At 38.1% G+C, this 270,287-nt stretch overlaps 10 protein-coding genes across 25 annotated transcripts; 6 read left to right on the top strand and 4 right to left on the bottom strand.

Annotated features, from left to right (window-relative positions):
* Positions 1-16,933: 16,933 nt before the first annotated feature.
* c1ql2 (complement component 1, q subcomponent-like 2) lies at positions 16,934-20,534 on the bottom strand. Its single transcript, XM_060876700.1, has 2 exons — positions 19,086-20,534; positions 16,934-18,556 (listed from the first exon to the last, which is right to left on the bottom strand). Exons 1-2 carry the CDS (start codon positions 19,677-19,679, stop codon positions 18,377-18,379), a joined length of 774 nt encoding a protein of 257 aa, XP_060732683.1. The 5' UTR covers positions 19,680-20,534; the 3' UTR covers positions 16,934-18,376.
* Positions 20,535-27,986: 7,452 nt separating this feature from the next.
* LOC132850691 (uncharacterized) lies at positions 27,987-31,079 on the bottom strand. Its single transcript, XM_060877354.1, has 5 exons — positions 30,836-31,079; positions 30,286-30,391; positions 30,012-30,128; positions 29,767-29,845; positions 27,987-29,450 (listed from the first exon to the last, which is right to left on the bottom strand). Exons 1-5 carry the CDS (start codon positions 31,039-31,041, stop codon positions 29,356-29,358), a joined length of 603 nt encoding a protein of 200 aa, XP_060733337.1. The 5' UTR covers positions 31,042-31,079; the 3' UTR covers positions 27,987-29,355.
* Positions 31,080-32,702: 1,623 nt separating this feature from the next.
* On the top strand, positions 32,703-96,748 carry steap3 (STEAP family member 3, metalloreductase). 5 transcript variants are annotated; one of them, XM_060876696.1, is made up of 6 exons: positions 32,703-32,772; positions 33,588-34,084; positions 34,646-35,173; positions 36,542-36,706; positions 36,909-37,184; positions 96,725-96,748. In XM_060876696.1, the coding sequence occupies exons 2-6, from the start codon at positions 33,599-33,601 to the stop codon at positions 96,731-96,733; spliced, it is 1,464 nt and encodes a 487-aa protein (XP_060732679.1). In that variant the 5' UTR covers positions 32,703-32,772; positions 33,588-33,598; the 3' UTR covers positions 96,734-96,748. The 5 variants fall into 5 exon arrangements, with proteins under 5 accessions (XP_060732679.1, XP_060732681.1, XP_060732678.1 ...); XM_060876698.1 differs by lacking the exon at positions 96,725-96,748 and adding an exon at positions 41,798-41,835 and having other exon boundaries at positions 33,588-33,937; XM_060876695.1 differs by lacking the exon at positions 96,725-96,748 and adding an exon at positions 41,801-41,835.
* Positions 38,552-41,034, bottom strand: c8h2orf76 (chromosome 8 C2orf76 homolog). The gene is made up of 5 exons (XM_060876699.1): positions 40,677-41,034; positions 40,519-40,569; positions 40,391-40,428; positions 39,896-39,977; positions 38,552-39,046 (listed from the first exon to the last, which is right to left on the bottom strand). Exons 1-5 carry the CDS (start codon positions 40,816-40,818, stop codon positions 38,970-38,972), a joined length of 390 nt encoding a protein of 129 aa, XP_060732682.1. The 5' UTR covers positions 40,819-41,034; the 3' UTR covers positions 38,552-38,969.
* dbi (diazepam binding inhibitor (GABA receptor modulator, acyl-CoA binding protein)) lies at positions 42,162-46,405 on the top strand. Its single transcript, XM_060876686.1, has 4 exons — positions 42,162-42,263; positions 44,635-44,752; positions 44,988-45,050; positions 46,083-46,405. The coding sequence occupies exons 1-4, from the start codon at positions 42,255-42,257 to the stop codon at positions 46,154-46,156; spliced, it is 264 nt and encodes an 87-aa protein (XP_060732669.1). The 5' UTR covers positions 42,162-42,254; the 3' UTR covers positions 46,157-46,405.
* Positions 47,395-51,081, top strand: tmem37 (transmembrane protein 37). Its single transcript, XM_060876685.1, has 2 exons — positions 47,395-47,584; positions 50,271-51,081. Exons 1-2 carry the CDS (start codon positions 47,564-47,566, stop codon positions 50,859-50,861), a joined length of 612 nt encoding a protein of 203 aa, XP_060732668.1. The 5' UTR covers positions 47,395-47,563; the 3' UTR covers positions 50,862-51,081.
* sctr (secretin receptor) lies at positions 51,107-60,840 on the bottom strand. Its single transcript, XM_060876683.1, has 13 exons — positions 60,419-60,840; positions 59,602-59,710; positions 58,268-58,363; positions 58,078-58,184; positions 56,575-56,684; positions 56,349-56,481; positions 56,026-56,179; positions 54,927-54,987; positions 54,519-54,588; positions 54,241-54,332; positions 53,952-54,090; positions 52,323-52,364; positions 51,107-52,072 (listed from the first exon to the last, which is right to left on the bottom strand). The coding sequence occupies exons 1-13, from the start codon at positions 60,476-60,478 to the stop codon at positions 51,923-51,925; spliced, it is 1,323 nt and encodes a 440-aa protein (XP_060732666.1). The 5' UTR covers positions 60,479-60,840; the 3' UTR covers positions 51,107-51,922.
* cobll1b (cordon-bleu WH2 repeat protein-like 1b) lies at positions 67,659-106,159 on the top strand. Of its 6 annotated transcripts, none has more exons than XM_060876688.1 (14): positions 67,659-68,065; positions 68,310-68,396; positions 89,061-89,243; positions 93,060-93,267; positions 93,491-93,716; positions 93,874-93,915; positions 94,244-94,341; positions 94,721-94,939; positions 95,227-95,365; positions 100,956-101,229; positions 101,338-101,414; positions 101,596-102,977; positions 104,103-104,240; positions 104,799-106,159. In XM_060876688.1, the coding sequence occupies exons 1-13, from the start codon at positions 68,025-68,027 to the stop codon at positions 104,238-104,240; spliced, it is 3,114 nt and encodes a 1,037-aa protein (XP_060732671.1). In that variant the 5' UTR covers positions 67,659-68,024; the 3' UTR covers positions 104,799-106,159. The 6 variants fall into 6 exon arrangements, with proteins under 6 accessions (XP_060732671.1, XP_060732673.1, XP_060732675.1 ...); XM_060876690.1 differs by lacking the exon at positions 67,659-68,065 and adding an exon at positions 68,168-68,197; XM_060876687.1 differs by lacking the exons at positions 67,659-68,065; positions 68,310-68,396 and adding exons at positions 86,097-86,721; positions 88,812-88,900.
* Positions 106,160-107,060: 901 nt separating this feature from the next.
* Positions 107,061-152,079, top strand: grb14 (growth factor receptor-bound protein 14). 5 transcript variants are annotated; one of them, XM_060876680.1, is made up of 15 exons: positions 107,061-107,199; positions 112,461-112,698; positions 114,112-114,220; positions 136,564-136,720; positions 140,583-140,704; positions 141,241-141,315; positions 142,226-142,363; positions 144,130-144,240; positions 144,600-144,695; positions 144,941-145,003; positions 148,280-148,396; positions 149,076-149,142; positions 149,221-149,308; positions 149,397-149,490; positions 149,979-152,079. In XM_060876680.1, the coding sequence occupies exons 2-15, from the start codon at positions 112,490-112,492 to the stop codon at positions 150,123-150,125; spliced, it is 1,593 nt and encodes a 530-aa protein (XP_060732663.1). In that variant the 5' UTR covers positions 107,061-107,199; positions 112,461-112,489; the 3' UTR covers positions 150,126-152,079. The 5 variants fall into 5 exon arrangements, 4 of the variants coding, with proteins under 4 accessions (XP_060732663.1, XP_060732662.1, XP_060732665.1 ...); XM_060876679.1 differs by lacking the exon at positions 107,061-107,199 and adding an exon at positions 112,269-112,372; XR_009648966.1 differs by lacking the exons at positions 107,061-107,199; positions 149,397-149,490; positions 149,979-152,079 and adding an exon at positions 112,268-112,372 and having other exon boundaries at positions 148,280-148,439; positions 149,221-149,291.
* Positions 152,080-228,584: 76,505 nt separating this feature from the next.
* On the top strand, positions 228,585-268,703 carry fign (fidgetin). 3 transcript variants are annotated; one of them, XM_060877351.1, is made up of 3 exons: positions 228,593-228,727; positions 246,613-246,736; positions 266,168-268,703. In XM_060877351.1, exons 2-3 carry the CDS (start codon positions 246,664-246,666, stop codon positions 268,396-268,398), a joined length of 2,304 nt encoding a protein of 767 aa, XP_060733334.1. In that variant the 5' UTR covers positions 228,593-228,727; positions 246,613-246,663; the 3' UTR covers positions 268,399-268,703. The 3 variants fall into 3 exon arrangements, with proteins under 3 accessions (XP_060733336.1, XP_060733334.1, XP_060733335.1); XM_060877353.1 differs by lacking the exon at positions 246,613-246,736 and having other exon boundaries at positions 228,585-228,727; XM_060877352.1 differs by lacking the exons at positions 228,593-228,727; positions 246,613-246,736 and adding an exon at positions 229,602-229,736.
* Positions 268,704-270,287: the final 1,584 nt, after the last annotated feature.

Raw genomic sequence — 270,287 nt, 5'->3', positions numbered from 1 at the left:
GAATTAATAGCAGTATGAGCCTAATCCCTTAGGCTTAAAAGAAAAACTCCTGTCACCATCTTACCAGAAAGTAGGTAATATGTAAATTGGCTTCAACACACGGCTTTTCAACAAGCACATTTAAGAATGGATTGTATTATTGAGTAAAACTGTTATTTAGCTACATACAATAAAACATGACAATTCAGTCCATCTGTGAAACCTGTAACAAATGTGTTTACTGATCACAGGCTTCTGAAGTCTCACCTGCTCTGAATGTGTGACCTTGTTTACTCTAACTCTCATGTCATTGATTTGTTTATATGTTTGTCTGGTTGTGCATTTGATGAGAGCATCACTCTGTTGCTGATGTATGTGTTTTGTGCTGATGATCTTGGGTGACCCTGTCAGAGTTCATCTAAGAGCAGAGAGCAGGAAAGTGTGCTCTCTTTTTTCAAACATCCAGCGCACACAGTCAGCCAAACGAATTAATCACATCCTCACGTGCAATTTCTGAATCAAACTGTTTGGTCAAAATATGTGTGCATATGATTTATGTCTTACCTGTTAAGTGGTTCTCTAACACGAAAGACAGGTATATTATATGTGTATATGTGTGTGATCTTTCACACTGTTTTTTTTTTTATTCTTTTTCTTTCAACCATAGAAACAAAAACAGTTCAAACTCAATGAAATAAAAGCAAAAGTACAAAGGATGAACAAAGTACTATGTAAGATCAAGTAGTTTTTTTACAAAAAAGTTTCCAATATGAAACAAACTGGGAAACTCTCACAAGGAGTCATTTATCGGTCATTCATAACTTAACTGAGTCATTGTGTACCCTTGCACTAAACCCTACGAAGACATTTTTTGCATTAAAACACGAAATTCTTTAAGATTAAGGAAGAAAGAAAGCCTTAAACAGGAATGAACAAATTCTGATGTGGTAATAGCCAACTATCATTGAATATGGCTTCATTAGGATCTATTTTCATTGAAAGTGAAAGAGTGAAAAAAGTGAGAGTGAAAAATAAACAAATTATTTGGCCATATTTTGTCTGAATTGTCAGATACTTGCTATTACATATTGTTTAGATAAAACAGTCATAGCAATATGACTAGCATTTCCTGCTGTTATGCTGAATATTGGCATGTGTGTGATTACTTGCAACCTTGTGCTTATGACTGGAATCACACTCTTGCTTGTGTGATATTACTTAAATAAGCTCCACTCTTCCTGGAAGGCTTTTGACTAGATTTTGTAATGTGTCTGTGGGAAATCTCCCATTCAGCCAGAAACGTATTAGTGAGATCAGGCATCGATGACAGGTGAGGAGATCTAGGGCTTAGTTGGTGTTCCAGTTTATCTTAAAGGTGTTCAGTGGGTTTGAGGTCAGAGATCTTTGCAGCCAACTTGAGTTCCTTCACTCCAAAAATGGCAAATCAAGTCTTTAGGGAACTTGCTTTGTGCACAGGGGCATTGCAACAGTTTGGACCTATTAGTGTCACTGAAGGTAAATTATAATTTGTGAGATACCAATCACCCTGCAATGTCTCTTCTTTGTCTTTTTTGTCTCTCAGCCAGATATCTCTCACACTTTCGTGCAGCATGCAAATGATCTGCAACCCACTAAAGAGTATGTAACACGTTACAGAGACATGTGAGATCACTTATTAGTCACTTAGTATTTCATAGCATTAAATATAAAAACGAAATAAATTTGACAGCGCAATTTGCACGAGTGTGTATTTAGAGATGGCAGTGTGTGTTGGTGTGTTAGTGTGTTGGTTGTTAAAAATGCAAATTTCTCAGTACATTTTCTTATCAGATTATTTGTTAAGTTGCAGTCTGTGACACCCTGGTAGGTGGGAGGGAAGAATCAAGACACAGCAGGCAGGTTTCAGAGAGAGGAACATTGATTTAACACTGTTCTCATTTTTCAGTTTACACTAAGCTTACACTGCTTCAAACTTGAATTGTACACAGACCGTGTTTTTTGCTCATTCACTCCTGCTTATTCTCCTCCCCTTGCTCACTACTGGTGCTTGCCAACACCCCTCATGCCTACAGTCTCTTATTTTCTCTTGCTGATATGGACATTACTAAATCCAGAGGACATGATACTGTATGAAATCTAAGCATGAGAAAACCTCTGGCATCATGTGATTGTCACAGCAAATCGAAACGATCAGGTAAACAGAGCAGTGAATCAGGATTTGTCAGATTTCCAGCAATGCAAATGCACCAATTCAGTGATCAATCTCAAGTCAAGTCAAGTCAAGTCAAGTAAAGGTCAAGTCAAAAGTCAAGAAAAGAAAGAAACATATTCAGCAAATTGCATGTAATTTCATAATTAATCTAATATCAGAAATTAATGTTTTATTGCCGCATTTGTAATCATGCTCACACGTGTTGTTTTTTATCCAACAAATAGTGTTCATACCATGCTTCATTTGAATGGAAACATATGGCTCAGTCTTTTATTGCCTCTATGCCTCCAAATCCCTGAGATTTACAGGCTTAAACTGAAGTAGAAAAATTTATGGCTGTTCACAGAAGCCAATCTAAACTGACATCTGCTTTACTCTAAATAAAAAAAAAGATAAAAGAGCTTCATGCTATTCAAAGAGTAAAAAAAAAGAGCTGTTAGCATGCGTTTGGAAATGTATCATGCTCACACATATTTTACCACACCCACGGTGTTTCAGAAAACCAACAAACCTAAAAAAATTAATGCTAATATGAAACCAGATAACACAATTTGATATTTGACAATAAAAATGATTTGTATTAGGCATAAATTCTGGTGTAAAAGTGTTGGGCTGATGATGTGTTGCAAGAAGGTTGGGGGTTGTCAATGGAAAATTTCACCTAGAGCGCCAAATAGATGACGGCTGCAACAGCCTGTAGTGATCTGGATTGATGGTGTAAACTGCACCATACGCCACTCACTAAACCAAGAGCGGCTGCATGGATGAAGGTCAAAGAGGCAGCACTAAAAGAGAAACAACTGATCTTTGTCCAAACCTCTTTCAAGAAAAAATCTGATGAACTGTAATGTGGATAAAATAAAAAAGGAAAATTCTGCTATAGAAATACATACATTTACATATGAAAGTTTCCTATTGTTTCTGAAGACAGACATACACAATTTCAGGTATTTGTTATTCAAGGGTGCCAATAATGTTGATCTTTACTTTCAATTATACTTTCAATCAGTTAAATCAGATGACTGCTAGAGAATAGTTTTTCACTGTTGATATTTTTCATATTAATGAAAAATTAATTACTGAATGTCAATTCACTGTATATAATGAAATAACTTCATTTTTATTTTTTATTTTATTTAATTTTTTTTTGCATCTCTTAATATATTATATCTATGCATGTTTATCTATAATCAAAAATGGAAATTTCATAACTTTAATGTACCTTTTTCAAATAAAACGAAAAAACAGACTACAGGCACTGATGTGTTTTATCTTTGAATAAATGAGTAGCATGCTATTAGCCTATTTAAACGTGTACACAGATTAATCTGCTAGTCTGCTTTAGCAGCACACTGTGTAAATATGTGAGATGCATTATTATGATTCTGATTATTTGAAAATCTCTTTACATCATTATTGTTGGATAAAAAAATAAACATTCTTTTTAGGAAAAAAAATCTGTATGGATTCTACCTTGTGGATTATCCTAATGATTACATTTAAGATTACAGAAACCCAGAGATGTTTGCCAAAGCTTGAGCTTCCATTAATTTTTAATTACTTAGTGACACACCTGAGAAATGATCATTAAGATTTCTGTTTACTGACTGTAACGGCGGAAAACAGAGCGGACCCAAACGCAGGATAGCATAAATCAAAATAGGGTTTAATAACTGAAAACATGAAACAGGACGCAGACTAGACAGGACAAATCACAGTAGATGCCGCGCTGCACGAAGCAACGCGGCACAGTTAAATACAAGAAGACAATGACAATAAGGATCAGGTGTGATGACAGGGAGGAGCAGACGAAGGCGGGGCAGACACGTGACGAGAAACATAAACAGATGCACGTGGCCAGAGTCCGGGCAGAGTCCTTACAGAGCCCCCCCCAAGGCGCGGCTCCCGACGCGCCAATCCGTCCAGGCAGTCCCGACGGGCCCGGGAGGGGGGAGCAAGGCACACGGCGAGGCAGGTGGGGGGGAGCGAGGCAGGTGGGGGGGAGCAAGGCACACGGCGAGGCAGGTGGGGGGGAGCAAGGCACACGGCGAGGCAGGTGGGGGGGAGCAAGGCACACGGCGAGGCAGGTGGGGGGGAGCGAGGCAGGTGGGGGGGAGCGAGGCAGGTGGGGGGGGAGCGAGGCAGGTGGGGGGGGGGGGGCGAGGCAGGTGGGGGGGGGAGCGAGGCAGGTGGGGGGGGGGGGAGCGAGGCAGGTGGGGGGGAGCGAGGCACACGGCGGCGCAGCCAGAGAGGGCCGAGCGACGTCCACAGCCGAGCTGAAGGGCCGAGCGACGTCCACAGCCGAGCTGAAGGGCCGAGCGACGTCCACAGCCGAGCTGAAGGGCCGAGCACAACCCCAGACGCACCCCGGCCAGATCCACCCCCAAAGTCCAGGGCGGGAGGGAAAAAAAAAAAAAATCCTCCACAAAACAGGGAAGTCCAAAAACAGGAAAAAACACAGGCCTGCGACACCCCCCGCGGACAGGAAGTGGGGCGACGTCCTCCACGGAAACCAAAAGTGAAGCGACGCCCCCCACCGGAAAGTGCGGGGCGATGTCACAGGACACTGAAAAAACAAAACAAACCTTGGGCTGACGACATGGCCCGCAACCAGGAAGTGAGGCGGCGCCACCCGCGAAAAAACCAAAAGCGAGGCGGCGCCCCTCACCGAAAAAATGCGGACCCACGTCGCCAAACGCGCCAAGTCCAGAGGGGGGAAAAAAAAAAAAAAACACAAACACGAAAAAAGTACTCCCAGTCAGCCGGTCCAAGTAGCTGCTATCCCGCTGGGTCCTCATGTGGCGGCATCTACTGTGATTTGTCCTGTCTAGTCTGCGTCCTGTTTCATGTTTTCAGTTATTAAACCCTATTTTGATTTATGCTATCCTGCGTTTGGGTCCGCTCTGTTTCCCGGGGTTACACTGACATCTAAGTGTATTTTTAGCTCATGTTTATTTTGGTACATACAGTATGTTTTGGGAAAACAGCTGATTAATTTTAATTTATTCAGACACCTTCTCTTGGTTTAGTGCTGTGGTGCTGCTGGGAACACTGGGTGTGAGGTGAGAATACAACAGTCCATCACAAGGCACCATGCCCCAGCTACAGGGATGAAGGTTCCATGATAAAAGTAAACCAAGATTAGTATCAAACTGGGGATCCCAGACCTTTGCGGCAGCAATGACCCCCCACTACATTGTTGAGCTAGCTTGATAGAGACGTTATAAAGGTGTCTCACATTAATTAGCATTTCAACAATTTCAACATAATTTATTTCGTATTTAAAAAACAATTTCCTCTGTATTATTTTCAAGTTCTATGAAATAAATATTTAATCCAGCCGCATCTACTTGCAAAAGATTATTCAGCTATATATTTCATTCTTTGTTCGTTTTTTTTCGCATCTTATTTGTTGGTTGAGAATCATTTTGTAATGTTCTTTGAACATTCTTGATTGTGATAAGTCAGGGAAAAATGTTCATATAACTTCCTAAAATATACCGGAAATATGAGTTTCTTTGAGGAAGAGTTGCTGTTTTATTAAATTTCTCCATAAACTATACACATAGAAGGAACTGAAAGTGTTCAGTGATCTGTTTTCATGACAAGTCATATTTAATTGTTAGAGGTCACGGAAGGTGGAAAAAACTGGTTAGTTTATCAGTCAGTCTTTCAGCACCATTTACTCACAGATCATAAGCATATTCATTGAATATGTTCACAGATTTGAATAACAAACTTTGAAAAAAACTTGGCAGCTGTACCACACTGTGCCAATGAATGAGCGTTACCAGTTACCAGTATAACCTGGTAATGTTGATATAGCCTTTTTAATTATTAGGGATTGTCCATAAAACCTGTTATCACTTCTGTAAACTTTTAATTCTTTTAATTCAATTTGATTTCCATAGCACTTTAAACAAAGGATATGGTGTCAAACGTTCCTTCACTCACCTGCGTGTCTTTAAAAGTTAAAATCACATGCATTTTTTCAAGGCCTTTTTTCAAGGCAATTTTTTCATGCATTTTACTGAGAAATCACTACACTATAGACTACTTCAATTAATTTTAAGCAAACCACTTCCATATATCAACAATATAACATTTTTCTTTGTCATATATCGACTAATTTTTAATCAGTCTGTTATTATGCTTAGATTATGTGGTGAGTTCACCAAATTTCTTAAGTTCATGTGATACATGATAGCCGTGTCAACATGATAGCCCTATTAAGTTATGTGTACATATTTCTGTTCTTTAATGCCATTTGTCATTTTTGGATATTGAACTCAAATTTATGTTTTCAAAAAGTAATCTGAAGGTAATTCATTGTCTTGACTACATGTGAGCTGGAACAAACATTCAATCTTTAAGTTGAGTTTGCTCACATTTATAAAGCAGCAGGTGAACTTTGGTTTCTATATTTTAACCATCTCGAAATGTCTTACAGTGATTGAGTTTTTACAAGTAAAAAACATTTAGAGAAATCCATCATTTTGGGTTCATTATGGTACAGCGGTAGGATCCTGTGTTCTCACCACTGTAAACCGTGCTTGATTCCCAGCCACTGATGGGTTAACTCTCAGTGTCGGTCCAAGCCTGGATACAATGGGATGGTTGCACCAGGAAGGGTATCCAGCATAAAACCTGTGCCGAATTTAAATACACAGGTAAGATGATCTGCTGTAGTAGCCCTGAATAGGAAGCAGCCTAAGGACAACAACAATCTGTCCTTTGCTTTGTAGTTGATAATATTGTATTGTGGTTAAAAAAAAACACAATTAGAATTGAGAATTCAACAACATTGTTGTATACTTACATATACATCATGGCTGAATGCAGGCCAATGATTTAAGAGGTCATGAATCACCAGAGCCTCAGATGATGGTGTATAATATATATCATACTGATTGAAAATGTTGTACCGAATAATTTTTCTTCTCTTTTAAGACTGCAATTACTGCAATTACAGTTAAAGTTTTGTCTGTGATCTTTTAAGAAGGCTATATATTCAAATGTACATCACCTGGTTCATGAATGAGGTCTTTTTAACACTGTGATTGAAGACAAACACAGCCACTGTCAAGACAACAACATGTTCAACAGCAAAATCTGTTTTTTTAACATCTCTTTTTTACAGCAAATCCTATATGTGGCATGGAGCATAGAATAAAAGGCTGTATGAAATGTCTGTTCAGTAGCACTGGCAAGTCACTTTTAATGACCTTCCTCCTATAATTCAGAGAGACAGAAACACAGCCGCCTTGTCCAGTTTAACATAATAAAAATGAAAAATTCTAATACGACTCAACACTGTACATTTTTATTCCCTATGCTGCTGTTCTGCCAAGTCTTTTTAGTCGTGTTTTGTGACCAAAGAGTAGTATGTGCAGTTTATTAGTATTATGTAAAGTGTCATTACATACAAGGACTTTCAAAGGTACAGTATAATCAAAAGACGTGATTTGCATTCTGATGCCCTTCTAGCCATGTGTCCAGCTGGGAGGCTCCCCCTCTCTCTGCTTCTCTCTCTTATCTCTTCTGTATTTCATAATTTAATATGACATTTGTGTGCATGTCTGTGTGTCTGCGCTGCAGGGCCAGTCTGCTAAGAGGGACAGAGGGTGTGTATATGTGTGTGTGTGTGTGTGTGTGTGTGTGACAGACAGAGTTAGAGAGAGAGAGGGAGAAGGAGAGAGAGAGAGGGAGAGAGAGAGAGAGAGAGAGAGAGAGAGAGAGAGAGAGAGAGAGAGAAAGAGAGAGAGGCTTGTTTGTCAGACCTAATTGGACTGACCTCTTTCTTGTATGGGAAACAAATCAGGGATTATCAAGGAAACATGTGAGTAAACCTGAGTGGGGAAGGAGGAAGAAGCAGAATAAAAAGTGGATAAGAGAAGAAAGGAGTGAATCGTTTAAATGGGTGAAAATGTTTGGTCTGACTGGCTAATAGAGCTTTCATTTGTCCTTCTCATTCTCCACTTTTGGAGGTGAGAGTGTGTGGGTGTGTGAAAGGAGAAGAGCACTTTGGTCTGTCTCTTCAGATCAAAGTGTTCGGACATCAGTGCAGGACGCTGGATGGGGCAAAAGCAGTGATGTGGGGTGTGTGATGTTGTTTTATCTGTTGTGACAGCAGTTGAATGTGGTGTCTGTCACTGTCGGTTCTCAGATGTCAAACGGATCCATAAAACACACCTATGTCCTATGTCCTGTCACACACACACACACACACACACACACACACACACACACACACACACACACACACACACAGACATAGAGCTATCCACCGCATCACACTAGAAGAATTGAAAAGAAAACACAAACTAATCTTTTGCTTGCTTGTACATCTTTGTTTCTCTTCACGCTTTGACTTGCCCACTTATTTCTTTGTTTTGTTTTGTTCATTCCACTCCACAAGCTGAGACAGTTGAGAGTGATTTAGTGAATAGCCGAGCAAGGCAGAAGGAAGAAAAAAGAATGTTCAGAATTTACTCACTATTAATACTAATACAAAGTATATACAAACTTTTGAGAAAAAATGTTTCTTAAATTTTAGTTAATCTAGTTGGAATTTTTGGGTCAGTTTTGCTTATGCAAACATTTACACACACCTTTACAAAAAGATTGATAGATATGACAGGGACATGGTGATTACATTTACAGCCTTTGGCAGACACCCTTATCCAAAGCGACTTACATTATTTCATATTTATACAACTGAGGGTTAAGTGCCTTGGTCAGGGGCCCAACAGTGGCATCTTAGTGGACTTGGGATTGAACACACAACCTTCTGATTGGTAGCCTTTAACCTTAGACCTTAACCACTAGGCTACAACATGCCCACATGATTAGCATGTTTGCTTCATACATCTGGGGTTGTGGTTTTGATTTCTGCCTCTGCTCTGTGTGTGTGGCGTATGAACATTCCTCCGATGCTTTTAGTTTTTCCTGTTCCTCAAAAGCTGGCTGACATATCTAAATTGTGTGCACATGACTTTGCCATGCGATGAGTTGGCTCCCTTGCCTTGTGCCCTGAGTTCCCTGTGATAGGCTTCTTGTTCCCTGTGTACCCTGTGTAAGTGCTACAGAATATGGATGGATGATAAATGAGGCTAAATAACTGGATAAGCATACTAACTAACTGAGGTATAATCTAAAGAGATTTATAGATGTGGTGTTCAAATTTGGTCATATAGTGTATCTCGGAGGTGTTTTTAAGGAAAAGATCATTTAAAGAACATTTAAAGCCATCTAATTTTCCTCCCAAAAAGGCATGAACTCCATCTAATTTGAAAAAGCATGCTGAGGGTATTTGATCTAATTCTCTATATTTAACAGCTACATGTATGGCTGGCTACTCTTTATTTTTTTTTTTAAAGATAAAGGTTTAGAATTTGGGGAAAATTGTAAAGATAAAGATTTTAGTACTCTATCTATACCCTCACTTTATATGTGCTATAAGTATAATTTCTCAATCATTTTTCCATCTCTGCATGTGGTTGGGGAAATTCTGTCACCTCAATAGAGACAGAAATGTTTTATAATATTATTAAGGTGATCAATCATAATAGTTTTGAATTGATTTGCAGTGACCCTTTCTTTAACATTACAGCAAAACACCCTCTATTGCATTTAACTTGTCACCCACCCAGGGCGGCCCTGCGCATAGGCAGAATAGGCAAATGATAAGGGCGCCGCCCACCACTAGGTTTATTGCTGTAAGAAAGGCAAGGAAAGCAAGGTCTCCGTAATATAGTTTTTTTTATATAGTTAGTGTGTGTTTCCAAAATATTTTCAAAATAAAGAAAAACAGGACAAAGCTGTGCAGTTTGTTTCTGTGTAAGTTTATGAACAAAATGATCGGAACACAATTGTCTGTGATTCCAGGGGCACCAGGTGAAATCTTGCCTAGGGCAGCAAATTGGCCAGGGCCGGCCCTGCACCCACCTGTATAATAAAAAGAAATAAAACGTGTAAATATTTGTGCATTTTCATAAATAGTATATTGATAGGAGTTTTTGAATGAAATCCAATTACATAATGGCATATACAGATTCAACATTGGCTAACAGGTCAAGGTAATTTGCAAAACTAAGTGAGATAGCTTATTTTCAAATAAATGTTGTCTACTGTACATAACTACTTCTTTTAGATAGTTTTCTGTTCAGGAGTCAAGTTTCTGCATGTCAAATGTTTGCAGGTTTTATGGCACATTGTAGGGTTGAACTGCTTCACAGTTCTTAAACATTTACATTTTAAGTCATGATGTCCATGAAGTCATGACCGGATTAGACTATACCCACAGTTAAAGCATGCTAGATCAGATTTTAAGTATGGGAATGACATGGTGCACTAGGATTTAAATATGGCTGGGCTATGTAGTGTCAGGGGTGGGTTTATAATGAAACCCTGGGGAGAGCAGGAGAAGAAAAACACCTCATAAAAGCAGAACAAACTTTAAATGCTGAAATGGGATCAGCTATTAGGGACAGAAAAGATGGAGGAGTGTGACATCCATCTCTCTAACTCTTTGCATCATTTATACATGTGAATGTAGAGCTTTGAATGTTTTTGCTATTGGTGTCTAAGTAGTTTTGCTACATATGCTAGTACAATAGCTACATATTTGACCTGAGCTTTCTAATAGAGCACAAGTGATTTCAATTAAACCTCTCTGACAGGCTTTTCTCAGTCATTTCTAAAGACACACACGCCTACACACTAAGCTCTACTGTGACTAATTACCATAATGAAACTCTAACTGAAGTTAAGAGAGGTCAGCAGAGCTGGCCTTTAACTAATGAGAGCTGGGGAACCTGGGGACCAAGAGCAGGTGGAGATCAGCCACAGACACACAAACACACCACACGCACACACAGGGTTCTGCAGAGTTCAGCCCTAAGCACATGTATAATTCATATAGCTCTGTCTTTAACTGTGATTGACAAGTCCCAGTACCACTAGCCAGGCCTATACTTCCACACCCCATACCCCTCATCTTTTTTTGTTAAATATGATTGTTAATAATCTATGGAACAGAAATAGTCCAGTCTTGAATGAAATGTTATAAGCTTAGAGTTTAAAATTTTTCAAAAACATCTTTAGTATATTTGTCTTTGTGTGGTCATTTAATTGCAAGCAGGGTGCCTATCACAGTGAACTCACACAGTGCGATGGAAGTGTCATGTTGATTAGAATTTCCGCTGTGTCATCTAGCTTCATCCATAAATACACAGGACTACAGAGGAGATGTGGACACAAGAGGATTAGAAGGTTTGTGATGAAGCGTTGTGTGTTTGTATGTTTTTTGTTATTAAAAAGGACAGGTGTGTGTGTGTGTGTGTGTGTGTGTGTGTGTGTGTGTGTGTGTGTGTGTGTGTGTGTGTGCGTGTGTGTGTGTGTGCGTGTGCACGTGCGCATGTGCATGTGTACGTGTGTGTGTGTGTGTGCGTGTGTGTGTGTATGCTAAGGGACATGCAGATGGGACCACAGTAACTCTTTAAGAGGCCATAGGACAAATTTATATTTAAACGCAGCACACAAATAAGCATCAGTTGGGCTTTGGGCTGAAACTATCCTTCAGCACTTAATATTCAAGATTTTTAACAGAAAGTTCCATATGTACAGTATATATCTACATATGTATATACACATACATATATACATGCATACATACATACATACATACATACATACATACATACATACATACATACATACATACATACATACTGTACATATTTGGAATATATAAACCCACCTAACCTACCAAAATGTATTATAAGCAACTGTTAGCATTCTTTTGGATCTGAACATTAAATCTTACTGAAAACATCAGTGCTGCAAGTGCTGAATAAAACATCGTCCCTTTTTTAATGCAAAGAGAATAGTTTAGTATAGTTTAGTATAGTTTAATGAAATGCAAACCCACAAATCTCAAATGCTAAGAAAGAGCAATCATAAGACCCAGAAGCAGTGCTTCATTTAGTATTAACTGAATAATAGAATTAGAATTAACTTCATGTATATGTGTGTTTTTTCTTATTTTTCTATATATTAAAACATGTACAAGAAACTCTTCAGATTTTGGAGGATTCAATGTCAGACATGACCCTGTGGCAGTAGTCATAGTTTTACAGAATCTCGCTTCACAGCCAAATCATTACACTTTCGTACCCCTTAAGGAAAGAGAAATGCACCTAAGTGACTAGAGTAAATGATTTACACCAGCTGTGTAGCACTATGGAAGGTTGTGAATTGTGGACCTTAATAATGACGTGTCACGATGATAAGAAACTATACACGCATGGATCATAGTATAAAGACACACACACACACACTGATATCCACGTGTGAAATGCAGAGTGTGGTGCAAGCCTTAGGGCTTGACAGCTTTTGATGATGGATATTTCATAACTCCATAATGGCCTATTATGTAAAAGACTCATGAATAGAGATGTGACGGGCAGTGAGGAAACACGATGGAGGGATGAAGAGAGAAAGAAATGGAGGGAGAGTAGGTGAGTGGATGGCCAGTGATCTCTGTGCTGCCTCAGTCTTTCTGATTTACTCTCTCATAATTTAGTCACCATGACAACTAACTGTAGGCTGGGCTGCGTTAATGTCTACAATACAATTCAAAAGTCACACAAATCACATATGTTAGGAATATAGGCTTACTGACCACACAGAATCTCATACAGAGATGACATCACTGAGATTGCTGCCACCCTGTATACTTATCTATGAGTTTAAAGAAAGGGGTGACCTTTCATTATTGGTGACCAGAAGACTTTATGACTGGCCATGCTCCATACAATTACTTTGAATTCTGTACTGGTAGAAAATGCATAAACATTTCATTGGCCTAATGATGGTTTTCAAAAGTGATCAGCTTATTGTGATCTTTACATTGTTATTGTGTTAAAGTCATTGTTTTGGCAAAATGGCATCACATGTAAACTAACTTGGTGTTTCTCCAAGGTCCTGGGTTCAATCCTGCGCTCAGGTAATGTTCTCATGTTTTGCCTGTGTTCACAGAAGCATCCTTGTTATCTCCTCTAAAAAAGATATTGGTAGGTGGATTAGCTATGCTAAAACCACCCCTAGTAATTAAGGAGTGTGTGAATGTGTGTGTCGATAGTGCCATGTCTCATGGTATGTTCTGACCAGATGCTCTGTATTTTCAGAGAAGACTATGAATATGCCACAACCCTGACCAGGATACAGTGGTTATTGAAGCTTAATTATTTCAATTCAATTCAATTCATTGTATTTGTATAGCACTTTTATAAATGTACATTTTCTCTAAGCTTTACAGAACTATAGAAACAGAATAAAAGTTTTAAAGTTTAAAATTAGTTCATATTTATCTGTAACATTGATCCCTGTTCAACAATTTCTCCTTTTAAGTGCAATTCCTGTTATTCATTCATTCATTATTCATTTTAAGTGCTATTCATTCAACAATTACTGGAATCTTATGACAAACAATGTAAGCTGTATAAAGGTTAAAATGAAAATCTTAGCCTTCAAACACTTTTGAGTTTGGGTTATCATTACACTTTCATTCAAATCAAATCAATCAAAAATTCTTTGATTGCTTATCCTTATGTTATAAATTATTTATTTGTCCTTACAGCTGTGAAATCTTAGATTTATTGTATTTAAATTAGGAGATGTTTTTCTTAACCAACTGAATAGATGGTAATCAATTTGTTTTCAAAACTTCAACATCATTCCAATCAACTTCACTTATTTAAGAGGAGCAACATTAACTAAAAATACATTGTCCTGTCCTCTAAATAGTATTAAGCAATTTTTCATTTTGCAACACTTTCAAAAGCAACTTCCCTTAATTTTGAAGCCCATATGTCAGATAAATAAATAAAAAAGAAGAAAGGGGAATAGATCCATCATAAACAGCTTCTTGTGCTGATAATAACAAACCATCTAACACTCTACTCATTAAATTCTTTTCTCATACTACTGGACATACAGTAAAAGTTCATACATTTTGCCATAAGCTAATATTAATAATGATTAATAAAGATTCACAAAGTGCTTATGAATGTAAAAGTCCAGGGCACATACCGTTTAGACAAGTGTTATGTAAATGATGAATAACTGGAAGTTGTTTGTCCTAACAAAGCAGGAAAATTGCTTTTGTGATTACTCAGCTTCAGAACTATAATAAAAAGTGCAAATACAGGAAATGGAAAAGTTGTGAAATGTTTGCTGGTATTTTGGCTATTGTGGCAGACAATAATACATACAACATACAACAATACTCAATGAAATAAAAAAATTAATACAATTTTAATTAATGTACAGTTTTGGCCCTTTGTTGCAGATCTGTAAAATCGATGCGTTCTGCTATTGGGCAGTTGAATTGTGCAGAAGAACACTTATATTACTCAATATATGAGTAATATAAGCTCCATCAGAAGGTATTGAGCAGATAACTCCATGTTATGTATGTTATTAACAATACAGTTAATAAATACATTAAATGTTTCAAACACACATCTTACATATTCACATTAAGTCTGCTAACAGAACTTTAGACCTAATTACATTGGACATTTCAGTTATTAAGCAGAATACATGTAGTAGGGAACTGGTAGCCTAGTGGTTAGGGTGTTCTACCCATCAGAAGCCTGTTAGTTTAAATCCCAGGTTCACTAAGCTGCTGCTGGGCCCCTGAGCAAGGCCCTTAATCCTCAGTTGTATAAAATGAGATAAGAATAAAATTGCAAGTCACTTTGGATAAGGGTGTCTGGTAAATATAGTTATCTCATTCTCTTCTTTTGGCTGTTCCCTGTTTGGGGTCACCACAGCAGATCGCATGGTCTGCATATTAGATTTTGGCACAGGTTTTATGGCAGATGCCCTTTCTGGCGCAACTGTCCCATTTAACTTTTCAGTGGCTGGGTTAGCTCCTTGCCCAGGAATTGATCCCGGGCCACGGCAATGAGAGCATGGGATCCTGCCACTGGACCACCAGGAGGCCCATAACACATGTAGTTAACTAATACTAGTAATACTGAATGTAATGGTAAATTTATAGTAGCAACAGTTTGTCTGATATGGCAGAACATTTCAACATCCAGGAGTAGGGAGCAAGTCCTGAGTATGACTGATATTTTGAGCAAAGCTGGGTTTGGCTGCCAAGTTATGTTGATGAACAGTTTAGAGCAGCTCTTTGGATTATTTAAAGTGTTGCCTTTGACATCTTGATATCCAGCAGTGAGATAATGATGACATAAAGTAACAGAGACAGTTATGACTTATGTAATGGATAAACTGTAATCACTGACAGTTCAAACAGATGATGCTCATGGGAAGTGATAAATGTGTTATCCAAGGGATGAGGAAAAAAAAACACAAGCATAGCTGTACACCAGCTGTCCAATATCACAAGACTAGACCTTTTAACTATGTGTATATGTATATGAATATACAGGATGTATACTAGTCTGGTATTTTTCCATTTGCCAGCTTAACATTTTGGGTGAACCTGTGTCCACTATAATATCAAGATCCTGTTCTTGGCTGACAGGAGTGGAAAACAATATTTTTTTCTGCTGCTGTAACCAAGCCACCTAAAGGTTTAAGATGTATGTATTTTTCTGCATGGTTGTAAAGCATTATTACTTGAGCTGATAGAGCTTGTATATTTACATGATGGATATATAGTGGGGTCCAAATTTTTGACAGCACTAGTGAAAATGCTACTAGTTTGCATTATTTTATAATTCAACAAAGTTTTATTTTTCAAAATGTACAAATACTTTAGTGAATAGCAAGATCTTTGAAATATTTACATGAATTTCAGCGTTTCTTAGTATTCATCGTGTCCCTTTTTTTGCTTTAAGTCATTGCTGATACATAAATTAACGAGTAATACTTATTTGTATGCCTATCAAAGAAATGCATGTCAGTTCTCATTGGAAGATAATGTGCTGCTTGGAAAGCCAGAGGAAATTCATTCATTCGTTCATTCATTCATTCATTCATTCATTCATTCATTCATTTATTATCTTTTCTATCTTTTTTTTCTGAAAAGAAATAAAGAGATTACATGAAACAAAAGGGTGGGTATTATTACACGTCAGTCCTAGTAATAATAAAACTTTTGGGCTGAGAAACTAAGAATATGTCTAACATTCTTAACATATAGACTAATGGATTGTATTTTCAAGGTGTTCTCTAAGCTTATGAGATTAAGTTAAATAATTGATGTTTGTATTATTAATTAATATTTGGATTGAGAATGAAATACTCTGTAGTTGCTAGGGGAAAATATACCTGTATTAATATAATAATAAAGGTTTGGGTTAAAAGCACAATCATTAATGGCAACTTTATGCAACTGTCTGTCAGTTTTTTTAGACAGTAGGGGGTCAGAGGTCAATCTCTCTCTTGAGGAGAATGATCCATGATCGGTAGCCAGGTTGGTGCTGATCCAAGGCTTGCGGTGCCGGAAGCCTGACAGCTGGACCAGCCAAAAACTAGCAGCACACACAAACACACACTCACTCTTTCACACTTCTGCAAAGACATCCATATAGGCTGAGATGTTGTTTTCCAATTATCCTTTACTTATTTACTGAAATGTACATCAAAAAACATTTGGTGACTTTTATTTTTTACCAAACAGAGAGCAATAATTCTGCTCACCATGATTCATATATGAGTCATATATCTGAGGACGACATTTAATACATACAAAGAAACCAGTTATACAAAACATTATTTATTGAAATGCCTAAATAAATATTAACAGTGCAGTGTATAAATTGTGCTACAGGACAAATACATCATATAGGACTAGCAATCCAGACAGACCTATACTAATAATTCACACATTGTCCTCATAAACTTGATTTGACAAAGTTTAAATGCATGTTTGATACACACAACACAAACAGGCAACACAGCAAAAAACCCAGTGCTGAATGAAAACCTACTTCTTTATTTCAAATCATCCCCAATGCAGGGAACAGAAGGTGTGTCTTTGTGTTCTTATATGGGAATATGAATGGTTTATGAGTCCAGTATGTATTGGAGTCCATATGTTAAAGGATAGTCTGGGTATCATAATTAGCTAACACTAGCTGGCACGCAGTAGTAATATTGTGACACAACAGAACTGCAGGAGACAAAGTAATTATGCTCACATTACATTAGTCTAAGAATGATTTTTTTTCATTCATTCACATTTAGGCATTCAGGTCCAAAAACTCTGTTGCATAAAGTCTCACACCTCTGTACTGTAAAAATGACGTCATAACTAATTAACATAAAAATGCATGTTCATATTTTAATCTACTGAATTGTGGCACCTATACTAAGCTAGCCAATGAATATAAAAACTAAATTGACAGTGCATCTTTGTGTGTAACACATCTTTAAGACATATCTTTGAGTTCATATACAGTATGCATGATATTTACTGCTAGTATGATATTAGCATAATATTTTAGCTTTTATTTTTTTATTTAATTAATTTATTTTTTTTTACCAGTTGTGTTCAGTTCAGTGACATTTGAATTGTCAAATTTGATCTTTTATGTTTTTTGTTTGTTGGCATATGAGATTGTTTTAATATGATCATGAGATTGAAAAAATTGTTTTAATACACTAATTGTATCATATTTCTTTGCTAGAATTTTTTTCATTTATTTACGATGCATTTTAGAATTATATTTAACAAAACTGGCAGTAAATTAATAGCTATGGTTAGGGTTAGGGAACACATTTTACAGGACTGCAAATGCATTATGCCAAAAACAATATGCCATGACTGTTTTTAATAAATTAATATATACAGACAGATTGCTGTTCATATTAATTATAGTGTTTTAAAGACACACCCACCAGCCAGCTCTCTTCAGACATACCCTCTGTACGCTTCCAAGGTTTACTTGTGTCATATGGACTTAAACAAACTTGTAGGTATTAAGTTTCACTGGGGATTGAGCTGTGTCTGAAAAAAAAAGCTCAACTTTAAACATTAACTTGTCAATGGTTTTGTATACTTTATAGTCCAGGCAGTAAGTAAAATAGCATATTCCCACAGTTACACAGAAATGAAGCGTTAGACTGGACAGGGCTTCAACCTGTGTTAATGTCAACTTGGTAAATGACTATTCACTTCAGTGTCTGTTCTTGTGCTCCAGCTCAATCCGGGTACAGTATGAAGCCAGAAAAAGTGCTGTATTTGTTGTTGTTTCCACCATGTGCCTTCCCACCATCCAATTTCACATATATCTCATCCCCTGAGTCCAGATGCAGCACCACACTGTTGCTTGCGTAGTCATAGTTCTGGTCTGCATCCTGGGCGATGGCACTTGCTCGAACCTGTTCACCAACAAAATGTCAAATGAGAGATGGAACATGTGGATGTGGGAGATGGGTGTGTGTGTCTGTAGTATAGGCATGTAGAATATTATTAAGAATATTAAAGACGTATATAGTAGAAGATATACGTATATGCTCTACATACCATACATGGAATAATTGCATATGGCAAACAATTAATGAATCCAATGCCACATACTACAGAATTAAGTTAGTTTTTACGGCTTAGAACAGAGGGACGTTTTATTTGTAAATGCATTACATTATTTTAGAAATGTATTTAAATAGCTACAGATGTAGGTAAATACTATTAATTACACTTGCGGTGTTGGAGCCTATGCTGAAGTTTAATTAGCTGAAGTTTCTTAGATTTTACGCATCTTCTGATCAGCTCTTATCGGTTGGTGTTTCTGTCTGTGTCTATATATCTGTCATATATCTAGAGCATGAGAATGACTTCTCCGAAATTACCTTCCTGATTACAAATGTATATGCTGTTAAAATGAAGTTTTAGCCCAAAGTCATTTACCTGGCCGTTTTTGCAGAGGTCTGCCCACATGCTGGTTCCGTCTCCTCCGCGCATCAGTACATGGTAAGTGAAGAAGTAAATTCCCGACACCTGGCATGTGAACTTGCCAGTAGAAGGGTCGTAGTGGTTGCCCAGGTTAGTTACCACATCATCGAAACGGAGCACCTCGTAACCCTCGTGTGGGTTTTTAAGCCCGACGTAGAAGGCGATCTTGACACTCCCAAACGCCGAGCCAAGTTCTCCGGTGTCAGTCCGTGCTGTTCCCTGTGGAGCCCCGGTAAAGCCGATTTTCCCGACATCTCCACGCTCCCCGGGCGGCCCTCTAGGTCCAGGGGGACCAGGTTCACCTGGAGGACCTCTCGGTCCAGGCTTGCCCGGGCGGCCAGGGTCTCCTTTGTTCCCGCGGGAGAAAGACGGAGGAGGCGGCGGCGGTGGGATGGCACCGAGATCCTGCATGACTTCCAGCGCCGTGGCGCTTGCTTTCGGGCTGTACGGGTCACAGATCATGCGACAAGTGCCCATCATCTCGTAGTGCGCGGAGATGGTGGAGCTCTGGACCAGCAGGGGAATCGCGACTAGTAGCACCACCACCATGACGACCAAACCCAGCGCCGCGCCGACCAGGCGATTCCTCTGCAGCACCCGGCAAGATCGCGTTAAAACGCTGTCGTGGTTTTTGGGTTCAATGGTGAATCGCTGCAGCCGTGCAGACAAAGTGTGTCAGGGAAAGAAAATAAAAAAGAAGAGTAACAGGTAGAGGAGGTATCACTCTTGCCTGAATTGTAAAATGTGCATGGCTGTGTCGTAACCTTTACGTGGTGCCACTCCAGCTTATAGTTCACGGAGTTGACAGAGAAAGTCTTTGCGCTGGCACGGCTGTAATGCGCGCTGCGCTGCGAGCTCCAGACCGAGCAGAGGAGAGACCAAAGACGCGCTGACGTAACTAACGTAGGGCAAATTGCCCGCTGCAGTTAGGATTAGTGGCTCGGTGATTGTATTTACGATCCAAATGTATGAATAACAATCGTCACTTGTTCCGGAGATTACAGAGATCAAGGGGAATTAGGGACACGCACGGGTGCTTATTTGGACGCAGACAGTAATCCTAAATCTGCCCCTTCATCTCGACTTTGTTTAATTCTTTGGCACCCCGAGGCCAAGTTTAACGCTGTTAAGCCTCGACAGCTCATCTGCTTGATACCCCGAGGATCTGAGTAAAAATCTGCAAATTCATGTTCATACTGAGCACAAGCTGGAGGTGTTCTTTCGGAACCTCCACATGCGACCATTAGATCACACATGAGTGACGAGGAAGAGTGTATACTAGCCTTATTAGATGGATGAAGAATAAATTGAACTTGGATTATACAGAGTGAATAAATTTGAGGATTGGTCTTCTTCAGGGTCATAGGGCTTAGTTGAGACCCGTAGCTAGGAACTTTGAGTGGCTTCAGGTTCCTCCTGTTTTTTCCTATAAGCATAGGTGAACAGACAGATAGATAGACAGATAGATAGATACAGTAGATAGATAGATAGATAGATAGATAGATAGATAGATAGATAGATAGATAGATAGATAGATAGATAGATAGCTTTATCACCCACATATATAGAGAGAGGTGATATAGAGAGATTATCATGCAGGCAATAGTCTCCCCATCTCTCATCAAATTTTAAGCATGGTCATTATTATTCAACACCTGTGTATCTGTGCCTGATCCTGGGCTTAATCACTGCACTGTTAATGCAGCTGTAATGGTGGAAATGAGTTGGTTGTGATATTTCTTTTGGCTACTGGACTATGAGATGAGGATAATGTTGTCCAATTATCTAACATTAGGGATACAGACATGAATAAAGTCATCTATTATTACTACTACATCACAGCATTCTCACGTGACTGCATCGGTATGCACTCCAATTCCACATTTTGTATTGTTACAAGCTAGAACTCAGATGAAGTGTATATTATATAACATGAATCACTTTACAAATAAAAACACAGAAGTTGTGATTGTTTAAGTATTGAATCCCATCTCTGTGTGTAATTAAAGTGTCACCTGATCATGATAAAAATACATCTGTTCCTGGAAGACCGCAGATTCTGAGAATATTCTTAAACAAACACCCTGAAGACTAAGGAGTTATCAAAACAAGTCCAGGAAAAAGTTTTGGAAAACTATCAGGGTTTAGTTCTAACAAATCTAAAAAAAAACTCTGGCTTCTTAGATGCTTCTTTGACTCATCATTGATTCTATCGATAGACACTCTTAAATCCAGGCTAAAGAAACCCCTCCACTTATCCTTTCTATTTTATTCATTTGTTTATTACTTCTTTCTTTGTGTGTTTATCTTAACCACATTGTTTTATTTTCTAGCTTTTATAATTAAACCATGAATGACGCTGACAGTCATGAAGGCATTAAGGACAATCTGACACTGAAGACATACTGTGCATGATCAGAATGGAGCTGTTGTCTCCACCTGTACACATAAAAGGTGGAGCAAGAAGATAGATGTGTTTTATATAGAATAAATACTTTTGATGATGAGGAGGAGGAGGAGGTGGAGGAGGGTAATGGTGATGGCATTCACACCCTCACCACACTTATCACCACAATAAAGGCTGAATGCCAACAGCTTTGTGGATTGTGATGCCCTTTACTATTCTAACACTAATACAAATATGAGTGAACATACAGAACACTGCTTGACAGCTCAATTTTGCTGTTGTTATAGGCAATGTTAACCGGGTGGCATGGAAAGACGGAATTGTTTGTCCTTGACATAAAATTCACTAAGAATCTTGCAGATATGAGCAGTCCTCTCTTTTTTATCATACTCATTCACATACATATGCAGCTTTTGCAGATGCCGCTCTTACAGTTAGGTTAGAACATCAGACAGACAAGGGCATGCATGTGCTTTCTCCCCCTCTGTCACCCGTTTTCACAAGCAGGCATACACACATACGCACACACATTGCATCATACTGTGACAATAATATTTAGAGAGTGTGTGTGTGTATGTAAATGTCAGTTTGCCGTTGGCAGTACAAGGTTCAGTCCTCTTTTGCATATATTAACACTCCTGGAGGTCAAGCAAGTTAACAAGTTATTGTATAAGAAATAAATGAATGAGGTTTCATGCAAATGATCATGAAACTAACTGACTGAGAGCCACATTATTTGGTGCATTTTGGTAGCAGTAACTACTGCTCCTTTAAAATGAAAACATTTTATATGGCTGAGTGTTTTGCCACTGCCTAAATAACATACAATAATTCTCATATGATTAATGATGATGGAAAAAACTTTTCTTAAAATATTGGGACTACTGGGAGTGTATGGTAACTGGCCATAAGCGTAGTAGCTGAAGGGTCAAGTACATGAAGTATTTGATACACACACACACACACACACACATGCTCACACACACAAACCAGGTCATCACAATGCTTTGAGATTTATAAGTTAAGACATCAAAAAGAAAATATGTAATTAATTATATTAACATCAATTAAAGTTAATCAGACAGGGAAATCTGTGTTACACATTGATGTTAGAATCAAAGTGAAAATTAAAATGTGTTCCAGTGATGGACTCAAAGCCTAAAGTGAAACATTTTTATCAGTATGATAAAATATAATGACTTACTTTGGTACTTCATCATTCTGGTACTTGGGGATTTTGCTGTAAAGTTTATAAAAGCTGCAAAGGCATTTTTTATTTTCAATAAGATCTCAAGATAAATCTGTCAGAAAGGAAGCACAATGTAGAAGTTATTCAAATGTCTGTATTCAGAAAACAGTCATCATCTGTAGGACTAGGAACAACATTGATTTTTAATACTGTATATGAAGGCACATTTTCATTAAAATCTGTTCAAACTCTGCTATTTGTCCTAAATTGTATGTACAATTGTATGTAGGTCTGTTCAGTGATGATACCATCATAGCTTAAATGTGTTTATATATGTCTGTGCTTACTGCTATTGTCTTGAGGCAGCATGCACACACCAGATGACAACATTTTTATCATTTGTAATAGAAAAATTAAGTTGTATAAATTGTTATGGATGTACAAATTTGAGAATATATAGAATACTCTTAATGCTCCATACTCCAGCTTCTAACAGCCACAAAATCTATTCAAAACATGCTAATTGATATGCTAATATGTCAGCTAACAGAGATTGTTGGAACTATTCAGAATTACATAATCTACCAGACTACAGATAATAGGGTTTCCTGGTAGTCCAATGGCAGGATCCCAATCCCTTACAGCCATGGTCTGGGTTCTATCCCCAGGCAGGGAACCAACACATTTACTAAGAAGTTTATTCTCAGCACTGGTTTGAAACTCAGATTAAAATGATAGAGTTGCAACAAGAGGGGCATATATCCTGTGCCAAAATTAAATATGCCTATCAGATGATACAATGTGGTGACCACAAACAGAAAGCAGCCAAAGGAAAAAAACAGAATACATATAATGCTTGATTGATGTTGCTCCCTAATTTGGATAATGATTTCACTGATTATATTTTAATGGCACGCAAATTTTAAATGGCTTAATTGGCCTATTTGTTCTCATTTGCCTGAACTACTGTACATACCAGTGTAATCACCATGTAATCATGCTCACTAAGGCAGATCTCAAAACAAAACATTAAAATTTATTTTTCCGACCAGTCAGTGGTCTAGTCAATAAAAAGTCAGAACTGTGATTGGTCATAGTTTTGAGATATTTTGTGATTGGCTTGATTTGTCATATAACAGGACTATATTACTGGTTAAATCTTGACTCAACAAAGCAACCAGCTTTTAAACCATCATAAGATAGCTCAAGAACTTTGCCATTTCAAAATGAAGCTGAAGGATACAGTTGCTGTGCTGCTCCTCATGGGTCTCTGTGGAATGAGTTACTGTGTTGTTAGGCAGCACGTTTATGTGAGCCAATTACTAACTTGGCCTGAAGCTCAACAGTACTGCAGACAAAGATATGATGATCTGTCAACTGTAACTTCCTCAGAGGAGATCATCTCTCTTCCAGCTACTGTGCCTCCTTCTTGTCCTAACAACACAGACGACTATAAAGCATGTCAGTCGGGGAAATGGATTGGACTATATATAGACAGTAGTCATCTCACAAGGTGGTCAGGAGAGGATATGAACATAACAAAATATGCTACATTAAAGTGTGGTGTAGTCTGGAATGCATTACAAGTATGCAGCCTTGTCCCATGTACATGGACTCTCAGTTTTTACTGCATGACGAAGTTTGAAGTGATGCTTGTGGAACAAAAAATGGCATGGGAAGAGGCACTTGTCTACTGCAGGAGTAAATACATTGACTTGGTCAGTCTGACTTCAGAAATTTGGATGAAAGAAGCTGTAAATGTAGGTGGTTCAGCACAAACAGCATATGTGTGGACTGGTCTTCGATTTCTCGATGGAGGTTGGTTTTGGACTACTCATAATGCCCTAAAGTACCAGGCCTGGTCTAGTGAGAGTAAACCCCATTGCCCTGCCAGAAACCTGCGCTGTGGAGCTTTAGCACAAAATGAAGGGATTTGGGAAATGAGAGACTGTGAGGAGAAACTGAACTTTCTCTGCTTCTGTAAGTCAAAGCGCTTACCTTATCAACCATGAAAGCATGTTACCAACATCAGCTTCCTATTGGCCCTGTTCTTCTTTTCTTTCTCCTTCTCCTTCTACTATCATCATTATCATCATCATCATCATCATCATCATCATCAGTACAATCACAGATATATTATGAGGTCCATTTGGCATTATTCATCTTGTTGTGATTAAAAATATGAATAGACTATTATCACATTACATCAAGACAAATCATTTTGCAATGTTTAAATATACTCTATAATAATCAACTATATTATTGCCAGAGCTAATGCCAGCTCAACATCCCAAGATGAGAACATTGCTTTAAGATGTTCAGAATATTTTGGTATTTGTTTTAGATCTATCTATCTATCTATCTATCTATCTATCTATCTATCTATCTATCTATCTATCTATCTATCTATCTATCTATCTATCTATCTATCTATCTATCTATCTATTTGTTCATTCAATAATCACTTTCATAGAGATATATTAATAATATTTATTCTAGGTTTTATATACAATATTTACTTTTGACATTTCTGTACAACTTATTCATATGTTTGTTTGATCCGAATTTCTAACTTTTGAAATTAAAATTAGAATAAAATTATGTGACGTTATCTCTATTTCATCTAAAATATTTAGAAATAATAAGTAATTCCTCGACTTAAACGTAAACTATCATTCTGAAACCTGTCACATTATCTGTAACACTTTTACACACTTCATTAATAAACCATTAACTGACTAAATAAACAAATCATTTGTTTTTCAGACTTTGAAGATGATTAAATGTTTTAAATCAAATATAACATATTCATAACATAGTCATAATTATAAATATGAAAAATTACTACATATTTTGTTAGAATGTTGCTTAAAATACTCCATTTCAGGTGCGTGGCTGCACTGTGCTGATGGCTCAGAGCTCCAGGGTCATTTGTTTGATCCTGAGCTCTTGTTATTATCTTTGCTTGAGTTTTACTGAAATCACATAATTGTACACTTACTTACATTTCCAAGTAAAAATGTGCTTTTCACTTCTTTATACATTAAAAGTGCTTGCTAAAAATCATGAAGTTTTTGTTCTTGTCTCATTAAGGCATTGTCTCTGCTCTATCAAATAAATGGGCTCAGTTTAGCATTAAATTATTTCAATTTAACATCCAATTAACTTCATCAGTGTAAAAAAACATCAGGAACCATGGCAATATCGCTAATGTCTCATGATAAACATTGTAATTAATGTAGTAATGATCTGTGCACATTTGACTATGGATAAGCTGCTGGACTGAAATGTTTGAGAATTTGAATGCTTATGGCCCCTGGTTCCATCTAATTTAAAATAGCATGTTGAGGTAGGTTTATCTCATTTACCTGCTATCATTAACTAACTATCTTTAATTTAAATAAACCTCCAGTAGCTACCATTAACTAGCCTGGATATTTTCAAACGGACGGTCAATGTCCATGGATATGGACAGTGACATTTTATCTATACTTTTATATCTGTTTTTTTAATTTCTCAAGTCCTTTTCCTGCTGGTATCACATCAAGCAAGTATTCCTGCATTTTATTTAAACACACCTTAAAGCAATTTAGTTTTTTTTTTTTTTTGAAAACCTTTGCCCGATTTTCTGGCCATTGTGCCTGTTTACTGACCCATAACTCCACTGCACAAGAAAAACATCATTGGAAGTAAGTGTTAGCAATGTTTTCATGTGTTTTACAATCCTGTCAATATAAGAAAAAATATTATATTTAAATATACTGTATACTATTGTATACTAATTTAATAGAAGTTAACAAATAAATAACTACATGCTGATAAGACTGAACAAACACCAATATATTTTATGTGACGTGAAGAAACCTGGACTGTTTCAGGGTACCAGGATAAATCCTACAAATCCTATTTATAGTTCCAGTTACTGTCTAGTTAGGTATATAATAATAATAATAATAATAATAATAATAATAATAATAATAATAATAATAATTATTATTATTATTATTATTATTATTATTATTATTATTATTATTATTATTATTATTGTTATTATTATTGTTATTATTATTGTTATTATGGTTATTATTATTATTATTATTATTAGTAGTAGTAGTAGTAGTAGTAGTAGTAGTAGTAGTAGTAGTATTGTTTCACTGGCAGTGTTAATATTGCCCTTTTTTACTAAAATGTCCTCCTGAATTTCTTTACTGAAACACTGCAGTTGCCATTGCTCAAAAATCATTGAATCATTCTGAGATTGTTCATATAATAAACTCAAACAAACAAACAGCTGTTTTTGAGCTCCACTCTCACATTTTAACTTGCAAAATACATTCAAAATCAGTCCAAGTGGGAGCACAATCAGTCTGCTATATACAGGGGTTTCTCAACCACTAAGCTAAGGACTACAAGTGGGCTGCCAATGCCCTCTAGTGGTCTGTAGAGCTACATAAGATGTCAGAAGACCAAACTGGCTCAAACAGATATGCAAATATTATTCATTCATTCATTCATTCATTCATTTTCTACCGCTTTATCCGAACTACCTCGGGTTATGGAAATATTAGTTGGGGAAAAATGATAAAAAAAATTTTTTTTAATTATTTAGAACATAAATCACATAAATATTAACAAAGACATGCAAATGATCAAAAATGAATTCAAATTCAGGGAAGATAATACTGCTATAGAGAGAGAGAGAATGAGAGAGAGGGGGAGAGAGAGAGAGAGAGAGAGAGAGAGAGAGAGAGAGAGAACACCAACTAGCTCTTAAGACTTCCCCAGGCCTCAGTGGTCACTCATCCTTCTTGCACTTTATTAGATTATGGATGGAGGTTTTTCCAGACTGATGACTACCTACCACCCAACCACAACATTGAATGCTGTTTTTTAACAATGTCTTAAAAAAAATTATACACAAACAAATGTATATGTATTAACACTTATAATAACGCTAACACTCTTATGACACTAATACAATAAAGCACAAATAGGTCAGTTTTAGCTTCATGCCTGCTGTTGATGCTGGTGTCACATCACTGCTGGTCTCACCAGATAAAGCACAATACTCACATGCGAATATCCAATTGCTGAGTAAAAATGTTTGAATGACTCCCTGGTGAAAAATTTAAATATTGCATTGAATGTGAAACTGTTGAAGAGTACATTGAGGATGAGCCTGTAGGGCATTGTTTTCTGAGCCCAGTATGTGCCTTATGGTGTTACTGCTGGCAACCATCTGATCCTAAGATCAAGAGAGAGAGAGAGAGAGAGAGAGAGAGAGAGAGAGAAGAAAAAATCTTGTTAAATGAAAAATGACAGTATGCAGCCATGTTGGATGATGATAAACGAAACAATCAGATACTGTGTGGTAAAGCCATTCACTGCTTTATAGATCAGTAGTAGCATTTTTTTATCAAGCTTTTAGTGCAGTGTCAAAAACACAAGAGAATTGCGATAAAACATTCTGATTCCCCGCATAACAATATTTCAGATTATCTCTCATGCAGCTACACCAAAAAGCCCATAATACTGAAGGTAGGGGTGAATATAATTTGCTGAATTCTTTGCAAATAAAAAAGTAAATACTTGTCATTATAAATACTTGTTATTTTGTTAGTAGCTGAGTTTTATTTGCTTTATTTTGCCCCTAAGAGAAAAACACCAACTAGCTCTTAAGACTTCCCCAGGCCTCAGTGGTCACTCATCCTTCTTGCACTTTATTAGATTATGGATGGAGGTTTTTCCAGACTGATGACTACCTACCACCCAACCACAACATTGAATGCTGTTTTTTAACAATGTCTTAAAAAAAATTATACACAAACAAATGTATATGTATTAACACTTATAATAACGCTAACACTCTTATGACACTAATACAATAAAGCACAAATAGGTCAGTTTTAGCTTCATGCCTGCTGTTGATGCTGGTGTCACATCACTGCTGGTCTCACCAGATAAAGCACAATACTCACATGCGAATATCCAATTGCTGAGTAAAAATGTTTGAATGACTCCCTGGTGAAAAATTTAAATATTGCATTGAATGTGAAACTGTTGAAGAGTACATTGAGGATGAGCCTGTAGGGCATTGTTTTCTGAGCCCAGTATGTGCCTTATGGTGTTACTGCTGGCAACCATCTGATCCTAAGATCAACTGTTTATCCTGTATTGCGGTAGGACTCAGGGAGCTACCTTGTCTAAGCAGTGGCTAGCCAACTGTATGGTGGACGTCATCACCATATCAACAGTATAACATCCCCAAACATAACATTCCACTTCTCCATATGGGCTTCATTTAGCTCTTCTTTCACTCCAGAAAGTCTGAGCTGATCATTGTGATCATCTCTGACAACCTTTCAAGGCAATCCTAAGAATTATTTTTTCCTTATGATATTGTTGGTACTCATGTAACCATGGTTTAAAAATCCAGGGCTCATTGCCATTTTGAACCAAGAATGGCCGATTGACATCAGAATGTATAGTGAATACTGCATTATTCATAACTGTGTGATTTTGTTAGAAGATATTCCTGCTGGCTCTTCAGGGTTCATTGAACAAGTTATTTATGTAACTAGTACTAATGTGAGAACATCGCTGGGTCTAGCATGAGTGAGAAGTGACATTTATGAGTTCAGTTTCAGTCTAATGGAGGAGTATTGTGTACACGTTCGGTCACTGGTGGACTCAGTGAAGCTTGGTGCTGAGGACAGACCACTGGCTAAAAAGAGAAGAAGAACAAGAACAATTTATAAGTGCAATACTTTCATGTAGTATACATATGTTTGTATGCATTGTTGCATTGTTGATTTTTCCATTTGTAGACTTTGCACGTTCTGAAAATTACATTTAATAATAGAAAATATTAAACATTTGAAGAGCAACAATATCACCCTGCAAGGGTAAGAAACATTGATTATAGTTTTCCTTTTTGTCTCTGGTGGGATTTGTAGAGTTTGTTTCTAGCACAGAGATTAAGTTTTTATGATAAAATGGCAGGACAGGAGGCAAAAACAACAAGCTGTACTGTAACTCACCTCTCATAAGACTGTACATATTCAGGTAGTTGCTTCCTGAATCTAATATGGTGTACCAACTACGAGATGTAGAGTGACCCTGTAGGGCAAGTTTAAGAGAAATAAAGTGAGGAAGAAGCAAGACGGAATCTCTTATTTTAGTCATATTATATTAAATAACTGTAGTTATTGATAATGCTAACAGAGAGACATTTATTTATGCTGATTTTTGATATTAGAAAATTACATCCATTGAATGTACGTACCTTAATCTCACAGCTGTCTGAGCTTGTGCTGCTGAAGTTAAATGTGATGTCATCAATGAACCTCATTACTGGAGTGGTGTGAGTGGCAATTATATCATCACCAATTACAGATGTCAGCTACCACAGGAATATGGAGTATTTTATTAGTCAAGTGCCTGCAAATTCACCTTGTTACCAAACTAATACATTTAACTGATTACTGATCGATCTCTCTCTCTCTCTCTCTCTCTCTCTCTCTCTCTCTCTCTCTCTCTGCATGTGCATAGATACTCACAGAGAACAGACACTTTTGGCTCTTCAGGGGACAGTGATCTGTTGTCCACTCTTTTATCTGGTTTACCAGAAGGGAGGAGGCATCGAAGCATGGGATGTCTACAGTCCTGTAAACATCAGGATGACATTACCTTACAATACTTACATATTTTTCTATTAATAAACAGATAACTGAATGGCAGAAATAGGCTCACGCAGCCCACAAGCACAAGCCTTCACGTGTGCATATATCCTTTATGTTATTACACGACATGTTCATATTATTATTATTATTATTATTATTATTATTATTATTATTATTGTTAATGATAATAATGTTAATATTATCATTCATAATAATAATAACAATAATAATACCGTTATTACTACTACTATTATTATTAATAATAATAATAATAATAATAATAATAATAATAATAATAATAATAATAATAATAATATTATACACTAGTTACCACTACACAATATGGAGGTTGACGAGTAGATGATTTTACTAGATTCTGTTTTAAAGCTGTGTATCTGTGTGCAGCAGGTTATGATGTCATACCTACCATGTGACTGAGCAATGAGCGTGCAGTGGTCCTGCAGCCAGGACAGACAGCAGTCCACCGACCCCGAGCAGTAACATGCCCATAACGGACATACACCCCACCCTGTGCTCAGGGCTTGCAGCAGGACCAAAGGTGTCCCCAGCCGTCTCATCGCTCAACAACTCTTTAGATTCACTCTTCATGCCCGTCAGCCTTACACATCCCATCTGTACAGACCAGCGTCTTCCTTATCTTCCTCTTCCTACGCCACTTTCACTCGTATGGAACGCCAAGCGGGTCATGATTCCACAAAAACAGTGTTAAAAACATGGTGTAAGAGTGGCTAGAAACTCTCTAGAATATAATTCACACAAGCTATATCCATCCATTCTGTATAGGAAACAGGCAGTGGTTAAGGCTCTGGGTTGCTGATTGGAGGATTGGGGTTCAAGCCCCAGCACTGCCAAGCTGTCACTTCTGACCTCCAAACTCTGGGATATGCAATGTATATGTGGAAATAATAAAGGCTTCCATGCCTCCCAATTCATTCATCTCCAGTAATTTCTTTATGCTTTCAGGATCACAGTTTCTGTCTGATATTAACATGAAAATGTCGTTTGTTTATATAAGATACTTACAAAATACCAACACAAATGTTATTGGTGATCCCACTCTCCTCTATAACACCAGTTTGTCTAAAGGAAGAAAACAATACATTTTACATGTGGGTTGGAAACAGCAGCAAACTCTCTTTCTCAAGAGGGGGCTGCAATCAGTTGAGCAAACCATCCATACTGAGCTCCTGGACCTGCAGCAGTTGACAGCAAGGAACAAACCTGAATCACAGCCAGGAAGATAGCAAAGAACCTCGGTCATCCAAAAAATTGACTCCTCTCTGTTGCAGCCAGGGAAGCTCCTCTCCTTCTAGAAGGCAAACATAGATAGAACGAGAAGGATGCTTCTTCCAACAGGTCATTTGGCCACTTTTAGCACAGCTGACTTTGGGAAATGCACTAAAAACTGCATACACATCACAAACTTTGGACTTTATAACAGAACTATTGTCATATCATTCATATCACCACATTAGTCATTGTATCCATATGTTATATTGTTCATATTTGTCTATTAATTTTTCCTTGTTTAGCTTTCCACTTTATTGTATGACAAATTGCATTTTATTTCCTTATTCATTCATTCATCTTCTACCGCTTATCCGAACTACCTCGGGTCACGGGGAGCCTGTGCCTATCTCAGGCGTCATTGGGCATCAAGGCAGGATACACCCTGGACGGAGTGCCAACCCATCACAGGGCACACACACACTCATTCACTCACGCAATCACACACTAGGGACAATTTTTCCAGAGATGCCAATCAACCTACCATGCATGTCTTTGGACCGGGGGGAGGAAACCGGAGTACCCGGAGGAAACCCCCGAGGCACGAGGAGAACATGCAAACTCCACACACAAGGTGGAGGCGGGAATCGTACCCCGACCCTGGAGGTGTGAGGCGAACGTGCTAACCACTAAGCCACCGTGCCCCCCTATTTCCTTATTATTCTATTTAATTCTATTTAATTTGTTTTACTTTTGAATTAGATTTTATGTTGTTCTTTATGTTTATTTTTGTATGTGGCATGTCATAAAACGAATTTCACTACATGACGTACTGTATACCATTGTGTATGTGACAAATAATATTTGAATTTAAATTTGAAAAGTGTATTGGTGTTGTGACCATAATTTGTACAGAACTTTTACTTGCTGCACATGCAGTAATCTGATAAAGGCTGTTCAACGTGTCTAATATCATGAACGCACAGGCGGGCGATGGGGAGGAGCTTGGCTTATACTAACACACCCACTCACACTTATAGACGCGCACACAAACACACACACACACACAGTACAAAGAGCAACACGCTGGACGCTGGGAGCTGCTCAGCACACAAAGTGAGTGAAAGAATAACTTTATTTCAATTTTTTGAATGAAGTTTAGACACGTGGACATTTTGATGTAAATGGTTAACAGATTGTACCCCATTTGTCCTGTTCTGTGTTTAATCAAAAGCATAAACTTCAAGGATCAAAGTTAAATACGGCATCTTTTTTACCTTAATTATATGTATCTTTCAACTTGAAACATGAATATAGCGTCCCTTTTTAAGATATTTAAGGTATTGAACCTAAGGACCACTGGTAAATGCACACTACATACACCTGCCCAGGTGAAGGATACATACAGTACTAATGGTACAGAAGATGCATCTGTGGTGTTAGATAAGGTTAGTTTGCTACCTTTATTATTTATTTTGATAGTAGGTTCTCAGTAGCTACAGTAGTTTACATTTTTCTTCCCACAAAATGCAGAGGTGCAGACGTTTATTTCAATATCCACTTCACATGCATCTCATCTCTATAATCATCATCAGTTATGCTTTATGGGGATGCCAGTTTATGTAGTAGCTATTGTTTGTTTAAAATCTAAAACCCTTGTTCTGTTTCTTTGGATCATCCCTCCAGGGGAAACCAAATAATTCCTTGAAGTAGATCAAAAAACACAGTAGTTCCAATAAATATATTCTTAAAAGAGAAGAAACCCAACTGTCTAAAAATTTACTAGAATAATCACTGGAACCATTTATTGTAGCTGGTTGTTATATGTTTAAGTAACATGTCTTTCAATTAAAGACAATACCCTAGTATCAGTTTAAATGCAGAATTTTAAATGTAGAATTTCAGCTTTCAGCTTTTTTCCTCATACACAGAAACAGTAGCTATGTCGAATGAGATGAGTGTCCCTCTTCTCATGGATGAAGAGGACACAGTTGATGATGTGCATGCGGCTCCTTGTTCTTCCACTGTGGCCATACTGGGTTCTGGTGACTTCTCACGCTCCTTGGCTATACGGCTGGTGGCATGTGGTTTTGGTGTGGCAGTGGGGAGTCGTTGTGTGAGGCGCATCTCTCCTGGTCTCTTTCTGGATGTGGTGGAGCTGAACAGTCAGGAGGCGGCAGTAGCAAAAGCCAAGAGGCTGGTCTTCATGGCTTTGTTCCCTGAACACTATCAATCCCTGCTGGGCCTCAGGACAGCACTGGCTGGAAAGATACTCGTGGATGTGAGTAATGCTGTGGAGTTGAACAGCAAGAGACCATCCAATGCAGAGAAGCTTGCAGAGATGTTCCCAGACAGTGTGGTTGTTAAAGCCTTTAATACAATTTCTGCCTGGACTCTGCAAACTGGTGCACAGGATGGTAGCCGGCAGGTCAGTGACGAGGCACAGAGACTTCCAGACATATAAAGATTCATTATTATTTTTTATTGAGAATTCTTTACATTAGTAAACACCACATATTACTACTTATTAAATTACTACTTAGTGATTTTAATTACTTGCTAAAGGTAACTGTGATGGTTCCAATAAACATATACAATGGTACATTTATTTATCTATTATGCATAATGAAGTTGGATTATACTGATAGGTTGTGTGTTCCAAAATTATAAGGAGAGCAGAGGGTTTTTTAACACTGGAAAAGGTGCATGGGAAACCTTATTCAAGATGTTTGGTTGGTTTAGACAACTTAAATGAAAGTACAAAATAAGCTAATTGAAAAGAGTTGAGCTGTTACATGAGATTTGTTAGATATACAGCATATAAATGAAATAAATTTAATCTAAATCTTATAATTCATGTTTATTTATTTATAAAGCAAAGAATTGTGTAGTATTGTAAGATAAAGGTTTTCAGGTTGGGCTTACAGCTGTTTTAATAATATTGTTATGTCCTATAAATTCCCTGATGTTTGACTTGACTGTACTGTAGGTGCTGCTGTGCAGTGACAGTGCAGAAGCAAAGAATGAGGTGGCCCAGCTCGCCCGGCGGATGGGCTTTTACCCAGTAGATGTTGGCAGCCTGTGTTGTGCACAGCATCTTGAAAGAAAGCCATTGCATCTCTTCCCATCATGGCGTGTCCCTTTCCTCACTACCTTCCTGCTCTTCATTTTCTTCTACTGCTATGGATTTATTCGTGAGATTCTTCTGCCATACTTGTCCAATGGACAAAACTTCTTTTACCGCCTAGTCTTTGATCTAGTGAATAAAAGCCTTCCATGCGTGGCACTGGTCAGCCTGGCACTGGTGTACCTGCCGGGGCTGTTTGCTGCTTGGTTGCAGCTGTGGAGAGGCACCAAGTACCAGCGATTTCCCTGCTGGCTGGACACCTGGCTGCTGCAGAGGAAACAGCTTGGTCTACTTAGTTTCCTGTTTGCTGCTCTGCATGTAGTATACAGCCTCTGCCTTCCACTCCGTACCATCACACAGCGCAGGCTTATAAACACGGCTTACTCACAGGTACTGGTTTTTACATTTGGGTGGTTATTTTTTCAGTGAAACATTTGTTTTAACTTAATTAACTATGATGTCATGGTAATTACTTTACAATAAATGTCCCACTGACCTGAGGCAACTCTTTTGTTGCTGATTGTTATTTATTACATACATTTCATTAACAGAAAATACTGTAACAAGGACTGGATGCAAATGTGGGAGTGGTTTAACTTACAAGTGGGCAAGGCAGTAACCAAAACCACGATACAGTCAACGGTTCAGACGAGCTAAGATCTAGGTGGAGACGTGGTAGATTGTAGATTTTTTGCAGGCTGGGTTGTGGGAAATGTGGTGACATAGACACGACAAAAACTAGTGTCATTTATTTACTCCTATATTAAATAAATACTATTTTTAAGTGAACGTAATGAAATAAGAACTCTTTAATGTCAGGTGAGAGGAAAAATGTTAGAATTTGACAAAATAAAAGTACCTTTATTTATTCTTGTGTGTTTTATAGATTATGTTATTTCATTTATGGAAAACTGAACCATGCATATAAGGGAAAAAAGAGCTACTTTAGTCCCCCATTCAGAACATACTATGTTTCAGGTACTTCATAGTCCTTGTGTTGACTTTATACCTCATTACTTCTAAATTGGTCAGAAGGCGTCATCACTGACAAGGGCATTGTGACATTATCATTGAATTCTAGCTTGTATAATGGGCAATCTATATAATTGTGGGATAATAATAAACCACTTAAAGACTATTTATTAATAAAATCATGTAATTATTAAAAATGTATATGTAAGTAGTTTATTTATTATTTATGAAAGAAGTTCCAGATGTCAGCGCTGTATAACGGTTATTACTTTTCTACAGTACAAGAGTCTTTAGGACAGCGGACTTTGCACTTTCCGGTTTCTCTGTGACATGATAAGCTAAATAATTTTGTTTTATTTTCTTTAAGAAAGATAAAAGAGAGGCCCTTGAGGGTATGGCGTTTATACCCGTAATAAGGTGAAAACAGGAACTAACTTGTCTCATAAATGCAACTATAAAAGATAAACAGGCATGTGACCAGATAAGGACAAAAAATAAAGAATACCTCAGGCACTTAAATCATTTTTACTGTAACATGTTTCAGGTTTTCTGTATCTATAGCCAACAGTTTAACTAGCTGAGATGGTAAGGATTTAATTCATATAATATATAATTCATGTGGGTCATACTTCTCAGGTCTAGAACTATGGAAAAACCAAATAAGCCTTAAAATCACACCTCTGGATTAAACAGCATTGTTCATTAAATTGAAATGATTTTGCTGTGCTACGAGATGTATAAACCGTATTGGGATGTGTTTTTTGATATTTTTTGTTCATATCCTAGGTGAAGTCAGGTGTGGAGATGCCTTGGGATGAACAGGGAGTATGGCGCACTGACCTCTATGTGTCCAGTGGAGTATTAGGTCTGGGCATGCTCTCCCTGTTGGCTATCACATCTCTCCCCTCAGTGGGCAACATCCTCACATGGAGAGAATTCAGGTTCATTCAGGTAAGCGGTGCAGGTTCATGTCAACACAGATAATGAAAAAGAAAGCAAAGACTCCAAGGCCTCAAGCTATGATTACAATTATACAGTTAGACTTAAATCAATCACACCACACCTTTTAACAGATTATGACTGTTAATAAACATGAAGTGCTAATTTAAAGAGGGATGAGTGCTTGAAAACAAATTTTCTCATTTTCTTTCAGTCTGGACTGGGCTATGCTGCTTTGACTCTCTCTGTCATGCATACGTTGGTGATTGGCTGGAATTTTGCCTTCTCTTCCAAGGCCTATGCGTTCTATATGCCACCCAGCTACATGCTAGCTGTGGCTCTGCCATGTGCCGTGATGGTGTGCCGATGTTTCCTGCTGCTGCCATGTCTGTCCACCAAGTTGGCACGCATACGCCGGGGATGGGAAAGCACACGCAAATGCCCTGTGTCACAGCACCAGCGAGTGCAGGAGAACAGGACAGTTCCACAGGTCTAATAGTCAGAGTCAGTTGACCTTGATGAAGCATTCACTGGTTTAACTTTATTCATTTTAACACAGATCATTAATTTTATTTAGCATTTATATAAGTATAATGCACAATGCACATTTTTAAGATGCTGTATCCTTATGGGATGCAACCAGAACGGCTTTATTACGTTATTTTCCAAAATTTATTTAACACTTAAGGGGGTTGATGAGAACCAGCAATGGCCTTTCTCAAACTTTCAGAGACAGACCACACTAGCCTTACACAACCCTGCAAACTATGAACTATCGACTGAGTGCTATACTAGTATACCAATAAGAAATCATTTGTATCAGGTAAGCTGTGAAACTATAATTTCAAAAAACAACACTATTTTAAATGGGCTAATAGCAAATTTTACTTTTTAAAAGCACATACCAGTTACAGAAATGTGAAACATTATTTCTGCATTGTTTAGATACATCTTGGAAAGTGCATTCATGTCATTCAGACTAGCAAAAAAAAAAACCTTAAAATAGTTTCCTTAACAATTCAGTAATTGCACTGCTACGGAACTACTGCTTCATAAAATATAGTTTCCGTTGACATGAAAACTGCCACATTGTAAATAGTTCCTGTTTGCTGATTGTTTGTTTTTTTTTTTTTTTTAATACATTTGCACCCATGTTAGAAGCCATAGTCAGCCTTTCTGCTGAACCAATATCCTGTCATCAAAAACTTACCTCCGGTTGACACGCAGTAAACCTTTTATCACTAAGCTTATACCATAATCAGTGCTTAATGACTTCCAACTATTTCCCTGCTAAGCTAAACAACATAAATTCTCAAACCTTAATACAGCAATTAAAAGTGTCCTTATCTAGTGAAAGTTCACTATGATGGTTAAATGTAAAGGAATGTGTGTATAGACCATAAAATCAGACATAAAAAAGACAATAAAAATGCAATTTCTCATTCTGCAACTGAGTTTGAAGTACATCTACACTGTTATAGCAGAACTATATGTTGTCATAAAATAAATACGTTTGATGTTTGCATTTTCTAATTACCACTGGAATTTGAATAAACCCAGAAAATGCTGCTTCACTGATCAGGGTTTCAAATCTCGAATCATATGGCATTTATAGTTAAAAACAGAGTGTACAGTACACTTATTTCAAACAATCCAATCCACCTATACTGAACAACTGAAAAAGCCCAAGTGTTTTACCCCAGTAGCAGATCTGGCATATGTCACCTTGTGATTGCATTGTGAAGCAAAGAACATTTTATCTTGCAATTTTGCAATAAACAAAACAATGACATTGGATCTTTGACATTGGATCTTAAAAAACTAGTAATTGTTCCTCTTGTGGAAAAAGAGACAAAATTGGTTTTAAAGAAACGTATTTAATAAAACAAATTACAGGCTCATGCACCACCGACTGTTAAATAATTAAAAGAACACAGGTGGTATTAAAACTTGAAACATTTTATACTGGTAAATAATTTGTCGGTGCATACATTTCTGTGAAATGGTACAAGCTATACCAAAATAACTCTCCTCTTAATAAATCTATCCAACTTATGGAACTTTAAATCATGTCTGTCTAAAAATAAAGTCTGTTAAGAAAGTGATTTTTTTAAATGACTTGAAGAAACTGGTGCAAATTTAAAACAGTATTTTTGGTCTGGCTGATCCTGGACAATTTAAACACAGGTAAACATGAAGCTGTTCAGGATGTTGCACTGTTTCTTCTAAATAAAAACACATCAGGATTCCGTCACACATGTCACTTTCCTGTGTCTTACCACACAGTCTGGGGATTGGCCTTGTACTTTTCATAGTCACTCATCTTGAAAAAGGCCAGCTCTGTTTCATTGGCTGAAAGAAGAAAAGAGACGGAGACAGCAAGTGTGACCAAAAGTAAAATGCAACAAAATTTATACAACCATTGCTAAAGACTGCATTACTAATTGCAAATTTAATACACTAATAAGTAATGATGGACAATGAGATCACATGATAATCACACAAGTTCACTCACATGCTGACCCAAGTTTGATATTTTTCACAACCACAGATATCCAAGTTTTGCAAGTGCTCAGCAAAAGGATGAGAGACAATGAGCTAGTGTCAGATAACATACGTTCTTTATCTTAGTTATTGGATTTTGTAATAGAGCTGCACAAGATTAACAATAGAGCATAGTGGGTTATACTTCCACTCATATTACACAGGGTCACAAGGAACGAGCCAAGGGAAACGTTGGATGGGGTGTCACACTCACAGGGCAGAGGTTGGAATCGAGGCCCCAACCCCAAAGGGGTATAGCAAATGTGCTAACACCTAAGACACTGTGTCCCCTAATAGGATTATATTGCTAGACATTGTGATGATTTGCCTTGAAAAACTATTAAAGTAAACGGCTGAATCTGATGTACCATGGATAAAGACTGAACTGTTAAAGAACATAATTATTTGTTCTCCACCATTATATACAACACCACCCATGGATAGCTTATCTGAAATCTCTGGGAGTGCTCACAGAACAAAAAATATATTCGTTAGAGTGCTTGGTATATAATTTGTATACTGCAGGCTTCAGCAATCAGTTTCACTGACACCAATATTTTGATGAAGGCAAACACGTATACTTTAACCATACATTTTAGATTTTAGTAACAGAAAAATGTGTGTAACAGCTCTACAGGTAAAGAAGAGGGCATTTACCTATGCCACATGCTCGTAATTCGAGGCCATTCTGCAATATCAGCTTTTCATCATCCTCTAAACTCATCACCAGTTCATTAGTCTGAAATCAGAAATGCCATGTTGCATTATTACTCAGCACATTTCAACACATAAGGGGTTATGTTTTCAGGTTTATTTTATTCTTCAGGAAAGTCTAAAATGTTACAACTTAAGGTTGTATTTAAAGTAAAAATCCACACAGAATGGCTTGCATATTAATCTGTATATGTAATATAAACATACGTGGCATCCAAGATTTATTTGCCACTAAAATAAACAAAAGGGCTTTTGGAGTTTTCAGATTTTTAACATGATTTAGTTTAACCTTCTTTCATTGACCAAGATGGTCTATTGGTTTCCTACATTGCAGACAATGCATTTTAACTACATGCTGAAGCGTTAATGGGATTTCACTTTGGTTGAAACTAACATAACATCTTTCAGGGTGGAGTTTTACTACAGTTAAGCCTATACCTTTGCTCCATGTGCTTGATGGATGATCTTCATGGTGTCTGTAAACATGACAAGAGTTTGTCAGTGTTGTGAACAACACTCCTTAACAGATCATATTTATCACCTAGACCTTTACAGAGTTAACTTACCATATTCATATTTCTTAAAAGGTGGTGGTAATCCACTTCTGGTAGAAACATCTAAATGTCAAAAAGATGTAAACAAGTTTAGAAGGTCAACATAAAGGGCTTGCTACAGAAAAGCCACAATAACTTGAATTTATAAAGACATGCATAACACATCTTACCTTTCTTTACAAAAGCAATAAACTCCTCGACATTCTGATCTAATTTCACACCACTAAACACCACTGGTTTGAAGTTGCGATGTTCAAAAGAGCGAACCAGGCGCACAGTGAGAACAGCTTCAGATGACATGACTGTCAACATTAGCACTCAAGCTAAAAGGGTTGTAGAGCTAACTATGCTACTATGCTACTATTTATATAACTAAACTTACTCACTGTTTATAGACTTTCCTTAGAGGTTCAACTACTCAAACAAATGAGAATAACAACGTGGTTATGAACTACACACTGTCCTGCACATTTCACTGTTTATTTATTTCTTTTTTTTTGTTTTGTTTTAATATCGTTTCAGACTAAACTAGCAGCAAAATGCACACGCGAGAAAAAACACTGATGCAGAAGACTAAAGTAATCGCACACAAATATAATCGATTCACTCATGTCAGGTGGAAATAATGGTTCGTTAAAAGAAAAATAAAGCAAACATTCTATTGAATTAATCTGGATTTAAATTCACACACACACACACACACACACACACACACACACACACACAGTCTGTATATATATAAAACCCTGGTTTATAATGGAAATTTGTGAAAAATTATCCAGATTAATTTGTAATTCAACAGAATTTTTGCTTTATTTTCCTTTATATATAAATTTATATATATATATAAATTTATATATAAATAATTTCCATTATTTGTATATATATCTTCAAACGTGTGACTGACCTTATCAGTGTCATTTTGGGTCAACAATACCACATCCAAGTCTAATATAAATCTTTCAAAAGTTCAAAATCGTCAATCAAGGAAAATAAATAACTTCAGTTGAGTTTATATACTGTATTTATTTATTTATGTAGCAATGATGGAATCATATATGAATAACATATAGTCAAATATGTACAGACAAGAGGATACAGTATAGAAAAACCAAAGCACAAATGAGTAACTCAACAATCAACTGCTTATTATCTTTATTTCTGTGAAACTTTTAGTTTTTTCACAAAAAATATGTAATCTTGCTCTTATGCTATTATAAGCCTTTTCCACATATCTGTTGAATTCTTGAGTCTGGTTTCCAAGAATATGTTGATTAATTTTCTATGACAGCAGCACTTCATTCAGTAGCCTTTGCACAACAGGAAAGTTGGAGATGTCACTCTTGCCTGTCTTCAAAACTTGAGAGCCCTGAATGTACTTTATTTAAACCTTTTCATCTGGTGCTCACTTAAAAAGTACTTGGTGTTATATCAGTTTAAAGTATTTCAGTGTTACAGTGTGTTAGAATAATGCATGTGTATAATCTGGGTTTTTTAATGATCCTAAACCCTTCACACTATAGCAGTTATCTGAGTGCCCCCTGCCCTAGTTAGCAGACTTCCAAAGTGTCTATGACCAGATCATTGTTCGGTTTCACAAACACGATTGGTTCATTTTGATCGTACATCCTGAAACAGCCAATAGCATTGAAGGGGCGGGGCATACGCTGCCTCCTGAAGCATTCAACAAGTTCATAGTTTATTGTAACGGGTTCTTTGGGACGGCTAGCAGTTAATCTACAGAAATCATGAGTGAGGTTAGTGTGATTGATTAACTATGTAACGATTCAGACAAATATCATATAGTACATTTATATATAAATGTTTAATGTTGCGTGTAAAAAGGTGTAAATTGAATATTTTGCACATTGCTAAAACTCTAGCTAGAAAGCTAGCTAGCTTCCTAACGGCGCTGAAATATGACGTGTTAATTCAAACAGTATATATGCACCTGGATGCAGCTCGTGGTGTTGTGGTTTCCTGCGAAATTAGACGCAGATAAGACAAAGTGAACAACTCTAAAGATTAAAGAAAATTTATATACTGAACTTGGTTGTGGCTTCTTGCCATGGTGAAGTAGATCAGATTGGTTTAATAAGAACATACATTTCATTTATTCTTTATTTTATTTAGTGATTTCTAATCACTGATAAATTGGTATAATTGTTTTTTCCCTTGCACTGTTTGCACCAGGTTGCACAGAAGCACTTTATGTATCTAGGACTAACTTACTAAGTCCTTATAGATCTGTCGTTGTTCTGTGAAGATCCATGATCCTGGAGAAACCTTGTCTCAGTTCACTGTGTACTGCAACAGCTATATGTGGGTGAAATGACAATAAAAAGCTACTTGACTTGACGTGCTCTGTACATGTAGGCCTGACATGACCATTTTTGGTGGATATGAGGAGTGTGATTTGAATGTGGGGTCCAAGGTTCATGAGTCTTATAGATTGATAAGGAAGGAGTTTGCTCAATCCTTTAAAATATAGTGGACTGCTTTTACACCCTTACAGTCCTCAACAAGAAATCATACATCACAGCCTACAGTATTTATTTATTTATTATTATAAAGCAAAACAGAAAAAACACTCCTGACTGTACAGTTATGTTTCATACACGTGTTAAGTTTGTAGTTCTGTAGAACAGTAGAAATTCAGTAGAACCCCCAGCAGCACGGATGAGCTCGAGGGGCTTTTTTTGTTGTTGTTGTTGTTGAAAAGTTATTATAGTTAGCTTTTTGTTTCTAATTATTTGTATTGTTTTTTTTTTCTATTTATTTAATTATTTGTTAATTTTTATTTAAGCGTTTTTTTTAAGTACATGTTCTAAGTAAGCTTTATTAAGACCCCCAAAATGCAGGACTAACCCACTTCTATTTCTGATTAGTTTTGTTTAGTACTGAGATGGAGAAAGAGGGAAATTTGGCAAAAAATAAATCTCACCACAGCTTCAGAAATATCTTGATACCCGTGTGTGTGTGTGTGTGTAAGAAAGAGTGTGAAAGAAATTGCACAATTAAACCACGGTCTTTGCACATAAGCATGCACTGACCTGCTCTCTATTATCGTAATGCCCTGTAATACTTGTGCAAGCTCAGCTCTGTTTGTCAGCTCCTTTTTTTAAGTTACTGGATACATATTTAAAGACTAGACACGCTTCTACTCACTTCTGCCATCTAATTGAGTTTGTTCTTTAGCCAATCTGTTGTTATTTAACGTACTGTGAAGGGCTGGGGTGGTACTGTGGAATAAATGGATTATGTACAGTATTAATTAATTCCTTAAAACATGAAATAGATATTGCATTTGATAAATAAGTAATTTAAATAATGAACCACACATTTGAATAATGGTCTATTTAAGCATTGAAATTATTTCTGTACATAGTCATTTTTCATCATTGTGAAATTTTGTTGTATGTTATGAAATCTGTCAGCATAATAAACAGTGTTAAGAACATGGGACAGTTGAATACATCATGTCTAATTGATCATAGGTTACTCCAGAATAATGGATCACCTGTCTAGTGCTACAAAAGTGTGTCATGTTAAAACCTGATTTAAAACTCATTTAAGTTTCTATTGCAGTGAGTTTTTTGAAGATGAACACAATTAATTGTTCATTTACATGTTTAAATTGCATTGTATATTCAATGTTAAATGATAATGTGGGGCAAATGTTTAATAAATAAATTTTATTTCTATGAAAAAGCCAAATAATTTTTTTTGTCAAGCTAAATTGTCAGATGGCGCTGCTGTTTGTCTTTAATCTAAATACTGAAACAGGATACGTTCAGACCTCCACATACAACTACCAAATAATGACTCCATATGTCCTGTCAGATGGCAGTTACTGATGTTTGAATTTGTCATCCACTGACATAAATGGAAACACGTTTCAGCCACATAACCTCTTGTATTTTGTATTAAACTGTTTAAGTGATCTCTGTCAGGTCTGGAATACAGCACTGTAGTTTAACACCCACTCAAGTATTTCACAGTATTCTAGGTAGCTATGAGATGATCACAGTATTTTCTTTACTAAATGTAAAATATATAACTAGCATCATTAATATTAGATCAAACATACCCTGCCTAATGGAGGCTTCACTTTTCACTTTTACACAGGAGGCATTTCAGAAAGCAGCAGAGGAAGTGAAGCAGCTGAAGGCAAAACCATCTGATGCCGACATGCTGGAGATCTACAGTCTGTTCAAACAGTCCACAGTGGGAGACGTCAACACCGGTGTGCCCATACGCTGTTTTATACAGTAGCTCTTTACTACAGAGTTTTTACATCCACTTTCAATACATTGTGCAGAAGCATATGCATATAAATACTAGAAGTTTCAGATATTTATTTTTAAAAAATAACTGTTTTATTCCTTGTAACATATAGAAAACATGAATATATGTAAATATTAAAGTTGATCATGGCTCAAAGGAATTTCAGTGATGCAAGTTAAGCTTTCCTTTTCCAGCTCGGCCCGGCATGTTGGACTTCGCTGGTAAAGCTAAATGGGATGCCTGGGAGGCAAAAAAAGGTTTGATCCATTTGCTTGCCTCTAAAGACACAAAGCTTTTACCAAGAAAATGTAATTAAATTCCATATTTAGATATTCATCATAATCATAAACGTGCATTATAATGTGTAATGCAGAAAGTGGTCCTAGAGCAGCTTTATTTATTTATTTAAGCTAATAATCAAATCACTATGTATTTGTCATGCCCTGTGTCCACAGAAAGTCAATGAGAAGAAAGGCATTGAAAAAGACAAACCTTATCTGACACATTGTATGTCGGAACAGAAAGCAGCTCTGTCTCTGAAGTTAGAAAGCACTGAAACAAGTCTCAATGCAGGCAGTTTTTACAGACAGTCAGGTGTAAAGCTTTTGTTAACAGAAGGGAGATGCAGTTTGAGTAAGGTTGAATACAGCCCTATTAATTGTCTGAACACAAACCTCTTACCATAGATCTGTAGATTAAGTCTGTTTCAGACTGGTGATGCCATTCTAGTGTAATATTCATTTATCATGGACCACTGTGCACACATGAAGCATTCCTTTCTGTTTTCATTTAATGGGTTAGTAATGTATCTGGTTAGTCAGAGTATTAGAAACATGGATTTACATGGTTAAGACTATTAATAAGCTTTTCACTCCAAAACTCTCTGACAGTTAGAATATTCACAAACTTTAAAAGATTTACAGATGTCATATTGCTGATATTTTTAAAATTGTAATTTATAGAATTTTGTGTTGCTCTTCTTAGATAAAAAGTACATACTAGTACATGTACAATGCCAGTTTGTTTCAGAAGTGTTTAGATGTTTTTTTTGGAAATCTGAACACTTTAATTTCTGGAAGTAAGTTAGTTCCAGGTCTTAGAGAGCATTTAGCCACTGAACAACATGGTCCTAATTTAAATGATGTTAAACTAACCAGAAATGATCAAGGACCAAGATTTTACTTCCATAAACTTACAAGTAGCCATCGAAAGTGAGCAGAAGTGAATTTAATTGCAGTATTCTTCTGCACTGGGTTTAATGTTTCCTCTTTCCCTGTAATTTTCTCTAGGTATGAGTAAGGAGGACGCAATGAAGGCTTATATCAGCAAGGTGGAGGAGCTGAAAGGAAAACATGGAATCTAAAGTGTAACTGTGTGACTCATTAGTGTCACCTTTCAGAAAGTCTGTCAATTACTTGTGGTCCTGTGTAAAGCCTTAAACCTCTTGGTGTGTGTATGTTTGTGCATGATGCATCTCATTCACATAAAGATGTCCAGTTGGAACAAAACACAAAGCCATCTTGGGTCTACAGAAAACAGCTGGGTAGCGAAACCCTGTCCAGACTTTTTTATGTCTTTTGTAAGTTTATAAAGTCTGTTCAATTTTCAGAAACTCTGTGTCTGTAGTTTTCATTTCTGTTTTTGTTGAGCTGTTGGCAGATTGCATGTCAGGATCAGTCCAACAGAATAATCAACACTGTGTCAGAGTTTAAACAGCTCAGAGTTGTACACATGCAAAATACACATGCTGTTATATATTAGAAATAAATGCCAATAATTGACATAAATAGAGCTAAATTAATTAAATATGTAATGTGTGTAAGGATGTACTGATTTAATTTCGATCTGTATTAAGGTTGCTAATGCTAGACCGACACTGGATTAGCAATATTTTCTTTTGTGGTTTTTTATACTTCCTGTATGTGTGACGTTGACCGACCTCCACACAGATCTTGCACATAAAGTGAGGATAAGATTTTGAAACATAATGCCATCAAACCTCAGTTTTTGTGCAGCACTTGGCAACAGATACTTGAAGAAAACAGATTTAGTTTCAAGTTGTGACTCAAAGTTCAGCTCTAAAATGATATCTGGAAAACATGAGAAATGTTTAATTCCTATTCCTTACAGATGTTTTATAAAAAGTTCACTGAGTATATCGTTTTTTTTACTCAGTAGTGTTACTTTTAGTTGTGATTTTTTTATATAATTACTTTTAGCCTGCACATAATGAATCGTCACACATTAATACCCCAACTAAAGTGACCTGGACAGCTGACCTGACCTTATGATTAAATAATGAGCAGTAGGTGAGTGGTATGTAATGCACATCTGTCCTAACCATATGCATTTTGAATACATTTTGCAGTTTGTCTTTACTTATGTACCAAATAGCTTCCATATTAGATCTGGTACTGTGCTTTACTATATCATTCTGTTAGCCCACAACCCCTGATCCAAATAAAGACTAAAATATCAGTTTTGCATAAGTGTCTTTCAGCTGTAGCCAGACAGTGTGTGCTTGGGTGTGTGCTTGGTTACATAATCACCGGGCGAGGAGATTCAGTTTATTCTCTCTCTTTCTCCTGCTGCTGAAAAGCGACGTGACCAAAATCTTAACCATCTAATGTCTCATAGCTGGCTGTGGTTTAAAGGTGAACTGCTGATTCTTTTCCATGTTGGTTAATGTTACATAGAATTTACACTGTTGCCCTTTCGACTGGTATCACAGGTGTGTGACGCCTTCAGGGCAGTGCAAAGTTTGATCAAAATGACGGCGATAAGAATTACGGTAAGGTTTATGTCACTTTTCACCATTTGGGAATTGTTAGTTTTGGCTAAACAACGGATTTGTGGAGATTGTGAATACAATGACTACTTTATATTTCAAAGGAAGATTACTTTTTAATGATATTTATTCTTTAGTGGCGTTCCTATTTACAACGGACTGATATGCATGCTTTTTGAAACGAATCAGGTGCACAAGAGTCATAAATTAAAAGGAGTCATATAGCCTCTGTTGTTGTGTGAATAAGATGACTATGATCCGATTAGTCTAATAAGAGCCCCTCTCTTAACTATAACCTATATGGCTCTGAGAGTAGCCTCTGTTGTTGTGTGAATAAGATGACTATGATCCGATTAGTCTATTAAGAGCCCCTCTCTTAACTATAACCTATATGGCTCTGAGTCTCTCTCTCTCTCTCTCTCGCTCTCGCTCTCGCTCTTTCTCTCTTTATAGCGACCCTAAGTTTGCAAATTACTGTGACATCCTAACACGTAGGGAAAGTTTATTTATTCGCATATTTCATTTATACCTCACTAAATTATGTGAAGGAGCTGTGGACAATATAGTATGAAAAGTGTCCACGGTTCAACAACATTCTACGATTTCAGACACACAAATTTTAACCTCTGAAATGATTTAGAACAGCAGAAAGCAAAGATCATTTTGAACGCAGCTGAATGAAGGGCCCAGCTAAAAGGTGTGTTTCAAATTGCACAATTATGCACTGTTCTGTTGCATCTTGTAGTATAAATGTTTATTGTATACACTGTTGTGTGTTAACACTGAAAATTACAAGACAAAATGCACTTCAAGAACTTTAGTGCTTAGTGGAAGAGGCTGAGAAAAAAACCCGGCAATACAGTGATACATCGAGATACGAGTGCTTTGACCTACGGATTTTTTGAGATACGAGCTGTGATTTGACCATATTTTTGTCTTGAGATACGAGCAAATTTTTGATATACGAGCATCCGAGCCGCCGCCGCCGCCGAAACAAAGATCCCAACAACCACTTGTGCTCTGTTTCCCCCGCCTTAGCTTCCCGCGTCTCATTAGGTTAAAGCCGCCTTTTAGTAATAGCAACTAGATTTGTAAAGTTCGTCGCGACAAACTTTGATGTTGGCTTTGATGAGGCAAGTATTCCCAAAGGGGCCGGTGCTTTTTGGAGGCGAGTGGAAATAAGGGTCAGTGTTACTTTTGGAGTCAAGTGGACAGAAAGATAGGGTGCGAAAATATTTGGAGGCAAGTGGAGACGAGCACGTGACGTCATCAGAATACACGTGAGGACGTTCCCCTCATTGTTCTGAGTGTTTTGATATGTCACATGTCCATGTTGTAAAAAGTTTTTTGATTTTGCATATTTTGGGGGCGGGGCTGCGGGACAACCGAAATGCCAGTCGGTACACCAATTTAAAAGTTTGTTCAGAGTATCACCCTAAAGGATCTGGCCGAGTTTGGTGTAGATAGTTCGAAATCTTGCCGAGTTATAAACCTCCAAAATTTATAATGGGAGTCTATGGGGAAAAAAGGCCATTTTGAGACCTGGTACCGGAAGTACCCATACTCGGATCGCTTAGAAAAGTAATAGCAACAAACTTCAGACCAGGGTCTACAACATATCCGAATTTGGTGCATGTGGCTCGAAAGCCCTAGGCCGCATTAAATTTTATACATTTTTATCTAAGCTTAAATAGGAAAACAGAATATTGGCTTCTACAAAGCCAACATAATTAAGTCCAGTAAAGAGAAATCAAGCATCGCGTTAGTTCTGGCAGGCCACGGCGTCAAGCGTGCATCAGCTGTTAATCAGCTGTCCACGACCCGCACCAGTCCGGTTACGACATCCATATTACCCGACCATTTAAATTCCCATTCATTGAGCCGCTTTCTAGCGCTTCGCTGCTGCTGCGATCTAAACTCCCTCCTCCAACCCCGACTCCACCATGCCGGAACCTGAGTTCGTTGTACCAGTTTACGTCATAAATCTCCACATGTTTTTCTCTTTCTCTCCCTCTCTCTCTCTAATTATTTAATTATTTATTTATCTATTTACTATTTTCCTTTCCTATTTTTAACTCTATGCATGATTAATGGTTCTGTTATACAGGGGATCTATTCTATTTTCTAGTTGCTGCTCTCCCCGCTCTAAATAAAGTTTAGTTAAGTTCAATTTAAGTGTAAAGTAGCATTAAGAGTGTACAGTAGAGTAAGTGAACGAAAGTGAAAGTGTAATTCCTCCTAACTCCTCCGCCTGTTTACTCCTCCCTCAACACCTCCGTGCGCATCTTCCATAAAGTAAAACCAGTTTATTTTTTTAACATTCTCTTTTATTACTGTATGTTTTTATACAATATTTGACATTTATATATACAGGTACTGTACATTTTTCATATTCAAAACATATAAACAAAACAACTGGAGTGGAATTTTGCGAGCTGGAACGGATTAATGGGATTTCAATTAATTTAAATGGAGAAAATTGCTTTGAGATACGAGCAATTTGAAATACGAGCAAGGTCACGGAACGACTTAAACTCGTATCTCGAGGTATTACTGTACTTGCAAATGTCTTTTAAATTAACCCACGTTGACCACCAGATGGCACTAGGACTGTATCTAATGCATCTTAATTCTATATTATGAAAACCCTCATCTAATTTTTGCCTTTCCTTGACTTCATCACTCACAGGCTGCGACTCCTGCTGCCCGGGCGAAGTCTTCCCCTTTTTTTCTGGAAGTGTTCTGTCGCACTCTTATCATTCTGTGTATGGTTCTCTCCATTGTCCTGTCCTCCATCGCAGTGTGTGATGGACACTGGCTGCTGACTGAGCACCGCATGTTAGGCCTCTGGTTCTTCTGTGAGAAGGACACAGAGAACGATGGTGCACCCTCCAACTGTACTAGGAATATTGGAGAGGAAGGGAGCCAGCTCCTGAATCATGGGCTCGGGCTGTGTCGTTGTGTTGTCTCTCTGGCTGTGGTGAGTGCTATCTTTGGCCTGGAGCTGCTGGTGTTATCACAGGTGAGCGAGGGACACCCATCACGGCAGCGGTGGCATCTAGGGACATGGCTTGTGCTCCTGGCTGCAGGATTGGCTGCTGCAGGGGTCATGACCTTTGTGTTTCTATTATGGGATGATGCTACACCTCTGGGACTCACACTTACCTTCTGGTGCCAGTTCACTGCAACCTTCCTCTTCTTTCTCAATGGCATGGCAGCCCGCCATATCCAGAATATAACATATTTTCTGCCCTCTAGTGGTGATGTGGGGAAATCTTAGGCATGGAGCTTTCTAGACTTAGCACTTCTGGGTTATGTACAACATTCACATGTTTTTTACATGAGTTTATAGCATGAAGCTGGATTTATTGAAGTTAATGGGCAAAACACTTTATCTGAAAGAAGAATGCAGTTAAACAGATTTTGAGTTATACTGACAAATAGTTTATTCTGTCATTCTGAATCTTTCTGTAAACTTAATAAAGACTTTTCACAATATATTTAATATCATTTTTCATATCGTATATTTTTCACACATTTCACAGTTACAAAGGTAATCATACTTATAAACTATTGTACTAAGCAAAAAAAAAAGACATCATTACCCTGTATAGCAAGTAACAACAAAGAACATGTAGCAACATTATCATTAATATCACATTCAGTCGTAGACACAACAAGCTAAATTGTTTTGAAAATTGAAAATAGGGATCATTTTTCTTTTTTAAAAAGCCCCTAGTTAGGAATATTTAACTAAATGCATAGTAAACAATGTCAGTGGTCCTGGATAATTGAAAATAAAATATTGTGTGAAGTATTCAGTTTAGTGAAGATAAATTTTTAAAAACATGTCTGAGTATTTAATGCACTTTTCACAAACATTGTTGATTTATAACATCACATGAAATAAACATAATATAAGAAATACGAATATTCTACTATTTATTTAGAGTCTGATGTTTGCAGCTTTTAAGCTACTTTATGGTATCAAATAAATATAGCATAAAACATTTTTCTTATCTTGCCATGTTTTAAGTAGATTGGTGAAATGCTTTATTACAAAGTCAACTATGATTCTATTAACAGCAGATTAATGGGACTGAAACATGGCAACGGAAACTCTGCAAGCACATGAGAGAAACATTCTTCATTCAGCCATAGTGCATCTAGCAGTCCAACTACACTGAGACTGTTAATGTAGCTCACTATTAATGTTTATAGTTTGAGTTATTTGGTCATGTTTGATGTTTGTAATTAGTCAGAGCTTATTTTATTTTTTACAGTGGATGTGAGTGTAATATTTTATTGTGTTTGACTGTCTTATGGTTAGTTGTGCATTTGTTAGGATATGTTATTAACTCTGGCTAAGAGTGAGATCTGTGTGAGCGGTAGACCACTTTGGCTTAGGGAGCCATGATGCAATCTAGTGTCACCATGGACACTCTGCTTTAGACGCCACCGTTTCCAGTGCCGCGTAATTTCATGCTGGACCTGCCAAACAAGTAACAAAAAGGTAATATATTCCTAAATATTTTTATAAGACAACTGAAATAGATGAATATTTAAAGATACCTTTAGTGTATTTGGTGCTGATTCCAGTAAGCATTTTATTTCAAAAAAATTGCTGACCAAGCATCAGCTTCTCTAATTTATCCACGCAATTCTTTGTGCTTGAAATCATGCACTGTTGCTCATATTTCAACCAAAATCTGTAATGAGTGAGAGTGTTTGGTTCACTTACCTCTCCATTCAGAAAGCAGTATAGAAGTGCTACTATGAAGCCCTGTGAAACAGAAGAGTCACACAGTCACATCTCTCAGTGCATGGGCCATAGTCTGGATTTTAGACTAGTGTATGGTTACAGCCTGACAACAATCAGTAGTCCTGTTATGTTTTGAATAAAACACAACGGGTCATGCTTATGAAAAATAAACAATGACCGGGTCTGAGAATTCAAAAGCACTGTTTTTATTACTTTTATTTTTTTGTTTTATCACTGTTTATAAAGAGCAAGACAGCACTGTTAAATTCTCCAAAATGTTCTGGCAATAGTCTATAGTTTAAGGCAGACTTGCTTAGTTGGTGGTTTGAATGTTTCTAGAACCGCTGATTTACTGGGATTTTCAAGGAGAACAGTCTAGTATACTCAGAATGGTGCAATAAAAAAAAAAATCAGTGGCAGGTCTGCTGACACAAACACGTTGTTGATTAAAGAATGGCCAGACAGGCCAATGACAGAAAGGCTGCAGTACCTCAGATGACCACTTTGTACAATTATAGTGATCAGAAAAGCATCTCAGCATGCACAGAATGTCCAAGCATGTTGAAACTTGTGGCAGATAAGCTACAACAACCAAAGAGCAGGTTGGTTTTCACTCAAATCAGCCAAGACCAGAAACCAGAGGCTGCAGTGGGTGCTGACTCACCAAATCTAGGCTGGAAAATCTTAGCTTGGCCTGCTGAGTCTTGATTACTGCTGAGGCACACTGATGGTAAGAATTTGGGGCCAACAGCATGAATTCATGCACCCAACATGCCTTCTGTCAACACTCCAACAGTGGAGATCTAATGACAATCTCCTAATGCACTATGCCACAAAGTAAAGTTGTCTCAAAAATCATCTGGTTTCATGAACATGATAATGAGTTCAGTGTTCTTCAGTGACCTTCCCAGCACCCAGGGATATTGGAGAACAGGAGGTTTACAGCAAGAATTTGCAACTGATAAATCTGCAGGGGTTTGTGAAGTATCTTGACAAAATGGACTAGAATCTCAAAGGAGTGTTTCCAATATCTTATGGAGTCCATGTAACTAACAATTGAGGCAGTTTTTAGAGAAAGACCGGCACTGACAAGTAGTATGGTAATCCTAATAAAGTGTTTGGTGAATGTAAATGATAACAGGAACATGTTTTGGGGTCATTCTACACCAATAAAAGTAACTATACATTTATGAAAGTATGAGGTATCATTTTCTAATAAAAAAACAATAAAATTTGATAATAATGATGTTGATGGGTTTAGTCCTTCTAGTAATTTGTTTACCAGAAATTCCCTTAAATATTTTTCCAACATGAAGAAAGATCTTAAAGAAAAACAATTTCAGACACTTGACCTTACTATGTCCTTGACCATTTTAATATTAATTCCAAAATTGAATCAGTTAATCACATACAATGATAACTCCATATAAATAAAAATGCTACAAACATTCAATCAGTCATTTGATGTGGAATAAGCAGAATAAAACACTATAGGAGGAAAATGAACTTCTGGGTAGTGACAGAGCTTCATGTCTGGCTGCAATACAGCACCGCATTGTTGATAACAGTATAATCGGGTCAGGTTCCATACCTTATACATCACATTACCTGTGTGGAGGCCAGGGCGAGCTCAATGGCATTCCAGATCTGAAAAGTGAGGGTGCTGACTCCATCAGGGAAAAAAGTGAAGAGGGCATACTGCACACCAAACAGTGACACGAGCAGCAGTGTGGACTTGGCCAGCTTCCTTCATACAATACAGCAGACAAAAAGCATCACAAAAGTAGTTTAAACTAAAATACAGAATTGTTCCATCTGTTCTGTGTCTCTTCTCTTCATGTTTGCCTGGAAAATGTTTATGTGGTGCTCAGTGTTGGCTGTTTTGCGTTTAACTTACTTGTGCTGTTTAAACTCATTTCCAATTGTGTCCGGAGCTCTCATCTTGCTTACTATTGTTTGTATGATTCTCAAGAAAAACAGGAGGTTCATCTTATGTGTTATGATGAATGAAAAAAAAAACACATTGAAATATTGGTAAATTCCAGCAAAAAAAAAAAACAACAACAATGATGCTATTTATACAATAATAATAATAATAATAATAATAATAATAATAATAAGTATGCTTTAGAAAATTCTTCTGACTTTGGGAATGTGTGTTTTTATTTTGCTTACGGTAATGAATAGGATAACAGGAACTCTCAGAATCCACCAGATCCAACCTCTGCTTCTTGTCTCCCAACACCTACACACACACACACACTTCCTTTAACTCTGTACTGGAGGTTAGAATCTAATATTCCATTAAGCTATGTTACACATACAGCGACTTCATTTTCAATAAGTACTGGCAACCCCCATTGGCAACTAGATGGAGGTGTGTCCAGCGATGCAAGGGAAAAGTTTAACTTTATGCAAATAGTTTAGAACACTCCAACAAGAGTGAAAGTCTCTCTTTTTGGACCCAGAAAGCCCAATTTGTGTGTTATACAAAGACTGTTGAAAGATATACTGCAGCATGTGTGGAGATTTTGTAGAGCAATACATTATAGTGTATTAATATTATGGTCTGTGTGAACACACCCCTCATCCTCCTGCAGATATTTGGCGACACTCCACATGATGATGATGAGCATAGGCATGCCTGAGTGAAAGGGAACAGAGCAAATGCTTAACTCAACAGTGCAAGCTTGAACTTTCACTATTGCAGCATTTAACATTGTAATAAAATATCACAGCAAAATGTTGACAATAGCAATATAACCTTTTTTTTGCCAGGAAATGTTTACATAACTAGGCATACATAGCTGTGAGCATGTTTGAGAGATATTAATGTGTGTTAGTGTATTTGAGAAAATGTGATTCTAGAATCCGCTCTGGAATTCAAAGGAAAAAGGGAAAATAACACTTTGAGCATAATCCTACTGGGGCTCTGAATGTTTTCTTTTTTTAGAAAAGCTAAAATATTTTCTTAAGCAGTATTCTTTTAAACAGTAATTTTTTTTCTTCAAATGACTTAAATGTTACTTCAAATGATTAAATGTTATTAAGACTGTGAAGACTCCCACTGAAAGCATAACAGCATTTTGAATTTTATAACAATGTTGGAGATACTTGGACTATCCTCTTCAATTCAAGGTCAACAATTATCTATCTCTTTTTGTTTAACCTTGTCTAGTTTACCCTATCTTGATTAATGGACAACCCATTTTTCTAGAGTCAGAAAGCATTTGATGGTGCAGTGGGTAGTGTTACTATCTAACTAGTCCAGTCTGTGGCTCTTTTTCTAAACATGGGTTGCTGTCTTTGTGGAGATATTCATGGTCTACTTGTGTCCATGTGGGTTTTCTCTGGATTCTCTGGTTTCCTCCCACTCCTCAAAAACATGCTGTTAGCTGCTCTAAATTGATCCTGGATGTGAATTTTTGTATGCATGGTGACCAGTCATGGAATGCCGTCCAATCCAGTGTGTATTCCTGCTTCGTGACGTGATCTTAGGCTAGAATTTGGACCCAGTGTGACCATGACCAACATAAAGCACTTACTGACCATGAATAAATGAATTGTTGTCCATTCTCTTGAAGATTGTCAATAATTCTGGTGTGTATGTTTTGTGTGTATACATGAGAGAGAGAGAGAGAGAGAGAGAGAGAGAGAGAGAGAGAGAGCGAGAGGGACATACCCCAGCCAAAGCTGATGTACCAGTGCAGGCATTTTCTTGGGGAATGTAGGGAAAGATGGATGAGGCTGTGCAGGTAATGACCCTCCACCAGCAGCCAACTATAGTTAGCCAGTATGCCATAGTTAGAGAAAATCAGTGCAACTTTACAGCCAAGCTGAAAGGAAATACAAAGCCATATTTAACATAGTAGGATAATAAAACAGAGAACACTTTTAGTAAATTAGTGGTGTAAATTATTTCAGCTCATACTATTTATGTATTGCTAGTGTATGTGTGCATATTTGCCAGATACGAGGGCTGTGTGTGTGGTTGTGGGTGTGTACCGGGTGATATTCACAGTGGTAATAATCCTGTGACTTGTGTAAAGCTGCATCTCGGATGAAAATGAAAACAGCCCGCAAAATGAAGGAAAGAAATAGCTGCATGTGAATGAAATTCCGAGTACAGTGGAGCTTTCTGAGAAAAGACAACATTCCATAACGTATTTATATTACAGGCAGATTCATTTTTTTATATAAAAGCAACATATACACACTTACAAGGCTGTACCTGAACACACACAGCAATATGAGCGCAATGGTGAGGGAAATCACTGAGATGCTGTAGCCCACTGAGTACATGATCTTTACCCCCATGAAGTACTTATGTGATGCCAGCATCTACACATACACACACACACACAGTATCAGAACCAGATTTTTTTATGTAGATGTGCATCATTCTATACATAGTCTATACATACAACAACGGATAAAAACAAAGAAAAAACACAAAGCTTATCTCTTCTGCTGACTAAAGGGATACTTCACTGTTTTCAACCTAATGTCTGTCTATCACAGCACAGCAAGTTACTATACTTACACTTTATTTGTTTATCCATGTTAACATTTTTGGATAGCTAGGAGCTTTTAAATGAAAGACCGATGATTACTACTGTACAAGGAGACAGCAATTGAGAAATATTCAGAGCCATCATCATGAAATGCACCAGCAGTTTAAACGTATTCTAAAATTCACTGTTAACCAGAATTGGTGTTGTAGAAAAATGTTTATGATGTATACATATTTTAACTGGAATAATGTGAATGAATTTCACTACATGCAGCTTCAAAAATGTAATGTACTTCATTTAAAAGATTTGAAAAGCTTATTGGAACCATGACACCAACTACTGTTTTGGAATAATAAATCACTCAAACGACCCAGACATGTCTGCAAAAATACCAAGGACACCACAATTGGAGAAAAGTGCTCGCTATGTTTACTTGTTCCTGACAAGCTCAAGACAAGCCAGTGCTCCATCACTAAGGCAAGTAAACAAAGAATTGCTGTAGTCTAGACATGATGACAAATGTATTAATAATTCTCTATATATGATGTAAGGTTAAGGCTTTGTAGCAATATCCAGATATTATAATATATCTATGTCCCTGTTTATTTGAATATGTGTGTGTATGGTGCCTTTTGGTGGACTGTCATCACATTCAGGAACTTTTCCCACCTCACACCAATTGTTCCTGGGATAGGCTCTGAATACTCCTCAATCCTGTCCAGGATATAGCGATTACTTAAGGTGAATGAATGAATGAATGAATGAATGATGCTTATTTGTAGAATTTGTCAGGATTTTTTACCTGTCTGAACATTAGGACAGGCCTCAGCCTCAACACACCTGTTCCTCATGTGTCTAATTGTCTGCCGTTTTATTCCGACCTTGAGCAATGGTATCCTATTCAATGTGTTGTCTTCGTGGTCTCTGTTTCGTGTCCCTGTCTTGTTTCTTTGAGTTTTGGTTCCTTTTTTCCCCCTAGTTTTTTTTAGCTATCCTCCCGTTTGGGTCTGAATTTTATCTGACAGCACCCGTTTTTTTTATCTGTGATGACACCCGCTAACAATTTTAGCTCTCAGTACAGTCACAAATGTGTTAAAATACTTGCCTGTATTAATCAAACCTAATACACCACACATACAATAAAGAATTCGGTTGAAAAATGCTTAAATCCTTTAAATTACTATTAAACTACTGCATGTATGAGGTTGTGTTAATCGTACCATGTCTGTGTGTTGGTGCACTACCCCATTAAAGGATCCGCAGGCCAGCATGTATGGTGGGAACGGATCGGACCACCCATTCTCTGTACAGTTTCTCCTTACATTTCCTATGCATATAGATAAACACGTACAATCTCTATAATAACATAGCTGTGATGCATGACTGCCTCCAAAACCCCATCAAACCAACCTTTGACCCTGAGGAACGTGGGGCACTGCTGAGAGATAACAGTTCCAACCTCTGCATGAGGCCAACAGTTCACATCATCCCATAATACACTGCAACCTGCAGGGGTTACATAAGGGGAAATTATGCAGGCATTAGCATGATTTCTCTTTGAACATTATATACACAGAATGTTTCCCATTTATTAGATGAACTTTCCTTCTCTTTGACATTTAAGTTCATAGGTTAATGATGAGAAATAAACATAATGGTTTTGCTTATAATTATGAGAAATAAACAAAATGTTTTTGTCCATAATGTTTATAGGAAAATAATCTCTGCATCAGCCACAAATATCCTAGAACAGTGTCTTAAAAACTCTGTTCCCTTTAATATTGCACATCATATACAATAATGTGATAACAGATAATGTGATCTAAATGGTCTTCTCGTTCATAGTAGCTGTAATTGAGTAAGCCTGTCAGGAGATATAATCAGTCAGAAGAAATCAGGAACTGAACATGCACACACAAACATACACACAGTATCAATCATGAGAGCGGAACCATTCACATGCTGATGAATGCTTTCCTTTTAAGACAGGAGACATTCAAGGTTCAATTTTCTCTATATTGCTGTAATGTCTTGGTCTTGTGATGAACAGCAGGAAAACAGAGGCAGTTTGTTTTTGTAAGTGTGTTTCACACAGGTAGAAACAACTGAAAATCTCACTGTCTTAGATGATTTTATATGATGATTGAGAATACCAGAGAGAGAGAGAGAGAGAGAGAGAGAGAGAGAGAGAGAGAGAGAGAGAGAGAGAGAGAGAGAAAGAGAGAGAGAGAGAGACCTGTATTGCATTTGAGTGTTATTTTAATGTCAATGTACTGACAGACTGCTGTTTATGGTGTGCGTGCAAGACTGCTGTTACTGACAGCTCTAGTAAGCAATCATGCAGCCTTAAACTTCAAACTTTAAATTATGTTAAACTTCAAATTATGCAGACCATTATCTAAAAATATCCATTTGGACACATTCAGACACAGTGGGAAAAAAAGTAAATAACCTTGACAAAGGAAGAAAGTGACTCAATATAGTTGAGGTTGTGTGTGGGAACTGGTTAAGGTAGACGGGGCTACATGTTTAATGTGATAACAAGCAACGCTGCATCATGGTGGTTCTTCATATCGTATCAGTTTACATATACCAAAAATAAAATGACATGTTTGTCTATTAACAGAAACACATGGGTATGAAAACGTCTGATGTGCCCAGGTGTGTACAGTAATATGTATAACCCCGTGGTGTTTGATCGTCTGCTGAAGAAAACATTTTGGCTCTATGGATCTATGGATTACCTGTGGAGTTAACGTGTGTAATATTATCTTGGTGAATGATATTGTTGCAGTTCTCCTCTTCCTGGAGCCACAGGTACTCTGGATCACACTCTAAAGGGATGGATTTTACCTGCACACACAAAAACAGTCATTTGTGTTACATGACTATAAACACAGTAATAGGACTTTTATTGTTATTGCATATAACACAACTGCACATTTTGTACCACATGTTTTGCACATTATTGTATAATTATTTTATTACTCCTTATGTCTTATTCCTTTTTATCTACTTTTTTAATGTAGCTATTTATATACACATTCTAAGGAATGTCTCTGCAAATTGTGTATAAATGTGTACCTGTAAAAATAAAAGTCTTGAATCTTAAATAATTTACCATGGATTTTAAAATAAACTAATTCTGAGCCATGAGGTTCCAGCCCCTGAAATATCTTGTACATGTTTTTTGTGAATGTCTTTTCACATGGCACTTATTTTATACACATTTTATTACACGTACAGACACACACACCCACACACACACAGTATATGTATATATATATATATATATATATATATATATATATACATATATATATATATATATATATATATATATATATATATATATATATATATATCACGCCTTGCTTTTTTTTATCATTGCAGACACTGATTTTGCAGAATAAATGAATGATTATAAACATTGATTATATTTAATCATTACATAAAGATTATTATAATATTATAATATTATATAGTTATTTTTTTTCACTGTACAAACCATAAAAGCATTTTATTAAATATTCCTAATAATCGCTGTAATATATAACTCACGCGTGTACAGAAAGTTATGAGCGCCAATACTGCAGCTTTGAGGAACTCCGAAAGCTTCATTGTGCTGTAGATGAAGCGACGCTCTCACCACCACCTGCTGCACAGATGTTAACCTTCTCTAATGTTAACAGCACGCGCCTCTTCTCAGAAACCCATGTGGACATTTTTTAAGCTGGTATCCAGCATGACTGTGCGTGATGAGCATCAGTCCGCATCCGACAAATACAGCGTTACACTTAAAACAGTTTACTCGATTGTGATAAAGTTGACAATCCAAATATCCATTTAAGCCATGCAACAAGAAACGTGCTCACATCCTTTAGTCGAATATACGTTCACGTCCTGTACCTCATCGGGTAGGACCTCGAGCCCAAGTCCTGTATTATTTGACTTACTAGATGATCGAGTAACATAGACAACATGATGTGAAAATGACGTAGTCTGAGTCGCTTCCCATTTTTTGTTACCTTTTTGACCCCTCCTCCCTCCTTCCCCTCCCATAAACGAAAGAATTCCCACTAGTTGGTCATAGTGCTTCATATTAATTTCCGACTTCCCCAAACATCTTTCTTAGTTTGTGCAACCTTGTAAGACCAGAAAAGCAATCATCCTAAATACATTTATTATTTCTAATGTTGTGTTCCTCTGCAAGGTGGCACAAAAATAATGATATTCACTATGAATTAAATCATCTGTGGCTCTCTAAATGGCTGGTCACTGCTGTTTTTTGGACTTTCTTTGCTATCATTATATTTCCAGAACTTATGAAGAAGCCCATTTAGTGTGTGACTTATAACAGATACAATCATACATTTATTCATCTATTCAACTTTAGTAACTAACTTATTTTGTTCAGGGTTGTGGTCCATCTACTGTAAGAGCCTGTGTAGGACACTGAGCACATGTCAGGATTAACCTTGATGAGATGCCAATCCACTGGAAGACATAATACTCATATGCATTCACATCTAATGGGAAATTTACCAATACGCCTTTCTGGATGTGGTGTAATTTTTTTTTTCAATCATTCTAATCCACAATCGCTTCACCGTAATAACCTTCAGGCTTGTATTCTCTCAGCAACACTGAGAGATATTGTAATATTCTCCCACATTCTTTCTGACACCTTTGTTCTAGCTTCACAGTTCCAGGCTGAGCCCAGGTTACTATTGGCATTAGGTTTTGCACGACATCATAGGCTTTCTCTAGGTTATCTGGCTTCCTCCCACCACCGAAGAAACATGCTTGTATAGACTGGCTACTCGGAATTGCCCCATATGTGAATGTGTGCATAATGACTTATGATGGACTGGAGGTGGGTGTTTGCCCACCTTGTGCCTGGAATTACAAGGATAGACAGAATATACTGCAGAACAGGGGTATTTACATGTTTGTAATTGTGACCAGGCTGTTTTCTATTTACTATATTTATTTCCCACCCAGCTAGCTACTGTAGGTGCCACCCATCTGGTGATATGAAATGTTGATAGAAAAACAAAGGCTTTTGATAACTTTTTTGTTGAATTTTCTGATCACTTGTTGATTATTATTGGCTGTTTTGGTTTGACCTGATTTAGTGATTACCAGTTCTCACCTTTTAGTGATGACTTATCTCACAACTTCTGTAGAAGTACACTAGCATGATCATTTTCACTCAGGGTATGTACTCCATTGCAAAGTAAGTTCTCTTTCTCTCATTGTTCTCTCTCCCTCTGTAAACAATAGAGAGAGTAACAGATAAAGATTATGGCTGTTCTCGCCCATCCCCAGTAACCAACACAAACACAAGAGACTGATTGCATACAAATATGTATTACTTATCAGGGGTATGTGAAAGAGAGAAAGATGAGGTGCTCTATCAGAAAAATCTGTTTATTCATTATCCATCTGACGTAATTCCGGTTCTGTCGTGAAGCTCTTTATAGCTACTGCAGCTTTTGTTTGTAATGAGGACAGGAGAGTGATCTAGGCTCTGTCTGTCGTTCTGTAGAGAAACTGTTACTGTTGAGGTACATCAACCTTGTAAGGGTTACCTCAATTTATCTCTGTGACTGAAAATTTACCGATTTATGAACCTGCTGACAGTAATAACGGTCATTTTTCGACAAGGAGCATGTGTGTGTGAGCGAGAGAGAGAGAGAGTGCGGGAGAGAGGGAGCGAGAGAGAGTGTGTGTGTGAGAGAGCGAGTGAGAATGAGATAATGCTTAGGAAAGGACCAGTTCTGGACTTGCTCGAACTAGTCACCAGGGACAACTCATCTACCAAGATGTATCTCTCTTTTTCTCTCTCTCACGTGCACTCTCTGATTGTAACTGTGACTGGCTGACTGTGTACAATAAAAATTGAACTGTTTACACTTGAGACAACCATAACACACCTTTGCTGTGCCCAAACTGCTTTGTGCCAACACTGAATAGTGCCAACACCAGTTTCGGAAAATTTATCTAAATGCACAGAAATGTTTACAGAATTAATCATCTGGTGTTACAATGCTCTAGAAGACATGATTTGAAAATAGTTCACAATAACAAGGGCACAAAATGTCAAATGATATGACGTAACTAGTTGGGTTAATTCTCTTATCATTTGACACCCTTGTCTAAGTGGCTTTTCTCATATCAGTAAAAAAGCATCATTATGTTGGCTTTGTAGAAGAACATTCTGTTTTCCTATTTAAGCTTAGACAAAAATTTATCAAGAGTAACTCCTCCGAGGGCTTTCGAGCCATATGCACCAAATTCGGATGTCGTAGACCCTGGTCTGAAGTTTGTTGCTATTACTTTTATAAGCGATCCGAGTTCCGGTACTTCTGGCACCGGGTCTCAAAGTGGCCTTTTTCCCCATAGACTCCCATTATAGACTTTGGAGGTTTATAACTCGGCAAGGTTTCGAACTATCTACACCAAACTCGGCCAGCTCCTTTAGGGTGAATCTCTGAACAAACTTTTAAATTGGTGTACCGACTGGCCTTCCGGTTGTGCCGCAGCCCCGCCCCCAAAATATGCAAAATCAAAAATTAGCACAACATGGACATGTGACATATCAAAACACTCAGAACAATGAGGGAAACTTCCTCAAGAGTATTCAGATAATGTCACATGCTTGTCTCCACTTGCCTCCAAATGTTTTGGCACCCTAGCTTTCTGTCCACTTGCTTCTAAAAGTAAAACTGTCCCTTATGTCCACTCGCCTCCATAAAGCACCGGCCTTTGCGAATACATGCTTCATCAAAGCTAACATCAAAGTTTGTTGTGACGAACTTTACAAAACTAGTTAATATTGTCTGTGTTAAAGTGTTCTTTGGTGCAGCCCTGCATCAACACAGATTCTGTAGTGGTATTAACCTCAAAGTCCATGTAATGGTTAGCTAGGATGAAACAACCATAAAGACAATGAGGAACACCATGGTTATTATTAAAGCAAAATGGCATTTCACTCACTGTATATGTGCTCCACAGACAGCTTAACTAGGTACAATCAAACAGTTTGCATATGTGTTTTGTGCCAAGTTAGACAAAAACAAATGAAAGGATGGTCGGTTCTGGAGGAGGAAGAGTAATATATAATTCTTCCTTTCACATGCCTGTTTTATCTCAGTATTCTGTAGCTCAGGTCGAATACAACAGCCAGAGAACACAGATAATACAGTCAGTATGTCTACTTTAGAATAATGTTTTATTTCCAAAGGATGCTGGAATATATAGAAAACCTAAAACATTATGGAATTCCTCAAAAGAAATGTTATTTTATTCACCTGCATATGTATGGGGTGTGCTATTATAGGATACTAATCAACCTAATTTAATTATTTTCTTCTATTACAGTGTTTTATTACTTTTATGCCACAGCAGTTTGGCAATGATTACATTTTTTTTATATTAAGTGATAATAATATTAGAATTAAGTTTAATTAAATGTACAAAAAAGTTAAGTAAAAAACCAACACAATATAAAACTATCATTTACAGCTAGAACTACTTCAGATCTATGCTAGTGTAAAATTAAACACCCTTTGCCCAATAAACCTCCAGATGAGGGTGCTCTTTCGGAATAGATCGTAACCTGCTATAAAATGTGTATTTTTAATATTTAGTTTAGCATGACTTTTTTTTATTTTTCTGTGCTGGACATACATAGATCATGAGAGTTACAGGAGGAATAGACGGCCTATGACACCCATTGCACTGCACACACTTCCTGATGGCAAAGGATAGCTGAAATCATCAGCCTTCTGATCGAGTTAAATTATGGGATGGCATGGAAAACATGTTAAGAGGCTTCAGTGTGGATAGGTCTCGGGTAACTTTGCAAAAAATAAATATTATGTAGTACTTTCAGTTCCTATATTGTGTATATTGGTTAGAACTGCACTGTTCCATGTTATTATTATCCTGTTCTGTCTTGTATCGTCTTGCTCTATTTGCACTTGTTTGCACACATGCCATTTATGTAGTACTGTGTGTTGTACTTTTCTGGGTTCTGGGTTGTCTCTTTTAGTTCTGTGTTTTATGTAGCACCATTGTCCTGGAGGAACAGTGACCTTGAACCTCTAACCTTAAAAAAGAGATAAACAGGTTAAAATAACTGTACCATAATATTAAAAACAGTACAGTGATTGACGTAGAGCAGTGTGGGAAGAAATGCGTTTAGAGTTGATTAGGTATTGCATAACACATTGGGAAATGCACCTGACGTGTGTATTAATCTACCACAAAAGCATTTATCAAGTACTCCTTATCAGGTGTATGACAGGTGAAACCCAGGACCAGCTTAAACACTCACTGATGGGAAAGAGTAGATCTAGAATGTTTCTTATTTCCTCGTTCCACAGAACAAAGTGGTTTATACTCTTTTTTCAGCTCAAACACAAATGAATGAGTTACTAATTTGAAGACTACATCAGAGTGTTATTTATTATGAATGTATCACTGGTTTCAAATTGTTCACGTATGCAGCAAATGTTCTAATGTCATTCATTAAAAGGCCATGGCAAAAAAAACATAGATTTATCAACATTTTAATAGTTTGATTTAACAGTTAATAGAGAATTAATACAAAGATATTCATTCATCTTCAGTGCTTTATTCTGGTAAGGGCGGCTGTGGACCATATCCCAGGAGCACTAGACATGAAGAGGTATCACATGCAAGGATGAGATGCCAGTCTAATGCAGTGACCCAGGCACACACACATTCACACACTCAATCTTTTTAGCATAGTCAGTCCACACACTAAAGCTGTATATATCTGATTTTAATAGTAAGCAAAATAACAGGCTAAATAAGGTCCTTTGTAGATTTTAGCTTTACCCTATGAGGTTTACACTCATAATTGATTGTGCGCTCCAGTACCATGGTAGACTTACTTAATAACATACAGTATAATGCAAATGACGCTAGTCAATTTACATTTAATTTATAATATACAGTAGCTCTAAAGGCCCTCTTGGTGATACATTTAACATGGCACTGGATCTTCTTATTAAATTGTATTCATATAGGGAACCAGTAGGCTGTTAAGCCATCAATAATTGAGATAATAGAGATAATAAACATGACTGCATAGAACAGAGCCCTTATTTATTATCAGACCTCTGTCACCATACTGAGATTACAAAACATTCAGGGACAATTTCAAGGTGATGAGCAGTGCTACATTATACACCATAATTAAGTCTTTGAATAGGCTTAATCAGAGGCTAGTCAGTTTGTATACACACACTCTTTCTATATTACTATCATGATTTGTTGTGTTATATCAGATTTAAGATTAAGTATTTAGAAATACTATTAGTATTTAGGAGTTTTGAGAGCAGATATACTATTATTCAATGGCTTCTATGTTTTTTCCAGGCTATTTGGCATTACACAGTTGTCTTGTCTCAATTCCACTGTCTTCTTCTTCTACTTTCGGCTTTTCCCGTTATCGGTCGCCACAGCGAATCATCAGTTTTCACCTAGCTCTATCCTCTGCATCATCTACTCTCGCACCAATTACCTTCATGTCCTCATTTAACACATCCATATATCTCCTCTTTGGCTATCTTCTTGACCTGTTACCTGGCAGCTCCATCTCCAACATCCTTCCACCAATATAACCATCTCCCTCCTCTGTACATGTCCAAACCATCTCAATCTATCCCAAAAACAGCCAACCTGAGCTGTCCCTCTGATGTGCTCGTTCCTAATCCTGTCTATCCTCATCACTTCTAAAAAGAACCTCAGTATCCTCATCTCTGGTCTCACTACTGCCTTGTACACCTTTCCTTTGAACACTCCTGACATTTTTCTCCACCCACTCCAACCCGCCTGCACTCGCCTCTTCATCCCTTTTCCACATCTCAATTCCACATCTCAATTACAGTCCTCTATAAGATAAGCCAGATATGCTGAATCAAGAAAAATATGAAAATGTAGATGGCATTGATGCTCCATGGAGTGAAGATGACATTCTTCTGGGCTACACAGTCGTACTACAACATTTGAGCCACAAGATGACGCTGTTGGGCCAGAAATTCAACAAAGAGAATTTCCCATGTAGCTCTAACGAAACTTTTACAGTATTTGCATATGGGCTATATTACTATCAGATTACCAATTACTTTTTTTCTTATACTGCACTATTCTAGGTGCACATTGTTTAGTTAAGTTGTGCATACAGGTTTATCTTACGGTTATGCATGTAACCTGTAACATTTACAGATGCACATAAGCAGTTCTTCATTGGAGATGTACATGAGCACTGACTTTTTTCCGGACAGATTTACCAGAAGCAGTGACAGAATGACACATAAGCACTGACTTTCCACAGTATAGTGACTGTCTTCAGAGCACCTGTTGTCAAAAACAACGACTTGTTACCAGAGAATATATCCAGAAGATGACACGTGAGCATTGACTATGCGCCCTGCACATAAACATTTAGCAGACTCCCTTATCCAGAGCGACTTACATTTTATCTCATTTTTATACAACTGAGCGTTAAGAGCCTTGCTCAGGGGCCCAGCAGAGGAAGCTTGGAGGACGTGGGAATCGAACTCACAACCTTCTGATTGGTAGTCCAGCACCATTAGGCTACCACACCCCCATTACAACACTACTGGGTTGCATTATCAGCTTCTCTTTGTGTCCTACATGTTTTCCCTGTTGTGCGTGGGCTTTAAGCGCAGCACATTATTCACTGTTCATTTTTTTGCCTGGGCGGAAAACACAAGCCTTGTCCTAGCGCACTCTTGCCCCAGCGCAGTGTACAGCGTGGACGCGTTGAGAAAGCTGCGCACTGTGTGAAAGAGGAGCGCAGGGGGCGCGTATTGGCACACACTCGGCCCATCGTGTCATGACTGGAATATGTACACTGCTGTCTTCCACTGCAGAGCTAAAGAGCAAGTGTGTGTGCAGGCGGGGATCCGAAACAGAGGAGCGACTGTTGAGTGCAGCAGGACTGCTAGAGAGGGAATAATGGTAGGAGTTGCAGGTTTTTGAGTTTCGAAGGGAAGCAGGAACACAAGCAACTTACTTGGACGGAGAGCAATGTGGCAAGCAGTGGGGCAGATAAGCGGAAGTGATTTAGGGTTAATAAGAGTGTCATTTTAACAGAGAGATACTGATGAGAGTTGAGAACCTTGGTGAGGATCAAGGAGGATCCGGGTAAGTTTCATAACTTGTGACACATTTTTTTGCCAATTAAAGAGCCCGGTGTGCTCATTAGAATATTTTTCCCATCAGTAATGCTGTAGGTTTCTCATAGTTGCAGCCGGCTCTGCTCACTATTCCTGCCAGGTTGGTTCATTGAGGTGTGAGAGTGTGTGTGTGTGTGTGTGTGTGTGTGTGTGTGTGTGTGTGCGCGCGTGCCTGTGTGTCTTATTGTTTAAGGCTTATTTTTGTTTTGCAGCCTGGGAGTTTGTGTCATGCAGCCGAGCAGAGGAATGGATGGAGATGTTTGTCAGGACGCCCAATACAGCCGGCAAACACACAAACGGTAGGCCACAGACTTCTAAACGAACTAAATGGAGTTATACTCATTACCATTCTGTCAGTGCACTGTAGCCTAACCCACAATTTCTCTATCCGGTCCTCAGAGACTTTAAGCAGTATATTCTGTTTCAGTTCCTAGCACACCTAAGCCAGGTAATCAGCTGTGTACAACAGGGCGTAGGCACACTGTTTACACTGGAGTGAGCAGATTAGACTCAGTGTCTGTAGTGAAATGGCAATGAAGGATGAGACCAAATACTATTTCACCTCTGTACAAAATGATTGTTTCTACTCTATGTGTATGGACAGAGCAGGCACACAACTAAACAACACATGTGAAATTCAGTATAATTAGCTAATAGTAGTTCTACTGAAGAAAATTGGTATGCTCCCAGATATTCAATATTGTACCAGGGTTTACTCACACAATTGTTGAAATCGTTTGCTTCTGTGTTAGATAGATAAACTTGCTAGCAACTGTCTTAATTGACACCCATTAGCTAGTCTGTCTGTTGTAAAGAAATGACTTGTCATTGAGGTCAAGAGTGTTCAAAGTTGCTGTGCATACTTGTTTGGAAACATTATCTGGTTGTGTTAATGTTTGTGACTTTTTCTAGCCTTAATTAACATCCTGGTTCTTGCAGGCTTTTACAGAACCTTTGACTTTTCCCTGTTTCCTGCCCCAAAGCAAAGCAATGAGAGATCGTGGGAAAGAGACCATAGGGAAGAGAGGCAGGAATCATGGTATTACAAAAAAGTATAGTTCTTCTCAGTTCTGTATATTCAGGAAATTATGCTTTTAATTAAACTTTAAAGCACATCTATTCAAGAATATTTTCTTTAAAGATAGTTGGGAATGCTTGTTTATTCAGGAAAATTATATAAGACAGATAATATCTTTAGCATTCCATCAGACCCAATGAGCTGCAGGAAGCGTTATCTATACAGTAGATACAGTAGATATAAGTTCAGATGCATAGAGTTGAAGTTAGCTGAATATTTCAGTGACTATAATCATAAATACAAGTAATAGGTTTAAAATTAGTACTCGGATTCAGCTTGCTAATACACTTTAGTAGCTGGAAGCGTTTTCTCTAGGAGTGGCTTTCAAACGGTTGTCACTCTAAATGAAGTTTATCCAGAAATACTAGAAATTCTATTTTAGTCTTGCTATTTGGCATATGACTTCTTGATTATATCTGATGTCAGAGACTGGCCATTCTTTTAATGCAACCTGTCCTCTAATGCTTTGTCTGTCCTTCTCAATATGTACATCTATCATTTTCAGTCCACTGTAATCTAAGATTTTAAAAGCCTACTTCAGCTTCTAGAAAAATCTGATGTTTATTGTCAGGGGATTTCTAGTGAAAGAAAGGGATTTTGTAATACAACCTAAACCCTGATTTTAGGGAGATGATTGTGTAATATGGATGCAGAGCTTTGGTGTCACTGGATCTGCTACCCAGTGCTGACTGTGGTGAAACTGTGTGGAGAAAATTATGTGGAAATCCAAATAGGCCTCAGTCGCTCAACTGTATCTGTGCTGCGCTACCCCACATACACTACTTGTAGTGCTGCTTCCTGGTCAAAAGCTTTTGATAATGGGGTTTTCTAAAATTAGGAAAGATTAACTACTGTACCATCGCTTATATAAGTCTATTGTGCGAAATGTCAGGTGTTGGATAGGAGGCTGGGTAAATGAAATGTATTTTGCACTGCTGGAGTTGGCAGGCTCTTCACCTCGACAGCTGGTCTTGGAATGTGCCGACAAGAAAGCCAAAAGTGTGGGTTATTGTTCACCTATGATGTAATTTATTCTTTTACTCAGAACCAAAAGATCACCATGGAGACAGTTGTTTGTGAATCACTGCACTGGGCATTGGGTTACTGCGAATTCTGGCTGATATTTTCATTCTTTTTATTTTTTACTTTCCCCCCACTAGTTGTTCATTCCTATATGCATAATGAGTCTTGAAGCCCTTATTATTGCTACACATACATTACAGCACAGTGGAATTCTTTTCTTTGCATATCCCAGCTTAGGACGTTGGGGTCAGAGAGTAGGGGCAGCTATAATACAGCACCATGTAGCAGGGATGGTTAAGGGTCTTGTTTAAGGGCCCAACAGTAGCAGCTTGGCATGGCAGTACCATTGGCAGTGGCAACTAGAAGTGCCAACATCTATGGCTTTTTGAGGATAAGAATTTTTGGACATTTTTGCTTTGCTCCATCTTTCCGTATGTGGGTGGGACTGTGGTCTCCGTAGACTGGACCTTCGCCTTTTCATTGTCTTCTGTTGCTTAGTGCCCAGAAAAAAATATATAGGCGTCTCATCTACTAACATAGGATTTTTGTGGTAATTTTTTTTCTCTCTGCCTGGTTAGATTTTCTTGTTAGCAATGTTCACAACTCTGTGATTCACTTTTGAGAGATTTTGCACAGATGTACTTAGGCTTTTGCTCTGAAAAAAGTAATAAAAAAAATCAATGTTACTTATTTCTATGGAAAAAAGTACACTAAAACAAATAACCTCTAATATTTGAGGCGTTACATAGAAATGATTTATTTGTTTTTCTTTAGTTTGTACTACTGGTCGTTCTGTATGTATGGTGGAATTGTACAACACTTAATTCAAATGTGTACATCACTTCCATGTGATTGAATTGAATGGTCACGTTTCGTTTTTTCTACATCCCACATGATTTGATTGTATATTCTAAAAGTCCCTGAATAAAATTGAACACTAAGGTTACACCTGAGCTGAGAATCAAACCAAATGAGCCTAGTGTTTTGCAGTAGCCACATTACCATTCTATCATACATGTATTGATTGCATAAAGTTAATACTATAGTACTATTTCCAATCAGTTCCAACAATGGTCCTGCTGTTTTCCAACATCCTAACTATATTTGTATGCAATCTATAAGCGTTTTTTTCTTATAGTCTATTCTGACTAACCAAATATTTATTTTTTCAGTATAACAGTTTGTAATTGTAAAATATTTTATAATGCACTCGACTGAACTGAAATCAGATTTTGATGTGCATACACATTTCCATCCATAAATTTGAATTTGAAATTAAGAATTAAATATATTTTTTTTAATTATTTTATTTTTTATTTTATTTTATTTTTTATTTTATTATTTTTATTTTATTTTTTTGTCTGCCTTAAGTCTTTTTAGGTCTTATTTTAGTATATACTAAAATAATTTTGACCATGTGGAAAACTTATTTTCAGTTCATGAAATATGTAATTAATACACTATCACACGTTACAGTGGTGCACATAAATAAATCTCCCCCAGAGTTCTGTATAATGCTCACTCTGTCTGCACGTGCCATACATCTACACTACATTCCATATGTCATGACTCCTCCACATACCACACAGACATGCACATACACTTTTCCCTTCCTGTCCCTCTTTCTCTCAATAGCCCCATTTAACACCACTAGGTCTGGTACTGTTTTGCTGCTGTCTGAAGGAAAACATTTCCATAGACCCTAATGGACCCTAAAAGAGAGTATAAGTACACGTGTATCCTTCTGTTCTGCTCAAGGTGTAGAGACTCATTCTGTTTTGTTCGTTGTACAGTCTGAGCAGAACTCCAAGGCTCGATGTTTGTTTGGCCGTAGAAGTAAACATGTGCATCAGGTATTCGAAAAACTAATTAAAATAATTGTTATGTTTTTGGGAGATATGTGCTTACTGGGGGGTAGAAGGTTGTATTTAGAGAGAAAATGAGGTGATATTAGGACAAACTGAGGTGTTTGTGTTTCTCTGTTGGACACAAAATAATGAACATAAAGCTAAAGACTGTTGCACATGGTCTGGATGGAAATTATAGGGGTTCAGGGAAAGACAATGCTAATAACTACATTCTTGAAGATGCCATATGTGATTTCAGCATGTGTGTGAATTCCTCGTGTGTGACGTGTGGTTTTTGGCAGCTCTACCAGAGTCCATGATTTATCTCTGTTGTGTATCTATACAACTGGCCTAAGAGCAAATACTCACACAGGCACGCACACACACACACATGCCTGGCCACACAGTTCCTCTCCACACATGGAGACCCAATTTTGACAAGGACTCAATGGTTCTACAATTAAAACAAACACTCACACACACACGTACACACACACACACAATGCAGGCATGAAATGATGCAGCAACAATGCATGTTTCGTATGACTACAGTACAAGAGCCTTGAAAGAAAAAGGTTATAGTGAGGACTCGTATATTTATTATACGATTATACGATATTTTATTTAATTGAATGAAAAATATATATTATATCAACCATTTACTTCTAACTTATAAAGGCGGCAATGGATCTTTAGAACACTGGGCATGAGATGGGAATACACCCTCAATGGCATGCCATTCCATCACAGGGCAGCTCACACACACTAAACACAACCAACTAGGGGCAATTTTAGAATAGACAGTTGTCCTACCTGCTTGTTTTGGAAAGAGAGAGAAAACCAGGAAAGTGGATGAAACTCACATTGACACAAGGAGATATCGACGTATAGCTGTGTATTCAGGAAAACAGTTTTCCCATGCAAAATGATATCTTTGCAGAGCTGAATGAGAAAATGACTATTTTTATTAGGACACCCCCTTAAATATTAAGTTCTTTATTAAGGAAAACTTTACAGGTCCATTTCTGATCTTGTTTTAATTTGTACCTATTGATGTAATTGCTTGTAAACAACACTTATTAAACAAAAGAAATCAACACATTAAAATGTGTATTTGATCTGAGGAAAAAGCTAGAACACTCTATGCCCTAATAGCTAGTGTTTCCCTCTCTGGCTGAAATAACCTCAATGAGATGTTTCTTGTAGCCATCTACCAGTTTCTGACATCAACTGGAAGAAAGTTTCTGGCACTCTTCAATGCGGAATTCTTTCAGCTGTGTGATATTTGAGGGGTTTCTTGCATGCACAGTCCGTTTCATATCACCACACTGGATCTCAATAGGATTTAGATCTAGGCTCTGACATTTTTTTACAGCTCAGAGTCCTTGGTGGATTTACTGGTATGTTTTGGCCATGTCATGTTTTTGGTAAGGTCCAGTTCCACTTCAGCTTTAATCTTTTGACAGATGTTCTCACATGTTCCTCAAGCAACTTCTGATGCAATGTAGAATTCATAGTGGATTCTACGATGGTGAGCTGACCAGGTCCTGCTGCAGCAAAGCATCTCCAAACCATAACACTTCCACCTCCATGTTTCACAGTTGGTATAAGGTTATTTTGCTGAATTGCTGTATATGGTTTACACCAAACATGTCCTCTGTTATGGTGTCCAAATAATAACATTTTTAGACTCATCTGTCCAAAACACATTATTCCAGAAGTCTTGGCGTTTGTCTCTGTGTTCTTTGGCAAACTTCAGTCTTGCCCTCATGTTTTTCCTAGACAGCAAACGTTTTCTCCTTGCACACATCCCATGATAATTAAAGCTGGGTTATTAAAGTCTTTTTCTGATTGTAGATTCATGCACTTTGACATCAACTGTAGCAAGAGCTTGCTGTAGGTCCCCTGAGGATCTTTTAGGATTTTTGGAGACTTCTTTAAGCATTTTGCAGTCTGCTCTTTGGGTAAATTTGCTTGGACAGCCTGACCTGGCAATGTTGGCAGTTGTTTGAAATGTTTTCCACTTATAAATGATTTTCAGACAGTGGAATGGCTGATTACAAATTTTAAGATCTTTTTATCTCCCTTATGTACTAGAGTCATAAGCATCAACAATCTTCTTTCTGAAGGCCTCAGAGAGCTCTTTGGACCTAATTAAGAACACACCAAACTAAATATCTGAGGTTTAAATAAGGCAAGACTTCTTTAAAATGCTCTCTAACAATGTTCTAATAATTTGCACCTGATGTGATACACATGTAGGTAGTTTATCCATTTTAAGTACAAATAAGTTACATTATACATATCATTAAAAAAAACACCTTTCTTTGGTTTTATTTGTTTAGTTATATTACTTGAATCCTTCAATATCATTAAAATAAAGATAAATTGCCCATATGTTTAACTATTTAAAAAACTAACACAGGCTTTCATTTTTTCACATGACTGTATATGTAAGTTTGTTTTTATATCTTTATTCTGCCATTTAGGACCAAAAAATACATTTTCTTGGATGGATTCTAGTCCATTTGTTCAGAATTTTGGTATAAACCACAAAGTCTTAATGAATGGTGGAATTTTTGTCTGCTGTTTTTATTTGAAGCCACTAAGCATGTGATCTGCTACTAGCTGTGTTCCTTTGGCACGTATTTCTGCACAGACAATGCACCTTTGTCTTTGAAGAAAGGATGCTGTGTAATGGCCATAATTATGCTTCTAGACGCAATGCCGTTTTTCTGCATCTATGTAAATGTTGGCTTACTCACATGCTTTTTTACTTACATACTTTTATTTCCACATGTGCACACACCTTTTTAACTGGCACACAGTTGTATTAAGGCATGTATTTGCTGGTGCACTCTTTTAGTGTAGCTCTCAAAACTCCTCATTTTAACTGGCTTATCTTGTAAACAGTACATGCTATTCAAGAAATTTCTGATTGGAACAAGTTCTCTGCTGCTTCTTTATCTAAAGCCTTGTCAGATACTCGAACCAGTATCCAGAGAGATTTGGTTTGTGTGTGTGTGTGTGTGAGAGAGAGAGAGAGAGAGTTCATCTGGCCTTGGCTTGTTGTATCTGTGTCTGTGTATGTGCTGGGAACTGTGTGTTCTGGATGTACTGGGCCCAGGAGAAGCCACGGGTGAATGACAGGGTGGTCATCCATCAGGGAGAGACCTTTTTTTGACCTTTGCCAGATACAAGTCAACCCCCCTCCCATTAAAATTAACATAAACATGAACAGAGCTCTCTGGAGAAACAATTTTAATGTTTGATGTTGTATTCCTACCAAAAGATTAAAGCTATAATTTAATGCTTACAGTGTAAGAGAAGTGAAACACATGATTTGATCAATTTCAGATTCAGATTGTATAGTCCTCCGACTGCACTTGTGTAAATTAAATTCTAAAACATGACTAAATCGGGATCAGGGATGTCAGTTTTTCAACTTAACACAACTCGCTCTTTAAGTGAACTCTATTTTTGCCTCCGGATTTAGCATTTAAATAGCATTTAAGATGTATTGCTTTCAAAATTGTGCCAGCCTTAGATCTCTGCCCTCATTGCCCCACTTTTTGTTGCGCTATTTACTGGGTGGAATGGACTGATGTATATCACACTGCTGTAGTTTAAGTGTGTGTTGTTTAAGTGTGTGTGCATTTTGTAATCTATATTAGATGGTTATCTTGTGCTGTGAACAAGTGAGAAAGTGCTAGTGGGGTTTTGGGGGGCAGCAGGGGTTCTGTATGGGAAAAACATTTTGCTTTGGTTCAAATAAAGGGGATACACAGAGGATATGGTGGTTTCACATACAGGATGACATGCCCGCTCTCTCTCTCTGTCTCTGCCTCTCTCTCTAACCCCACACACATACACACACACAGTTGTTGGAGTAATGGTCTTCCCAGACCTTCCCTAAGAAGCCTCTGTTTACTGTTAGTGACCTCTCTTACAATATTACCAGCTGTGGCCCTGGCTCTAGGCTTTGTCTTTCCATTGGGAATATCTCTCTTTCTCTGTCTTCATTGCACACACTCTTCTGCTGTCTTACTTCCCATCAAATATCCTGCCTTATGACAATATTTCTGGAGGGCTCAAAACAAACCTATTTCACACTCAAATCTCTGAATAGCATCTGACACTTTTCTGGCTCTCATGAAAGCTAAGAATTAATTTTAGAGCAGTGAGAATTGAATTTGTTTTAACATGCAGCCATGTTTTGCAATGCCAAAAAGAATGATTCTTTAATTTATGGCCATCACGCCTTGAATGCATTTTTGCCAAAAAATCTTGTCAGAACAGTGTGTTTTTTTAACATTGCCCCTCTTTTCCAAAGGAGACAGGAAAACTGGCAAGAGCAACATTGTCGTGCAGACTGGGGCAAGGGGGATGGAAACTATTGAACAACAAAAAGATCTGTCTCACCATGTAGCTGTGCTTTACTTGTGCTCTAAATAAGTGAGCTACCGCTGTGATCTCAAGGTCACCCCTTCCTGCCTTTATGCTTTGCCGAACTCTATGCAGCTTGCTGAATAAAACTTTCCGCACTGCAAACAATGATTCAGAAGGTCAAATAGCCTGCATTTTGCAGCACATTAAATAGCCTGAGAGTTATTTTTTGTGTAAACTCCAGTGAGATTATGGGTCATGTTTGAACATGCGGGTGTAATCTCTTCTTAAAGGATAAGAGTGTTGAGAGGATAAGAATTTTCTTTCTCCTTTTTTTGTTAATGGATTATTTTGCTGGTGTTTGTCCTGTTTTTGTATTGTTCCTATTACAGCACATTCACAAGCAGAATTTACTCACATTTACTGACATGTCAACAGAGCAAATGAAAAAAAACATTTCAAATTAACCCGGATAACCAAGGTCTATACATTTCAAACAAAATATTTCTTCATTAAACTCTGATAGAGACAAAACAAGGCTACAGTACAGTGTAACATGTTCTCTGACATGAAATCCAAGAGTTGACTGATTTGGCTGTAACATTGCCATATTTCTTGTTTGCAGTATATGGAATAAAGCATAGTGGGTGTTGCTGACTAGCTCAGACATTAGCTCATTTGGCCAAACTTTCAGGTTTATATCAGTGCAACAAGTTCAGTATAAAATATAATGAATGGTTACAGCATTCGAGTGAGACCGAAGATGATGCGGCTGGCTGTTTATACTCTCCTACAGTTTCTCTGTCTGATTGCTTTCATGATCAATGTTTCAGCAGTCCATCTGTCTACAGGTTTAAACAGCTACAGCTGGCTTGGCTTGGCTTAGTTCAGCAAGCACTCTTTCCCGAGCTGTCCAGCGTCATCCTGTCATCCTGAACGCATCACAAATACAGGTCTTCACTTTAGAACAGAATTGTTGTACAGGGCTTTGTGGAAATGCTATTTTAAACAATCCAATAGGTTACTAAGGCTAATTTAGCACCATATTATCTAAATTACAATAAGGACATGTACTAGATCATGGATCTGGATGATATGCTGGTTTATCAGGTTGCTTTGATCCCTTTGGAGCTTGTGTGTGTGTGTGTGTGAGTGATGGACTATCATCCTTGTTCTCCTGCACTCAGTGTTCCTGGGTTAGGTTCCATATCTACCAAAACCTGACAATAGAGTCTATTATCCACTCTAATCTACTAGCTCTGCTTGACTGATCCCACCATCTCTCTGGGTAAGAGGTAGGTACAGTATACATCAAAACTCTTTTCTGTTCTGTGCACCAAGGGGGTGAAGACCAATGGGTGAAGACTGACCTCTTCCTGAAACACTTAAACTAGCACCTAATTTCCCTTTTTGTTTTTATGTATTTTAAACAAATAATCTCTTAACAGAGATTTAGGTCAATGGTATCCTCAGTCTGTGTCCTAGGGAACCATTGTTGATGTATTCATCAATAGACATTTGTAAGCACTTTTGTATGTTCCTCTGGATAAGAGCGTCTGTCAAATGCCATAAATGTAAATGCCTATTAAAGATAAATGGAATGTACTAGATCCCAGATCAGCTCTTGTGTTCAGTTCTTATGTATACAACCAAACAATTCAGCAGTCAGTACAATGTATTGGATATGTTGACATTTTTATACCTATAGACTATAATTACACTGGTACTCCGCCAGGTAGTTATTGTTACTGTGCTTGATAGTGGCATTGAAGACGGAATTATGGATTTGTGACTCTGCTAATTAGCACCTTGACTTTGAGAACCCGGGAGTTCAGGTAATTTATAACTTTGTCAAGCACATAACACTCGTACAAAACAAAATGTCCGCAAGTATTTCAACACAAATGCTGGTTCTTCATCTCATATATATATATATATATTGTAATGAGTCTGTCTGTGTTTCTGTCCTGTTTCTGTCTGCTGTCTTTCCCGGTTGTTAATTGTTTGCTCCGCCCACTCTTTGGTTTCCATGGACATTAATTGTACTCATTCATTCCCTCAGGTGTGTTGTCTTTGTCTCTGATTGTCTCCGCTTTGTCATTGGTTCCTGTCAGCTATATATACTCTGTTTGTTCACTTCCCTGGTGTTGGTCGTTTTTGTATGTTGGTGTTAATGTTCCCGTCTCCTGTGTGCTCTGTTTTGCCTGCCTGCCTGTTTGTTTGTCTTGGTTTAGTAAATGTCTAAAACTGCACTTGGATCCTCATTCGCCTTTGTCCAACATCGTGACATATATATATTAGTGTTCATGTTTGAACACTTTTTCAAGATTCATATATATATATATATAAAAAATGATGAATCTTGAAAAAGTGTTCAAACATGAACTATGAGTAAATTAAATACTGCTTGATTTGTAAAACACTTTTATCATTACACATTGTTGAAAAGCAGCCCTACAGAAATCCAGATGTAGATCCTTAATGAGCAAGCCAGAGGCAACTATGGCAAAAAAAAAAATCCTCCCTGTGACATGAGGAAGACACTTTGAGAAAAAGCAGACAGAAGTGGGAACCCGTGCCTTCTGATAGTGGAATTATAAATCATGCAGTTGCAGAAAAGTAAAGATAAACAGAATGAAGTGTGTTGAAAAGATGTTTAGTGTTATATTGTGAGCAAGTGTCCTGCGACAAGTATAAAATTGTCTTAACGATTACAGTGGCAGCTCTTATAAGGAACAAATCTACAGTATGCAGATGAGATTACTCACAAAAGAAAGTATTATTTAAGAAATACAAATTTTCCATGTGTGACTAAACAAATCATTGTATCTGTAACTATTCAAAGAACATTAGCTGACTACAATGACTATTTAATACATGGTGGAAATCTTTTCTAAACGCTAATGATTAAATCATCCATCAATACTGACATAAATGAATCTAATCAGCAGTTGCTTTGCTGATGAGCTTTTGTTATAGACATCAAACTTTCTTTTTTCACAGGTTTGTTAGGAAAACTTTGCACTTCAAAAGCACAGGCTTGGTAAATTCAGCTTTTTGTCACATGATTTAATTACACCACTGGGGCCCAACATGCCTGTACAGGAATGTGAGTACATACATCATGCTGTGTAAGTGCCATGAAGCCTGTAGCTTTTCGGTTCCGTTGAATAAAATTCAAATTCATACAATAGCTTTATTACATGTTTTGTAATGGTATGTGAGGTTCAACCTTGATATTAATATGATTTCATCAAACAAAGTATGTGTTTCACATTAGTCACTTTACAAGTCTCAACTGTGGTTCATTCTCTGTTTGGCATAATGCAGGTTTTTACTTTGCGTGTCGCAGGTCTGATTACGGCGTTAAAGGAGACGATCTAATGATGTGTGTGAACGTTTCGATTTAAATAATTAGTTCAGTACCAAGAGAAGGAAAAAATAAGTCAATCAAATTATTTATACTGTGTCGTTTTCTATTTTCTAGCCGTGTAAGTGTTACGGACACATTATAATTTTTGTTTTTTAATAGAAAGCGCTTTTTTTTCCAGTTCAACTGGTCATATAGATTTCAGCCTTCTCACTGAAGGCTCACTGAAGGCATCTTAGTAAAGCTCCTGATTTGTAATGAACAATTTTAAAAGTACTCATAAGTCTAGGTCCGTCTAGCTTGTTTGAGGTTGCTCAGAGCTATTTCAAACTGAGTGAATTACAATTTATTAGTAGCACTAAAAAATATGAACAACCCCAGCCTTGTAGCTTTAGTGCAACGTGAAAAAAGACAGACATTAGAAACCTAACATGTCTTGGCTGATCAACTACATTTGAGGAAAGAGGGGTATTGTGTAAATGTCAGCTGCAAGAACACACATGCCCACGCTTAGGTGAAACCGATAAAGATAAAGCCTGATTGAATTAGTGCAAGTCCTGCCTTATAGTTTCAGACCCAATACGAGAGATAAGGGTGTTAATGCTTAGGGGTTTGCATCGGTCATTATTCCGCCTTCTGCAAAGTCAAAGCTCATTACTATTCTGCTTACAGTTGTCTGTGCCTGCACTAGCAGGATCAGCTTCACATCCACACACTCTCACACACATGCACAAGGCTCTTCAGCAGTGAGGAGTTCTCGATGACAGCTGGCTGGAGTGAGAAAGGTATGTGAAGCCAAGCTTTCTGATGTCATGAGCAAAGGCGTGGCATTAAGGTAGCTCGGTGTGTACAGGCAGTTTGAAGCTGACTCTGTATGACCACCTATATGGATTGCGGACTATGACTTTGTAAACAGGGGAACCTATTCCAGTGGATAAGGAGGTAAGAGAGGAGTGAATTAGGGAAAATTGTGAAAAGATAATATAATAAGGTTTCTTTTTCTGAGTTTGTTTTGGTTTGTAATAGTGTGTCAAACTAACAAAACTTTAACACGACTACTTATTTTACTTATTAACGCTACATGTTTGAAGTCATACTGAATTAAATATGTGATAACCTTTAAAAAAATGTTTAACAAGCTATTTGATTTTATTTCTTTTTTAATATGGACTAGAATATGTCACAATAAATTCCCAATGGAATTTTTTTCAGTGTCGAACTGTTCCTAAAATACTCTGGGTGTAGTCCGGTAGGTAGCAGACAGGACGGTTTTGGTGCATTGTTCAGAGCTCCGTATATAAACCCACCTTTCCTCAGTGGAGCAGTGGGTTACACACTTTACAGAAGCACTGCTACAAGCAGCTGTTTTACAACCTTTAGCCCAGAGAATTGCAACAGTTCTTGGTCATGACCTTGGCTAAGTTACAAGCTAGCTGTGAATTCGGATTCCATCGTTATTTATCATCTAGACATGTATTTTGTAAAATATTGTGTACTCTTTGTATCCAAATTGTTTTCTTTATAAGAAATATATTCTTTACAATGGGCATGATGTAACGGTATTCATTTCTGAAAGTTTCAGTATGTCCCAGCTGTAATAATGAGAAGTGGAATGTATGGAATTCATGCAGCATTTATTTCTGCCTCCTTTCAGTATGTGACCTTAGATACCTTGTGCTACCTCAATGTACTGCTATCGATTTCAGGCATTTAAAGTAATGTGTATTTACATAGGATTTGAAAAGCCAAGACATTTTTGCTGAGTAAGTGATGAAAACATTAATCAGGCTCATGGTAGTCACTCCTCAGCCTCCTCCAGTCCTCAGCCACTTTATTAATGCTGCTGGAAATGGGCAGGTTGCCGCATTACGGACGGTTTGCGGCTAAAATCAGATCAGTCTTAGTGCTTGCATGCTTTACTTGATGAATAGAGGAAGTAATTGAAGCTGATAAATGTAACATATTTTTTTTTTCTATTCCTGATGAATAAAACCATTATCAGTGATTTTAAGGACTAGTGGAAACATGATAATCTTCATGTATTATTCCAACCATTCATGGGCAATTAGCAGCAGCTACTGCAGACCAAAATTCAGAACTCAGTCAAGTAGTTCAGGATGTACATTCTACACTGCATTCTGCACAGAACCAAAATGCTGTATTATCTAGTCTTCTTGATGGTTTGTGCTACAGTTATACTTGGACCTCAGTCTTCATTCATTCTGATGAGAGTGAATTTCTGCCTTGTCACATGATATTTGCTAGGCAAATATCATATAACCCTATATAACATAACTCTATAATCTCTGACCTGAGATTGAACCTGTCCACCTTTCTCAGAGGAATAGGGTAGCATTTTACAGCTCTTTCATATTATTTATGAGTCCAGGTGTAAAATGTTTTTTATCCTGAAAAATTATTCTTTATTGGTAAACTCCTGTTCCAGTGCAATTTTAATTCACAGACCTTAATTACTTATTTATTGATAAAGATTTATTGATTTCTTTGTTCAGCAATATTCTGGGGTATCCTGTAGTTTCCTCTAATGAGAACTGAGCATGAGTAAACCATCATCAAACTCTAGAATCAAAAGTAGTTTATTGATATGAAAGCCATGTGCTCTCTTGCTGTCTGGGCTCTTGAGCCCATCTTTTAAGAGCATGCAAACCATCTGCAGCTGTGCTGCATACTTCTCCCGGCACCAGGTGTTCCTGGAACAAAGCAGGCCAAATGCCCACCGAACATCTGTTCCCATATGTTCCTGTGGCACTGAGCGATGTGCTGAGCTGGCACTGGTACAGTCTGTTAATGCCATTAAATACTCAGACACTCCTGGGCAGAGTGAAATGTCAGCAAACTGAATATGTACTCTATCAGTATCAGATGTACAATTGCTTGTCAAATGTATTTAATTGTAGATTCATCTACTGGGGAAAAAAGTGTGAGAAAATGATTTGTCACAGTGGCTTGTGATTTTTTTCAGTATGGTTTCAATTCCAATTTTCAGTTAAGATTGCTGTTAAAATAGGTGTGCCCCCGATGCAGCGATCAGATCTTGCTGTTAGCCGGTTTGAACAGGAGGAGGCCTCTGGCAGGTCAGGCTGGAACATGTCAGGTGTTGAAAAAGCACAATGCCACTGTGTGCAAATAGGGCTTTGTGTGAGGCACCGCGTCACATGTGTATTGCACTTACATGCCTGTCTGAATATTAGAGCCAGAGGGGTAAACAAACTGAAATTCATTTACCAAATACTACCAGGAAGCTTCTATGTCTTTCAAAGGTATTTTTAAGTAAACATTCAGAATCCAAAGTCTCAATCACTTTTAATCAGTTCATAGCGTCTCCTTAGCTCATATGAGAGCAATTACCTCTACTCTGTGATAGCTGATTAACATTCATTAATAAAAAGTGATAGATGCGTACGCATGGGAGGGTGATGAGGCTTTAATATAATTTAAAAGAATAGAGTACTTCATTATAGTTTAATGCCAGTTTTGCAATGAAGGAGGTGATGATTTGTAAAATCTTTGGACTTTGGACCTTCACTACAGTATGTGAACCTGTGTTTGAGAACGTGTCTATCTACATTTGCTTGTGTCCAGCCAATAGACCTCACAGATTACGGTATTGTAACCTCTTTTTTTAAATTATATGCTTATTTAGATAATATTTTAGATGCTTTTGTTATTTGATAAATGCTCTGCCAACTTAAATCAAAATGAAATTTATTATAGAATTTAACTTATTACTCTTTGCGCCTGCTTCTGTGGTGATTTTAGTGCTTACTGCATACATAGAACAGACTAAGTTTTCTTCCAGTTAAGGTTTCTGCCGTTTTTCCCCTGGCTGATTCGACATGGGCAAGGCTTTATTAAGTAGACTGGACATCAAAGTCATTTAACTTATCAGTTGGACATGGAAATGCTTGTGGTGAGGTTCTGTAAACATTGCTATGGCACAGATACAACAGAAAAGCACACACAGCCTTTCTTTAGGAGAAGATACTAGTCAGAAATTTCGATAAATACAAATTAAACCAATAGGGTATGCTATTGGGATGCTATTGGGTGTAATATTTACTTAAAGAGCAACAGAGGATATCTGAGTATGTATAGTCTTAAAAATAAGCAGATTATAAAGTAACACAGTGGTACACAGTGTCCAGTGTCCTATAAAATAAAGTGAGTCTTGTGCTTAAGGTGATATTTAACATGCTTAAATTGACACACGGTTATTTAGTAGTCTGAAAGCCTGCAAATATAAATTGTTCCTCAGCCGGTTAATGTGATCGTAAGCTTGGGAATTGCCTACCAGACAGAAGCTTGATGAACAGGTTGTGGGTTGGATGAGAGCAATCTGCCAGAATATTGTAAGCCTTCCTCAGGCAGCATGTCTGCTTGATGTCCCCTAAGATCCTGTGTTTGCTGCCTGCAATTCTCTCAGCCTCTTTTACCACTCACTGCAAGGCCTTGAGACTATTGGCAGTGCAGCTGCTAACTTTAGCTCTTCTCAGTAGTGCAGTTTTAGAAGTGTTTGAGGGCAAATTACGTTTCATAGTAAGCAAGACTTGCTTAATAGGTTTAACACTGTGCCGGTGAGAATGAACCATCTGCTTACATCAGCTACCTGCTTTACCTCAATCACAAGAACTGAAGAGTTCTAACTTTGGCTGTTTTTGCCTGAGTTTGAATTTTATCTAAATGTATACACTAATTTAGTGTATTGTAATAGTAAAATTTGTTTGGTAATGTGGAGTAATTCTTTTGAAAAGGTGAACGGGGTTAGAATTAGCAGCGTGTCTTCACTATGATTAAGATAATCGTGTTCTCTATAGCAGTGTTAAGGCATGCTGTGTTTTTGCGTCATTATTTTTTATTATATTCATTTACATTTAGCATTTTCTGATAAAATCCCATAATTTGATAAATGCATAAACATGTTTATGTGCTCTTGTGGGAAAACTTACAATCCTATGTAGTACAATCCTATGTAATCCTATAAATCTCCTGCCACAATGTGATATTAGGAAGTATAAAAAGCTCATTTTAAACCATTCTATTTAAACAGGTGTGTTATGCACATGCTGTACTTATCAGTATAGCTTTTTAAATTAGCTGGGAGAGACCCACAGTAGTAAAGTGCACAAAACCACAGTCTTGCCTAACTTTGCTGGTTTATGTGTGTACCATGCCATTACAAATGTGTACAAAATACACAGACGCACCACAATATGACTTGTGTAAAAACAAAAGCATTGTGGAAATTTTCCTACATGCATTTCTAGTGCTAGCACTGTTCCAATTGCCAGGGATCTGACATTTTATTCTTATCTCTTACTCAATCCTGTCAGTGCGTGTCTTAGTACTGTGGGAAGAAACCTGGAGGAAACCCCTGAGGTACAGAGAGAACATACATAGTCCACTCACACAGTAGAGGCAGGAATCCCCAACCTTGGAGGTGTGAGGCAAACATTTTAACCACCAAGCCATAGTGCACCCCTGTATATACACACAGGGAATTCAGACAATGAAACTGAAACACAGGCCAATACAGTGTTGGAGGTTTTGAGCCTGACTTCATCTTTACTGATTTCACATTCCATAAGTACTGTAAGAGCAGACTGTGAAGATTGAATTAACAGAGCAATAGCAAAACTCATTCTTCATAAAATATTGCATATATCATATCAGAGTTTTAAAAAAGGACACATTGTAGGTCTCGCTGGCATATCTGTGGCCAGGACAGCGAGTCTTCGTGGTATATTGATATCTACAGTATCCAAGGTAATGCTGGCATACCACCATGAAGGACAAGCCACATCCAAAAGGAGTAACTGTCGATAGAACTGTTTAAAACTGTGTTTCCCAGGACTCTGACAACAGCGTAGGTCCCACTTTTGTGTATACTTTTAGAAACAGTAGTGCCTTAAAGATAGTTCAAGGTTCTTCTTAAGCTTTCTCTAATTATATAGTAGAGTTTTACATAAAACTTTAAACATCTGACCTAGAACAAAGATGTTTGCACTAACAGCTACCTACTTACTAGGCAGTGTGAAGACTAGCATGGGTTTACTGAAGCTAGCCAACTACATCTTTTCAAGTTGCTGCTTTTCAAACCTACTGTCACTGGGCAGCGTAATAAAATGAGAAGGAAGTACTATCTGCTATCTACACACACAACTGACTCTTGTCAATGTTACAGACAGGAGAGAGGGAAGATACCGTTCCTCCCTCCCGGACAGCATGGTAAAATTTTGTCCTTTAATAAATGGTTTGTTTTACTTGTACTTCTTAAACTCGTATACTTGTATAATTAACTCTTTATATAGTTAATAGTTCTAAACTTTCTGGAAAGATGTTAAATGGATAGAAAGCTAGATTTATTCCAAGAGTCATTTATTTCTGAAATGTTATTCCTTTCTAAAATTTAAAGCTAAACCTTCATTATTGCTCATAGTTAAGTGTAATTAAAGTTAAGTTAATCAATGTGTAATCAAAGTTAAGGGTCTTGGAGCAATTCTGATTACCACCATTTTGAGAGTGTTAGCATGCCTTAATGTGGTATCATTTCAGCATTGAGCAAATCTGATTAGTGGCATTTACCACAAAAACACTGACACACTTCAGTGAGAAAATCAGAATCAATTAAGTGCTTTTGTGCCTGAAGAGTTTTAGTACTTATAGCACAAGGAAGTATTACATAGAAAACGCAATGGCAGTGGGAGATTGGCTTTGGCCTTCAGACAAATAAAGGGAATTTCAGAGGAACTCATAGATTACAGGTCAAACCAGTTAGTCTTTCTGTATTCCAAACAGTGTTATTTTATTAGCTGCTAAAGACATCTATCATGTTGTTATGTGTGTTTGTATACTTTTATACCAAAAACAGAACTGTGGAAATGAAGCAGATGTGCAGAACTGTGAGTATCAGTGGCTTGAACACGGCAAGTCTGCTTGTTTCGGATCTTTCTTCTCTGAAGGTCAAATTGAAGCCTAATGGTCTGCTGATTTACTCTTATAAAAACAAACGTGTGTTTGATTTGGCTTCGTCCTTTTCTCAGCTTCAGTCAAATTAAAGATAACATGAAGCCTAAACATATACGTGTTCTGGAGCTTTCTGTCCCCAGCAGGAGGATATTTACTTCCCAGTGAAGGACACTACAGGGAGTCCACTAAATCAAATCACAGTCTTGTCATTAAAATAATATACAGTGTGCTGGAGATAAGTGTACACTGTAGAAGATCAGCAGATTGTTCTGTGGGATTTGACCTATGTCTGTATACTGTGTGTCCTATTGCTGTTTTATTTTTCTGAAAAAATATCATGTTTAGATTATTCAGCCATTTCTACAAAATGTTCTGTTCCCCACTGACTGAAAAAAATCTAAAAAGTTCAACGTCTAATCTAAGTATTACGCAGTAATATCACAGCGTGCTGTTATCCAGTGTTGTGTCAAATCAGAAAATCATGCATAATTGTCGTCATATCCAGTGAAATGGCTGGTTTTCTCATCTGTATGGTCTTAAAGAGGCTAGCATGGATCTTGTTTGTTGTGCTTTCATTTACTGCCTCCCCCTTTCCTCCTTCATCTCCCTGAATAAATCACTTCATTCAAATGCCTTGTGACTTGTGTGTAAAGTGGATCCAGGCTGCTTCATTTAATAGCTGTTTGCTTTGAGTCTTAAATAAAGGATCACTTACAGCCCATTTCACACAGAGTTTAGTCTGATTAGACTTTTTTCCATGATAACCCAAACAGCTCTGTTTCAATTACCATAAAGCTCCACAGAGACAGTAGTCTAGATTTGCGAATTGAGATTTGGGGGGTACCAATGTATAAATAACATTTATGTTTTCTTGAATTGTATTATTGGTCCTCTGTAAGTCACATGGCCTGTCAAAACATACAAAGTGCTGTCTCAACCAGAAAGACTTATTAATACAGAGACTTACTAATGATTTAATTATTAGATTAAGGGATGATCTTAGATTAACTAATTCACTATGGACTGATTGTATTTTATAACCGATAAACAGTCTTCAGCATGAAAAACACTCCATTCTATGAATCACATCTGAACTATACCATTTGCTAACCAAGAGTTCGGTGTCACCTTCTCATACATTTGACCTTGAAAGGTGGTTTAAGTTTCTATACAGTTGATATACAGTATGTGTATGTGTACATTTACATTTGCAGACATATAACATATAGTTTTGTATTTTTCTGATTAGAAAAATAACAAGTATTTAGTTTGATCCTATTTCACAGGGCTAGCTATGAACTATCATCATTTGTACAATGCTTCAACCCTGTAAATAGCTGCTTTTAGCTGTATAGTGTTCTTCAGGAATGAGTCCTAAAACCTGGAAATAAATGAGCACTTACTGTTTCATGGTTACAAAGTCAGTGGGCTTTTGAATCTGGTTTTTGGTTAAATGTCTTAAACAAGCTCACTGTTTAATACAAAATCAGGATATGTTCCTATGTTAGTCCACAACATTAAATGCATCTGCAATACCCTATTTTCCTAGGCTTTTACATGTCTTGCAGAATCCCATTGCTAGGTTGGGGATATTAAATGTCATCACACCGAACAGGAAAACAGTTTTTAAATAAAGATTAAGAGTCGTCAGAAGCTTAGTGCTGGTGATGTTGAATTCATGCGACTTTGGTGAAGTTTGTTTATAGCCTAACTATGCTTCAAAATTCATAAATGTTGATTTTATTTGTGAAAATTATGATCATCATCATGATCACAGATCTTATTTCTGTGATATTCCAAAAGTCAGAGGAAAAGTCTTATTGGCTTTTTGTTTATTTAAACCAGGGTGATGCTAACTTCTGGGTTAGCCTAGAAAAATATTTCATCCCTGTGGCACTTTCTTTGTGTAAAACAGGAATTCTACTCTTAATTGAAGTAGATCACTATGTATTTCTGCATCCAGAATGATCTAAAGATGAAAATACTGTGTCTGATGCACACCCTTGTTTTCCCCAAATGACAGCTCAGTGGTGGAGTCCAGGCAAGCACTCCATACTTGATTACTATCATTTGCTGGAAGTGGACACTAACAGAGGCCAGACCTCTGCATAAGTTCAGTTTCATATGACGTAATAGTTTAAACACACTTAATCAGTGCCGCTAGCCAAAACACAAGAAATGCTTAAGAAGTGTGAATCAAAATATTCAGATCATTGTCTCCATACTCTCTATCTCTGGCCAAAATACATCACTTTCTCTCTGTCTTTTGTAGGAGGTCATCTAAAAACAAGGCCCCCCTGCCTCCAGCGGTGGTGCATGGTCCGTGTGTATCATCTCATGCCCCTGCAGTAACACACACTACCATGGAGCAGAAGGAGAATTTACTAGAACAAGAGCTGTTACTGACTGTGGTGCTGCCTGAAGGAGTGGAGAAGACCACAGTGGTTCATGGCAGGTGAGTCAATCCTACTGTACAGTCATTCTTTGTTCATGAATCATACTTTGTTGATGAAGTACAAACTGTGTGAGAAATGTACACAAGTGAGAAACTACAGGATTTCTGCTTAGACCTTCTGTTAGTGCTGTATGGTAGCTGAAGTTCTCAAGGCTAGAATTTAACCCAGACAAGGTAACCAGATGGCGACAGTCTTTATGCCACATGTCAACAGATACACTAGTGGTGTGAAGCTGCTTACGTTTTTCTTAAGGTTCTCATTACTTGTTTTCTCGTAGCATTAAATGGTCTGTCACTGATGATGAGTGGATTATTTCTGCAGCTAAGTTGGAGTAGTGCAGGTGATTAGTCAGGTGGTGATCAATGTGCATTGAGGACTTTGTGCTGTTATAGATTTGTGGTTACAAAAGTGCATTTATCTCCTAAGCTTGAGTAAGACTGAATTCCCGTGCTCTTTATTTACATTTGTGATAAACCTTTCCTGATTAATGATTAAGTCAGCAAGAAGATCCTAATCAATTATGAATCAATTCAACATTATATAATAATTTCATGACCTTTTAAACAAAACCCATAATTAGGTAAAGCATACCTTACACACTGAATCAAATTACATATTAATAGCATATTTTTACTCCTTTGAATTAAAGTATACACAGTTGATAAATGGTTTTGGCTCCCATGATATGAAGTGAAACTTGCTATTGATAGACCAAGAATCCTGTGACAGGAAAACAGGGTTTAAAGAAACCACACGAGAGCGTAGAAATATAAGCTGTAGTGTTCAGCAGTCTTTCTGTTGCAATGTTACGCACTCGGTTACGTGTACACAAGATTTACAATAAAATAGAAGTCTCTGTCTTAATGGACTTTACTCATAGTCAATGACATTTTTCTACAAATATGCAGTAACTTTAGTCATCCATGTGCTGTCCCACAATTATGTTCACAACACAAAACTGGACCTGGAACAAGGTTACAATGCAGGTTTGAGAAGTTTTAACTATTCAACTATTAAACTATTCATTAATGCAAAAAATAACAGATAAAAAATTAAATAACATCAATTGCTTTGCACATTTTGCTAAATAAAATGAGTGTAAGAGCATCAAGGAAAGATTAAATTGTTGTTTTCTATAGCTCTTTCATCTTATTGCAGTAATTATGAAGCCCAGCTACAGCTGCTGCAGATGTGCTTTCAGTGGCAGCTTTCCTATCGGAGTACCATATGCACCAAGAGTTAAACAGTTAAGGCAACTATAAAGTTGAGAGATTTGAGAGAACTATTAGTATCCTGGTGCTCCGATCAATATATACTGTATATAGTGAGTGTATGGTAGGGCCGTTACACTAATTACCTATTTTGAGTGACCAATTTGACAGATATAAGAAAATGTTCCATTGATTTGTTCACAGTGGTAGGTGTTGGGCAATCATAACAACGTGCTCACTGCCACACCTAGCTTTCATAGAGATACTGTATTATTGCACTAGTGGCTAAACAAGGGAACTGCACAAGCACCAATAGAGGCTAATAGAGTGTAGAAATCACAGAGGTCTTGCAAATTGGAAATAGGTAATTAATTGATCAATAGAACAGGCAGCGTGTCTATGATGTACTGAACCGCAGGCTGGGTGCTACAGAAATCCCAAATAATTCTGAAGAAGTCACAGTTACTCTGTTGGCTATCAAGCTCATAAAGATTTGTAAGTTCCTATTAAAGGTGCATCAAGTAAAACTGGCTTCCCTTCTTTTTTCAAGTTCTATATTTTATGTGACATAAAATTAAAAATGTGTGTTTGCCACAGACTATTTAGCTAACTCTACAAGCACTTGTCCAATAAAATAAGAGCAGCAGAAATAAAAGTAAAAATTTTGTGTACCTCTGACCTTAACATTCATATCTCATTCTTGATTTAGTCCCCATTTGCTGTTGGGAAGTGTGTGGATAATGTCCACACATCAGAAATACAGAAATGTCTCAATTATTTATTTCTTTTTTTTTTAATATATTATAGTGTCAGCTCTTATGTGTAGTTTTTGAAATGCAGTTGGAAAAGGCTGGAAATTTTTCTGAAACCTGGCAACGCTGGTAAATGATATTAGCTCTGTGTTTGTGTCGCAGTTTGGAAATTTCGTTTTACCCTCCTGAAATCAGTATAGAGATAAATCTCAATCGTCTTGCTTAATTAAAATGCACAGCCAAAATTTGTCATCTTTGTGGCTTTTCTGACCCACACACGTATCCCCAGTGTCTCCCAAGTGGTCTGTACTGAAGTTTGGTTTCAAGTGACATTAGTGAGATCATAACAGTCGCCAGTGCATTACATCAGTGTTAAAGCAGCTGAAATTGCTGCTTTTCTGAGTCACTTGGGTGGTTCTGCACAGTTCTGCACTGAGCGTAGGATGGAAAATGAAACTGGGTTTCAACCATCCTGGAGTCAGTGTGATCAAGTCAAGAAGCTTTTATTGTTATTTCAACCATATATAGCTGACGCAGTACACAGTGAAATGAGACAACGTTTCTCTAGGACCATGGTGCTAGATAGAACAAATACAGAGCTACATAGAACAACACAGAGATAAGGATATATGTAAGTTAGTAAATAAGTAGATAAGTACGTCATCTTACAGTCTGCAACTTGGTCATCAAAATTCAGTATCACTTTTTGACCTGCAGAAAAAGTCTGCAGATAAATTCAGGTGAAAAACTATTATTTTTTTTATATCACAGCAAATGAAATAGCATGCTGATGCTTTTGCAAGACTCACACTGAAACTATGTTTAATTTAGAAGAATTACGTATGAAATTCCTTCCAATCTTCTCTGATGGGACCCTAAAAGTGTCCCTAACCTTCAGGACTTGCACTCCTTCACTGCAACTGCTGTATATTTCCAAAAGCTCCTTGGATTCTGGCATTCCAGAAGCAGTTGGAAAGCATCATGAAGCTTATTCTGTGTCACTAAAGGATTTTCCACACTCACTATGCTCCTGTATGGCAAACATTCCTCATAGCACTGTATGTAGCATGTGTATACAGTATACAGTATGTTGACTTACATTATCTGAGATTTTAGTATATCAGTAACTAGGATGTATTGTTTAGTAACTAAAATGAAACTATTAGGTAAGTTGTGTGTTTGTAAGACTGAGGAATGTAAGTTTGGGAGTTTCAACGGTTTAAGAATGTTTATGAAGCTTTAACCTGAGAACCAGGACAGTATTTTGGTTATAACCCAGAGGCTTCATAAAATTTGGTTATATCTATTGGTAGGACATTATTCATGCAAATAAATATACTGTAGCTTTTGCTGAACACCTTTTATAGAACATGCACAGTGCTTGTTTTTTAGTCTCTGCACTTTAGTCTTAGCACTTTATGCTATTTATGGAAAATAACTTTAAATTTATGTGTTTGGTTTGCTACAACTCCTATACTGTATTTTTTACTTTGTTTTTGAAATTGTGACTCAGGTGTACAGTGTGAAACTAGTGTCATTCTATATATATGTATGTGTGTGTATTATCTTCTGACATCTCAAGTGTGTGTGTGTGTGTGTGTGAGAATCTTGAAAATCTTGATCTTGATGTAAGAAGATGCACACACACTCACACACACACACACACACAGACTTCCTTGAGATGTAAGAAGATAATATCAGAAATGGCAGTGGTGCTTCATATCATCTTGACTTTTGAACACTCATACTTCTGAACTTTTACCTCCACAACAGCACCATCTAGTGGAGATAATTTATTTGGAGCAAAGATTTACCTTGTAAAGTGTATGCTCTAATCCATATGTGTTTATAGTAAACCCATGATTGACCTACTCGTGATGCTGTGTGCAAAGTACCATCTGAACCCGTCGGGCCACACCATTGAGCTAGTCTCCACCAATAAGAACCACATTAAGTTTAAACCCAATGCTCTTATTGGCGCTCTGGAGGCTGAGAAGGTTCTGCTCAAGCCCAAAGGCATGGAGGACAAGAATAAGCAGACTGGACCACAAATGCCGGAGGTACTTGGAATTTAATTATGTCCTTCATTATGGAAAATGTAGCATTGTAAAATGTAGAATAAACTTGCCAAGACCTGATTTTTTTTCTATTGCTGTCATTTAGTCTTTTTCAGTTATTTACTGTCCATCTCATTTAATGAAAACATCCATAGGCTCTGTTTCACCTTCTCTTTTTTTTTTTCTTTCTCTCTTTTATTAATTTGATCACATCTGTCTCCCTCAGGCTACTGTGCGCCTGGTAATAAACTATAAAAGGACCCAGAAGACAATTTTACGAGTGAACCCAAAGCTTGCTCTGCAGGAGCTGCTGCCTGCTATCTGTGAGAAATGTGAATTTGATGTCCAGAGCACTGTGCTGCTGCAGAACGTGCTCTCCCAGGAGCCTTTGGACCCGAGCAACTCTCTCAATGATCTCGGCCTCAGGGAGCTCTACGCCAGAGACACACGGGGTAATGACAATAATGAATAATAATAAAAAAGGCTTATTAGAAATCCAGCTGGCTTTGGCTGCTCAGAGGTATATTCACTTCCTCAGAGCTATGTCTTCTACATTAGCTGACCGCTACTGCCATTTTATTAACTTGCCTTTCTGTAATCTCTGTACAGTTATCAGTCCAACAGACTTCCCTCCATCACCAACTCATTCAGGTAACAATCACTATGAGCTGTAATGTAGTTTCAATTATGGCTGCATAATTTGCACAATCTAACCTTCTATATTCATGGAATATCACTGTACATACAGTACAGCATGTCTTGCAGTCTATTAAAACATCATTGAACTGTCGATGTGATTTGCATTATTTGAAAGGCACAATTAATCAAACTCACCAGGAGGATCTGAGATTAGATCACAACATGCACTTAAAATATTACGAAATGGGCAATATTTTGAGTATTTAAAAAATGTGGTCATTTGTTTCTTTTAAAAACATCTATTTCTAATCCAGTTATTTCACAACTTGATATTATACAGATGTTATTCAACCTAGCAAAGACAAACTCCAGAAAGAAAAGGAAAATAAAGGTCTGTTTGGCATGTTCAGACGAGGAAGTAAGAAGAAACCTGATCAGGTGGGTGCTGATTTTAACTTTTACATCTCAAGGTGGTAAATTTGTTAGCAATTAAATGATGTCCTAATTATTGGTCATGAATGTTGGGGAGTATCCAGAGAGAGAAAGCAGCCTTCCAATCTACAAAGCTAATTTGTTATTGCACAGTCAGTTCAGGGCTGAAATGTTTGTTTTTTGGTGTTCTTTAAACTTTGCATGGACAAGTCCTGAGCTTTTCTATTGGTTAGTGGTCATGCTTGTCCTTGTACCCAAATTCAGACTTTTGCACACTGGAGAGTGGTTTGAAGAGTTGCTAATATTCAGTAGTGCAGGAGTTTGGCTGTGTGCAATACTCTGAAAGGCAGGAAATTATTGCTCCATTTTTTGTTTCTTTTTAAAGACACCAACTGTCAGTGCGCCAGCATCCCCAATCAACAGGAAATCGAGACCTATGAGTATGAGTTCCCTCAGCATGCATTCCTCAACATACGACACCAACACGATGCCGTCTGACACACAGAAGAAGAGACGGGCCCCTCTGCCTCCACAAATGAAGCCCTCTGATCTCAGCCATATGCACAGCAACTCTCAAACAAGCAGTCATCCTGATGGCAACCAGGTATGCAGTGCTTACGTTATTCTTCTCTTTAAATTTACATTTAACATCAGAGCAAATCCTGAGCTTTCGTTAACGGGAATACTCTTAGAATGTGTTCGATGGTTTTCAGAGTCACGTTTTTCATCTTCAGAACTTATTTATATTCTACATCAAGGATTTATTTACTACACACAAAACTGTATTCATTTCATTTAAAGAAATAATTAGATGAAATGATCAGACAATTCAGATCATTTCAGCTTATATTAATGTATGTTAAGTAAAAGTGAAACTTCTGGATTGTAAAGGTCACAGCTTCTCTGAGGCGAAGTTTATCTACCGATTCATCTCTAAAGAGGAGTAAAAGGAAGGCACCACCACCCCCTACCTTCCCCAGCAGCCCCTCTGTGACCCATGATGAACAAATCCAGGATACAGCTGTAACAGGTCAGTCTGCGGCCTCTGGCAGCTAGTAAACACTTAGACATTTACTACAGACGTAAAGATTTAGCACAGTCCACCCCAGGTTGCGTTTCTCCAGCTGTTGCTGTACCCTGCTTGGCGATCTGTAGCCATGTTGCAGAGATCCATTCAGTCAAAAGTGGAAATGTGGATTATCAGTAGAAATGTGCTCATTTTGTTATATAGCGAATCTTATGTTTGTGATTTAATCAGTCGTATGATTTTAATAGTATCTATCAAATTAAGTTAGTAAGCAGTTTTAAGTTTGCACTTAGATGGAGATAAACAGATGTACTTTGTCCTGCATGTAAACACAGCAAGAGATAAAGCAGTAAATGAGATTGTTGACATGCAGACTTGTTAAAGCTAAATTATGTATTCATACTGCCTCCTAGTGGTCATTTGGGGAAATTACAGCTCTTTCATTCTGCTACTGATTTTAATTTATTGATTTGGTGTGTTTCGGGAAAGTCAAAGTAATTCCATCACTGTAAAGCTGTGGGACTGGAATATGACTGCAGTAGAATAGCCTTTGCACTAGATTAGGAATATTTGCATCCACACTGCTTGACACACACACACGCGCACACACATTCAAAACAGGTACACCAACTACTGTAGGTCAGACTGAAGCTTTATAAACAGCACTCCATGAGCCATGGCATTTCTCCTGCAGCATGCTGGCACAGACATGGTTGTTGCATGGCTACAGTGAGCTGGTTATTTCAGTCAAGATTCCTGTACAATGTCTTCAGTAGACATCTTTAACCTTAGTTTAAAAAACCTAAATCGAACTACAGTGCTGTAGTGAATGGCTGCCTATAACATGGCCCTTTCCATCCTGTTTTCACTTGAAAGATGCAGGTCGTTTCTATCCAAACTCGGCACAGCCAACATTTTCAGCTGCACTAATGTTTCTTATATTAGTTGTAGAATGATATGAAGAGAAAATGCTAGCGCAAAACAAAACATTACATTCATTAGATTGTATTTATTTCTGTCCCCAAAAAGTAGCTAAAGTGTCACTAGATATAAGGTTTAAATCACTCCTTATGTTGTGTAATGTGTGAATCTCTCTTCAGACCTGTGACAGTTATTTAGGCTGATTTGCAGTTATTTAAGGAATGAAAAAATAATGGGCTCTTTTATAGGAAAATTAAAATATGATGGTTTGGTGTTCAATTCAATTCAAGTTTATTTGTATAGCGCTTTTTACAATTGACATGGTCTCAAAGAAGCTTTACAGAACATAAACATAGAACAAAAGGTTAAAATAAAGATTAATATAATGCAAAATTCAAGGTTAATATATTTTGAAACGTGCTTGTATTTATCCCCATCGAGCAAGTCTGAGGTGTCTCAGGTGACAAATCCCTTGAATGGAAGGAAGAAACCTTGAGAGGAACCTCAAAGGGGAACCTCATCCTCATATGGGTGACAATTATTTGTGTTTATTTTCTCCCATAGTGTTTAATTGTCTTGATACCACAGCAATTATTTAAACATAAACATTTTTAATTATTAAAGAAAGACACATTTGATTTCTTTAAAGTTACTGTTTATTATTAAAACCTAAAAATATCTACAGAAAATGTCACACTATCAACAGTTTCACATGTTTTAATCCGTTTCTGTGGACTTCCCTAAACTTCCGTAAAATACACTCTCTCTCTCTTTGTTGTTGTTGTTAAAAAAAAAGGTACTTGAATGAACAGTAAAAAAAATCTTACAGCTTCTGCATGCACCCTCTGTGCTGTGCCGTTTCAGAAAAGTAATGAACACACTCCAACCAATCAGAAACAAGAACACAAGACAGTTGTGTAAATAGAATTTTGTATTCTATCAATCTTTATATTATTCTTTATAATAACCTTTTGTTCTATGTTTATGTTCTGTAAAGCTACTTTGAGACAATGTCAATTGTAAAAAGCGCTACACAAATGAACTTGAATTGAATTGAAATTCAATTAATCTCAGTCTATAGAAATCCTACAGATTTCAACCAAATTTATATAGTCATGTGTCGTGTGTCAGCAAACACATGCTTTCTTTAAAATTTCTTAAACATGTATCACTTACATCAAATTGCTGCGTCACTAAATTTTAATTATTGCTCATGGCTAAAGTCATTAATCTAAGTACAATAAAATCCTGAAAAGAAGTATTTCATCTATGAATGTAGTTTGGAATATAATTTGTTGTGGTTTAACAGTAATATTTAGAGGTTAACAGGCTCTCCTGCTGAATCTTATTGCTCTTGGCAAGATACATTAATACATTACAGAAGAACAGTGCATTATTTATTTATTACTGAATTATTATGTCTGTTTCTGCAACCAAGTACTTGTTGTGTAATATTTTTGTACGTAATGATTCGAAGACATGTGGACTATTAATATTATATACTATTATAAGGACTGTGCTACTTTCCTTTTTTGCTCTAAAAGCAGTTACAGTGCTTGACTTTACAGACTGTCCAGAAGGGGGCAAATGACAGACAGGGTTTCTTTCCACTTTGCTTGCTGATGCACTTCAACCCCTGTGGTGGCGTCTTCTCCCTCTGACATTTAATTAGATTCTAATTATATGTTCATGTCAGTGTCTGCATTTTTTTTTCCAGACACTATCTTTGTCTAGTTATTTTTTTTGTGTGGATTCTTTTCTTTCATTGTGTTGTCATGTAGTCTATAAATTATTGAGTTATGAAGGGGAGCAGATGTAGTATGTATACAGATATTAGCAACAACGAATATTACAACTATCTCATATATACTGTAGTCATATAAAATATCTCAACCTCTGTATCAGTGTCACACACACACACACACACACACACACACCTGGCAATTGAGCTGCCAGGCTCCTGAAGCTGGCTTCAACACAAAAACATGTTTATCAATATTTCCTCTTTATTTTCATTTTTAGTGTTTTTTTTTATTCCTATTTTTTAGTATAATTGTTAGTGTTAATATTTTTACACATACTTTTTTAATTTTTGTGATAACTCATAAAATTGCAAGTCTTAGAAATGTATTTAACTTACAATTTCTAAACCTACATCTTATCCAGATTACTTCAGTCAATGATCTGTCTCAGATAAATAAGCTTTTAATCACATTGTTTAATTAAGCCCCAAAACTGAATAACAGAAACCACCTTTCTATGGTTTCCAACTTAAATCATACAGTCTTACATTCTTGATAACGTCTAGGTTGAAATTTAAATATATCTCCAAGGCCACTTGAGTGTAGATATCAGTAAGAAACAGTCTGAAACAGCTGAAAGGCAGTAGGGTTGCCATATAATGCTAAAACGTATACAGTATAACTCTATACTTTACATACCAGACTATTATCTTTGTTAGTAATGGTTGGCTAGGCTCTTGTGTTTGGCAAAAAATATACTATAAGCTTTCACAAGCTGACTACTAATACAGCTGGTAGTTAGTAAAGCTATTTAAATGTGTTTCAATGGGATGAACCATACTTTGGTGCCCATCAATAAAACTAGTTGCATGGCAATATAATATGATCTATGTGTGAGGAAAAACTGCACTCTGTCCTGACTTTTAATAAGTCACTATGTTGTTTTTTTTTATGCCAGGAATCAAAAATGTCTTTATTCTAGAGGGGCAACCTAACAAGGGCTCTCATTGTAACCATGAATGTTTTACTTTTCAAAATGTCTTGAATACCCAGGGCCCCAGTGGTAAAAAGCTCTTGTAAAAATGCATTGTTTTGCTTACTTTACTGTAGATGTGATAACAAGTCTTTCAATAAAAAATGTCTACAGGGGTGAAAGGGGGCCTAGCTTTTAGGGAGTAACTGCACTCTAATCAGGGATGTGAATCTACAGTACAGACTCAGCTTGTCGTTCATAACCACAAAAAAGGAGCCACTCGAGACAAGGGAGAAACTTCACTGCCTTTGCTTTGTTCCAAGTCTTCTATATCTTTCAGCAATGCAATGTTTTACCCATCAGTTTGCTCTTTTTGTGTTTGTGTGCTACATTTTTTTTAATATCCTTTTGCCAGTATATTAGAGTTTGACGTGTCTTACAGTTTTTGCAACATTAGGTTTTGAAGTTTCAGTAATAAAGTGTGGGCAAAGTTTGGAATCGTCTTTGTGCTTGTTTCTCCAGTGTTGGCTTGTTCCCCTGCTGACAGCAATAATCAGCTTCACAGAGGGGCAGAGGGGAGGCATGGAGAAAGGCAGTGAAACACTGACAGGGACAGAGTGAATAAAGATAGATGGAACAAAAAGGAGATAGGTAGTGACATAGGAAGTAAAATGATAGAAAAAAGCAAGAACATTGAAAAGAAAAATGAAAAAGTAAAATAGAGTTGGAATGAAAGAAGTAAGTGAAGCCCACATTCCGATTGCTGCTATCTATTTCCATGGCACTCCACAACCCCAGAAAGAGAGAGAGAGAGAGAGAGAGAGAGAGAGAGAGATCACAGAGCACTCTGCAGAGAGAAGCTCTCTCTTTGAATACTGCTTCTGCACTCCAGTCCCCAGCGATAGCCCTTGAAGTGCTGAATGCAGTGGCTGGTGCAGGGAAGTGTGATGTCTTAATTAAGAGCGATCTCCTCATTCTGAAGAACCGTGTGGCACAGAAGCTCTCTGGTCTGCCTGCTTTCACTCTCACACTAATACTACTCCCATCAGCCCATTATGTAAGCTGCTCCTGGACACCGCTGAGAAGCAGAATACAGATCCCTTTATTAACCCATGCTGTAAACGGCCTCTGAGCCTACTTTGAAAATGAAGCAGAGAAAGACTCATCCATGTGTTATTTGAGACAAAGATCCAAAGTTAGTGAACACATCATAACCCATATGTAACCTGGAGTAAAGGCAGCCCTTGTCTCACTTTCAAGTGAAAGCAGCTTTTCATACACATTTTAATGAATAGATCAAGTGCCTGGAAGCATAAAGAAGAAACCTAAAGAGGAGCCAAGCCTCAAAAAAAGAAAAATTACGCTTTTTCTTTCTAGACAAGGCCAAGAGGCATAACTACTTTACAAGTAGCAGTCCTTTCACAGGAGGAGACGTTTGACTGACCCACCCATGTTTACTTGCCATGTTTACTCAAACAAAACTCTAATAAATTTTAAAGACATGAGGCTGTATCTATACCTTGCTCAAAAGAGCTCATTGTGTCAGTGTTCAAATGTTTGCTTTCCCATCACAAACTGGTGTACGGAAGTGCAAATACACAAGAGTATGAAGAGCCAATAAAATTGAAATCTACAATGCAAGCTTCTGAAGCTTGTGACCAGCAAGTGTACAAAAGATATGTGATGCTGTGTGAGTCAAGTGAGGATGTGGCTGCTTATGTTGGATAGTGCAGCTTATAAAAGAAACTTCAGCATGTGGCAAATTATGGGTTCTTGGTGGTGGTGGTGATAGTTAAATAGTCGTTAAATTAAAGTTGTCTTGAGTTTTTTCATTTAAATCAGCTTTTTTATATTTAATGCAACAATGATTCTAACCCTGGTATCTTCATAACATTTGGATATAAACCTGTTTTGGGGGTTTTACTATGTCATTATAATATTTAACACAATTTTGCAGGGTTGCTACCAACTCCTAAGGAGATCCCAGAAAATCAGGAGTCTTCTATGGTCCCTGACACCACTGTCATCACTGTAAACTCCAGTCCAGAGAGCTTGAGTCCTCTGCCAGAGCTTCTGGAGGATGACAGCAGCGTCAACCTCTCTGCAGACGTTTCTCTGGACTCTGCCAGAGCTGAAACTGCCTCACCGCCTCAGGATTCAGAGATGGAAAGTGTAGCTTCACCTACAGAAAGCCTACAAAAAGTGTCCTCTGATCTGACCACAGATGGCAAGTACGACAGTTTTGAGGAAAAAAAAAGACTGCTTTTGTTTATATATTTAAGAACAACTAGGGTTAATATTTGGGCTTCTGTGTGATGTATGGTTTTTGTCCCTGACAGAATAGCTGCAAACTCTGAGGTGAAAAGAAATCAGCCAGAGGCTGATTCTGATGCTCAATTACAGTCAACAAACAGAGGTGTGTGTTTCCATATTGTTTTTTATTTTTTTCTCACTGTCATACTTCCACACATAGTAAGACATGTAAATGCATATACATAATAATAAAAATCACATTTTTGGTAGTAACTTAAAGTTAATTGATTATAGTGGATTTTTTTTGTTTGTCTGCTCAATTTTATTTTCCTCCTGTTATACAGCCAGTGTTGACAGGGGGACTGAAACAGAATGTTTAACTGCTGAATGTTCTACAGCATTGAAGGAATTGAGCACTGCACCGATGGATGCAGCCCAGAGTTCTATAGACCTACTCATACACACCCAGCGAGCAGAACCACAGGCTCCTCCAAAGCCCAGTTACACAGCAGCTGCAGTACAAACAACACCAAACAGTTCCTCCACTGCAACCAGTGCAAGTCAGACACACACTGAAATTCAAACAGAGACAACCAACTCTACAGAGGCTACACCTACCCCAGAGTCAACTGTCTGGATGCCTGTAACCTTAGGGAGCCCCAAAAGGGACATGGCCACATCTACAGAAGAGCCCCAATGTCAAGAAATTCCTGCTGTTCAAAGTGTTGATATGCAGACATTCACACGTACTCGCTTCTCTGAAAGCCCCAAATTCACACAGACTCCCAATCCTGGAAATCAAAAGTCCCCAAAGACTAAGCCTAAGCCCTCAAATGAACTCACCCGAGAATACATCCCTAAAGTAGGCATGACCACCTACACTGTTGTGCCTCCGAAGACCTTGGACAAGCTACGGTTCTTCGAAGTGGAGCTGACGCTTGAATGTCCCAGTGTGCCTGGAGTTAAGGAAGTGAATGTGGAGCCTTTAAGTCAAAAAGCTACAACACCACCAGCTGCAACATCTTCCACCAGGTTTGAATGCAGGCCTGGCAGTGGCAGTGATCTCTCTCCACCCATTTCACCAACTGTAGAATCTCCTACAAACTCCTCCTGTACCCCTAAGGACAAGGAGAAGAAAGTTCCACCTGCAACCAGACCCAAACCAGCTTCTTTCCGCTTACCACAGAATAAAAGAACACCTGGAAGTTACGTCAGCTCAGCGCTAGTGCGCAGTATGAGTTTAAGTGAGGAAAAGGAGCCTTTACGTAGCCCGCAAAGGGAGCCTTTCCATGGGTTTACGCAGGAGCCCTTCCCCCCTCCTCCACCACCCATCCAGTGGGAGGATGAAAAAAAGATTACAGAGGTGCAGCACATTTCTCCACCAATATCACCTCTAAAGCAGGAGGAGATGGAGAAATCTAGTCCAGCTTCCTCTCCGAGAGAGACTGAAGTGTTCAGTAGATCAGGACATTCGGTCCTGCCACGCCAAACGAGTTTACCGACTGCTGGCCTGACTCTGGAAAAGCTGCGGAGTTTTGCAGCACCCAAGCCATACGTCTCATCCACACCATCACGCTTTGCCCAGGCTGTCAATTCTGCAGTCAAGAGATCACAATCTCTTACCCATAATCCTGTTGGGATGTGCAGTCACAAGGTCCCTTTGACGATTACTAAACGTAGCACAATCAGAGAGGCAGATGAGTTTGTTGATTTGCCCACTTCAAGGGTGAGTATGATTTTGGTTTGGGATCTTTTTTAATGCAGATATCAATGAACTTGAAAATCTAATTTTTTTTCTAGTTTTATGGTATGAGTAAATTATTTAGTTTCAAAAAATGACACTCGGCATAGACAATTAGCCATTAAATTCAATGGGATAAAAGCAACACAGTGCTCTTGCAGCTTGATTTTTTACACTGATTGCAATGAGCTTATTCACTTGCTGGAATATCTGTGCTTCTCCTGAGCTTCTGTCACTGAGGTCATTAGCAAATGTTGTGGGTAGCACTGTTCTTGCACAATGCACCCATTTTCCTTGGGGCATCACAAAACAACATCTCTAAGAAAGGCTTTTGCTTGATGGGACAGAGTGTGCATACCATCGTGTTTATTTCCATGTATGTGAGGTGTGTCACAGTATCAGTGTCTCTATCACCAGCTTGCTGCCTGAGGGACAAGTTTTTGTGTGTGTGTATGTGTGTGTGTGTTTGTGTGTGTATGAAAGTAAAATCAATGGCAGGAGTAACTCTACAGCTCACACATTCTCTATTTAATTATGTATCTGTATTTGGTAATTGCTCCAAATATCCATATTTGTATTTACATCTAAATTGGACGTGGCCAAATTTGTTCATTCACATGTTCGTATGTTCGTTTTGTTCATTCAGTCATTTAAAGATCCTTGCTTGTTTTGACAGTTCGACATTACTTGAGCTCATAATTGGTCTCAATTACAGATCCCACTCGTTCAGATATTACATTTGTTTGTTCCTGCACACAGTATTCATGTGTTAAGTTATTTTAAAATATAATTTGTTCCAATTCCTATAATATAAAAACTACTAGGAACAATTAAATGACCATGACCTTTACCAGCTAGTCAATAACGATCACTGCATGTTGATGTTAATGATCATTTTTTGAGTTTCATAAACCATAACTTCATACTTTTACTCATAACGTGAAGTAGGCCTATTTTAGAGAATTTGTATCTGTATTCATTTACAGCATTAATTGTTCATTTATAATAATAATAAAATAATAATTTCTATTTAATAGCAACTGTAACATTCTATAACTTTGTATGAACTTGAGTGGAATGACTGAATACATATGTGTATATACTGTGTAGGATGTGGACATTGGGCATGGACAGAGGAAGAGCAGCAGTAACTCTTGTGGTTCTCCTATTGAGGACACTGAGGACGTGTGGAAAAGGAGAACACCTGAGCTCTCCACAAATAGTGGCTCTAACACTCACTGCATCTGAGTAAGTATAATAGCTCTTATTATACAAAGTTAGAAATGATGATACAGTGTGAGATACAAATGAATTTGCATCTCAAAGAATGGCTGAACGAGCAGTGATGTAAGAGCAACTGATAAATCAGCTTCAGCTGTGTGGTCACAAACCTCCCTCTCATACTGTATGTCCCTTATTTAAATATTATATGCATATGCCCCAAGTTTACCCTCATATATACTTCATTTATATTAAATACATCCTGTAAATGCTGTAAATCCTGAACTTCAGTTATCAATATTTATTTCAGTATATGAAAAGCTTTAATTAGATTTATTAGTAATACTAATTTAAATAACAATATTTCAGTTTAGTGTTGATACAATTAGTCAATGAGAAAATCAAATTGTATATTATAAAAAAAAAATCATATTAACCTAAACATGTCAGGAAAAATAAAACAAATATACAAATAAAGACAAAACAAAGTTTAAAGAAGCAATGAAACCTTTTTCTTACTGGAAAAATTGTTACTGTTTGCATTGAATTCTGTTTATCCAATACTAACTAAACTTTGTGTATTAGTTTGCAGTGATGTTTGGTGTCTCGTGTGATGTGTCCAGTCCTGAAGACTTTGACTGCACAGGAACAGAGTATTTAACCACTTTTTTAGCTTTAACCTTTATCCCAATGTAGTGCCTTAAGGAGCACTTTTTGAGCTCAGTGCCTTTATATGTTGTCCTCACCCCATAATTCCTCTTTTCCATCCACTGTGAGGACACTCCAGCTCAGCGTACCTAAACCAAGAACAGTACAGGAGGACCACAGCACTGTAAATTTCTTTTCGCTTTTTTTAATCCTCTGTGTTGGCAATTTTCTAATGCTTGATTTGAATTTATCTCCAGGAAGTAACATCTGTTAAGAAACACATGGCGTTTTTTGTGTAGCCTGCATTTAATATCTTGTATGACAACAAACCTTTAGTTCAACCTTTCAATAGCTGCTGGCTTACTGGTTAATTAGTAATTTGTAGAAAATATCACATTCGGCTAAATCCATCTGTGGACACAGTGATCATGACCATTTTCTTTTATTATATAATCAGTTTTATAATACATTCAGAAACTCTGATTGCACTAGGCTGTTCTCAGTGTTGAAACTGATATATGCTAACAGGCCTTTATTGGACTACACTGTATTGCTGAAATGTCCATGTATTCTCTTACCTGTACTTTTGCTTCCCTTTATTGTCTGCAGAATGCCTTTGAGTATGTGTAAAATCTCACTTAGCAATAGTTAATATACAGAAGTTATATAGGCTCTGCACTCTAAGTAAACATGCAATGCTCTTGGGAACAAGTTCACAGGGTTTAAAACGTTTATACACAGCATTTGCCATTTTTGAAAGCTTGACTACACTTGTTGCGTTTATTATAATCTCAAATGCCTTATATTAAAAGCTGATATTTTATGACTTTTTAATTATGAATATGTTCAGGTTTATGGAATATGGGTTGTATTATTTGTGTGTGATTCCCTTTAACTTATTAGATGTAGTGTGTAGAGTATTGTGACTGTCAGTTCATGTGGAAAAGGTACTCAGATTTGTCAGACTGGTGTTGCCCTATATTTGTGTGCATGTATACTGAATGCACACCTTTAGTGCAGCTAAACATTACTTGTGGATATGACAGCTGTAAATTACATGTCATGATTTCAATGAAGTAAGCAGTATGTAAAGTCATGTACCTGCACACACATAATAATGCATTACACATATGGGGGTTATGTGTAACAAACAGGTATGAGTGCTGCAAAAAGAAAAACGTTTTAACTAGGCTGAGCACAAAGAAAAACACACTGTTCATTGCTCATGCTTGTTTCAAAGGCAGTTCTGCTGTAATATATTTTCAAACTGTGCATTAAAGTGTAATGCATAAAACTTTCATGACTGTGTTTTTTTTATTTCACAAAGCTGTACAGTATTTGTTCTCCACAAGATTTCACAGCACAACATAGAATAAAATGTCCTATTTGTATAGATGAGTTTGTGAACAGACTTATGTATGTATGTATGTATGTATGTAAATATATTATATTTATATTAACCAGAGATCATAAATTAACTCTATAAATAAAATGTATTCATATAAAAAATACTGTAGCCATGCACTGAACACTAAATGCAATACCCAAGATGCTTACTCAACTCCGTAAAGCAACATATTTCCTGAGAACAGTTTTTTTGTTATTTAAACAGTAAAAAAATAGCAAACCACCAATGTTCAGATATTACTGATTTTTTACCTTTAGTAGCCTGTTTAAATGGTCACGTGAATTTAATGTTTTCAATCCCAGGGTCAATAACTCAAAAGTAAGTAGGGCTTTTAAAAACCTTCAGCTTGGACGAGACTTTGTCCATTTAATGGAAATAGTTGTTCTCTTGACGCATATAAACAAGATCCTTCTAATAGTTGGATTAGTTTTTAATGTTTATAAAACAGGCCTAAATCTGTATGCAGTGGGTGTCTGAATTTATTATTTATTTATTTATTCATTGATTTATTCACTTAAATTAGTCTTTTTGAGGCAAAAAGTTAGAGAAGCTCTGTATTAGAGGATTACAGTAATTAATTTGAGGCTTTAGACCCACATCCAGCCCTGAGGATTTGTATACAGTACATTAGACACAGGCTACACAGTTGTAGTTAAATGCACGTGAAGGGGTAAGTGTGGTAGTTATTGTGTTCCTCACAGTACTTCTCATTGGTCTTAACCTGTTTTTCCCCCATAGACACATAAATACAGATCAGCGTTTTAATATACAGCGTTAAATTTACAGCTCAACGTCACTGCGACGTGGCGTAGCGCGCGTGCATGACTAATAACAGGCAGCTCTTTAACCCAGCCGGAGCGCGTGAACAACAAAAAACCGGGTAGCGATGGGAGCACGAGGAAAAGAAACCCGGTCGAAACCGAGCAGCAGGTACAATAACTCCATCACACGTACTGTACTGTATATGCTCCGGTGTCATGCAAATCACGCGCGTTTGTCATAGCATGTTATTTATATACTCTCGGTGTTTCTAAGCTTCCCCACAGCGTTTTTAGTAACGTAACACAATCGCTTATGTAATGCGCTTCACGGTTGCTGTACATAACGAAAGATTAACGCTCCAAGCGCAGTATGCATGTGTCAGCAAAAAAGTGCGCGAGACACATTTATTCCAGGCATTAAAGGGAAACGACAGGACGCCTGTATTGAGTTTGCATTCACATTATTGTTGTTGTTGTTGTTTTTTTAAATAATGTTTTATATGTCGTATGCATTTCACCTGATGTGTGATTTTAAGGCAAGAAACGGGTCATACGAGCAGGTATGATTACACAACAGGTAGGCTTTTATTAATGCTCCTCTGTCTTTGTGCCAGATCAACACACCTTTTAGATTTCATTTAAAAGGACACTTTTTTTTTCATATGTCAAAGTGAGAAGAATGACAGCAGCACATTCTCTTCACACCTCCTCTCTGTTGTGTTTGGTGTTTATTAGAAGAAAAATAAACACAATTCCCCCTCCCCCTTTAAAAAAAAAACAAACAAACAAAAAAAAAAAGATATTTAAATTCATTTCACCAGGAAGGTTGATCTGGAGTTCACTTTTTCACCAAAATAGTGATGTGGCACACACTGGCTTGGCATCTGACTTATGTAAAGGACTCGTTTAAAATCACGACTAAGAGTAAAAATGTCTATATGTGGTCTATATTTCATAATAAACGTATCTGGAGTGGATATTCTCCAAATATCCCAGAAATAAAGGTACTACAGTGCACCATTCCTTGTCCTTAATGTGGAACCAATAAGAATGCACATCATCTACCTTTAGTGTGGATGTGTAAAATTTTAAAAATGATTAAATCTATATGATTGGATTTAAAACTTTATGCCAGACGAGCCATCACAGGAAAAAATACAATTTGTATTTTGAGTGTATGGAGTTGAGGGTAAAGAGGTGAACTGTTTAAAATCTCTTTAGTTTTACATGCATTTGAAGTCTGGTATGACCTTAATTCCCACTTATCTTTATGGCCTATCAATTCTATCTGTTTTATTGGACTAGATTTTATGAATTGCACTGCGATATAAAAATTGCAATTGTGTCTTAAGGGTGCCGTTAAGTTCAGCCTGGCTAACACACAGTAACATGTATCTTTACACTGCTGCTGGAGACAGAGGGTAGAAGTGTTTAGATAAAGTTCCAGGCAAAGTTTTCCCGCCTTGCTGTGCATATGAAGGCGGGAATGTCTGTGGAACGTTGTGTTCTCGCTGAGCCATGCTTTTGCTTACTGATCTGTTTGTCTTGATGCTAGACAAACAAAGTGTGTGTGTGTGTGTGTGTGTGTGTACTTGCAAGTGATTTCATGTTAAAGCTGCATTACAGATAAAAGGGTGAATGTAAGAGATTGTTGTGCTCCAAGAAGTTGGCTTTGTGTGTGTTGTGTGTGTGTGTGTGTGTGTGTGTGTGTACTTGCAAGTGATTTCATGTTAAAGCTGCATTACAGTTAAAAGGGTGAATGTAAGAGATTGTTGTGCTCCAAGAAGTTGGATTTGTGTGTGTGTTGTGTGTTTTGTGTGTGTGTGTGTAGCTCAGAGCATGCTTCAGGCTATAATTACCTGCTCTTTTGCATTACCTGCTTCATACCCCGAAATGAAAAGGCATGCAAGTCCTTCTGCAACCGGTTCCCTGCACGACATTTACTGTACCAGCAACTGGTTTCTCATATTGTTAGTTTCTTCTATAGCAGTTACATTTTTAGAAGTATCACACAATAAATACACTGACGTAAAAGAGGGCATTTACCACTTGACCTTCACAGTAAGAAGTCATTGTTTGCTCTTTGTAAGGTGAAACTATTCTAGCACATGTGGATTAATCATTTCAAAAGGAGGATTAGTGTATAAAGAAAGCATGTTCTATAAGCTTCCTTTGGGCAGTTTTGCTTCATCAAGCAGAACTGATCCTCACATGGTTATAAGAATGCAGTCAGCAGTGGTCTACTTTAAACATATAGGATGTTTAACCCAGTGCTTTCTAGTCCTACATCTGCATTATATTTTTCAGCTTATCACCTACTCTAATATACCTAAATTAATATAAAACTATACCTAATTAATATAATTAAATGATTTTATTAGGTGCCATTAAAACTCAGGAGTCTTTCACGACAGGACAGGACATTACTGGGCCTAACTATAAAGTATATTATACACAATTTGTGAAGATGTTGGATTGAAATGATTACAAAAATCAATGCTTAAACTTTGTTTTTATGGAATTAGACAATAAATAGATAAAAAATAAAAATGAAAAGCCTGCAAGTATGGATGTTTTGAAGAACAATTTCAGTTTAACAGAATTTGGCGACCTATTCTCTTTCTCTTAGTACCTACTAAAAGACCTTGGGCTTGCATTATTTTGAGCTATAAGTCTCTCAGCAACACTACCGGAATTTAAGTTTGTAATTATTAGAACAAATCCTTTGTACAGCCTCCAGCTTTAAAAGTCTAATCTTCCCTGTTCAGGCTTTCAGTGCCGCAGGTTTCTGTGGCGTACTTATGAATGACCTCATCGCAAAACTCCAATCTCCTGCAGAGAGACTCAGGGGAAATCAGAGCAAACCTAAACCACAGGATAAAGTATAGAGTATGTTTCTTGATTAATCATTAGTTAATGATTAGGAAACGTAGGCCATAAGTTTTTTATTTTACGTGTAAGCTCCAATGTGTATCACATTAACACACAAACACTGTTTTGGCTTATCATATTACTAGCTGATTATAAAGATTAAGATTATCTAGACTATTTTTGCTCTGTATAAAACACAATATGCATGAAGAATCTTATATTAAACTCGTCCATGCTGTTGGCTGATTAAAAAAATAATCCTATAAAGAAACTAAAAAATAAAATGTATAAAAGTATGTGACCGTAGTTAAGTGCATTTAATCATAGTAATATTGGATTTGTGTATTTATTGTTCTGGTAACTTATATACATCTACACTAAGGCATGTAAATGGTAAAATAATAAAATAATAATTTATGTCTTTAAATTCTAGTCACTAGTCACAGGGATACATTTTTGGTGTTGCTTAGCACGGTAAAACCATTAAACAACAGAGAAAGGCACAGACACATGCATATACATTTTGGCACCTTAAAGAAATTCTATTTTTTCTATTTTCTATTTTTTCTCATTTTTTTTCTATTTTTTTCTAGACAAACTGAAAAAACCTCAACACCTGCTTATCATATGTTCAGTACTAAATCTGTTTCATCAGTCACCATAAACATTTTATATATTTTAGGCTGGCATTTTATGTTGATATGATTGTTTTATAGCTAAATTAAACTGGTGTTAGTCCAGGCCAGTGACTTTGTTTCATTCTCTTTTATTGTGTATGTCACCTCCTTCACTGAGTTACAATAAAGTAAAAGTAAGAACGTGTGAAATTGTGTGAAAACCTGAATCTCTTTAGAAAAATGTGATTTGTTTTTATATATTATTTTATTTACTACTTTATACAGTATGACTTCACAAATCAGTGTCTCAGTGCATGGAATGTTTAATCATTTGCACTAAATTTGATAAAATACTGAATTTCATGAACTTATCTATATGTATCCCTGTTTATCATCCAAAATTCCACTTTGGCCCATCTGGCCTCAATCCTGTCCATTAGTATGTGCTCAGTGTAGGAAGTTGTGTGTTAGTCTTCTCGCTGTCATGTAGCCAGTGTGATGATGGCTCCTGATTTGGCTGTGCTCTCCTGCTAATGTAATTAGAAAGCATTTGCATGGACTGATTACAGAAGAATGTGACTTGGATGAGTGTTATTTTTGGATTCAACTTGGCTACTTGGCCTTAGTGTCCTTGTCTTAGACATGTAGGGTATATATACACACACACACACAGGGACCCTGCTAAACCTCAGTATGTGCTGCCCTGTGTTTAACTATGTGTTTTCTATTTCTGCTTTTACACTGCTGGCTGATTATCTCTGTTGATGTTGATATTGGATCTCTAAAAAGAGTGAAATTATATAGTTGAGATTTCCAAATGATGTCTAATGCTTAGCATTAATATGAGATATACCATGCTGCATATCATTTTAAGTCCTTTGTGGTGAGGTCGGATCCGAGCTGCTGTCCCCTGGTGGACTCCTGATTGCTGTCTGGAGATTTAGTTATATATTTATACATAACTGCACCTTTACCACATTTGCAATTACTTTTCTCATAGTTAGTAAATAATTCATAGTGTTTATTGAATAATGTGTTTTAAAAGGAATAAAGAAATCATTGTTTGGGACATTTAAGGGTTAAAACTGGCTTCTGTGTCTAACTGCGTCAAACTATACTGGTACCAGGCTGTTGTCTTTTCAGCTGATAACATATCTCTTGCTGTCATATTATATTAGCTGTCATTATATAGAAGTCTGTCTCTGTCTGTCTGTCTCTCTCTCTCTCTCTCACACACACACACACACACACACACACACACACACACACACACACACACAAAATGCTTATAGGTCTTCTGATGAGGCTGAGCCTGAAGCTGTCTCTGTAGTGGAATAGTGGAATAGAGAAGAGAAGAGGAGGGGGTGGGGGCAAAGCGCGAAGTCCATGACAAAGGAACAGTAGGTTTTACTGTCTGGCTGACCTCCAGGGCTCATTATTGCACTACCAAAGTTGCATACCAACAACGGAGAAACCTTTTTGTAAGAGCGAGCAGCCTGAGCAGGTACAAAAATATGAACAAAAAAGCAGAAATGCAAAATAAAAATTGCTTAAATGTAAGAAGGATGAGTAGAGAGGGAAGAAAAATTTAGATGAGTAGTTAGGCTCTTTGAAGCAGGACTAAGTGCAAGAATGAAGCAGTGGAGGGGATTTTAAGCTGGGAGGCAGTGTGCGAGTGTGAGCAGTGTTCACTCGCGAGTCATTGAGTTAAAAATAACTTTATTGTGGTAGATCATGTTTTGGTAGGAGGGACCTGCTTTCCATGCTAGGACAGCCCGTTGGGCAAGGGAGTAATATGCATGTGTGCGAGTGTGTGTTTGTGCATGCGGGTGTGTGCACGCTGACAGAAGAGGAGTGAGTACTGTGCTCTGCTCGACACACATCCACACACCCATTTCTGCTGTTCCTGTGCTACTCTGACACTGTGTGTCCTGTGCTTTAGATGATGCGGTGGATATAAACCTGGGCTCCATGAGTGCTATGAGTGACTCTCTGGATGCGCTAGACACTCCATGCAGTCTTGGCGAGAAAGCAGCCATATTTCGAGAAGGGAAGGGCAATGTGAGTGCGCTCAGTGGCGGCGACCATGCCCTAATCACACTGCACTCGCCCTACCAGCCGCCCGGTGCCGTGCACAACAGGACTGCCTCGGCAGCAGCAGCTCTCTGCAGAGGGAATAGGTAGGACTGCTTTCCTCCTCCCTCCTACAGACTTCTGTTCTCATACCTCTAATCATGTGTCTCAAGTAATAGGCTCTGTTTGACTTGCTATTGATTATGATGTTTAAACAACTGCTGCCTTGTGGAGACGAGTGTGAGGCAAGTGTGGATCTATGAGTGTATACATAAGTGTATGTATGTGCACACTGTTTCTCTTTTTTGTACAGATGTATGTCTATCTGTCTGTGTAACTCACTTTTCAGCAGTTAATCTTTAACATATGTAATCGGTAAGAACGTCCCAATGAGACACAGAGCAGCCTTTGTGCTCTCGCACAAGTTTGGCTGAAAAGTGAGGTAGACTTTGTCCCTGTAAACATCGTCTCAACGTTTGGGCTGTACTTCAAAACCGGACAGCGAACTGGACTCAAATCAAGCACCTGCTACTTTCCAGGCTGTTCTCAGTAACTCAGTAAGCGTGGTGTTAATAGAGAGCTTATGATACGCTGAGAGATGGCTTGAACTGGGAATGCAAGGCCTCTGCATAGAAGTGTGTTTAAATTTTTGATTTTGCTACCTTGTCTGATGCCATTTTTTCACATAGACACATCACATTTTGTTTGCTTTGTCTGGACATTACAGGATTATATGGTTATACAGACGTGCTCTGTTTGTTTGTTGCGTAAACAGCAATCAAAACAACCAAAATGGCCGACATGCTTGCTCATATCAGACACACCCCAGCAAGACACATGCCAGAATTCCACACAGACACATGCTTTTACAGTATTGATACTCTTACATGTTGACATACATAAAACTTTCTTAAACATTAGAGAGAGCTACGCTTTGTGTACAGCAGCACACTGTTGCAGACCAGGGCTGAGTTCTCCCCTGTTAGTGCACTTTTTAATGGAATCTTTCTCTTTCTTCATTCTTTCTTGCTCCCTCAATATCTCGCTCTCCGAGATATTTGTATTGTGTTATGAAATTTCTGTTTTTTGCACCACATGCACACTTTGAATCTGGACCACTGCATTCAATTCATTTATCAACGCCATTAAAATTTTGCTTGAGGTTTATCGACAACGTGCGGCCCGTTATTAAGGATGAGCTCACCACTCCAGCCTGCTGCTCTCCAGGCTGCATGGGAAATTAGATGTCTCAGGTAGACACGGTGATGTCATCCCTGGCTTAAGAGAGTGTGTCTCCAGGGAGACGGCGTTTCACTTGGCTGGCCCAGCATCAAAATGACCTCACCTCTGCCTCCTGCCCTGCACAGAATAGCCTCTCCTCATAACAGCAGCTCTGTGGCTGCAATAAGAAAATCAAACCGACTCAAGATCATTTATTTTTAATACTTTACATGCTATAATGCTTATTGTATCATAATGCTTTTAAATGAGTCGATTTTGGTTTCTTTCTTTCTTGCCAGGAAATGTCGACAGGGCGAGGAGATGCAGATGAATATGGTCCAAAACTCCTTCCCAGACCTGTTTACCTCCGAGTATTTGTTACCCTGTACCAAAAACAGCTCAACTCAGGTAAAAAAAAAACAACACCTCTATACTGTACCTAAACTCACTCTTAGCACCTGTACACATGGGGTATACATTTCATAGTTGCAGTTGTTAAATATTGATTTAAAGCCTAAAATGTTATGGCTGAAATGATTAGTTGACCTAATTAAAACAAACTTTATTACTTTATTTATTTTAAGATAGAAAACTGTTAGCTATTTGGCCAATTACTTAAGTTTACCTAGTGGCTTAGGTTTCATTTTAACTTTAAGGGTGGATTCACTGCTCATAGCATCCAGCCACTCATATGCTTAACCTTTTCAACTAAACATGTATGTGTAGTGGCAGAAGAATATTTTACAAAAGTATATGGACACCTGACCATCACACCCATACGTGGACATTCCCAAAAATGCTTCTGTAAAGTTTGAAGCACAGATTGAAATGTCTTTGTATGCTGTAGAATTACAGTTTCACTTCACTGGAGAAAGATTACAGCATGACAATGCCCCTGTGCACAAGGCAAGCTCTACAAAACTATACTTTACCAAGTTTGGTGTTGAAGAACTCAGATGGCCTCAACGGAGTCATGACCTCAGTCTTACCTAACAGCTTTGGGATGACCAAAGATTAGAAGGGCATCTGTGATCCAGTCCTCCTCACCTGACAATCAGTGCCTGAGCTCATTAATGCTCTAGTGGCTTAATGGGCAAATCCACACAGCTACGTTCCTACATCTGCTGGAAGCTTTTATATTATAGTGGAGATTATTGTAAAAGGAAAGGAAGACAAAATGGAGGATTAATAGTGAATCACTTTACACATGTAAACGATGTAACAAAGATTTTGTTCGTTGTCATATTGTCTATTACTCCACATAATTACAATTATAACTTGGCGGCTTGGCATTGTTGGTAACTATTATACTTTAACTCATTATATTAAACAACACCAGCTTCAGTGGTCAAATTGATGCACTACTGCATCCACATCACTGTTTTAGACACTTGTACTCATTCAATAGAGTATTAGATATTTATTTAGCATCTGAGAGATGTAGGTATCCAAATTGTAAAGTTCTTTAAAGTTGGCTAACATTGTGAAAACATTCGGCATCATTTTGACTGATTTGGTCCTTTTCATTTTCATCTTGATGCCATACATTGATTTGTTCATAGCTATTTTTGAGTTGGTTCACTTTGACATTGGCTGGAAGGTTTATCGGTCTTACAGCATGGGAGAGGGGAATGTGTGTTGTTTGGATTCAGATCAGACTAGAACAAAATACACTTTTCCAGTAGACACTATAATTCATTTACAATAGCAGTGTAACAGTTGTAGTCACTATCATGAATAAATATGTCTGTTAATTTTAATTAATTTTAGTTAATTTTAAACAATATGAAGCATTCAGGTTGCAGCAATTATATTTAATTTTTAAGAAAACCATGGCAATAGTTTGCTGTGACTGCTAACTGACAGTCTCACGTTACATATTTACCCAAGTTTTAGCCTTATTAATCACTAGGTAAATGATGCTGAAGTTAAATTTCACACCTGTTACATGCACAAAAATAAACAAGCTATGACGAAAGGTAGAGGTGCCTATAAATTTGTTCCAAATTTTACAAACAACAGTTAACAAAGCTTAAAAATGAAACCATGAAAACTGAGGATTTTTAAGGGAAGGGGAAAATTCACTCCACTTCAAATGCTCAATAAGTCAGAAATTACGATTATGGAAGAAATTAATGTGTACCCTTAGCCAGTAATATTAAAGAATTTGTGTTACTATGGCGAAATTGTTAACAATCTGGCTATCCTGAATTAAGACACTTCCTACCCCTCTACCACACACACACAAACAAACTCTACAAGCAGCCCTGATAGGCTGGCAGTATAAAAGTAAACACGGTCATGTCAGCTTATCTCTCCACCATTTACTCTTCACCATTTTAATGCCATGGCAACCATTTTGCTTTGTATTTAATTTTGTTTGCCATGTTATGCAAGGTGATGAAAGCTCTCATGCATCACATACACTGTCCTGATAAACTAGATCTACATCCTATCCCTATGTTTACACTGCCTATGTGAAAGTGAAATAAAGGAATGTTGACCAGTGCTTTATTTTTCCTGTATGCATCCAGTCCAGAGGTTTGTCTAAAGTCATTTTAAACTCTTAAATTGTGCTTCAAATGGTGTACTATAGACTATGCACTTAAACTTTGTACTCTTCTATCTAGTGTATGAAATTTAGAAGGGAAGTATCTTCTCAAATTAGTTATTTTTGTTCATTGTTGGTTTAATAATTTATTTACTATAAATCGTTCACCAATCGATGGCAGATGAGGTCAAATGCATGAAGTGTGAGTTTTAGTGGAATACACTGAGTTTTTTAGGTTTCGTACACCTGAGAGCTACTGTATGTAAGCATAGCTGCGGCCATTAAATGCACGAAGTGTCAAATATTCCATGCTTTATTTTTTCATTTCAATAAGTGCATCATCCAGGTACTTGACGTGCACTTCATCTTCTACTCACACTATTTACACTACAAAATATCATAGCATAGTTCATAAGTATCCAGTTTGGGACTCACCTTTTATCACTTTATCATTTTATCGCTGTTGAAAATGCTTACCCAGGATTGCATGTTTGTGTACGAGTGTCAAAACAGAAATTAGAAGAAGCAGTGTCAGATTAGGATCCTAATTATGGCTATGCAGTTTAACTCAATTTAGTCATTATCTCAATTTTCCTTAAACTCAACAATGTTTTTTAATTTATATGTTTTAAAAGTCGGATAATGCTGAGAATTCTATGTTCTCAGATCCCTAATCATAGGCAATTTGATTATGTTTCAAAAACAACAAACCACCCATGAAAGTAATGTGGATAGTGTGGTAGGGTTGTTATGCTCCCTTCATTTTGATGCCTAGTATTGTTTAACCATGTCCTATACCAATAGATTTATATGGCAAAATAAAACGATGAAGCTAAATTTAATGAAAATAAATAAAATGAACTAAGAATCATTCAGTAACAGGAGAAGACATGGCTCAGCTGAAATTAATGATCAGGTGATGAGACCATGTAACACGGTGGCCTGCATTTCTCAGTAGAGCCCTTCTTATAGCTCCACGACCAGGCATCCTTCTCAACCCTTTATCAGATGAGCATGCTATGGATGCTATGTCTGGATTTGCATCTGAGAGGCTCCTTTGAGCTGATAATTATTTACCAGTCAGGTTGCAATGTTTAATTCCTCCAGTCTGAAAATAGTCAGATGTTGGACACTCTGTAAAGGTCAGTACCTGACTTCTGTTTGGGAACCTGGTCCATTATATAAGAGGTTGCAGGTTTAAGAATCATGAAGCCAACATTCAAATGATTAGGGCTGTGCACCTTGGACCTGTCTTCTAATGTTTATAGGTTACCTAACTGCCTTTTACAGTCTTTAGACTGTAGTCACTTCGGTCTGTAGCCCCCACTGACCTACACACTTATAAAGATCCCTGAATCCCTCTTAACCCCTCCATGACCCCCTCCACTATGTGAAGGATTCAGATGAAGGTTCTTCTTGCATGCCCTTAGTCAGAACATCTGGGTAGCTTCTTCCCCATTTACTTCCTCCACATAGAACCTTTTTAAATTATAGTCATTTAGGAGCCTGCAAGAGATGTATACTTTGTGCAGTTTATTTTTTGCAAGTCCCTTAAAGATCTTGTTTATGAACCTTCTATGTAAAGGCAGCACTGGGTGGTAGACCTCGTCACCTTGGCTTATAGACAGGCTGGACTGTGACATGCCACTCTACAAGGACTGTCTCCTCAACACAGGCTTTATTTAGAGGCTTCCCACTTAAGACGTCTGTGCTGCTGCTACCTGGGTATCACCATGCACTTTTTCCAGATTGTACAAGATTAAGTTTGGTTTTCCCACTGGGGTGAATGTGGTGGTTGTCGCTGAGCAACCTTTTTAGGGCTGGCTTATGCTTATAAGTCCTTTTCCTCATGACATTACACAGCATCACAGTTAAAAAGAAGTGAAATATAATGCCAGTTAATGACCCCATATAACCACCATGGTGTCTTGACGTTTGGAATACCTTATTCATCTCTAATGACTAATGAAAGTCATAGTATGAAAAATGGCTAATACACTATTCTGGACTCTTTTTCACTCCTTGTAGTTTTTCATAACATGATTATTTAACAAAGATGGTAATTGAAATACTCATGTTACATGCATCAGTTCTTTATTGTTATATTTATCATTTGATCCTTAATCCATGAATAGGCTGCATATGGAGGTTATTACTTTGTGTGTCTTTAGCCCTGGTGCTAAATAAGTTCAATATGGCACATAGGTTAAACATGATGTGGCTTCATGTATGCCGGCAGGAGATGAACTGAGTTAATAAATGGCTAAGAGAGTGTCTGAATTAGTGGATTAAAGAAAGACAGGTGAAATGGAAAGTTCCTTGAGAGCTATTTTGAGTGATCTGTTGAGTGAAACAGTTTGAGAGACTGACACAGGTTCTTGCTCATGCAGACATGATGACCATGTGGCTGTATAATTACCATCAGTTGTGTGATGTAGAGAAAGGCCAGATCAGCAGGCATTGTGTGTGTGTCTGTGTGTGTGTGTGTGTGAGAGAGAGAGAGAGAGAGAGAGAGAGAGAGAGAGAGATACTAAGGCCGACTTGGCAGGCTGTGGAAGGCAGGCTCTCTCTCTCCCTCTGTGTGTGTGCGTGTTTGTGTGTGTCAGAAAGGCCAGCTCGGACTTGTGCTAACGGCTGAAATTGGAGCAGCACGCAGCAGAGTGGTGGAGCTTGGGACAGTATTAGAGTTGGCTGTTCACAGTCTCTTAATGAATCTCTTTCAAGTGTCTCTTTTTACTCTGCAAAACTCTCTCTATCCCCATAGTTAGTAATTATGTGGTTTAATACAAGCACACGTAGGCTTAATGTTTCTAAAATGTTTTCAGTTAAAACAGAAGGGACAAAGTTGGGGTGTGGTGTTGAATGTATGAAAAGAATGAAACACTTGTTTGAAACCAATTCGCATCTTACCTTCCGCTCTAAACAGTCTTACATATACAGCATGCTGCTATCATACAAATCAACATAAAATCAATCATATGTAAATACTTTCTAAACCCTTACCTATGATCTTTCTCCAAATTCCAGCTGTTTCCATTAAGTAACTGTTTGCTGTATCCTCAAGCTCCCAAACCCCTGTAGGTAGATCCAGACATAACATATCTAACTCTCATAAGCACATACTGTTTTTACTGTGGTAACTGAATAATTCATAGCAGTTACTGAGTAATATGTTTTAAGGTGCATAACTGCATAATAAGTTTAGGGAATTAAAGATGATTTGTCTACCCTTGCTGCAGGCTTTCTCATGCACTGAGTAATCAATAATCATATGCAGGAAACAGCATAATTTACTTAAATAGTCAGCAAAGTTAGATTGTAGCAAACAATCCATAATTATTAGCCAAAAATCTGTTAGCAAGTGAATCTTCTACAAACCAGGATCTCAGGAAGCGAAGAATAATATAGTTTGAATATATCTGAATATCAATAAACAAGGTTGGCACATCATAAACAATGAACATTGACCACTATTTCACACTTAGGATATGTTTACTGTGTGCTATTATAGTGGTAAATGGTGATTGTATTCGGGTGTGTTTAATCAGATATCGAGTTACTGTGAATGTGACCGTGAGTGTGTGGGCTTACACTAAGGTGCAATGTCAACTTTGTAAAATGGCAACAGACAACTTTGTAAAATAGTTATTTACCTACAAATATTTAGTGCAAACATCTCTGCAACAAAGTCACTACTAGTGAATGCTTAACTAGTGAATGCTTAGTATAGCAGATTTTCTTTTTTTTCTTTTCTTTTCTTTATTTTTTGCTTAAATATTTAATTTAAAAAAAAATGTAAACATTTTTCATTTTTTATTTTCTTATTCATCTTTTATTTTGTGCAAGGCCAGTAAACATTATCCAACACAAAATTGGTCTTACAAAGGTATTTTTATAAGAAACAGTAGCTACATGAAGCCCGGCCTGAAAATTATTAACTATATTAAGTTGTGACATAACTTGCTTGATATCTTTTTTGTTGTGTCTTGTCTAAACATCCAACAACAGTTAAATAAGTCAATTAGGTTGTTCTTATTAACCATTAATGCACTGCATAGCTTCTGAACATCATTCGTAGCATTAATGTTTGGTGATATTTGTGCTTGTACTGTATATAAGATTTTCAGCTTGTTACATTTACAAAAAGTGTTACAGAAATTATAGCATTGTATACCTGTAGACTAAAGTACTTTTATGTGTTCATCAAATTCAGGCTTTCCTCTTACTAACTTTCTTAAGTTACTGTTTTGTTTCTCATCAATAAATAACTCCAGACTCCAAGGATTTTCACATTTCACACTGTTTTATGAGGCAAATTGTCTACTTAACATAAGGCCAAACAAGGCTCTGCTATCTGATTTGAATCACACTTGACCCTAATTTGACATCTCTGCATTAGCAAACCCTATTGCACTTCTCTAATGCCTTCTCTGCTATTGTTCAGGACTTATGGGAGGATTCAGTCAGGCTTTCAGCTTTTGTGTTTCTGTGGTTGGAAGGAGTGGAGCTGTGAAGTCACAGCTATAGAAGAAGGTTGGTACCTCTGTGACCTTGTGCTCTTTGCTGGACCGTGTGAAGGGTGCGTTTGGGCTCTTATGGGCCTGACAGGCTTTTCATGGATCAGCTGCAATGGCCATAACAAAAGGAACATGTCAGTTAGCCCAGCTGTATGCCTGTCCCTACGTTATAGATATGAGGCGTTGTATGCTCTCGCTTCTCACAGCCTTGTCATCATCACATCCCCCATCTTACAGCTGAATAGAGCAAGTATTGCATCACTCAGTATTTTCTACTCTCTTCTACTCTTTTGTCTAATCATTTATAAATAGAGCAGAAATGACTGGCTGTTTTTCTGAACATTGTTATTATTATCAACAAGATAATTATAAGGGCAGTGTTCTCTAGATAGGAAATAATACAGAACATTAATACAAAGAACGTCAGACAGATCTATCCAGAGTCAAAGAAATGTCTACTGTTTTATAACAATAATGATCATTTCTTTAGTCTCCACAGAAGGAACCTACTGTGGCTGTCATACCATATTTGACATTAGAAATATGAGTAAAATGTGTATGGGGTGGACTTTGAGGGACAAGTAAATTGCTAGCAGGTTTGTTCGAGTGGAGTCATGAAATGTGGAAAGGCCTTTGCTGCTGACATGCCATTGTTTTAGCTGTGTGTTTTAGGAGCTATTTCAGTCGTGAGAAAGACCCTACATTTGCAGTGTCATGAAAGATTTTCATGACAAAGGCAGCGTGGCAGACCTGCTGTCTCAAATCTCTATTGAATGAAAGAGCCACAGCCCTTTTCTGTGTTATGTATTATGTGTATTATTTGAATAAGCGGCACTGCTGCCTTCGGACTCCTGTCTTGATCCGCATTCACACTTCAATAAATCCTTACGCAACAAAAGGGCTCCCTCTTCAATATCAGCTTGGGCAAAACCTATACAATTTATAACAGACTTCATGCCTCATTCCTCTGTTAGACCTTTCTTCTTTTTTAAGTCATTGCTGCAGCTGATATTTTTGTGTTTACTTTTGTCTCATACTGTATAAGTATCTTATCTCAACCCTATACTGCTGTATGTACTTATGTAATCATCCCTATACGTATGGTCTCATAGTAATTATGTAAGATTTGACCATGAACGCCAGTGTATTTATGGAGCAAATTACAGCTCTAAACACATCTTGACATCATGCTTTATAGTTCAAGGACTGCTGCAGGTTATCCTTCTCCCTCGGCACAGACTAAGAACATGCTGCAATATTTCAAGGCAAGAGAGAAGGTATTATTAGCCTAAACACTCATACTCTTTTCCTGCACCAGGGTTTGTCCTTTCTTTATTTGCTGAGCATGCTAAATTTGTTCACCCAAGAGCAGATTTGGCTTTGTGAATCCCCTTCCCTTGAGATTGATCTCTGATTCCACAAACACTGAGTGAAGCGTTACAGGGAAATGACCCTTATTCCACACCCCTTTATATGTGATGAGAGTGTAAATGTAAATGAGACCTTTTCTTGTAGTTTAATTATGGTAAACATTTATAGCACTAACCCCACAGCACACTGACATACTGTAGGTTTTGATATGATGCTTTAAATGTCTGAGTATAATGTCTTACGACCATTATGTTACTCATGTCTTATTTATGCTACAAGGTGTATTAACTTCCACATTCACTCAGACTGTAATACTTAAAGTGTTTGTACATGATTTTCAGTATTGTGTTATTGTAATAATATATCGGTAATGTTTGTACCTTAATAGCTAAGCTGCATGTGTGTTTGTGTGAGAAATGTCTTGGATGATGAACTTGTGTAATAAAATCCTGTTGCTCTTTGGATCATGAACTCATGCCCAACCATCTCCACAGGGGCGCAAAAACCCCTGCTCCACATAGCAGCTTGCACGGCTTTCCTAAAATGGCCTTATGGCATGGAAAAATCAGCAACTGTCCTGTTTATTTCCTTTTCCTGTTTACTTCCTTTCCACCATTGTTTAGATTTAAATTTGGCTTCATTTCGATTTTGTTTCTTCTTGGCAAGATAGTTTTGATATTGCTTATGCTTTCCAGAATACTGCAAGACATTGCACACGTCACACCATCATATATATATATCAAGCAAACTGATCAAAGATCTGATCTAAATGTTTAGTTCTGCAGTTTTCACTATGTAAGACGGATTATGTATAATTACAAAGAAATGATTATTTTCTTCTTGTACAAACATGGAATATACTATAAATTGGATACAATATAGCCCATTGAACATATAAACCATAAAATATATAATGTTATAATAATACTTTGAGTAATGTTTAATTGTCAGTTATAGATTTCTTTATCATTCTAAAATAAGTGCATAGTTTGTGACCAAACAAATGCTGCAGTTATTTGTCTGCTCCTTTTAAAGTCAAAAATAAATAAATAAATAAAGAAAAAGAATGAACTTCTAATGAACTATTCTAATAAACATAGCCAGTATTTGCTATGTTTATTATGCATTCAATCATATTATTACAATTTCATCATTAAGTTGAAAGCCTAAAGTGTATTAAAGGGTTATGAGTTATACAATAAGTGCATTAAAGATAATAAACTTAGTCACATATTGTAAAAAGGCTATTGAGAAAATCACACTGGTTAGATTTACCCTGGATGTGATGTATTATGAATAAGTTGTTGGAGTTTATTTCTGCTGGCTAAGACACTATAACAGGGCACAGACAGAGAGAGACAGAGACATGGAGAGAGAAAGAGTGACAGAGAGGGAACAGAGAGAGAGAGAGAGAGAGAGAGAGAGAGGCGGATCTGGATTCTTAGCAGTCACAGACACAGCAGTCACAGGCCTTCTGGTGTTTCATTTATGCACATGGCTAAGATTGTGTGTGTGTGTGTGTGTGTTTGTGTGTGAGTGTGACTCATGCACAGGTCAGCATGACCATTACCCAGCTAACCCGAATTAAAGAGCAACAGACTGTACATTAGACTCTTGCGTTTTATTTTCTCCTAAGTGTAAAACATTTGTGTTGTTTTATTAAGTAACCATATTGCATAACCATTTTATTTAAACATTTTTCAAACTCTAAATCTAAGACTGGAACGTTGTCTGATCACACGCATGGCTTTGTTATTTCTTATTAAAAGACGTTTTGTAAGAGATCCTCTTCATCAGTTATTTCCATCAGAATTCACTGGTTGCTAGCTGTAATTCAAGGAAGGTAACTGCACTCGTGAAGCCACTCCTTATCACTTCAGCTGCTGTTTTATTCTTTTTCATCTTGACTTTTTAAATCAAATATGTTTAAATGTCAGCATTTTTCATTTCCATAATGTTGTCATGAACTAAAATCTAGAAAGTTGTATGATTATTGAAATATTCAAGGTTTTTTTTATTTTTTATTTTTTCTGCTTCTCCTGTTGGTGTCATGGTGGCAACAGGTTGAGAATGTCAGTACAGAAAGAGATATAATCCCTCCAGTGGTCCCAGGGTTTACTCTGGGGTCTTTGTGGGTGAAACATGTCTGATACAGATTTAATGCGGCACACCACCCTTTTAATGTGCTTATCCTCTTGATTCGCCAGAGCAGGTTCTTTATTCTGAGGTTTTTCCAGATTGCAGAGTTCCTCATCCATGAAGAGAGCGCAAGATCAGAAACCAGAGGAACATTATTTCTGCCACCTGTATTTATGACTGTGTTTTTGTTCTTGTAACCATAGGTGATAATAGGTATATATATTGACAGTTAAACAAAGATCCTTATCTGAAAATCAGATCCTGTTTTACCATCACTCACTTCACAGTCAGCAGACAAACTCAAAAGAAACTCAGGTGCATCACCATGGCAACTTTGGATGGTGTCAAGAGTAAAACGTTATATGAAAATAGCAGTGATCTAGCCTTCCATACTGGACACCTCTTCAGCCTTGGCAATACCTTGACATCCTGTGCATGAAAACCTTAAAAATGAGACAAAATTGACCCATCTTAAGGCTGAGAACACAGACATAACTCTCACTGTACTCATACAGAGTAGTGTCTAAGGTAGTGTCCCTCTGTATTTTTGCAGTACGTCCCACAACAAGGGGTGCACGGTGGCTTAGTGGCCAGCACGTTCGCCTCACACCTCCAGGTTTGGGGGTTCGATTCCTGCCTCTGCCTTGTGTGTGTGGAGTTTGCATGTTCTCTCTGTGCCTCTGGGGTTTCCTCCGGGTACTCCGGTTTCCTCCCCCGGTCCAAAGACATGCATGGTAGGTTGATTGGCATCTCTGGAAAATTGTCCGTAGTGTGTGATTGTGTGAGTGAATGAGTGTGTGTGTGTGCCCTGCGATGTGTTGGCACTCCGTCCAGGGTGTATCCTGCCTTGATGCCCGATGACGCCTGAGATAGGCACAGGCTCCCCGTGACCCGAGGTAGTTCGGATAAGCGGTAGAAAATGAGTGAGTGAGTGAGCGAGTGAGTCACACAACAAATGTAGGCAAATCCACAAGAAAACACATGTAGGCTGGGTTGGAATTCTTGCATGACCCCTCACTACACTGAGCAAGAGCAAAAAGCTGGCCCATCCTATTGACTCTATTAGTCTAAATATACTTTTATTGTATATACTAAACTTTAATTGGGACTTTTTTAAAAATAGGGACTTCTGTCCGTTTGCTGGTCTAATGTCACTGCCCCAGCTTTCCATGCAACATTGAAGAGGTTCCAAACTTGTCCAGCCTTTAACATCTCTAGGTGAACCTTATCCACTCCTCCAGCCTTGTTGCTTTAAAGATGTCTAACCACATTTACATTAATGGATATTTGCAGGTGCCATTATCTAGTGGGACTCACAGAATTGCTTTTTTTGTCTCTTTTGAATACATATTTTTATGTTTGTTCAGTAGGCCAGCGTCTGAGTATACCCTCAAGCTAAAACCCTGTTAGATAGAGTTTAGACTCAAATGTTTGGACAGCCTGAGGAAGTTTATTCCACCACCTGGGTGCCAGGACAGAAAAAGTCTTGACTCATGTCTTTCTTGTATCATGGTACATGGTTGAGCCAATGCTAGATGCGCAAAAGGATTGTGGTGCAGAGCAGGGTGCGATAAGTGCCTTCATGTAGGAAGGGGCTGGTCTGATTGTGGCTTTGTAGGTGAACATCAGTGTTTTAAATCGGATGTGGGCCACTATAGGAAGCTAGTGGAAGGAATGCAGCAATGGGTTGATGTGGGACAACTTGGGAAAACTGAAAACAAGTCTTGTAGATGCACTCTGGATCGGTTGCAAGTGTCACAAAGAACATTGGCAGACCTGCAAGGAGCGAATTGGTGAATAGATTTGGTGCATTATTATAACAAAGAGCTTGAATCAGTGTATGCTAATTTGAGAGATTCTTGCACCAAAAAACTGACCTCTTTCAAAATATGTATGAGGTAAGACCTGTGCATACACCTGAAACCAGGTTATTGTAAGATCTTTTGTTTTGCGTGGAATTTTACTATCAACTGTGTGTTTTCAGCAGGAGTGTCTGTTAATGTCAGAGTCACTCAAACATTGCTTTCGGTATCAGTATGTGATCTCAATGCAAATTCATTCCTCTGTTATAGACACTGTTCCAAAGCAGTGCCTTAGTCTGGCCTCTGCGATGGAAAATATTCAAAGCAAAAATATTTTGCTTTGAACATATTTAGTAACTTAAGAAGCATACTATTAAACAACAATCTTTAACGACTTGGAAATTATAAATAGAGCCATGGCTGCCCCAGCGTTGCTGCATGGCTCAGGATATTGCATCTCCTTTTAGCTTACACAAGAGAAATACAGGAAATAATATCTCATGAAGAGTTAAGAATGGTGTCTATGCTGTGTGCATATGTACTGTATGCACTGTGTGTGTGTGTGTGTGTGTGTGTGTGTGTGTGTGTGTGTATATATATATATATATATATATATATATATATATATATATATATATATATATATATATATATATGTATGTATGTATAAAAATGTGTGTGTGTCTGTGTGTGTCTGTCTGTCTAAAAGCCTATGTAAACTGTGGTGTGGTAGTCAGATCTTGCCTGCTGTCTTCCTTGGCTTGTGTGCTGGTTAGTTTTTTTTGTCTTTTGTGGCCGGTCAAGGCCAGTGTCTCTGAGGCTGCCTATGTTTTGGGAATGGCAGAGACTTTCTTATCAAAGAGTTCTATTGATTTCAGTGTATTTCTTGCTAGCTGTGATAAGTATTAGCGTCTGTCTGTCTGTGCTACTATCCCTGATACTTCATGTGAACTGTAAAATTACTGGTGCAGAGCAAAGTGTCCTCTCAGTGTTATACTTAATGTTAGATTCATAGACATACAGTACATTCAGGGAGACAGAATGTCAAACAGTGATCTGTTAGACATGTAAAAGTCATTCAAGAAAGTCATACTGTAAAAAAAAGATGTCAGCAGATTCCTAAACCGGGTCAGGGATGCCAACATCTCCCTGTCTGATACTCATAGATCTTCTGAAGAAAAGAAGAATATTGAAATCTTAATTCTGGTTCAGGCTAAGACTAGCATGAAAAAAGCAAAATGTGCTGGATTGTGTGTGTGTGTGTGTGTGTGTGTGTTTCAGATGCTACATCTTTAAACATTGGCTGAATTATAAAAGTTATAAAAGTCTCATAAGCCAGAGTTTCAGTTTTTCAAAATTTCCTTTTACTGATATTAATATATTTTATGAAGCTTTCTTATATAGAAATGGTGAATGTGCAGAAATTATTTTGATCAAAAATAATTATTTCAGCATGCTCCTTTTATCCCACAGCTTATTAACAGCAACTTTCTTAAAGAAGAGTCATGTGCACAGGATGTTGGTGCCTACTTTAATATTTAGGTATTTAAATTGATTCAGTATATCTCTCTCCTAATAATTTTGTGTACATTTAGAAGCCACACTTTGCCATTTCAGAACTGCGGATTGTCACGTCCCCCTCACACACTCTTCCTCTGTCTAATTTTTTTCTCTCACACCTGCTCCCTCTCTACTCCCCTTCTCTCTTTTATCAGCTCAAGTATCCATTGTTAGCTGATGTCCTCTGTGCTCTGGGGACAGATGTTGCCTTTGGTATGCTTCATCAATTTATTTAGACACCTCTCCTTGTAGTCTCAACTTTCACTGAAAAATAACTAATTAGTCTTTGTTATATTAAGGAATTAGGCTTTTTTCTTGATAATGTGTATTATGCAAATGTTCTCAGTTTGATTTGAATACAATGTCACCTTTTAATGGGAATCCCAATGCTATTTAAATGTCTTTGTCACTGGGGATGTGGACTAAATATACTATTAGTTTTGTAATATGACCAAGAGCACTTAGTGCTCTGGAACAAAAAAAATGGTATTTCTGCCTTGTTCAGGTCTTTAGAGAGGAAAGTGAAGTATGGAAGTCACACCATCCTTGTGTGCCTTTTTGAGGGAAGGTTTACATGTCAGCAGATAAAGTTACTGTAGGTCTTTTCCCTGACCTTAACTCCTCAGTGCTTTATCAGGAGTTTTTATTAGAAGGGAAAGCTTTCCTTACAGGAAAAAAACACGGCATGTTTCCAAGGCCACAGGAGGAGTCTGACTTTCAGTCTCATACAGACACTGTCTCTGGTACAACTCCAGACATCTGTGCAGGCAATTTCAGCTATCTAGATCTTCAGAAATATAGAGCTGAGCAACTACATTTACATTTTTTAAAAAGAAATAAAGGAAATCGGATGGACGTTTTATGCCCAGCAGCCCGCTGAAGAGAGCAGTATGAATTTCCAAGCCAGACGAGTCACGCTGCCTGCCATCACTCCACTTTGCCTGCAGAAGCGGGTAGGAACACAAACGCTTTCTTTTAAGCTCACAAAATCAACTAAATACTGTTTTCTTTTTCTTTAGACAAAAGTGTAGCAAACCAGAACACTATCTACCATTTCTTTGATTGCTTACATGTGCTTGTTTCATCAGCTTTTCTCTAATGTTAGACATGGTTTAGACTCTGGTTTTCCTGTGTTGTGGCGTGTTTGGAAGTCTGGTCTTGTGGTGGAAACTGTAGGCATTTATTCTCTCCCCAGAGTTTCCCATACTTGAGAGCCTGATCATGCAGGAGGTTTGGGAAGAGAAACATTTCATTCAGTTCCTCCTGTTCCTTTGATTGATTGATATATGTTGTATAATTGAAATTTTACTGATTTGTCAGACGTGTTTTTAGTATCATTTTTTAGATTATAGTTTTTAGAAGGTTTTTTGGGCTACGTTATTACAGTTCGTTGAATACGAGTTATGCATCCACGTGTAAGTGCTTAGCCAAAATGCTGTTTTTCTGCTGGAAAATGAGATCATTTCATGGTTCCTCATTATGAGGAATCATCAGTGCAGATTAGAGCATAATGCAATGAGACAAGGAGCAGTAAAACAGGTTAAATTCATGCACTTGTCCTGTGGTGAAACAGGCTAAAAGAAAGAAGGTTTGTGAGAATGTTGAGTGAGGTTGCGGATCAAGTGCATCAATCAGCCAGGGGACAAATCTTTATATTCCCAGGAATCTCTGACTTCATGTCTCTATACTCTACCTTTATGAAGACTACATGTATTTTTTTTATTTAGTTTTATAATAGTTGGTAAATAGTAAGTGAATAACATGTGGAGAACGTTCAGAAGAAAGGACATACATAATTCCAAAATATTCAGCTTTTGTAATGGACATTTCATGGAAATGAATTAACCATTGTAGACAGTTATAAAATATTCAAGTTGCATGCATGAGACATGTTGCAGCTGTTCAGACATGTCGGAGCTGTTTGGGACCTTGCCATTCATGTTGAGAACAAGAGATGGATAGATGGTAAAAGACTGAAGGAACACTGGATAAGTTCTGGTCAGGCCAAGGCCAGTTGTCTGATTCTCAGATAAAGATGCAGCTGTGGGTCGAGAGATCATGATAACAGAAGGCCAGACTCTAGTGAACTGGTCTATACTGTCCTGTCCTTGAGTTTAAGACTATAAAGCATCTCTACAGGATCTCGGCAGTAGTGTTAACCTGAGAAACACATACTGTGGTGTTTATTCAAGTTTACCAGTTCAGTACACATAGTTCAACAGTGTGCAGGGTTAAATGCCTCTTCTAACACTTTTTAGGTAAATAAGTGTATTTAGATTGTAAACAATTAAACTCTCACTTTTTCTGATTAGAACTTAAAAATGTACTGTGTTGATTCTGAAACTGATCTGAACTTCAAAAAAAATAAATCGCCTTAATTGAAAGCAACTTACACTTTATAATGCAACAGAGCAGCTGAGGGTTAGCGGCATTGCTCTGAAGCCAAGTGGTGGCATCTTGGTGATTTTGGGATTTGAACTCGCAGCCCTCCAAGCAGTAATCCAAAATCTTAGCCACTGAACTACCACTTCCCTCAAGGTCAGGTTTAAGAATTCTGGAAAAAACAGGCACTCATCTATTATACATATCCTTTAATTTAAATCTTAAAGAAGAATAGAGGGGGGCACGGTGGCTTAGTGGTTAGCACGTTCGCCTCACACCTCCAGGGTTGGGGGTTCGATTCCCGCCTCCACCTTGTGTGTGTGGAGTTTGCATGTTCTCCCCGTGCCTCGGGGGTTTCCTCCGGGTACTCTGGTTTCCTCCCCCGGTCCAAAGACATGCATGGTAGGTTGATTGGCATCTCTGGAAAATTGTCCATAGTGTGTGATTGAGTGTGTGTGTGTGTGTGTGTGTGTGTGTGTGTGTGTTCCCTGTGATGGGTTGGCACTCCGTCCAGGGTGTATCCTGCCTTGATGCCCGATGACGCCTGAGATAGGCACAGGCTCCCCGTGACCCGAGGTAGTTCGGATAAGCGGTAGAAGATGAATGAATGAATGAAGAAGAATAGATATGTGCTCAGCTCTATTCATAAACAAGTCAGTGATTACTATTGATAATACAACTTCTAGTTTTAAAATTTCCTTCTCACAATATGGGCAGATAATATGAAATAATGCACTATGTCCATAATAATGTCCATCAGGAACAGTGTGGTTTATATATTTTCTAAAAAAAACGTGATGGCTTTTACTCCACTTTTTAGATTCACTCTCCATAAGTACATCTATAAAGGTTTGTAAACCAGCAATGCCTCCACGGGACCTAATTAGGGACCTAAAATTTTCATCAATGCAGTTTCTTAATTGCATTGAACGATGAGATGCCGACAGTTGCTGCATAAAGCTGTCATAGGTGTAATCAGGTTACTGCTAATCTTATTTCCTTGTTTAACTGAGCGATAGCCGGAGGGAGACAGTCTCTCGGTGTTCTACTCTCCCCAAGTATGCTCTGCTTCAAAGCTTATCTCTGCACACAGAGAGCCAGACACCCATTATACACACACTATTTAACGCTTGACTTGTGGACTTCCTCTATCCTCTCAGGTTTTTGAATGTTCTGAATGGAGCAGCTGAGTGAGTTGTGCATGTGTCTGTCTATGTGTGCTTGAAGTGTATGATTGTATGAGTTAGAGGTACACCAGGAGCCAACAAAACCCCGAACCTGACCTGCACCCACTCTTCATTCCTACTTACCTTCCAGAGAGAGTAGAACGGAACACACTCAGAAAAAGGATGTACTGTAGACATGTTTTTATTTTAGTTGGCTGTTATGTCAGTAAACAGAAAATTCATTGATCTTAGATAAAATCTGTAATACATGTGAAAGTGGGAATGAATAGTAACACTGGTCACTGGCATTCCACATCATAAAGGCATGAAAGCCAACACACTAGATAGAATGAGAGAGAAAAGAAAGGGAATGAGAGATATGATCATCCAAGAGACTCGAAAGAATTTGGAAAAAAAGAGAAATTTTGTATCACAGATTGTCATCTATTAAATCTTGTCATCTATTCATTTAGCAGATACTACTGGCAAAGCGACTTACAAATGAGGAAATAAAAGCAAAGGACTATATCAAATAGAATACAAGTAGTGCTACCATACAAAAAGAAATAAATGAGCAATGTATACAAAGCAGAGGTGTAAGAGCTAGTGAAAGTGCAACATTTTTTTAAGTGGACAAAGTTGTATGTAAAAACATATGTATATAAATTTGAAGCCTTATGTAAGTGTGTGTGTGTACATGAGAGAGAGAGAGAGAGAGAAGAAAAGAACAGTAGATATTACTGAATGCAGGTCTTTGTGCCCAGTGATAGCACACAGCACTGCTTGTAGTGCCCTTACAGATGTTTTATCTGCACTCTGCACTTTTATCACTCTCTCTCTCTCTCTCTCCCCCTCTCTCTCTCTCTCTCTCTCTCTCTCACTCACACACACACTATCTCTCTCACACACACACACATACACACACACACACGTAAAAGGAGAGGAAAAAGATTTAAAAATCACTAACTAAAGTTATTAAGTCACTAATTAAAACATTTCAACATTGCAACAGTCGAATGTGTTCTTCAGCATTTAAGGATATCTTTAGACTGTTTCTCTTTTTTTTTTCTAGTTTTCTGTTTCTAGATTTGTTTTCTCCTTCATCTGTTCTCAAAATTGAGAGTTCAGCTCAGGGATGCCAGATAAAGACACAGCGAGAGAACTGAGCCTCTGCATGGTGTTGCATGTATATTTAAATATCTAATCAAAGAAGAATGAGCGGTGGCTATAGATGTGTAAGCTTTCAGTAAGGGAGAAATGGCCATTAGAGTTCCCCATATACTGTACAGGATCCAAAAAGTGCACATCCAACAACTACAACTTCAAAATTAGATTTGATCCCAGCTCAAGAAAGGAGTGCTCTTTCAGTCAAAATGACACTTTCTTTTAGTTTATTGATGATTTTGCTTAATGATTAATGATTCATTGATGATTACAATTTACCATTTTACAAATATGACAAATAACCACAGACAAAATCATACACACATCATGCACGTGTCATGCATACAAACCTGAAAGCCACATATCACCAAAAACAGAATAAAGGAGACTCATGATTTAATACAGTCTAGATTTTGTGTATGGACTATACAGTATGTTTGGAAGTGGCATGTTTTCACTTTGTCTGATATCAAAGCCCTTGCAGCAATGAAGGCTGAGAAGGTGTTTCATCTCCACAGGAAGTAGAGGCACTTTTGGGGCTTGATCAAGTCAACACTGTTTGGAAAGACTCTGAAGGAACTTATAAATCTGCTGACACCCTGTCTGTTGGGGTTTCTAAACAATGTTTTAATTTAGAGACAACGCTATTACAGGAGGTGAGGATGGGTGTGCACTAAAACTTTCTAACATCTTCACTAAAGGGCAACAAGTAGCAGGTGATTCTGCCATAAGGTGTGGAATAAAAATTTAAATCACATGAAAAACATTCTTCACTTTGAAAAATGGTGTGTAGAAACAGGAAGAAGTTGCTGCCCTGATAAGTGTCAATGATTTATATGGCAGTGTTTGTGTCAGTGTATGAAAAGTATGTGGTGGAACATCACAGGGTTGGCAAGATATTCAAACTGTTTTAAATAAGAATGTTAATTGTACTATTCTTTCTAGGGCTTGGGCATTAGACGGCATGTTGTGCTGTATTATGGGATTGTTGGGGAGGTTAATTCTCTGTTTACATGCTACAAACACTCACAGACACTGTAAGAGACTTAAATTCAATGAAAATTATATTTTATATAAAGCAAACACTATAGAACATGTATTGAAAAGCCTTTCAGCTGTTTGTGTCAAAAAAAGGTAGAATAGAAATAGATTAAACACAAATAAAAGTAGAAATAGAATTTCCTCTCTCTCTCTCTCTCTCTCTCTCTCTATATATATATATATATATATATATATAAATATATATATATATATATATATATATATATATATATATATATATATATATAGATAGATAGATAGATAGATAGATAGATAGATTTAGATATATAGATATAGATATAGAGGATTGGTTTGGTGGCAGATCAATATGACTGCGTGCAATTAGTAATTCAGTTTTATTGTGTTTTTTTAAAATTTTTTATTATTCTTAAATAAAGAAGGGGCTGTATTGCACCAAACGTCATAGGAATGGCTATGTTATGTGAACATTATATGGCTAGAGATTTATTTCATTGAAAACTGGGAGCCGTATGAACTCGTGGAGGGAGTGAAATGATCTGCATGTTCTGACTTTGTAAGCTAACGTTACACTTACAGTACCATCAGTGTTCTCCACAGCAATTTTATTTTTGTTTTCTTTAAGGTGTATTTGACTGTAAAATGAGCCTATGAGCATATATTACCACTGAAACATTGCTGCCCTTGTTTCGTCTCCACATAAGAAAACAGTATAATGGTAGTCCATTGTAGATTTTTTTAATGATTGCTGTCATGGATGCTACTCTGGCAGTTTATAGCACAACACTATCTTATTAACATAATGACTTGAACAATAGTTTGGGTGTCTATCTGATTAAAAGACTAAATAATGCTTCATCCATAAAACACAGTATCATGACTTCCCCAAGCTCTAAGCAAGGCATAACAGATTCTCTCGATTGGCTCTGATTGATGGGTAGAAGGGAAGGCCATTCCTCCCACACGGAGAGCAGGTTCTCTTTACCTCTCAGCCACAGCTGGTTATAGCTTTGCCAGCTGTGAACTTCAAATGATCGGGTGAATACTAATATCATTGCTTGAACAAAAATACTTTCAATATTAATGCTTTTTACATTTAATTGGTCTGTAAGTCTGGAGGGAATAAAATTCTTACAATCAATGGAGATCGGACATCAGACCTAATGCACTGTGACCCAATCTGTCAGAAATAAGATCTTAAGACATTTGTGCACAACCTTACTGTATACGTGTGTCTTGCTGTATTGGCGCCTCTGTTGTTGTATTGCGCTAAAAAATGACATCTTAGTAAGTTTAGGTGATGTGAATATAGGCAAAATGATCTGCTATTTCTCATTATACTTTTTCTCATAATGTGTATGGAAATTTCACTCCTTTCAAAAGTTCTCCTGATGGCATTATATCTTTAGGTAATATTATTTGGAGCCTACTGATTCAGACATGTTTGGAAATCACGACTGGAAAGCATTTGTAATGTTTTGGCCTTAGGTTAGGTTTACCACTGCTGAATATTATGAATATTAGAGCAACAACAGTAGCACATCTGGGTGTTCATTACATAGCAGGAATTGTGTTTGACCTGTTCATTTTCACCTGAAATTACTATGAGCATAAATAATAAACTGAGCCTTGATCGGACAACCTAACACAAGGACAACAGTCTCTCTCTCTCTCTCTCTCTCTCTCTCTCTCTCTCTCTCTCTCTCTCTCTCTCTCTCTCTCTCTCTCTCTCTCCCCCTCTCCCCTCCCCCAAACTTCCTCTCCTCACATTTCATCTCATGTCTCTTTACCCCTCTCCTTCCTTTACTTCCCTTCCCCCATCTTACTCTGACCACCATTTTTTTTTTAACTTTACACAGAGTTGATCTAAAGTAAACACTTAAGTAACTAGTCATAATGTCTGCAGCTCTCATGCTGAGCATTATAGACAGGGCAAGAGATGGAGTTGATCTTGGCCATGGGAAAAGCTAGGTGAAGCGAGCCTTGTGACTTTTTCTACCCCTTCTCCACTCCACCTCCTTTTCCCCAGCTCCTGTCTCTCTGCACTATCCTCCTCTACTCCCCTGTCTCTGGTGGTGGTAAGGAGTGGGCGGAGCTTGTCCGGTATGGAGTGGGCAGGGCTTACCCGTGGAGGCTGCAGTTAGTGAGAGATGGCAGGTGATTGGGCAGAGATTGGGTGACATACAGCAGGAGAGGCCGGAAGTACTGGAGCTCCGAGACTGTTCTCCTAATTACCTCATTTCAGTTCAGCTGCAGAGAAAGACAGACACAGAGAGAGGAAGGAGAACGTCTGAGAAAAGGCAGAGAGGATAGTGTAAGAGACAGAGGAGGAGGAGAACAAGAGAGACAGCGAGAGAAAAAATAGAGGGAGAGAGCTGCTGCTCCCTCAGTACATGCATGTTTCTATGTTTCACCTAAAATCCTGCTCCTACAATGCTGTGTACTCAGCCTTACCTAAACTGCAGAGCTAGCCCCAAATCACAGCTCTGCTTGCCATCCAATACGGGGGTAAGTTATGCTAAGATACATATTTTCTGATTTGTTTTAGTGCATGCATGTGTGTGTTTGTGGTTGATGCCTTGCAGAAGAGGCTAAAACACTCCTCTCTTTCTGTAAGGGATAAATCGAGCTATCATTGATAGCTGTTCTAAACTTAATCTGGACCCGAAGGGACTCCGATTTGGCGATAATACGCACTGCTTGTTCTGCTGTTCCTTTTGGAGAGTGCGAGACTAGGAACTGTGAAGCAAGTGAAAGGGAACATTCATGATCTGCTCCCAGTTTGCTGGCCTGGTTCTCACTGCTTCACTGTCATTCGAAATGAATGGAGTGTTGAGTGTGGAGGGCGTGAGGTGTGAGGTAGCTTGCGGTATCAAATGAGCTCCATTAATGACATGATTCTCTGCCCTTGCACAAAAGGCACATACTTGAGTATTAGGTTTATATGTTTGTTCTGTCATTTTTGACACCTTATCTTGATCAGTAGTCATAAATATCAAATTTCATATCATTTCGCAGTCACTGCAAAATGACTCTGAAAAGTTTTTCACTGGCTAATGAATGGGTTCCTGTGTGGAAGGTGATCAAAGTATACAGTGAGGACAACAGCAGTCGAGCTGTGGAGGTCCCCAGTGACATCACTGCCCGGGATATCTGCCAGCTGTTCATTCTGAAGAACCACTGCATCGATGACCACAGCTGGACGTTGATTGAGCACCTTGCTCATCTGGGTATTGGTAAGTGCATCCATCTGTGTACCCATAATGCCCGAAACTAATTTAGCTTTAATGGAGCATAATGGTATCACTGTTTCATGCTTTGTTTTATGAGTCTTGTTATTCTAGCTTTCGTGCGCCATCACCCCTTGGCTATAGCTGTAATGTAACAGAACCTGCTACAAGAAATACAGCCTCTTTGTGGTCTAGCTCTAAATCCTGCAATTTAGTCACATGCTAGGGAATTCCAAGTGCTTTTTTTTTTGGACACAGATCTTATCTAGTCTTGAACAAGACACTATCAGTGGTCATTTTGTTCTGAATCCTTGTTTATTACATCATGCTATTTTTGCAATTATGCATCATCAGAGTTACAGTGTTATATCATAAGTTATATCAAGGTCTTGAATCTTGAGAGCAGCTCTTGGGGTAACTACAGTACTATTCGAAAGCCACTTACATTGCAGGACCTAAATGTTAATCCATGTGTGAGCACTGGTTCATCAAATCATACTAATTTACAGATGGCATTCCAGTAAGAGATCTGTCTTGAGATTCTGTCTAAACATTTGACAAAATTAGGTCATTTTATGCAATTTTTGCTCCCTTGCTAATAATCTCTAAGATGTCAGACAGTAATCATTGCTTACCAGACAGTGGGAAAGCACCGTTCTCAGACTGTTTTCAGACTCTTCTCAGACTGCAAGACTAAAGATGCATCTGTGAGAAAACTTGCCCAAGCAGAAAACCTCCTATAAAATCCCCCTTTGTGTGGCAGGCAGCAGGATAAACAGGCTTTATGGGGTTAATGCTTTCTGAGTCTGAAGCAGACACCAAAGGTTTAATGTAGTGTCTGAGAGTGCAGACCTTAGCTTCAATTAATCGATTGTGGTTTGAGTAGCAAAATGTAGAAAGGCAAAAGAACTTTGGCTGCAGTACTGAATAGCTTTTGCTTTGTGCTAGAAGGCTGATCCCTCCTTAATGAGGATGTAAGTAAGGAGTGTAGGAGTCGTGGAGAACACGAATAAGACAAGAAGCTAATGGGGTGTAAAAACCCATCGCAGGAAAAATTGGGGTGAATGTATTTGCTTCGGGGAAGAAAGATTCAACACTTTTAATGTTAATCAGAAACACAATAAAATTTTCAAGGACACAAGAATTGACTGGATATTTAAGAGTACATATTGGTTGAAACAGACTCCTAGAACTTGGTCTGGAGCTACAGCATTATCCTCTAAAGTTGAACCTTCAGAGCTTATCTTAAGTACAGCTGGAGAGCTTTGATGCCCTAAGTTTCCAATTGTATTGGGCATGAGGTGGGAATACACCCTGATTGCTATGCCAGTTCATCATAGAACATGGATTTTGAGTTAAATGGATAAGAAAAAGCTCTGTCCATTTGTACATGGTTTACATTTTTGCGGTCACAAACTGAAGTGAAGTTCAGTAATGGTTGATTATAGAGGGAGTGGTGGAGCCAGGAGGAGTTGGGAGCGCAAATGTGTGCTCTTGCTTCAGTATTTACAAGCAGAAACGTCTGACTCAGTGAAAGGGAATATCAGAGCTCTCAGGTTCATATTTGGCCAATACTGAGGTGACAGCATAGAGGGAAGAGTAGAAGAAGGGAAATAAGTATTACTGTGAATCCTGTGGAGGGAAAGCTAAAGTCATGTTTACAGCACTAGGAATAATTGAACAATCTGATGTTATCAGAAGGTCTGGCTAGAGTAACCATGAACTACCTAAATGATGAGAATATATGAGTGGTGGGATTAGATTTGAGAAGGAATAATAAAGGAATAATCTATGAAGACGGCTTTCTAAGTGTTATCTTTCTTTCAAACATAAGTAAGGTTTAGCTCCAATGGGCAGGAAGTGGTTAATATCACTGGCAATGACTCCCGCTGGTGTAGGCTACCTTCCACACAGGAATATTCCTCAACACAATTCTTCACTCCATTGCATAATTCAACCATCTGTTCCTTCCATCCTCTTATTCAGTCTTATTTATTTCTTTATGCATTCCCATTATGCATGTATCAGTTTTGCTGCTTCATAATCATTACAGATTTCTTCTACCCTGGGCCTGTTTATATAGAAGTCACTGATTCTTAACTATCTTTATATATCTATCTATATATAATAAACACGCCTGACTGAGTGCTTTGATTCAAACTATCTGTTTAAATCATTGACTCTTAAGACCTGCTGCCACAGTTAAATGTAATCTGTTCCATAAATGTATGATTAGTGCCATAATAAGCCCCGTTGTGGCTGACAGGCTTTTGCCCAGAGGAGTTTGATTTTAAAGTTAGGTTTAATTCATTATTCAATTTCTGATGTATGATATTTCTATTAGTGGTGGACAATAATTGGAAAATGATTTATGTAAACAGTGGGACTCCTTTACATGATGCACACTTGGAAAAATTCATTGCCGAGTACATTTCCTGGTGTGTCTATTGTGTCAGTCTCAGCAATACCGCTTGCCTGGAATATTTTAGCCAGTGAGACAATATTTTCCTCAATTTCTCTCTGAAGAGAAAATGTAAAGAACAATAATTTTTAAAAGAATGGCCAAAATAAATCCATGCAGATGGATTACAAAAACCAATGACACTGTTATTCTGTTATTCTATTGCGTGTAGGCTTCACATCTTCAGTTTGAGGGAAGGGTCAGTCAGTACAAAGTTCTTTATAATGATGAGTTTACAGTAAATGCTTAAATGTGGAAGTGAAATTTAGGGCTTAATTTAAGTGTAGGATCCAATAGCTCTAGACTCCAATAGAAAATGTGTTAATTAAAATCAAACAATTAAATCAAATTAGTTTAATAATAATGATATGGAGGGTTACTTATGATCCATAACCAAATTGATTGATTTATTTATTTATAACATTTATTGCATTGTTATTTATTATTTCATGGCTCTTATTTTATCTTTTAACTTTTTTAATGCCCAGGGTTTTAAGACGATATTTAACAGAGTTAAAAGTTTACAGGGTTAATAATATTAAAAAATGTAAATATTTAATAATAAATATTAAATCTTGCATAGTGTATTTATTTTGTACTTTTCTCCTCTATGTAACATTTTGGTTAAAAAATATTATGATTGCTTAAACTCATTTGGTCTCATTTGGAAGGGAAAAAAATGGATGGGATTTATGTGTCCCTAGTAGTAGATCAAGAGCTCCATCATACATTATTCCTTATCCTCTTAATAGTTTCTGTAAGTGCTACAAGTACACTCATATATGCAACTTATCCAGAATGTATAAAATGCTGATTGGAGATTCCACAGACTGCTAATGGCAGAAGATTTTAACTGTCCACATATCAGCAAAGACACAGCAGGAGATCACAGATATCCAGAGAAACACCAAGGATGCCAGTGCATCTTGATGATGCTCACCAGCCCTGATTGCAGTTATGCTATGGGAATTAATTAGTCTTGAATATCATCATTCGCACTCTTCCAGATGGCTTGCTCTAAATAGCCACTTTCCATTCATTCATTAAACATTCGTTTGGGTTTCAAGGAACTGAATAATGTTTAATGATAAAGTGAAGCAATACACTCGACGCAGTCGGCTTCCCCTGACTCCCTGAACCTCGCAATCGTTATAATCAAAGATTACTCATTGATGAAGAAAATAAAAATAAAAAATAATAAGTAAAACTTTTGTTAATAATTGATTTTTTTAAACTCATATTAGCTGATGGCGCTCCTAGAATACAGTGCGCTCATAAGAATCATTTACTTTTTTTTTACTTTTTTTATTTTTTGTGTGTAGAGATAGGAATGCAGAGGTACATAGCTGTATTTATCTTTTCCCTTTTATCATCAAGGTGACTTCTCTTTTCTTGTATTGCTTTCAGAAAGAATCATAGAAGACCATGAATCAGTCCTGGAAGTGCAGTCTAACTGGGGCATGGACTCAGACAGCCGTCTGTATTTCAGGAAGAATTATGCCAAATATGAATTCTTCAAGAAACCTCTGGTGTGTGTGTGTGTGCATGGGCGAGTGTGTGTGTGTACCTGTGTGTTGTTCTTGGGGGAAAAAAGTCAGTATGTAATGCCTAGATAATGTATAAATTATTGCTAGAGTAAAAGAAGTGAAACACAAGTTTTTTAATTTAACTAATTTATAATCCATGCAAAATATAATTAATTTATACTCACTACGATGTCCCAGTCTTCAGGACTTTGAGGTCTGTGCTTCTCTGGACGAACAGAGAATCAACTCAATTACCAGTCTTATTAGCAGAGTTCTGTTTATAGGGCTTCATTAAAGTTTATGGGGTTTTTTACAGCTCTGTTTGACTTGCGTCTGCCTTTGATCAGATAAGTTAGGGAGGATCATTTCTTTCCAGCAGGTTCTGGAGAATTGATGAGTTATAGAGGTGACTCAAATGGTCACTCAAATTTTAGGGCACAGACCATGAATATCTTTAGAGTCTGTTATTACTTCAGTCTTTAGTAAACTTAATGGCTGGTGTTTGTCAGTAGTGATTGATGTTTTCCTCATGTTAACAGGATTTTTTTCCAGAAAGCATGGTGTCTATATCAAGTGAAGCCAATGGCCTCATGAACCACTCACAGCTTATCCAGGTATCACCTTTCAGCAGTCTCATTGTCCTCAAATCTCTGTTTAAACACCAAGTCATAACATATCATTCAGATATTTATCTTAAAGCTTATTATTTGGTAAAATTGTTAAGGCACGAGAAGGGTATCACTTGAGCCGTACTGACATAGCATTTATAATACTGCATAAAGTAAACATAGCTAAAGTGTCTTTCATAGCATTAGAAATTATCCATTACAGCTTAAGAAACATTGTAGATTTTAGTGCTTCACAGCATTCACTTAAGCCTGTTAACTAAATATATTCACTACATGAAATATTTGGAATATTTCACATGTCTGAGTTCAGTAGGATGTTGTGTTATCTGATTTTCCTGAAGAAAAGTAAAATCTCTGTGTTGTGTGCCTGATAAGGCCTCTTTTAAAGTACAATACTGTTATCTAAATTTTATATTGAAAGTCATTTAAAAATATATATCTTATGTGAATTATTAGAAGTTTATTAATGTCCTCTTGCCATAAAGTCATAAGCAAGGCTGCTAGTTTATACATATATATATGTGTGTGTGTGTGTGTGTGTGTGTGTGTTAAGACATAACACCAAATAGTTAAATTCATGTTATTTTAGATTAAGATTATTTTAATTTTTTTTTTTATTATTATTTTTAATTAGCTCCTTTTTAACAAGGGTTAACTGTCACTTCAATTGTGGAATCCCCAATATATTGTTCAATAACTATATGAAACTAGAAGGAAAGTTATATTGCAGAGTGCAAACTGAAAGTCTAGAGGTTAAATGGGTTAACACAGGAAATTTGAAGACAAAATCTACTGTATGCTCTTGTGTTTTTATCACTTAACTATTCTGAGAGCTCTTATGTAAAGGACTGTCCTTTGAAACAGACTGGTGCCATTTTTGTCTGTGTGCTTTTAGACATTTCTCAACTCCAGCACATGTCCTGAAATCCACGGCTTTCTCTCCTCAAAAGAGCAAGGCAGGAAGTCCTGGAAGAAGTTCTATTTTGTGTTGAGAAGGTCTGGGCTGTATTTTTCCAATAAGGGCACATCAAAGGTAATACACACAAAAAACAAAAACACAGTAATCCATTGCATGACATGTAATGTTGTGCAATAATCACTCTCTCTTTCACATGACCCTGTCATACATAGCTATGTATAGGTTATGTTCCACTCTATAAAGGTATATACCTAAATTCCTGCAGCTTTTAGTTCTAGTCATGCATTGCACCACTTGATCTTACCGCTTAGACTTTAGAGGCAAGTAACATTACTTACTCAAATCACGCCTAGCTTATCCAGTCTGAGACAAATATAAGTGATGGACAGAGCTTGGTTTGATAAGCCTGCTACAGATCATTTCAAAGCACCCTCATTCAAGCACTAATCTCCTGCAGTCCTGCTGTTAGATGTGACGGTTAGATCGAACAGCACGGCATTGTGGCCCTCGGCTGGCCAGAACTGGTTGGGCAGGATTGTGTGCGGCAGATCCTGGGGCTGTGCCAGTGTCTGAACCCTTCCCACTCACCACAGGTGATGCTTATACCTGCTATGTACCATGCCAACCAGTGCTGCCCTCCGTCCATTTTTTCCTTTTTTACAACAAAGAGTTGTTGTTAGGCATGTAAGAGGAGCCCGCTCTCTACTAACTAATACCGCCCGGGTGCACAAAGACGCTCTGCGTCTACTCCACATCTTCAAATTTGATTGCATTTTTAAACATATACCTGCTACACATATTATAAAGCTGTTATTTATTTATTTATTTATTTAGCCTGTGTAGTGTTCCTTTCTCTTTTTCTGTCCATAGGGCTGTCATTCTCTTTCTCTTTTGTGTTGGCTGTTGGGAAATTAGAATAGTGTAGCACATAGACAAAATAAGACAAAGGCTTGCTTTGTGTTGCTTTGCTTGGGAAAGTCTTTCTTTCTTTCTTTCTTTCTTTCTTTTTTCTTTCTCTTATTCTCTTTTACTTGGCTGCCTTTCACTTTTGTTAAGATAAAGCTGCTGGCATTGCAACATGTATGCTTCTATCTTCTCTTGTACGTATTACAAGGTGGTTGTAATTGAGAAAGTAGCCCCATTTAAAACAGAATGGAATGCCATATGAGTGTCTTACATCATGCAAGTTTTACCCTTGATTTTAATCATAACATTGCAAAGTCCTTAAGAGTGTTTCCAAACACTGAATGCTTAATCCAATTGAGCTTAGATAAACCCTCAAACTAAATCCACATCATTTTAACTGGTTCAGTAATTTTAGTCCCACTGCTGCAACGTAAGCCACAGTCTTAATGTCCTCCTACTCATTAAACCCTGTTGCTGCTCACTCAGCTTTTTCACTGTAATGTCTTAGAATCACAATGTTAAACCACAACAGCCTCGGCTCTGCTTCCTGTGCTACAAAAGCTCGACTTCAGCGTTGGTGTTTTTGTTTAAACTGATATTATGCTTCACTTTTTTTACATTTCACAATTTAGTCACATTTACTTTCTGCTGTGATATTTGTTTACATCCTCTTATATGATACTTTAGTAAATTCTTAGCTTCTTGCTTCACTCTTTGCTGCATTTTTTTTTGCCTCTAAGCTCTCCCCAATTTACACACACTAGCTAGGCAATGTGCTGGATGCTGGACATAGCTTACATGTTTACATTCATCCTACTGCTATGGCAGGCTTAGTATTGGAACTGAAGGAATTTAGGGCACCCTCACTCCTCATTATCTTCAAATAATCACCATCGCACACATTTTTTATTGCCTTATAAATCAACTGATATGTTGAGAGAGGTATCTCTTTGTGTTTCTTTATCATGTGCAAGGAACCCAGACATCTGCAGTTTGTTGCAGAGTTTTGTGACAGTGATGTCTACACTTTATTATCAGCCAGAAAAACACACGGAGCTCCCACAGACTACGGATTCTGTATAAAGGTATTTGCAAACATTTCTTTACAACACACCCAGTTAAATCCACAAAGACATTCAAGTTTCACATATTTGATTGTGCAATGTTGATGTTGAATTATATTGCACATACCATCTGTGCATAGTTAGCTTTATAATATAATAACCCTAATTAAGTGTCCCATTTGTCTGTGCCTCATTGTTTAATGGGTGTTATATAAAGCCATAATCAAACACTGTCTTTGGCATCTTATCTGCCTTCATCAGTTTATGTTATAAGAAGCCAGACATGATTTTAGTCATGGAGAAATTTTAAAATGTGATTGATATCATAAAATGATTATGAATGTGAAAGAAAACATGTCTACGTGTGAATTGGTGTGCAGCCGAGTAAGTCAAGCTCAGCTCGGGACTTCAAACTGCTATGTGCAGATGTTGAGCAGACCAGAACCTGCTGGATCACAGCTATGCGCCTCTTCAAGGTGAAAACTTTCTTCATCATTCTTTGGCATTTGTTTTCTTTCCTCTCTCCCTTTATCTCATTCTCAAAGTTTTTTTTGTTTAAATGACAGACATAGTCTTCATGGAGCATGTCTAAAATAATATTCTGAGCCATTTGAAAGGAGGATTTACTCAAAGTAGTGTGTCCTAATGTCCTGCAGTCACTTCCTGCTCAGTGGTTCAGAACATCATACTAAAACGCTTCTATGTATTGTAATGTGTGCAGTTTGGGATGCAGTTGTACCAAAACTTCATCCAGCCTCATCAGAAGCAAAAAAGCTCTCCAATGGTGAGTTGAGCAATCCACAGCAATGTCCAAAAATTGGTTATTTGTTAGTTAAAGTGCATGTTAACTAGGGGAATTAATCAGAGTTACAATCCACAGCTGTAGACAAAACACAGTGTGAACATAAAATGACATGATAACCCAGACTCAAATTTTTTAGGAATAAAAATAGTATATTTGGACTGTCAGCATTGCTTTCCAAAACCTGTTTCAAAGCTTTGGTCACTGAGTCCTTTTGCCCGAATTGCTAAACTTAGTGAATGATTTGAACAAAAAGTGATAAACACAGCATGTTTATTTATTTGGGCAGAAATCAGATAGTAGTAAGCGTTCCTTTATTATCTATGGTTATGCAATCTTACCATATTGACATTGTTAATAGACATAAAATAAAAGAATAAAATAACTTAACAGCTAGTAAAAAAATAAACAAACAAACAAACAAATAAGCAAAAACAAATCTACCCCTTTGTTTCCTCTTGTCACAGTAAACTTCATTGGTCATCACCTCAGTATCCCACTTCCTATTCTCAAACTGTAGCTAACTGGGTACATATAATAATAGTGGGTATAATAATAATAATAATAATAATAATAATAATAATAATAATAATAATAATAATAATAATAATAATAATAATAATAATAATAATAATAATAATAATAATAATAATAATACACCACTTAGGATTAACAATTTAGAGCTGTAATAAAATATCCCACCACCCCATATGCAATACAAAGGGAAAGACAGAGTTTAAACAGACAGGATAACAAACATCAGGTGTAGATAATTAACTACCATAGCAAAGAGGCATCAAAACTCATTCAATGAAAATGGGAGACCAAAAGGGACAAAACAGCACAGCTAATAGAAGGTGCGCCAGAGGAAACTCATTTTATTCAAAGAGCCAATAAGCAGTAACAAGGAGGCGCTCCATGCCTTGTTAACTGCCAGCGTAGATGATGCCTTTCCAATAGCCGCTAAGCTAAAGCCTGGCGCGAGATGTAATGCCTCGGCCTCAGGCTTTATAATATAATTATAAATTATAATGAATGATTATAACCTTTAGAGAAGTTCTCGTGCTAACGAATTCTGTAAAATCTACATGAATGTCAGTATTCATAATACCATCTTTTAAACTGTTTTCTGCATTTTAAAATGCAATATAATAGAAACAAAGGCAAATTCAATACAACCAATAAATACAGTAAATTGTATTTCATTTTTAAAATTAATACTCATGTATTTTTAATACATGTATCAGTATGTATTTGTGTAAGTATGGTGTTTAGAATACTATGTAGGTAAGAATGAAAACGTTTATATATAAAGCAGTTGGCCATTAGTTATTGTACACTGAAGTACTTATTTTCCATTACCAGAATGTTCTAATTCCTCTTATACCACAGTAATTACCAGCATATTTATTTATTAAATAACTGTCAATTTATTAAATATATGTACATTTTGTCTCTTTATTGTTACATTTACTGTCATGGACCATCGTGGTGTGGAAGTTCCTTTCTTAGTTTTACAGATGATATGAACAGTAATTCCCTCACAATTTTTAAATTTAATAAGATAAAATTTATACAAATACATTTTGATTGATTGATTGATAAAAAACGCCTCGCCATGTGCAAAAGTGCAAAGTTTTCTGTTCTGTAAATGTACTAATGGTGTCTCTAAATAAGTGTATTGTGTTTGAGTAAAGCTCCCTGGACTACTTTTAGTGTGTTAGACATGATTGCGGAGCCAGACTGACTCTAAATATATCTCAGCATCAGCTGCTCACTGACTTTACAACTCATCACCTCTGCCTTGTTGTTAGTGGAACACAGCAAGAGGGTCCTAACCTACACACACTCTCTCACACACTCACACACACACCACACAAGTCTACTGTCTGAGCTAGGAGTCAAGTTTGTAGCCAACTATTGTGAAGCTAACTACTGTAAATAAATGTGGAACAGCCCATCACTAAATAATGTTGTGGTGAAGTGCAGCATGTCTTATGAGAGTCATAATGCTTCTCAATGCCCCCTGTTCATAGAAGTGTTCTCTGAACCATTTGGATCATGTTACTGTTAAATATGAGGCCCATGGCACATCGTGATTATAGTAATTCTATACAGGACTGACTGGAGATTGACACTATAATTCTGCAAGCTGTTCAGAAAACAGTCTCACACTTTCTTCCTTTATTGTCTCCAGTTGGGCAACAGAGTTTTGCACAGCAAGAATTTCCCAGAAATTAGGCATGTGATAAAATTCATATTATTTGATCAAGACAGTAAATTATGTTGATGGTTAAACTGGATACAGCTTTCAGTGGGGTTCAAGGCCATGTTTTTTTTTTTTTTTTTGGTTGTTTTCTTTAGTTTTCTTTATTTCTGAAAAGATCCTGTTCAGGGTCATGCTGGAATCTGCAGCTCATCCTGGTAACACAGGAGAAATCACCTCCATTGCAGGACACACATTTAAACATTTACACCCTCATTCACACCAAGGGACACAGCCCATATTAGTGTAAACAAACCACCTAAATGCCTGTTTTTGGAGACAACCAGAGAACCAGGAGGAAGACCACATGGATATGGGGAGTCACAGATAGTAATCTGTGTTCACTGTACCATACCAAATGTTGTACAAATTTTCAGAATTCAAATAAAATGAACAAAACCAATTACTTTTTTAAAAATTTTATTCATTTATTTTTTTAAACTTTACATCCTCTCCCTTTTAGCTTAATTAATTCTACTTGTGAATAAAATGGCCCTGGCAAGTGATGGTAAAAGTATCTCAGTGCTAAGAGCTTGTTAATCATCACCAGACCCGGGTATTCAATGCGGATTCTCACAGCGTACTCAGCAAGCTTGACAAAAAAGTCTAATATTCCATTTCTCAGGGATTATGGGGCATTGATAGCTAACAAGTATGACATCTTATAATTGACTATTAAGAGTTATGTGCCCAAGCATCAATCTATATAAACCCACTAATCCACACACATAACCCAGTCTTAAAGCCTGGTAATATCAGTGGTCTGAACATGAATTGCAATAGAACACTTGATGGCAGCATGTCTCCACAAAGACAAAAGAACATTGAAGTTCTTTGCGTGTGCTTGTGTGTGCGTGCGTGTGTGTGCGTGTATGTGCGTGTGTGTGTGTGTGTGTGTGCGTGTGTGTGTGCAATGAACAGAAAGAATAGTTATTCTGGGTCCTTAACTTCTTTGTGTGTGTTTTGTATTTATTTATTGTTTTTTTTTTCAGAGAAGCATTTCAGAGAACTCTCTCGTGGCCATGGATTTCTCAGGGCAGAGGAGCCGTGTGATTGATAACCCATCAGAGGCTTTGTCAGTGGCTGTGGAGGAAGGTCTATCATGGAGGGTGAGGCACAGATCTGCCTCTTAACATAGCAGCATTGCTTTAGGTGATCTACAGCTGGTCAACCGTTTCAACTGAACCCTTTCCACTCAAAATCATGCTTTTTCATGAACTTAATTCAAGAATATCATGGGTTTTCCAGCCACCCTGCTGGCAGAAAGAAAGCTCCAGCGTCCTTAGCAGTGTTTAGTTTCAGTTTTTGGACTGAGAGTTGCTGTTTGTTTTCTGTGAAACTGGAGATTTTGTGTTCAGATTTTGCTGTGTAAAGCTGTAGTGATACATAGTGCTGATTGAGTTTGGATATTGATTTGTTTTCGTTCACTGGTTTAGATGGAGATGCCTAAAGATGTCTTTTTTTTTGGCACAGACAGGTTGTGCCACAGCCAATCAAAGTGTTTTATTTAGAAGTGTGAAAATGCAGGCATATTTTATCAGGTTATGCACTGTGAACTAAAGTGTCGGCTGACTGATATGAGGAGCTGAGTCTGGCAGGTTCTATGATGATATAGTGTGTCTGCAACTATCATACAGGACTCAAAGGTTTAATAAGAAACTTTAAGGTATTTAATATATTTTGGTCACTAGGATTCACGTTAGATCTGTGTAAAATAAAGGACTAAAATTAATGATAGCTGCTGGTTATAGGAGTTGTTTTTGGATGATAAATAACTTTCTTTTACAGAGGAAGAGCTGCCATCGTCTCAGCCATGGAAGCTGCTCCCCCTCCCAAAGCTCCTTATCCAACATAGGTCAGTCTGCCATTCTCACTCTTCTTCTATCTTTTTACCTTTTATGGTCTTAACTGAACATGATCTCCTGCTCTGTAGCAATCCACATGGCTCAGCCGTGGTTTCACAGCAAACTGTCTCGAGACGAGGCTCACAAACTCATCACCCAGCATGGCCTCATCGATGGGTACTTATTACATGTCCATTTTACAACATTAACAGATCTTTTGTTTATCCATATATATATTCTCTACATTTATTTTGTTTGTATTCAGAGTTTTCCTATTAAGGGACAGCCAAAGCAACCCCAAGACCTTCGTCCTGTCCCTTTGTCATGCACAGAGAATCAGACACTTTCAGATAGTCCCTGTAAGTTCTGTTTTAACGTTCGAAATGTTCAGAAAAGCAGCACAAATCAGATTGTTTCTTTAAAACAAACATGCAAAACTGAGAAGAAATCCACCATTAAGGCAGGACACACAATGCAGTCATTTGGGAGAATCTCCTCTAAGATTAACAGTATACAGTAAATGGTATCTTATGTAACATTGCCTACAGCACCATTCTCAGTTCTCATTACTGTGGTCTCTTCTGAATACCTTTGAAACATGACTGAACAGTGTCTTTGAGTAAAACATAATCCACAGCAAAATCACAGCAAAACCAAGTGTAGCACGCCACACACCTAATGAAAGTATAGGAATGACTGCAGCTGCATACTGAATAATCAGATTTGGTCATTTGTAGTGTAGACACTAGAAACAAATCTCATTTGTTCTGCAGCTTTCTTATTACTCTACATTGTTTTTGTTTATTATCAGATCAATGAAATGTGTGAATTTATAATTGTGTGTAAGGTTGAGGATGATGGCGAGCTGTTCTACAGCCTGGATGACGGAAACACTCGCTTCAGTGATCTGCTTCAGCTGGTGGAGTTTTATCAGCTAAACCGTGGAGTTTTGCCCTGCAAGCTCAAACACCACTGTGCCCGAACCACCCTGTGAACCCACGCCAAAACCCCTGTCTGAGCACCCTTTGACCTGACAATTTGTTTTATGGATTCCTTTAATACCTTCTAAGCCAAACCCAAAACAACCCTGCTCCAAGCCCAGACTTTTAAACTCCAGCCCCTGCACCTCTACCAGCCCTGTTCACCTCTGACCCCTTTGTCACTCCATCAAATGACCATCACACATTCACAGGGTGACTCTGGACAAATTGCCAGCGCAGCTCGTGCCTTGGACAGGAAACTCAAACAGACTCTTCCTGTCTAGTTTTAATGTTTAATGTTCACTCCTATGTGAAATAATGATCATAAGCTGTGGGGTGTTGCAAGATTAAACAGACTTTAGTGGAGCTCAGAAAGGACTTGTTAATGCTGATGAGTGTATGAGAATCTACTCTGAGACTGTAATAAGGCAGGATTGATAGCTCCTTATGATGAAAGCTTTGGTCAATGTACTGTACAAAAAAGCGTAGACATTGCAGCTTGAATGATTTGTATTTGAAGCTTTCGAATTCTGAGGTGTTATGAGAAGCTAAAGTAGCAAACTCGAAGTCAGAGCTCCGCTCTGAGTGCTGACAACCTGTGTGTCCATATCATTTGAACAGAATAGACAGACATGGTACAGCCATAATCACATGTGCACAATAAGCTGTTTGTTTAAGCTGAAACTGTTGGTTTTGCCAGCAGGAAGAGGGCCTTCGGGGGATCTGGACACCCTCCTTTGAGCTTTTGGGTAAAATGTTAAAATGTCTCCTTATTTTACTCATGTGACAAAATAATTCAGGTATTTTATAAAAAATGTGATATGTGTAGTTTGTTCAAGAGGTGAGACTTTGCTCTGTGCATGCTGTAGGCCACATTCTGTCCAAATGCAATGGGTTGTGTTAGCATGAAAAAGCAGCTGTTTGATGCTGCTTCTCACACTCCAAGCAGACACACACTAACTTTGGATCTTTACTCTACCAGATCATAGAATGAACACACACAGACCCTTACAGTACACAATTACCATATACACATTTCCATATGAACATACCCACACACAGCACACTAAAGTGATGCTGGGTCACACTATGAGCGGTTTACATGCTGAACATTGAAACTCGGACAGAATGTGTAAAGTTGCTTGTTATTAATAAATTGAACAAATCAAATTTTATATTAAAATGCATATTTTATGGATACTTGTTAAGATTCAGGTTCACAGTGTTTAACACCTGAAGTGGTAAGTTTCTGTTTTTACAGAGCATTGAAGATGACCACTACAATCATTGTCTGGCGATGTGCTGCGATGTTTCTTCAGGTTGTGAGATTTCACCCTCAAACCTTCCCTTTAGAAAAAAAAGCTATTAGTGATTGCAAATCACATATGACTAACATGTTGTACTGTAAAAAAAAAGACAAAAACTAAATAAAGAACACTTGATAAAAAGTTTTAATACTGTAAGAAATTAAATGCGTTAAAAGCCAGAAAAATGTTTCTTTCTTTGTTAGGTTTTTTGTTAGGCCTTGATTTTTTTCTTATGAATGAAAACCATGCTTATATCTTAGGTTTCTATTTTTTTCTTTCTTTTTTTTTTTTTTGTAGAAAAGCAAACAACTTTTCGTCTGTGTGTATTAGAGTCATGTTTTTTAAAATTTAGTATGCAAAATGAACCGACCTGGAATGAAACATTTGTTTTATATTCGTGGATGAAAGAAAGAAAAAAAATGCATTTAGAAAAATCTTGAATTATTATGGTATTTGCACTGTAGTCGAAACACTGGTAACTTTTCATTTCCAATGCTGAGGGATGACTGTGACTTTTAAATCCTTTTGGTAAGGAGTAGATTTCGTCCCATGCTTCTGCTGAGAAATGCTCTGCTCTTTTGATACAGGCCCTGACAGTGTAGTGTATGTGAATTGACACTGTTTATATATGTCTCCTATAAAACTGGCTTTGTTCACTTGCCTCTACACTGTCATTATTGACACTTCAATTCATCAACTATTCATACTCCTACTCCTGAAATACAGTGGTGTAATGATTTACAGTACTATACCTACTTTTTTTTATAGATCTTATGAGGACCTCGCGTAGCCTCATCACACTCCTCTCTTTGGCTTATTCATTATCCTTTATTTGTTTGTGGGTTGGTTTGCTAAATGAAACATTTTAAGTAATGACACTCAGGCTACAGAGCTGAAATTGAGCAGTATGCAATATGTACAGTACAAACAATATAAGATTGTTTCAGTAGATTACATTTTTACATTTGATGTCCTTATCCAGAGCAACTTACATATTATATAATTTATACAGCCCAGGAATTGATGGTTAAGGGACCCAAGAGTGGCAGCTTGGTTGCTCTGAGATTTCAGTGCCTTAACCACTGAGTTGTCATAATGGGTCTTGGTTCTTGCTGCCGTGTCGGTCAGATCCAATCTTGCATCAAGCCAGTAAAGTTGTCATACTTATCCTATATTTAATTTATGGACAATAATTGGGTCCTGGAATGTTTGATTATTCAATCTCTCTCTCTCTCTCTCTCTCTCTCTCTCTCTCTCTCTCTCTCTCTCTCTCTCTCTCTCTCTCTCTCTCTCTATTTCTCTCACGCTCTCTCACTCTCTTTTTTAATTTATTTCAACTTTTACTTTATTTCAACTTTTACTTAGCATGCAAAAGCTTTAGAATCTTCAGTACGGTTTCAACAATTGCTCATTTAAGGCACTTAAAACAGCATGCTTGCTAAGTGAGCCATTAATACACACACATACACACACACACACACAAAATGTGATTGCACCTCGATGGAACCTGCAGAGAGACTCAAATAAAATAGAGAGTTATTAGGGGCAACAGACTTAAAATATTCATGGAGTCCTGAATAATTAATTAACAATGAGTATAGTACAAAAATAATAACTGTTGGTAACATCCAATGTTGCAATGTAGCAATCTGTTTAACAACAAGCAAACACTAGTTTTTATTGAATACTATCACTATATTTAACTTAATAATTAATACAATATCCATCCATGAATTGCTAGGCACAAAATGAATAAAGTTAAAGAAATATATTCATTCTTTGGACATTTCTATACATATCCAGCTGGTCTGCTCATCATTTGTGTATTCTGCAGACCATGTAGATCATCACAGTTTTGCTGTATCCTCGCTTTCAATGTAATTGTACCATACGAATCAAAACACAGTTCCATTTTGAGGGAACTCGTCGCTGTGACGTGGCTGCCACTATGGAACACGTCTTTGCAGAACTTGTGTCTGAAGCTCTGTGTGAAATCATGCTGATTATCGGCTCAGGTTGGTCATGTGATGATGCGGACATGCCAGCAAGACCATAAAAGCGCTCTTTATATGTTTGTGTTTGTCTAATTGTTTGTCCCTTCTGTCTAGATTAGGGAAATATATATAAACAGTTCAGAAAGTGGATACCTCTTTGCCACCGCTACATTACGGGGATGACTCATATTTTCTCTGCATTTTTTGTTTGGTTCAAGGAACGTGCACGTGTGGCTCTCAAGGGAGCTGGCTGCATGCACTGCGAAAATTTTCCTCTCCATAAGCTCTGTTTCCTCTTGGCTCTTTTCTCCAGACTTAACCTGCACCTCGTGGCTCATGTCCCATGCCTGCTGATGCAGCGTGCCAACTTAGATCATGGATCTCTCAGTCCGAGTTAGCGGAGGCAGAACAGGAGACAGGTGATCCCCTTGTCCTCTCCTTGTCCTCTTGTCCTCTCTCCGGTTGCCATTGTCCCTAGCCTGACCTGCCCACGGTCTAGGGTTTCTAGGGATGTCTCTTTAGGGCCATCTTCACTGCTGCCTACCCTGCCACCTCTGGTGCTTCGAGGGTCAGCCATGCTCACCCATGCTCCTGCTCCTTATGTGTTGTCGCTCCTGAATTATCCCCAGCCAACTTGTAGTTTCAGGGCACCAGGTGAGGTGAGAACACTGAGAGGCTAACACCTCTCTTAGACCACACGGCAGCATGGAAGACTCTGCTAAATGTGTCGCAGTGGTTAATGGATGCTGTAGGAGAAGGCTACAGAATCCAGTTTGCCTCCTGTCCTCCTTCTTCCAAACTTTATTTCTCCAAAAGGAACTTATTTTGCATCTGAGAAAGAGGCCATGAAGCATGTTAATGTTTATGGTTACTGTGTCTCAGATCAGCTCCGACTGACCCTGTTTGCTTTTGTGGGCGAAGCATAATGGTCCCAGGGTTTCCCTTTTGGCCTAGTCTTATCACTCACTCTCACAAAGAGAGTCTGCTCTAGCATTACTGCACCCCAGGACACCTATGTACTCAGTAATTCAGATGGCTCATCGTTGCTTAGTCCAGGGACATGACAGCCGGGCATTGAAATGGCATACTTGCCCACATGAGGTACCTAGGCCTCAGGCTCAACCTAAGGAAACATGTGCTTTCTCCCTCTAAAAAAAAACACTGTCGGGATAACATTGGGGATAGTTTGGGATTCAGAAACGAAGCAAACACATCTGTCTCATGCTCAGGGGGATTCCAGCCTTTCTGCTATAAAGGACATCTGGCTAGGCCAATACGTCTTTGCCGACCAGGCACAGATGGTGCTCAGCTCATGGCGGTATTGGCCAAAGCTATTCCTCTGGGTCTGAGTTTCAACCTTGCTCAGGATCAGGGTTTTTTCAACCCCCAGACACCTTTTTTGTCATGAGCTTCATACCGTTCTTATGTGGACAGACCCCGGTTTCTCATCTTAGAGATCACTCTTGGGTGTGTCATCATTGCAAGTCTCTTTTGACGGGTACCTCCTTCTCACAATGGCATTTGGGAGGGCTCATGTCTCTTGTGGTGCACAGATTGCCAGAAGATGTGGGCTATATTTCTAGTTGTGAAACACTTCCTCCCAAAACTCAGGGTCTACCTTTGGTGGCTTTTTTCTTTTCACCATGGGGCTGGATGTATGGTGTTAACATAGTAGATAGTAGATTGTTCTGCTCATGGGGGTCTTAGCCAGGTTACACCATGAAAGAGTCTGCTCTTTACTTGTGGCTCCTCACTGGCCCACCTGTTTCTGGCTTTGGACATAATTTCCCTTCTGGATGGTGCTCCTTAGGAGATTCTGTCAGGAGGAACCTCCTCTCTCAGGTGCAGGAGGTGCTTCTCCACCCCCTCTCTGAGATTTGGTATGTTTGGTCTGGCCCTTGAGAGGGAGCAGCTTCTAGGCTCTGGTTTCCAAAACTAAGCTTTTGAGGCTGTGTTGAAATTTTGCCTCTGGTGTAATTGGCTTCCCTAATAATGGAGGAATTCTGCAATTCTGTCAACAAAAGCAGATGAAATGAAAGCAATCCAGTCCCCAAGCATCACCTTGTGCTGGGTAGCTGTGGCTCCAAGGCCGATGAGGCCATACATAACCTGGTGTAGTTCTCATGGGCCACCCTTAATATGCCATACATCTTTCATCCTAAATACATACAGTACACATCTTTAGAGTCAACAAAATGGTGTTTTTAAGGTCTAAATTTATCAAATTATAGGTGCATTAATTTTTGTAAATACAGAGAGAGTGAGGAATAATTATTGAAAGCAAATACTATCTTGTACAAACAATACTAAGAGACCAACTTGACCTTGATTGATTTAGCTGACAAATTTCTACCTATACCTTCATTTTATGTTACATCATTATTAAATCTGAATATAGGTAGAGATATTTGATGCACTGAACAGATTCAGATATATACACTGTCATTGAATGGCACACTATACTGTAAATTGACATCATTATGAACAAATGATTTCAGCAAAGGCTCTCAGTTTATAGGTTACCCAAGGGTCAAAGGATCTACAGTATAAACAGTTGTCCTCTATAAAGAGAAGAAATAAAGTATTACCTATAATTGAATTACTTTTCAACTAGTTTAATTTATTAAAGCTTTACTAAATTAAATGTAAGTTTAATAGAGACTCCACTAAAGGACACTCACTGTATTGTGTGGTCATACCACACTCTCTCGTCTCTTTCTGTGTGTTTCTTTGCATATTATGTCCATTTTATCCAGAAAAGCTATCCAAAGGATTAAAAAATGCCATATCATTCAAAAGGAGAAAGATTTTGTCTTAAAAAAAAAATAAATAACTCTATGAGTTTCAGATATGTTCTGGGTTATTATTTAATTCAAAAAGCTGTATGTAATTCCGTTGAACTCATGAACCCTATTCGCTGGACAGAATACAAGATTTGTACAGTCACCTTCATCCATTCTCTTGGTTGTAAGCACTTTTTAAGTCAAGGCACACATACTATTTATTGTCCTCAGATTCATCTGTTAGGTGAAGAATGAATGTATTTCACTTAGTGCTATGGCTCCATTTACTTCTAAAGGCTACTTTATTGGTATTACTCTGGTACAAAAAGAAAATGTGGAATTTCCTGACCTTATTCCATAGATCAGAATCCTAAAGAAATTTTGCTTTAGAATTATGTTTTGATGTGCTGTTTTAACACAAAATTGTGCCCATGTCTCTCACACAGTTTATCAGCTGCACAGTACTCTGACCAGCACTAAGTTGCATGCATTAATTTATTTGTTGCTTTAGATATTTGGAATCACCACCAGATGGCAGTAGATGACTTGCTGAGTCTGCAGTTTAAGTTTAATTCATTCAGAGTGCCAACACAGAAAACAGTTTGAACGAGGTATAAGCATTAAATAAATCATTTTAAATAAAATGATTTTAAATAACTTCTTATATAGTTATCTGGTGTTTATTCGATGTTTATTTGGCTGATTTGCCTTCGACACTCTACAATCAACAAACCCTCTACAGAGTTTTATGAAGCAATTTAACAGCTCATTCAAACTACATCCTTAAACATAATTACTTAAATATACATGATATATAAACTTATTATATTATGTTTAAATTAATAAATAATATAAAGATATATTAGTGAATTATATGGAATTATATGCCATAGACTGATCTATTGCTAAATAAATAGACATTGTGGCCAGATCTATAGACAGTGTTGTTTGACACTATAACCTAAGAGTAAACTAATCATCTATATACAGAAGATAATAATCATTATGAATATGTGGTAATATGCAAAACCCATTCGATGTCACTGGCTGAATAATATATAAATTCATTTCATAAGAAATTTAGTCAACAAGGTAAAATTTAAGCTAATTTTGAGCTAATCAGTGGTTTTTAACTAAAGAGACATCTATTGGGCTATTGTTTATAAATTGTCGGTTATTTTTTCCAAGGTTATGAGACAGGGACTGACGTGGATGATGCTGATACTCAAATTAATCACTCATTTTTCACTTGGTTTTAAATGTAGAGGTAAGAGCAGTATTTCAGTAGAATTTGAATGGATTTTTTTTTACTTTAATATTTCCTCCATTTTAGATTTCAAAACTTCAGACTTATATAATAAAAATGTAAATATATATATATATATATATATATATATATATATATATATATATATATATATATATATAATCACCATTTGTATGACACACTTCTAGATTCAAAAATGAGCTTTTTTAACTGATGATTACAGTAACATTTTTTTTTAGGATAGAGATGGTCATTTTAAAGGAGGTATGCAGGGAGAGCTCGAACCCTATCACTACTACAAAATATACATTCAGACATGGGGAAGTTCACACCAAGTTCAAAAAGCTCTAACACCTGTACCTATTACCTCCTGAGAATATGAATATATCACCTTCCATGGCCTCTCTCTCTCTCTCTCTCTCTCTCTCTCTCTCTCTCTCTCTCACACACACACACACACACACACACAGACTGATATCTTAAATACACCACCCTTCTTTCCTACATGGTTTGCTTCTGTTAAATGCTCTCTTGGATGTGTTTCTACCATTGATCCATGTCTAGCTCCAGGGCCTTCTACAGACAGCAGCTGTCAGAAAGAAAAAGCTGCAGCTCTGGAATAGATGCTCCTTAATGAATTCACCATGTTCGTTACAGCCCAAAGTGAGCTATGCCGCTCTGAGGCCTTTCTGGCTGCAGTACTCTCACTAGTGGTCACGAGAAGTCAGGAGCTTTGTATATCTTGGCCAAGGGGAGGCCAGGAACAGCTGAGTCCTGGACTGAGGAATCATATACACTTTTGCTCTTGATTGTTACATGTTGTGCTATTTGTACTTTATGCCATAGTGTATATCATGTTTTACTGGATGCCTGGATATGATGTTCTTGTCTCACTGTGTATGGACAAAAGAAAGGGATGACAATAAAACCTGACTTAGGCTGGTAAATGACCCCTTAACTGGACAAGCCTGGAGCCTGAACACAGGCTTATATGACTTTCCTTCCTACTGTTAATGCCACAGCTAATGTCATCTAAGCCCCCAAGGTAGAGAATGAACTACCATCAGTTTAGGTAAGAATCATATTAATGTGCACACACACACGCACACACACGCACACACATGCACGCACACACACACACACACACACACACACACACACACACACACACACACACACACACACACACACACACACACACAACATAGGAAAAATCCATAGGATGATAAGAAAGAAAGATTGAAAGATATGCTAGATATACCTGACAGTATTGATACACACAGACAAACCCAAATAGTGCTGGAAAAGCAGCTGTCAGTTTTATACACTTTACATCTAATTAACAAAGTCAACCTTTCAATCCTCAAGACATGACTGATGTGTCATATTTATACAGATGTCTAATGTACAGTCTAATTTTCATCTACAAGTAAGATACACTGTTTTTATGCTATATTTGTCTAAGGCATTGGCATGCATTAAAATCATGCAACAACAACAAAAAAGTCACAACAATACATCATATAATTCATAAATGACAGCAGAACTTCTTGGAGCTGTTTCAAAAGGAACTGATCATTAATTGTCTGTGAAACTGAAACTGCTTAGATGACATATAACATGCTTCAAAGAACAACAGATGTGTGTCATGCAGAGCCAGCGATTTGACCATACCACATGAACAATAAGTTATTGTTTCTTCCAGTTGAACACTTAACTGCTGAATATCCAAAATTTGAAAATAGAATGAAATGGGACAGAATTACAACAGCTGAAGAAAATAAGCTACTGTAAACTGTTTAAATACCGCCATCTATTTATATCATCTGCTAGCTCTAACAATCTTTTACAAATGAATCCATTATTCAATACGTCTTGGATCAGCAACTGTAAACTAGAATATTTACACAATTTTAACTTTTTTTCACCCTTCATACCTACCATCTGTTTTAATGCTGCATGTTCTCTCACTGATAGAGTACATTTAAGTTAATTGCAGTGTTTTAGCTTGGGTTCTCTCATCTGTAGGATAACCTCAGGTGTTTTTCCCTCTATTTCAGAGGTCTTTCTATGGCAAGTACCCTGCTTTGTTATTTGCAATAGTAACACAGTCACTCATCAAATAATGGATGTGCTTTACAGTTTCTGCTTTTAATAATCAATTACTGAGAGTAATTCTCCATGGAGTCACAAGCGAGTCATTAAGTCTCAAAAGGCATTGAAGAGAAAAAAAAAAAAACTTATGCTATTCTTTCCAAAGGTCTATTTTTAAATAGCGCAGACTCAGTCTCATGCACTTGGTGATGTTATTTTAATAGAAAGCTGCCTAGTTATAATTGGATATAGAAATGGCAACTTTACATATCAGTATGTTAGAATAAAATTGTCTTGTGAATGTGTTGAATGGGTATTGATATTAGCCTAGATACACAAGTGGAATGATGTGTTTTTTCAGAAATGTATGTGATACCTTACTAATTTTTCTGATATACAGTACAGCGAGGTTGTAAATTATGAGGTTACACACACACACACACACACACACACACACACACACACACACACACACACACACACACACAAACAGGATTTTCATTTAAAAACAGAAAAACTGAAAATAAAGAAAATAAATGTCCAATCTCTTGAACATTCAACATAATGTTACATGCATTGTTTGTATCTAAATACAAACAATGCATGTAAGTTAAGCTCGTGCTCTGTCGACACTCCAGTAAAATTTATCTAACATGGATAATATACACAAATTTAGCAATCTATGCCATTCATTAAAGCAAAAAATTCTTAAATACAGTAAATATTTCTGACAGTGTTTGCTGACAATATAATTTTAAATTAAAAAAGAGATCAAATTAGAAACATTTTCACTTGCAACACTTTGTTGTATGAAATGTATGCATACAGTATATAGAGAACACAATACAATTTGTCTAAATGTCTTAGGCAAACACATATAACTGACTAATGTGTTCAAATTTAACACTTATTACAAACCCTGATTACACACAATTTACTCTCATGACTATATGAGTATGTATTAAGTCAGAATCATTACACTCGTTATCATAATGATAATAATTCTAGCCATCATCAGTATTATCATCACTGGTATCATTAACATATTTATATCTCATAAAAGACAGACTAATATCTGATATAAAAGACTTCATTATAATTAAGATCAGAACATTTATTAGAAAGCAGATAGACATTATGTCTGTAAAATAAAGACCAGTCTTTTGTATCCATTTTCCAAACACTTAAACGAGTATGATGACATTTATGTTATCATCCATCTGCTTTTATCACAATATGAGAACAAAGAAAATTTGTGACCTTGAAATTATGAGGCAAAATAAAATTTGGGGGAAAATAACACTAAGGAGACAGACACAATTAGAATGAAATAAGAGGGAATAAAAGGACAGATAGACTGGGGGAAAATGTCCATTTTTGCACTTATTCCCAAAACATATTTAAAGGTCCAACTGTATGCAACACTTGCAGTTACATTTGTATATATTAGTTGAGAATAGACCACCGTAAAGGAAAGCACAGTGAGCAGATCATCAATTCATTCATTTCCCGAACGTATTTAGTATTCATTGCCATATTCTACTGAAAACCTCCAATCTATCAGCTAGCATGTACCTTAATTGCTTCCGTGTATGGCGTACACTGGCAATATCTAATCCTAAAATGTCTCAAATGATTTGATTTCCTGTTTCTGCCATTTTAATCAAGAAACATCAAGAAAGAGCATTTCCACACAGAAAGTGTGATCTCCTGTTCAAATATCAGGGGATCTTGTGCGCAGTCTCTGTCCATTTAAAAGAAAATCAAAGTCAGTTTCTCCATTTCTATAGTACACCTGCTACACAGAAGACAGTGTGTGTGAGTGTGTGTGTGTGTGTGTGTTTGTGTGTGTGTGTGTGTGAGAGAGCTTCATACAGTAGTAATGTTAGCTTTACAGTATAGCTTTAGCACAAATAGTAATCATAGTAAATGTGTCCAGAGGAACAGAACATTTCTTACAAAAAAAAAGACATCATTAGTAAGTAATCTGCTTTCTGCTTCTGATGCACTAGCAGGTGAAACTAGATCATATTCATGAGCTCACAGTCATCGGCACCGTCATGAAAGTTAGTAAAAGCTAATAAATAAAATGAACAACACATGGTCAGTGTTTTCAACTCTTTAACAGACACATTTCATCTACAAAATACTGGATTCAAAATGATTGACATGATTAAATTGAGTATTTTGTGACACCTGGCCTAGAAAGAATAACAGCACTGAATCTCTTCCTATAAAATATCTTGATTAGTAATACAAAACAAAACAAAACCAAGTAAAGGGACAAAAAAAAAGAAGAACATTTGATTTGGTTTTGCTTTCAGGAAACACCTTACACCCTAACCCTAGGCTGGAGTGGCTCAATTATATTTGAAACTAACGTAAAAGTAACATTTATATTGCACAAATAATTAGCTTAAAAGGTTTTTTTTTCAGAGATGTAATGAAACAATGAACAACCTATCCTGAATCACAGGCCATGGGAAAGCTGTCACTGTCTTTCAGACACACTACAATGAACATGGACAAACTGCAGTACACTTTACATGTGAGTTTCTGAGGAACCGGTACGACGCAAACTATGATACACTTTCATGCCTGTCTGATTCAGATACAATTTAGTAAATCGACTCAACATCTTTGTGGAGAACTAGTCATTTTTTCAGTCTGGCCATGAAATATAAGGTAAGGCTATACTAACCGCTGGCTCCACATGTTGCAGGAACCCTGACTGTGCTACTCTGAGTTTTATTTCCCCTTAAATTCACTATCTATCCTCAGAAAAGCACCTGGTTGATGGGTGGTCTGACATGCTGACGGGTGAGCGGGTAGGTGAGTGGGCAAGAGACCTGAGTAGAGGAGCACTCATAGTGAGATTATAGGAGCTGGTTTGGACATTGAGGACATGAAGAGGAGACAGCTTGGAGAAGAGACAGATTGCTGTTCCAGGTAATCAAACAATAGGATGAGAAAGAGAAGAGTGTCAGTGGAGGCACAGGTGAAAAGGCTGAGAAATATTCAGATAGAGAATAGAGGAGAGAGAGAGAGAGAGAGAGAGAGAGAGAGAGAGAGAGAGAGAGAGAGAGAGAGAGAGAGGACAAGACGTGAAAGTAAAACAAGCTGAAGATTTGTGACAGCAGCGTACTGTGCTAAAAAAATGAAAGGATCATTTTTATTATTATTTTTTCTTTTTTTTTTTTTGCCTATCCTTCATACAAAATCAGTTATGAATAAAAAATGATTGCTGCAAATATATAAAATATCTGTGAGTTTATCCTTTCATGATTTGATTACTATCTCATAAAATCCCACTCTGTATTTATAATATGAACACACACAGTATTTAGGGTGAATATTCATCATCGACAAATTAAGGATATTTGAAATGGAAAATTAATAATGACCTGCTCAGTTAATGAATAAATGATTCATTTGAATCAGTCAAGTAAAATGAAGATGTAGATAAGCTTAAGATATATGTATTAGAATTTCCTAAAGCCAGGTGATGCAAATACTACTGTATATACAGGAAATGCAATCATTTGTACAAGTAAAAGAATTTCACACAACAAAACAATGGAATATATTAATCTGTAATTAATTACACCCTTTGGTTTAGACACATTAAGGGTTTAAACAAGCAGCCCACTCATACCCCATGTGTGTTAAGGTCCATTTACATGCGTGTGTGTGTGTGTGTGTGTGTGTGTGTGTAGCAGCAGAAAGCGGATGGAAGAGAGAGAGGAAATGGTTCATTTCTCTGAGCACTCAGGAGTGGAAGTGGAGAAGCATATGTTGGGATTTGAATAGTCAATCGATGAATAACCCAAAGCACTGTTTCTTTTTTTTTTCTGCTCCCTCTTTCTCGTCTTTCTGGACAGGCTAGCGGAACAGCAGTGCTGTGCTGGGAGAGTTGGCCATCCCTAAAGTACTAGGCTGTAGTCAAAAATATTTACAGCGCCAGGAGGTATTTAGAGAAATATTCGAAAAATTCAATACTGGGCTGACCTCTCACTGGGCATTCACTGCTTTTCACTTTCTCCATCTCTTTCTTTCACCATCTCTCTCTATCTCTCTCTCCCACATCTCCATCAGAAAAAAATAGCTAATTCTAGACATTTCTGTACACAAGGCTAAATCTGTGGTTAAATGAAAGTCCATTTACTTTACCTAAGTCCAAAACCTATTACATTTCTTATACCTATTTCATTTTCAGACAACATTACATAAGTGATATTGTCCATTTATTCTTTTCAGTTATTTCAGCTGCATATTGCAGACAGTTTCATTACTTTAGTAGAGCTCTAAAACTCTTTATATGAGTTATTTTATTCTTGCTCAGCTAAAGGGTGCAGTATGTCAGGGTTGTTCAGTATTCATTGCATGATTGAAAACACTTGCATTAAATATGAGGAACATTTGTACAAATTCATCTGTATATTTATTTATCTGTTGTAAGAACACTAAAGCAGTGCGTTCTCCATTATTCGCTGTCATTTTCACCATCAATGTAAGCAGAACATGATTGATAAATTATACAGAAATTTGTGATTGTTATATTTGTTTGTGTTTCACTTTTTTGTCTTGAGCTCGCTTTAGTGTACCAGTGGAACACTAGAGGGCAGGCCAGAACCAGCCAGAACATCCAATGTGGTTGAAGCCTTGTCAGTCCACCTAAACTAAAGTTCATGCAAATATCCATCATACAGTCAATGACATGTTGTACACTTTATAAATGAAGAATATGTTCAAAGTATTAGCAGATAAAAATAAATAATTGTTAATGATTTTAAAAGATTTCTAAATGTATGTGACTGGGTTTGTCAGAATGTGCTCTGTGTGTGTGTGTGTGTGTGTGTGTGTGTGTGTGTGTGTGTGTGTGTGTGTGTGTGTGTGTGTGTGTGTGTGTGTGTGTGTGTCTGTGTGTGTGTGCGTGTGTGTTTGTGTGCACACCTCAGCATGTTTGAGGGGCATTTTTATCCGCACAAATTGCCCTAGAAGAACATGTGTCAGGACATATTTTTCACACACAATGCCAGCAATAATTTGTACAAATTAGTGTATAATAATAATAATAATAATAATAATAATAATAATAATAATAATAATAATAATAATGCAATGTTTTTTTTGGCCCTAATTGATTAATATAAATCTATTTCATTGTAATTATTTCATAAATTCACAATGATGACATACTGTGGTATCAACCCCCATTTAAATTTATATTTGGAAGTAACTAAAAAAAAAGTTTGAAGAGAATTACAAAGAATCATTGTAAAGAATCACTGATTTATATTGGAATATTATTCACTGAAGGTGTTTGCATAAACAACATATGGCAGTGCCTCAATTATTTGCTTGGCTTGTAGTTCATTAGGTTTAAAGTGCAAAAATTGCCTTTTGTCATGTTGCAGGTTTGTCAGTCCTGGAAAAGAGGAATGTTGGAATATAAAGTACATCTAAGATCTGGAGATAATCCAAGAAATTATATAAAAATATTTTTTTGATAGCAAGGTGAGCCTAAGCATATTGCATTTTTTGCATACTTGCCAAAGGCCCAACAGTTTCCTTCCAACTCCAACTTGTCCCTATGGGCTATGAGGATTTTATCTTAGTTATTGCTATTATTCTGCATTTTACTTCTATGTCTCCAAAACATGACAACTACCAGGACAACAATGCTAATATATTCGGTTTAAGCTGAGGGATAGGGAAAGATTGTGAAGTGTGCAGCCAAGTGGAACATGAAAGGTTCCAGACAGGATGTGACATGGTGTCGTTCAGCTTTGCACAGATAAAAAGCCCTCTCCTCGAAAAACCCCCTGCAAGTCTTTTCTCCCCTATGCAGACATCAATCCTCAGCAGCACCCAAACCATTCCCTATTAAACCATTTGCCTTCTGAGTGTTTATACAGAGCTAAAAACAAGGCTGACAGCTTATCTGCACATGCAGAGACTGCAACTACTGAGCAGCTACTTATTACTCTGCACAACCCTCATTAAGGCTTCCTGTTTTTATCTCTTTATGATTTCTCTCATTCCCTTCCCCTTTCTCGCTCTCACATTCTCTTTCTGTTTCCTCTCCCTGGCTGGCAGCAGAATGTCCTTCACTCAGTTGATTTATGGTTCAGGTCTCTGACTTGTTAGATCTATCCGCAATAACACAATATGGGCCTGTCCCCAATGTCAGCTCCAAGACTCTGTTCAGCTGATGCTTAATTCTTCTTGTCTGCGGTTATCTGTATGTTTTTGTAAAGCACACATAGAAATTCTGCTTAAAAAACTGTCATTCTTTTACCAAGAGCATTTAGCAAACACTTGCTACTGTGTTTGTTTACACTGCACTTGGCATTCGTGTGTGGGTTGAATCAAGGCTAACCCCAAGTATATCTTGGCTCCTCAGGCTTGTATAGCAAACTCGCTCACTTTGCTCCTTCTTACAGGAGGAGTTAATTGAATCCGAGTTCAATTCGTCTGTCCAGATGCTCCTTTACGCAGGAGCACAAAAGTACCAGAGCAGGTGTAGCTGCATTAATGCTTCTTTTCTATTAAAGATCTGTCCAGAAGCTGGTGTTTTGGTTTTGTAAACATTCTGCATTTTTTTCCACCTCTGGATATTATTCTGATTGCTGTAGAATTCAAAAGATTTGTTTCTGACCTTGGTACATATCAGCCTATTGATACATCTGAGAGAGGTCCAGCCTACTGTGTGTGCATGTTGCTCCTGACCAGAAAGAGAGAGAAAGGGAAGGAAACAGAAAAAAAGAGAGAAAGAGAAAGAGAGAGGGAGAAAGGGAGGGAGCGAGAGATCTGTGGGTTTCTTCTCTGATGTGGACACAGGCAGAATGGCCGTGACCCCTGCGGCCTGCAGCTTTTAGACAGCAGGGTGAGTAAGTCCCCCCCTCGCTCTATACGGCAACACAAAGCATGTTTGGCCTGACTACTGTGCTGTGTTCAGCTACAGATATGCTGCATTCATGGCTTTTCGCACAGGGCTAATGGCCAGGCTGTGTGCTGCCTCTGAAATGAGCTTTGTAATTACTGCCCTTAGACACTACGGCGGACGCAACAGAGCCGCTTTATGGAGCCGTGCCGTGTTTTTCTGTCAATAAGGATTGATGTGGCTTTCAGCAACGTGTGAAAGACCTGTTGTAATTTTCATTACCTGAGCAATTTCTGTGTAATTCATTACTAAATAGAAGTCTGTTAGATTTATACATGAGACATTGTACATTTCATTCAGCACAATGTGTTTCGAGAGATTGAAATCTAAAGTGAATTAGAAAAGGATATAAGTATAAAGGGATTCAAGACTTTCTATAAACAAGTAACACATTAAAACCTTTTAATGGCTTTCTTAAGGAAGTGAAATGTGCAAATATTTTCTTTGTTTATATATATATATATATATACAGAGGTGGCAAAAGTGCACACATCCTTTACTCAAGTAGAAGTACAGATACTCATTTTTTAAAAGACTCCAGTAAAAGTTGAAGTAGTGACTACACTCTTTTACTCAAGTTAAAGTAAAGAAGTATGGGCTCTGACATGTACTTAAGTAAAAAGTCGCTGTCATGCTGGTAACTGGACGTCATGTTTTATATATATATATAATTTTGGAGTGTGCTGATGGATATTTGTGTTCATCAGCCACAAGAGTGTTACGAAAGGCAGGCACTGATGTAGGTGAGGTAGGGTAGAGTCAGCGTTCACATTCATCCCAAAGGTGTTCAGTAGGGATGAGATCAGAAAACAACCACATATAGCAGGAAAGGTCAGGTGACCCAATACTTTTGGAAATATAATGTATACCAAGTGTATCACCAAGGCCATATCCCAAACTGTAGGGAGATTCCAGCTCTGTCCTTGAAAACAACTCAAAATTATTGTGATGTTTTACAAATGACAAAATTAATGTTAATTAAATTAAGCACTTCGTGTTTTTTCGGTTGACACAATTCGCAACGCATTCGCCAGGAATCCTTTTTGACGCCGATTATTTCCAACATCTCCCTCATATATGGCCATGGGTGTTCAGGAATGTCCTCGTTGTTAGTTATTTTAACATCGGTGTGACTCCCTCTGAATTAACATTAGCCATTCCTTTTGTAGGCGTGCTGCTCATTGTTAGCTCCGCTATCCTTAGTCTATGTCCGATAGCCAGTAAATAATACACCAGTCACATGGTGAAAAAGCTGCACAATGATAGGATGATAGGCTGGAAACAGCGCTCAATGAGAAGAAATAATACTAAAAGTAACGAGTCTGTTTTGAAAATGTAAGAAGTAAAAAGTACAGATATTTGTGTAAAAATGTAATGAGTAAAAGTAAAAAGTTGTCCGAAAAATAAATAGTGGAGTAAAGTACTGATACCAGAAAAATTTACTTAAGTACAGTAACGAAGTATTTTTACTCCATTACTTCCCACCTCTGTATATATATATATATATATATGTAATGTAATGCAATGTAATGTTTGTTTTCCTGTCTTTTCTATAGTTAATTCTTTTTCTGAAATTAGATTCACTTATTCTGGTGTCAGAATAATACACGTTTGATTGTGAACTGACTGTTACGCTTTAGAAATAGCCGATTTATACATCCCACCCTCCCAGCTCCAGCCAGGGAGATAGGTGAATGCTGCTGGGGTAAAATGAACTAAAATACCAAAGGTGAAATACTGTATACATACTGCACCCAAATTCTGTTACACTTGATTTCAGCCACAGCTCCCATTTATACAGATTATGGGCACTGTAAGTCGACAGACCAATTGGATTTTAACCCCAATCTCAACAATGACAGTCTGCAGATTTATATGATATGTATTAGTGCATAAATCATAAAGGTAAACTTCATCGTCAGGGTTTCATGGTCAATTTGTGGTGCTCTTAGATGAATTCCACTGAGACAAAGGCACACACATACAATCAGTGCAGTGAGTGATCCATGGCATTGCAGGCTGGAGGTTATACAACATACTCATTTAACATGTGGCAGAAGAAGTTTTGTTAAATTGTCAAATATCGAGCCAGACAAGATCAAAATGGCCTTCATCAATATCTGCGTCCGACTTCTCTTTCTGCACAGCGATAAACTCTGACCCTGCAACCACTCACTCAGTCCTGAGACGATTCGTCAACCAAGCATGCGACAGAAAGAGAGCAGGGCAAAGACGGTGTGTGTGTGTGTGTGTGTGTGTGTGTGTGTGTGTGTGTCTGAGTTATACGTATGTACTCACATTATAAAAACCTAATATAATTTTATTTAAATCATCAAATATATTCTTTCTTTCTTTCTTTCTTTCTTTCTTTCTTTCTTTCTTTCTTTCAAGATCATATGTACTGTGACTAAGCCTCTTTTCTGCTTTTACTTCTGTCTGGCTCCTGATTCTTAAGACAGTCCAGACACGGTGTTTTATTCTGAAATGATTTGTCTTGTAGGTTTTCTTCTCAGAGATTTATACATTGTTCCCAGATCCTCTGTTAGCAGGATTAGGCTTGATGGACATAATCTTGCTGCAGATTAGTTTTATTTGTAATACCTCCTTTTAGGTAAGATTAATTCCACCCACTAATTGTAAAAGTATATATATACAAATAGGAAAACTATACTAATGAATGAAGTATTAAAGTAACGGACATTATCTCCATTGTAATATTCCAGCCCTCAAGCCGTTTCCAATAAAGCAGAGCATCAACAATTAAACATTATAAAGCTCATTTGGATTTAAATAAGCTCATTTGCATGGAAACATCCGGTGCCCCCCAATTAGTGCTAAAGAAAATATGCTTTGCCCTGCAGCACAATCTCTTAAGCAGACTCATATTGATTTATCTTTGATCCTTCCAATTGAAGGGGAGATGTAAGCAGGATCATGGGGCAATATCAGGGTCAGAAACTATAACCCTTTTGCCTGGGTGTTTTGTAACCGTTCATACTTTGTGTATAGACCTTCGATAGTTGTAGATCAAGTTTTTTGACCCTACCTATTATTTATTTATTTAAAATTTTAATACATAATACACCATAAATACAAGTGATTACAGAGATAAAGGATTATTAGACAAATTTGGGACAGTATAATAATAAATCAGAAAGTTCTTCTCTCCAATACACACAGCTCTATGTTTAGTCTTAACACAGCTAATACAGCGTGTTTAGTTTCCCTTGATGAATATATATATATACGTATATATATATATATATATATATATATATATATATATATATATATATATATATATATATATATATATATATACGCATATATGTGTATACATATATGTGTATACATATATATGATATACATATACATATACAGATTTTTTTTTTAAACAGTTATATAGTGTATATAGTTTATACAGTTAATTCTTTTGCTGAAATTAGATTCACTTCTTCTGGTGTCAGAATAGGACACATGTTTGACTGTGAACTGACTGTTACGCTTTAGAAATAGCCGATTTATACATCCCACCCTCCCAGCTCCAGCCAGGGAGATAGGTGAATGCTGCTGGGGTAAAAAGAATGCTTTTTATTCAAAGCATTATTTTAAATGAACAAACCATGAACATCAGAATGAATACATCCTAAATTACTATTATGCAAGCATACACTCATGTCAATTATAAAATAAATAAGCCAAATACTCAACATATCGTTAAGACCATTAAAGAGTTAAATTACTCTCAGCAGGAGCAATATCAACCAACACCATGGTTTTTTAATTGCATGTTTAAACTAGGGATAAATATCAAGCATATGTTTTTTTTGTTATCAGCATTTAGTAACATGCTTTAATTGAATTGATTTACAGATTGAATAAACGCCATCAATTAATATGTGTTAAAATGGTTTAGTTACTACTGTATGTTACTATATTAGTTATACTGTATAAATGCTGTATACAAGTTCCTGATTTGTTCATGTTAACTAATGTTGCAAATAATGTAAGTTAAGTAAATTTCAATGTAATGTTTATTACAGAACAAGAACCACTAAGATATTGCTTTTAGACTTTTTAATGTCACGCTTCTTTATTGGTGTGAGTTTATTAAATTAGGTGTGGCTAAAGATGAATCCATTTAAGCCTTAACAAATGTTAGTATGCAAGTACAATTAGCAAAAAAAAAAAAAAATAAATGCTTTAAATCAAAGATACAGATTATATTATAATAAAATGTATATTTCTTTTTTATTTTTAATATGTCCTGTGTTAAAATAGTCTATTTTAGACTATTAAAATAGTCTAAAATGCCTACACTTACATTATAGCTTATAAGGTGGGTTAATTTATATCGTTTTCAAACCGACCCTTTGTGAAAATGATCTTTATTACAATCGCAAGTCACAATATTCACTGGCAGAATGAGGTAATAAGATGTCATTGCTTAACAATTACACTGATTACAGGCTAGTCATATAGGTCTCAGAGTCTGTTAATGTACACACTTCATTATATCCTAATGGGCTAAAGCGCATACATTAAGTCATCATTATGAATGCATTATTTACGTGTTAGTGGCTTACTTGTGGATATTATAGAAAAGCATTACCAAAACAAGTGGATCGGAAAAGGTTAAAGATGAAGGTAGTGGAGTTAAGTGAAAAGAAGAACATTGGAAAGGGTAGCGCTGAGAGACATAGATATGGAGAGGAGAAGAAAAAGAATGAGAAAGCAGAATAAAAAGACAATTAGAGATGATAGGATTTGAAGGGAGAGGAGAGAAAGATACAGAGAGCAGAAACAGAGATTAAAAAGGAGGAGAGCGGAGGGAAGTAAGGAAGAAAAGAATGAAGAGAACGAAAAAAGAGAAGATTTCTGTAGTGAATTGGAGTAAAAGTAAAATAAGAGAAGAGGGGAAACAGTTGAAAGAGAAGTGGTAGAAAGAAGATAAGTAGATCGCATACAGAAAAAGATATGAAAAAAAATGCAGCAAGCAGTGAAAAAAAAAAAAAAACCATTAGACTGTCCTTCTTCTGCATAGAACCTTACAACTGAGTTGTTTTCTTTACACGACAAGGTTTAAGAGCAAAGAAATGTTTGGAGGCTAAGAATCCTTAACTATCCAATCAACCACAAGGAAAGCTTTGAAGATTTCTAAGAATGTAGAGTGTAGATGAGTAGACAGACGAGAAGACAAATAAGAAGGAGAGGAGTGGAGCGGACAGGTGTAGATAGAAAAGACGTACTGTAAGGATGAGAGGAGCAGAGGAGGAGAGCAGAAAAGCAGATGAGGTTATGAGGAGAGATGAGTAGAGAAGATCAGTAAGGATAGAGGAGGGAGAAATGTGGGGTGGGGTGGGGTGTTGTGGGGGGGTCACTCTTGAACAGAACATAAGGCCAAATCAGCACAATGTGAATTTGTATTGAACATGTTTTCACACAGCTGTGTGAATAGAAACTGGAAACATGTTTATGTTTTGTGGGTAATGCATGAGATCATGTTTTCTTGTGCTTCGATTGGATTTATTATATTTATTTAATATTATACTTATTTCTATCATTAAATGCAAAACTTTAAAATCCAGTAAATCCCATCCAATAAATAATGCTACTAAGACTACTAGCAGTTCCACCCACCACCACCACCACCACCACCACCACTACTACTACTACTACTACTACTACTACTAATAATAATAATAATAATAAGCATACTGCTGCTACTATTGTTGATAGTGGTATGCCTTCTCCAACCTGTATTTTGTTTTGTAATATGTTATTGTAAACCCCCTCAACTGTACTCATGCCAGTGAAATTACATTCTGTAGTGTATTTGAAGCTGGTAGTAGCGGGCCTCTTGATGCGTTTGCTCTCCTAACTTTGACACACTTTGGGGAAAATATCCTGTTTTGCTGAACACTGAAGAGAGTTGTTATTGGAAGCTTCACACAATGAAGCAGCAAAGTGAAGCACTACTTGAGACAAGGATAGCGTTTCAAAGCTATCGACAGAAAACCATTTACCTCCCAAGAGCTTACAACCTCTTCAGGGGCTTCACTATTATCCTAAATGCCACAAAGAATCAATTCAGGACTATAAGAGTGTGTTTTTGTTTTTTGCTGATCCATTGCAAGATTTTTCATTAATTTACAGCACTCCAAGCACACACGTGTAGTAGAGGAACCACAGTGAGTGTGTGTGTGTGTGTGTGTGTGTGCTTGTGTGCTTGTGTGCGTGCTTGTGTGTGTCATGCGTACCTATTTGGCTTTAGGGCTTTAGTTTTGGTCCACCTGTATTGAGTTCCTCAGAGAGAACAACTTCTGCTGCATTGAAAAGGAACATGATGGATGGTGTTAATGCTCTATTTCCGACTGAACACCTTTCACTTGTACCTGCCAGTATTCAGCTACATTGTTTTCATGTATTTTAATTAGCTCTATATTGGCTGTAGTTTGTACTCTTTCTCAAAATACTAAATACTGAAATCTGGCTATATTCAGAAGTCCTGGCAAACTACATTTTCACTTATACCGAAAATATTGTTCAACATATCAATGTCTTTTATCTGCTAAGAGCTTTTGTGTTTTTTCCTTTCTTTTTTCTCCATCAGCCTGTTCTCATTATATACGTCTAAGCACATCCTTGACACAGAGGGATTTCAAGATAGGAGACATAAAAATTCAAAGAGCAGAAGCCAAAGTGATAGAAATTCAGCACCATGCAGACAACTGAATAATAACATTAATGAAATTTTTACATTGACTAAAAGTCAGAGTTCGTCCTTCATTAATTTTAAAGTCACTCTCTCAGACTTGGAAATGTGTTCGGACAGGTGGCTCTTTTCTCCATCTCGGCATGGCCTCGTGGAGAAACCTGCTACCCCACAGACATTCTCTTCGTGCCACTCATCATTTTCAAACATGACAGCTATGGCCAACCTTTCAGTTTAAAACACACTTTACTTTTTGGTCTTCCACTTCACCACAATTTTCCAAAGTACCCTTTTAATTCTGCTTTATATGTTTGCTGATACGCCCCTTGCATGCAGCTTCCAATAAAACTTAGGTTTTTTACTAGTTCTCACTTAGGCTGTAACTGACACTGTTTAATTGGTGTTTCTGTGGAAAGAAAAGAGGTGTGTATGAATGATGTGATCTCAGACCTTGTGCTGTGTGGGAGGCTCCTCCAAAACTTTCCATGATGGAAATATATTGAGGTGAGGAGGTTAATGCAGTAAATGCTTTGTGATTCTGCTTCTGAAGGCGTTGACGGGCCATAGACAGATGTATTTATGGCCTTTGGTGTAGACTTTCATAATGTTTAAGGAAATGACTGAGCATAATGTTTAACAGTGTTGAACTGACTTTTTTGAACTTACTGTGTTTGTCGAAGCACAAGTGTTTCACTCAGTGTGAGCATTTCATAATGATTATAAATGGGTCACATTTGTTTGTCTGGTCTTAAGAACCTTATTATATTATAGTGTTGATTTACGTATATATTGTACAGTGCAGAACCTACTGTAATGTGTTACAAAGGTAAACTGACAAACTAACAAAGATTTGCTAGAGAAAACCAAGCAAAGTTTTAGCATACATAACAAGGTGATATATAGACTGGATTTGCTATAATGACAACTTAAACAACTGTTTAGTTCAACTCAGTTCAATCATTTAGAGACATTACAACATCTTGGTTTGAGTTGCAATGGATCTTATTCTAGGAACACTGGGCATGAGGTGGATATACACCCTGAGTGGGATGTTATTTCATTGCTGGGCACCCTGCACACACACACACACACACACACACACACACACACACACACACACACACACACACACACACACACCTAGAGCCAAATTCAAGTAGGCAATCCACCTACTGGCATGTTTTCTGTAGGTCTGAGAAAACCCACAGTGCTACATGCTGCTCCAACATGCTTCCCTTCAACATAATTCAATTCAATTCAACTTAACTCAAGTCAACATTTGTCTTATTAGCACTGTTTTATAGATGTGAAAAGCTTTAAACTTGATTTAACTCCGAAAGCATTTGAGAAAACCTTTCTCTAACATTACTACCTCATATCAAATGATTTAGTATAATTCTTAATTTTTTGGTATTTGACAGCTTTTGACTCAACGGTTTCTCTTTTCTGAAAAACATGTTAAAAAAAACATGCACATGATTGTCAAATGACCAAGAATCATTCAGTCACATACCTGGGATTAAATGGTAGACTATTATGTGTAATTCATGTCTGGAGACATGAAGGGCAATTATTAGACAAGATTTCTTTACTATCAAAATAATAGAAGCAACATTACAGACTAAATATGACATCTAAACTCACTTAAATCCAAAATCGGTTTTGTTTTCAGTTGCTTAAATTACACTATAAACTTTTATTAATGGTATCAGGGCTCTTTAATCTCTATTCTGTCTCTGTCCTCTTCCTTTCCTTGCACACCAGGCCATTATCCCAACAGACACTTCTTTTTTCTGATCAAGAGTCGTACGACTGCTCGCCTCCAAAGCCTTCTGCAATTATTCTGTCTTTCTTCTGAGGGTCTCACTTCTTCGCTCTTTTTTGCTCTTCTATAAGGGCTAGAGCTCATCCCTGCCCATCTCGTGTTTAAGTAGCTTAGTCTCTCCTCTGCGTCGCTGATTTCCTTGTAGGCCTGAGCGTCCTTTAGATGTGATCACCTTCCTCTGACGCCTTTGGGATTAACCAGGCCAGGCCACCGCACTCACCAAGTCTCGCCTCTACCTTTGTAGTCAATAAAAGACTAACTAGAAAAGAATGAGAGGATAGGGGAATCAATCTAGTGGAAGCCACCCCACTGTTTTCTCATCATTTCTAGTGTCGTGTGTCATCTCTGACTGTAACTTGGAAAAAAGCACAAGCTCAGTATGGGGGATAGTGTTTTTCCTTTTTTTCCACTGGTCTGAGTTTTATTCAGGCTTAAGGATAGGTAGGATGTAGAGGGGATATAGGAGATTTTGATTCAGGGATCGTAAGGATAAGTATTGTTTAATGCTGTGTACATTCACACAGTAGGGGTGACTGTTATGTGCTTTTGAGTACTCAGAACACTTTAAGAGCTAGAGATATGGCAAGATGTACAGTGCTGGGATCTGCTGTAACATGAATGTGTGTACAGCTGCTTAGTAACACAGCCAGCTGGATTAGAAGAGGGTGTATATTTGATTTGCTTTGTGAGAGGATGGAAGTTGTGCTGATTGGCAGTATGTGGACGAGACTCACTCAGCAGTATCGTATTGTGATCGATACTTCAGTGTAGTGCTGACACTCTAAAGACTTCTGTAGTGAACCAGTCACAGTCCATGCCATCAGCTATCTAGTTTAATATGAGGACACTCAATATGGTCTCTAAGGACAGGCTTGTGCCAATTTATTGGCTAAATCATGAAGGTTTTAAGATATTTAATATTGACCAAAGCTCTTCAGGTCTGTATATTTGCAATTAAATCTAACAACTTTAATAACTTTGCTAAGCAGTTGGCATGGTGGAGCAGTGGGCAGCATTGCCACAGCTCCAGGTTTCTTGGTTCAAACCTGAGTTTAGGTTACTGTCTGTGTGGGTTTTTTTTCTGGTTTCCTTCCAAAATCATGATGCGAGGTGGATTTGTGTGTGTGTGTGTGTGTGTGTGTGAGCATGCATGGTGCCCTGATATGGACTGGCATCCCACCACGGGTGTATTCATGACTCACTCCTATTTTTCCCTGGACACGATCCAGATCCACCACAACCCTGACCAGGATAAAGCATTTACTGAAGATGAATGAATGACTGATCTTTGCTAACCATGCATGATTAGTGTGCGAGATTGAATCAGAATAGCTCTGTTTTGACCTAAGGGTAAGACCTAGAATTTTTTTTTATAACAAATCTACTCAGATGTAATATTCCTAAAAGGTTATAAATGAGAGGTTACTGCATTGAGCACCAGAAATGTTGAATTTGCTATTGAGTTGCAATCTAATGAAATCATCCAAGAATCGAAAATGTGGCTCACAATGACAATCAGCTGTTTCACATATGCGGACTCTAAGCAAGTGCATGTATAAGCACGCATGAACATTTGACATTTATATGTACTGTACGTGGCTCTTTATGGCAGATTTGAAAATAAATACATGTAAGGTTTATTAATTCAGAGGTCAACTAGAGACTGATCTTGGCATTTCTTTAAATATCCTCACTTACAAATCTGTGTGTGTGTGTGTGTGTGTGTGTGTGTGTGTGTGTCTGCCACTTTTTTGTCCTTCTGTATGTTTTTGTACACTTGCATGCTGATGAGATGAGCCCTGTCATAGCTGGCTGCCTCTCTGTGGGTTTGTTTCCCAGATCCTTTAAAGCTCTCACATGACACAACAATAAACAGTTTTGACGGGTTTGAGAGACTTGAACACAGCAGAGGGGAAAAAAGAGAGATGTCCAAAACAAAGACAGAAATTTGGTTGACAGTTACAGTTCAGCTGAATATGTATTGTTCTCAAACATGGCAAGCGGGGGAGTGCATATTTGTTTCATGAGTCTCTCTCTCTCTCTCTCTCTCTCTCTCTCTCTCTCTCTCTCTCTCTCTCTCTCTCTGGCTATCTATCTATATCTGTTTGTGAAGATTATATTTTCTTTGTTTTCTTCTTATCCCAGACCTCTTAAATGGTCCAGACAGAACATCAGGCACAAATAACATCAGACACTACTCTAGTTTTAATATCTCAGGCAAATGACTCTCTTTTAAATTGGACCTTGAAACTATAAAGCTATGCAATAAATAGTGTTCCTTTTAAAAACTGTTTTTGAATGGGAGATTTTCTTCCTCTTGGTTGCTCCTCAGACCCTCATTCTTTGAAAGTGGGATGAGAGATAACGTCTGTAGAGAAATGGCTACAACAGACAGCTCTCAAAGGGTCCAATAGATTCCCATTGTATTATTTTCATTCTCTTGTTTCCTTTTTTCCTTTTTTTTTTTTTTTTTGAAGTTTGATTCAGAGTGCCATCGCCATCAGATGAAGAAATAACGTAAATGTGCAGCATGAACAGATGAAAGTTTACAGACTGGTCATTCATCCGAAAGAGAGAGAGAGAGATAGATAGGTAGAGAGAGAGATAGATAGACAGAGAGAGAGAGAGAGAGAGAGAGAGAGAGTGAGAGAGAGAGAGATAGAGAGAGAGAGATAGATAGAGAGAGAGAGAGAGAGAGAGAGAGAGAGAGAGAGAGAGAGAGAGAGAGAGAGAGAGAAGATGGGGTGGGTGGTTCCTCATTCTAAGAAATTCTCCCTCTGAGTATGATGTGAGTTTGTTCTTCACGTTTTGTCTAAGAGCAGATCTTAAAAGCTTGCTTTACTGCTTTTCTTTCTATGTTATGACTCTTGCACACATTTTGATAGCACCCCTTGTCATCACAGTGTGAATGTGTGCAGAAAAACATGAATGAGGCATTATTTCAGACTCAACTGGTATTAAAGTATGCTTTTATTCTTCCCTTTTTTCCCTCTGTGTGAGCAACTGATCCCCATTGTGTGGGCACTGGTGTGCATAACTCTAATGTAAGACTATTCTATATCAGGGGATGAAGCTGTCTATTTGGGTGATTGACACAAACCCACATTAAGAGGTGGCTTTGAAAATTAGTCCGTGGAGACCTGGCGAAGGTGTGCGGGAAAAGGAGAGTCGTCTCCAAGAGGAGCCGTGCCTTTTTAACCTCACTCATTGGTATTCTGCGGTGCGAATGGAGAGCTGCTCTCTAAATGGCTAAGGCATGCGGCTCGCCGAGCCCCTCGACACACACACACAGCCGGAGCCCATGGAGAGCCGCCAACAATATGCAGCCCGGAATACAGAAATCAAAATGGGCCCAATTAATAATCACATAGTTAGTTCATATTTTATACACCGCCACAGTGCCTGTGCTGAAACAAGTTCATCTGAGCACATGAACCTCTCTCACTGTCTCTGTCTGTATCTTCTCCTCTGTCTTTCTTTCTGTTTGTCCATCTATATATCTCTCTCCCTCTCTCTTTTCTGTCTTTCTGTTTTCTTTATTATGTCTCTTCTGTCTGTCTGTCTGTCTCTCTCTCTCTTCTCTGTATTTCTTTCTGTTTTTCCATTGTTCATTCTCAGGGTCTCTGTCTGTCTGTTTGTCTGTCTGTCTGTCTGACTCTCTCTCTCTCTCATACACACATCCTTTATTCTTACTCACCTTAACATTTTGAACTGGTGTTTTTCTGTGCTCTCCTTATAGGCAAGATTCAGCAGCTGTAATGATGTGCTTGGACATCCTCTCTCTCTCTCTCTCTCTCTCTCTCTCTCTCTCTCTCTCTCTCTCTCTCTCTCTCTCTCTCTCTCTCTCTCTCTATGCCTCTGCATTTGGAAATGGTCAGCCAATCATGTGGAAATACAAAAAACAAAAACCCACCAAGGAATGGGCATGAAATTTCAATGATTTTCCTTAATTAGAATACAATGCACGCATATTCAAGTTTGAAAAATGCATTTATGTTTCACCTATAGAAGAGGCATTTGCTCAGCTCTTGATTAAAATAAGAATGAAATATTAAGTGCTTCTTCTATGCAGCATTATTTCAGACACACACACAAACACCATTCTGCCCACGTTTTAGCTGGCCTTGACCTCGTTACCTCAGCCTCGTCTAAGCGTAAAGCTTTTCAAAATGCAGCAGCAAGCATTTTGACATATTCATTTAATTACTCTGAATGGCACACAGTAAACGCTTATATTATTATAAATCTAGTTAAATTTACTCATCATTTCACAAAAAGAAGATGCTTTATCATGTCAGCTTTGAAATAAAGTCATAATCTTTGTGTTTTCTAAAAATTGGACCTGTTTTAAAAATTAAAGTTCATATGTTTATATGCATATTTAAAAAAAAATTTCTTCTTTATTGTTTCATCAAAACAAAAGCTTAGTGTAATGTATGTGCGTGTGCTACGTATGTGTGTTCAAGCACACATCAGTGTGTGTGCGCCTGTGTGTGTGCGTGCCTGCGTGTGTGTGTATGTGGTCTTTCAGTCCCCTCAAAGTCAGTGATGAGCACTTTACTGATTTTGACAGATTCATTTAAAGTTGCTAATCAGATGTAAATATGCAGCGCAGGTTCCCTCAGGCTCTCTTTGAAATGCAAATACCACCTGCAAACAAAGGTGCTGCTGGACAGAGCTCCTGTTTTGGAGGAATCAGAGGTGCTCACAGTGCTTAAATCTTATTAGATGGGGAAAAAATGGAAGTGTTTATTACATTTTCTTTTTAATGACGACAAAGAGTATTTTGTTCCTTGTAAATACTTACTGTAAGGGGTACAGTAGATGTGAATATATTGTGTGTTATGAAACAGGAATCTCTGCCTGTAAGATCTAAAAAAGGCAAGATACTGTATAGTGTATGATATGATTAACACATCATGCTAGTGTCACTTCCCTGGCTTTCTATTTTAATTGAAATAGATTTTTAGGTGTTGATTTACTTTCAAAACTTTGAGACTTTAGGGTAAAATTATTCAAAATATATTCTCTGACTGAGATCAGTGGAAAACTCCATATGAGCAGTTCACACCTACAGAGCCAGTAAAGAAAAAGACTCGATTAAGGAGCTGATTTGTTTTGCTCATAATTTGCTGTTTCTTAAGCACTAAACAATGAACATTTCACATATAAAATTAAAAAAAAAGTCAGACAGCAAATAAAAAAGAAATAAAAAATTAAAAAAAAAACCAGCAAAAACAAAAACAAAAAATGCAACAGTCTGTAAAAACCCCAGCAAAATTAAAAACGCAACAGCAAAATTAAATACATAACAAATCAAAAAGTACTAAACAGTACAAAAATTACAGTAAAGCCACTTTTCATTGTAATTTTCACCCAAAAGAGCATTTGATGTTCAATAACCTGCTCTCTCAGTTTTAAGTTAATGGTGTGTTTTTTAGTTTGCTGTTGTGTCTTTGGTATGTTAAAGTTTTTTGTACTTTGAGGCCACCGTAACCCCTGATGCTTCTGGAACTTTCCACCAACTTAAAGCCCTGGGTCCAAGTTGAAGAGATTAGGATCAAAACCATTCCATTCAATCGACACGTTAAACAGGCAAATAACTAATGCTGATAATGTTGGGTTTCCGTTACTGTAACACAACAAACAAACAAACAAACAAACAAACAAATAAATAAATAAAATCATGAAATAAATAAATCATGGTCCCCTGCCTCACTTCATATGCCCTACATTGGGATCCACAATGTCAGAGAATTGTGCATTAATACAGAATTTCAGGAATTACAGTATTTATATCATACATCTGTGTAGTAGGGCATCATAGCTGAGAACCTGTGGTTGACAGGAAGCACTTTCATGCTTACACATGCCACACATAGATGCCCAGAGGAGCATTGGGTTGATCAATGGTGAATGCAATCACTCCGGCACCTCGTCCACTCCCACGTTGTCTGCGTGCCACAAGCTCTCTGCTGGCACTGTGCCTTGTCGTTCCACAATTTCCAATTTCCAGCAGGCAAATTGGGATTCCTGACTGCACTCACAAGTGTCTGAAGCACCATTTTCTGACTCTATGGAGTGGAAAATATGATTCAATTCCTGCTCAATGCCTTTTCATTAACCGACTGCTGAATGTCATCCAGAGAAAGTGTGTGCTTGTATCCAAGTAGAACAATAATTCTGTATATTATTAATCCCAATTATACTTTAGAGAATTTTGTTGTATTTTTTTCCACCCTCCTCGTTTGCTGTTTTTGAAATTGAAAATTAGCCCTGAAGAGGCTAGAGGAGAAAATGTGGAGTGGCTATGGGGTTTCATCACTGAGCCACACTGGTTTTAATAGCTGAAGATTGTAGTTAAAACAGTCAATCCCTCTGAAGAAGGTTTGGACCTGCTGTTCATATATCCACTTAACCAAACTCAGTGATATTAGCCCTGCCATGACTTAGCTGCCAATCCATATCCCACTACCACTGTACTCCCTATTAAAATTTTACAGGTCAAAAACCTAAAAGGCAGATAAGAAAATGTCCTTTTTCATTACAAGTGACAGAAAATGAACAGGTCAGGCTAAGCTGTAATAGCACGATAATTAGGACCTCTCTACTTGATAAAGTGTGACTGTAAATCAATGTTGGACTAATTAATCAATATTTTAATTATTAGACCTTTTAACGAACATTTTTGTCAAATTCCCCTGGACCTCGTGACTGCATGGCCTGCTATGCCATCATTAGTTCTAACAGAGAGCTTAAAGTGCTATCATTAAAAATGTTGGCCACCACCTCTACCTCTTTATCTAAAAACACATTACTAAGACTTCCTCTTAAATCATTTCCTATATTTGAATATTTTAACACCATGGGCGTGTATACCCATGTTAACCCAGTGAGTTACTGTAAGTCATTTTTTTCATGCTTTGTTGGTAGCTCACATGTTTCTTGGTTGTGGCAGATTAAATGACATGTCAAAAAATTATTGTAATCTTATCCATAAGTACCTTTTTTAAATGACTAATCCCTTCCAGAGGGACCTGAAGCCTATCCCAGGAAACTCAGAGCACAAGGCAGGGTACACCATGGACAGGATGGCAGTTTATTGCAGGGAACAGTTACACAGCTACACAACCATTCACACACTATTACCATTCAATTTAGAGAGGCCAGTCAGCCTACAACGCTTGTCTTTGGACCAGGGGAGGGAACTGGAATACCCGGAGGAAACCCCTGAGGCACATGGAAAACATTCAAACTCCACACATGGCAGGGATGGGAATTGAACTCCCAATGGAGATGTGAGCAAAGGTACTAACCACCAAACCACCGTGTCTCCCAAAACATACACACATACTAACTTTTTTTTTTATTGATTTACCCTTCGTTGTTTCCCCTTAAGTGTAAACTTTTGTGTTAAATTATGCAAACAGAACTTGTTCAAGCTCCCATCAGTATTTGCATACTAACCACATACTTGTGATGTGACTATTTAAATAATTACATATTTATGCACTTATGTAAATACATACTTATTAGCACACTGTGTAATTATGACTCTCAGAGTCACACACTCCGCACTGCCATTAATAAACCACTTTTGCCTGCATGTGTCTGAAATATGTACATAAACAATGAAAAAGCTCTATATTTCTCTACGTTTAACATTTAATTCACTTCCGAAAAAGTTTAGAAAAGAGGTTATATGTTTGTATTATCATGTCTTTAGTCTATACTTTCCTTTAACAAAAGAAGATTTTTAAAATCATTCAAAAATGGTATCTGTTTTTAATAGTCATGTCCTCCCCGTGTCTTTATGGGGCCTCCCCGTGTCCTCTGGTTTCCTTCCACCTTCCAAAAAAACAGTCCACATACAGTAGAGGTGGATTGCAAAACTGTCACTAGGTATGAATATCTACAGTACACATCCAAGTACATTGCTGCAATGTTGGTCAGGTTTCACTTGATGTTATCTACTGCATTTATGTTCATCTTACATCATCAACCCGCATGGAGAACACAACATTTCTCCATTTTTCATACAGTTGAGGCCAAAATTATTAGCCCCCCAGGAATTTTGGAACATTTTCCTAAAGATCTTTCCAATGTTTGCAGCATTGATAAAACTTGATATAATCAAACATTCGCCAGTGCTATTTAGTAGCTTTTGGTACATTTTGGAATATAAAATAAATTTTTAGGCTTGCTTTATAATCAAATATAGTGAAAATGGGGTGGTCAAAAATATTAGCCCCTTGTGAATATTTGCTTTCAAAACACACCCAATTAATCAATCAGCTTTCAAAACACACCTAATTAATCAATCAGCTTTCAAACCACACCTGTGCAGTCAATTGGCTTCCTAACAATACCTGGGCATTCAATCAGCATTAAAGGACTCCAAGGAACAGGGCACTTGAACACATTATTGGGAGAGACTACTTTTACTCACCATGCCAAAGACAAAGGAAATCAGTCTTGAGCTCAGAAAGAAGATAGTGGAGGCTCATGATAAGGGGGAAGGCTATACTGCCATTTCCAAGCTTTTCACAGTGTCTAGAACCGCCGTACGTTGCATCATTGCCAAGTACAAGGAGACAAATTCTGTAAGAAACAAACCTGGGCGTGGTCGTAAGCGCAAGATTTCAAGAACCCTGGAGAGGAAAATAGTCAGAGATATCAGCAAGATGCCCCAGACATCTGCCAAGATGATTGTTGCTGACCTGGCCTCTTCTGGAGTTGATGTTTCAAGGAACACAGTTGTGAGGGCTCTTCATCGTGGTGGGCTTCAGGGCCATCGTCCCAGAAGAACCCCTTTACTCAAACAGCGGCACATCACAGCTAGACTGAGGTTTGCCCGTGAACATTTGAAAGGTAAAGATGAGTTTTGGGAGTCTGTGCTTTGGTCTGATGAGACTAAACTGGAACTGTTTGGGCACATGGATGTTGCTTATGTTTGGCGAAGAAAGGGTGAGGCCTTCAACCCTAAGAACACAGTTCCCACAGTTAAACATGGTGGTGGGAGCATCATGCTGTGGGGCTGTTTTGCAGCTTCAGGCACAGGGAGCCTTGTTCGGGTGCATGGCATCATGAAAAAAGAAAATTATGTTGACATTTTGAGGGATAATATGCAGAAATCTGCTCGTAGTCTAGCCTTAGGTCGTCGCTGGGTCTTCCAACAAGACAATGACCCAAAGCATACATCGAAATTGGTCCAACAGTTCCTGAAGGATACCAAAACAAAGGTCCTGGAGTGGCCCGCACAGAGCCCAGACCTCAATCCTATTGAGAATCTGTGGCGAGTGCTCAAAGTGAATGTCCATGCTCGGAAACCACGTAATTTGGAACAGCTGGAGCAATTTGCAATGGAAGAATGGGCTAAAATCCCTCAGGAAACCTGTGCCAACCTAGTAAAGAACTACTCTAAGAGGTTGTTGTCAGTTGTGGCTCAGAAAGGGTTCACTATTGACTATTAATGACCGGGGGCTAATAATTTTGGACGTTTCATTTTTGCCCTTTCTTGTTTCAACTCACTATTTCAATTAAATATCCTAATCAAACTTAGTGGAGATTTTGTCTTTGTTATTTTGGAAACAAACACACTATAAAACACTTGTTGTTAATGGTCATTTCCATGGAGAAATCAAGAGTTTTGTCTAATTTCATAAGGGGGCTAATAATTTTGGCCTCAACTGTATCTCTATTCTCACACAATTTTAGTCCTATTATGAACAGTAAGGCTCCTCACCTCTTCTGTGTTCCACAGTGTTCCCCTGTCTCTCATGGTACCCATGTGCAGTGGAAACTAATGATGTCCTCATTGGCTAAAACACATGAGCATTTACTTCCTGATCAAGTACGGAACCGGGTATGAGCTGCGTTCACATTCATAGAAATCGTGGCACAGTTCCAGTGCATCTGAACTAATACTACCTTCTACGAGTATTCTCGGGTTTGGTACAATGGTGATCTTCCTGGTCCACATGACAACGCTTTCACAGTACCAATTTTGTTCATACAAATGGTTCTCTGTTTCAGATCAACGTGCTAGTGTGAAAGCCTCCTCAGTGCGTGAATGTGTGTGTATTGTGGCCTGTGATGGATAACTATCACCTCCAGTATTTTTGTATTTTCCTTTATAAAAAATAAATTCCCAAAGAGATTTAAATTTATGGGCAGAGATGCTTCTACAATTAAACTTCAGTAGTTTTTTGCAACCTAGATCTAAATAAAACCAGTTACACTTTGTATGACACAGTTATCAAGCTGACCAAGTTGCTTTTACCATGGCTAATCATTGTAAGGTTGATTTCTCGTGTAACTTAATAAAAACAGACTTGCTCTCACCCTACTGTCCACCATAACCAGTGAGAACCTAGGAGAGGGTTCACCTCTTGAAAGTCTTGAAACAATGGTCAGTGGGTCGTGTTGGGAGAGAGAAGGTGTGTGTTGTATGGGTGTAAAGTCTCTGCTTTGGTATAGCTGTCGGCTTGAGTTTGTCTGGGTGGCTGGGTGGAAGCAGACAGCAGGGGTCTGTTTAATGTGGCATAACTGCGGAACAGAAACACGGCGAGAAAACCTGCTCAGCTCTCAGTGTGAGAGAGAGTGACCTGTCTGACTTGGTCAAGACTTTACCTTCAATACATCAGAGCAGTCCCTGCAGTAACACTGAAGAAGTCTTTGATGTTTAATATGGGTATGGTTTATATGGATGGTGTATTTACCTCTATTTTGTGGAATCAAGATTCAGGATGCTGTCTTGACTACACCGATTGAGTGTGCAGGGCTTTGATATCACTTTGGTTAAACAGCAAGATGAAGTGAATCATGACAAAAACCGAGAATTTTTAATACCAAAAACACATCATTATATCTGTAAATGTTTGATCACAATTACTGATGGTAGATTAAACCAAGGAGCTTGAGCTGAGCCACTGTGTGTGTGTGTGTGTGTGTGTGTGTGTGTGTGTGTGTGTGTGTGTGTGTGTGTTTGAAGTGCTGAATATAGCCCAATGAGCCGGCGGACAGAGTGCAAACCTGTCACTGCACACATTTACATCAGAAAATGTCTTCTGTGGCATTTGTAGTACATTCTGCCCTTCTGGCACTGATGTTCTGAATATATGTTTTGTGACCATTTTGGTTTCTCATTTCTCAGTCTATCCCAGGGCATCCCACATACACACACATTCACGGACACATTCATACCTAGGGGCAATTTAGCTCTTAATAGCTTGTTTATGGAAGGTGGGAAGAAACCAGAAAACTCAGAGGAGAACACGTACAACTCCACACAGACAGTAAACTGAGGCTCAAACTGGGGACTTCTAGGGATCTACCTGCTATACCACCAGGCTAATCAGACACAGTTTAACTCATATCACACAATGAATAGATTTTTAGCAATTAGCATTAGGAGTTAGGAGCACTGTGGCTTAGTGCACTTGGGTTGGGGTTAGATTATGCCTTCCAACTTGTGTGTGTGGTGTTTGCATGCTTTTCCCATGCTTCAGGGGATTCCTCCGAGTGATACATTTCCTCCCTCTGTCCAAAGAAATGCATTATAGGCTGATTGGCATCTTGGAATCGTATATAGTGTGAGAGATTATGCCTTGGGTGTCCCCTGCCTTGTTCATTGAATCATCTACGGTAGGATGCAGGTTCTTCATCAACCTGTGTAGAAGAAATTATACAAAAATTAAAATTTGGGTTGTTGATCACGGTTCAAGCCACAGCACAGCCAAGCTGCCACTGTTGGGCCATTGAGCAAAGCCCTAAACCCTCACTGCTCCATGGGCACTGTATCATGGCTGACCCTACGCTCTGACCCACCCTTCCATAGTTGGGATATGCAAAGAACAGATTTTCACTGTGCTGTAATGTACATGTGACAAATAAAGCCTTCTAGTTTTAATGTAATTTCCCTACTGAAAAGGCCTCAAATGTTTAATGACAGAGACCAAAGCACAACAAAGAATATTGCAGCAGCAGTCCAAAGCCACCAAGTGGTACAGTAGTAGCAGAAATAATAATTATTATAAAGAATAGACCTATAAAATGAAGTGATAATGACAATCGTAAATAAATATCTAAAAGCCTTAGAGACTCTCACTTTAGTCCAGGGATTGTTTGCAATTCACTGTTCACTTTTCTGGTCATAAGCTTCAGAATTTTGAAGGTTGCCATCTCTTTAGTGATCCACTCTTTCATTCACACGTTTCTGATAAGAAAACACACATTGTAACACAACGAGCACTTTTGAGTAGGATCTAATCACTGATTTGAAAAAGGTATGCAAAATTTCAGAAGATCAAGAGTTATTCACAAGCATTTAGTAGAACATCATAATTACTGAGCACTTCTGGACAAGAAGCTTTGGGAATTGTCTGTGTAGTCAGCTGTAATGTCAGTCAAATGTCCTTCTCCTTTGTACTGTTTGTAGAGTCTGTGGTTCTTGGTTGTGTTAAATGTTAAAAAAGATTAACCTCTCTTGTGAAAGGTCTTTAAGAATAGTAAGCTTCTAATGTTACTGTTGCCAGATAATATGATTCACTATGAACACGTATTAGCAATGAATTAATGCCTGATATGTATCCTCCTCCATACGGCTGCATTCATTTTTATTCTTGTCAACCCACACAATACAATTCTGTTGTTTCACGTTTGCCTTCACCTTTTTGAGCCTTTTTTCTCCCAAAGTCCTTGAAAAGTTTAGTGAGTCTATACAGTGTATCTATGTTTTTCTTAGTTTCTTCTCTAATAATCGACACATATCAGTTTTCCTTATTTTGACCCTCACCTAATTGTTCATACAGATTTGTCTTTATTGATGGTGTCTTATCTGTAACCTGACTGTAATAACGATTATGAGAAAATCAGTCGATCTTTTTCCGCATTCGGCCTTTTATCACACCGAGTCTTTATGATCTTTATGCAAGTGGAATGGTTAGGCATAGTTGTGAAAAAAAAGACAAATTCTCTGGAGGGAAGAGCTTTTTATTCTACCTTGCTAATCTTATGTGGGTTACACATTTAAAGTTCTATGAAATGAGAAAACACAATCTGATGGAGGTTAATTATAATGACTGCACTTCAGCGTGTCCGTATTGTTACTATAGTAACCAACTGATGAGTTAATCACAAATGCAGATGGAGTTGTAGACATTTAGCAGGGGAACAAAACATTCCCTTGACTAACAGACCCTTGGATATTTTTAATACAGTAGAAAGGATTTTGCAGTGACGAAAAATGCTAAAACATTCAGAAAGCACGGAACAGCGAAAGATTTAAAAATCAGAAAAAAGAAATAGGTCCGTGTTCATGTAATGAATGTGTAGAAGCAGTGAAGGTGTTCTCTGGGTGTGTGTCAGCTTGTCCACTGCAGTGTGTACACATTGTAACAATTCGGCTGCTGAATTATTGAAAAACACAGCCAGTGAGATGGAGCAATGCTCTACTCCATTTCTGCAGTACAAGACAAAACCCATGTACTGGCTCTGTAGTGTGATTAGATTTTTTTTTACAGATTTGTGTAGCGTGGCTCTAAATTCCTTCTTGTAGAAGTTTAAGCAGGTTCATGACACAAATAGTGACGGTAAAGATTGTGTGTTGTGTTAAAGCTTATATTCTCATTAATCTCAGACTACTGTTATTATTGTTATTATTATTATTATTATTATTATTATTATTATTATTATTATTATTATTATTATTATTAGTAGTAGTAGTAGTAGTAGTAGTAGTAGTAGTAGTATTATATATTTGGGTTGGTTCTTGAACAGTTTCTCCCTAGGAATAGATTTTTTGTTTATTCTGTACTTTTTGTCCAATAGTGCATAGATAAACATGTGTGGATAGATGGATATGTGTATATGGAAATTATAATCTAATTAGCAAAAATGACTGAATTATTGTGTTGACTGAGTAAGAGAAAGAGAAAGAGAAAGAGAGAGGTGAGAGAGAGAGGATACTCTTGACTGAAAAATCACAGGGCTTAAGGGTATATAATTAACCAACTTCTCCATTGTGTGCAGAGTCCCAGGAGGGATTGGGAGACTTATGCGTATGCGCGGGGGTGTATTAGACGGCCCATGAAGTGGAAGAACAAGCAAGGTTAATGAGTGAAAGTAAAAAGAGCAAAAATGACATTTGCTTGAAAAAAAAAGAAAAAAGCAGAAAGTAAGCTTGAGAGAAACACTTCATTTAGCACATCTGAAATAGATATTGTCTATTCCCTTTCATTCCACACCTACATGGCATCTTCAGTCTCCATCATCCATATCTGAGCATCAGACACAGACTGCCAGAACAATATTGTACAATACTGTAACTGCTGTAACGGTCATGCCATTATAGTAAACTGAATTGAATTGGACTACAGGGAGACAGTTTCACTACACTTATGTGCTCCACTTTTTGTTAGATGAGGCTTTGAAGATCAAGCGTATTAACTGCTTTACTTACATATTTCTGGTAAAAAAGGAGAGGTAAAAAAAGATATTACACTCAAGTTAAGTCAAATGTATTTATACTTATTTATTTGTATTTATTTACCTTTCAAATTCAATCACTGACCATTTAAAAGATAAAAATAAATAAAAATCACACTGGAGTCAAATAAATTAAGAAATAAATGTAAAATTATCATCAACTGCTACTGATAATAATACAAATAATAATAATAATAATAATAATAATAATAATAATAATAATAATAATAATAGACTGTATAAATTACAAGAAATTCAGAAAACACCCTACAGTACACACACTCCAGTTCTAACCATTTCTTAACAATACTTGCTGCATTTTCTCATTCAGTGTCACATCTATTTTTATATTGTTGATTAGATGTTTTTCTCTCTTTAAGCATGCTTATGGAGCACATCATAGGGCTGCTTGTGTGTCAAACTGCATCTTAACCATGACTGACAGAACGTGCGCAGTGCAGCTCATCTCCGACGGAGCAGAACTAAAATCTGGAAGTAATCAGCTAGCAGTGAACATGAGAAATTCTCCAGAAAACACTTTAGCACTGCTGGAGCCCAATGCTCCTTAAGATTGGATTCAGGTACCTAATCCCAACCGGCAGCTCCCCCACACCCCTTTCTCCTCTTCCATCCTCCACCTCCACCTCCATCTCATCCACTTCTCCTTCTCTCTCTCTCTCTCTCTCTCTCTCTCTCTCTCTCTCTGTCAGTCTGTCTTTCTCTTTTTCGCTCTCTCTCTCACTCTCTGTCAGTCTGTCTCTCTCTTTCTCTCGCTCTCTCTCTGTCAGTCTGTCTCTCTTTCTCTGCACAGCCACAGGGTGTTGCTGGGCCATATAGAACACTGACTCTCGTACCTGCTGAGTGCTATAAATATAAGAAAAAAATTGCAGTGGTGTTGCCATTATTAGTTTGTGCCTCTCACTGCTTCTTCATTGTGAACTGTGTTGGAACACACTACTTCAGACCCCAGATATCACCCAGATATCAGAAAGCACTTCACCATGGTCTCCAAAAACTATACCAATTAGACAAAAAGCTATACAGCACTTTGTTACAAAAAATAACGGATTTGACAGATCTTAACTAAGATAATATTGAGTTACATGTGTATGGTTTCTTCAATTATAGTGCTTTGGGTTAATAGAATAATTTATACATTTCACAATCAGTTGCAGGGATTTCAAGTATATTTTTGGCATTTAAAAGTTTTTTTTTGGTGAATTAACATTCATCACAGTTCCTTCATCTAATTAAGTATGCATTGATCTGCACTCTTAATAAAACATCTTGTCCTTGGTTCATATTTGTATTATGTAAATGTGTGTATTTTAAAAGTGTGAATTTGCTCAAAACAGAGTTTGTGGATTATCATATATTTTTTTCTTTCTTTATTTATTTTCATAATTTATCAGCATAAAATCATTTACTAAATTTTCAACATTTTAAGAAATTCTCTATAATATGTTGAATGCATGGAATGGATTCAATGCAGTTATTATGTTATAAATGCAGTTATAAATGCAGTTAATATGTTGAATGCAGGGGGTGCACGGTGGCTTAGTGGTTAGCACGTTCGCCTCACACCTCCAGGGTCGGGGTTCGATTCCCGCCTCCACCTTGTGTGTGTGGAGTTTGCATGTTCTCCCTGTGCCTTGGGGATTTCCTCCGGGTACTCCAGTTTCCTCCGGTCCAAAGACATGCATGGTAGGTTGATTGGCATCTCTGGAAAATTGTCCCTAGTGTGTGTGATTGCGTGAGTGAATGAATGAATGAGTGTGTGTGTGTGTGTGTGTGCCCTGCAATGGGTTGGCACTCCGTCCAGGGTGTATCCTGCCTTGATGCCCGATGACGCCTGAGATAGGCACAGGCTCCCCGTGACCCGAGGTAGTTCGGATAAGCGGTAGAAGATGAATGAATGAATGTTGAATGCATGGAACGGCGGAAGGCAGAGTTTAAAATATGACATTTTGGGTTAATCTGAAATAAACATTTATAATGCTAGTATATATAAAGTCTTAGGCTATCTTAGATTAAGTTTTTATATTTTCCCCCCATCTCCCTAAATTATAGTCCTGGACAATTCCCACCCACATCATTCCTCTGAGACACATAAAACCAGCCAACCAGATCTTTTAAACTGTTGCTCATGCGATATCACACACTAATGTAACACCCATGGAGGAAAGTGTTATCAACACTCTTCTGCATACATGAGCTTAGAGTCACCTGTGATTGGCTAGTATCTCTGTGATTAATGGGAAAATCGAGCATGCCATCCCTCCCACCCAGAGAGCATGGCCAATTTTGCAGTCCTGGACTCCTGACCACGGCTTGCTGTGGCATCAGAATTCAAACTCACGATCTCTGAAAAAAAGTGCTAACTTTTTTCTATCTGTCTGTCTTTCTTTCTGTCTGTCTATCTGTCTGCCTGTCTGTCTGTAAGATATTACACCAGTTTTGTCTCTATGTGTGCTACCTGATACTGAATCCTGATTTGAAATGGTGTTCACTCATATGACTACAATAACAGTAACTGAAATTAAAACCAGCACAATAATTACTGTGCAGACTACATCAGAAAATGCACTGACTGACTGTCTTAGTGTCTTATCCCTTTTATGTGCACTGCTAACAGTGACATTGTTTAATTGACCGAGGAAAGCACCATATTCCATATTCCTTTAGGCAACAAGCTCTACAAATCATCATCTCTGCTAAGCTATCTGTACATCCAACTAATGCCTTTTTGGAGGGAGACAGAAAGATAGAGAGGGAGGGGTGATTTTTCCACCTTCTATACTTGGTCTTGTTCTTCACAGATGATCTCCTCTGGATTTCCAATTTGCTGTGCTATGTGCTCTGTGTGTGTGTGTGTGTGTGTGTGTGTGTGTGTGTGTGTGTGTGTGAGTGAGAGCTTTTGATAGAGTGTGTGAACCTTCAAAGGAAATGCAGCTAGTAGCAAAGCATTTTTGAATAAACTCTACTCTTAACAATGTGACCCCTAGTGTTAAGTGAAGGTTTCAATATTAAGCTCTTTGTTTGCTGCTACTAGGCTTTTAGATAAGAGCTACCTAAAGTCAGTGCATTCTGTCTTACTCAGTTTTCTCCAAAAGGTTTTCTTAAACTTTGCCATGCTGTAAAAGCTGCTACTTATAAAGAGTTTGGAAAAAAAAAAACCACTTACTCAAAATGCACACACTTGGGTTCTTCTTATTATGGTTTTTGCCAGTCATTTGTAGCTTTATAGCTGATGATCACTGACCTGCAACAGTACATTATATACCTTCTTGAGCTCCTCATTTAAGAGCATACTATCTCAGAAATTCTTTATAAATAATATAGTAGTGTGTTAACGGATACTAGAACTCAGACATGCTTTTAATTTCTAACATTTGCAACATTTTTTAAATGTAGTGTCCATTTTTTAATATGAAAAGATAACAAGATTTCTCTCTCTCTTTTTATTTTTTATTGTTTTCTAAATACAGTGTAGAGCATAAAACTTGATAATACTGTGATAACTAAGTTACAATGAATTAGCATCTAACTGATAAAATTGCTCCAAATATTTTATTTGATTTTAGATGTATACCTTTAAGAACTGCAGCTGAAATGTTCCTTTTTTTTGTTCCGTTACCTTGTGCCCTGAGTCCCCTGGGTTAGGCTCTAGGCTCCCTATGACTATGCATCCCTATGCAGCATAAGCAGTTGAATGGATCCCCAATTTTTGTAGTATATTTGAATAAAAATAATTCTCTTAATGCTTCTAGGTTATGCAACAGTAAAGACCTTTAGTTTGAATCCCAGGAAAATCATAAAATGTATCTGCCAGTTACACGTCTCCTTCAGACATGTAATTCAGCTCTATGGCAATGTTTGTGCAGCATTATCGAAAGCTGTATTACAGAAGAAGCATATTAACCCTCATCCATCATTGGGTGTTGTGTGTTAGGGGAGAACTTGTGGGTGGGAATTGGCAACAATTAAAAAGGGAGGAAACAAACCAAAAAAGCATCTCAACATGTTAAAAGAGCCACAGGGGGTCTCTTTTGCTTGATCTGTGTTGAGCTCAGGGCTGGCTGGTTGAAATGGGCACTAAATTGGCACCAAATCACATCATCCGTCAGAAAAAAAAACAGGGAATTCAATCTTGATTTACAGTTTCATAAAACAGAAAATTTACTTGAAAGTAATGCATATATTGGTCATTACAATTTAGCTTTTTTTTTATATACACCACATATATCCCTATTTATTCTACCTACTACACCTCCTGTATATAAGTCATCCAGTCCCCAGTACATATTACCCCCAAAGCTGTATATCATTATTCGTCATTTATCTGGTTAGATGCTAATTGCATTTCATTGGCTTTGTACGTGTACTTAATCAAAACCATATCATGTATTTGTTCGTATGTATGCTAGTTTAAATCTTTATTGATGTAGTCATTGCTGTGTGTTAGACAGGGTGGTGTGTCTGTGCAGTGTTTGGTGTGACACTGCGGCTGTGTGCGTCTCTGTGAGTGTCAGTCTCTCTGAGCGGATTATTGTCAGTTTCAGAAAGGCTTTGAGCGGCGTGCAGAGATCACTGCAGAGACACGACCATTCTTCAACTGCCACTCCAGCCTGTGATGGAGAGGAGAGACCTGTCTATCCTCTTGTGTACACACACACATACAGTAAACACATACATAAACATTTAATGAGTCTGAGAATGTGTGTGTTTTACTGACACTGTCCACACTATTTAGTGTACAGTATATATACACATATCTATACACACATATACATTTCTACAATGTCTATATGCACACACACACACACACACACACACACACACACACACACACACAAACACACACAAACACATTCTCAGAGTCATTAAATGCCTTCGGACCGGGTGTTAAGTAAGTGTGTGCTAATCACATGCGGCTGGCATACAGGGATGTAGGGGGCTGACTGTCTCTCTGTTTGGAGACATGCTGTTGGTGCTAGGCGAGTGCCAAGCTCTCTCTCTCTCTCTCTTTCTCTCTCTCGCTCTCTGTTTCTCTCTGTTTCTCTCTCTGCTCCCTCCCTGCAACCCCTCAGTTCTGATTTTCCCAAGAGACACCCTGCTGAGAAAACGACAGGGCAGCAAAAATGTACAAAACCAGCTCTCTGGCTGGCTCAAGCCTCAGTGCCTCTCTCTCTCTCTCTCTCTCTCTCTCTCTCTCTCTCTCTCTCTCTCTCTCGCTGTCTCTCCCCCACCCAGTACATTAATAGAAATAGATCATGATTTCATGATTGCTTCTATCATACTCTAATAACCCAATAATGTGCTCATTATAGATACATGATCTATAGTCCATATAATCTGTGACTATCTTTAAGAAAATCAGTGATTATTAATTCATTTAGTCCTTACATCATTGCACATGACCATGACCAGGTTTTCAGCAAGTTAGGAAGAATTAGACAACTTATAAATAACAATTTCAATTCATCACATTCTGATACTTTTCATTTAATGCAACACAACCACTACTATTCAAATGATCATAAATATTCATCTGTGTGACACATATGCATTTTGCTCCATGCAACAGCATGATGGAAATTTCAAGAAACAGACCAGTACTTATTAATAATAAACTGAAGTTTTATGAGTTTTATCTATGAAACAAATAATTTTCTCATATGCTATATATTAATAATACAACATACATTACTAATCATTTCAAACTGTTACTCTGATATATAAGTAAATGTTTTTAGATATTAAAGGTCAGTATCTATTATTATTGAGATTTCTTTGCTCTGCATTTACAATGCAAGATGTTTACATTTTGTTTACAATGCCTATTTACAGTATGCATGAACATGATCGTGAATACTGACAAGGGGATGCTAGTGCCTTCTCGTTTATAAGAACCATAGATCTGTTATGATCAACAGTTACAACAGAGTCTGCATGATGAGTATTTTATGTGTTAAGCCATAGATGCATCAAGGTTTTAATATCAGATATCAGTCACTCAAATAGACCAAATATGGCTTAGAATTCCCATATATGGGGACTGACTTTTTAAAGCTCAGGATTGCTGTCAACAAGTCTAAAGGTGAAACATGCCAATAAATATGTATAAGAGTTTGGAAACCAGCTCTCCATAAGGTCACCCAGGCACATGTTTATCTGTAGTCTTCTTGACAGCTTACTACATCTGGCAAAATATATTCACAACAGAACCTTCAGGAGATAGTGTGTAAAGAAAATTCCAGTTACAGAAGATATTATAAAACACTATTTGACATGCTCTTACAAAAAATAATCAGTGATGGAGTTGTTATATTAGGTTATATTATATATTAAGTTATATCAGCATGAAATATGTTTTACTTCACTTAAAGCATAGCAAATGGCAACTATTACAATTTTTAACAATATTTAACACAACACAATTAACACAATCTTTAAACAATTTAAAGTTGCAATTAAATTTGAGAACCCTCCAAATCAGTTCATAGAATAGAATACATCAAAAAGATTGCAATTTTACAATTCAGGTATGTCAACCATGAGTTCAGCTATGATATAAATTCAATACATTTATGTCATCAGGACTAGTAATTTAAAATAAGAATCCTGTGCTTGTAATTTTGCCAATTTATGTAGTTTTCTGCAAAAAAAAAAAAAGCACAGTCACAAAAACACTAGTTCTCTTTTTTCTGTCTTTTAAGTTAATAAGACAAAAAAGTCACGGTTGATATTACTGAGAAAGTGGAGAGAACAATATGCTGCTGAAGACCTTCCTGTGGCAGAAAACTTAAAGGAACAGCTGCTTTAAAGAGGAAACACTTCCAAATTGTCCATAAATGTACATAAATAAGAAATCCATGAAAGAATGTTAAGATAATGTTTTTCTTTGTCAAAAACATCACATATTTTTGTTTACTATTAGTCTTGAAAGATATGTTGTGAAGCACATTGTGGCTGCAAGGGTGAGCACAAACACACAGACAAAGATGGAAAAGAACTGCGAGCTTTTATTCATAATTCAGTTGTCGTGCACGCAAAAGGGGAGGAGAAAAAAGAAGTGAAGCAACGTAACTTAGCAGTGCAGGGTGCAAGAGCAGCAGTGGAGGTGGAGACGTCAGGGATCAGTAACAGGGCCTGACTGCCAGTCTGGAACTCCCTTGGCTGGGCCGGATGTTTATACGCTGTCTACTGAGCCCTCTGTGCTGCTTCCAGGTGCTCCCTAACGATTAGTGTGACTTTATCAATGCATTCCTGCATTTCCTACACATAGTCAATCACAAACCTGAAAGGAGATGGCTGTGTCTCCCAGGCCTCCTTGGCCACATCCAGCAGACCCCGTGGTCACCGTCCGAACAGGAACTCGAACCCCGTAGACGCCTGCAGTGCCTCCCGGATGCTGAAGAGGATGTAGGGAAGGAGGAGGTCCCATTTCCTTCCCTCCTTGTCTATCACCTGGCGCAGCATCCATTTAAGCGTCTGGTTGAAGTGTTTGACAAACCCGTCTGTCTGCGGGTGGTAGATGTCCTTGGCATGTAACATACAACACAGATCCACAATAAGTCAGGATGTAAAGGGCATACCTTGTTCAGTGAGGATATCTTACAGGATATGGCCTTCCAAACCGCATCAGGGTACCTGGTTACATAGTCCTGCTGGGGAACTGCAGAAGGACCGGATCTCTGCATATCCAGTCAAAGTATCCAGTCAGTTATCTTCTCTGCCGTGTTCAAGGCCCCAAGTGATTTGGAGTGAGCCAGGTGCATTAGGGCTTGGGTTTGGGTACGGAGCACCACCAACAAATCACAGTGTTGACCTCGGCACTTGCTGCAGTTGTAGAGTATAAAGCGTTGGACTAATAAATATGCCGCCGCCAGCCGCCAATCGGAGTGGATACTCACACCGTCAATCATCCGCATTCTGCCCTAAGATGGGTGCTATCCAGGGTGCTGAAGTACCGCCTTCTCTTCTGTTCATCTCTTCCCTTCACTGCTGCAGGAATTGCATGAGGAGCACTTGCTGGCTTTCTGTGGGTGGCTGTGAGAGATCTGACACTGCAGATGTCTGTAAACACTAACACACTAGAACCATCAAGTTAATATAAAACTATATTTTGCTGTCAAGCGAAAGCATAATTTTTAGAACATTATATTTGAGCATGCAACAGTACTATGTCATAAAGTACACATAAAGTACAATTTTCTTTTTACAAGCTGTTTTATCTACTAAGAAATGAGATTCTGTTACTTCCTTAGTAACAAAAGCAAATCGAGCAAATAGATTCAACTATAACACCACAGTTTAGAAATACCCTAATAATGTGATAATACAATTTTTTTATGCATACAGACCTTTAGAAATACAAAGGTCTATCAAACTCATGTATATTCAGTGTCTAACTTTTTATAGCTGGTTAAGTGCGGCCACACAGTTGAAGATTTCAGACGTTATTTTCTCAGTACTGGCATTTATAAATGTATGCTTCATTTCACTGTTGAACTGTGACTTGGAAACAAAAAAGTCCTTGCACCATCAACAGCCTTTGTGAAAATGTCTTTCCGTCATGTAAACACTGAAGTCTTTCCTCATTATATCTAGCAATCTGGTAATCATAACTGCACTTGCTTTGCTTCTCCTTTTCTTTTCCATGTCCCTTTCCCCACAGTATTGTGTGAAATATCATACAGAAAACAATAATGAGAGCATCATGACAAAATTCGTAATTCCTTCATAGTACTATGGACTCTTCTGGACTTTTGAAACAAGGGTTGCTCCAGCAGCAGATCTTTCACCTTATATTTATTATAAGTCGCTCTGTATGCATTTATTATAAGCAGCTCAGGGAAATTAAAAGTGTAAGTGTAGGTTGTGAGAGCTCAAGGGAACAGAGGACAGTTAACATATTCAAAATGGGCCATGGCAAGGTCAGTTCTCCAATCACTCTCCTTTTCTCAAAGTGCCATGTTCATTTCGTTTGAATCCTCAATCCTCCTGCCCCAGACGGTGTGGCTGTATCTCTCTCTCTCCACTTACTCAGACCCTTCAACCAAGAAAAAGCTGCCTTAACTGCCTGAGCACAAATAAATCTACTCCAGCCACAACCATGTCCACATCAAAGCTGACTGATTTACCCCCTTTTCCCCTTCATCTCTTTCTCTCTCTCTCAATCTCTCTCGGGCTTGCTCTCTCTCCATCTCTAAGCACAAAGTTGATCTCAGTCTGTAATGCGTCTAGTGTTCTATATATTGGGAGCTAATATTGGCTTTGGCTTGCGCTGATTGACCTGCATTCTGGAGCAGTCCCTATCCGGGCAGTCCCACCTGGGGCAGGCTGCTGTCAGGGTGGACAGTGGCCATGCTGGATTGATGACAGCTATTCGCCGATGAAGCTGTATTCATCATTCCTGTCCAGAGCTGCACTGGCCAGATGGACCATGACCATCAATCCACTGTCCGGGACACATCTGTTCCTGCTGTTGCTTAGAGTACTAACAAGTCGCTCACTCCCACAAAGCCAGCCGGTGTCAGCCACAGAGACAAAGACAGAGATGGAGGGGAGGAGGACGCTAAGGAGCTGTGACTGTTTAGTACAATGCTCACACTCTTTAATAAGCAATCACTCAGCTATAAGTAATATGAGACTCGGTGTGCAAATGAATGCCACACCTCTAGCCAGGCTTGAAAGGAGGACTTTGCAGCAGAAGATAAAAATGAATGTAGGATATTTTCAGCTAATGGTGCCACAACCCACTTTGAACAGAGTGGTCATTAGCATTCCAGCAGCAACAGTGTTAAGTGGAGTCAAAAGTGCCTAGTGTTAACATCAAATCTAGCTAACAATTTGTCCAATTGGTCCAATTTCTACAGGTGAAAAGAAAATGCTCACTTTTCTATAATTCAATGTACATAAAGTTGGACCTCACTATAAGAAACTGGTTTTATTTCACTTATAAAAAAAAGGATACAAAACATGCAATGACATTTATTATTCAATGACACATTGTTTACAACACAGATATGGAACACTGTGGAGAAATTATTTCATTCGTTCATCTTCAGTAAGCACTTTAACCTGGTCAGATTCATGGTGTATTCAGAATCTATCCAGGGAACACCTTGGATGAGAAACCCTTGTATGGAAACAGTATATTTTAAATGTCAACTATTTCTTCATAATAAAAAAATATATGAATTTGTCAAAAAATGCTAATTGTTGTTGAGTAATGGCTTAGTAATATCTTTGATTAAAATTGCTTTCACTAATTAATATTTTTTCATTACATATTTACTTATAATAAAAAAAGTAAATGAAGTAAGTGAATAAAGTATGTGAAAAGTAAATATATATAAACCCAAATAAATTCAATAAACAGACCTTGAGGAGTCTTTAGGCACAGCAACACTGACCAGGATAAAGAGATTACTGAAGATGAATAAGTACATAAAGATTTACTACTATTAGATTCATATCTAGTAAAAGACCATACAAATCAATACATTACATGGTTACATCATTATTTGTCATTTTTGTTGTACATGCATTTTGGATATTATTTGAAATTGCAAATAAAGGAATGTAGTACCGTTTGTTCACTTCCCTGGTGTTGGTCGTTGTCTGATGTTGGATGTTGGTGTGCCTGTTCCTGTGTCCTGTTAGCCCTGTTTGCTGCCTTGTTCTGTCTGCCTGTCTGTTCATCTGTTTCTTGTGTTTTGGACTATTAAACTCTAAACTGCATTTGGATCCTCACTCGCCTTTGTCCTGCAACGTAACAGAACGACCAACCACATGGATCCAGCAGAAATTTTGTTTTGTGTTTTTCAAGACAATTCCCCAATCGAGGAATATGTTGAGGTGTTTTTAGACCTATGTAATCGGGTGGACTTCGGCGAGAAGGAGCTGAAGGACATCTTTCGGCATGGTCTGGAGGACGGGCTGCGCTACCTAGTGCCATTGGGCCGAGAGGTAGGGCCTTTCACGGACCTGGCCAACGTAGCGTTGCTCCTGGGCGGGTCCTCCCTAACCGTGCACAGGACAGAGTCGGACACCGGCCCTAAATATTTTTTGGGGGGGGCAGTAGGCATCGGGGTCCGTGGGCTGCGGAACCAGTCCAGCCACGGACGCCCGAGGCCCCTACAGTACCTCGGTCCGACCCAGACCTGTGCACACCAGTGACCGAACCCGTCCACATGGGTGCCAGACCGGAAAGCTCGGGCGAGGTCCGGGGGAACCGGCTGATCGCCAAGCTGGCGGACACCCCGATGGCGTCGGTCCGGGCGGCCGGCATCCCTACGGCACCGGCTGGAGCACCGAAGGCACCTGAAGCGCCCGAACCCGCCGACGCACCCGAACCCGCCGAAACGCCCGAACCTGCTGAAACGCCCGAGCTTGCTGAAGCACATGAACCTGTTGAGGTTCCCGAACCTGCTGAAATGCCTGAACCTGCTGAAACGCCCGAACCCGCTGAAGCACTTGAACCCGCTGAAGCACATGAACCCGCCAAAGCGCCCGAACCCGCCGAAACGCCCGAAGCTGCTGAAACGCCCGAGCTTGCTGAAGCACATGAACCTGTTGAGGTTCCCGAACCTGCTGAAGCGCCCGAACCCGCCGAAGCGCCCGAACCCGCCGAAGCGCCCGAACCTGCTGAAACGCCCGAACCTGCTGAACCCGCTGAAATACGGGATCCGACCGGGCCGACCAGGTCGACGGAACCAACCAGGTCGACAGAACCAGCCGAACCGACCGGGTCGATGGGACCGACTGGGTCAACCGAGCCAGCCGGACCGACCGGGTCAATGGAACCGACCGGGTCAACAGAACCAGCCGGGTCTACCAGGTCGACAGAACCAGCCGAACCGACCGGGTCGACGGAACAAGTGGTCCCCAGCTTTGTCTCCCTGTCTCTGTCAGTCTCTCCCTTTCCTGTCCATCTTTACAGGTTCAAAGCGCCTCCAGCACCACCCTGGCCGCCAACGCCGTTATGGTCTCTGGCCCGACCTGCAGCGCCACCCTGGTCTCCGGTCCTGCTCTGGTCGCTGGCTCTGCCTGCGGTGCCACCCTGGTCTCCGGTCCTGCTCTGGTCGCTGGCTCTGCCTGCGGCGCCACCCTGGTCTCCGGTCCTGCTCTGGTCGCTGACTCTGCCTGCGGCGCCACCCTGGCCTCCGGTCCTGCTCTGGTCGCTGACTCTGCCTGCGGCGCCACCCTGGTCTCCGGTCCTGCTCTGGTCGCTGACCCTGCCTGCGGCGCCACCCTGGTTTCCGGCTCCGCCCTGGCCTCCTGCTCTGCCGGCTCCGCCCTGGCCTCCTGCTCTGCCGGCTCCGCCCTGGCCTCCTGCTCTGCCGGCTCCGCCCTGGCCTCCTGCTCTGCCGGCTCCGCCCTGGCCTCCTGCTCTGCCGGCTCCGCCCTGGCCTCCTGCTCTGCCGGCTCCGCCCTGGCCTCCTGCTCTGCCGGCTCCGCCCTGGCCTCCTGCTCTGCCGGCTCCGCCCTGGCCTCCTGCTTCGCCGGCTCCGCCCTGGCCTCCTGCTTCGCCGGCTCCGCCCTGGCCTCCTGCTTCGCCGGCTCCGCCCTGGCCTCCTGCTTCGCCGGCTCCGCCCTGGCCTCCTGCTTCGCCGGCTCCGCCCTGGCCTCCAGCTTCGCCGGCTCTGCCCTGCCCTCTACCGCCACATGGACCTGGCCCGCCTTCCCGCCCCCTGTTCCGCCTCCGCTCCGCCGCCCCCCGGTTCTGCGTTGGAGTGTCTGGAATCCACTCCTAGGGGGGGGGCTCTGTAATGAGTCTGTCTGTGTTTCTGTCTGCTGTCTTTCCCTGTGGCTAATTGTTTGCTCCGCCCACTATTTGGTTTCCATGGACATTAATTGTACTCATTCATCTCCTCAGGTGTGTTGTCTTTGTCTTTGATTGTCTCTGCTTTGTCATTGGTTCCTGTCAGCTATATATACTCTGTTTGTTCACTTCCCTGGTGTTGGTCGTTGTCTGATGTTGGATGTTGGTGTGCCTGTTCCTGTGTCCTGTTAGCCCTGTTTGCTGCCTTGTTCTGTCTGCCTGTCTGTTCATCTGTTTCTTGTGTTTTGGACTATTAAACTCTAAACTGCATTTGGATCCTCACTCGCCTTTGTCCTGCAACGTAACAATAATAAAGTTAGAATATTTTAAATGGGGATTAATATTTTAAAGGTTAAGCTGAGGGTGTAATAAGATGGTAGTTATGGTGGTCAAGTTCAACTGGTATGGTAACCAGCTGAATTTGTAGAGGACAGTGGGGTGTAGTAACCATGTAGAATACAGAGAAGAGTCATGAAGTGTGAAGACATCACAAAGCAGGGAGAGATTGACTAAAGGCTCCTGTACTGACGAGATTTGGGTTTGAGGAGTAGTAAAGCTCCATTTTAAGTCCCTCCCTCAACAATCTCCCGTGCTTTGTGGTGTCTGTCTTTGGAATCATCGGTGCACAATGGGGAGTTTTGGCAAAAAGTCCTTTCTTTAAGGCTGACAAGGACACACAGATCAGCACTGAGAGAGTGAGCAAGCGAAAGAGTGAGAGAAAGTGAGAGAGAATTTTCTTTCCTTTCTTGGCTGACAGACAGGCACCACACAAAGAGACAGCAGTAGAGTCCTCCTCTAATCTCATTGTCAATCTCTTTCCTTCTTTCCCTCTAATCTCTCTTCTCTTTCTGACTTCTTGTTTCTTGCCCTAAAAGATAATATATGTACTTATTCACACTGTGCTATCACTGGCATTAACATACTGACATGTTGTAGCTGAACAGTAAATACCATCTGATTGGCTCACATCTGGATTTGATAGACTGTGACATTTAGAATAACAGAAAGTTCTTTACTGTATTTATTTATAGTTTTGTTTTAAATAACAGAAAAAGTCTTGACTTGTTCGGTACTGTGTTGACTGCATGCTCTATCCTGCATGTATAATGGTAATAATAAGGAAAGCAATGGAAAATAATTATTATCACAGCTCCAGAAGGAAACACGTGGTAAAGTTTATGCAGCTGGGGAGCTTCAACTTCAGTCAATCAAACCCAGACCGGTCTAAATACTTTGACATACTGCACCATATAATTACAAAGTTAAATTAAGAGGATCAAAGAATGCATATTAGCAGGTTATGTATACCTTTATGAGTGAAAAGAAGACATACATAAACATTATACAATTAAAAAGCATGCTTTGGCTAGTGTACAATGATGCATGAGGTAAGCAAGAAATTACAGACACACACAATCATACAGAAAGATTCACCAACCATGGATGTTACCATTTTAACCTCACTCACTCACTCATTTTCTACCGCTTATCCGAACTACCTCGGGTCACCTATCCTACCTATCCCAGGCGTCATTGGGCATCAAGGCAGGATACACCCTGGACGGAGTGCCAACCCATCGCACACACTCATTCACTCACGCAATCACACACTACGGACAATTTTCCAGAGATGCCAATCAACCTACCATGCATGTCTTTGGACCAGGGGAGGAAACCGGAGTACCCGGAGGAAACCCCCGAGGCACGGGGAGAACATGCAAACTCTACACACACAAGGCGGAGGCGGGAATCGAACCCCCAACCCTGGAGGTGTGAGGCGAATGTGCTAACCACTAAGCCACCGTGCCCCCACCATTATAACCTATATATATATATATATATATATATAAACTGTTTAATTCACCTGCCTGGATGTAGACTACTGTACAACAATAATGTAATACCTCTCCTTATCAAGCACTGATGTTTGTATTCTATGACATTATCTGTATATATTACATTCTGTGTATAATCTTTGTATCGTAAGTGCTGATACCAGCAGTTATGCCCTTGGTTTTGACCCTAACTGGTTATAGTGATAGAACCATTCATGAATATTAAGAAGCTGTGAACTTGACTGATTTTGTTGTAGTGTTTATTGTCCTTTCCGAATCAAATGGTGTGGTGACACTAAACCACAAGAAGCTGAAAGCTGTGTCACTGAAATACCAAAGATTTTTTATTTTTTGATGTTGCACTGGTTTAGAAACAGTGATGTGCAAATGTCTATACTGACTATTTATGACACTATTAGGAGGTTTTAATTCTATGAGGCTTAAATGCACTAGTGAAATATGAGAGCTAGTGAAATATAGGCATGTACTGTATGGATTAAGGATGTAGATCGTACTGTATAATATAGCAGAAATATTGTGTATTCATTCATTCATTCATTCATTCATTCATTCATCTTCTACCGCTTATCCGAACTACCTCGGGTCACGGGGAGCCTGTGCCTATCTCAGGCGTCATCGGGCATCAAGGCAGGATAATATTGTGTATTTTCTTTAAAAAAAAGTATTTACATTGCTTTTAAAGTTTCAAAATTTGAACCTCAGGGCCAGACATGTGACAGTAATGTTAGTAATGTTAGTAATCTTATTCCTGCTTGTCTATTCTTATTTTCTTCACTTTTTCTTTTTTTGTGCTGTAAATTTTGTGGAATCTTCATCTTTAGCTATGTCCTTCGCAAGCCAGCATTATTGTTCTCCATGGTTTAAGATGATTGACACTCACAGCAACAAACTATGGAACTGGATTTATCTTGTCATTCAATACATGACTCGTTGCTATCAAACTGTGCATAAAGGTCTATTCATTGCCTCACTGACTCATTTTATTTGGAAGGAACTGTAACATATTTTTCTAGTAATGTAACTGCCTTACTACCATCTATTGTTGGCTACAGGAAGCTTATTTATTTAATTCAATCTGATGAAGCAGGGATAAAATGTATTCCCATCAGCGATAAAAAATGAATAACAAGAACAGAGACAGAGAAATCCCCCATCACCTGGTAATTTGCATGCAGTTTATTGTGTTTCTGTCTGGAAATATCAGCAAAATAGAATGACAGCAGCACAAATGAGTTTGGTGTAAAAGATCACACTGATTAATAAGGGAGCAGCATCACTGCAGTGAGTTTACCACATCGGGAAGAGAATTGATACCACTGAGATGTGGCTTTGTCTCTTGGATATTTTATTATTCTTATTATTACAACTGTCTTCTCTTTTCCAAATCTAACTAGTTTTCTTCTAGGAATTATTTATCCAGTCAAAATTTGAAAGACACAAGGTTATAAGATAAAATGTGGTTGGTATTAGTTGACATTTGCTAGATCATAAACTGATTTGGCTCTTTAATATATACGTTTGTTGAGTTATGTTAAATTCTATGTCCAAAACAGTTTCTGCTGTATGCCTTTAAATATGACGTCTGGCCAAAATCTAGACACCACTGAAGAACAAAGATTTTTTTATTTCTTGTGAATGTTCTGTTGCCCTGCTTGGATACTAACTAAATCAAAATAATTGATTTTTTTTAAAATTTATAACAAATAAGCTCAGTGAGCGTGAATTAAATTGTTGAGACGTTGATAAGCTGGAACGTCATTATTAAAAGAATAAACAAAAATGTCTAACATAACTAATTAAATTCCAGACAAATTCATTGCTATCACAGAGATGAGGAATCTAATCGATATAAATGTCATAGACAGCGTACAGGAGTGAGCACTCCTTGCCTGTTTTTTTAGAAGAGGAACCTGGATTTTGGACATTTAGCTTACAAAATAAAATGCGTCTCAGCTGTGGACTGGAAGCTACATGGCAATTTATAGGAAATGCTTATGTACAGTACATAGAAGTAGTAAATCTTACTAGAGAAAATCTTGAAGGGTAAAGCTAATAAGACTGGCAGTGCTAACAAGAGATAATTTCTTGATTATTAATAATAATTTTTTTCTTTAATATAAATAATTTAAAAAAATAACTGCCATTAACATTCAATCCTGTGACTACATCTCAGTCTCTGAGACGCTCAGTGCTCAAAAGTGTGCATTAACTGGATAGTAATAGTAGTAATAGCTACTGTAGCTAGTCATATTGCTACTGTGAAGCCTGTGACCAGCTAAAAAAATGCACCATAAGTACTGAACGGACACTAAATCTAGCTGTTTTCTTGTTTTTATCTAGATAGCGTCCTACATTATAGTCAGTAACTCTTAACTTTTTGTGGAATTTATAACTAAGCTGTAAAGTTGTTTCAGCTCAATGACTGTGCTGCACATGTTGAGGCAAAGGAGGTCCCTCAGCTCTCTGTTTGCGCATGGCTGCCTGCCACAACAGCACCATCATGTACCTGAGCTCACTTGGCACTTGGATGCTTCATGGCTACACACCATGGTTCTTATGGCACTGGGGCACAGGGGCTAGATCTATATATCTATATATAGCTCTCTCTTTCTCTCTCTCTCTCTCTCTCTCTCTCTTTCTCTCTCTGTCTTTCTGTATATATTCTTGTACAGATAATAATATTCCTTTTTTTTAATTACTTTATTATCTTTTTTGTGTCTTTTTGTATACATGTTTTGTATTAATGCATATGCAGCTTTCTTTCATTTCTTCTTTGACGCTAACGCTGAATAAAGGATTTGAGATCTTTTTCTGTGTCCTTGTCTGTATGAGCAGTTCTGGCCAGCACAGCACTCTGCTGGTGTTAATTAATTAAATATCTGTGTGGAGAATAATTGAGAAGACTTTGCTGTAGGTGTTTGAAAAAGCCAGCTGTGGACTGCATGTAGGTTGAAAGACAGTTTAAAGTGTACTGGATAGAAGCTGCGAGTTGGCTAAGTGTAGTTATGGCCCAGGCTGCTGTGTGATTACGACACGTATTGGTTTCAGTGCAGTACAGTTCATTAGGCACCATGCTGGGTGTTCCGGAGGCTTGGGAGAGAACCATGTGAAGTTATTAAATGTCTTAAGACTCAATCCTAATCACCTCAGTGTGATGCTACTGACAGAGACGTTCAAGCCTGATTGAGAGTATTGATCTATCCCAGTCTCTCTGGCTGTCTTTCTATCTATCTATTGTTTTCTCCTTTTCTCTTTTGGCCACATTGAGGATTTTGAAAGATCTTTTATTTGTCTCAATGAACCAATCAATAATTAGCGCAGGGATGAAGGGGCTCTGACAAGGCTATGTTAGAGGGTTTTTTTCCCTTCTCCTGCAGTCCTCTCTCTGTGTTATTTCTATTTTTTTCCTTTTTGTCCATTGGGACAGCAACTTGCTGAGTCAAGACATTGTGTTTGACTGAAGTTGTAAGGACAGGGTGGAACCCCATAACTGAATTGACTTTCAGATTCAGTGTGAATGTGTGCGTGTGTGTGTGTGTGAGTGTGTGTGGAGTGCGTTCCCTTCCTTGCTGTCCTGCTGTGCAGCATCGGCAGGATTGCTGTCACCTTCAAATATGGCATAAGGCCAAGAGCTGAGGGAGAAGGTCTCTGCTGTTTCTGGTGACTTGAACTTGTTAATCTCTAGATAATGGCACTCTTAACTCAAATAGCGCTGCATGTCTTGTCCCATGCACAGGTGAGATCGATCTTCTAAGTCTGGATCTTGTTCAAACATCTGTAACCTACTGTCTACATATTAGAATCTTAATGTTTTGACTGATTTTTGGCATTTCTCCATTAATGCAAATTCAGTGTAAATCGTAAACACTGCAGTCTCTCTCTCTATATATATTTGCTCTTGTTTTGTGTTTGTAAATTTGCGCAATTAAATTGGCATGAAAGATTTGTTTGTCTTTGCTGTACTGTATATGTGCCTTTTATGTCTTTGTTGAAGAATCACCACAACCATCTATCCGATACAAAACCCTGCTTTTTATAAGAAATGGTGCTATACACACTTGCCCTTATTTACTATAATAAAATGAGCATCCCAAATGACCTAAAACCCCATAAGAACATTTTATACACAACATGGTTCAACGTGGTTACATATTAATCCACACTGAACTGACCCTGTCTAAAAGTTAAATGGGCTGAAGTTACAAGGAAAATTATTGAGCAATAACTCAATAACAAGGTCAGCATGTATAGCACGTTCCTTGCAAATAGTTCAAAAATTACTCTAAATTCCAGCAATCATCGGATGATATCTTAGAAATTGGGATCATGGAGCAAAACATACACTGTATTACCACATAATTATGTGTAAGACAAAACTGCATTTGTATAACATCGGATTTGTTCGTGCAAATCCAGAATGATGTTAATTGTATTTACTTGACAGTGGGCCTATAGACCATAAGTCTACAATGATACAAGGCTCAATTCAGCATGCTTGCATGTGATGTGTTAAATCTTCATGAATTTCATAAAACTAATAGAATTCAGATCAGAGATGTGATTTGAGGTCAAATATGGTGGCATGGCTCATTTATGCTGGCTGAAAGATTTAATGATGATGGAGTGGTTGTGAGAGACTATAAAATAGATGCATCCACTGCACCTTGTAAAGGTTGTACGGCCAGTGACATGTCAACAGTTCAACACACATTAGAATTGTCTTTTTTTGTATTTGTTCACTTGGGGTTTATTCCGTACTTCCTTACAAAAGTGATTTTTTTTTTCCTGCATAGATAAAGAAAAAAATTACTACACTTATTTGGATTATAGGACCCATAAAAGAAATATTTTCAAGGTTTAGCATGCTCTGACAAAAATATCTGCAATGCTGTCAGCAAGTAATTGAACAGTGACAGTTTTTTAATGTCTTTAGTCTAGCACAATGGGCTTGAAATGAAATGATGAGGAGGTTAAAGTGCAGAATATCAGCAGTAATTACTGTGTATTTACGTGTACACTATGTGAACCGTAGTAATCATATGCCTTTTTATCTATCATCCCCTATTTACTCCCATTGTAGCTATTTTAAGGGAACACAGCAAAACTAGGATGAAATGCTAACCAGAATCCTATTAATTATTAAGTTAAAATATTATTCCTCTCTCTCTCTCTCTCTCTCTCTCTCTCTCTCTCTCTCTCTCTCTCTCTCTCTCTCTCTCTCTCTATAATGACTGGATAATCATTTTGTGTTTATAATTTTTTGAATACCTTATATAAGAATAAGAAAGAACTCCAAGGACTGGATATCCTAACAATGTTCAGTAATATTCAAGAACAAATGGAACAATAATAAATGTATGAGTTATAAATAATAATTGAACACTTTTTCCAACAACTCATTTTTTTAAGTTTGCACTACATAGTTTGAGATTTGACTTTAGAATTCTAGGCCTATAATTTTCAAAGATCATTCTGTTTTTGTTTTGACTCCATTATTGTTAGGTAAAAAGTTAATGGCAGAGAGATTCATGGTAATGTCACAACTAAAAGTCTGACATTTAAAATCATAATCATCCCGAGACTCTATAGTCTGGAAAGGAGGGAGAGAGATAGAGGAAGGAAGGATGCATATCAAGCAAATTTCAAGATGAACTTCAAGCTGTGAAGTGCTGCACGCTTCTCTTTAAAACACACTTCATACTCCATCCAAGCTTTATGACTGAGAGCCTTTTGATGAAGAATTATACTACAGATGCTATTGCTGTAATTGCTGAAGAGCTGCTCTTGCACACTACATTTATTTCAGTACATTTGCTTAAGTAACTTTTTGAATTAATTGTACTTGTAAAAGTGGCATTAATTGAAAGAGAGTACTTGAGTAAAAAGACAAAACTTCTGCGTACTCCATTTGTTTCTGCATTTCCCTTTTTTCCAGTACATTCTTTCTTTTTCTCTCCTCATAGTCCTGCAGCATCTTAGTCCTCATGTCTCGCTCATAATAGAGCTTTAGAAATTACACTCATCATAGTTCTGTCCGTGTCTCATTCCTTACAACCATGTTTTCGCACTACTTATGTCACTGTACAAATCTCACTCTTAGGGTTCACTTCTCATAGTCCTGTAGGAATCCTCTTATACCCATAGAGTCTTGTAGTGATGTCACTAATCCCTAAAGTACTCTAGGTGTGTCGGTACTCATTTCTGACTCATTATAGTTCAGTGTGAGTCAGTTGTTCTTTAGCTGATTTATTCTTTGTGAACAACTCCTTGTAGTCCATTACAAGGCTCAGTTGTCGATACCAAACACATATAGTCCCACACATCCGATATGCTTCCTTTTCTACTGGTATTTTAAAATACACAGCTCATCCAGGCACACAGCTTACATCTGTCAAAATGCAACCCCATCCATCCTGCTGCATTTTCTTTAAAGCTGAGTCGATGCTCTTCAATGGTGCATGAGTCAAGTGAAAACTCAGTAGAGATCTGTTCAAATCATACACTCATACCACACACACACACACACACACACACACACACACACACTCTCACACACACACACACACACACACACATATACCCATATATTTATATATGTATAAGGTTATACAGCTTGTATTTGCTAAGAAAAAATGTTTGCATGGCATTTAAGCCATCATGGGGAAACAGAATTAAATGGTGTGTATTTGAATGATCTTCACATACACCTGCATGTAACATGTCTTACTCTAAATAATTGTTTATGAATCTTATTTATTATGACTCACTCCTCATTGGTCTTTGTGAGTCTCACTCCTTGAACCTCACTTCTAAGTCATTCATAGCATTCACTCCTCATGTCTCACTCCTGATAGTCCTTCATAAGTCTCACATCATTTTATGAATCCTTCTCCATATTTCTCCCAATCCTAATAGCTCTATGTGCATCTCAAACCTAATACTTCACTCTTAATAGTCCTTTATTAGTCTGACTTTGCATGTCTCACTTCTGATAGCCCTGCTATGAGATGTGCCATGTACTGGAAATGGAGATGCATACTAACTTTTATTTTTATTTGTTTTTATAACAAATTATGTGTTTTTTCTGTTGTTCTACTCAAATTATTCTCTCTCTCTCTCTCTCTCTCTCTCTCTCTCTCTCTCTCTCTCTCTCTCTCTCTCTCTCTTTCACACACACACACACACGCACACGCACACACACGCACACGCACACACATGCACACACGCACACACACGCACACACATGCACACACATACACAACTGCACTTTCCGACCCTCTTCTGGTACAGTTCTAAGATATTCTATGAAAATAAAACAGGATGCTACAAAAGAGGACACTAACAGGTTTCTCTGGTTCAGATTTTAAAAGAAAGTGTTCAGGCTGTATACAAGAAGACATTGGCGAAAGTTAAATTATTTTTCATGTGTGCCAATGCTTGACCTCCAATGCCTTAACATTCATCACAGAGGCAAATGAATGTCAGAAGGAGAACTGACTTCTTACAGGGTTGCATTCAGAGGAAAAATTCCAGTCACTGAGGTGACGATGCTATAAAATGTATTTTTTTGTGCTGGACTGTATATAAAAAAATTCTGCATTGAGCCGAAATACACTGTTCAGACTGCAGAATGGAGGTTATGAATACAGGAATAAAGATAAGATGGAAGTAGTGCATTCTACCTTTATCTGTTTATTAGTTGCTTTTATATACACAGACCAATTGAAATTCCATCAACATCCCTGTGTTCATTCATTGACAATAGACAGGTGTTTGGCTCAGATGAGATATATCAGTCTTGCTTAATTGCTATGTGACAGTGTGCTTGTGTATGTGTTTGGTGGAGTGTGTGGAGGGTTTTTTTGCAAAGCATTTAGCTCTTTGTTGGAGCTAAATGTCCCCATGATGAAAAGAATACACGACGTTGATACTATGGTGACACTTTGGTCCCTGTGTAGAAAAGACTTATACACAAATCTCAGCATTTATACAATAAAATTGAGAGTTCAAAATGCTCCCTGCCTTGGGGCTAAAGTTAGGGTTAGAGGTATAATATTATTTATGTACAGTAATACACAAGTAAATAGGAATGCCTCATTGAGATGTGTGGCTCTGTGTGTTGCCGGTGAAGAAGAATTCACATGACCTGAGCATGTTAAAATTCACTGATTCTCTTTCTGGATGAGTGTTTCTTAGTTATAGTGCTCCATATCCCTGTGCATGACAAACAATAGACAGGGGAACCAATTAGTTTGTTGAGATGTTTGAAATAAAATCACCTACGGTAAATCCCAGCAGATATGTTATGATTCTTCTCCAGGAAGCATTTAGCCGACTATTTCTTTGTTTGCCAATGGCTTAATTATGGAAGCACTGTAGCATTGCGCCTCCCTGGAGAGCTACTTGTTGGAAATGTGCCAATAGCATTAGAGGGAAAGCTGCCTTGTGTGTGTGTGTGTGTTTGTGTGTGTGTGTGTGTGTAAGAGAGAGAGAGAGAGAGAGAGAGAGAGAGAGAGAGAGTAACTGAAAAAGAGCTGAGAGTAAATGCCTGTAGGCCACCATTACTGAGATGCTTTAGGTAAGACATGCTCCCTCAGTGGGAGGAATTTATTAATTTATATATGAGCTAAAAACATATTGACAGAACCCCAGCTATCAGACCTACAAGACTTAATGCAAAGTGATAATTGTTTTTTCCCCCTAACAATTTAATTTTATTTGCTTGTTTTGTCCTGTAAATGTAATTCATTATATTATGTAGTTCCTGCATGGCAATACGTACACCAGGGATGGTCTACATACACATCTAACCAAGATATGACTATGTATCTATTTAAGGAAGCTATATTATTATGACATGATGTCCTCATGGCAAAAGAAATTTCACTGAACAATCAAACTCCAGTCAGTGATCAGAGGCTTTCGGCTAGGTTCTGTGTTCTGCTGCAGGGTTTATTCCCTTGCCTCACTCTGTTCTCCATCTTTCCTCTGTTCTTTATTGTAGATGAGTGTGCTGTCTGGCATAGCCCCTGTATTGTATCAGCTGGCTTTGATGGCAGTTCCGTTAGCTTCCCCCCAGGCGGAGTGCTGGTGTGTCAAAGCAGGTACATACACACTAGATTCCTGAAGTAGACACACACACAAACACACACACACACACACACACACACACACACACACACACACACACACACACATACACACACACAAACAAATTGTCATCCTCAGTCACTGCAAAATGCCCCCTGGCTCTCAACACAATACCAACACAGAGGATCCAAGTGGATCTGACAGAGCAGCTTTGCCACGCTAGATGCTGCATATTTAGAAAGGTTGCCATTGCAGTCAGATACTAAATAGCTCATGGATATAAATCTATGTGTCTATTTGTGTTTGTATGTTTTAACACAAGTGAAAATTCCCAGAATATTTATAACACAGAAAAGAGATTATGGACAGCGACTATATTTGCTGATTTGTATTTGTACCTCAGAACATTGGATTCAAATGAAACAACAATTTTATATTGATATTTCGGTTAAGGTTGTTGAAACATAGCTAAAATATCATCTCATATAAATAAATAAATAAATAAATAAATAAATAAATAAATCACTTCCCATTTACTGAACAATCCACTTTAAGGTGAATACCTAAATAAAATCTAGGCTGCTGCTTTAGAGGGCTAAACAAGCTTAAATCCATCGACTGTTATAAGCAAATTAATAGAGGATAAAGCTGCCATAACTGGAAAAAATTAACTATAGCTAGCTAACTAGTTACCTTACCTTAGCTATCTTAGCTTGTATATCTATTTTATATCTAGGAAACCTGTCTTTTGTTAAATAAATTATAAAATAAACTGACAATAAATATGAAGCCTCTGGAACAAAAGACTGTTGATTTATTCTATCAAAATAAGCCACTAGCATTTATCATAAGTAATTATGATAAATTTCAGCACTCATATATTCAGAAATCCTTGCAAATTTTTGTAAGAGTGCAGGTACAGAGAACAAAATAATTGTTCCTGGGAACAAAAAAAAATTGTGAAATGTATTTTAGGTAATAGTTTTGTTTGGTATATTCAGGAGTATTTTTAAGTGTACAATATCAGCTTTAATCCAAGGATACGTGCATCTATTTTGGTTAAACCATACAAGCTTCATATCCTTTTTCATTCCTAATTGTCCAGTGGACAGGAAGTAAAATGTAATTAAAAGGACAATGTTGAAAACATGATATTAGAACTAGCAAGATTATTTTATCTTTATTATCTTTTTATTTCTCTTTTATCTATATATTCTGCTTGAGGCTTTTAAACCAGTTTTTTAACTCTCTGCTCAGTTAATCATTTTATAGCAACTTATATAATGCTTACTATAAATAATTTATTAACAACAGTGAAGCTAATAGGAAGTAATACTTAAAACCTTAATGGCTCTTCATGTGTACCTTTAGGGAACTTTTAAAAATTATTCAAAAAATTATTCTATTCAGACATATAAAGTATGTGCTTATGAGAAAGGATTCAACATAGAACCTTTTTGGAAGCGCTATGATCTAATATCCAGTGAACTGCTAAATAACCCTCAAAAGCCTTTTTTGTACTAATATTGTATGTAAGACCAGGTTTTGGGAGTTTAGGGGTTAAATATGCAAAGGATTATATCAGCTAATTGTGTATGTCAGTCAAGACCATTTCAGTTTGTCATCCTGCTGCAAGGCTAAGTAGTGTGTACTTGAGGAATTTGGTTAGTTCTGAGAAGTTCCTGCAAAAATTCTTTCTTATTCAGTCACATCATCAGTAAAGTATGAGCCAGGTCAGTGGTAGTCCTATACGGTCATCATACAATGTTTCATTTATATGAGGATATTTTGAATCATGAAGCAGTTCTTCTAGTCCATCTCTAAAGTAAATCATGTCTGACAATCAAATATAGGCTTTTTATGCCATTTTAAGGTGATTATAATGTATTCTCCCTTTATGGTGGCTTATGCATTTACATTTACAGCATTTAGCAGACACTCTTATCCAGAGTGACTTACATTTTTTATTTCAGTTTATACACCTGTTTATACACCAATTGAGGGTTAAGGGCCTTACTCAGGGGCCCAGCAGTGGCAGCTTGGTGGACCTGGGATTCGAACCAATGACCTTCTGATCAGTAGTCGAACACCTTAACCATTGAGCTGCCACATCCAATGCCATATAGGCACATTATGCCATATAGGTTCCTACAGAACATTCCTGAGCTATTTAGCATTTTTTCTATATACTAGGACATTTATTAATATTAAACACATCTGATATTTAAGCTATATTCAGTATCATGAACGTCTGACACTCTGGTACTGACTCTTTTTGGTCCTAGTGTTGAGTCTAGAATAAAATCTACAAAATCTGTTTATTAAAAAGGTTAAAGATGAACTAGTAATGTAATGGCATTGCTGGCCATGAAATAACAGACATTGTGCTATCACCTTTGGTCCCTTTCACTTAACCAAATATACTGTAGATGCAAATATAAATGCATTATAACTGACTGCTTACTTTAATTTCAAAACAAGAAAGAATCTGTCATCACTCAATTACCTGCATGCTGCACAACCGGTGTACTATGTGAGATGTTCATTTACATCTGTATCACATCTGGGCAACATCAAATAAAATGATCATTGCTTAGGGAATATCTTATATTTGTCAATGTGATGGATGATTTGTAGCTCTCTGCACTCTAATCTGTTGTAACTAGTTTGTGTTTGGGATCATGATCAAATACTTTGCTGCAGTGTCTGCCTAGTCTCAGTGGGAGGAAGAGTGAGAAAAAAGGAAAGAAAGAAAGAATAAAAGTGTGTGTGTGTGTGTGTGTGTGTGTGTGTGTGTGTGTGTGTGTGTGTGTGTGTGTGTGAGACATAGAAAGAGTCAGTGACAGTGTGAGACACAGGTGGTAAGGAATGCATGCCTCTCCATACACATGCACGAGTGCTCTGGGAGACAGCAGGGATGATAATGGAAGCGGTGGCCGTATTGATTGCTCAGGCCACTAGTTTATTGTTCTAAAGTGTGACCAGCAGCAGCCCACAGAGGCCAAAAGCTCTTCGAGGCTCCAGTGCTGCGTATGTGTGGCTCTCTAGAACCCATCGTGTAATTGTTTGTGGTGCCGGTTGGGCCGATGCTGGAACCCCACAGGGAGATGAGTTGGTTCAGCCTCTGACCTTTACTCAGTTCAGGCCTGATCCACAGATTGGGTGGAGAACATATCAATGTAGCTCTGTTCCCCTGGCTCTGCAATTAACACACACACACATGCACACACACACACACACACACACACACACACACACACAGAGACACACACACACACACACACACTCATGCAAGAGTTTAGTTCTTTAGTTCAGGGCAAGATAGCAGAGCAGGAATACAATAGATCAGCTAACAGCTAATCATGGCTCCCGGAAGCAAGACCTGTGTTTATCCTGTCTGTCTTTTCACTGAGCTTGAATACAGCGCTGAGGGTTTTATGTTTAGATAAGTGTTAGAAGACATCTCTGTCTGTCTGGGTATGACACTCACATTTTACTATGATTTTCTTTTCTTTTGGGAAAGTAATCGTAGAATTACACTGATATAAAAAGGATGTATAGGAGTCAAAAACAAACAGAAGAAAATAAAAAAGGACTAAACAAACGAAGAAAAATAAAAACCTTGTGATATTCTTAAAAATACATCACACAATATACCACAGAGATTGTTTTTGTATTTATCTTTTTATATGATTTAATAGTTTTTGCTTGTTTGTTTGTTATTTACACACACACACGCACACACACACAGACACACACTCATTCACACAATCATTCATTCAAGTGGCATAACACAATGCATAAAATCATACAGATACAGATCAGAGTTATTGTTCACATCTGTCATCAGAATGAAGAAAACAATGTGATCTTTGTGACTTTAACCATGGCATGCATGTTAGTGCCAGAAGAGTTGGTTTGAGTATTTCAGGAGCTGCTGATCTCCTGCGAATTTCACATACTACAATCTCAAGAGTTTACACAGAATGGTTTGAAAAACAAAAAACATTAGTAAGTGACATTTCTATGGGTGGAAATGTCTTGTTGCTGGGAGAGGTCAGAGAAAAAATGGTCAGAAAGCGATGGCTGGATACCCTGTCCATGGTGTCCCCTGCCTTGTACCCAGAGTCTTTTGGGATAGGCTCGAGCTCCCCTGTGTAGGAAGTGATACAAAAATTGAATGGATGGATGGATGGATGGATGCATGGGTGGTTCCATGATGCCTGGGCACACTCTTGGTTTATGTCATTCAAACCTTGCAGAGGTTTATTTAAAATAGTGTGTGCAACACGAAAGCGTATCTTTATTTATTTTTCACAGCAATTGCAGTTACAGAGTGATCCAGATTAATGGCATATTGTGCTGCTGTTTTATTCTGACATAATGGCCCACATTTCTTCTGTACAAGTTCCACTTGTGTGTGCATTTAGGATGCGAGTGTGAGTGTGACCTGTGGTTCAGGTGGATTTCGCTCTCACGTCTCACTCACTCTCTACTAAATGTAGATATCCAGCCATCCTCAAATGAACAAACACAATTTGGCAAATAGTACAAAATGAAATTGAGCGTCTTGGGTTGTGCAATCCTTCTACAGCGCTCCCTGGAGGTGCCTCCCCTGGGTGTGCCCGGGAGTCGAGGAGTCCGTCTCCATCCTCACACACATTATCTGTGAGTGAGCGAACTCTATTTGGGAATTGGTAAAGCGCACAGAGAGAAATGGACTCAGAATAGAACAGAGCGGCAAATTCCATTTCACATCTGAAGTGGCAGAGCTGAGGAGAGATCATTTGGTTTGGAGTGAGTAAACACAGAGGACTCCATTGCCTGCAATGATGTGCTGGTGTGTGTGTGTGCGTGTGTGTGTATGTGTGGTAGGCAGCCAGAGGAATTGTGGAAACTGAGCAGGAAGTGTAGGAGTTGTGTAAGGAAATCCAATGGTCAAAAAACAAGACATTACCAGATCACATGGAACAAAAAAAACTCTGTCTGTTTTGTTTTGCTGTCTATTTGGCAAATTTAACTATTTTGATCTTTCAATGTGTCTGCACCATTTTTTCACACTGCTGCAAACACAAACCCTCAACAAAAGCACAAATTTCCACTATAGCCAGCCTGTGAAAGCTGTTCCTCAGATCTATAAATGTAAAATGCAGGAAGAAGGAGGTTTTACTACTTTCCTGTTTTGATATTGAAAATGCGTGATATCCATAGGGCTGAGTGTGTGCATAGCACTCAATATATTGAGCGGATGAATATACGTGCGATAGAGCTATTAGAAAAAGGTCCTGCAGGTGAAACTTGGTCTCTATCTATAGTTCATTTATTCATAAGATCCATACACTGATCAACTGCATGAAAGCAGGTACCTGTAAACAACCTGAAAGTTATTTTCTTCCTGTTTTTTTATTTACAGAGAGCATGATATATCGACATGTAGAGCCAATAAAACATGGTCTAAGATGACTTCTGATAGATTGATAGATTGTTCAAGCAAAAGCAGAACTTTCCCACTCTGTGACTAATGTTAAGGAAATATAGCATTACAACACCACATACAGCCTTCTATACATTGTAAAATCATTTGTGCTGTTATTGCATTATTTATCAAAATATAACCATGCATTTTCCCCCCATAAAACACCTTTCTACCTTTGGCAGGAATAACCTGCAGTGCTCTGTCAATAATACTCCTTAACTCTAACAAGTTTTTAATGATTTACCACCTCCTTATTAAATACACCAGAGTCAGTAAATAAAGTCTTATATATTTGATTATGTTCTTTTATAACAGATTCTCACATTCACACCTGGGTTATTTACACAAAAACAAATCAAAAAGTGTGAAATTTAGTATGTTCTCTGACCAAGTGCTTACAGAAGATCCTAGATCTAGATTGTGTTTAATAGATCATCAATTCCCTTGTCCCATCAAATTCAGTTCGTTAGGAATTTTTTAGAAATAGATGAACATCAGAGGGAGGCACTGTGGCTTAGTGGTTAGCACGTTCGCCTCACACCTCCAGGGTTGGGGGTTCGATTCCCGCCTCCGCCTTGTGTGTGTGGAGTTTGCATGTTCTCCCCGTGCCTCGGGGGTTTCCTCCGGGTACTCCGGTTTCCTCCCCTGTCCAAAGACATGCATGGTAGGTTGATTGGCATCTCTGGAAAATTGTCCCTAGTGTGTGATTGCGTGAGTGAATGAGTGTGTGTGTGCTCTGCGATGGGTTGGCACTCCGTCCAGGGTGTATCCTGCCTTGATGCCCAATGACGCCTGAGATAGGCACAGGCTCCCCGTGACCCGAGGTAGTTCGGATAAGCGGTAAAAAATGCGTGAGTGAGAGAGATGAACATCAGGTGAACATGCTGAGAATCAGGTGTTACTGGTTCATGGGATGAGTCAAAAGTGAATTATTCAAATAAAGTATTTTCTTCTTCTTCTTCTTCTTCTTCTTCTTCTTCTTCTTCTTCTTAATAATAGTAGTAGTATTTATTGTAGAATTTATTACAGAGTAACAAAGTTCTCAACAGAAGATAGAAAAGTAAAGCTATAATATAGCAACCCTGCCACGGGGCAGATTCACTTCAATATTCAAAGCAGAGACGGGAAGAGAAATTGTGATTTAGTGGGTATTTTAAAATTTCACGCTTGGATCCTGTCTTGCTGAATACTGACCAGCTGTGCTGAAAATGATATATTCTGGTCAACAATTTTGACTTTTATTTAGAGGCATTTCTGGAGAGTGTAAATATAATGGCCATACTGAGGATAATAGAAACACACTAGAGTGCCACTAAATGTCTGTGTGCAGAAGCATTTCTCCTGTGCAAGCCACTTCGTACCAGAACAAATATGTTAATATGGATCATTTAACATGGCTGTTTTTCTAATAATACGTGTCCTTGCATATGATGAAATAAATCATTACTAATACATTTATTACTCCGAAAAAAAAAAAAAGGAATCTCTGCACTTTCCCTAATTACTCCAAACTCTTCAGCATAGCTCGATGCCTGCAGCCTCTCCAGTGCTGGTTTGTTTGTTTTCACCCTCTCTCTCACACACACTCTGTCAGCCCATTAAATAAATAATGCTGTGCCTGTCTGCATTCCTGGTGTGTGCTTTTCTGTGCACCTCTGGGGGTGTACATCTGCGAGATATAGGATATATATTTTTTCTGAGATTAAGAGATGAGCGGGGGAAGGAGGAAAGGGGCAGAAGAAGGAGTAAGAAAGGGTGAAGCCCTGGCTCCTGCTGTCCAGCAGAACGGGGTAGAAATGGCAGATCCATCAAAGCAGCAAAGCCTGTCTCACCTGGGGTGGGCTCGTACACACTCCACCAAGGGTCTGCAGCAGAGACAGAGAGAGAGAGAGAGAGAGAGAGAGAGAGAGTGAGAGAGAGAGAGAGAGAGAGAGAGAGAGAGAGAGAGAGAAAGGGAGGGAGGGAAGTTTAGCGTGCTGTCCACTGGCATGAGGCCAGACTACATTCAACACTGTTGTCCTTCTCCTTCTCCAGCAGCAGCTTGACGTGCGCAATTACAATAACTTTACACTGACCCCTGAGAAAATGACTCAATAACAAGCATTATTGTTTGCCACTGAAAGCTCTGAAACAAATATTGATTGTACAGATTATACCTCAAAAATGTGCCATGCAGATTTATACTATAGATGACATTTCAGTTATCAATACCGCCAATCATAACAGTTAATGTTCATTGAGTAAGAGATCAATGCTCAGTCAATGAAACTGCTCATTTCTTCAATAACCTGCAATAACCTGTGTTACATATATTACTTCATTGTTTGGAAGTAAGAGCATGTTCTGTATCTGAAATCAAATACATTACCCACTCAACTCCCCCTCATATTATTCTTATCATCATTATTTTGCTTTTCAAATGAACCACTTAGGAGTGTGCTACAGAGCCATGAGCAGCGTATATCATTAGTTTATAATAAATACAAACTCGCCTCATCTGGAAAAATCAGCTTCTCCCAGATGCATTTGATTGGAGGCCAAATGGATGCAAAATGCTAACAGTCCCACACACAAAAAATGAAAGCCATCATCATTTATGTGTGTGGGAACTGGGGTCATTTTGCATGTTTTGCGTTTGGTCTCAGAAGGAATTTCTATAGTCCCAGGCAGCTTGTGTGTTCATTTCCTATAGGAAAACCGGATGCTAACAAACCAGCGGTAATGGCTAAATATAGTAATACACAAGTGATGGATGTTTCACAACTGTCTTCTGTAAAATAATAGCATCGTTACACACACACACACACACACACACACACACACACACACACACACACACACACACACACACACAGACACAAATATCCTGCTGTATTTAACATTCATGCTCAATGCTGTGGGAAAGTGACAATTGCTTATCTCCATGGTGATCAATAATGGCTATGGGATCAGGGAGTGGAGAGCATACGACTCTAATGCAGATAGGATGTCATTATTATTTTCTTTCTCCTAATGATGGTCATTATGCACGGCCACTGATTGAATTCCATTTGTTACCTGCATTTGAGCCGAAGTAGAATAATTACCATTTAAGTGTCTCCATTAAAATTCATACACGAATTTCATGGCCAGACCCCCTGTTAAAAATAACTAGAGTATTCTTTGCATGTGAAATGAATTGTGTTTCGACCCAATCCTGATTTAAATACTTGATTAAAGGATAGACTGTCCGCACCGATTATGATTTCTGAGATGATGTTTGATGATCAACCGAAAACAACTTGTAGCGCCCATGTCCCCACATTCTTATTTAATATTAAATTTAAAATGGATCTGCTGGTAAAACAGAATCAATATCCTGCTTTCTGTCTAAATTGCATTTCCAGCCTTCTGTGCCTCATTCGGAATAAACATTGCTATTTTATTATGACTAACATCATTTTTTCATGGTCATTGCTTTGTGCTATTTAAATTCAAGTTTTTGAGACTGTAAGATGCCTGACTAGTGAAGGGTGCTGTGTTTTGTTTAATATAGTGTTCAGTTTGTACTGGATCCATGGTCAAATTAGATGTTTGTTTGATTGTTATGTGCTTTTACATTGCTTTAACATTTAAAATATTAGATACACTCAAAAGAATGGCTGGTAGAATATCCTCATGTTAGTACAGGCAAGCAAAAAGTAAAGCTCCTTTGAGGTTGGCATCCTACATTCAAGAATTTAGCATGGAAATGTGTATACATAAATGAACTCATTAAGTCATTTTTGTTTCTTTTAGTAATGAGGTCTAACAGGAAGTTTCTATAACAGGAGGTTATAAAAAAAAGATGCAGATTGGTTCTTTGCTATTAATAAACAAAAAATTAAACTTCAAAACCCCACAGGAACGCATATCCATTGTTCTTCATGTTACCTTCTTTATTGCCTCCACATTTGGGTTACACACCTGGACAGAACCTATTAGTGCTAGAAAGAGCCATTCTCTGATGGGTATTTTACACAAACTGATAGCAAAAAGAAAAAGAGAATTCATTACAGATTCAGGTTTAAAAGCCCAAGTCACCACTTCTTTCTGTAAGTGTTGTAGCACTGTAAAAAATGTTCCACTGAGTTAATGCTAATTCAAGCTCTGTTCATTTTAACTCGGCTCAAGAAAGAAAATGATGTAGCACTGAACTAAAGTGGAATGCCTGTGGACAGGTTTAATATCTCTTCTGAGTTTGTGTGTGGGCTGGGTAGAAAGCATGGAACGTTCTCCCTCTCCAAACCGCTTCCAGCTTTATGAATCCACGCATTTTTAATGCCCTCACTAGCTGTCTTCGGCACCAACAAGACCATGTCACTTCTAGTTTCTCATTTGACTGAAGTCCACCGCTGTGTCCGTCCACCCAGGTGGAATTAACTGTGTTTGTATTGCAGGTAAATAAGCCATGCAGGGCCCTAATACAGCCAGGAGCCCAGCTGTGGCCAAACACCGAGCCCAGCGAGTGGAGCGAGGAAGAAAGAGTGGGAGCTATAGTGAGACCTAATCAATCAATGCCAGATTACAGCTAAAGCCACTTCCATACCCATTAAAGGAGGACAAATGCAGAATTGCAGCTGAACAACTTCTAGTTTTAAGCCAACAGTGGGACTTCCTGGTTATTTATCAAAGTCATTGCTGGTGAGCCAGGCAGCCCGGCTGTGCGATTGTTGTTCTCAGCAGAGAGAGAAGAGAGAAGGAGCTTTGCTGAAAGGCCTGTTTATGCCTTCAGCTCTGCCGCTGTCAGCCGGCTGGAATTTACTGTAAATCACATTGCTTTTATTGCAAGATTTAGTAGCTTATCCTCGGTGGGCTCTATTCACTTCGAGCTTGTCCCCATTAGGATGTTAGCCTGAGACCATAAAGGGATTCAGCTACATATCATCATACAATGTGAAACCAAACCTTTCATTTTTCTCTCTCTCCCCCAGCCCACCTTCATTCCACATCTCCTCTTTGTTGCTTGCTCTTTATTCCCTCCTTTAAGCCTATTCTTTAGCAAAGGCTAAGTCTTATATCCAGACTCAGAGTGGCTTCAGTGTCCCCCTTGTGGATTGCCACTATCAGTATTTCCTTTATTTCTATTAACGGCTCTTGATGGATTGCTCTTGTGTTATTTATACAGATTTGTCAGAACATCAACTGTGCAGAATCTCAGGCTTATTTAGAGTACAAAATATTATGACTGTTTTTTTGGGGGTTTTTTTACCTTGCAGAAGCAGCAGCTACAGTGTCTCCAATTACTGACTACAAAATCGGAGTGATATAAAACTGGATGTTACTCTGGAGACCAATAGATTAATATTTTATTAATGTGAAAATTCTGCCTCTGAATAGAAAAATAAATGCAGGCGGCACAGAGCATTTAACAGCATCATGTAAATATCTAAAAATAAAAACAACTTTTTACAATTAAAACACACTTCTGTTTGTTATACAATAAAAAATTAAAATTCTAAATATACCATGCCTTTATTTCAACAGCTTAAAAGAATATCGTTACTACCATATTTTTAACACACTTTTTTATTAAATAAACTGATAAATAAACTTAATATTGCCAACATATGCAGTTGATTCGGTTTCTATGGTGACATTATTTACCAGCAGGCAGCACTGACTAAATTTAGTTGGCAGAAAGCAAGAAAAAACGTTTAACAACCATTCCAAATTATAGACCAGCAAAATCAAGTCAAAGACAAAAAGCTGTGTGTTTTTCAGCTACATTTAGTTACTAATTCTGCACTGCTGCAAGTTCCGTTACTTTAAGCAACTTTATAGCTAGCTGAACATAACATATACCAATTTTAAATGTAGCAAATGTTTTGCTAATCTAAGCAGTTATCCAGAAGGACAGAGTTAACTTTAAAAAAGAGTTGAAAGTGAGATTTGTGAGACTATACTAAAAATTATTCTATTAAATGGCAAACAAAAAGTATTTAATTATCAAAAATATACCTATATACAGTAGCTAGTAGACAGCTATCATGCTATCAGCGTTTGTTAACAGATTAACAGGCGATATTATGTTAATGTGATATCTGTTTTTTACAAGCTACTGTCAGTTTATAAATATTCAATCAGACTAAACAATCCAAATCAATAAAACGATCAAATATAACTATAGATCTAGATTTCTCTATTTATACATATCTAACAACAATGACGTATGTTATAGAATCCTTGGCTATAACGTTTCCCTCCTAAACAGAAGCAAAATTAGACTGATGTAGATATTCAATTAAAGGTCTTTATGTTGGATAAAGTTTGTCATACGGAAAAACTGAAATTATCTTGAAAGGTCAGATAATGTGCTTTATTGGGAAATTGTTGTATTGGAGTCTTCTTATGGTTTGCACTATGATGTGTGTCACTTGTACAAGATTTACAGTACACATAACAATACCAACAACATTTCATTAGCGGTGCATATAGTTTGTATTAACCCTAAAATTTTCTTAAGACTACAGGAGAGAATCAAAGTGATTTGTTCCCAATGAAGACAATGTATTCTCTTCATGGAACGATAATCTAAAGTGTTAGACATTGCATGGCTTTTTGTCCAAAGCACACGTTTACCATGGCAAGAAAAAAGCCTGGATGAAGTGATGGGAGATGACAGAAGAGTCTGCAGGCAGAAGGTTAAAAAACAGCATGTCACGTGACTGGATAAACTCCTAACCTTGTTCCTGAGGAAACGGACAGTTTCAGCTTGGGGGGTGGGGTGGGTGGCTCGGGGAACAACCATGGCAACACATTCCTATCAAATTAGAGCCTGATGCACAATGTACACAGCTCCGGTCATTACTGCTTTACTGGTTCGACAGTTGAAATTTATTTTGATAAATGCTGTTCTTAATTATGGTTTTACACTCTGCAATGTGAGTAAACAGCAAACAGCTAGTGTTTAATGACTCAAATTTTTAGGTGAATCACATTTACAAATGCTATGTGAAATGTGTGTTATGGGACTAATCATATGTATAACCCTCTAACCATTTAAATCAGATTATAAAGGTAATTCACTCTTTACCTAAATGACATATTGACATTTTCTAAAGCATCATCTTAACTCTTTTATTTTTGTTGTAATCTTTTGTATTTTTTTTTTTTTTGCTTTTCTCATCTTGTCTTTCTACAAATATTTCAGACAAGCAGGCAAAAGGAATAACTGCATGCATCAACATAAGCTGTGTGCATGAGTATGAGTGAAGGTCTGTGGTGAACGATAGGACAGAGCACACACACACACACACAGACACACACACACACACACACAGTGCCGGAATATGATTGTGTGTGTGTCTGGATGATGTGTGTGTTGACGTGCCGTAGCAAGAGTTCAGGGAGGCAGCTGAGCAAAATAATTTAGAATGTCCTGCCTGCTGACACAAGGACAAAAGGCACAGGGAGAACTTTCTCATATGTGGCTGCGAGACAATGGCGGAGGCTCGGGCTGCACACTCCACAGCGGTTGTTTTCTTGCTGACCTCTCATCCTCAGAGTGATGGTTGGAGGCAGCAGACAGCCGTCCTCTCCTGCATTTCTCTAGCGCTGCACAGGTACAGCAATTCCAGCGTTGATGAGCAGCATTTTCCTCCACTGCCAACACTTCAACCTGGAGATTAATAACTGTCCTGATTGCATCTACCATAGTGGCTGTCCTGTTTCACTCTCCCTTGCTCTCTTGTGCCCTCTCTCTCTCTCTCTCTCTCTCTCCTTTTCTGTATATTTTCCTCTACCTAATGCTTACTTCTTTTCTTTTGCCATCTCTTTACATATCTGCTATTCTTTAATTCCCTAATCATAGCCTGATTTCTTCCTCTATTATTCTCATTCTCATTTTCTTTCTCTCGCTCCACTCCACTAGATTTCATAATGCAATGTAGGTATCCTGTCATATATTTTTGGTTCAATTCAACACATCCACATTGTTCCAATACAATGAACACACATCTCTCCTAAAAAAAAAGTAAAGTGTAAAGTTAAATCAAAATTAGTTTGAACTGTAAAAGGTACAGTAGCTGGACAGTGACAGAAAGATTATTACCTTGGACTGAGGAGGGCACTCATTTGTTAGAGAGGCCCAGATGGACTGGAGGTGGGCACCAGGAATCCTCTCTGGGCTTGAAGGCTGAGCTGGAAATGGCTACTGAGCTCATGAGGGAGTACTCAGGGCCAGATCAATGCATCACTCCAAGGCCTGCACACACAAAGCATCAGAGGCATGTGGAAACATGGGTGACATGCTTTACCAATGCACACCTTCACAAACCCAGGTTTATTTCTGAGAGCTGAAGTAGTGGATAAACGTCTGCAGGAAAAGAAAGGCAGATATATGGACTTGTGAGGTATGAGGTTTAATCCATGACTATCAAAAAAAAATTATGACATACTGTATGACAGCCAGACATTTCATGTAATGACATCAAGTAAGTGTGATTATACATATTATGCCCAAGTAATTTCACTGATTACTCTAATAAGGAAAGGAGATTGCAGTATTCTCTAGTGATGTCTGGCAATCACAAACACAGACAACGTAACTGCTTATTGATCCACAGATCATAGTTGCCGCAAGCTTTTTTCCCCCAATAGCTAGGATTTAGGCACTTTACATAGTCTACATGAGATTAAGTATATCTCTTAAACTTCCAAGACCCAGTGGTAGGTCTAGACCTTCATTTCATACTCTTAACCACATACCTATTACTATTGATTTTTACAGCAGTTACTAAATAATTTAAAGTAATTAATGCATAATATGCTTTAGAATGAATGTCTGATTATCAGCAATGGAGCATGAGTGGTCAAATGAGGTGGTTTCCTGTTAAACGTGTGCCTCATTTTCAACATTAGCCACTGTATGAATATCTTTCTGTCAGTGAACTGGCTTGTCATTCTAATAGAAATTCTTTATGACAGTTTTAACAATAGGATGCGATAATGTCCCGACCTTGGTGAAAGACGTTTTGAATAACAACTGATCTGCTTTTATCAGACAAACTCCTGAAAAATATATAATTTACCAATACTTTCAAGAACCTTGAATTGAATACATGTATGAAATGTGCTGTATAAACACATCTAGTTTGCCTTGCCTTCTGTATCCCTCATGTTTTGTTCATTGTTTAGTTATGTTATGTCCATTGCTGGTCCAGAACATGACTAAGTCACAGCTGTAACATTTATTTTAAAACATTCCTATTTATGATTGTTTTCTAATGGCAGGTATATGCGTGTGTAAACGTGGGAGGACAAATAAGAGATAGTGTTTAAGTGGATCATATTATAATCACAAGGAACGTCTTCCTGGTAATAAAATGATGACTTTTAAATGTTTGGTAGTACTAGTAGAAGTGACTTTGGAATCGTGTCACCTTTTATGATGGGTCGATCAGAAACTTCAAGTTATTACAAACAACTGATAAGATGACAGTCTAATAAGATGTAAAGTAGAGCTATGATGTTTAAGGTTTAAATTAAAATACATCCACTTCACTTCTCTATAGGAAACATTTCAAGAACTCTGCTATTATCAGTTAACTCATTCAAAGGCAGACAACAGAAGTAAGAAGGTAAAAAGGAGTTCTTGTCTCAGTGTGTAGGAGTGATGGGAGTGAGTGAGATGGCACTGGGTTTGGACATCAACGCGTCCCCGTGCGCGCGGCCCAAGGTTTGAATTTGGCTCTCGGCTTCAGGGCGCATGCGCAGTGAGCAACGTGCTGTGCTGTTGCACGGCGCAGCTGTTTGGGGTTTGAAATTCCAACATGGCAGAGGCAGTGGTCAGTCTTCCCTTTCACTAACTTGGAATGGTTTCAGATCGTCAGCACCCGCGCGTAGCCCAAGCAGCCGCCGTCCCTCCGCGAGCCTGTCGGATCGATGTCGCTCTGACCTCCGCCGTTCCCCGGTTACGCACGCAGGTAAGACTTCAGCCTGCCGTTTCAGCCGCATAGCGACCATTTACAAAAGCGCTGGACTACGGAAGAGCGCCTTGCTGTTTTCTCGCGTAGTACGCCTTTCCAGATAGGATCGCTTCCATGCATCATCATCATCATCATCATACCCCCCCCAAAAAAATATGCATGACCAAATATCAGAGATTGAATTTTTCTGTTCCAAAATATGCGCCTTTTCCCTTTGCGTCGGTTGTGAAATGGCAAAGTTCGGAGCCTCTGAATGATAATCCAGTTGCATTAATCATCATCGCGGCGTTTCCAGGCTGTGATGAGAGAAAGTGCTGTGACTTTGGTGGTGGGGTTGGAAGTGTTTCAGAGTAACTTTCTTGGCTAAAGGGAAGTCAGTACATGGCGATAGCTTATGTGTCGGCTGAAAAGTTTGTTATGCGTTTTGGCTACGCGAGCGTTTTGCGTTAAGGGCAGAACTGAGAGGACCTGGTGAGAGAGTGGTGCTAAATCACAGCGGGCTTTTAACTCAGGTTTAAGATAAAACCCCAGTATTTAGTTAGAGCAGGAGATTCGGGGACAAAACTGACATGAGCTTCATGCGTGTGGTGTTTACTCCCCACCTCTCTCTCTCTCTCTCTCTGTCTCTCTCTCTCTCTCTCTCTCGCTCTCTCTCTCTCTCTTTCTCTCACACACACACACACTCACACACACTCACACTCACTCACACACACACACACACACACACAAACACTCTTTCTCTATCAGCTCCCCAGTAGCATTTTGTTGCTGCTTTTGCCTTCTCCACCTTAATATATGCATGTAGGTTAAATGAGTACCTGATGAAATAAAGCCCGTCTCCCCACCCCGGGTTTACACGGTGAGGGGAAATCCGATAGCGGAGAGGAAAAGTGGCCGCGCTGAAAAAAGCTCCGGCTTTTGGAATTCCTCCGGCTCTGCTGTTTCCTCCCCCCCGCTTTCCCCTGCTCTATCCCGGCAGAGATGATCAGTAGCACCGCTCTTGATGGTACGTTTCTTTCATTCCATCTCTTTTCTTCTTCATACAGCAGCATTGTGTGTAATCTTACTCTGAATGCATGACAGTTTTAAATGATGATAATATCTGTATATAGTGACACATTACCTACCTGTTTGTGTGCCTTACATAAAGCGTGTTTTAGATCCGATAAGCGTTAAAAATAAGTTATTTATCCACTAAAGCACTGTTAGAAAAGAAAGCACTAAACCACATCTCTTCATATAAATAACAACAATAATAGCCAACAATAATAATGCATCAGTAACAATTATTCTTATTCTTATTATCATTGTTGTTGTTATTGTTGTTATAATTATTATTATTATTATCATCATCATCATCAAGTTATTAAATTGTATTGTGAACGATCATTAATTTCAGTTTCAGTGAGTCTAGTTTTTTTAATATACAGTATATATATATATATATATATATAATATTTATTTTTATTTATTTATTTAAAAATTGGAAATTGTTCCTCTTCATTATTAAACTCAATTTAGTATTTCAATAAGATCAATCAGTAAAGTTAACTTATATTCACTCTTGGTGCTTATTTTCATCTTTAATATTTTAAACATTCTAGTCTTCTTAAACATCTGGAGCAAAACAACTGAAAAATGAGAAATGTAATATTACATATACTCGTAATTAAAGTATTAGTTTGTGTTGAGCATGTTATTGTGTTTGTGGTAAACATTTGCACGTGTTATTGTTTATTATAATTTTTTTAAATATTTGCATTTATCCTGTGAATTAGTGTTCCTTATTGTGGTGTATGTGTGTGAGAAAAGTTTGCAGGGCAGTTAGCTGAATTCGGCTCCATGCATAATGCCATGTTGTTTCCTCCATCAGCACTGCAGGATAGAGTGTGTTCTATACATGTTCATACATTACACAGATGTATAGTTTTCTAACCAAGAATAAATGTTAGATTTAGATCTTTAATTACACCTGACTTTAAATAGGTTGTCTTATTATTCCTGCAGATGTTCCTTATCGCATGTCAGACTTAACTGTCCACAAATGTTTTGCGTCTGGTTGCGTCAAACAACATAGCACTGTTTGGTTGTAATTCAACAACATACTGTAACACTGTTGTTATATTTAAAAAGTCAGTCGAGCAATGTTCCTTTTCCACAATTTGTTAGAATAATTGTGGACAATGTTAACCACACATCAGTTGCATGCTTAGATTAACACCATTAACCAAAGTTTTTTTTTTTCCTGAAAGTGTATTTTTTTGTAACGATGAAAAATCAGTTCATGTGCAAGCGAGCAGCATTTGCATTTAACCACACAATTAAAACACTTTCAAGTGTGTTTTCAACTACTCTTTATCGCTGAGGATCCATCAGTAGGGAAATTTACATTTACATTTAGTATTTTAAAGTCATTTTTTTGTAGTGTGTTCTTATCAGAATGAAAATTGTTCATGGCTTTTTTTTCCCCTGTAGGTTTTCTGTATTCTTTGCACGACAGAACTGTTAAAGAGCATGCGCGATTTTTTTTTATTAGATCTCAGTGGTTTAGGGCAGAAGTGGCCTCATTTAAGCTGTGGTAGTTTGTGCAAGTCTTTTCATCCAGCATGAACGTGAAGTGATTTGGACAGATTTTAGTCTCAGTGTCTGAAACAGTAAAGGCTGTTGGTCCGGCTGATTATTTTAACACAGTGAGTTGCGGACATGTGGAAAAGCTGCGGTGGTCTCACATACTTCTTATTTGACCCCAGGTGCACCTATCAGCATGTTAACCAACTTGACAGCACTGTTCACTCTTTATTGTGTGTGTGTGTGTGTGTGTTGACATGAAACCTCATGTTGAGTTTTGTGGTGTGCTCGATGACAGATCCTGACCCCTCCCCTTTTCAGCACCCTCTTTAACTTGATGTGTTTGGAGTTGAGCCATACACAACTTTGATCTTATTAATTAGTTTAGATTCTATACATAACATTGGTTATTTAATTGTTAATTTTTTTTCTGATTTAAATCAGATTTTTTATTTTTTGTATTTTTAGAATGCTTTTGTTTAGTTTAACAAACTGCGCTTTGTGTGAGGCATTATATTAGAGTTTAATGGCCACACTATCAATTCACTATATTGCTACTTTATATTATTATATATTTAGCTCTTTTTTATACAATTAAAGTATGGTTGAATTGCTAAGATATCTTTAATATAACTTTAAATGAAAAACTGTTGCAGAGAAAATTATTCATACTGGAACGGATACAAATGTAAATTTTTTTTTCATGCACTGTTATTTGTTTTAGGGGATTTGTGAATTATGCTAAAACATATTTTCTGGAAATTTGGATGATAAATGTTGTAATACCAGCTCCAGTTCAAGTAAAATTGAATCATTGATCAACTGATTCAATTTTATGTAGTTTTCCTCAGTGTGAATTTGACAGGTGTACACATGCGTGGCAAGTGACAGAAGTATCGTGGTGTAAGGAAGTCATACTTTTTTTTCACTGTTATCTGGTACGATTATAGTCTCACACACAAACAGATATTTTGCAACGTTCCCTGCAAGTGAACAAACCAAACGTGTTTAATTTTGCTACGTCTCATGCATGTTCTTTTAAAGATCCCACAAGTGGAATTATGGAAATTTGTGTTTTGTTTTACTGGTTTCACTGCACTTTAATCTGATATTTTAGCTTCCACAAATTCACTGTGACACACACATTACCAGTTAACTCCTACAGAGTAAGATTTCACTCACTAGGTGAGTTTGTTAGCTGTGATTTTCTACTTCTTTGTACTCGTTTGTCAGTAGTTTGACTAAAACACCCTCAGTGCTCTATAAAATCTGGCACAGTGTAACGGGTTGGGTGTCTAACCGGCCCAGTCCTCTTGGGATTGTTTGTATAAATGAGACTGACAGTTTTTATCTCAGTGTAATGGTGACAATTAAAGGAAGCTGTAGAAGAAGTCGGCTTGCTGCTAGACGAGCACCTTGGGGGATCTCAGGGCCTGTTTCAAATTGATGAAACACTCATCCGTACAGACGGATACATTTGTCAGTCTCTGTAACAAACCTCATTCAGTCCCCCCACCCTTCTTTATTTGAGACAAAAGCCTGGCTCGAATGAAATCTGTAGTGGGTTGTCATCTTTAAGCAAATATGTTAAATGTTGTCTTGTGTGTTTTTCATCAGGAAAACTGAGGAAACCCCTCAGGGAGAGACACATGCAAATACAAATCCCTGTTTTTACAGTGAGAACACCCCCCCATCTCTCTCTCTCTCTCTCTCTCTCTCTCTCTCTCTCTCTCTCTCTCTCTATCTCCCTCTCTCTCTCTCTCTCTCTCTCTCTCTCTCTCTCTCGCTTTCTCCCGTGGCAGCTGGCTGTGTTATCTTTGTGCGTTTCTGAGAGTGCTGTCATTTCTCTCGATGATCTAAGTTGGGGCATGTTAGAAAGGAGCTGCAGCTGTCTCTTGCTATACTGAGAGATGTGTATGCAGAGATGAAGGACCGCAAATCCTTGACATGCTCCCTCTGCATCCCCCTCCCCCATCACACACACACACACACACACACACACACACACACACACACACACACACACATTTGGACACATATTGCTCATTGGATTGCCACATCTCTCTCTCTCTCTCTCTCTCTCTCTCTCTCTCTCTCTCTCTCTCTGATTGACAGCATATGTGAAGGCATGTTTTTGAAATAGATATTTTCATTTATCCATGCTGTATACAGACACCTCAGCTCCTGTTTGCATGCTGTCCTGAGTCATAGAGCCAAAGGGAAAATACGGTGAAAATTCCACATCGCTGCTCTAAACGACAGTCACACGAGAGAGAAAAAAACCCAAAAACATCAAACAGTCAGCTTTGAGTTATTAAATGTAATTTGTCCAAAATGTGTCAAAGCAATGGGTCAATATAGATAAATTTAAAACATAATTTTGCTATATTTATATTTTTTAGCTTTAGCTTACCTAAACAGAAATCTGGTTGGGAATATGGCTGCAGTGGGAGCGTTATGAGATTACTGTAAATAGCGTGTGCAGTGATTTATTACTCCACATGTCCTGGACTGATGAGTCGACTGACTGTGTTTGTCCAACGTCTTTTTTTACTTTAAGAATCTTCATTCGGTGCTGAATGCAATATAGTGCAAAAAAATGCAATGCCTGGAACAGCAGGATAAGACAAAAACGTGAAATAGTCAATACTCAAGTAATGACCGAAATCTGTGAATAAAAGTGAATACAGTTTTATTAGTTCTTTAGCTAATTATTTTTCGCAGACAACTTGTTGAGGGTTTTAAGAGTGAACTGCTTTTGTGGACATGAAAAATAGGCGATATCTAATCTAAGTTTTCTTTTTTTTTAATGCCTTCCTGTCATAGCTGCTAATTAAATGGGGAACTTTCACATCACATATCACATATTTAAAAAAAGCTAGAGAGAGAAAGAGAGTGTGTGTGTGTGTGTGTGAGAGAGAGAGAGAGAGAGAGAGAGAGATACTGGATAGCATTTTTCGATCACAAGCTTGATTCACGAATGCCGAGAGAAACGCTGAAATCCGCCGCAGTAACAATGATTGACAGATGGACGTAAATGTGTTGCTGTGCACACTGGACTTCCATTCATTACAACGCATCGCCAAGGCAACACAACCTGACAGCATCATAACCGCAGCAATCACACTGAGCTGACATCAAGATTTGAACTGCTCACATTCCAGTTTGGTGAAAAAAAATTCTCTTTTATATCCTAGCTTATACAAAACAGACGATTGTTTTTTTTATTTAGAAATTAGGCAACATTGTTAACTGATTTTTGTTTCAATGGTGCTTGATGTGTCTCAGAAACCCGAGTGTCATTTTAGATGTCTACTTCTGTCCCCGAACAGACTAGTGGGTTTATTATTTTGCTCACAGGTAGTAGTCCATGTTCTTGACACAACTGCTGTGGTCCATTTGAAGTGAACACAACATATGTCCTGAGTGCTGGGTTTATTTTCCCTTGCTGTGTGAAACAATGAGCTGCCCTTCACCGGATCTCTGTCTGTCCGTGAAGCAAAGCGACGCTGGTGCGTCTGCTGGGAAACGCTTTCGAATATCTGATCCCCAGGTGGCCACAGGGAGGTTTAGTCATAATACGTTTAAACTGGCCTTCTACAACATTCCCCTGCATCCAGTTTTATACGAGCAATTAGCATACCCCCAGTGACAGGAGCGGGGACGTCTACTTTAATCACTGACGTCTTCATTTCTCTGTTTACATTCTAATTAGACATGATAAACTTCCTTATTAACGGGCTCCATGGAGGCAGAATTTTATGCTTTTTAGTTCAGGGACATGCAGGTAGACGCAAACAGGGAAAGAGACAGCAGCGCACCTGTTAGGAGGTGGAACATATTATTATTATTATTATTATTATTATTATTATTATTATTATTACTTAAGTTTGTGCCATTAGAAACAGTTTAATTATTATCTGTATTGACTTACATAAAGAATTTAATTTATTTATTTGTTTGTTTGTTTGTTTGTTTGTTTATTTATTTATTTTTTTATTTTTTTATTTATATTTATTTGCTTTTGATGGATTATCTGTAATTCCTGCTTACAACGATCACTCAGGTACTAAGGATTTGCACATTATGGTCGGCAATGACATTACAGTCTGGTTCTGAATTTTTCTGATAGCCAGAGAGTGAAATCAAAGCAGTTTCAGGTCTGATCAGAGGGCAACGTGAATTTCTTTTGGTGCTTTCACTTAAGGTAGCGTTTTCTTTTAACCCTTGCTCTTGTGTTGGTGGTCACCTTTTAAATTGTTCCTAGCAGTTTTGCGGAAATTTTCGTGCTGTTTGTTGCTTGTTTGGCCTTCTCTAAATTGTGAAATTGAACGATTTGATCACAGCTCTGGCAAGACCTGCACCACAGCAGAGCGACAGTTTGTATAGAGTACAGAATATCAGCGGTGCAGATGGATTGTCTGAGGCCGTCTCCCGCTGCACCAATAACGTGCTTTTATCACTGAACAACCTTGAAAAATGAGACGTGCATTTGCAGTCCTCCTTCACCATGTGTGCTGAGCTCTCCAGGAAGGATTTCTTTGGCCACTGATGTGAAAAGATAATGTAAAAAAAGTCACCGTGATAATCGCATAAAGATCCACAATACTTGAAACGCTTAGCCTGTAAAAATCTGCAGGAAAACCAATGGGTTTTTTTTTGTTGTTTTTTTTTTTATGTGCACTCAAAGTTCTCTTATCCAAATAATATATGTGAATAATATATCTGGCCAAATAATATATTTGAATCCCTTCATTTTCTTCAGTGCTCTATGTCCTTGATATATGCGGGTATGGAGGGTTTTAATTGAGTAAAATTGTAAATTAGTTCTTGTCCCTTACCGTCTAAAGGGTGCAGTGCAAAAAGTCACCTGTTTCCTTCCAGCAAGCGGAGCGTGCTTTTATTACAGGGTGTTAAAAACCCTTCTCTCCTATTCATTTATTTGATGTTTCTTGACATTTAAATTCATCGGAAGCCTTGTAAATTACACAAAGACATGGGGAAAAAAACATGGCTTCAGAAGATCAGTCATTCTGAGCTCAGCTTGGAGAGCGAATTATATCATCTAATGAGAACATAAAATTGTAATTAATGCATTGAAATTAGCCTCTGAGAAAAATTGTCCATTGATATGCATGACAGAAAACATTCATGTGCTTGAATGTGAGCGCCAATATTTTGGCTCCCTCCTCCCACTGGCAAGAAAAAAAAAAGTAAAATGAAATCCTTCAGGAATGATGAATTGAGTCATCACGTTCAGCAGCTAATTGTCTCAAATTGATATTTTGATGTACTACTAAAGATCACATAAAAGCAGTTGGATCTTAATTAGTATGATGATCATAGGGAGATGTGCGCGATTGGCGCGGCGCTCCTCTAACTTCCCAGCGTTCCATTCATACTCGGTGGGGGCCCGACGGGCTGGCAGCTTGGCACCATGCCAGGGATTGACGTAGAGAAGCTGGGCTGCGATGGAGAGGTGCTGTGTGAGGACTGTCTGGAGGACTGAAAGGCAGAAGCACACAGAAGCTCGGTGAGACGAGTGCGGAGGAGAGGAATGAGAGAAATAAATGTTGGTAAAATGCCATGAAGTTTACGGTGTCAGGCCTACAGAGGGGGATCGGCCTGAAGCAGGCAAAGCCTCACAGGGAGGTTAGTGTTTAGTATCCACCAAAAGTCCTGAAATGCTCTGAGCCAGTGCTATCCAGCTAGAGCTGTAGGGCAGCAGGGTAACCTTTGGACTGGTGTACGCTGGTATTTGGATGCTGTACAGGATGATTTCAATGTATTTACTAGAAGAATAAATGTGTAAGGAAATGTTATGGAAGTAGCATGATGGAGCCGGATCACTTCAGTATATTTGAATATTTGAGGTTAGCTGTTAATAAGTTAAGGAATTGTGGATAAAAGGAGCTGTGGAAACTTGTAGCTACACACTTGGCCCCTTGTCTGGCTCTCGGCTCTGACTGGAGGCTTCCAGTGTTAGCTGGTGGGGGAGGCAGCCGGTGCTAATGATGAGCCGTAATGTAATTATCTCATCTCAGCCGTCTGTGGAGCAGCACTTTTCAGCTGTGGTGCTCACCGACATAGCGCTGACCCTGACTCACCCCGGCTTTTACTGCTCCCCTCCTCTCTCTCCGGTATTACCCCATCGCCTGCTGCCTTAATATGCAGCCTACGTGGTGCTGTTTGGGCCGATGGGGTATGCTCCTGTCCGTGTCAGGATCAGCAAAGCTGCTAATAGATGTGCAATAAATTACATGCAGTTTAGAACATAACTTGAGGCTCAGGCATTTTTGAGGCTCAGGCATTACTCCTATGTAGAAGGTGCTTTAAACAAGCATTATGTCTTGTATTGCAGTTATATATTATGGGCTCATGGGTTTCCAAAGTGCTGCAGAAGGAAGTTCATCATTGTAGAAAACATGAGCATTCATGACACATATAAAGTTTGAAACCCCCTTAAACTCTCGGCTGATTTTCAGTTATTTATCTTGAGCTGTATAATTAAGTGGATACCATGAACATAATATAAAAGGTGTGTAGTTATGAGAGAAATTTTAGTCTGGATCTGTAGATGAATGTAAGTTTAAAGGATAATTTTTTTTTCTCTTGTAATATGTTATAAGAACATTTCTTACAGAGCGATATGTAAATATGAACAGTTCAAACTTATTTTATTTATGACATTGTTATAAGGTTCTTTTATAGAATTTAAAAGTCTACCATTGACTGAAAATTATGAATGAAAATATTTATGGTTTGGTGCCATTTGAATTAGCTTTAATGCACATGAATTATTAAAGGCAATCTGCATAAGAGAATGTCTGTGCTTGGGGGGTGCTCTTCATCCATGTCCTCCAGCTGAGCTAATTACAAAGTAAATATGCATTTGATGAAATTAATTGTTGTGAACTACACTATTTGTACATGCATACATACAGTATATACGCACACACTCATATATATGTGTGTGTGCATGTGTCTATGCATGTACAAGTAGTGTAGTTCACAACAATTAATTTGACCAAATGCATATTTAGTTTGTAATTAGCAAAGTATTATATATATGATATACATACACATCAACACATACACACACACTGCCACTTCAGTGCTATATATAGTATTGTGTATATTTATTAAGAGTAATTAAGAAGGGGTGTGTTGTGCAGTTTACATTGTCAAACTGGATAGTTAGCGTTCTTCACTGGGGCATTAAAGCAAAATGTTCATTTCTTTTTATTGTATTTTTTTTTTTACTAATTACTTGTTACTAAAGTAAGGGTTTATGGGTCATTTGATTAATATCACTAACATTTTGTTTTAGAGGCCTAGGAAAGGAGAGCTGTAATGATCATTCCCCAGGGACACGGATGGGATTTTATTTTTTCAGAATGTCAGAACAACTGCCCCACCCCACACTGCCCCCTCCTCCAAAGAAAACCATCATAGCCTGTTTTTTATTTATTGTTGATTTATTATTATAATTTTTAAAATTTTTTTTTTTTTTATAATTTATTCATGGCTCTCATGGTCCTCTTCTTTTACTTCCTCCCTTTTTCTCTCCTTCATTTTTACCTCTCTTAAAGAATTACTGAAACTGACCCTGTTTCAATAGTGGAAAGTCAAACCAATTTGATTTCGAATGAGCCTGAAGGCTTCTCTTAATGAAATGCTGACACAACCCACTATATATATATATATATATATATATATATATATATATATATATATATATATATATATATATATATATATATATATATAATTGTGGAGTTGTATATATATATATATATATATATATATATATATATATATATATATATATATATATATATATAAATGTTGTTTTTTTAATTTGTAAAATTTTAATATTGTACAAACTATAAAGTGATATTAATTACAGAACAAAATTGACTATTTGCATGTAAATATATTTGCATTCATCAGTACAGACTGTTTAAAAATGTAAAATAAAAAAAAAGTTTTTCTTTTATTTATTCACACATTATGTCTCACATTTTATTATTTGCACTTATATTATTATTTATATTTTTTGACTATTTCTTTTTTTTTTATTGTGACTATGTTGCTCTGTTTGCTCATTGTGTTCTAAAACAAATGGCTTTGGGTCAGAGTGACATTTTACAGCTTTACTCGCATTAGTCTGTCTTTCACTTTGTCAGTGACAGTTTGTGTATTAAAGTAGTGAGCAGGGGAAATAAAGGGATTTAAATAAATAAAGGCATTTTGCTTTAGTGGTTCTACCCCGTGACACTTGGTGAAAAAGGAACAGATAATTGGGTATAGCTTTTATGCACAGAAGCAGAGCTTGTGTGTGCACATAAAATATTTATTTGTTATTCAGATCATTGTTGCCCTTTAAAAGTTACTTCCCCTTTAAGAACCAGGCTGCAGTAAAAAGCTTGTTTAGAGTGTGGCCTACTTGACGGGCCCTTTAAGTGTCCACATGGAATTAGATTAATTTAAAAGAGAAAGAGAGAATGAGAAAAAAAATGAGCGCTCATAAGGAGTTCAGCATCATTCCCAAGGTTTATGAGGGCTGACGCCTCCTTTGTGCTCATTATCAGCAGAAAACCTTGGGGAGTAATGTTGACTTTACACTGTCCAAAATAGCAGCTCCAGAAGAGAGTGACGCTTCTTGGCTTTGTGTTCACCTGCACCTCTCGGCCCTCGAGAATCAGAGGAAAGGCTGCAGGTGTGAGCTCGATCTGGATTACGGCTCACGTTTTAAATTTGTCTCGAGAAACGGCTGGGCCATGGAACCTGAGCACTTGTTTGGGCGATTAGCTGTGAATTGCTCTATCTATCCCTTTCATCCCTTTTTTATCCTTTTAGCACTTTTGGCCCAGAGAAATATTTCCCCTTTATTCCACACTTTCCCAATATTTCATCCGCAGCATATTTTTAATGTTCCCAAAAGCCTTTTACCTCTTTGTTTCCATTATTCATCCCAAAAGTTCTGTATCTCCGAGGCCGAGGGGTTGCAAAATAATTTTGTGTCCAATGAAATTTATGTGGAGCTAAGTCAGCGCTTTGTGTAGGACTGTGCTTGGTCTGTATGGTAAGCCTGTATGTGTGTATGTGTGTGTGCTGTCATACTGTCACTATGTCCTAATGCCTCTCCAGAGGGATACCTGGCGAAGCAGCGTACCCAAGCAGACTGCCTTTAGCGGGGCACGACGCTGACATCGGCTTCCCGCTGAGACTAGAGGTGTCACTGCATGTATGTAAACCAGTGACAGATGAGTGCAGAAAACACACACTGCTGAGGGAAACTCTGCTTCTCATCTGCCTTCACTTACAACCAGAGCACTGACAGAGCGAGACAAAACAGTGAAGGACTGGGATTTTCAAACACACACACGCAACCACACACACACACACACACAGTCACACACACAGTCTCAGTGCACAGGGGCAATGGAATTGTGGAAGTGTGGCCAGTGGAAACCCAGCTTTACTTAGACGCAGTGATTGAGGAATTCAGTAAAACAGTAAAGACCCGTACAGCGAAACACACAAATTTACGTGATATATATATATATATATATATATATATATATATATATATATATATATATATATATATATATATATATATATATATATATATAATTATATATAATTCTACAATTATTAGCTTTCAGCCCTGATTAAAAGCCAGTTTTGACTTAATTCTTGCTCACCGGCGTGCAGATTTAGTCTGAGCTCTCTCATGAGAAAAGGGCCCGGGTGGTAATTGCAAACGAATGAGGATTTGCCGAGTTGGAGCCTCGGGCAGTGTTCCGGGTCATAGGTCATTGGGGGTCAGTGTTACACTCACGGCAGCCTCACTTCAACCCTCTTTCTCTAGAAATAGAAGCTGCTAAGTCATACCGCTGCCAGAAGCATGAATACATCCTTCCCATTGCCCCCAGGCTGTGTGTTTACACGTATATGTGTGTGTACATGCGTATGTCTGTGTGTGGCCAATGTCAGAATCCTATAAGAACAACTTCTGGTGCTTAAACTAGAAGCTTAAATGCAGATGTAATGAGATACTGCTCCTGACCAGCAGTTTTTGTTATTTTACTTTAAAAGAAAATGCGTGTTTAAAATAAGCATCCACACACCCAAGTAGCACAGAGATAAACACTCTGTGGTTTCTCCACATTGGCTCTGAAGCGTTATGGCTCTTAAACATTAAACGTCTCTGTCTGAGGCTCGACAAAAACAGCTTGACAACAGAGCTGCTCATTGTCTGTAGGAAAGAAAGGTAACATTATGAACACTGTTCAAGGACAGCAGAGACCTCCATTAACACAGATTAGAGACAAGCATAATGGCAAGCATTTAATAAATTCTGCAAACAGAAAAGCAAATCCACAACCCCCTTGTCCTACCAGTCTAGTCTGTTTTTCAGTTCTTGGTTAGTTCTTGTTCTTAGTAATTTATTAGTAATACATTTTACTTTGCGTTCTTTTACCATTTTGACAAATTGTTTAATAATGCTTTTTCAGATTGCGCTCCTGCATGGAGGTAAAGTTTATTGTATTTTTCTGACGAGTCTGAAGCTCTGTTTGAAATGAGCTCATGTGTCTTTACTGGCCTTAGGCTTTCTTCACCTTTCTCTTCGATTTCTGCACTGAAAAATGATATTTATACAGTATAAGGAGACCCTATACGTAAAAAGGGCTTTATTTGTACCTACTTTTTGATTTTCAAAATCATTAATGTGTGCTTATGTTTAAGTAAATCCATTAGTCATCTACAGGAGTGTGTGTTTTTGTTTTGTTTGTGTTTTTTTTTCATCCAGTGGCTTATTTTCAGTGGCTCGCAGTGTAAGAAACCCAATTCTCATTTGAGCAGCGAATGACCTCCCGCTCTGTATATTGATGAGTCGGATTTGTTCCTTAATAGAATTGTATCTAATTAATTAGCTTTTAATTGCGAAGAATACAGAACATGCAGATACACACGCACACTCGCATTCACTCGTTACTTAACTACATAAATAATTGTACATTAATTTTCTTGTAATAAAAGGTGGACGTTTATGAAGGCCTTTTCATGTTTATTTGAGCTGCTGAGCTGTGTGTGCCTGTGTGTGTGGGTGTGTGTGTGTGGACTCACTCTTCCACACAAACTCATTATGCTCAGTGGACCAGCAGAATGCCAGCGAACAGGAAGTTAAAACCTGTTCAATAACATTTTTTTTAAACATTTCATTACATTCTTTAATGACAAACTATGACCATCTTAGTGTAAATAAATGACTCTGATCACCAGAATACTTAGACAGCAGATGGAGGTTAGGCTAATGTGTGTTCTTTATGGGATAGGCGTTAAATTGCATGTCGACTGCTGTGTGCACACTGAGAGGAGGTGAAGGTGAAGGACCTGTTGTATTCATTCATTTAGTTTAGTTTTCTTTTTCTTTGCCTAATCATGACAAATTGACATCGTCCTTATTTTTTTCCCCAGACATTCCTGAATCGCACTTTCTCCTGTCCTTTCTCAGCTCTACAACCCATGCCCCCCACCCAAACCACCCACCCCACCTCTCTTTCCCCCACGACACCCCCCCTTCCTCCTTCCCGCCTCTAGCTGTCCTTCAGGCCTCACTTCAGCGTTTCAATTTACTGCCATTAAGACAGCCAGTGAGCCGCCTTACTTCTCCGTAAACCAGCTTTGCTTTCATCGCAGTCTCTGTCCTGGGAAACACCGTCCAGACACGGAGCTGAGCGAATTCATTTGCGATCTGTTGCAGCAAGGAAAACTGTGCATGATCAGAGTAGTGTGCAAAATGTCAATTCAATATTCATCCACTTAGAAGTGCAGCGGTGCTGTCAGCGACCGGTTTTTTGTCCCGGTATTAGCGCAGCCATGAATGGGCACTGATGCTGCCTTTATGGCTCTTAAATAGAGCTGAAAGTGGTGTGCAATGAACGCTATTAATATTTATTAACACTCTGGACCAGGAGGTTAAAAGCAGCAGTTTTGTTTGGCTGTATGATTTATTGTGCTGTTGATGGACTACACAGCTGTGATGTTGAAGGTTAGACTCACTGCCGTACCCATCACAGAGATTCATATGTCCATGACCTTATGGAAACATCCCAGTCATTTTCGCATGGGAAAATTCACATTATTTATACATCAGTGCATAGACTTGGACACATTGCAAATGTGTTAACGTGATTCTTTTACGTTCTATATTATTGCACTCTATTCATATAAAATGAAGCGATGTATGTGTATGCATGTGCATCATCCGTTTGTGTGTGTGTGTGTGTGTGTGTGTGTGTGAGAGAGAGAGAGAGAGAGAGAGAGATGGATGCTGGTGCTTTTGCTCAGCTGAGCATCACACCTGCATTAGCTCTGAATTATACCTTTTTCCCTCTCTTCAAATCGATACAGCGACGACAGACGAACACTGGCTGCGACGGGTCACTCTGTGAGAGAGAGAAAAAGAGAGAGTGCGAGTGAGAGAGATGGATCAGCATGTGCCAGAGACCTGTCGTTCTCACAGGGAAAGAGAGAAAGAGAGACAGATGAGCCCAGAGACCTGTGGCTCTACGTCTCCATAACACACTGATCCGGAGGCAACCGGAGGCGAGACAGAGGCAGGAGAAGGTTTTAGGTTTTGCATAAGATATAAAATCAGACCAGATTGGAGCCAAGTTTAGACGCCAGGATTGAGCTCACATGACACTGCCAAAAATTGTATAAATGTCTAATGATATATTGCAGTATAAGCATGCACGTCTTCTTAAATATGAACAATAGTAGTTTGAATGCAGCGTACCAGGTAAATAATAGTGCTGCTTAAAAAAATCTGTGAAAAATTGATAACGCTAATTGTTATTAAAAGCCTACAAATTAATGAAGAAAAATTATTTTAAAATAAAAAATGAAAAAATTTGGTACAAACATTATAATTAGACTCTAATTAGCCTCTTCCAGTTAGAGTTTGTAATTGCGTTGTAATTCTGCTGATACCCGCAATAAAAGTGTATTATCACTATATTGATATTATATCATTACTGCGATCAGCCCTAGTGCTTGTGCACAGTACAGTATAGTGTTTATTAATAATTATTGTGATCCTGGACTTGCCATACTGACACTGCACAAGCCTGTAATCTCTGTACGTGAGCTCTACCATGCCTACATGACAGATGCAAATTTCCAAAGTGTTTATTTTGCTCTTAGGTCAGTTTAATTAAAGCCTTGTTGAGATTACTAACCACAGTTGTAGTAGTTGTAGTAGTAATATTAATAATAATAGTTTCATACATTTCATACATAATTAAACAGACAATTAAAAAGATAATTAAAATCAATTAGGGGCATAATAGGAGCAATAGCAGCAATAATATTAAAATTAAATATATAAAAATATACAAAAAGAAATTATATAAAAGAGAGTTTGTGAAAGGAGAGAAGACTAAAAGTAGAAATAAAAGATATGCTCTAAAAGTAAATAAAAGAGATAAAGTAAAATAGCAGAAAGTATAAAAAAGAATTGTTTGTAAAAGGAAAACAAGAACAACAGTAAATGACAGAAAAAAAATAAAAACAGAAAGTAAACAAAATAATTTGTAAAAAAAAAAAAAAAAAATACAGTTATAAATAAAATAAAATACAGTTTTTATTTACACAATTGATTAAAGTTGTTAGAACAACAAAAAGAAATGGTAAAGTAAAATGCAATTTGGAACGGGGAAAAAAACAGAATCAAACCAGAAAAAAATCTCAGGAGAAATCATCAAAAATGTATTCAGCTGCTTTTTAAATTGACATATAGTCCAGTGCAGCAGCCCATATTGTCTATATGTTTGTTGATAAAAGGGTGTACTTATTAAGCGGAGTAGCTGTAGGTCTGCTGGATGATCCTGGTGATGATAAAGCACTCAGTAGGTTTTACAGGGTGCTGAAACACACTTCACTGCCTCCTGTGTGCTGTATAAAGCTCAGATCTGTATTCTGTGATGTGTGCGGCGTGATCCTCTATTTGAGCCGTGCTAGACTGTGCCAGTGGGCGAGCCAATTTCCCATAACACCCCCCTCTGCTCAGGAAAGTTCCCCGTGCAGCAGGGCCACCTCACTCCAGTAACTTTGGCGCAGTACAGTCCAGAGATTTCTATTTCATATTGACCAGAGATTGCTTCAGTTTCCTCATTCCACCTTTTGAGCGGCCCGTGTTCTGAGCCTGACCTTCTCCTGCCACCGCAGTCAATAGTGACCGCCAAGCACCATGAGCTCTAGACGGAGCAATGCTATTTACAGCTGACGACCACATTGTCTTTCGCTTTTGTCTACTGCTCTTAACGCTTAATCGTTCAAATAGAAGCATTATCGGGATTCTTAATTGGAGTTTATTTGTACAGTACTGAAAGACCAATATCCAGAGCGCCCATTGACATGTTTAGCTTTTCCTTATTTATTTAATTCTTCGTTTTCTTACATTTAGCCAAGCTTTATATTCTTACGAACATAAAAGCATCAGACACACCAGTCACATGTTCTGTTTGTTAATCCGCTGCATGTAGACCTGCATGTTAATGGTAAGGAATCAGGGTGTCATTTTGATATACGATCAGTGGCAGTAATTACATTCTGCAGTTATGTACCTTTTCCTGAAAAAAAAAAAAATAAAAAAAAAAAAAGCTTTCCCAGGCAGGGACTTTCAAGAGCTTTGTTCATATATGTGCCAATTTTCTACTATCAACGCCTACCAGTATAGAGTGAAGAGCTTGAGTAGAATCTCGATGTGTGCTACACTGAACATCCTCTTAGATATAAGCCTACTTTTGTAATGTAAAATATGTAAATGACCCATTTTATTTGCATATATTGATCTCCCCATAGTGGCATTTCTCCCACAGCTTTAGTGAAGTGAAACTTATTTGACTAGAAGTTGGCTAACTCATAAATAGACATGTCTTTAAGTTGTGAAGTAGATGGACGAATTTGGTTCCCAGAGGCAGATTGAGCCTCACTCTGCACTACAAAGGATTTTCAATCAGGAGAGACGTAAAAATCAATATAGAGTACCATGGGGCCAAGGGCCGCCCTTAAGGAAAATGTCTGCCTGAAGTTACTAAGGCTAATAAAATCATCTTAAGAAAGGCAAAAATGTAGAACAAAGTCTAGACATTTTATTTTTAATTGTTTAAAATGGTTTTTAATGGTTTTATACTGGGGGTGGTATAGGGCACTCTGCCACATCCTACAGTAATATATATCCAAACTGAATTGCTGCTCTCTCTCTCTCTCTCTCTCTCTCTCTCTCTCTCGATCAGTGACCAGTAGAAGAGCAATGTAAGCAGTGGTTTTAGAACTTGGCTGTACCAATGAGGCTGTTTAAATTTCGCTCAGATATCCAGTACCCACAGAGCTCTACATATTTCATAAGCCACAGGACTGGTCAGTTACCACATCTTTCATTTTTTATTAGTCTATACAAACAACAATAATAATAAAGTAATCATTTATATAAAAGCTGAAAGTGCTACTGTAATTACAATGCAGGTTTTGTTGTTTTGTAATTTTACGCCCATGCATTCCATGAAAGGGAAGGGAAATGGCAGTTCGGCTATGCTGCAGAATGCAACTGTAATTTAAGCATAATAACATCTGTATTGGTGAACCATGTAGAAATGTGTGTGTTGGGATGTATTACATGTGGTCAGGAATTGTTTTATGATAATTGGCCAATACCTGGCCAATTGGCCAATAGAATATTAGTCTTCATGACTGATACCTTTTGTTTCGGGGTGTCTTCAGGTCTGGTTTCTGTTGTTTTTTACTGTCACATCTAGCTTGTTCATTATGGATCTAAATCTACATGTGGATTTCTGTAATGCTGCTTTCTGATATTTCTATTATTAAATTTTATTTATATCAACATTGAATTTAATGTTTTCTTTGAGATCTGTTTTTGTGCTATGTGTGTTTCCATATTATCAGCTGAAAATTCTTGTGATCATATTTAGGAGACTGCAGTGGGTCATATGCTTGTAGCATCTGCTATGGTGCATTATAGCTGCATAGTCTATTTTAAGTAAAACCTTTAAGTGCAGCTTTTGTACTGTTTATTTAAGTAGCAAGCGTTGCAAGGCTCATAGCAGCTGTGCTCTTACTTTACCTGTCCTATACCCTCCCCATCTACATCCCCATCCCACCCTGCAGGTTAATTCTGAACCGAGGTTTCCTCTCAACTAAATTTAGTCTCTTATTTTAATTCTCTTTTAGTTCCAGTGAGAAATGTAAATGACTGTTTGGGAGTATGGGAGGGATGAAGGTGACAGGGCTTTTCACTTGCTGAGTGTGTTTTTGTGCTTGATGAACAGTAAGCAGCAGAGAGCACAATCTAGCAAAGCACTCCAGTGACTCTGACTGCAAAATGCACAGGCTGCTAAGTAGCCAGAGTGTAAGAATTCATTAACCACACACCATATTTTTATCTGTGACATATCTAATTTTTCAAGAGGTGCCTTTTCTCACAGTTGGTCAGAGCTAAATGTTTGACTTGTGTTCAAGTGCACCTTTCATCTAATCAGAAATAGTTCAGCTGCAACCACCCATGTAGAGTGGCAGCTTTGCATTTTATTCTTCTGTAAACAGAAATTTGCACAAACAGCACAGTGGCGCTTGAATGGTTTTATTAATTACATCAACAACATGTTAACAGGAATCGGATTATCCCATGCAGAGTTTATTTTTCCACTTCACAATCACTTTTGTTGTGGTGTGTGTAATGGAGGGTGAGTGTGAAGTAATCACAGGCCTGAATCGGACCACTGAACGAGGTAATGTGCTCATTTGCAATGGACCAGGTCTATTGGTTTGTAATTTAAATGACTGCCTGCTGTCTTTGTATTTACTAGAAGAGCAGCCACACATACTGTACACATACACGTCACATTTGGTGGAGCTGATATCCTGATATTCTGATAAATCTGCTAAATGTAAATTCTTACCTCTTGCACACCATTCCTTCTTCCCTGGGCCATGACCTTTTTTGGGTCGGTATGATTTTCTCTTGAGCCATCAGGTAATTCTGGTTCTCCAGAGCAGACTAGGTGTGTGGTTCTTTGAAGACCATTTGTTTGTGGTGATTCTATGGAGAAATAATTTGTTTCTCCAGAGCAAGCAGGTTGGTTGGTTCTCACAAGCCAAAAGGCAACATTGTGCATTGGACTTGGAATCCTATGGGAACCAACAACAGTGTTTTTCTTTCTCTATACAGGCAGGAGTAGGTGGTCAGATAGGAAGCTTGTGTAAAAAAGGCCAGGCTCGTTAAGTAGTGAGCCTGTTGTATGTGAATCGGTGCTCACCTGGCACTGTGTTATATGGTCAGTGCATTCATGGATTCATCTTCAGGAACTAGTTTCAGGTTCATTGTAGTTAAATTTATTTGGGGAAATATAACCAACAACGTTTATAAGAATTGGCAAGTACAGCAAAAAAAAGTAACTGCAGAAGCAAGTGGGATTGCTCAAGCCTTTTTTGGGGGATGGGTGGGATTTTTTTTGGGTGTCAGTCACCCTTATCCAGTGTGACTGACATTATCTCATTTTTATACAACTGAGCCCTTGCTCAGGGGTCCAACAGTGGCAGCTTGGTGGACCTGGGATTGAACTCGCAACCTTCCGATGGGTAGCCCAACACATTAACCACTAAGCTACCACATGCCCAGGGGATGGATCAAGAGTTAAAATTAACTGGTGGAATTGGTCAGAATTACTTCAGAAGTTAATAAAAATGAATTAAAAGAGCCAGCCCCTTGCATACTTTTACTAGAAGGTCAGCATTGGTGCATAGAGCCAGCAGTTAGTGGTGTATGGAGCCAAAAACCTAGGGTTCTTTAGCTCATGAGCCAGGGTGGTTTTCTCAAGATAGAGAGTGGGGTGTATGGGGTGGGGAGTTTGCCAGGTTTGGGTGGTTTTCAGAGCCAACAAAGATTTGGATGGTTCTGCAGAGCTCAAATTTCAGGTTGGTTCCACTGGTTGGAGTCACTTTATTTCTGAACAGCCAGAAGGCTGAACTACCATCTCGTGTGGTTGTCCACAGCCAACAGGATTGAGTGGCTTTCTGAAGTTTACTGATCAGGCTATTATTGTGAAGACAGAGAATCTGGATAGTTCTTCTAGACCTAGCAAGTTGGCTTGATTCTTTAGCTCCTTCCTTGGGTGGATTATGGCTTTGGGACAGAGCCCTTTGGGGACTAAATAGAGTTTGGTCAACGATGCTTCGTGCAGAAAGGTCACAGTGTTGGGCTCCTCTCTTTTGAAGTGTGTAAGTGATCTCTAGAGACATTGTGTGTGCACAAGAGAGAGATAAGGATTCTGTGAGGAGCAGAGAAAAAGAGAGAGAGTAACATCCGCATACCCGTACAGTGGTAGCTAAGCAGTTAAGGTTCCCTAACCTTGGACCTAATCCTTAGCTAAATCTTGACCCTAGCTCAACCACAGCCCCGGTACTACCCTAACCCTAGGTCTGAAGGTTTTGAGATCAGATCTCAGGACTGCCAACAAGAAAATGCTGGGCTCTTGAGCAAGATCCACATCTGATTATCTGAATGTGTGGGCTGTAAGCTGCCTCGGATAAAAGTATCTACAAAATGCAGAAATGTAAATATGTCCTGACACCCACACTTTCAGTTCAGTGTTGGCTCATCCCTTATAACCATCAATCTTATGCTGAGAGGATTCAATCCACTAACACCTGTTCTCTTACTGACTCACAAATATGTGTCATTAGATTTTAAGACATTTTCTAGCTAAAGTTAAAATTCTTTACACATACTGAGGTATACTTGTCCACACCGGTTTTGCTCAAGTCTCATCACATTGCTTTATGTTTATTTGTGAGAAAGGCAGAATAATTACCTCTAATTCTCCTGTAGTTGTGAAGAAGGCCTTTCCAATGATTGTGAATGTGCTTAGCTTGCTTTAGAGCTCTCCACTGGCTCGCCAGTCTTTTGGCCTCTGGTGTCATGCCTTAATGAGCATCATTTGGACAGAACAATGGCGCTGCGCATATGCCCGAGACCCTGTGAATTATTGCTTTGCATAAGAAAATGCCAAATGTGAAACACTTGTCTCTTTCGCCTGTCGAGTGTTAGGCAGACAGAACGCCATCATGGGCTATTAGGCAGTGCAGGCAGCACTGTCAACACCAGCGCCTCATCCGCTCTGAAATCATCTATGATTATGTGGAAAGGTTGGAACGTTTAAATTTGCATTTGAATGATGACATGCAAGTACATTAACAATGCTATGATGAATTTAGTGTGATGTGTGTTATTATATCTGTTTGCTAAAAACCAGGCTGTGTTTTTTTTTTTACAAAAATGTTGTGGTGTTTTATAGGAGAATGGGGACTAGGTATTTTCATATTACTAGCTTGTCTTTATGGCTTCAGCCCCAGTGACTAGCCCCATGACTAGTCCACACCCAGTGCACTTTACAGCAGTGGAAGAAGGGGTGACGCACAATCAGAGGGTCTGTTAATTTTTTTAATTGTTACTGGCCAAAATGACAACCTAGCATTATCAGCTATTTAATTTCTCTTTAGAAATCTACTTCTCAGTGTATTTGACCAGTCACTTGAAAATAATAGTTTGAACCCAAACCTCAACAACAAGCAGGCTAATAAATAATATCAACTTTGATTTAACATGTTTGGAGGAAAGTTCAGAACTAAAATGCATGTCATTTAAAATGGCTCCAATTAAGAGCCAAAAACTAAAATTGCACCCATTTAAATAATGAGCCTAATATTTGAGCGGTTGGATTATGTTTATAAACTAAATCTGTGCTGAGAGGCTCTGTGAATTAATTTAACAGTTAAAAGGGTCTCTGGCTGCAAAAAAGTTTTAGATCCCGTGTTCTAGAGGACAGAAAAATACTCATATTTTATTTTTATTTACAGCAAATGTGAAGTGTGCCAGGCTTGGCACCATCCTATGCACATCACAGGGTTGTTGAATTTGTAAGAAATGTGTGAACTACTGTGATCGTATCTGCTGAAAAGTTGTGATTTCGGATATTTAAAGCTTGTTCACAATTATTTTTTTATTACACTTAAGAGGTGTTTCGAAATATTTTGAGGACAGGCATCAAAGTTCAAAATTTTGGATTTCTTAGTTTAGACTGAAGAATTATGCAGAAATTTGTAGATCTGCCATATCACTCTGGCAAAGGTGTTTCCTGGTGCTCTAGATTTATCTCTTTAACAATTGAAAGATTTATATGGGTTTTTTTCTACAAGGTATTGGCAGTACTGTAACTGCATGTGGCCATTCCAGTATAGCTTCAGCAGTTCTGTCTGTATACATGCTTCTCATCAGTTAGACAAATGTTTTTATTGACCTGCAAAATGTATCAGTGGAAACATGATTGGATTTAAATGCACAACACTAATGCAGACACAAATCCAAAATAAATTACTCAGGACAACAACAATAAACTTTGCAGTTATGAGAGCCTGATTTACATCGATCTTGCTCTAGAGCACGTGTTCCAGAAAAAAGGCAGGTGACTATAATATACTGTATGTCTGTGTTTATTTTTGTGTGCGTGCGTAGTAGAAGGGATGTATCATAGCTGGATTCAATTGAGTGTAAACATTTAAATCTGGCTCAGAAAAGACTGCAGCGGCCCTCGTGACACCTCGAGATACATTATTCAACACATTGACTGCAGGGAGAGTTTGAGTCCCAGCCAGCGCACTTTCATATGCACCAGCGGAACACAAGCTGCCTGCTCTGATCTGCTGGAAAACTCGAGCCAGCGCTGGACGCGTGCTAGCCAAAACGAGTTCAGCTTCATGCAAGTCTTACCACTAGATCACTTTCACACTCTCGCGCCACTCACGGACAGAAAAGCTCGCAAGTGTGCATACGCCAACAGCGAGGCCTTCACATGGCATCTCGCAGATTAAGCTGAGTGTAATATTACTGTTGCTTTTCAAGAACTTTCCGTATTATGACATTTGGTGACGATGCTGAACAACCTAAAGCATTAAGTTATAGTGATTTATATGTTATTAATTGACATCACTATGTCAGTAAAGATATTCTTTGTGTAAAGGTGTTCCATTTCATCTTTATACTTATATACTAGACTTGTACCTAAAATAACATATTCAGATTTTTGTAACTTGTGTTTTGCTGGACTGATGATCTAAGTAAGTGCCATCGGTATCTGTGTATAGCCGTCAGTAGTTCAGATTAATTTCAGATCTATTTGGAGAATGTCATTTTGGCTTAGCTCAGAATACAACAGCTCCAGAAACTCAGTAATATTTAATCATTTTTTTGTTGTTAATTGCAGGAAGATTAAGAAATAATGATTCGGAAAAATAAAAGGTGAAGCCTTTTGTGATGCCTACACTTCTTTCTTTTTAAATTGTGTAATAATACACACATTTTCTCTGTTTATTTTATTTGTAATTTAATTTAATTTAATTCCTAAAATTTGGTTCTGAGTCGTGTTGATGACTGTGTATTTCCTTCTGTTTAGTCATTTGTGAATGAGTAAATATAGACATCTTGAATTTCAATAAAGTATCTGTCTGTCTGTCTGTCTGTCTGTCTGTCTATCTATCTATCTATCTATCTATCTATCTATCTATCTATCTATCTATCTATTTAAATTGCCATATTAAGTGAAGCTCAATATAAATTTGATATTCAAGGTTTCGCTATTGGTATTAGAAATGAAAGTAGAACATTGGCACGTCTGTTTCTTTGTCACAGTAACATATTAAAGTGAGTCGGTTTATCCAAAGAGATTTTTTATTTCTTTCTCTACTACTAGAGAAGTCATGCACAAAGAACATCTTGTTAAACATTTTAATTGGTTATTATCAGCCATTATCGGGAAGACTTTTATTCCTAGTTCTTTGCCATTTAAATGTTTCAGCAGGAGCCGATCAACATGGAAAGGGGTGTGGATTTGCTTTTGTCTGCCTCCTTCCCTTTTACACAAGACCAAATAAAGATATTTTTCATTCACAGTGCCTCTGACCATTCTCTGTCCTTGGAAGAGACTATTCACTTCAGCATATCTGATTCCACTATTGAAATTAAATTACTAAGGCTTGGACATATTTTTTTTTTTTTTTTAACATCGAATTTGTTCACTAAATTCAAAGCATTGACAAAGGTTGAAAGGAAATTTGCGTCCGTATTCAATAGGTAATTTTTCTGTAGTTTCACAAGACTTTGTTATGAACAAGGTCAAGTGCTCCTCACTGTACAGTTCCTCCCACAGTACCTTGGTTATCTACAAAAGAAACATTTTCACGAGTGTGTTTGTAGTGCTAATGTTCTGACTTGTTGATCCAAGATCCGCCCCGTACCACTATATTTGCCGTGAAGCAGCCTCATGCATTATTACTTTATTCATTTATTCAATCACTTTATTTTTCATAAAAGTGAATTATGAATTTGAGAGTCATTCTCTCTCTCTCTCTCTCTCTCTCTCTCTCTCTCCATCTACAATTTATTTAGGCTGAGGCTCATATTTTGTCAGCTGTGTTAGTGGTGTTTAACCGAAGTAAAGATTCTGTACTTTTTTTATTCACCTGTGCTTTAGGCAGTGTGATTTGTGCTTCATACAGAGAATGAGAATATTACAGTAAGATGAGTATTAATATTAGAATAGAAACATTACAAGGTGTTCAAATTTCTTGTTATCTGTTCATATTGGCCACATGGTTTATTAATGTGCAATGTAAAATGCATGCAGAAATCTGAACGTGGCTCTCTGTATTTACTATATGTACAATTTGGTGATTCACTTTTTGAGTCTTTTCAGTAACTCGGGTCATTTGAGTCTGTTCAGTTATATGATTCATTCAGTTTCATTCACCAGGTCGTTCAGTTTTCACAGTGTGTCGTAAGGTGCAGTTTGATCATGCAGTCAGATAATACAACAGTCCATCCCTTCCAGGATTTCACGGTTTTCAGTCACAGAATTGAATGTAAATTCAAGTTAACTCTGCTATTTGGAGAAGATTAGAATTTTTCAGAATTACTGCAGATTTTTCAGTTTCCAGCCAAGATGCATTATGTGACGTCATCACAACATACATTCTGCCCTCTTCGATTCATGAGCATCTATCACAGAAAGTAATAACGTTTATTTTTCACTGGGAGAAATGTAAAAAAAAAAAAAAAAAAATCTGTGCTTGCAAAATGTAATTGTCTGAAAAAGAAATCACAAATATATATATGTAAGTTGCATTGCAAATTTTAAAAAATAGCTGCTGCAAAATTGAGCATATTTAGTTATAACCATCACAAAAAACTCTGTTTTTTGACTGAAGAATTATGTAAAATCATGTAAAACTGTGTAAAAATTTGAGTAAAATTTGTTTTATTTTATAAAATGTCTATTTACAATTTAGCAATTATTTTTCTTGCTCAGCCAAACCTACACCAATACTGCATGCAATAAAAGGTTTAAAAGCCTAAATGATCTAAAAAATCATGGAAGTCTGCTCAGAGAGGAGAAAATCTCCGTCATTTACTGATTTAAACAATTAAAGACACTGAACGAGCGAGGAGAGAATCTCTGTCATGACCGAAAAGATTCAGGGACTCAAGGTCTGCTCAAGGATTATGATCGGGGCAAAATCACATATGAAATACAGACAGATAAAAGACAGAAATGTAAAAAAAAAAAAAAGATAACTAAAAAAAGTCACTGACCTGCTGAATGTGAGAGGAACAAATCTTGTGAACAAATGACTTGGAATTTTTGCAGATCCAAACACTGAAGGAGGGAGCAGTAAATCTCGTCCTTGATTGAAAGGATTCACTGTCTCAAGGAGTGAGGATCAGGTTCAAATGCAACTGGAAATATGTCTTACACGATTCATGGATTTTTAAAAATCCTCTGACAGATCACAAAATATCTGATGTAAAATACTGATTTGTTCTCAAATCGTTCATGAATTAAACGTGCCTAGTGCAGTAAGTGTGTGTGTTTTTGGATTTATTTTTATTTTTTTAAAAAGAGATAAACAAGAGGGAGGGAACGAATGAGTGAGGGAAGGGGGAGAGAAACGTCTCTCTGTTACCTCACTTCTGCTAATGACCTTTAAAGATCCATTTTGGATTACGTAGGAAAGTCGTTGTGCTAAGCATGTGATGGACCCTTCACCAAACGAGGGCCTTGAAAATTATTATTGCAAGCAATATAAGATAATGGATGGCCATTATTCTCTCTGCTGTCATGTTCCTGTATATTGTCCACTCTTGAAATATGATGTATCCACTGTACTTACCAAACACTTAATATCAGAAAGCGAATCTTGTGCAAAGATTTATAAAAAAACGGTGCCATAATACAGTATGTGTCGTGTTACAGTCATAATTATCTCATCAGCTTTAGATTGAGGAATGAGAACACATTACATATGTGTGTGTGTGTGTGTGTGTGTGTGTGTGTGTGTGTGTGTATATACATACTCACACATAGGACATAAAAAAGATTTAGTCTGATTCGGTAAATAAAAGGCAGCATCTGCTGTTGAAACTGGATTTTCTTTTTTGCTTCATTAACAAAATAATTACAAAAGCTACTTCTCCACCAGGGAGAGGATTTTGTTTCCTGTTTTTAACTCTTTTTACAAATAAAACATTTAATTATATATGAATTGGTTAAAAGATGCCTCGTTAGACACAATCTGTTTTAGGTTATATTAGTGAAAAAGCAGATGTGGAGGAGATGAAGAGGAGGGAAAGCAATAGAGAAGAGGAAGGGCGGGCCAGAAGAACACCAGGAGAGAAGAGGAGAGCGTCATATCAGTGGCGCTTTGAGAGGCGTAATAAGTGTTTAGCAGATTGAACTGATTACAGCTCTGTCACAGCTGGCCTTCCCTCACAGTGCAGTCATGAATATTACGCTGAGTTAGAAAGAGTGGCTTCGTCTTCCGGAAACTGGCTGCTTGACTGACATGCCAGCTATATTAAAGATAAGTGCCCTGTATAAATTCACCTCCCATCACTGGTGGCTTTTGGCCTCCCGCCTCTTTCTCCTAGCCAAATGTCTAGTGGCCCAGTGTGTGCTCGTCTTTAGATAGTGACTGTTAGCTATAAAATTGACGCGCTGTCACAGACGCCGACGCTGTGAAATGGAAGCTTGCATATGGAGAGTTAAGTTGTAGCGTGCTGACGGTGCTGCCGAGACAAAAGCAGATGGCACATTAGAAGTAAATCACCTTATTAACCTTCTCCCGTTTCTCTCTTCGCGTACACCAGCGCGTGGACGTGTCTAACTGACAGCTTGAACTGACTGAGCTATGAGCAAGTCGGTGTTTAAAACTGAGCCTACATCATGTTGTTAAGCCTGTTGAAGTCTTGAGAATATAGTCATGATGGACAATATTTACTACCCAATTTTTTATTTTTTTTGAAAGGTAATCCATACCCTTAATCATAACTTACATGGAGAAGAGCTGGAGATATTGTCTCAACACTTCTGTCTGTTTTACCTCATTTTGATCTGTAGAACAAATACAGGTGTTTTATTTGGAAACCACTCGGCAGAAACAAGCTTCATGGGCTTCAGACAAATGCAACGGCACCGTGAAGATGACTGTCCTCTCTGGTCCTGTTGAACATGAATAATACACTAGATCCCATCTGAGCACAGCATACAGTACGCTATGTGAAAGGAGAGGCATTTACAGCTGAAATATCTCATTTAAACAAACTAAAAAAAAAAACAATAATTAAAATTCACTATGCAGAGTTCACTGGAAAACATTCATTTAATCAGTACAACACTATTTATATTAAGAGTACTGAGTACTGAACTATAAAACATGCTTTCATGCTCTTAACCTGGATGCATTGTACTAATTGATATCAATATGAGAGAGTTTTAGGCTTATGGGTGCTTATGTGAATTTCCCACTGGGAGGAATAAAGTATCCATCTATCTATCTATCTATCTATCTATCTATCTATCTATCTATCTATCTGTCTGTCTGTCTGTCTGTCTGTCTGTCTGTCTGTCTGTCTGTCTGTCTGTCTGTCTGTCTGTCTGTGCTGAGCCTTGTGCCTGCAGTACAGTTTTATATACAGAATATGACGAAAGCAGTCTGAGAAAGAAAATCACATAATTAGCATATAGTTTGTTTGATGAATGTATTTAAATAATAATTTGTGTTTCTGCATTACATATTAGATGTATTACTTAGCTAAAGTTCTTTACAGTTACAAACCACATGTGCAAACCAAAGCATTAGAGTTTTTCTCTTTAAGGTTCTCAGGGTTTGTCCCTCTTTGACAGAATTCGAGCAAAAAGAATAAAAGCATCTTTAAAGATAAATAAAGATAAGTAACATAAAGGTTCGGTGTAGAACATTTTTTAAAAGCTAGAACCCTTAGCAGTGCTTTAGCTAATGTTAATCTAGCTGGCAGTGTGTGTTTTATGCTAATTACAGTAGTGGAGTGCAGACAGCTGGACGACGCCACTTAACCGCTGTACAGAATAACTAGAGTAAAGCTGAAACAGTCAAACTACAAATTACTGCCATTGACCAATTTACTACATAATCATTGCAATCAGATGTGTTCAAGTAGGTTAGCTCTCTGTAGAAAGCAAGCTGGTGCAGATTTTGGAGTGCAGCAATGTTTGTTCCACTTGACAGGGAAGAATGTACACAGTCTGTGAAAACCTGCTGCAGGAACCCAATCAGCACTTGCAATTACGTGTGTCTGTACGGTATACGAGACAGCACGAAGGCACTGTGGGTAGCATTCCCACCTCACAACTCACACGTCTGATCTTACCGTCTGTCTGGAGTCTGTGTATATGATCTCTCTGTGTCCGTATTTGTTTCTTCCATGTTCTCCGGTTTCCTCTCACCACCCCAAAAACATGCTGGTATGTAGATTGGTAACTCTAATTTGCCCCAGTTTTGAATGAGTGTATGACTATGTGTGTGTGCATGGTCTGTTATGGTTTGGCATCAACATCAAGGGTGAATTCGCACCTTCTGCCCAGTGTTTCTGGGATTGGCTCCAGATCCACAGTGACCCTGGCTGAGATGAAGCATTTATTGAAGATGACTGAATGAATCGTTGCTCAAAAGCAAATTTATTTCTAGTTGAACAGATGTTGATAGCTATTTAAAATTTAGTAATGATGTTCTGTCTAATGTTGGTATCAAGGGAATCGAATCGTAGTGTGTTTTTCTCTTTGGTGCAGTTCATTTAGACAACGCAAAAATACAGTCAGGTCTAGATCAGAACAACCAGTCTGAGACCATGTGAACGTGGTGGAATTGGTTCAGTTCTGTTGAAGTGAGAAAACGATTCAGTCTTGAATTGACTCAGCTGGGGGAAGCATACTTTTGTTTGTACTGTGTACTCTGATGTGTATTTTGGGCTGTGGGCAGAATCTTTCTAGATAGTTGCTAAATTGAGTTGCGTGACATAAACTGACAGATCTGTGGCCCTGCAGAAATGCATTCTGGATATGTGGTCCAATGAACAAAAAAAGGGAAAATAACACTTGTATGCAGTACAAACCAACATTTTAAATTACTTATTATTATTGACATAATTGTTATAGAATAATTTCATGGCCCTGTGTTCTGAACGCAGGGCTTATTTTAGTGATTTCAATGTTCAAAGGTTTGTTTCCCTTTTTTTCCATTTCCACATTTCTGCCCAATGAATGAAATGGATTTATGAGTTCGTTTTCCGCCAGCACTTCCATCAGACAGAATATTTTTTTCTCCTTTTGATTCATTTAATAATATACAGCATGAAATTAAATCTAGACAAACAGACAATGGGGTGTAGGTTTAAAGTATAAACAAGACTTGATAAACGAACAGGTATAAAACTGCCTTGAAACAAACATTGAGAACTTCTTATTAATAAAGTAGGTCCCTCCTGTTTCATGTCAACCTCCAAATGTCTAAAACTCCCCCATCGAGAGTGTTTATGGATTTTTAGATTATCATAATTTCCCTCTTATGGAGTAGCTCGAGATCACAATTAGCTAAGTCACTAAATGATGTGGACTTCATAATGTGACACACATTTAAGGCTAATTAGTAGATTAATTGTGTTTAGAAAGCTTAATTGAATTACTCTATTCTCAAGTACCCTGGAGGTAAGTGATGCAGGTATGTTTTTTTCTAAGTTACTCTTTGGTGCATAGCTATGTTTTAAAACCATATCTATCTATCATCTCCATGATGTGTTGTAAAACAGGGAAAAGGACATTGACGGAAATTCTTGGCTATATTAGGGGCTTAATAGTGACCTCTGGTCTCCTGTACCTATCTGAATGAGCGGTACATGGATTTCTAAATTGACTTTAAGTGGTTTTAAACTGATATGTAAGATGAATGGGCTTCGGTTGCTATAACGAATGCCAGCAGAGATTGAATTACAACTGTATCTCACCCACTCCGCCTATAAAGAACAGAGGGAGCGAGTGAATGAGAGAGAGAAAGAGAGAGAGAGAGATGCATCTCGACAGTGCATTAAAAGAATATGAGGTTGTTTTTATTTATGAATGTAATTAATGTCTGTCCACAGTATTTGCACGCTTGTCATGCTGTATGTGTTGTGTGCACATTATGAACGGAAGAGGCTCTCATAATTATGTTTACATGCACAGATAAAAATCCCTGGGCCGTAATGATCAGTAATTATAAATATTTTTCTGAGTTTCTCCAGTTGCAGCCGTGTTCATTGTGTGCTATGGAAGGCAGGTTGTGTAGCTTAATTATGACATTGTACATGACTAAATGTAAGTGTCTGCATGAGCCCAGCCAAACACTTCCACCGGCATAATCATGCTCAGACCTGACTCTAAAGAGCTCATTACAGTTAGCTTTCTAAGGAGCGTTTTATCAAACACAGTTACCTAATAAGCATCTTTGGTGGTGCAAATTGGCCAAAATGGTAATGAGTCTGATTAGGCCACGCTTCAATTATGGCAGCTTGCTCCTATAGAAGTCCCATCCCCCAAGCACAGCAGCACCCCAAAAAGAGAGAGAGAGAGAGTGCGCTTGGGAATTCTGCTCAAAGCCATTGCGTGTTCATACACACTCACACACACATACACAGCACAAAAAAGGAAAGGAGAACCACTCCACCACCTCTGTGCTTCCTTTCAGCTGTGCAGTAATGAATAGAGAATTGTGCAAGCGGCAGTCCAATTTACGCACTGGGAAATTGGACGGACAGAGTGCGGGCGCACCGCTGTTTGCTTAAAATCGGCCAAGGCTAGCCAGATTAATAGCTCCCAAAAAGGTCAGCTTCTCTGTTCCATTGGCCATGATCACAGTGTCTGAAATTAAACAGTGTGCTGTAACAGAGCTTCCTCTCCAGGGGTTTACTGTTGATCACTCTTGCTAATAACACACCTATTAGATGCCTGCATGGACTGCACATAATTATCATCAGGCTTGAAGAAGACAGCGCAGCTCGTAAAGGCTGATGCAAGATGTGAATCTTTAATCATGTGGATATACAATTAATGTGTATACCACATGTTTTTTTTTTCTCCTCTCTGTATTTAATGTTGAATTTAGCTTGTTATAATTTACACACAAGATGGTGTCCTTCCTATTATGTAATTAGCACATTTTAATCTGTTTCCTGTATATTGCTCACCTGTTATTAGACATAATGAGCAAGGACACAGCTTTAGTGTCAAAGCTGCCTTAATAAGGCCATATCCATTGACCACACAATTCCTCCAGCTTTGGGTCTGGCGTTCTAGCCAAGGGACTTCTGACGGCGTATGTAATCTAAGATTTGTCAGGCGTACTGTAAAGGTAGCCTCACAGACGCTGGTAAATTAAACAAAGGGCTTTTGTCGAGAGCCAGCAAGTGGAATTCAAGCAGAGGTCCTCAGACATCCTCTAATGAAACAAGCACTAATTACGCCAGTTGCATATCTGAGAGCAAGCAAGTGAGCAAGTCATTGCTTGTTACATCTAATTTAAAGGTTTTTTGTCAGTATCTTGAGATGGAGTCCTAATGAACTGTTGCAGTGATCTGCCTGTGTGTGATGCAAACATGTTGAAATACTAAGAAGCTGTTTTACTGAAGACTTTTGGATAAATTGTACGTCTTACATTTCTTTCATATTGCATCTGGGATCTGACAGAATGTTCAAATAAATATATTACAGATATTATATGACTAACATGGATTGTGCAACGATTCTTTTAGATCGCACACTTTAATTAGGATCTTTCTCTCTGTTCTACCCTGAAACAGTGGCAGGATATGACATATGGAAGTAGTACAAGTGACATTTTTGTATTTCCCACAGAGATAGGTTTGTCTATGTGCTTGTGTTATTTATTGTTGTGTCACCGTGCTCACAGGAGGCTGGAGAAGCATGAAGAGCACGGAGGAGCTGCAGTCTAAAACTAAACTGGAGATGATTCATCTTCTGCAGTCCCTTTGCTATCATGCTCCCTCTCACTCTGTCTCTCTCTCTCTCTCTCTCTCTCTCTCTCTCTCTCTCTCTCTCTCTCTCTCCTTCTGTCCCTGTTATTTTTTTTCTTTACTTCTCTCCATATTTCTGTCATTTTACTGGACTTAAATTCCTTTTGATATTTTCTCCTTTATTGCCTCATTTGGTCGTCTGCCACAAATCACCCAATCATAATGTACTGTGCAATATTTTTATGATCGTTACAGCAGCACATTATTTTACAGCGCACTCACATTGTGTGTTAGAATGACAGGAATGTGTGTATAAATATTGTCACTTAAAGGACATTTAGTACAGTGTATGTTTTCAGACCCTGTTATCCATGTAACTAAATCTCTTTGATGTCTCACTTTACAGACTTAAATGCTTTAAACGTTTTCAGGAAGACATCCCTGCCTTTTGACAGTAAGAGCCTTGTAATTTGTTAGACTTGTTAAATAGCTACAGCTGAATTTGCTCTTTTGTTAGTGTGTAGTGTGATTTATAAAAAGTCATTAGAACGGGAAGCTAGAGTATTGTTTGAAATCCCTGTGTGCATACTGCAGGGGATGTCAGCCTTTCATAATATCTGTTCTAGTGCTATATATATATATATACACACTGTATATATATACATGTGTCAGCATAATACATCAAAGTATGAAGATATAGGTCAAGAGATTCAGTTATTGTTCATATTATACAGTAGAATGGGGAAAAATGTCAGTCAGTGACATTGACCATGTTGGTGCCAGATGGCTGGTTTGAGTATTTCCGAAACTTATGATGTTCTGGGGTTTTTCATGCCCTAGAATTTACACCATAGAATATGCTAAAAAACCTGTGAGTGGCAGTTGTGCAGGTTCTAATGCAAGGACAGAGGCGAACGGTTTAAGCTTCCAGCAACTCTTTACAGCTATAGTGAGTGTATATATATATATATATATATATATATATATATATATATATATATATATATATATATATATATATATATACACAGTGGGGTAAAAAAGGCCCCTTCCTGATTTTTTATTTCTTTGCACATTTGTCACACTTTAATGTTTCAGATCATCAAACAAATTTTAATATTAGTCAAAGATAACACAAGTAAACACAACATGCAGTTTTTTATTATTAAGGGAAAACAAAATAATTAAAACATAACTTTATCACACCAGAGACATTATCCACAAATGGCAAAAACATGGAACAGTGGTGATCCTTCCCAGGAGTGGCCAGCTGACCAAAATTACCCCAAGATCCTAGAGACGACTCATCTAAGATGTCACAAAAGACCCCACAACAACATCCAAAGAACTGCAGGCCTCATTTGCCTCAGTTAAGGTCAGTGTTCATGACTCCTCTAAGAAAAAGACTGGGCAAAAATGGCCTGCATGGCAGAGATGAAAACCGCTGCTGAGCAAAAAGAACATAAAGACTTGTCTCTGATTTGCCAGAAAACATTTTGATGATCCTCAAGACTTTTGGAAAAATACTCTGTGGACTGACGAGACAAAAGTTGAACTTTTTGGAAGGTGTGTGTGCCATTTACATCTATCATAAAAGTAACCCGGCATTTCAGAAAAAGAACATCATACCAACAGTAAAATATGGTGGTTGGTAGTCTGATGGTCTGGGGCTGTTTTGCTGCTTCAGGACCTGGAAGACTTGCTGTGATAAATGGGACCATGAATCCTGCTGTCTACCAAACATTCCTGAAGGACAATGTGCAGCAATCTGTTTGTGACCTTAAGCTGAAGTGAACTTGGGTTCTGCAGCAGGACAATGATCCAAAACACACCGGCAAGTCCACCTCTGAATGGCTGAAGATAAGTAAAATGAAGACTTTGGAGTGGCCTAGTCAAAGTTCTGACCTGAATCCTATTGAGATGCTGTGGCATGACCTTAAAAAGGAGAATCATGCTTGAAAACCCTCCAATGTGGCTGAATTACAACAATTCTACAGCACTGTAACAGACTCATTGCAAGTTAATGCAGTTTGCTTGATTGCAGTTCTTGCTGCTAACCAGTTATTAGGTTTAGGGGCAAGCACTTTTTCACACAGGGCTATGTAGGTTTGGATTTTGTTTTCCCTTAATAATAAAAACTTTAATTTAAAAACTGCATGTTGTGTTTACTTGTGTTATCTTTGACTAATATTTATATTCAATGATCTGCAAAGAAAAATAAAATCAGGAAGGGGGGCAACACTTTTTCACACCTGTGTGTGTTCTAATGATACCAAGACGATAAATTCCCAAGGTAGTCTTAAACAGAGTGCAGAAGGACATGCCAAACAGTTTAAACTTTGTTCACACGAATAAATGGAACCTCATCCTCATATTGTGGAAAATATACGTTCTGCACTCATATTATATTTGAGATGAATCTCATGCATCTCAGATGGATTGCTGTGGGAATACCACATGTCCCATAGACGTAAGCAGGCATTAAGCATAGCTTAGTGGCTAATGCAATGGTTTAGGACAACACATTACAAAAGTTCAAGTTCAAGTTTAACTTTATTTATATAGCACAATTACAAACAGCCACATGGCTGACCAAAGTGCTTCACAGTGCGTTTGACATTACACATACACTTAAGAATACACACATGCACAATAAAAATAAGTTCAAAAAGTTAAAATAAGAATTATTAAAAAATTTTTTTTAAAAAACTACAAAACTACAACATAATCACACATCAAAAACAGTCATCAGCAAACTGTGTAACAGAAATCAGAAATTTTCTCATAATCTGAAAGGGTGTGATTAATTGGAGTAATAGTATTGCATCCTGTGATTGTTTCGGAGTGGAGGTTTTATTGCTAATGTTAATAATAGGTTTCATGGCATGGCTGCCATTTTGGTGCCAATTTATAGTCTTAAGCACTTCTTAGCCATTAGCTCACAGGTCTGATGGGCCACCACAGAACAGATCATTCTGACAAAATCCTTGTAAATTAACTCAATTAGCATGGCATCATCCTGCTAATTAGGGCGTATTTATGTGTATTTGTGCGTGTGGGTGTGTGCTGTTTGGGCAGGTTGCTGATAAGGTGTTGGTTGAGGACACCACTTATCTCACTGCTGATATAGAAAAATCTATGTTGTGTCCTGGCACTGACACACCAGTTCTGGGTTCAACACTGTAATTTAGCAGCAGGGGTTTTTCTGTGTCATTTAGTCTGAGATATCCAGTGTTTCTGCATCTGTCCATTATAGCAATACTTACAGAAGGCATATTAGGAGTATAACAGCTGCTAAATGTGTTTTTGCAAGTCATGTATGCTATAGAGTATTTAAGATCCTTACAGGTCTGGGGAAATCGTGAAATTTCATAAACACCTATTGTTAGCTATTTTTGTGTATGTGTGTGTGTGTGTATTTGGTGCCATGGTGAGTTCAGTCTGTTAGGCTACATCAATTCACCTGTGGGATAACAGCACAGACTTCCATTCTCATCTGTTGTCTGTATTGTGTGTGTGTGTGTGTGTGTGTGTGTGTGTGTGTGTGTGTGTGTGTGTGTGTGTGTGTGTGTGTGTGTGTGTGTGTGATTGTATGTGAACCACCAGTGACATCCCATTGGTTTTTTGAGTAAATGCTTCTCTGATAATCCCATGCTGAGTCTAAGATGACAGCATATGTAACTACTTGTGTTTGCAGATGGAGTGTGGGATTAAACTTGATGGTGGCTTTTGAGCCCTGGAGGCAATAAAAGCTGGAGAAGCTGGAAAGAGAAAAAAGTGAGGCAGTGAGAAATAGAAGGGAGGGGGGTGGGTGGGGGAGTGGGGCTGGGTGGAAGAAAGAAAGAAAAGACAAGAGAGGCATGTTTTTTCCCCTTTTCCAGCCAGCAGTGCTCTAGGAGGCAGCAGGCAGACAGAGAGCTGTTGTAATTCATGCCATGCTGTGGGGTTTGTGTGATGAAAGCAGCGGAGCGCTGCCTGGGAGATTGCTTTGCTGCACTCCTCCAAGCAGATTTGAAACTGTCTGGGACTGCTTTAGATGAGAGTTGGATTATAGAGTGACCTGCAATGTCTGTGTCACCCCGGTCTGTGCAAGGTGCATTATACTGTGCTAACCAGGTGCTGGTGCCCAAATCCGCACTTCTCCTACGATACTAACTGTCAGCAGGGCCTGTGATATGTAGCCCGCACTCCAGGTGAGCTGCAGAGTAGGAAATGGAAAGTAATATTTTGTGTTGCTCTTGCTGTTTTTTTTTTTCTTTCTGTTTAAAAGCAATCATGTATTGGATCATTGATTCTGCAGAGTTTCACAAAACTGACGCCTTTGCTGAATCCGTTCTCTCTGTACCTTATTTATCATGTATCTGACATTGGTATTTGTTTTGTTTGTGTTTTTTTGTGGTATTTAGGCTTAAAGATGCAGTGGAACCCAGAGCATGCACAGTGGGCAGAGCAGCACTTCGACATCTCCTCAACGACCCGCTCACCAGCCCACAAAGCTGAGGCATATCGCGGGCACCTGCAGAGGACCTACCAGTATGCATGGGCCAACGATGACATCTCTGCTCTCACCGCCTCCAACCTCCTGAAGAAATATGCTGAAAAGTACTCTGGGATCCTGGAGGGTCCCAGTGAGAGGGCACTGCTGTGCTCATATTCAGAGAGTGCCCCAGGACTTCTTAACGGACGCAAGTCCGAAAGCGAAGTATGGCAAGAGGGCATCTACCCCATGAACTGCACCGCAGATGTGATATCTGCAAGCAAGGTTGTAGTGCCAGCTGCTTTACCATCAGCAGACAGTGCAGCCAACATTGGCAGCTCATCAGGGGTGGCAAGCAGCCTGAGTGAACCCAGCTACTCCAGTAGCAGTTGTGGGAGCCATACGCCTGCTGCCCTGCACTCGGGGATCCCTTCTCAGGAGTTTGCGAGTGGCTACAATGGCACTTACCTGCATTCCACCTATAGTGGTGGGCAAAATACCCCAGCCCTACCTTCCCCACATCCCTCACCATTGCACAGCAGTGGGCTTCTTCAGCCTCCTCCACCCCCTCCTCCTCCTCCTCCGACACTGGTGCCTAGCTATAATGCAGGTTCGCCTAACCTCTCCAGTTACAACTACCCTCCTACAGCATATACCCCCCAGGCTTCTGTTGCTCCAGGCTACAGCCCTGGAGGAGCCCCCGCTCCATCAGCCTACTTGCCCTCAGGCATTGCAGCTCCCACTCCACTACCCCCCTCTACCATTCCCGGCTATTCCTACCAGTCCCACAACCATGCGCCTATTGCACCAACACCTTTGAATGGCAGCTCAGCCAACTCACTGAAAAGAAAAGCTTTCTACATGACAGGACAAGGAGACCTGGACTCCAGTTATGGAAATTTCAGTTACAACCAACAGCGCTCAACTCAAAGTCCTATGTACAGAATGCCAGATAGCAACCTTGCTGACTCAAGCAGAGGGAATGGATTTGACAGAAATGCTGATACCACGTCTTTGCCATTTAAGCCTACAAAGCAGCCAATGTCCTCAGATCAACAGCGTAAATTCAGCAGTCAGTCTGGCAGAGCTATCACCCCTCCATCCTATGGTGCATCCAAAGGTTCCATGGGGTCAGTGAGATCAGGCGAGTCTTTCGGAAAGTTCAGTTCACCTGTTATGAATGAGCACAACGAGGAGCACAGACAGCACTTGCCACATTCCATTGGCGCAGTTCCCTCAAGTGGCCACCCAGCTGAAGAGCAGCTAAAAAATAGTGACTCCAGCTTGGTAGAGATGGTCACCACAGAGGTCCTCCAGCAGATGCCCCCTGTTGACTGGAGTGACATTGTTGGGCTGGAGCTGGTCAAGGCTACTATTAAAGAGGAGGTTTTGTGGCCCATCCTGAGGCCAGACATGTTCAGTGGTCTGTCACCGTTACCACGCAGCATCCTTTTCTTTGGACCTCAGGGCACTGGGCGGACATTGCTGGCACGCTGTGTGGCTAGCCAGCTGGGTGCTGCATTCCTTCAGCTCAGTGGATCAGCACTAGTTAGTAAGTGGCTGGGGGAGGGCGAGAAGGTGGTGCAGGCTTCATTTCTTGTAGCTCGCTGCCGACAACCTTCAGTAATATTTGTTAGTGATGTAGATCTCTTACTCTCACCACAGCTAAATGAGGAAAGCCCAGTAAATCGTATAAAGAGTGAACTTCTCCTTCAACTGGATGGAGTGCTCAGCTCAACAGAAGACCATGTCTTGGTCATCTGTTCCACTAGCAAGCCTGAAGAAATAGATGAAGCTCTGCGTAGGTACTTTGTTAAGAGGCTGCTCATCCCACTCCCAGACACCTCAGCACGACACCAACTCATCAGTCAGGTGCTCTCCCAGCACAACTACTGCCTCAGTGATAAAGAGGTAGCACTGCTTGTCCAACGGACAGAGGGATTCTCGGGGTTAGACCTGGTACGTCTTTGCCAGGAAGCCATTGTCGGACCCTTGCACAGCATGCCTGGCACAGAACTGTCTGGAATCATGTCAGGGCAGATGAGGCCACTATCTTACCAAGACTTTGAAAATGTCTTTTGCAAAATCCAACCCAGCATATCACAGAAAGAACTGGACACATACACTGAGTGGAACAAAATGTTTGGCTGTAGTCAGTGAAATGGGAGCTTGAGGGGGCCATATAGGGTGATTTCTCCTTCTGTAAGGAGAAGACCCAATTCAGAATTCTTTGGGTGAAAATTACAACAATAATGGGTGGGTATTACTAATGACCCTTAAATAACATCTGGAATGACACTCTTAAAGACCGAATTGATGCATAGTCAATATAAGGCCCTTTGCACATAGTCTTACAGACCACAATTTCGCTCAACACTGCTAAAGCTGAGCATCACTTGCTGAAGAGCACTGTCACTGAAATTACCACAAAGACAAATTCCATTGTGTGTGTGTGTGTGTGTGTGTGTGTGTGTGTGTGTGTGTGTGTATATATATATATATATATATATATATATGTGTGTGTGTGTGTGTGTGTGTGTGTGTGTGTGTGTGTGTGTATAATCACTCTGCTGTTTTTGAGATTCTGTTGCTATTAAGTGCCTAAAGTGGTGCTTTATTATTTTGTATTTTGGTTGGTTTGCCTCACAATCTATATTGGTGGCATGTGCTAATATAAAAAGCTTTAACCTGAGACTAAAAATAAGAAAACAACCATATTCCTCAACTGAGTCTGATCTGTAGGCCCTTTGTGGGCATAAGAAGTTCTTGTGGCATTTATAATCTGGGCCCTAATTTATGGACTTTATTTGCTTTTGATTTTCTTCAAAAACTCAGGAACGTGATTGTGATTTGTACAGTACCTCAAAAGATTGTGTCAAAGCACTACATATTGGGTTTGGATTTTGATTTGCATTGAGCTAAAATTCTCATCTCAGCTGATTAAAACATGACATGGATATGACTATGAATGTAACCAGATAATTTCTGGACTGTTTGGGGAGAAAATTTGTTTCTCTTTTTTCCCTTATTTGTCAAGTATTGAATTTAAAATGGAATATTAATTCCATAATGAGTATCTTGAAACAGAGGGATAAACAATGAAGAATTCTGAATTGCGGCAGTCTTGAATACAGCACCCTGTTCCCTTGCATAGCACAGTAAACACTCTATAGTGCATTTGTAATCAAAGTTAAATTCTAAGCCTTAGCTACGTAAGAGAAGTTACAGGGGACCACAGTTTGTGTTTTGTGAAATTAGGTATGTAATCAGTGAAGAGAAAAGACAGACTCATTGCAGTGAACCAAAACTTTTACACAGACCACCACATATATTTAAGGGATAAAACACTTTGGTTATTTGTAAGTATTGTTTTTAACAATATTGTTCTGCTGCTGTGTGTCATTCATGTAACAATCCTGAAGGATCATGTGTAACCTGTGTTCTTTTCTACCTCAGTTCATCACTGTTTTTTTTTTTAAGCAAAAACTAAAGAGGCTAGCTTGACGTCCTAAACTCTCTACGCTCACTAAAGGAGAAGAAAGCCTGTTTATAGAACTAGCTGCTCGAAAGAGTTAAATGCGACTAACACTGTCTGCAGTTCTTCTTCGCACAATATATAGTGCAGCCTCCCTACATATACATGCTCCATGGGTTTTGTGTTGCACTCAGAGGGGCACGATTCTCCAGTCATTGCACTCCCCTTTTGGTGTTCCCGCTACAACATATTGTTGGCAGCTTTTTTCTTTACTAACATTCACCGCTAGTCACATGACCGGGTATTACCAATGGGGACACTGGAGACAAGCTTGCACCTGTGTTTACAGCACATGAGGAACAGTCAAAGAAGGCCTTGTGTTGAATGTATGTTTGTGTTTGTTTGTTTACTCGCTCCCAACGCCCACCCCACCCCCCCACCTTTTATCCTGTGCGCATTTCATGTTTGCCATTTTGTGAAGCACTAGTGAGTGGAGTGGTGTAGGACTACCTATGTACAGCACTGAAGGAGATGCTATTTCCTTTTCCTCTCACTGTTTATCCTAGGACATTAT

This window comes from Tachysurus vachellii, chromosome 8 (assembly GCF_030014155.1).
Source record: "Tachysurus vachellii isolate PV-2020 chromosome 8, HZAU_Pvac_v1, whole genome shotgun sequence".
NCBI lineage: Eukaryota > Metazoa > Chordata > Actinopteri > Siluriformes > Bagridae > Tachysurus > Tachysurus vachellii.
This window is presented reverse-complemented; position numbering and strand designations above follow the sequence as displayed.

Bases quoted from the DNA above. Each gene is read 5' to 3' on its own strand.
- c1ql2 (XM_060876700.1), bottom strand. From the start codon at position 19,679: ATGGTGGTGGTGCTACTAGTCGCGATTCCCCTGCTGGTCCAGAGCTCC. The intron at 18,557-19,085 runs GTAAATGACTTT...GTTGGTGAACAG, and splicing joins ACCTCTGCAAAAACGGCCAG to GTTCGAGCAAGTGCCATCGC.
- sctr (XM_060876683.1), bottom strand. From the start codon at position 60,478: ATGAAGCTTTCGGAGTTCCTCAAAGCTGCAGTATTGGCGCTCATAACT. The intron at 58,185-58,267 runs GTTGGTTTGATG...CTATATGCATAG, and splicing joins CACGTTCCTCAGGGTCAAAG to GAAATGTAAGGAGAAACTGT. The intron at 54,988-56,025 runs GTATGTCCCTCT...CCTTTCACTCAG, and splicing joins GTACATCAGCTTTGGCTGGG to GCATGCCTATGCTCATCATC.
- c8h2orf76 (XM_060876699.1), bottom strand. From the start codon at position 40,818: ATGTTGACAGTCATGTCATCTGAAGCTGTTCTCACTGTGCGCCTGGTT. The intron at 40,429-40,518 runs GTAAGTTAACTC...TCATGTTTACAG, and splicing joins TTTTAAGAAATATGAATATG to ACACCATGAAGATCATCCAT. The intron at 39,047-39,895 runs GTAAATGCCCTC...TTCTTCTTTCAG, and splicing joins ATTACGAGCATGTGGCATAG to CCAATGAAACAGAGCTGGCC.
- fign (XM_060877351.1), top strand. From the start codon at position 246,664: ATGAGGCTGTTTAAATTTCGCTCAGATATCCAGTACCCACAGAGCTCT. The intron at 246,737-266,167 runs GTCAGTTACCAC...TGTGGTATTTAG, and splicing joins TTTCATAAGCCACAGGACTG to GCTTAAAGATGCAGTGGAAC.
- grb14 (XM_060876680.1), top strand. From the start codon at position 112,490: ATGAGTGCTATGAGTGACTCTCTGGATGCGCTAGACACTCCATGCAGT. The intron at 114,221-136,563 runs GTAAAAAAAAAA...CCTGTGTGGAAG, and splicing joins CCAAAAACAGCTCAACTCAG to GTGATCAAAGTATACAGTGA. The intron at 136,721-140,582 runs GTAAGTGCATCC...TATTGCTTTCAG, and splicing joins CCTTGCTCATCTGGGTATTG to AAAGAATCATAGAAGACCAT.
- dbi (XM_060876686.1), top strand. The intron at 44,753-44,987 runs GTGTGCCCATAC...TTCCTTTTCCAG, and splicing joins AGTGGGAGACGTCAACACCG to CTCGGCCCGGCATGTTGGAC. The intron at 45,051-46,082 runs GTTTGATCCATT...AATTTTCTCTAG, and splicing joins TGCCTGGGAGGCAAAAAAAG to GTATGAGTAAGGAGGACGCA.
- steap3 (XM_060876693.1), top strand. From the start codon at position 33,599: ATGTCGAATGAGATGAGTGTCCCTCTTCTCATGGATGAAGAGGACACA. The intron at 35,174-36,541 runs GTACTGGTTTTT...TTCATATCCTAG, and splicing joins TAAACACGGCTTACTCACAG to GTGAAGTCAGGTGTGGAGAT. The intron at 36,707-36,908 runs GTAAGCGGTGCA...ATTTTCTTTCAG, and splicing joins GAGAATTCAGGTTCATTCAG to TCTGGACTGGGCTATGCTGC.
- cobll1b (XM_060876687.1), top strand. From the start codon at position 86,650: ATGTTGTTATGTGTGTTTGTATACTTTTATACCAAAAACAGAACTGTG. The intron at 89,244-93,059 runs GTGAGTCAATCC...ATGTGTTTATAG, and splicing joins ACCACAGTGGTTCATGGCAG to TAAACCCATGATTGACCTAC. The intron at 102,978-104,102 runs GTGAGTATGATT...TATACTGTGTAG, and splicing joins TTGATTTGCCCACTTCAAGG to GATGTGGACATTGGGCATGG.
- LOC132850691 (XM_060877354.1), bottom strand. From the start codon at position 31,041: ATGGGATGTGTAAGGCTGACGGGCATGAAGAGTGAATCTAAAGAGTTG. The intron at 30,129-30,285 runs GTGAGTATCTAT...TTCCTGTGGTAG, and splicing joins GCCAAAAGTGTCTGTTCTCT to CTGACATCTGTAATTGGTGA. The intron at 29,846-30,011 runs GTACGTACATTC...CTTGCCCTACAG, and splicing joins CAGACAGCTGTGAGATTAAG to GGTCACTCTACATCTCGTAG.
- tmem37 (XM_060876685.1), top strand. From the start codon at position 47,564: ATGACGGCGATAAGAATTACG. The intron at 47,585-50,270 runs GTAAGGTTTATG...CATCACTCACAG, and splicing joins TGACGGCGATAAGAATTACG to GCTGCGACTCCTGCTGCCCG.